The following is a 203,679-nucleotide window of genomic DNA, read 5'->3' as shown; positions in this document are numbered from 1 at the left end:
CGTTCGATGATTGCCTCGGATCATCCCGCGGGTAATTTCGACTTGTACATTGGAATCGCTTTTCTTTATATGTTTATCATTACCCTGCTGATTGCACTTATTGATTCATCAGTCTAATCAGTTGCACCGCACTCGTTCCGTAATGAATGAAGCCAGCCGATCCAGCTGCTTCCAGCTCTCAAGCTGCATTTTAATCTGCGGTTTGGTGTGTTGTGACTCTCAGAGCACTAACAAAAAAGCCGGCGTAGAAGATGAAAAGTGGGTCGCATTTGGTGGTGTTATTTATTTATTTATTTTGCCAACTTCCTGATCATAAACTAGCACGTAATGGTCAGAAAATCATTTACTGATGCCGTGTGGTACTTTTTATTCATAAGAAGAACAAGTATGTGGTTTCTAAATTGTCTTCTCTGCTCTTTAAGTGATCACATCTCTCCTTCCTGGAGCGTTTGAAAAAAGGCTGCAGGGAATCTGCTTGGAAATTGAATGCAATCCGTTAATGCACAGATGTCAGTTAGTAAAACATTTACAATTTAAGACATGATATGTTAATGTATAAAACATTAATTGGCATAATAATCCCTAGAATGATTGATGACATTCATAAGATTTGCTGAAGGCAACTGTGCAATGTATTAACATTCTTAATTACAGAGGTCAATTTAATTACTTACTAAATTCATAAACGCTGAAATTATTCCACAGCAAGACATGTATGAGTATATATTGAAGCAATATTCTACTCAAATAGCGTATTTTGCCTTTCAAGTACTCAGAAATAGGTGAGTTGAGTTCACAATGACTTTTTTTTTTCTTTCCTGTATGACTTCCTTGTGACACCAGCTTGCATAATGAGCCACTCATCAACAGACGCCTTGTCAATGTTATAATTCTTCCTTGGTAAGGAATGTGTATACAGGGTCACAAATTTCTCAGTTTTAGTCATCGACAATAAAAGATGAAATGAGTTTTTACACTACAACCATCCATCGAGTATTGGTGGGGAAATTTTAAGTGATATATCAATCCAACAGGCACCCAGCTGGCCACCAACGTTGATAGTCGTGACAGTTGGAGGTTATTCCTGCCACTTGGAGAATTATGAAGCAAAGATGTGTGAGTATTTCTGCCTAGAAAGAAAGAAGACAAATTTCCCGACGTTTTATCAGAAAATATGCGTGAAGTGTGAAAATTGTGGCCTTGAGTACAAGTTAAGCAGAAAATAATAAGATCAGTTGAACCCCTCCTACACTGAGTGTGATTTCAACCACTCTAACCTCGGAACATTCTGTTAAGTAAATTCTCCATCGTTCGGTGTCGATGAAATCACACGATGATTTGTGTGCTCGTCCCATCAGCCACATTGCATTTTTATTCAACATTTCATTTAAAAGACCCAGGGGGTGCTGCCTGGTCCACATGCTGGTAATAATGAGCAGATATTAGAGATCAAGCATCTGCAGTGCTGCAAATTTCCTGGTGGACAGCCCATGAAACACTTCTAACACACTCTCTACTAATTTACATCTTCTTTTTTGCCTAAATTTTACTGTATGCTTTTGTGGTTTGTAGGCACCTCATGTATACACTGCATAAAAGCTTGATTCTTATCAAGTATTTAGGTATATTGTTTTTGTTGTTGTTGTTTTATTCACCTTCTCGCCAGGCAGTAATAAATTATGCACAACCGCATCCGGTAAGTTGTTCAAAAAAAGTATTCCGTTCATGCAAAAAGAGACCATTTTCTAATCTACAAAGCCATTAAACATCCCATCATCTACAACATGACGTTACTTGCTTTTGCTGTATTCGTGTGGCCATGGTGGAGAAATACTGTAATAAGCTATTTTTGTTCATGAAAAATTCACAAGAACCTGTCAAATATGAAAAGGTAGTCAGCAGTTATTTTCCTCAATTACTAAAATAACTTTTCTTATGTTGCTCAAAACAGTTATTCTATGACACTGCCACAATATAAATATTTAATCTTCATATTTCTCTGTCAGTTTATAGCCCTTAAGCTTTAAACTCAAGAGATAGTCGCACTCTCAAAACTGGACATATAAATATGTAGATTCTTGTTATTGTGTAAAGAGTTTGAGCCATATGTTTTCTTACCTTCTGATTGGAACAAATTCATTTTACACCCATAGTGCACTCATGCACCTTGGCATAAAAATGGCTGACACAATGAATATTTCAAGCTCTTGACAGTGTTGCCCGGGGAGACCAACCATGTCTCCCAAACTCAAAAGTTGAGCTCTGTTTTTATATCTGGATCCCACCCCACAACCACAGTCCCATTCCTACAGGCCACAAAAAACTCACAACTACCTGCACACATCCGCATTTTTTTCTGTCATGGGAACACTTCCAGCAGCTCTGCATTCAGTCCTGGGTCTGATAATCCTGCAGTAGATACAAGTATTTATTGACTCCGACACAAAGTCATGTTCTTCAAGTTTCTTGGATGCACGGACACGAACAGTTGGAGTTCTTTCAACAACATACACAGAGGAATGAACGCTTGTCACTTCCACCAGTAATATCTTCGACTTCTGTGGTTTCAGCCACAAATGCAACCCTCTGACATCATTCAGTTGGCGCTGTGTTTGAAAAACTAAAAACATGATATAAACACGATCACTGTCCTCTGTGCTGCTTTTGCTACAAATGCTACACTCCAGTGCTATTTTAACACCGGTCTCTTTTTTTCTGGTGCAATGATTGCTTTCATGATATTGAACAGGATGCAGCAGGAAAAAAAAACAAGAAGGCGACTCCTTGTCTCCTCACAATAGGAACCAGATCAATTGGCTATTATTAGCAAGTTCACCCATAGTGAAAACCTGTGTGTACCTGGGTGTGTGCAGTGGGAAAGGGGTATATTAGAGGGTGGAGAGTTTGCCCTGACAGACAAGTTCCATCAGCCAATTAGAGTAGCAAAACATGTAACACCATCACACGCCAAATCCGATCAAAACAATGGTGAAAATGTCTTTTTCCATCAAGAAACTCCACTGATGCATCTTGTTCTTATTCAATCGCTGTTATTGAAACTATTTAATATGCACTTACAGCCATGTTTGTTATACTATCGCCAATGTGCTTGTTGTTTTGACACTTGCCGTTTTCCTCTAATAGAAGGGAGACTACAGTTTTGATTTGTCTGTTACTTTCGAGTCTCATAGTGGTTTTAGATGCAAACCTAACTGCAGGGATCAACTTTAGGGCTGGGAAACACAGATTGTGTCACCAGGCAAATAACAGTGTTGCAGGGAAATTTTTTTTTTTTTTGATTGCGTGTTGCCACATACTTGCATCACATTCGATATCTCGTGAATGCCTTGATAAAGTTCCGATCCGCTCAAGAATGTACTGATTTGAATTAAGTGGTCAAAGGCCAATCTCATCATGACCTCGCAAATCATGCTTTTGGCTATAACTCAAGAAAACTCAAACATGTCGAATATAATAAAGTAGTGAATTGATGACATTGTATATCTAAAAGGTCAGCTTGACTAGTAGGGCAACGTAAATATAAGGCAATGATTATTTTATTTTCCATTTCAAAACACACAAAGTGAAAGAGTCTTAATGGTGCACATTATTATGTTGACTTGGACAAAGAAAACGATTCATAATGCTCTTAGCTATGAAAAAAAAATGTCTCCCTGTTTTCACTTAAGATTATCACATGAGCTTTTGGGTCCATTAAATATTGTGTTTCCCTCCCCTCAACTATCATCCTTCATAAATGGGGGAGCAGCAGAATTTGTGGAGTTCTTCGCTGTTGCGGTGACAGACTCCAGAATATAAAGACCATACCCTTTTTTAAGAAAAAGCCAATTAACAAACACATCAAAAAGAATTGTGTTCTGGTATGTCTTCTGAGTAAAACCGGTAATTACTTGGTGAGGTGTAAAGCTGTTCACAGTAGCTAAAGTGTGTATTATACTCAGTATTCCTGCTCCTATGGCTGTTTGTCTCCTGCCAGAGTGGTGATGCAGTGCTAGCTGGGGGAATCAGCCAAACAGGGCTCCTAATGCAACCCGGTCTGCACAACAGCTATGTCTTCGACGGATCATCTTCAACTCTGTTCAGTTTTTCAGCATTTAATGGTGTTCAGGTTTAATGAGATTATTCAATAAATCATACAGTGAAAGCGTAGGGGTCGAAAAGTTGCTGTTTACAAACAGATGAAAATGTGGAACAGATCCCACATCATGATGTTTACAATTAATAAATCAAAAGGAAACAGTCATATTTTAATGCGTAATGAATTAGCTGCACAATTGAAGATGGAGCGCTAAATGAGAGTGAATAATTAAGAGAACGAGCCACATGTTGTATTCTTAAACGAGAACTATTCATTTTACACTTTTTTTTAACGCGTTCAAAATCCAGATGTACTTCTCTGCTTTTAGATTTTCTTCACACATACAGCCTTTGCATAGAGAAGGTGAAAGTGACACATAAAAGACTGAAAAAACAGCTTAAAACCAATAAATCCTGTCATAAACAAAGCCGGCAGTTGGGTAACATTGTGCAAACAGCAGATGAAAGTATCCATCTGTGTTTGCACCTACTCTTATCGCAGATGGATCAGTGCGTGTTACATAACCCAAACATAATCAACAACAAATAAGATGCCAGACTGATGAAACATTGAAAAATGGAGTGTTGGTGTTCATATATTGTCTGTCTGTCCTAAACAGTCGACAAGTGGTGATAGAGGCTACATTAGCAGCCAGGCTGGGACAAGCAGTCTGAGCCCCGGGACAGAGCAGAGGAGTTCTGGGCATTGAGCCATGGAGCTGTCTGGCCTGCTGTCCTGCCTGGAAACACCGCAGCTCTCCACAGATGTAAATGTGACTGCAGGTGGCCTTCACAGCATTGCTCAATAATAAAGTAACCTCCCTGGTCTCACGGATGTGGTCTTGTGCTCGAAATGATGTCTGCATTTGCCAGTTTCTGTAATTCATTACCTCCGACAAGGTTATATTTTTGGTGCCATTTGTCTGACTGTGTGCAGCATTACACAATAACTACAGGACTGATTTTCAAAATACTTGGTGAAGGGGTGGGGCAGGAGCCAAGGAAGGCCCCATAAAATTCTGTAGAAGATCTGAGTCACAGGGCAGACACACTAATTCTTTCTTTCTTTCATTAACAGTGAAAGATAAGGCATTTTTGACTGAAAATTCAGAGTCAAGAGTAATCACGAAGACACCTTTGTGGCATATGTTTTACCAGATTCTATATATATATATTGTTATCATGGATCAAAATTTCTGAACTTTTGTGTAGCCGTTTGAAGAAAGTGTGAGAAAGTTTTTCAAAACACCCTTCAAGCAACTTTGAGACAACTAAAGAAAACACTGGAAGTTTCTAGTTGTTTTATTTTTTTTGGGGGGGGGGGGGTTCTCTTAAATTATGAGCTGTAAAGGGACTTTCAGCTTAGAAAAAAGACGAATGAGAACAAAACCATAGGGTATGATAAATATAGACAACATGCTCTAATGTTGAACAATTCAAACTTAGAACTCCCTGAGCATTTGCAGCATTGCAGACAGTGACTGAATAGCAGGAGATATCTACCATGGGACGCTACAGTACATCGTCCCCCATCAACCAAGACACTGCATCCCCACAGTCAGATACACCATTCCTTTAGCGCCAGCATATTTTTGAAATCAAAGTGATCATCAACAGGACCTGGATTTGAACCCACTGCGTCATACCCATCGATCATCACACTACAACTGTACCAGGCTTTCACAACACTGTCTACTTTCATCAAGAAAACAAACAAAAAAAGCTACATCCCACACCATGGTTGTATGCCTCGATAATTCGGACCTGGTACACCGACCTTGATTTTTGACATTTGACCACCTTCATATTTTCAGGTCATTCTTGAGTCCCAATAGATGTTTGTACGATACTTGGAGAAATTTTCTGAAGGTATTTTGAAATATTGTGTTCATGTGAGTGTAACAGTTACCAGCACCAATGGTGCTGTGGAAATGCTTAACCCCACTCCCTGACACCTCAAGAGACACCTCCTTGCTAGTGTGTCCACCTCCCACGCTGGTCTGAATACATGAGGCAACAGTGATCTTTGACCTTTGGCTACCAAAACCTTTAAATCTCATCCTCGAGTCCCAGTGGACATTGTAGCTACATTTGAATAAATGCCCTCAAGGTGTTACGGAAATATTACTTTAAGAACAGACAACCCAAAACATAATGCCTCAGCTCTAGAAAGTTCACTGAGCTCAGACATTAAAACTAGGCCTGGCTCTTAAAGCAAATGCAACTATCTTGCAGACTGTAGTCCTGTGCATTAGGATTATGTGACCAACATTGATTTATGTGTTTGTCTCATTGATTTTGTTCTATTTTGTTATGTTTTTTTATGTTGAATGTGTCATGTCACTACTACTGCTCAGCAAGGACTATAAGAAACATATGGTTTTAAGTTTATTGAGTTATTCTTCATCTTGCAAAATTCAATTAAACCTAATCTAAATCTATTTTTGACAATTAACTGTAACCTGGAGAACAGCATTTGCCCCTCCCCAGATAAATGCCATTTGTCTTTTGCTTGTTTGTTTTTGTCTGTAAAGATGTCAATAAATTATAGACTATCCCATAAAAGATATACGTAGTTCCTCTCAGATACAATTTTATTACACACAAATGCACACAGGGGTCTTTTCATTCTTATGAGAGGTCTATAAACCTAGAAATGCAGTTTGTTCATCATTATATTGGGTCTCTAATCCCAGGTATACAGAGGTTGTCCTGTCATCCTCGTGGGTTTCTCTAAATCCAGACAAACAGACAGTGCCTGGTGTTTATTTAAATATTTAGTGGATGCAAAAACCCCACCAAAACCGCATCATAATACCATAATGACATTTTAAAATGTCTCTCACAATACTTCGCTCAAAGTTTCTGAAATGAAATTAATACTGTGGATTTGGAGCCAGCCTTTTGGTGTCAGCCATGACTTTTTACAACTGTTAAACTGTGTAAGATGTTTTCCATGTGACCACGTATTTCAACATATAGAATCATTTTCCAATCATTCTCCACATGTCAGAATGTATAATAACATGTTTTCCGTATATACCCAACATGTTGCAAAACATTTGACACCCACATTCAGCCGTGAGGGCCGTGATGATGAGTTTAATTAAAGATGGCCTGAAAATTCTGACAGTGTCATACATTTAACACCTACGTACCTCAGTGACTGTTGTTAGGGGATGATGTTTACAAAGCAATAATAAACCCATCAGTTACAAACTATATATGTACATTCATATGCAGATATCCTTTTATTGCAGTCTGCATTTCATCTTCCTCTCCTCCGCCAGTGCTAGTTCATTGTTTTGCTATATCTTTAAAAGAGGAGAGCAGCCATGATAAGTGATGCCAGTAGGTCACATGCCGGATTTTTTCATATTAATTGCAAAATCAGTATATGCAGTATATGCCTAATCTGAGATGGATCGTGACCAAAAATACTGTTCATCTTGCTTAAAGTCAGATGCATTGAAATTGATAGATTATTGTGATTTGACAGTAAGTAGGAGGCTGAAAACAAAGTTGCCGTCGCTCAGTCATTCCATCTCTGTTCAACTCATTCACTTTGGTGCGTTTCTCAGATCAAGTCGCCACTCGTTCAACCTCCACATCATCTGTCATATTTGCATATCATAAAGTAATTTGCTAACAAATTGGTAGTAATTTGGCACATTTGTGCAGATGAGAACAATTTCAGCTGTTTCCAACATTATCATGTTGCCCTGTTGATTAAAATGTGTTGTGCTCTGTCTGTTGAATCGTCTTTCCCCACAAAAAACATATTATATATAACATATTTTGTGTTACATACAAAATAGGCGAGCCGATTGTCATAAGCATTCAAGAATATTTTCCAAACACAAGCATTACACTTAGATTGCCTAAGGTCATTCTTTGTCATAGTTTGCCCAAAAACGACTGCAATGTATGAATACAGTTTTGCAAGCAGCAACGATGATTCGTGAAACCTATCAAAGTGACTGAAAAAAAAATTAACCTGACATGAACTCGTGTATTTGTCTCACACACAAAAAATTATTTGATGCCGCAACTTTTTTGTCTGTATTATTTCAAAATGTCATGTCATCACAAATAGTAGCTCCAGTGCTTTTGATTGAACTTTAGATTGTTTCTATGTGATTTATTTGTCAAAGAATATAACATTTAATTCATAATACACTCGTCGCTTCGAGCTTGCAAAGAATGTTAAGTCGTTTTTCTGTGTTAGACATTCATCTTGAGAACAGTATGTCTCAAAGGAATTTACAAGGAGTCTTCCAATCAATCAAACAACAGCATTGTGTGAAACAGTAATGAAGCATAAACACAAGCAGCACAAAGACAAGAGAAGCTGAAAGAACACAACAAGTGGAAAGAATAAAGAAAAGAAATCCCGACATTGACTATATTAAAAGGCCAGTGTAATAAGATGTGTACAGATCATTTACTTGAGAATAAAAAATGCATTAAAAAAGTACAGAAGTTTCTTCCCCGTCTCTTCCCATACATCCCCTAACCAACTATCCATCAAAAAAACCCAAGTGCTTATGGACAATAAGGTAATATGAACAGGCTAGGCCTTCAAATTACACACTTCTAACCAACAGGGGGCACTGTGTTGCCAAGCATCTGAGGTGTAGAGCGCTTTTGCAAGAAATAAGATGATAAACTTCCTGGCCAACGGGTGGCACATCTCAGTTTACCCTGACTTACATTCAAATTTATGTTTGGTGATGGGATTTGGGTAGATCACTCATGTAAATAAAATGAGTTTCTTGTGTAGCATAGCTAGCGTGAGCCACAGCATCTTTTTATCTCAAAGTGACTCAGCATGATTGAGTGCAGATTACCAGATATCCATGTAGAACAACAGCACCTTCAAGAAACTCACCATTATCTTTTGATTTAACCATTTATCTCCTCCTTTCTTTTCTTTTTTTTCTTTTTTTTTACCAGAACAGCTATACATTTGAGCAAAATAGGCGGTTTGGTTTCTTATCGAGCAGCCCAGTTGTCAGAATAAAATTTGGGCTTTGTACACTTGTTCAAACGATGGATACGTGTTTAGCAACTTAAGGTGTAAAAATGAAGGCAATGGAAAAGGGAGCCTAAATAATTCATCAACTAACAATACGCAATAAACTAAAATCCTCAATCATCATCATCAGACAAAACCAATCTGTCGCAAGATTGCATTTCAGCAGCAGCAACAATTTGCCTCATTATCTGCCAGGAACAAGCACCCCCAACAATCATTAGTTATACAACTCAAAATTAAAGATAAATTAGATGTCATATTGTTACCAAGTCTTGTCCTTGGCCTACAGAGTCTGCATTCATGTGTAGATATCGACCTGAACCTCCAAAAAGCAGAGATTTAGCTGAGCATAAACCCTGAAATCCAGGGGAAACAGAGGGTTTGGCTTAATCCGGAATAACAAGGCCATCTAGAACTCACTCATACAGATGCTTAATTAATTAATTAAATACTTAATTAATTAATGTGTCTATATTTTGTTTGAAATAATTTATCAATGATATTATATATGAGAGTGATATCTTAGAATGTCCGTCTCAGCAAAAAGGGAATACACGTATTTCCCCAAATGTTGTTTGCTACTTCGACACTGAGCTGATAGCATAATGCTCCCTTGAAGTTAGTGATCTCGCAAGATTTAAACTCTCATTTTATTTTAAAATGAATTGTCACTGCCCACAGAGATGGGCTTTTTTCCCATCTGCTCTTTTATCCATAGCCACAATTTATCAAGGCTGTGAATGTTGTGCACCATACATTGTGTAAATGTAATCCAATTCAGATGAATGTTTGCAGCTGCAGCCAAGAGTCATTGTTATACATTCAGACACCCTATCTGGGAAAAGCCACCAAACCGCCTTTATAATCACAGTGTTCGGGATAAGTCATGTTTGGTTTTAATCCTTGGAAGCAGCTGCAGTCAGAACACAACTACAGTGCATTTGATAGAAGATCAACCTGTATAGTATGGGAGAAAAGACTGCCTGAGATGAACCCATGAAAATATTTACACATAAAAATGATGTTTATTCAACAGGATTATCAATGGCCAACAAAAAAATCCTTTGAGTTTATATTAGTGAAATATACACAGATTTAGCTACCGTCAAAATGCAAATGTATGTGCAGTAGAATTTGCATGCAGCATCCTATAATCATGCAAAAACGTACCCTCATGGTCACAAAGAGGACTTCAAACAGACTTCTGGCTTGGTCTGAACAAGTGCATTGAACATTTGAGCTTATCTTAATTGCTTTTACTTGTGATATTTCTCACAATTCCAATGAAACTAAATCGCCTTTACAGCCGCAGTTTAGGGGATAACTCATTTTGTGTTCTTGCCACAGCTGCGTCTGTGAAGATTTAAAACGGGTCAACCAAATGTATTTGGTTTCTTCATCAAACTGTTTACTCATTTACATTAATAAAAGTCAACAGATACAGAAAGAGTCGACAATTTTTGTGTTCCGACTGTTAATCCAAACTGGTTATCTCCAGAATTTGTTTAAGGGAAGCATCTTCTCTGTTGATTTTTCAGATATAATATTAATAACATGAAATGTTGGAAAACCTAAAATCCTATCCGCTGCTGCATCTGGAGATAGCGTTAATGCTAAATTTGTATCATGGAAACATGTCCCTTTCCATCTCAACACATTCAGTGCAACACTTTCATAAAGCATGCTGTCGCAGTGACTGTGTGTTTTTCACACAAGTTCACATGCAGATCTCTGTCTGCACCTGCACCTGTTTTTTCTGGCATCAATACAAGATACACACATGGAAAGCACCATCCATTTTGTTTGTCATTCATCTCTTTTTTGTTTGTTTGTTTGTTGCAAACTGGTTATTAATGATTATTTTTTCATCAGAATTTTTGATGACGTCGACAGCACAATTGTATCAAGATGAAGGCCTTTTGTAAAGCATCTACTGCTACGCAGCTTCACCCCAGCGTTTACTTTACTCTCCTCTGCTTGTTCTTTTCATGTTTCGGTGAGACAAAAACATGAGAGCATTATCAGCTCTCCTGTAGAGTCATGTATCTGTCCATGTAATGAATTTGAGTTCAAATTATTTCTCCTTTTAGCACAGTTTTGGTCTTCCCCGCCTGCTTGAGTGTCTGGCTCTTTTGCTGTTCTGCGGGTCAGTGGCTAGCAAGTCGCTAATTGTCTGCTAGAGTTGTTTCACTGCAAACTCCTGCTGCCAAAAATCTGATTAATGAGGGCAGTGAGAGTGAACCACAACACCAAAATGAGCAAACAATGAGCTTAATTCCATGGCTTTGTCACAAATAGCAACACTATTCACATTTCATGAAGAGACACTGAATAGATTTAAGTCCCTGGCTACTGGCTTCTTGTCTTTCATAATCACATCAGGAAAGCAAATTAGTCTTAAAGTCCTACTTAAATCAAATATGTCGATGCACTTTTCTTAAACTTTCAAACAGGATGTAGCCTTTAAACTGAAGTTGGTTGGAAATGTCACATTCTGCCGTTGTGGCGAAACAAGCCATAAGTTACAAATATAAAGGACGGGTTGGTTATCTTCTTCTCTGCAATGAAGATTGGTTAAGACAGGCTTTCTTGCATGGACCAAACCCTATTCTGTGTCTTTCTTTTCCTCTATTTTCATTTGATACATCCTCTGTGACCTTTTTATTGGATGTGGCAGCAGTCAAACTTCAGTGTGTGAGCATGTCATTGATATGAGGATGGAAGTCATTACCAACAGTTGTCTTGCAGAGGGCTTTAATCCTCTAGAAAGCCAAGGCCAGAGCCTAGCCACTGGAGTCAGTTTAATTACTGACCGAGCCTAATTGGCTCCTTGTATGGGATGTGATTCAAGCAGGATGTGACACTTAAGGCTAGACTTCCTCTGATGTCTGCCCTTTGTGTCATTCCTGTTAACCTTTCCCTTCCACCTTCCCCTCTGCCTTTTTATGTTCAATTAAAGCACTATTTAAATGAGCTGTAGTTGTTCAACTAAGAGTTACATGGGGCATGTAACAGAAAATAATTGCCCCTAAATTACTACCCAAGAGGGGCTTAGCGTCTGAGAAGTGAAATGTTTCATTGTTAGTCATTTTTGTTTTATTTATTTAGTTGTTTAAAGTGGAGCTAGATTCAAAAGTGTTGCATGCATGAAATATGTGAATGTATGCTTGTTTGTGGGTGTGTGAGAAAGTTTAGCACTCTGAAGTGTTGACTGGGCATTGGAAATACACATAGTTAGTTACTGTATGTCAGCAAAATGGTAAATACTTCAATATTATATTGTACATTCAGATGGAACAATATTTCAAAGGGAAGCTAAAATCTGCAAAGTAAAACCATGCCCTGTGGGATATTGTGAGCTTTGGTGTGTATTGTCAGTACCGTGTAATTAATCACACCACCTAACTGCATTCACAGGGTCCCCTTTGGTTAATTGGACTGCAGCTGCAGAATGGACTAAGCGATGATTTATTCAGCAGGCAGGTGGAGTGCTGCCCCTGCCCTCCATTCCAGGTACCCGGGATGGATGGTTCACTCCAGCACCCAGGTACTCCCAGAACTTCTCCATCCCTCAGGCCAATCGACTCTGAGGGCACAATTACAAGAGTGGCTTCAGGGTGACAAAATGAGGAGGAAACTTATGGTGGAATCAATTTTGCCTGTTTTTTCTGTATTAAACAAGAACAGAAGAAAAAGGTATTTATCGACCATTTGCAGAGTTTAAAGTGATAAGTTGAGAGTCCCTAAACAAGCTAGTCCACCTAATCTCATAATAGTACTGCTTCCTCAAGAGACAAGATAGAGGCACTAAAGCACTATCGCCTCTGAACTCTCCCCAGGGTTCTTCATCAAGAAATAGTGAGTCATTAAAATGCAGAAGACCCATAGCGCCACTAGAGGGCTGAGACTCATGGAACCTGGGGTATGACATAAACTAAATCTCCTCTTGAACACTTTTTGTCATTGTAATTGATATAATTCTGATTGTAGATTTTAGATCAGCTGGTTACATGGGATCCAATTAATGAATTAGCATGAGTGACATTTACACGTTACACATTTTATGTTATCGGGTCAAAATGGGTGTAAGGCTGATAGTTTTAGCAATAATGGCACTGTTGTAGATGAGGGAATTTACTAATGTTTTGTTCAGAGGTAAACCTACAAGAAATGCTTATTTTAGTTTTGATATAATCCAAGGTAATGTCAATAGCATCAGCTCACAATGCCACGATTCATCCTCGATTCCTACTTCTCCACCAGTCGCCCCCCCATAACTTTCTCCATGATGTTGTAAAACAGAGAGATGTTATCATATAAGTTTCTAGCAGATTCAAAAGAGGTGAACACCCAAACCAACTCTGCTGCCCCCTTTTATTTTGAAATGTGAAATGTTGTTCAGATGACCTCCAAATTGGATCTTAAAAGACTTTCCATCCTCACAGTTCACTGGCCGTAACCCAGTAAAGGTGAAACCACTTGTAGACATTTGCTGCCCTCCCTACTTCAAGGGTCTGTTTTTCATTTACTGGCTGTGCTGTGAGGTAGTCTCGCTGTAACTCTATCATGTCAAGTCCTGTTGGCAAGCTGGGCCATGGTGTCACACTTTTTTGAGGTAAGGACTATTTGGTAGTGAGGTGTGTGGTCGAAGAAGAAAAACATCCTTAACAGGTGGAGGTTGTAGCTGTGAAGGGTGTGAAGCGTCTAAATTGAGTAGGCTAAAGCAGTAGCAATTAGCACTTGACATTAAGGTTTAAACACTCCAGTTTAGACTGAATTTTATAGTGTATCAGTAACCTGTGGGTAAGAATAAAATGTGCAATTGTTTCGTCTGGTATACAATGTGACAAATACTTAATGTCTTGTTACACAATTTCCATGTACTCTATTTCCTTTTGTAGCCATCTGTGACATTTCACAGATAATCAGTCAGAATGGGGAATGGACCCTATAATCTACAGACGCAAGGACTCATTCATCAACATTAGAATTCTCTTTCTGTAGTTTGTTTCAGTTCTGTTGGCGTACCATTACCCTGAGATAACCACACTTTAATAGTTAATGCAGCTGAGGGGCCCCCTCTGCATTACAAATGGACCCATCCGTCTAACCTAGAACCCTGCGGGTGGCAGTGGCTCACTCCATCTTAAGCAACTCTAATCATTCATCAATAGGTAGCTATCTGACACCCACTTACACAGGATACTGAACACTGCAATGTGGTCAAGGCCAGAGACGGACATCCTGGTGTTGGAGAAGGGATCTGTCAACTGATATATCTTCTGACACCATGATCAAACTTCCTAGATATGATGGCTGGATTGCAGTGCTCATCTAAAAAGCTTCCTTTTTATTTCGCTTTTTTCGATGTTGAACAAGGGCAAATAAACCAATGTATTTACCAAACAAATGCGTCAGGATGTTTAGTTGAAATTATAGTTGCATATCATATCTATCAACAGGAAGAAACCATATATGAGATAATCTTACCTTTTTTTTCCCCCTTCAGAAGATACAAATGCCTGGTCCCTGGTGCCTGGTGTTCATACAGATTCTGTTTACTCTGGTCCAGATGCAAGAGTGCCCTTTGTCCAATCTGCCTGACAGGGGAATGCCATTTAAAATGCAATCAATAAGACAAATGTTGGAGTAACTCTGCTGTGCAGCAGAGTCTAACTCTTGTTTTGTGGAGGAGTTTGTAAACCTTTTTATCCCCAACTGTAAAGTCTGACCCTTATTTGTTGTTGTGGTCATCACATCAGCGCTCTGCAGAGAGAATCTGCTCCCCATTCCCACTGGAAATAAAATCAGTGATAAAACTGAACATAGATCGTCTCTACAAGTAACCGGCACAGATGCAGCCCAGACCAGACGCTTTCTCCCGGGACAGCAGCTGCCATGTTGGGATGTGACAGGCCCCAAAATGGGCAGGCAAGCCCTTCCCTTTTGATCAATCAGGTAAGACAGAGAGTGGAGTGTGAATGCTAAAACCCCATATGCACCTTCAGCAAGGTGACTCATTTATTACCCTTCCCAACTGCTCTAAACATACTCTCATCCTTCAGAAGAGCGAGAGCTCCTCGACTTTCTCAGCTTTAGTTGGATTTAGACTTGATGAGGTTCAGTTGAATCAAGTCATAACTTAATTCATCTACCTCTGATTGTCATTTCTGGAGGGCAGGCTTTAAACCACACCAGGGAATGAAGACTTTGCTCTATATGAAAATTAATAAAGAACTACATCAAAGAAAATTGTTCTTTGAGATGGCCTTATTTGCATATCAACAACTGCTAAGATCAATACACTGCCAAAGTTATTTCTAGATGACTAATATGCTTAGGTAACTCTCTATCAGTGACTGCAAACCTATACCTAAATCCAGATTTGTGTGAGGATCAGAGATGAACTGTGTCTCATAGGGTAAGACTACCCTCTGCTGGACAGGATCACTTATACGTTTCCCTCTGAGGTGAGGAGATGTCTGAAATGAATTTCGTTCAGGTTTGAGGAGGATGGGTGCAACAACACATCAACACAGAGTCGTATGTTTACTATAAAAATGTGTTGAAAGTGGTCGATCATATCGGTATATTTTTTCAATTTTTCAGTCCTCAATAAATAATAATTTAAAGGAGACTTTAAGCACTCTCTCTCTCTCTCTCTCTCTCTCTCTCTCTCTCTCTCTCTATATATATATATAATTGTGCATGTGTATATATACAGTATATACACATGCACATTCATTCAAAATTTAAAGCACTGCTAATGCACAAGCATCTCCACAAGATGGTGTCATTTCTCAAGCATGTCACATGGTGTTGGCCACAGTCTTAGTTTCCAAATGTAATCCGTCTGCCACCTACTGGTAAGGACAGCAGCCTGCACTGTCTGATCATCATTGCAGATAAGTAGATAAAATAAGGAATATCAAGCTCCTAATACTAAAAAGAGATTTATGTAGATGAGGTGGTAGTAATAAAAATCTATTTGTGTGTGTGTGTGTGTGGGGGGGGGGGGGGTGCAAAAAGCTGCTGCAACAAAGATTGTGGCTTTGAGACCGCTGCACTATTGCTGACCCTGACCTCTGACCTCCCTGCAGACACACTGAGCCAAAAGCACTCAGGAATAGGTATCTTTCATGTTGTCTTTTATGTTGACAATAATAAAGCCAATGTGTATGTTTGGAATATCTCGTGGTGAAAAAGTTATAGCAATAAAATGAATGTACATATAATTAACAGGATGAGATTTCAATATTTGAATGAACTGACTGAAGGAAATAAGCAAATCATTTTGAATGCACATTTTATCAGATATGACTTTTCAAAACTCATCATAAAGCAAGAATTAGAATATATACATTTAAACAATGATCTCTTTGCATGTTGAGGCTGTTGTTGCCAAAGGAAGTTTCAAATATGGGATTGTTTTCACCCTTAAAAATTTCAGACGCTTGAGTCACAGTATGACTGATGTAGCCACTGGATCCAAAAATCTCAGGATGTGGAGATGAAACTATTTGAGACAGAGTGGAACGCTGACTCAGAGACCGACATACGGAGGTGAAATTAGGTAATATAAGAGCTCCTTTTATTCCCTGCATATAGGAGTTTCACATAAATACAGTGCTGTGTTCACTAAACAAGCTGCATGCGCTACTTCCTCTGTTTGTGTGAGTCAGATACTACTCATGCACTGACTTAATCAGCCGGGCCCCATCCCCCGCCCACTAACCTCCATCCGCCCCCTCACACAAGTATAAAAGACACCCACACACATATTCTCATCTCCGCCCACCTTGCCTTTCAACTTCTCCCACACTTTTCCTCTGCCCTCCCAACGGATTTTCTCACTCAGTCGTCTCTCCTGCCTCTTTCTTCCTTCCTTTTTTTTTTCCTAATTCCCCGTTTTGAAGGATGAGAGGGAGGATGTGAGTGTCGTGTGTGCATGTGTGTTAGTCATGTTCAAGCTGATCCAGGGCCAACGACAGCACAAGCAGGGGGAAACCCAGGCACAGGCAGGAATAGGATGTTTTGTCCACATCTGTTAGTTGGTTTGGCTGCAGCACTCTTGTGGTTTACACAGTGCCTAAAAATGGATTGCTAGAATGAGCAAGTGAGCCTGCTGGAGGGAAGACAGATGAGCATATAGGATGAGAGGAAAGGGCAGGAGGACATAGATGGGGGGAAGGGGGGGGGGGAGCATGCCAAAGTGGGCCAAGACCCCCCTGATGGTTAATAGGATTCCGTCTGCCCTGAGCTTCTGCAGAGTTCACGAGGCAGGAGACGGCTGTGATGTGGAAGTGTTTGTCTCTTGTAGGATTTGATTAGCGTTTAAATTCAAACTGACTCACCAGTTTGTTTGGTGGTTTTTGTAGGCCACAGGTTAAGATCTGATCATTGTGGTGCAGAAAAACATTTATTCATGAGTCTTTGATATGGGACTCTGGTGTGATATTACCGTCACCTCAGTCCACATTTACTAGCTTGTTTAAGTCAATTTTGATCGCACTGCGATATATATTCTCTTAAAAAAAGTTTTTTTTTAATAGATGTGACCACACTGCATGGAATCGTTGACTGAGAGGGAATTTCCTAAAAATTCTGCGGATTGTATTTGGACAGAGTTTGCACTTAATTGAGTTTGATTATTATTTGTAATGAAATGATAACTTAGTTGGTCAGCTAAGTTCAAAATTGGGTTCATTGCCAATGAGGTTTTCATAATACAAGGAATCATAATACAAGGAATTTGTCAATGAGCAAGAAAATGTTTTATTTTGAAGTAAATATAAACAATATGACAAAATATGATCGGAAATGTGTGCAGTATATCAAAAAATGGGGAAAAAATTGTGTATTATGTTTAAAAAAAAACTGCAAACCATCAAATTATGAGAATTTTGAACATTTTATTGCAAACACAATAAATATGTTCCTGAAAATCCTCTTTGACTCTCCTCTGTTATCAGTTTTGGGCTCTGTAATTTTCAAGCCAACTATTAACTTCACATCCACATTTTAAATTTGAGCATTTGTTTTGCATCATCTCCAATCAGTAACACTATCCAGTCCCCTTGTTGGTCTCCAGGTGGTGCCAGTGGCTTTGAAGGACAACATTCCTCACACACACACACACACACACACACACACACACACACACACACACACACACACACACACACACACACACACACACACACACACACACACACAGAGGACCTATTTCCTTGTCTCCATCCACATTCTGAGGGGCCGGGTACGGCAGAGATGTGTGAGGGTGTGGGGGATGGGGTTGAAGTAGTTGGGGAAGATAGAGAGGAAAGAAGTGAATAGAGGAAGAAATGGGGAATGAAGGGGGTGGCATGCAAGGCTAGCACATGCTGAGCAGAACATTGGACTCATTGAGAAAAGCACTCTCCCAATTCATGCCCTATCCAATCCACTTCTCCCAAAACCGCCTCTCGTCTCATAATGCACATGTTGATATCTGGACCGGTGTTGATATGTGTGCCCCATCTCCAGACAAGCAAGTTTACCAGGGTGACCTAATTGATCTTTGCATCAAAGTTTACTACCTGACAAAGGGCGCAGAGATGTGAGACGGCAGCAAGTGTTTTGTTTCAAACGCTTTATGGTCACTCAACAGTTGCTGTTTTCAACTGCGTGGAGGAGCCATCAACTCCAGATGGGTAGTTCATTTACATTAGAAACCCTTGCGTGAAAGCACCAGTAGGTGGTTTGATTAGAGCACAGTGAAGAGAGTTTCTAGACCATTTCGTCTGGTCTGTATCCACCACATCCATGCAATAGACATCAGATGTTTATCTTCTTCAGTTGCAAAACCCTCACAACTACACCTGGTTGAACATACAACCTGTATGTATATGTGTGAATGAAGTACAAATCAAAGTACTTGACTGTGGCCTTTGTGATATCAAGGCATACAAACTAATTAAGAAATAACTTGATAATGTTATTTGGGTTGAGGTTTTGGGACTTTAAATAATGTGAGCCATCACAGCTAAAGTCATTTATCGATAACAGACAAAAACATGTAAAGTCCTGCCCTTTGAAGTGATCAGTTAGTGAGACACAGGTTGGTTTGGCTATATTGCATTTTTTTCTCCAAAAAAATAATTTGAACTCCGCCTGCTTCTCTGAATCTTAATAGATCTTTGTTAAGACAGTAACTGTTGCTTGTCGATGGATTTTGAAAATGTGTTTCATTCTATGCTCATAAGTTACTTTGAAAGTATCTTCATCAACCCATACTGCAATAAAAGGGAAATAACAGAAGACAGAAACACAAAGTATACCAGAAATTAGAATTATTGAAGCATTGTGTGTCTGCAGTAGCTTCAAATACTAGCATCCCAAGGAGAGGGTATAATATTTCTGCAGTAAAGAGAAATAGCACGTTTATAATTTTAGATAACTGCAAGAGGTCCAGGCAAGAAAAATAAAACACGTAAAGGTCTATGAAAACTGCAAATCAAAGTGAGCCAGAGGAATGACAAATGTAGATCTTAACTTATTTTCATTGACCAAACATACCCAGATAAAATTGCTTTAACCCAAGACTTGCTTCTTTTTTTTTGAAGTACTCAAATGTATCTTAAAATAGTTTGAGTAAAACCAAAAAAGTACATCTCATTCAGTGAGTCATCATGGAAACCTTTCCAACACCACGCCTGCTCTACCCACAGCTTTATTTGCACTCAGGTGTTTGCGCTACCTATCTGCATTTCCTTGAATTTTAATGTATTCATCAGGAAAATTGTCAAACTAAACATTGAGAAATAAATGTTCATAGATGACCCTATGAAATACTTTGACTTTATCTGAATATTTCATGCTACTTTATTGTTCAACTTCACAATGTTTCAGAGGAAATATTGTACCTTTCCAACCCCTAAACTACAGTTGTAGTTCCTTCACAGATTAAGATTTTACACACTAAAGAATCTGTTTACATACATTGGCATTGCTGAGCTGCACAATACATGATGTAGATTGAACTTCGCTCCACCTCAAATGGAGATAATCCGTGTTTGAAGCAGAAAAAACTATACTAAATTAAGAGTAAAAACTTTTCTAATTAGTAAACATGTAAAGGCATAAGTACTAAAATTCGAAGCCCCTGCGAGTGAATAATAATGATGAGGTAAAATATCATCACCTTCTTAAAATAATTGCCTTAGTCATTTTTTTTAATATCTTTTTTTGCAGAAAAAAATCCTTACCATGTTTTGTCTCCAGTTTTTTGTGTTTTCTGAAAAACCTGGGGAAAAAAGACTTAGGCGACAATATCAGGTATGCACACCTACATCTGATATGTAGTAAACTTTCAAGAAAAAAATAGTTCAAACAATCAGTATTTTCTTCTGAAACTTTGTGGAGTATATGTGTTAAGTGTCATAGGAATGTACAAACCGCAGAAACTAAAAACAATATTTGTTTACAGTTTCTACAGAATTTATCTAACACGGGTAAAAATCATTCTTGCTAATTAAGTTCCATACAAATAATACAAAGGGTACCATATACTTCTAGAACCTCTGTGTGTTTACTCATGTAGATTCGACTTACATTATAAACCTGTACATTGAGCATAGAGTTATTATTATTATTATTATTATTATTAAGACTCAGACTAAACATCTGAATTTTTATTCCTGCATATTGTATATAATGTAATCCATGATGGGAGTGAGGTGCACTGATATGCAAATGTATAAAATGTCAGTTTATTTTTCATACTTTCTGCTCTTGCTAAAAAAGTATTTTCTGCAACTTTCATACATGTATTTTGTTTTGCGTTCCAACCCGGGGGAAAGGGGGATCCTAGAGAGGGGGTTGAGCTCATAGTACTGTTGGTGGCCCATTTATCATATCCCCGCCCTCCAGTGTTTCAGCTCCCATGAGGGCGGCTCTTTAAATTGCCCCCAAACTCCTCCTGGCTGGCGCCTTTTTCCTTTATCTGCAGAAGACAAGACGCACATGCTATTTATAGGACGGCTTTGGAATAAACCTCTCAACCTGCTGGTAAGAATTGTATTTTTATCATTCAAAAAAATCTCCTGTAATGCATAAGTGTTTTTAAGGCTGCATGAGCTTGGATTTTAAAGGGGCGGGCTGTGTTGTCTGACGACTAAAAGCTGTATAGATCGCTGCAAGGCTGTTTAACCAGGTATAAGCAGCCAGGCTTAAAGGAAATATTTCGGATAGAGGGTAAAGCAGAGAGATAGAGGTGAGCCAGTTCAACTTTGCATGCTTCGACCGATTTCAATGCATTTCATTGAGCTGGAGCTCCGGAGAGAGGCGTTGGGCTTTCAATGTGAAGCCGTCTTTTGTTGCTCTGGCCCGGTCTCGCTGCTGAAAACGACTGTGCTCGCGGAATTCCTTGTGTTTTTTTTTTCTAAAAAAAAAAAAAATACGATCGTCAATGCAGGTAGGAATTTCAGGCAAACACTGAGGTCTCTACAGCTTCCATGCGTGTGTGTATGTCAGCGGGCAATGTGATTTCCACGGCCCCGGCGTGCAGACACGCTGCGCGGGCCACAACAAGCGAGCGGGCCTGTAAATATGGTGGGTCCGTGAAGGCAGCATCGGGTTCAACCAGTTTGTAGGTCTGTGCGGCCTCCGACCGAGTACTCTTTGCAATATCATTCAAGACGGTTTGATCCCTTGTTTGTGAGGCACCATCAGCCATGCAACGGAGCTCACGTGAGACCGAAATAGACCAGGAAATAAGCGCCGATTGATTGAGTTAGACGCGGTGCCGGTGTGCGGTTAGCCCGGTCATTTTAGGTTATTGTTGCGGTCAGTGAGTTTTATGGCGCTGGCTGTTGCTGCGGTGTGCAAGCCGGCCGCAAGTCTAACCAGTGTGATTTATTTATTTTCCTCCCAGGTTTAAAAAATTCAAGCCAACATGAGCGACAAGGGGACAGTCTCGCCGAAAGAAAAGGAGGCTACAGAGAAAAGGGGGCGTGGAAGACCCCGTAAGCAGCCCCAGGTAAAAACCTCTGACGTAAGTAGAGCCCGATTACTTCTTCAAATATGCCATTACATCTGGTTTGCATGCAGTGGTATCGCAGGTTGATTCTCCTCCACATTCGTCAATATGTGTCTTCCACAGTCCTGTGATAAAGATGTTTCCTGTAATCAGACACCTAAAATGGTTTGACCCTCCTCTTCCCATGTCATGGGTGACATAGCAGGGTCACTGTCACTCAGCACCATTGAATTGCTTGGTTGCTATGAGCTGTGGATGTAAACAAGTAAGAAATGCAACAGGAGATGAGTCAGCCATCTTACAACCACAAATTATCACAGGAACAATGACTTTGCATTTTGAGGGTGATGGTAATCCCCTAAATGTCCCTGAACACAACTATTCCACCTTTACACCCCAGTGACTCCAGTGTTGTTGCAGTAGTTTAAGTTTCATTTGTGTTGATACAGTGCACATTTTAGTGTTGTAATTGTGAACTAATCTGCTGAGCAGTTGTTTCTATAGTTGTAGAACACGTCAACCTGTGGCTCAGACCACCTGTCGGCTTCTAAGTATGTGTTAGTTACACTGACCTTGAAAAGTGTTTATGTATATCACATGCATTTTATTTAAAAAAGGATCCTTTAAATCCATATATTGTATTTCGCGTACGTAAGCGTTAACTCAAAGTATTGTGATGTGCTAATGTGACTGTCTTAATTGTCAGGAACCCAGTGGGTCCCCTACTCCAAAGAGGCCCAGAGGACGGCCGAAGGGCAGCAAAAACAAGACAGCCAGCAAGGGCAAAGTAAGTCAATGTTGTCTGCAGGCGTGTTTTCTGAAGGCGAGAAAGCCATGATTTCAGTGACCGCCAACATTTACTCATCCAAGATGACCATGCTGAGAAAGATGAGCTGCGCTCACTATTGCATCCTCTAGTCTTCCCCTTTTTACTGGTTAATGAACATTTGTAACGGTAGCTAACCTCATCCTCTTTTAAAGGATGTCCTGCTGTTACTTGTGATATATTGGTTGGCTGCGATTTTAGCTGCTTCCCCCTCCTGGTGTCTTAAATAGCCATTGAAGGTTTCCTATTGCAAAGGACTTGGATTGCTGCAGATTTGTATTTAATTTTTTTCTTACAGGAAGTACAGCGCGAGCATCACTCTGTACTTCCTGTTCTCCAGCATCCTGCAGCTTGTCATGCACAGTGCAGTGCCTGTGCAGAGGCTGCAAGACAGTTTCCAAGCTGACACGAAGCACCCCTCCGCCCCCACCCAGCACACAGTCCTACTCTGCCTGTCATCTCCATAGCAACAACTGATTTTCTCCCTCGCCCTGAACCCTCCAACTCCCCCCACTATGCGCTTTGTCTTCACTGCTATGTATGGGAAAGGCAGAATGAGTGAGCATAAAAAACACATACATGTATGATGTAGATTTAGCAGCAAGAGCCGAGCCGTAGAGGGTCTATGTCTCCGCTCAGTTCCACCAGCTGTCTCTGAGCCTCGGACCAGGTGGCCAGCGAACTGGAGTGCCCTGTGTGCAGTTCCTGCCTTCCAGATAATAGCCAATGAACCCATTGCCCTCTTTCCATCTGTCTCATAGCAGAGGTACTACTGCCATCTGCAGGCAGCTAGACGCAGACAACTATGGAAAATATTGTTTACACTGCAGGTTTTCTTACTAATTCCCCCCCCAAAGAAAGTCTTGACTTCATCAGTGCAGCTTACCAGGCTATGATGATTGCATAGTTGCACCCTGGTCATAGTGCTGACCTTGTTTTTGTTTCCTATTTGAAGGCAAAAGCAGAACCGTCTACAGGTGGAAAACGCAGAGGAAGACCCAAGAAGGAGGTGAGACATCTTAAACATCACAGTTGTCAAACCCATCCCAAGAGCATGATTGACTGCATGGCAAATGTCTTGTTCCCTTGCTCACCTCCTTCCTCGAATGAGTCACACATATACTTATTCTGCACGCACACAGCCAGTTTTAACCTTACAATTAAGCAGTATTTTCTTTTTTTCCCTCCTCTTCTTTTATAACTGCAAAAGTTTGCCAGGCAAAATACAGCCGCCCCAAAACGACGTGTTGAACACAGGAAGATACTGCGGTCTTGTAGTAAAATTCTGTCATGTGCACGAGTGGTTTAGGGCGTACTCTGGAGGAAGCCTGGATTGCATTAGTCACAGACAGGAATGACCCATAGTTACCCTCCTAACTAGCTTTCTTCATTTTTATGAATGAACAGCACGGAGTTGTGAGTGTGTGAAGGGGGGACGGGATGCTTCATGTGACTCATCACTCTTATGACTCTTATGATTCACTTTTCATACTACAGATGGCTCACCATTCCCCTGGGTGTTCTTCATGCCACAGTGATTTATCATAGGTTCACAATAACATTGATTTCTTTTATGTTGCTCTGGATTTTGGGCTTTTTTTTTTTTTTTAAAGAGACAAGTTTAAACATGAATCGAAGAATTATTGTTGATTGCTCTTGAGGTATTTTCTTTGAGTTTAGCCCTAACTTTTCTGTTTTCTTCTTCTCTCATGTCACAGGAGAAAGAAGAAAAGGCATCACAGGAATCATCTGAGCAGGAGGAAGAAGAGGACCAGTAATTCACAACGCATGCTACCTCACTCAACATACTGACTTACTGTTAACCAGAACTGGGCTGTATCTCCAACACCAGTGCCACCACATGACCACTGTTCACGACAAATCCTCTCTTGTCAAAAGAGGGGCAACACAGTACATATATCATGAAACAGCACTGGATAGAACGATGGACCTTGCTTAAGCATAGATCTAAGAATTACATGAAAGGTAACAGCCCTTTTCTCTTCATGTCATGTTATCACAAGTCTTTTATACTGGACAAAAGTGTGCTCTTAGGGGCCTGGATGTTTCTGTTTTTCACCTAAAGATGGTTTGTAGGACATTTCCTCTGCTTAATGTTACTTATTTGTTGTACCTGCATCTGAGATGGTAGGGCATATAGATTTTTCTCCATATTTTGTACTGGACAAAGGTGAATTTTACCTATACTTGCTGTGTTTGTGTGAAGTGGTTGACCTATCCTTTGCATCATATTAGACGGAGTTGAGCTTCAGCGTTAAGGATGAGAGTAGGTAACTGGTGGTAGACGCCCCGCCCCCGCCCCGCCCCGCCCCCATGTCTAATCTGTATAACTAATTTCACTCACTTTCTTCTCACCGTTAGTGCAGAATTACAACCCTTCCTGTAGAACATCTAGATTTAGCTTCCCAAAAACTTCTCAGTCCTTGGCGTGTAGTCGGGAGATGTAAATGTGTCTTTTTTTTGTTTGTTTGTTTGTTTCTTTTTGTTTTTTCTTTGGGCTACATACCATTAGAGAAAATCCTGAGTGTGCTGCTTTTCATGTTACAATTAAAACATTTGGTGGTGATTTTTTTTCTTTTTTTTAATGTTTTTTTTTTTAAGGATAGGGTTGGCAGAGTTCTAGGCCGAGAGCATCAGTGTTGTTTCTTCAGGGAGCTTTTACGAATGCTGTTACATTCTTTTTGTCTTCACGCGGTCCTCAGTTTCCAAGCGCTCACTCAATCACTCGAAAGGCAAACTGCAATTGGTCAAACGAGGAGTTTGATTGTATAACAGGATAGTTGGTGGCACTACTATCCCAACAGGGCTGTACATTTATTCTTTTCCACGCCATCAAGCTCTCACTGCTTCACCTAGCTAGTTTTTTTTCCCCGTCATCAACTTGGTAGTAATATACTTCTTGAAGATGTGTTGTTTTTTTGCTGTCTGCTGCAGGAAAAAAAAGATGTTTGTGTGTTTCTAAGTGTCAGGGAACCCTTGATCACAGTCCACTTAACTGGGTTTTTTTCCCCCCACACACCTAAGCTGCTACAACCTCAGTTATGAAACCCGGAAAACTGCAAACAGGCAATACAAAGCCTGGAATTTCATACCTCACTCAATGGCTTACTTTACCATATAATTGCATTTTAACTGGTTTTTGTTAAATGTAACCTCTGACATGAGTCAGACAGATGTCTTTTTTTTTTTTTTTTCAAACCTGCCTGTAATGATCGATGTCAAATTTGCGTGCACAAGCAACACGCCTTGGCTCGTTCGTAACAAGAGCTTGCAGACAGGTTGTTTTAAATGTGTGAAGCAAGTCAGGGAGACCTGTCAGCTTGACAACTGTGTTCGCTGACTGTGGTAGATTAGCAGGTGTGTTTTTATCCTTTTAAAAAAATCTTCTGGTGCACTGAAATGTTGGTTCAGATTTTCATGGACAATTGTTTGATAGACTGGGCGCTCTTTCCACTTAACTGTTCCTTTGGCAAGCCTTGCCATACTCATGCAACGGCCATTTCATTCCCCCCCCCCCCCTCCTGATCAGAATCATATTGATTTTTTTTTTTTTTTTTTTTTTTACATACCATCTGCATCAGCTCATTTATATACTGTAAACTCATGAGGATGGGATCATTCTTTTTAATGTACACCGTATATAAATGTACAATGTCTATATTTCTATGGTGCCCTACAACAATTTGTATCAGAAATGGTCAATAAAGAAATTTCTTTGTCATTTCTTTTTGGTACTTTTTTTTTTTTTTCAAAGTATACCACACAAAAGCATGAGAAAATTATCCAAGTTGTAAATGCAAACATCAATTAAACTATTTAAAATCAACATTTTATTCAAATTTTCTTCTAATTGAGCTCTCAAAGCAACAATAGTAAACAGTCTGAAAGGTAAAAATTTCCATGTCAGTGCAGCTAGATTTATTTATATTTTCAAGTGCAACCTGAAATAAAAGCCTAACCAGGTTGTTTGACTACTACAAAAAGAAAAACAGAATAGTGGGAGGCCCATTGTACTTGCACAAGCCTTGACAAATGCATAAAAAAAATGGACCATGTGATTATGGAGCACCAAGTAGCGTAGTCTGGGATAAAGATCCGCAGCAGATGACAAAAGTGTGGTGTATATAAAAACCTAGATTTCATACCTGATGACAAAAGTTTGAGTATTACTAACAAATATTTCTATACATTGTTGAACTCATTTGTACAATGTGTTATATTCGTGGCTTACATTCACAAATATAAGGCAAGTAACGGTCATGTGTGGTTTTAATTCACTGAAGGAAAGAAAAAAAGGTTGGCGTGTCTGGAGTTTGATGCAGAGCTATGGCATTCATTTGAAGAGAGCTGGAGGTACACTCACGCTGGTGCCATGCCTCGTAGACAGGACATGTTTGGAGCACTAGTCACCACTCATTCAGGGGATGAGTGGGATGTTGGTATTCCTTCCATTTCTTGCTTTTCATGCCATTGATACGAGTCACAGGATTTGGCAAAACCACTAAACGATCCAGATCTTGGGGCAGCTTCTTAAATAAAAACAAGAGGGCGTATTCATACTTTTGAGTCAAATTGAAACCGATAAAGGATCTACTTCATCGGGTTGCTTTTTTCAATTTTTTTTTCCCCCCGGAAGTGGTAGTGCAATGGCTCGTGTATTCAGTTGTCTTAAAGTGACAGGGACCTAAGAATGTGAGAAATCTCTGTATGTCTGTCTTAAACTTGATTAACTCAGTAAGCGTCCATCCTATTGACTTGACATGAAAGTGCAGTGCCAAGTTTGAAGTCTGAGATCTGAGGGTCTGGGATTACAGACAGGACCCTCTTGCCTGGCAGACTTGATGCTAGAGATAGAGTATATAGAGATTCCATGCACTGCACTGACTGACAGACCAAACCCCAAGATCAAAGTCAGAGATTATAAAGGAGATGCTGCCAACCAACTTCACTCCACTAGATTAAGGGGTGGGGCATAGTAATAATGACATCACATTATAATTGGATGGTTTTGATGTTTTTTGACATCACACAAACCATGGGCCCACCCCTAAAACAACTACACAAGTTTTTTTAAAAGCCATTTTTATGCACCGCAAATAACCTTTACAACCATTTTCTGTCACCTTCTCATTGAAAGAGGGATGTTTTCTCTCGAGTGAACATTCATACTATGACTACGATGGGAACACAGTCCCTTCACTATAGTTAGCATGAATAGCAATGCTACAGCTGCAATTTACACAACATAAACCAACAAGAATATTTAGAATGGTTCCACCGTTCTTAAACTTGACCTATATTAATGAAAATCACTTACAGTTTGAATAAATAATCTGAATTAAATAAATTACTTTTTTTTTTTTTTTTAGGCACACAGGATTGGCTTTATCATCAAACAGCTGCTGTGTCAGTACATAAAGGTGTTGTTGCTGATGTACTCAAGGACAAGCACTGCAAGAAAAAAAAAACAACAACAACTGATGTCGCCTCCCTCTCAGTGTTCGATGCCACGGTTCATTATGCATTGACGTCTTTGGTCAGAAGGGGGTGCCGCTGTTGATAACTTCTAGCCCATCCTTGTACAACCTTGAAGACATGAATTGCAACACAAATAGTGACAACACAAATCTGCCTTTAAGTACAATATTGGAAAAAAAAACAACAACAAAAAAAACTGGCATTCAGCTGCAGTCAGTCACATGCAGACGAAAGTCAAACATCACTCCTAAAACTCTTATTAATATCAGAATTTCCCACATCTTAATAAGAAAGTGTTAACTTCAAATAAAGGCCAAATCCCTAAAATCCAACTGGAATAGGCTGTGAACAGATCAAAATATAATTACCATCTTCTAAATAAAGAGTAATAATAGTTGTGTATGTATAAATGTAGCCACTGTGAGGATTTTATTTTTATGGAACCATTTTCTACAGATCAAGTAAAAATGGCAACACTGTTTGTGCAAAGATAGTCTTGAAATACTGCAAATTAAAAGAATAGAATTGTCTCTGTACTAGATAAGCAACTGAAAGTCTCTGCGTGGCTAAACATCAGTATAAGTGAGAGACAAAATGTTAACGTATTGGATGACATTGTTTTTCCTGTGTGACATTTTCATGAATGTGCGGCAGAAGTTTTTGAATGACCGTGTATGGCAAACATCACCATCTAGTGTTTCTAATGGCTCGGTGCATGATTTAAGAATTGCTGCGATCAACCGAGCCAGTAACAGTGGTTTACTGGTCCGACATACTGTATCTTAAACCACAAGGTTCACCATCAAATAGGTCACCATCAGGTGTTCAAGATCAGTCATTGTCATGGCAAAACAGATCTGTAAAAACATGGTAATACATAATATCTAAATAGGCCAGATTTGCATAAACTTTCCTCATTTTCATTATATGCGCTCTTGCAGTACTTTTATAAACTTACTGTTACACATTAATACTCCTCCTCTAAATACTTCTACCTGCATTGCTGGCAATCTTCTGAGCAGCATTACATTGAGGGGTTGTTGAGTATATCTCAAAATATTAATGCAGGTGCATAAATTATTGCTAATCCCATTTAAATCTGAATATTTCTCACATTGACAGAATTTGCATACTTGTGAGTCAGAGTGACATATTACCTATTTTCTATTAGACAGCTGATTTAGCCTTAAAGGTAAGGGAAGCCCAGTTTGTTGCAATCTACAAATTCACCACTAGATGACACTAATCATCAACACCGATCCCTCAAATTGCACAAAGTTCAAATTTTGTGAAATTGTCATATTACACGTGATGATGAAAGAGAATTCAACCCTTGCCTCTGACAGGTATTGTGAGGGATGAGAGTGAATAGCATGCGTGCCACAACCCCCCCAACTATTAATATGTACGTTCTAGTGTACATCTGGCTGCTATTTTTCTTAGGAAAGGGGAACTGATAATGGAGTAACAATAGAGGAACAAAAAAACAATAGTGTTTCATACCCTTGTGTCCTCCTCTCTCCATAACATTTCTTGTTCAGCTTCATTCAGCTCCTCTGACGGATCATACGTGTACACCGGCAACAACTGATGACGGAGTCGGTCAATTCTGAAAGGGCCCATCAAAGAGGGACTGATTGATCACACATTCATAGAAGTGAAGCAATCAAGTTTATCACAAAAGTATTGCGCTGTGTAGTCCACATGAGGGGATTACAACATTTTTTACCTTCTTTTCTTCCGAATATACATAACCTGAAACAGGAAAGAGAAATTCAAATCATCAGTCCTGACATGATGCCTTTAATGTTTCAGTAACATTTCGTACGATTGTCTAGTGCTACACCTGAGAATGTCATGTTGAAATTATACAATACTGCAATACACAAATGGTCTCTTGAGTATACTTTATCAGGAAAAATGCACAGAAATTACTGAGAATTTAGAAATGTATATTTATCAACTCAAAAATTCATACATATACTAGCACATATTTCAAATCTGTACAATAGTTTTTAAAATGAATTATTAAATTACATTAATCAAAAGCATTATGGCATCACATAAAGCTATTTCTGCATGATTTGTGCAGTGCTATTCAAATTATATCGTTTTATGCAGTTATGTAATTGCACTGGATGACATAGCTACATGATTAATTGAAGATAATTATCATATCCTATGAACCTTTAGACAGGAAAGATTTTTCAGTCCAAGTGTAGATATTGTGATCCAACTTACCACAGCTGCAGCTATTCCAATAATGGTGATGAGGAGAAATGGCACCAACACATAGCTGACTGCCACATCCCCATTTATGATGGCAGGGGGCTGAGTAGTACTGTTCATTGCATATAATCAGGAAAGGGGGGGGGGGGGGCACAGGCAGGGGGCTCCTTTACAAGCAGCAAACCCCCTCCCTGGGACACTCTCTGTGCAGCGGCTCTCTCCCTAAGATGCCCCCCTGTTTATACCTCATCCTTTTCATTCATGTGACTTCCACGTGGTATCACTGCCCTTCCTTATCAGCAGCAATCTGTGAGGGGAGGGGGTGATGGTGGTAGCGTTTTCACGTAGTAGCAAGTCTTAGGTGGTTAATTTAACTAATATTAAATAAAACATCAAAACAAACATTCAAAAGTACTTTCTCAATTACTAACAATCGAGCAATATATGAAGATGACTTTACGCCTGTTCTGATACGTGAAAGCCTCAAATCGTTCAAATGAAGCAGCTCGAAATGTTACAGTAAACATTACATGTAGCACGTGATTGAAATGAGTTTACGGCTTTCATACTTGAGCTGCTAGTTACTGTACAAGCCACTTTTACTGCTGTTTTTTGACTGCTTATTGATAATATCCGATTCCGTCATTCTATCATTTATGTACATATATTTCCTAAATGCAGTAATGAGAGTTGTGACTGCAGCTGTCAATTCACTTCCTGTTAAATCGCCGCAACGGCTGTAAATAATCTACTAGCATTCAGCTAAACGTAAATACTAGCTACCGTTAGCCGGAAGATGACTGAAGTTGTTTCACGGCAGAAAGTCGCTGAAGAAAGCCCTCTGCATCATGCTAAGGTGGATTTTTTGAAGGCTACAATACGTCTTTCTTTTTAGACAAATACAATTAAAATAAAACCCCACTCACGGTGCGAAGAAGCTCTGTCGATTTGTTATATTGCGACTGGTTTGTTCCGCAAGCAGCGGAAACATCAGTACTGCCCCTTTCAGAATTAAAGCGTCAATTTAAATGAATTTCATTGAAATGTATTTGGCTCAAAATGCTTTCAAATAGCCAGTGATTTTTGTTATATCATCACTTTGATGCTGTTTAGCTTGTATGTTCTGAGTTAAGTTCGTAGTTTTTGTTTGCTTGTGTTAAAGTGACTTTAGGTTCTCGGAATATTTAGTTTCAATGTGCCACAATCAAGTGTCATATTTTTAGCATCGGGGCTGAGCAGGAAAATAAGATGTCTCCCCCCAGTGAAATGAAAAACGGTATAGTGCAGACACTGACCAGATGACTAAAAAATAGACTTGGCGCAGATTTAAGTCGCACACCACAGCAGTTCGTCTCCCACCAAAGTAGAAAGGAAGGAAGTAATAAATCAGTAAAAACAGAATACAGAATCAAAAAAATCAAACACAAATATACAAGCAACATTTGGTAGTTTTACCCAAGAAATCAAACAGATGTTTCTGGTTAGGATGAAGTATGGAACTTGGGAAATACATAGATATATTCTATAGATATAATATATATAGTATATATGGTAGTATAACTATATATAGTCTATCCTGTATGTGTATCTATGTATGTATCTGTAGATATACTAACAGATATAGTCATTTTAGTATAGTTAGGTCAATTTATAAAGCATCTTTTTGATTTGATATAGCTATTGTTTTTTTAATATTAGTTTTATTAGAAGGGCATTTAACTGGAATCACTTTCAGTGGGGCACGGGTGGTTAAATGCATTCTCTTGAATGAAAGTCAGTACAAGAAATGCTCACAGACTATTTATTATGCCAGTAGTCACATTATAGCAACAATGACTGTGACAAATTGGCCACATTTTTTAATCCAGGCCATTCACAGTGCATTGATATATTAGGTTTTCACTTAGGCTTGTTAATCTGTCTTGCTGCCATTGGGAAGAATCATTCAAGATGTGTGAATAAAATTTGTATTCTACTCCTGAACAAAACTATGTTTGTTTCGCTTAACTGACGACATGCTCAATTCATGATTTGTCTTGTTGCAACGGGGGGTGCACCACAAAATTCACCATTACACCTCCATTTGCATCAACAACATTTATCTGTGAACGTCAGTATTTTTTTTATAAACAGGAACAAAATTAAGGTACTCGTCATCAAGAATTGTATTCATTTTCAAAAAGGTGTCTGTGACCAGAAAGCATGAAGCAAAGAACCTCAGGATTAAACCTGCAGGGCAGGGAGGAGGGAGGAGGGAAGTGTTCATGGTCTTGCGCCACCTGACATGTTTCCTCTTCCCTCCTGGTGCTTTAACAGGGATGTATTATTGGTTGTTGGTTTTGGTCTCTCCAGGTGATTCAGGTATTTTTCAGCTTTGTAGGAAAAATGAATTACAACACAGCAAGAATCCTAGTTTATAAATGTATGATGACTTTTGGGGATGATATTAGGTTAAAGGATGAAATACAGAATTAGCACATTCAACCACATTGTCCCATCTTGTTTTGCAAATATTTCTCTTTTTGTTGTTGTTGTTTTTATCATGTTTCTTTCACATCACCACAACATGTCACAGGATTTATTATTTAACTCCTGACACTCAGTAAATTATCTCCCATAGAAGCAAATATTATCCATGTGAATGTCATTTTAAAAAATCTCCTGTTTTGCAGTAAGGTGTGTTTTTCTGTTTCAGTACACGATTTTATAATGTACAGCCAATTTTAACCCAAGTAATAAAATGGCATGCATGAAATCATTTGATTGGAACACTTCTTGCATATGGACTATCTCATGGAACTTTCGGAAGTCAACACCTCAAGGGGAGGGCCCTCCGCATCATTAAGGACTCCACCCATTCCTCTCACAGTCTGTTTCCTCCTCTCCCCTCTGACAGGCGGTTGAGGAGCATCCAGGCTCAGAAACAGTTTCTCAGTTTCAGTATCTTATTATTCTATCATTTAGCTTAACCAGGACCCGAGACCTAATTTTGTACCACTAACATGCAAATGTGACAATAAAGATCCTTGAATCCTTGAATTAAGTAAGAGAATTCAAGTTCAAGATTGAGTCCCTTCAGGTTAAAACCACTAGATGTCACTAAACGCCTTGAATAAATTAGACAAGGGCAACCCTCTACAATTTCAAATCTACCATCATTAATTGTCAGCTAACACGGATTTCCAATTAGCTACAGTTAGCGTCAGCAAGATGTCAATATTTAAAGTTAGTCAGTGGTGGAAATCAAATAATGCACAAAGTACTTAGGCACAGCTTTAAAGTTCAACTGATATTTATTAGTTTGTGACTGGAAATCATCAGATTATTTATTTTATTGTTCAATTGAATCCCTAAAATTGTCTTAGTCTGCTTTAAGCAGTTGGATCCTTCTGTTTTCTTCCCAGATCAAAGCAGCTCTGGCACCACTGAGGATGGCAAAAAAAACCAACACACAAAAAACCCATCCAATCCTCTGGTTTGATAGACGTGCTTAAGTTCAGTGTTTCCTATTCATTTCAAGTCATATCACATTGCCTCAGCTCAGCTACAGAAATTTCATAACAAGGGAAGGCAGATGGTGTTTCTATGTCACGGTTTGTCCATTAATACAGAGTGCACTTAAAGGGGGGGAGGAGGGGCAGGTTACAGAAAGAAATCCCATCCCATGAAAAAGCACCCTTTTCACAACTGCTTTCATGTATATGCGTTTATATGCGTTATCTTATATACGGTTTTAAAATGATTTTTAACTTGTGCAAAGTGTCTTTGAGTATCTATAATTCTTATTGCTATTCTTATTGTTATTAGTAGTAGTGGAAGTAGTGGAAGAGATAACTTGTTCTGTGAGCATGTGTGTGACTATCTGCTTACACATAATAATCACAACATGGATTTGTAAATGAAGAGAACAACTCAAACAATGTATGTAAATATATATATATGTATATATATACTTTGAGTTGTGTGATATATATATATATATATATATATATATATATATATATATATATATATATATATACACACATATGGTTGTTCTAAGGGCTCTGAGTAATTTATATTTACTTTACATGTCTGAGAGAGTGTTGTGATGCATGATTACACCTAGAATTCGCATATGTTACAGTTAAAATACATGAAACTCCTGTTTGACCAAACCTCATCTTTCCAAACTCCTGAGTTTATAATCCATCTCCCTCCCCTGCAGTGTAGAGTCAGAAGGGCGTGATTGACAAGAAAAGAGATGACGCCTCCTCTTACCATCAGCTCTCCTATTGGTTTTGGAAGTGGATGTCACATTTTGGGCTCTCCCCATTTCTGAAACTTTATTTTCTAAACGACTTGTTTTAGTAAAATCAAATATATATTCTCCAGATTAACGCAAACCATTGACGTGTAAATGACGTGGGCTAACAAATGCTGTCGCGTCTTTAAAAAGCTCAGTAGTACTGTGAGTTGGGGTTATTGAAGAAGTCATGTTTGAACCATGCAGCTTCCTCTTTCTTCCCTCTGTGCTTCCTTGCATCCTTCATTCCTTCCCCTGCAGCCTATTTCTGTCGTCCATTGAAAGGAAATCGCTGGGCCATCCCCTCGACGCGCGCCTGTGCTGTGGAGCTCCCCCTTGCTGCGTGCATCGTGATCTAGTGGATGCAGCGTCTTGCAGGGAACGCAGGGTCACCTTCTGTCACTGCAAGGGGAAATAGTCAGTAATTTGCAGCGGCGGCTACTGGGAAGCGGTGCACCTCAGCAGCAACATATCTAGGTAGGTTAATGCCGTCTGCTTCGTGTTGTTGATGCCACATTGCTACACTCAAAAGAGGCTTAGCATCCTTTCGGCGAAGAGCGACGCAGGGATATATGAGCTGGCATCATTCGGAGATGTATCTTTATCTTTCTACTGCTATAACAAACAATCATGTATTCGCAACAGTGTAGCTTTAGCGATTCTTACTTATTCATGCGTCATTTTAATGGTGTAGTACTGTTTTCATACGCCAAGGTTGAAGAGAACCATCTTGAATCATCTAGGATTACTATTGCTGGCTTTGACCACCACTAAAACTGTAGATTTCCCTCTGATCTTACACATTCTGATGCATTTTTATACCCTGCATGTGTTTCTCCTGTATGAGCCCAACGGCTTTGACCTCCGTAACCAAACTGTGTTAGCAGTGCTGTACTCGTCTACATAAACATGTACAAGAAGAGTACAAATAATGTCAACTGGTTCCATGTGGAGTAGTCAGTGGAGATGGTGGCCAAGCTGTGAAAGGTTTGCCATTTTATATTCCTCCTCTCCATGCACCAAAGGAGTAAATCAGGCGACGCATATATGGTTTGTTTAACCAGAAGAGTCAGAAAGGAGCACATTCCTTATGAGACTGGATTTCTTGGTGAAATGGCCGGGAAGATTAATGAGGGTCCCTGCTCTGACGTTATGTAATTGGTTGTCAATGCTCAGCGAGGAGCCATCTCTAGCGTCATTGTTTTCTCTCTCTCTCTCTAACAAATCAACATCGCCACAGAGGAGGAGCATCCTGTTTTCGACATGGGATTAGGTGCATGTGGTCTTTTAATCATTCATCAAATCTGCCCCCCAAGCTGAAATGCATCCAGGCTTACAGCTGATTAAAATATCTCATAACCACATTTGTGCCTTTACCAGAAGCAGCGGGAGAGAGAGAGAGTGGCGATGTGACGATGCTGTGCTTTCTGCAGCTGGTCTGTAAAACATGCACCTTATATGTTGAACCAAAAACAATCCTGAAAACACTCAGCTCGTCTTCTCTGTTTTGTTTGTTTGTGTGTGTGTGTGTGTGTGTGTGTGTGTGTGTGTGTGTGTGCGTGTGTTTGTGTGTGTGTTTGTGTGTGTGCGTGTGTTTGTCCTTTCCCCATCACTCGTCTGTGTTGCGTGTACTGGTGACGCAGAGGCTTGTTGTGGAGCTGTCCATGGTGCTGAATACACTGTTTGCTTGAGTGCATGTCAGTCAGAAGCCAAGGTGCCCCCCAAGAGAGCCGGACACCAGGCTGCAGAGAGGAGATGATGACACTGTTGGAGGGATAATCAAATTATACTGCGAGAAGGAGAATGAAGGAGTACTGTCTATTTATTAGCACACTCTTTGCTCTTGACCACAGATTTAAAGTGTCTCACTGGAAACTCTGCGATACTCAAGAGTAAGAGTTAGAGCTCTGTCAACATGTAATCTGTAGTATTGATCGCTGTGGTTTTAGACATTATGGTCTCTCTGCAGGAGTTTTGTTTATGATCCTGCATCATCAGTCTTAATCTGGACAAAAGTGATGTTTCTTCCTCAAAGTGTTTAGAAATGTGGGATTATATAGGATTGCTTTGGAGGTGACTGATTTAGCGAAACCTACTCTTGAGATGAAAATCACATTCAGTGTTTGCTCCAACACACACATTTCCCAAAAGCTATCAAGGCGATTGAGTGTCTTGGTAAATTTGTATATTCTTTGATCAATTAGCTAGTGATTGAAATGAACATGTTTGCCAATTTTAACCAACTGTGGGCTTACCAGTATTTATCACTGAGGAAGTCAAGTTTCCTCTCACTGATTTGTTTTACAGAAACACTACAGCTATTGTTGTACACTCTATATATTAGAAAAGGCTAGTTTTGGTATCAGTACAAAATCTAATATTGGAATTGGTTTGTTTTTTTTTTAATCAGGCAATAGTCAGCGTTACTATGCCTCATGGTTCCCCTTGCAAAGCTGTGTCTTATCCTTAAATGAACTTGGCATCACCTCCATTTTTTCCTGCAGCTCACTGAGATGTATGTTTCTATGCCTTTGGCTCAATTCTTTTAATTGATTAACTGTTCTACCTCTCATTTTGCGGCTTTTATGGGCAATTTCTACAGCCACGTATGTCCTCTCTCTTCCTGTAGTGCTGTTGCACATCTGCAGCACTGCTCATGTCATGTTTCCATGCCAGACTTTGTTAGAGGCAGCATATTCATTCAAGGGTTTGCTGTTAGAATTGAGTCATGATTTTCTCTCACACGGCTTTACTGCCTTTAGTGTTCATTTCCCATTCCAGAGTAGCTCCAGTTGTTAGCAGGCTTGAACACGACTCCAGCTGAGGTGGTTTTCTTTTAATCCGCTTCAATTTGGGTTTTTTTTTTGTTTTTAGTTTTTTTGGCCATGTCCATAAAAACTGACAAAGGATTAACAGTGTGGGAAGCATTAATGTTGTTTGAGAGCCATCTAAATCTGGCACATTCTGTTCAAGTGCTTTGATAAAGAAAGGAAAGTTTGCGTGAGATTGATGGGGGGGGGGGGGGTTACGTTCGCTAGACAGATTTGGATAACAGATCACTTTGTTGTAGTGATGGATGATGATATCAGCGCATCATGGGTATTGGCAGATATTTGGTAATTTTTTTTTAAACAAATGGACAATATTGCAGTCAACCCCAATCTCTTCTTCTGTACTCTTAATGATGACGCAAAACTAAGTATAGTAAATATTCACTTTTCCAGCTGTTTTGGACGTAAAGAAAATGTTTCTTATTCAAATTCACAACGTTACCATGTTTTTCAGGATATAAAAAAAATGTATTATGTCATGTAAACTTGTTTTAATACAGATAAAATCGAAATTGGTGAGTGTTAGCTGGAGCAGCACGGTGGTGAAGTGGTTAGCACTGTCACTGTCTCACAGCAAGAAGGTTCTGTGTTCGAGCCCTGGCTTAAGCACGGGATCTTTCTGTGTGGAGTCTCCATGTTCTCCCTGTTCCTGTGTAGGTTCTCTCTGGTATTCCAGCTTCCTCCCACAGTCCAAAGACATGCAAATGGTGACTAGACTAATTGGATACCCTAAATTGACCGTAGGTGTGGCTATGAGTGTGAATGGTTGTCTGTCTCTATGTGTTGGCCCTGCAATGGACTGGCGACCCGTCCAAGGTCTTGGCCAAAGGCAGCTGGGATAGACTCGTGCCCCCCTGCGACCCTTCACAGGATAAGCAGAAGAAAATGGATGGATGGAATATTAGCTGTCATCCAAACATTCACAATATGTTGAGACCTGATCATTTAATATGTGTCATTTAGGGCTCCATACTAAATTGATCTATGATTAAATATGGTCAGATTGTACCATGGATTTTTTTTTTAATCAGTTCACGCTTCTCATGACCAGACAGAACCAGTACGATGAGCATTATCCAGTATATCTCACATGAAAGAATGTGTTGCTTCCTCATGTTGTTGACCTTTGTCTGGTTGTTTATCTGTCAGTCTGTCGCTTGTATATCACCCCGAGATCCCCATGTGTTAGAGAGAGGAACATGTGTCACATTGTGCCCCCCCCCCTCACACACACACACACACACACACACACACACACACACACACACACACAAAATCTCCTTTTAATGTGTTCACTGATGAAAGGGTTAGAGGCTGCTGTTCCTCAGTTAGAAGATAGTGGTGTCTGACAAGGTGTGAAAAAGGAGGCGATGTTAGAACAGAAAGCCCGAGTGTCTCATTTCTCTCTGTGAACACACACACACACACACACACACACACACACACACTTGCACACACAGCAGAAGACTCTATCCTTGCAGAATGTTTATGACCCTGGAGGTGATGAAACCCCTCCACTGTTATTCTGAACATATTTCAATGATTTAGTTTTTTACAGAAAGCCAGGGGGTCTGCTTTTTATATTGTGTTTATCAAATGAAATATTGTTAGAAAACACAGTTAAATCAAAGTGGTGATCACAAGATTGATCATTTTAAGACTGTAAATATAAAGTTTATGTCTGGAGCCCATTTAACAGCCCTAGCAACAATACAATTTTACAGCTTATTGTTAGCGCAGTGTTTTTGAAAAGAGTTTTACACTACAAGTGAGACACAAGGAGAAATGTATCAGCGGCAACAATAAACAGCAATATAGGGCATAATAATAAGAAAAAAGAAACACAACAATAAACAACAAAAGAGGGGGGAAATCTAACAGGATAGCAGGTCTGGATCAGACAATTACATTCGACCAGTTTTCTACTCATACATTTCATTTGCATTTCCATGCTACCTGGTGTTTTTCTTTCAGTGTTACCACAACACATCATTATTTGCTTGGCCTGTGGATCAGACGCTGTGGTTCTCGCAAGACTGAGTCACTATGTGTCATGATCTCCTGGCAATTCAAAATGGAGTCCCAGTTTGCTAATCAAGGATGTGAATCACGCGCTGGAATGTGGATCAATATTGTGAATGAATGGTTAAGCGGCAGGAGTAGAGGGACTTGTTATTGTTCGTTTCATGCAGCAGTTTTAGGGCAACACTAGAGGGGGTGTTTTCTCTAGAGAAAGAGAGAGAGAGGGCGAGAGAGAGCACAGCTAGTGGCTACTTTACTGGACAGCATGTTCTAATGTACATAATGACAGATGATTCTTGTCACTTTTGGCAATTTAGTCATCTAAATTAATTAATTCTGGTGCGCCAACTAAGCTATAAATGTATTCTTTCACCTGCAGGACCTGAATGAAGCTGTTAAATTGTTAACCGGTCTGTGCTTTAGGAGAATGCCGATTTTCCATGACTGTGACTCAGCACTTTTGCATGAGTTCGTGCCAGACTCAGTTGAATGTGGCTTCATAGGTGATGAATGTTAGCCCGGTGGCTTCATTTGATTGGTGCACTGCTATGTTATGGTCATCCAACTATCCATCACGACCAAACTCGGTAACCAAAGGAGTGATATATCGATGAACGTCTCGACTGTTTATCATATTACAGTGTTTAGAGAGCCAAATTAAGTCAGACTATGTAAAACATCAAGTAAACACTGACTATTCATGTGGAATTTCAAGCGCACACAAGATGGCTGAATGATGACGCTGATGTTGATTCAGACTTTATGTCATCACTGCTTTACTTTTTGAGCATTTATTGCGTGACATTGTAAATTGTATTTATTTATTTTTTTTTAGTATTGCTTTTCGCTCTATAAAATCTATGTTTAAGCAACAGGAAAAAGAGCTCTAGGATCAATTCAGTGTTCCCATCTCAAGAAAATACAACATGTCTGCTGCAATCATGGTATGAAAGTATGTGAAGTGGATGAAACATAATCTCAATAACATGAAACTGATGCAGAAAGCAGAGCGATCAATTTATAGCTTAAAAACGTGCGCAATAAACAGATGCAAGTGTGAGTGATATGGTCTTGAATAGCTTTTGAAGGTTATCTTTAATTTTGGTGAAAGAGTTTAATGCTGAGGAATTAAGAGTATACTTTATCAACTCTATTTAATCTACACCTCTTCTGTCATGCTCATTAGGTTGCGCTTTGCAGTTTTGTCTTGGAATGTGGGTGAGCAGTGTTTGTTAAATTTCATGCACTGTGTGGGCTGCATAGCATAAAAAAATGAGGTATGTGTTACTGACTGCGAATAGCTAACACAGTTACTTAGATAGGTGCAGTATTTTTTTCTGCAAGACACATAGTTTCACAAAATGTCCAAAAACCTTGACTCTGGAATCATTGTTCATCCACTCCATTTAGACCACAGTATATACTTTGATCCTTTTTCATATCACCATAGAATTCTGTCACCGTGGGTTCCAGTTTATGTAAATGTAAAAAGACATCATAGTAAATCTTCCCACAATGTTAGAATTTATTAGCATTTCAATTCTTGTTTAAAGCATCACCTAATTTCATGAATTTTAATCTTAACTTTCTTGGTAATTGGTGGTGAATTCATTGTTGAGCTTATTTGTATTTATACTCCTAAAACAAACCATTTTAGATTGCTTGAAATTCCTGTAATTTGATGCTGAAAGGACTGACTCCATCTTCCTTGTGTTTTTCTGTGTCAACAGGTGATCTCCTGCAGGGGACCAACAGTTCTCTCGAAGGTTTATGGAAACCTGACCTCCCACTGGTGGAGAAGGTAAAATTCAAAAATGTACTTGTTCTTGATTTATTCTTAAATATCATAGAGATGCCAGGAACAAAACCAGACACTGGTAATGTGTCGAGCACTTTTTCAGAACCATTTGTGTAACAATAATCTCATCACTAGAGGTAAATGAATAGCTCTTTGTCAATAGTATTAATATTTGATGAGGTTATCAGGCCGTTGGTGAGTTAAATGGAGGGCAGGCTCTTTTTTGGTGGTCATTTGACACTTCCTTTGATGACATTTAGGACATAGAAAAAAACTCTGCTTGCTATAATTAATTGTGTCTGGCATGTTTTTCCCACATCTGGGCTCAACATATTTACTACTTCAGAAACATATTTCCTCCTGCTCTTTGTTACACACCTTTTTTTCATATGCAGAGAGAAATTTGCAGAAGAATGGGAATACAAGCTCAATACATAAAACTGTGTGCATGCATCATTCAGTGAGTGAAGCTCAAACACCCATCTGAGGGAACAACTGTTGTCTCTTTTCTAACAGAAACATTTTGATTCTTGTACATTTTTAGGAGAGATTCCCCTTAACATTGCATGTTATCCCTCATAATTGATCTTTTTTGCCTACTGAATAGATTTATCATTCCATTAATAAAGAATTTTGATTCTTTATGTATTATTCAAGTTATTTTTGTTTTAGTGTCTTCACCCTACATTCATCTCATTGTTTTGTTTTGTTTTTTACCACAACAATTCAAAGCTGGTTGAATCTTTGGGAGACTGGGAAATGAAAATTCTCCAGTTTCGTTACAAAAACACAAAATTCCTATCTTTGAGAAGAATTCTTGTATTACAAAACATTTTAGCTGCAGCAAAATAAGTTCAGCGATAATGTTGATGATGATGCTTGTTTTATTTATTTACAGACTGGACTTGCACGCTCTGCTGCATGGCCTATAAACATGATGTAAGAAAGATGATGAAAGTAGGATGGAAATATTAATAATTTCTTGATGTCAGATTTAGATTTAGTCACTGCTGCCTCTTGGTACCAGCTGGGCACTTAATGCCTTCAGCCTCATTAGCCAATACTTAAAAAAATATTTACACCAGGCTTATTTATTTTTTTCCTTCTTTCTTCTACATGGACCAACATTAGTTTGGCTCAGCTGTATGCATATCCATCCTTCACTTTCCAAGCCAAACTGGCAGTGGCTGTTATCAAGACAGTTTCAAATCAGTGTCAGAAGGTGTAGGCATGTGCCAGGTTGAGGATGATATGGATACAACCCAAAGTTGAATTATCTTTTCCTTTTTGCAGTTCTACTGGGTCAAATCTGAACCAGGAGTTTGGCATCTAATTTATCAATCAAATCGCAGCAATGCTCCTTGAAGACATTTCTAGGTTTTTTATGTCGGGCGGCACTGTACTCTCTCTGGAGCTTGAGAGATGAATGACAGGACGTGAATAGAAGTTTCGGAACTCCTTTTCTGCTTTCAGGGGTACATGTGGCCTCAGTCTTGAACGTGTATGACCAGATATTAGCTGTATCAAGGTTAATATCTCGCAGCTTAAGTTAAGAAATATAGAGCCTTGTGAAAACCCCAGTGCTGGTGTGGCTGTGGCTGATAGCTACTGTTAAGCTACCTCAACCAAACACCCAGAAACATGATATAAAGTTTTGATTTTCTTCTACTTGTGTCTCTTTTTCCAAGACCTACATGAGACTCAACTCTGATTTGAGACTCATGTCTCTGTCCAGACGGTCCGAAAAGATGTTTTCTTATAGTGGAAACCAGATGAGAGCAACACATAGAGAAAAAAAATGCACTGGAAGAAATGGTTTGATTTTACTGCAGCAATTCTATTCAATTATTCAATGTGGACCACAGAAGCTGAAAGCAGCTTCACCCTGCTTGGTTCTGACCCTGGGGACGCTGAGTGGACCTGTCCCTGATGACCTGAGGGGTCTGGAAGTTAAAATCCTTTTGGATTCATGTTTTTGATAAAACAGCAGACATTACAACAGAAGACCACTGTTTCTCTCCTTTTTCCAAATGAAAATGAAAATCTGGATTTTTTTTCTCCACAATCCATCCATCCATCCATCCATCCATCCATCCATCCATCCATCCATCCATCCATCCATTCTAAGGGATAAGGGTCGAGGGGGGGGGGGGGAGGCTGGAGCCTATCCCAGCAGCTTTCAGGCGAGAGGCGGGGTTCACCCTGTCACCCTGTAGGGGTTGTCAGTCCATCATCACAGGGCCAGCACATATAGACAGACAACCATTCACACTCACAGCAACTTTGACCAAAGTGTGTATTTAGTCTTTTCAGAACCCTAACCCAATCTGTTTTTGTGCCTATACCAAACCAGACCTTTGCCAATATTTGCTTATAAAATGTCATCAGTACCCAGTTGCGCCACAGGATGTATAAAATCAGATGTCAGGATAACTGTCCATCAATCCATTCATTATCTATACGCATATCCGTTAAGGGTCGCGGGGACTGGAGCCTACCCCAGCTGAGATTGGGCAAGAGGCAGGGTTCACCCTGGATGGGTCACTGGTCTGTCACAGAGCCATCTGGAGCAATCGGGGGCTCAGTATCTTGCTCAAGGATACTTTAACATGGTCACCGGGGGAAATGAGGATTGAACCAGCGACCCTTTTGTTGCGCTATTGGGGATATATGATATCACACATATGTGGGTTTTTGTTTAGGTAGGAGAACCCCTTGAAATGAGGATATCAAATAAGAATCTGCATAATAGGAATCTAGTGTTGCTTGTGCTACAGGGTAGAATTTAGCAATAATTAATGCCCTGTGACAAGTTTAAAAGTGCTGAGCTGGCCTAGTTTTATTTTGATCAAGAAAACAGGGGGAAAGTCTGACAGAAGGTTCATCATTGTGGCATGGATGGTAGAAATACATGTATGTACAGAAACAGATAGTGGGTCAAAGATGCTCACCTGGGGAGCATCTCAAGAGGAGCAGTGTGAATTTAGATTTGTTTGAGAAGACATCAATACATAGGGTTGGAAATTATTGTCGACCGTGCACGCTTGATGATAGTGGTGCTGCAAGTAAAAGAACAATCCAGGAGCAAATGTCAATTCAGGAGGTAAAAAATAACGGGAGGTAAAAAATAACATAGAAATGGGTATAGTAGTTGCGGTGAATAAACCCCTCGTTACGAAGATAAATGTACATTTGAGAGCTCAATAGAGCTCAGATCATCATTGATCTACAGACATGGAGGAGAAAAAAAGTGTTGCTTCTTGTCAGCAGCACACTACATGGGATATGCTCATGTCTGGATCTGGAACATGAGATTCCCCAATAGAACATCCAAAAGAAAAGTTTAGCTGTACACCAAGAAGGTTGTGTTTTCTTTGTGTATGTAATGGAATAACTGTGAGGTTGATGGGTGCAGAATGGAGGCAGATCCATTAAACTTAGTGATAGGACCTTGCTCTCCGAGTGGCCATCTCTCAACACCTTTTCACAAAAAGAAACTGCTCTTGAGTGAAACTTCCTTCGGAGGCCTACTTATAAAGCTCCCACAGCCCCTCCAGACATTTAAAACAACATGACCAGATGTATAGTGACTTTCTGGACAAACCTTATTGACTTTTCATGATAGACAGTCGCCTGTTGGCTTCTACTAAAGAGTAATATGTCTGTCTGCATCTACTGCATTGGGCGTGGTGGATCAGTCCACATGGCAGCTAATAGATGCAAACAAGCTGTATTTAACATGTAATTATAGCCAAAATTACAGCACAGCCGTTGTCATTCAATTATGTATATGGGGATTAGGTCAGAATCAGAATTCTAGCAGTACAGAGTACCAGTTTAGAGGTGATGGCTCGCGTAATCCTCGAGGGAATTTGGCTACAATACTTACATGGCTTTGATGAACAGATTCTGATATATATTCATACTTAAAAGCTTTTTTTCCAGACATTAATGCTAATCTCAGTTGCAGATACACATCATGAGAATGTTACTGTAGTCTATGTGCAATGGCAGAGATCTTTGCTCTCCAAGTGCATTTCTAGTTAAATTCAATTTTCTTTTCAAAGCAGAGAGTTCACAGATTTATTTTATTGCCGTTTGACTCCTTCTCTGTCTTTTCAAATCCATTGTTATTATCATGGTTCTCAAAGTCATTGTGGAAACATGACTTTTGCCATCGCAGTAATGAAATTTTACTTTCAAATGTGACCCAAAGGATATGGTCTTTGGGCAAAGCTACTGCAAGGGACATTTAAATCTGCTTTTGTGGAGATATCAGTTTGTATTTGAACTAATCCATAGTGTGTTAACTTTACCTCCCACTCACTCCACTCCTCAAAAATTGCATTGACACATAGTGTGAATAGTCCATCAGAGCTCAGTGCAGAATCACGCAACCAAACAAGAGGGCAGAAAGCTGGAGTGTTAGATGAGCTACATTCACGACAGCTTTCCTCATTGACTCCCTCCCTTCCTTTGCTTCTCAGAACTCTGCCTGAACGTCAGTAAAAACTGGACTGGAACACCAGGATCTCCATTCTGCTTGAATCTCATAGCCACTGCTGTATGTCTGCAGTTCATTCCTTCATCACCACCCATCACAATGTGTCTGTCTCCCCCTCTTCTGCTCTCCCCTCCTCTCCTCTGTCTACCCTCCCCCTGCTGCCTTTCCCCGTCTTCACCACGCTGCCACTGGGAGGCTGGTGGCAAAAGGCTTGATAGTTACATAACCACTGCAGCAGCGTTGGGATGCTGTATTTAATCAGTCCCTTGTATGTATGTTATAGGTGCTGCCTATACTGTTGAATTTATGATTCTGTTTAAGGGGTGGAGGTGGGTTTAGATCCTTTGTTTAACACTCTCCTACTTTCTCTGTTTATGTCCTCCATCTGCGTGGTCTTAAAGGAGGGTTTTATCATTACAAAGAGGGTTCAACAGGGTAGGTTAGTGTATTCATATTTTCACAGTAAATTCACATTCAAACAAATGAGTCTCCTGTTTAGCTGGCAGTATATGTGTCGACTTTATTCAATAGATGATGCCGATGCACGCTGGTGCATCCTGAAGGTGGCAGTTCACAGGTGCATCAGTCTTAATTTGTTGAAATCAAGAGTGAGGTTTTTACCCTGCTCATCACAACCAAGGGTGACGGTATTTTCTGTTGTGATTTTGTGAGATAGAAAGCTTGAAGGATGAAGTTGTCACAATTCATCAGTATTGACAGAGACATTTCACTCTCCATCACTGCTAACACGGCTAAAATTCAGCACTCTGGATACAAGTCAGAGGCCTTAATGGATGAACTCATCCAAAATGGACCAAGAAATGACATAAACATTGTTTGTAATGCAATTAATACTACTTTTACTTCCCTGAATGCCTGACATGGACTTCCTCCAGATTATACTGTGCAGCTGTGCTGATTGTTTTGAATGAGGATAAGAGGGCCAGGCAACCCCACGATGAATTTGCTACATAATTTTAACTATAGGAGCTCGATGGGCAGTCGACTCATCTACAGTTAGTAATACATTAGTTAATGTTGGTTATGGCAATTTCATTACAATAAATGACATATCATGGCTAAATTTAACATGAATTAAAAAATAATACATCACCAGATCAGATTAATCTGTAATGGAAGTTTGTTTAAGCTTGAACTACACAGTACACAAGGTCTGGAAAGACAGAAGCTGTCTAGATTTGAGATTTATTGATAAGGCATTTGTTTGTTTTTTTGTTGTTTTTTCTGTTTTTTTTTGTAAAAGGAAGAAAAGCAGTTTTCTTTTTTGTATTTGTTTTTTTAACGCAAGGATGAGCGTAGTGATCACAAGTGGTCACAGGTGCAGAGTAATACCAGGAGCGAACCTACAGGATGTAGAGCTGTGCACTTGTGATCGGATCACTCATGACGCATGTTAAATCCAGGTCTGGACACATCTCATGAATCATCTTATAAACCTCTCTCCATAGCTCCCTGTAGATGCTTCTCTAAGCTGGTCTAGATGCTATCAAGTTGTGTTTGAATTTCAGCCATTTGCAGTAGCATAATAATGGCCAACAGTAAATCCTCCTTGTCAAGACACTTTAAGTTACAACAAGGTTTATCGATTATGTTTGCTCGGTTTCTTTCTTTGAAACATTATTGAAACAAGTAAGATTGACGTACTGTTAATGCTTTGGCTTTATTCATCTTTTTTTTCTTTTTTTTTTTGTTCAGCATACTTTTTGTATTCAAGCATATCTCTTTGTTCTTGGCATAGGCAAATGGTTAATATAGCCACCTCTCTCCCAACAATGGATAACTACATTGTTTTTTTCAGATTACACCAAAATACAAACAGTGCAAAAGTCTGTCAGATGACAGGCAGGAGGGTGAACGAACCCTCGAGTCAGCATCCTCCAACCTCTGTCCCTACCCAGTTTACCATGACCTCCATCCTAATTGTGTGGCTGGGTTAGAGAATGAGAACATTTCTCTTCTGAGATCTTTGATGAGTTTGATTTTGTTGTCGTTGTTGTTGTTATTTACATCCTCCTCCTGGTGAATTATTGTGGGGTGTGTTGTCCCTGAAGCTGAGCAATATCACACTTGACTGACTCACTCAGACAAACAAGATAGCTATTGATTTAGATGGAAACAGGAAAGGAAAATCCCTCACACAGAGCAAACAATGATGCCGATGGTTCGTGTGCAGCATCTCCGGAGGTGTTCAGGATCAGAGAGCTGAGTCATCCTGCTCCAGTTTTGTTTTTTTTTAATCTTCTTAAATCATGACCCACACCAGAGGGTCTCTATGGGCTGAGTTGTTATACTTCAGTAGCAGCTGGTATCAAATAAAGACTCTGAATATCTAAATGAAACGAATGTTAAATTGATAGTGAGATTGAGAGAAACTTGTCTTAATGCTAGAGGTCGTACGAGTCACTTAATTATGATTATGTAGGTTTTTGATATTACAGAGTTCCACCCTTATCAATTTATCAGTTTCTCTCTGATACACGTTCAGATTTGATGCCTTCTGTTTAGACTTAGTTTGATTAGTGCAACTTTGTTGCTACTGAATGACGTACCTTTTTGCAGAGCAAAACCATAAGATTTCCATTGTTCTTAGCAAGAAGGTTGTATTTTACATTGGCAGTTGTTGGTCTTGTTAACTAACTAACTAATTTTGTAGAAGTATGCATCACGACCCAAGGACCACTTTGTACCACTTTGTACCACGAAGCTGGATCAGAGTTTTTTACTTCCTCTTTCATCGCAGGATGATGTGCATATTCTAATATTTTCACTGTCACAGTCCTAATTTGAGTGCAGACCGTTGGATTCAAGAGCAGGAGACAGAAGGAAAGAGGCCTTTTTCCGAACATTTAACATTTCCAGCATCTGTGAACGAGCTGACAAAACCAATCAAATGCAACTAAGGATGAGCGACAATCATTTCTGACATGAATTCAGGCTTTCCCCGTTTGTGCATGCTCACATGAAGGGGTCGGATTACCTAATGCAAGGGAAGCCCAGAGCTTCACAAGTCACTTAAAGAGATCAAACCATAATTCTTGACAAATATGAGGTATACTGTTTCATAATGCACGCTAAAAGCAATAGAACAAGCAAAGGAAGTCCCAAAACAGTTCAAAACTGAAAATGATCACCAAACATATCAAAATAACATGGACCTTTTTTGAAAAAAATGAGGCATGTTGACAGTCATGATATTGATTTTTGTTGTCTCATTAAGGTTTGGCTTTGGTGGTGGTATTTGCTCTATAGAGTGTCCTTCCAGGTTTATAAGCTACGGTGCCCTGATGTTCAATCCCAAAGTCTTTGGCAGTCACCTGACTGATCATCCAGCACCTCCAGCTGAAATATCCCATAAACAAATAAGTGTATTGTCATGAAGTGTTGACATTCATGGGTTCTCACAGGATAAATCCAACTGTTCAGCCTCACACAACAGCTTGCATGGCTGCAGAATTGTAGTTTTGTTGTCACAACAACTGGTATATCCTGACCATGGGAATTCCTTAGCAGCAGATCTAATAAATCATTCTGACAACAAAAACATCTAATATGTTTGTTTTTTTTTTTTCTGTTTGCTAGCTAGTAGTTCATTTAGGTATTTGAGAAGTTCTTTGTTTTTTTTTAAATCTCAAATTCTGCTGCAGACTTTCCATCTGGATTGGCACGTCAGTTTAGATTTGACTCCCCTATTCAATGCCCTGGTGAGCTGTGAAGAGGACTCACAGTACTACACTTTCAGTTGGTAAAACTCAGGGTAACCCCCCCCCCACACACACACACACACACACACACACACACACACACACTGCTCTATGGTGACTTCCCCTCTAATCTCTGTCTACCTATTCCTGTGCCCCTTTTGTATCGTACTTTTATTTGTGTACCTTTCTTAAAAGATTCTCTTCAGTGCTCCATCCCTCACTCTTTTGAAGTCATCCTCTTTTGTGTTTGTGATGCATGCACATATTTCAGAGACATCCCAGGATTTGGACACATTAATATCATCATATTATAGTCTGAGTTTGAAATTTCTTTCTAAAGCTATTTTTTGACCAAACCTGTCAAGAACTAAAAAGGTTCTTTTGTCCCAATGTTGTTTGGGTTGCTACTGGGGTCAAGAGACTTGGCAAATTGTTGCACTAATTTATGGAAAAGTGTTATGCTTTCCTATTGTGCGTCAATGATTCTTTCAGCACAAACATCTTGTAAGGCCTGTATCTCATTTTGGTAAGCAGCTTCTGCTCTATGATATATTTGTATGTAGCATAGCAGCAAAATAATATCACCAGAATTAAATTTAGACCCTGGCTCCAGTAGTCAAAATGAAGGTAGTTCCTCTAAAAGATCCTGGTTCCTGGGGTTCCTGTAGTCAAATACATTTTTGAATTTGACAGCTTATATGAATCATTGCAAAATAGCCACATTTAATAATATAAGTTTTGTGTCTGAGTTTAGACATTGATCTTTTAATATGAAACTATTCAATACTAGAATATAAATAGGATTGGAAGTAACGATATTGCAGTATTGATCCACACGTCTCTAGTATAAGGCAGCAGTCACATGGTCCGGCTTAATGACGGTCTTAGCTGTTACGACGTGTGTGAAATCTGCACAAGGCAGCTCTGTCTCCTGGCAACATCCAACAGCCTGCTTATTCTCTGCTGCACAGTGAGATGAATCACATCTCTGTCCTGATGTGTTCAACTGCTGCTGTGGCACTATGGCATCACTCAGGACCAGTCTGAGTGTCGACCATCTCCGCTCCTGAGCTTTCATCGCTCCTCGTCTACTTTACCTCCCTCTGTCAAGTTCCTCCCTGACTGCATGTCAATCTTTATCTTGCCTCCCCTCCTTTTCACCCCCCAGACACTGTTGTCTCACTCTCTGTCACTCTCTCATTGCTCATATCTCAATGAAAGACCTCCCTCTGTCTCTCTCCTTGTGTGTTCTGTTTACTCACCCCGTAGAAGTGCAGGGTGTGCTTTGCTTATCAAACAGAATCTGTAGACAAGAAGAGTGAAGTCCAAACCAACAGTATGGAAAAGCATCTAACACAGAATTACACACCACGGTGATTTAAATGCCTCACAGTTTTTGGTGTAGCTATTGTTTTGATCTGGACTCGGTTACTGTCATCTAATGGAAAGGAGTGAGGTTGGTAGTGTACTGCGGGTAAAGTTAGTTCATCTCTATGAAATCTTCTTACTGTAACAGGCTTACGTGTTTGTTATGCTTCCCATTCAGAGCTTTAAAGGACTGGTCAACACTGGACCTTCTGACTGTGTCAGGAACAGTTCTCCCACCAGGATCGGGGGTTTCATATTCATCCAGTACTTGCAGTATTTAGTGGCATCACGTTGCAGAGAGCTCAATCACAGAGGCGCAGTGCTGTATGCGACAGGAGCACATTTACAATGTTTACAGAAAATGTATATCTGTTTTTAGGCCCAGCAGGGAAGCTGCAGGCTGCATATGTCTTCTTATCCTTTAGAACCATTCATCATATTCTCATGCGCCTTCTGCGGTGTCTATGGCAGCTCCTAGAAGCACATCAGCCACAATCACTCCCAGTCTTTTCACCAAGTTTTGTGACTGCACATTGAACGCTCCGGCGACACAAATGGTTCAAACTTGCTGTTGTGTTTACAAACTTTACTTTTTAACCATATGTCAAAACTTCACAGATGGCCTACCATTGGATACTGCATTTACAATACTGTCACAGCCAGTAGAATTTTGTGGCAAAGAATTTGGTGCTCCCACCAAAAATGACCCCAGCAGTGCTTTGTTGCCCTGATTCCAAAATTGATATGGATGGGATAAGCAAAAATTCTTTTTTGCCTTGTAAATGTTGAAATGTTTCTCTTTTCTGCAGATTTATCTTTTAATCAATTACAGTCAAATCAAAGGCAAAGAACCCAAATAGGATGTGAGCTCAACTACAGCTACACCTTGGCCGATGACATAAAACTTGTTAACAATTTGCATGATCAAGTTGCCATGGTGACTCTGACCTACTGGACTGCTAGGCCCCTTCATTGTTGCACGCAGACGCATTTTTATTTTGTTGTCTCACGCTTCTGCCATCTTGATGCATTTAATGTTGCAAATATATGTACCTCAGATTTCTCTCCCACTTTTGCACTTTTGTCTCACTTATCCAACCCTCCTCTTTGCTCTTCTTCCTGGCAACCTCCCTCCCCCTCTAAAGCTATTCAAGTGACACACTGCAGGATTATCCCTCAGCCTCAGAGACACATTGGTCTAGTCAGACTTAACGTCCTCTCAGGGTTCCCTCTGGCCACAGAGGACGAAGCTGTAATAAAAGAAATTTGCAACACACGCTTTACCTTGCAAAGTATAAAGAAAATATTTGAACTACAGATTCATACATCCACGAGGAGTCTCAAATTCTGCGGGGTTGTGTTTGATTAAAATATTTCTGGATTTTCTTTCTATTTTTATTTTGCAATAATGGAGCCAACTGTGGTAAGTAATAACTGAGTGAATGCAGAAGAATGTTTAGTTTGCAGAAGTTTGAATTTCATCAGCTTGAGTCGCTTGAGTGATTTCACAATAATTTAAAGTTAAAAAAAAATGCATCTGAATTTAGAGGTATTGTTCTTGTAACTTACCAAATTGTGCAAGGTTTGGTTGAACTGCATTTTGTTCCATTACTCTGTTCTATCTATATCTGGTGCATTAACAGAGATTAGTATTCGAAACAGTCCTCTGTCTTCACGATGACTTCTTCACCACTTAATACGCTTGGGAATTGGAGGTGTGTTCACAGTCATTGAGGTGGATTGACCTCAATAACTATAGTGTAAACCCTCTTTAGATTACTTACCACTTGCACCCTCCCACATTTTTGTATTTCATGGCAGACACGACACTATGGTTGGGATATCTTTCTGCTGCATGGTCTAGTGAGCAATGGCTGATGACATTCATATCCACACTGTTTCTTCAAGAACAAAGTGTGTATTAATCTGGATATCTGGATCACGTCCTTGTTTCTTTTTCAACTAGAGGATCACTGAGACTTAATAAGCTTCTTCAATTATCTCCCATTGTCTTTTCAGCTCCATGTTTAATGTACAAATAATCATCTGTGTTTATTCATTATTCGGCAAATTTTACTGAGTAAATTTGCAGGCTGTTCTCAGGGAATTCTTGTGTTGATCCAAACACTCTACAAATATCATGACTTTTTAAGTGTGCGAGTTTTGGTTCAACTTAGCCTCTGGCCACACTGGGTTATTATGGGCAGGGATTGTGCCCTCTCACCGAAGCTTAACCTGCTTTAATATCACTAGGTGTTGTAGTCACGGATTCAGAGGGCCAACTGAATTGACGGACAGATTACTGGACCAGTAGTTTGTGTGGAGATTATGTTATGTCGTGTTAGAGCTGCTTAGCTTTCTAGCAACACAAAGTGTTCTTGCATCTCAAAGTGTTTTTATATGTGGATTTTGGGCCTGTTGTGTTTTCCTCCTTTCCTCTAGGAAATTACGAATTCAGTATTTTTGAAAAAGTGTTATATTAACTTATACAAAGAGCAAGATACACCTCTCATTCAGTAGGTTATGATGCTGCAGCCAGTTAGTTTAGCTTAGCTTTATGAACATGACCAGTTTTAGAATCTTGTTTTGGGTTGTTTTACTTTGTACGATATTACCTTCAGCATGACCATTATTTTATTTTCTTATCCAAAATTTAAAGTCTGGAAACATGGAAATGTTTAGTTTGGCTCAATCTAAAGGTAACAAAATCCACACAATGCCCCTGTAACACTCAACACTTGACGCATTATTCTTGGGCACCAACTTCACAATATTAACAAGATTGCACAAACCCAAAAACCCAAACCCAAATCAACTGCAGTATGCCAAGAAAATTTCAGGCACACACCACCTCACATAACCGAAATATGTTCACTTTTACCTGTATAAAATCATAACAACTATGACATAACATGTCATGTACTTGCAGGCATGCTGATAGGCTTAGGTACCTGCTGTTGGTAGACTATACTGTAAGCTAAGCTAATCAGCTGCTAGCTTTAGCATTATATTTGAACCACCAGACGTCAGTCTTTCAAAAGCAGAGGCTAAGATGCAATTTCAAATTCTAAAAAAAAAAGTGAAATTTTGAAATATGATGAATAAATAGAAGGATATGAAATAAACCAGAATTTTTTGTGTGTGTTGAGGTTGTCCAGGTATGTGTTGTCCTGGAAAAAAGCAACGTAGCATCACATGTACTGCATATTGGTTTCAAATCTTTTCGTGTCCCTCTTTTTTCATTGCGTATCAAATACTGTATCTCAGAAAGCAGAGTAGAGTTCACTGAAAAAATTGCCTCTTATTTCTCTCCGTCTCGTTGCTCTTTCGGAAAAAAAGAGGAACCCAAAGAAAAATACTTCAGTGCTGAATGTGAAAGGCTCAAGTTGTCTCTCATTCAGACACGACCAGCTGTAAAATCAGTGAATTGTAAAATAGCTCAGTGGTATGTCATGAAAGCCATGAGTGTCAAGAGGCTCACAGACTGGTAGCTTTTGATAAAATACAGCTTGTTTAAATCAGCCAGTGCTCCATAGAAACCTAGAGTGAGCACAGACAGACTACAGAGTGTTCAAGGGTAACATGGTGATGAGTGGAAAACAGTGAAGCGTGTAGCAAGAGCTGCTGAAGAGACATACACAAATAATGACCTTGTTGTTTCTGGACCCTCTTTTTTTCTAACAAGGTCAATGTTGTGATTTTGTGTACAAGGACAGAGAGGTCAGGTCAGTTCAAATTGAGCCTAACAGAGAAAGCCATTTTCCATGACTCATTCCAGGGATGAAGGATGTTTTAGGGATGAGTTTATACTTGACTGCAGAAAGAGGATGAAGGATGACTATGAGGGTTAGTATTTGAACAGAATATTCCATGTGATGCAGCAAACTATAAAGTGCAGAGTCATCTTATAATCTGAAATGGCTTCAAGTCATCCCTCATCTGCTCGTCACAAAGCATTGACCTCTATCTAGAATGCTAAGCTAATGCTTAGTTCATACTCTGTAAACTAGGAATCAATGACACCTTTCTCACAATAACATATCATTTGGTCTTTTTAATTATAAAGCTAAATGAACATTTAGCATTTGAAGTATTAAATAATGACAGGCAAACAAGCACATTTGGTCATAAAGACCCAGAAATAAAGTGATATTGGCTACTGGAGTGTGATGAAGAGCTCCCTGTCGAGGTAAAAGCATTAGTTAAGAGAATTCAATACCAATATGGGGTCCAACAAGTCTCTTGTGTTTTAACATGGAGGTGAGATACAGACCGAATGCCAAACAAATTGATGAACTTACCTTAAACACTGGAAGAAATCCAACAGCCGCTGTAGCTTTTACAAAGTAATAAACAATTAAGTCTCATTAGTAATTGATGTGTTAAGGTGTAATATGAGCTCTTTTTATCTTGTGGCAATAGTTGTTTTTTTTGTAATCATCTTTTGTAACTATATTTTCACACAGGTTGTGTTTCTGCTGAACACATTGAGAATACCATGCATTCAGCTACAGTGAACTATACTACTGTATACATACTACTGTATGTCTCTCTCGCGTGTAAGGTGTCAAACAAATGAGGGTTTGCACTTTGGAAGCTTTCAGGGTCAGAGCAATGAGGTCTTTTTCTAGGCCAAGCCAATATGAGATGCCCATTCTGATTCCTTGGGGCACCGTGCTGTATGCTTGGCGGAAGATACTATTTTTACCACATTATTATGAACGTCTCAAATAGAAAGACTCACACAGAGAGGTTCTCTCCATTGCAAGGGAGCATCACAACTAGAGGCCAGCTTGGCAGTGTTTACATCCTCACATGCGCGCCACTGTACTGCTTTGTTTCTGTATTTGCGTGATGTCTCATGTTATTGTTTTGCTGTTTGTCTCCTTCAGTGCAAGAGGAAACCAGCACTGCTGCAGAGGACAGGTTTAGTCATTAGAGTGCTTTGCCACATCCAGGAAAATGTCTGGCTCCTACGATGAAAGTGCAGGTGCTGACGACACCATGGACAGCTTCTGGGAGGTAAACACACACACGCGCGCGCACACACACACACACACACACACACACACACACACACACACACACACACACACACACACCATCAGGTTCATTTAGTTTGCCGCCCAACACACTTGGCCTCTCCTTGTCTTAGAATTCATTTGTCTTCTGAGGAGTCACTGCTGAAACCATTCAAATCAACTGTAAAGTTATTCGAGGAAAAAATTCAGATGTTATAGAATAGAGAAATATAATTGAAGCATAGTTTAAATTGTTTTAGCTACACAATTAAGAACTCCTTCACATGATTAAGCAGAAGTGCAGCTAGAAATCCTTTATGCAAATTAAAAGTTGCAATGTTTCCAATATGGGTCTCAGAGCTAAAAATAGTCAGATTTAGGAAAAAAAAGACATGCTATTCTTTGGTCTCTTCTCAGTTGAATGACAGTTCAAAGATTTGCTGCTTTAAAAAGGAAAAAAAAAGTGTGTAATCCTGTACACACATTGTAGTTTATGAAATAATTAAATGAGCCTGTCATAATTTCAAAAATACCATACAATACCTTTTTTGGGAAGACTATTGATGCCTATTACTGGGTACGAGGATATAAGTAAAAATTCATAGAGGGGCAAAATTACGAGTTAAAAAATCTAAATTATTTCAACCTACCGGTATTCCTATTTTCTAAATTTCATTTGGTATCCCTCTGTTTTTCATGTACGCTTGCATGAAGATACATTCAGTTCATTCTCCTGTGTGATTTCATTCCAAATGTGAGGGCCAAAGGTGAACCTACTACAGACAGTACTTCAACAAAGTCACATGTCTTATTTCTCTTTAGCTCCAAAGTTTATTGTCCTGCTAGAGGACAATATAGATAAGGATATAATATATGTAAACGCAACAGTGGACAAAGTCGATTGATGAGATTAAAAGCTTGTGCAGATATTTAATGTTGCTTTTATTTTCTTCAATTATGATGTGCATTACAGGCATGAGAAATTAAAAAAAAAGAATAGTGTACACACAAGGAAATCTAAAAAAGGATATCAACAAGTATGGCAGGTACAGCTCAAATTTCTAAATTACTGCTCCAAATTGTTTAAGTAATCAAGTATCAAAGGGTGCCTTCTCATTCAATACCAAATTTTAATACCTAAGGAATAAATCTCCAAGTCACTCTTCATGTAAACAGTTTCTAGTGGAAGAATGCCAAAATGCAAACATAAAACTAAAAGGAGCGAAAATAGACTAAACACCATTAAACACCATTTTGGTTAATTGGTTTCTATTTCTTTTGGTGTGAAACAGCTTTGGGTGTGTGGAAAAATGCCAAAGAGATGAAAACTAAATTTGCACTTTGTAATTTAATTTTCAAATTGTTAATATGGTTTCTGATCAAAATTAAAAATGAGTCCTTTAGGAAATGGTGCTGAAGTAAAAGTATCAGAAATGGAAGCAGCATGAAAGCTTTTGTGAATACCATACACATAGAAACAACATACAATTTCTGTCGATTCTCGATTGTAGTAAAATGCAGTGTGTGTGTGTGTGTTTGAGAGAGAGAGAGAGAGAGAGAGAGAGAGAGAGAGAGAGAGAGAGGGAACATTTAGCCCAACAAATTAGCGTTAATGAATTCTCTCAGTACAGACTCTTCTTTGTGTCATGGCTCTTAGCCACAGAGGCATAAAGACCCTCTGTCATCAAACAAGTCTTAGGCATCCTTTCATCACATGCACCTGCTTATACCATCAGTATAATTAGTAACATGGCTTGGGTCACCTCGTAGCTTATAGATGCCAGGAACAAACTTTATGGTCAAATTTATTTGTGGAGCTGGTTCACCGGTATGTTGTTGTTTGTGTGACTTGGTGAACTGTCACACCTGCCAAAACACTCGCTGCTGTACACCTGTCTCCCAGTCTCCCTGCAGCGCTCTCATCTCACATAATAGCTACACATGCATGTTCATGTCAGGACCACTCACAGTGCTGCTCGGCAGACAGCAAACACATCAGGCAGGCTCTTTTAGGGTTGTGTGTTGATGTGTGTGTTTGTTTTTAAAGTGAATACACACAGTTGGTAGTTGCTATGTATTTCTGTCTCTACCCTGTCTATCCCTTAAAATCTGTCTGCCTGCATTACACCACTCAAGAGGATTAAAGCCGTCACAGTTCATGTGCGTGCGCAAGCACACACACACACACACACACACACACACACACACACACACACACACACACACACACACACAAACACAAGCCCATGCCATTGCATAACTACACATGCAGAGGCACGAGTCATCCCCCACTCGCTACCCTCCCTCCATCATGCAGCATGAGCTCACACCCCCCTGCAGGCACTGAGGGGGCGGAGTCACTTAGCCTGCCTGTGTTTTTTTAAGGAAGTCTTGCTTAAGGTGGCATGGGTTGAATAAAAATGGAGGCAGTAAGATTGACTGAAAATTATATGTTCAGCTGAGAAGAATAACAAAGAATATCATTTGTGTGTTTTCCTTATTGTTGTTGTAATACGTTTCACCATTGTGTACAGTTTTTGTCACTGGTTCTTGTTTTCTTGACCAGGTCAACACAGTGAGAGAGATCCCCGATCAATGTAGTTCAATAAACCTGGTTAAAATTGCTTAACTTAAATTAGAAAATGAATGTGGCTGAGGCAGTCTCTGTTTGGTGACGTTTTATAGAATATAATGTAATAACTGAACATACATTTTGAATACCGTAAGATGTTGGAAAATGTGTGTGAACTAGCCATCTGATGCATTTATGCATAATAGATAGCCAAAGCAATGCTGAATCCCTTGCATCATAGGGGAGGATAGAGGAAGATCCATTAGATCCACTTTAAGTGACTAGATATTCAAAAACTATTAATTAGTGGAGAGCAAGAGTTGATTATGGAAATGTAGGGAGAAAATACAGACTGGAAAGAAGTCCTTAGCTGTTTCTAGCATCTTCCCTTTACGCTTTTTCCATGTAATACATTTCCATTTATCACATCAAATACCTCATAAATGAAAAAAAATACATCATGTTTCTACATGAATGGCAAAGAAATCAACTCATCCTGATAAAGCCAGCAAGAGTAGAACCTCGCTCCTAACTAGTTCAGAAAACTGTTGGTTCAGAGACCTTGTAATGGACATTAAAGATTCAGAGACTTTGTTTGCATTTTACAGAGACTTCATTGGAAGTGGGGTGAAAAAGATTAACACTCACATAACAAATCACATCAACAACATGTAAAAGTATCCATCCATCCATTTTCTCCTGCTTTTCTTGTTAAGGATCACAGCTCCCTTCGGGTGAGAGGCAGAGCACACCCTAGACGGGTCGCCAGTCCATCCAAGGGCCATCACATATAGGCAAACAACCATTCACTCTCACAGCCAGATTAACTTACTCCCCTCTTCCGTGTCTTTGGACTGTGGGAGGAAGCCGGAGTACCCTGAGAGAACCCACGCAGGCACAGGGTGAACATGCTAACTCCACACAGAAAGACCCCTGCTCAAGCTGGGGCTGGAACCCGGAACCTTCTTGCTGTGAGGCGTCAGTGCTAACCACTGCACCACCGTGCCACCCCATGTAAAAGCATATTAAGAAAAGAAGAAAAAAAATAAAGAGTCAAACATGCACATGTAGATAGGCCCAAGCATCACCAGGCTCTAGTTTGATGTACAAAATATTAAAGTGCATCATAAAATGCTATATGTATTTATAAACTATGTATCACAGACTATGGGCCTTATTTTAAACGTGGTGCAAGCTGGTGGTCAGTCAACTGCAAGCGTCACTGTTAGTTTCAAGCTGGTGCGAATGATGTTTTTACGCCAAGCTCTCTCTGCCTTTAACCATGAAGTGAACTTGCACTTTGTCTGTGCTGGTAGGTGCTTCAGTGTGTTAATGAGACATGGTGTGGTGCATTGCTGTGTTTGAACACCAGAAAATGTTTGTGCCATTGAACAAGAAGAAGCTGGTCTTTGGTCAGTGTGTCAAGTGCTGTTTAATGTGCGCATCAATCAGATGAGCATATGCACAGCATTGCAATGTGGTTCTATTGATGCACAACAACGTGGAGACATTGGCCACCCCCTGTCCCAGGCATTCGTCACCTCCGATGGCTTTGATCAATGCCTGCTGCTCCCTTCTATTAACATAAGACGTGCTTGTGTTAGAACAGCTAATGCTACTTACAGCCATTTCTTCAGAATTAATTAACAAACAAAAAAAAACATAGGCGGCACGGTGGTGCAGTGGTTAGCGCTGTTCCCCTACAGCAAGAAGGTTCCGGGTTCGAGTCCCGGCTCGGGCACAGGATCTTTCTGTATGGAGTTTGCATGTTTTCCCTGTGCCTGCGTGGGTTCTCTTTGGGTACTCCGGCTTCTTTCCACCGTCCAAATACATGCAAATGGGGACTAGGCTGATTGATACTCGTATGAGTATAGGTATGAGTGTGAGTGTGAATGGTTGTCTATCTCTATGTGTTGGCCCTGTGATGGACTGGCGATCTGTCCAGGGTGAACCCCGCCTCTCGCACATAGCCGCTGGGATAGGCTCCAGCCCCCCCGCAACCCTTAATAAGAATAAGCGGAAGAAAATGGAAGGATGGATGGATGAAAAACATGCCCAAATCTGAAGTAAATAACACTTTACATGACCTTGTCGGATTAATTGCCAGTGGTGGTTTTCACAATGAAGACAGAAACTCCCATGATCCCACAAAGCTCCACAACATCATGAAATTATGTAATTTTTTTTTGTATTTATTTAAAAACCTCCAGCAGTAGAAAATACAATTACTATCCCACTAATAGACATGATCTCTCTGAAAGCAAATTCCATTAGTTTTGTACTTCTCAGAAACAATGTATTTCTCCAGTCTGACATCTCAATACATACAGTATCATGATTTATCTTCATGAGTCTTACTGACATATAGAAATGCATCTCATATCTTTTTATATTTTGATTTGGACATCATATAAATATTCTTTCGATGGATTTGTTGCAAATTCTTCCCTTGTCTGTTTCCAGGTGGGTAACTACAAACGTGCTGTCAAGAGATTTGATGACGGCCATCGGCTCTGCAATGACCTCATGGGCTGCCTGCAGGAACGTGCCAAGATAGAAAAAGCCTACGGTGATCAGCTAACCGCCTGGTCGAAGAGATGGAGACAGCTCATTGAGAAAGGTCAGCTTTGGGTTGGCGTCATTAAAGCAGCTCAACACAGTGTGCTCTTTTAGTCGGCAAAACCTTGGTTTACATATTTTGGCGTTAATTGTCTGGCAGTGTTTGTCTGAGCATTATAGCGGTCATTTAAAAATAAAGGAATTTATCTTGTTGTCAGGTCCACAATACGGCTCTGTGGAGAGAGCCTGGTTGGCTGTAATGACCGAGGCAGAGAAGGTTAGCGAGCTGCACCAAGACGTGAAAAACAACCTGCTGAACGACGATGTGGAGAAAGTGAAGAATTGGCAAAAGGAAGCGTATCACAAACAAATGATTGGAGGCTTTAAAGAGGCCAAGGAGGCAGAGGAAGGATTCAAGAAGGCTCAGAAACCATGGGCCAAAAAGCTCAAGGAGGTGAGGGGGTGGAAAGAAATTATATTGGAATCATCATTTTTGCTCTTGGTGTAACAGAGTGGGTCAAATTAAATGTGAGTCATAAATGAGCTGCTTGGTGCTCTTCTAGCCCACACCACCGACAAGATTTTCTCACTTAACGATCATAACTGTTATACTGTTGGGAACATTGTTATCTCTTATTCTCCAGTGATTTAAATGAACAGGTATAAATGCAAAATATTGAGAACACATGGTATTAATCAGTACCATATATTCGACTGGCTTTTTGAAGTCATTTTTAAACAGCTTTTATCATACTTTATTGATTAAGATTCATGTTATTTTTACAATCTTGGACAGATAAATTTCTCTGATGGACCTCTTGGTTGTTTTAGCGGAGCATAGAGAACCACATGTCTGATTCATAGCTCTATTTTTAACTGTTAATCATTTGCAAGTGGATTCAATTAAAACCTAAAGGAGGCGCCATAGTCAGTCACGATTTCATTTTTAGTAGAACCGGTGGGTGTGGGCACAGTGATGTCACCCATTGTGTTATGGACTACTTCTGGAGGCCACACGTTTGTCGTCCAGGCTTTTGAGGCTAAAAGTGACCGTATTTTCATAAGAGGTTTTAACTCCCTACCAAGTAGACATGGTAGTGACTCAACAAGCCTAAAATATACACTCCTTTAATGTCTGTTTTATTCCAAAAGGATACATAATGTCCATCAAGAATACTGAAGAATGGTTAAGAGAATGTTTACTGAGTTCATAAACCATGAGAGAAAAAGTGTCATTTATTGATCTGAACTATCTGACTTCTTTTTCCAACCAGTGGAGTTCACTTAGAAAGAATGCAGGTTCGAGGGGATGCATCTTAACGCTATCGTCTGCAGTCATCCTTATACACATTTATATTATTTCAGACTCGAGTCAGTTGTTATAGTCATTTGAAAAAGCCCAATTATGTTTCAGTTAAACTCCAGGTTTATTTCAGACAGTCAACAGAAACTACAGTCCAGGTTATCATTTGATCAATTTTAAAAATGAATACAATATGCAATGGTAATCACTGAAAATATTATGGTAATGTAATTCAAGCTGTTGCAGGAAATGTTGCTTTATTAATTATACAGGCAAGCAAAGTAGAAACATCTAAGACTATAATGCAGTCTATTTAAATAACATAACATTATTTTATCCCAACTCAGTTTATATATGCTACTTTAAATTACCACGTAGCATATTTGTGATTCACATGTCAGTCTCATAAAGAGAATTAATTGAAATCCTGGTTGTGCTCTACCGGCATACATTAGGGAACCTCACATCAGGAATTATTACGTTTTCTAAAATAATTTTATCATATAAATAAAATCATGCAACCCCAAATTAAACGTTCTTGGCAGATTACATTATTACAGCATACTGACAAGACAGATTTCAGAGGGCTATATATTTACTTTAATATATGCTGGGACCTAGAAGACGCTACAGTGTAGTGATATTAAAAGTTAACATCCAGATTCACAAATCAATATCTGCTACTTTATTACCTCGAGGAGTAAAAATTCAAATTTTGCAGTACATCAACATGGCCGTGGTTATTGTTATATTTATGTTGTTGTGGAGGTCACAGGTGCCTCCTTTATGGATGAGGTTGTTCCTATTCTGAGATGAGCAGATGTGGATCCTTTGTGTTCCATTTGAATCAGGCCGAGTGTCTGAGATGGGTTAGAATGTGTGTGATTTTTACACGCAGATGGAGACAGCAAAGAAAGCATACCACATGGCCTGCAAGGAGGAGAAGCTGGCTGCTACCCGAGAAGCCAACGGCAAGACTGAGGCTTCTGTCACACCAGACCAGCAGAAGAAACTCCACGAGAAAGTGGACAAATGCAAACAGGATGTGCAGAAGGTAAGAAATGCACAGAGAAACAAGTAGAGAGGTGGTTATTTCAGCCAGATGTAAAAAAAAAATAATCATAACTTAAGAACAATCTTGGGAGAAATTTGACTCACACACTCACACTTATATGTGCTGATATGTGCTAACAACGTTTTACAGATAAATACTTGCGTTCATGGGTTTTTATGTCACTTTTTGGATACATCGTTACTACATCCAAAAAGTGCATTTTCGCTGGTTCACAGTAGTGCTTAGCATAACCAGTTGAGCCAACTCACTCATGTGTCTCCGCACTCGTTCACAATAGCAATAAAGTGGAGCATTTGTAGTTTGTTTTAGCTCAAATCAAAGTGTTTACAGAGCACTGCATACAGTTGGATAAAGAAGATGTGGATTGTACCGGAGGTTGCCCTTGAGAGATTGTTAGCGGATTCTTTTTGACATTTTTGCTGTTTCTTGTAGTTGGTGACCAAGGAGCACCATTAGCTTTGAGCTAAATGTACCTTAATGGCTCTATCTTCATTCAGTTGTCACAAAGATATGAAGCAGCTGTGAGAAGATGTCTTTTTGAGCTCAATACGTGTATTTGTATGAACGTAAAAGTGAGTGGAGTACCACTCAAAGATTAGTTTCTTTACTAAAGACCAAAAATATCTACCAGCTGCTGTATGTCTATCACCTGCCAGCCATTTAAATGGCTGTTGGTTGGGTTAAGTGATGAGGCTTTTTTTAGATAGCTTACATTTTGAAAGCGCTTGAATGTGTCACATCTCTCATCTGAAATGAATTTAGGTTTAGAGGTGAAAAATCTTCAAGAACCTCAAAATGCAGTTGCTTTTATGTAACAATTAGATATAATCATGACCTGGATTGTAGCACCAGGTTGCACTGTAACACCAGACTCTCGATTTAATTTTAGTTTGAGCATACAGTATTTAATGGAGACCATTTACATGTAGTTTATCAAGTTATAAATAAGAATAAGCCAGCTAATAAAAGAAAGAACACAGCCCGACTATGCTGTTTGTTTGAATCTCCCATCTGTATGTTTTCTTTTCTGTCTCAGGCTAAAGAAAAGTACGAGAAGTCCCTGGAGGAGCTTAACAAGTGCACCCCACAGTACATGGAGAGCATGGAGCAGGTGTTTGACCAGTGCCAGCAGCATGAAGTCAAGAGGCTGACCTTCCTCAAGGAGGCCTTGCTGGACATCAAACGCCACCTTAACCTCACTGAAAACCCAAGGTTAGTCAGGCTGAAGCAACTGGCTTTGTTCCTTTCTAAACACCTGCTGGTTATAAATCTAAAGAGTGTCCAAAAAAAAAAAAAAAAAACCTCTTGGAGATCTAAACAGAGCTCTCACAGAGGAATGTAAGCACTGCACAGAAAGAATCCTGATATGTTGTGATTTTGGAGTCAGGTGGACCCAAACGCAAACATCAGCAGCACGCAAGCAGGCACCTGTATTACAAAGGAGGATTAGTGTGCTCGCAAGGTAACTTAAGGTTATGTGCTTTTCAGCTGCAGACCTAAACTGCTGCAGAGCCGATGCCCCTGCTTAACGAATACACAGACTTACATCAAATATCATCTGACTGAGATATTATAGTGTGGATTTTTTGAAATATCGCAACTTGTCATACATGAGCTTGCTATGAATGTGTCAAAGCAAAATGTAAGTCAGATTTCCCACAAAACCGGTTTTATTTAAATTGATCGTCTCACATTTCTCATTACCATGCAGGACCAATATGAAGAACATCAACTGGATTATCTGATATGTGATTTTCCACTCCTACGCAGATAATGTGATGTGTTTTGAAAGCTGGGCTTCTGAGTATCATGATTTTTTTTTTCATCTCAACCAGTCCTGCAGAGACTGTTTAAAGCAGCATATACTCATGCTTGTTGAACCTTTGCAAGAAAGCATATTTTTTAAAGGAATTTTACACATTTGCTTTAATTATTTTTTTGAATTTATTTTGAGTTTCTATGCAACAAAGGTTGCTTTTCAGAAACCCTCAGGTTTAAGAAGGTCATCTACAAAAAATTGTAGGTTTTTCAAGGCATTTTTAGATCTAAGTAGGTTAACGATGAAGCAGTGATACACACATTCACACACTGCAGTCTTTTTCCAACTCTTCCTCCATTGTTTGGCTTCAACGGCTGTGTTTTGGGGTTTTTTAGGCTGCTATTAGTCATCCGGTGTCTACGCCATTGTTTTTTTACTTGATGAGATCCGTGAATGAGTTTGTACCACTGTTGTGATCCAGTTTAGTCAGTTTGCACACAAGTACTTACATACTTATTTTGATATTTCAATTTGACAAAATATTAGTCAAGATCACAGTGAAAACAATGTTTATGTAATAGATGAGTTTGCCTTGATGTGTCACATTCATTACAGTTCCCTTCGTAGTTAAAGTCACACCTCTCAACCAGGCATGCAGTTCTCACGACACTAATTAATTGATGATTCGGTCAATGACGTTTCTGCCAAATTGAATTTTGTGAATGCCTGTCATATTCTGGGCTGTGTGATACAACACAGCTTTGACCCCCAGTAAGGTGATTTTCAGCCTGCCATCCTTGCTTTCCTTTGATTATTCCAGTTCCTATTTGGGGTATTGCACAGTAGTTTAGTCTGACTGCTCTCATAATTCACCTATAATGGAATTCATCACACCTTGACTTGAGGTGCATCATCCTAGCTGTGTTAGTTGAACGGGTGACAAGAAATCTGTTCATTCTTTTAACAGTACGAGGGATGACTTTCACCTCAAAGAATCTAATCATTTTTTGAGCTTGTTTTTACTTAAAAGCAGAGAAAGATGATGTTGTATTTATAGGAGCATCTCTCAGTAAGATTTGTCTCCAAATCACTGCCAGTATCTTTTTGCAAGACAAAATAATTATCATGTTAAGCATTTATTCTGAATGATTATAATTTTCTGCAAATATAATGAAACCCATAAATGACTGTTGAAAGACTGACAGATTTTTACATCTTCTAAGGAGATTGTTTTTCAGTACTGCAGGATTACACAAAAACTACTGAGTGTATGTAACCAAAAATTGATAAAGGGTTGTAGCATGAACTGAGGTAAATTATATTAGAACATTCTTATATTGGGTCTTGGTAGATAAGCGATGTCTTCTTCCATACTGCATCTATGTATGAACTAAACCCAGTGATAATGGTTTATCCTGTATTTTGGGTAGTAAAACTATGAGTTAAGTACCTCATTTCATCCACTGCAGTGAAAAAAAGTCATAACAGAAAGCAAATTCTGTCATTTCACCAAGCAGAGATTATTCAGGCCAAATACTTTAGCTGTTGGAGGCTCCAGCTAAACTCACAGGGGCACTTCAGTGTTACAATGACCCAATGTCTCAACCCAGAAACTGAACTCCACTGTAGGTTCTGTTGCCAAATTGGCAGCATTTCCAGGCCCCTTCTGGTGCTCTCTTTGTAACTGTTTTTTTTTTTTTTTCCTTTTCATTTTTCTCCCCTCAGCTATGCCACAATATACAGAGAACTTGAGCGCACCATCCTGGCTGCAAACACACAAGAGGACCTGAAGTGGTTCAGCAACAACCACGGTCCTGGGATGCATATGAACTGGCCTGCATTTGAGGTATAAACCATTCCACAAAAACACACAAAATAATTTCTTTTCATTTTAATCCAACACATATTAAGTATGTATAGTAACTGATGCTTTTGACTTTTGTTTGGTCAGGAATACAACCCAGATCAGGCTAGTGCTCCTCCAAAGAAGAAGAAACCAGACGGCGCCCCACCCACTCCAAGCACTGACCATGTAGCTCCACCTGGTGACCGTAGCAGGTTAGTTCAGGAGGTCATTTCAAACCCCTTATCAATCACATTAGAGCCACGCTTAAGGCATGAAGTTACATTCTAGAATTTTATAAAAGCGAGTGCTTTAATTTTTTAAAATGTTTATTATCAAGGGATATGGCCTATTGCGCAGTTGAAAAAAATATTTAGGATCATGTCAAATTTGGTAATCTTTTCTTTGCTGGTTTTTTGTTTTTGTTTTTGATTTCTTGTATTTTCTCTCTTCTCCAGTGTGAGCAGCTATGATAAGAACCAAGCGTACTCGACTGAGTGGTCTGATGATGAGCAACCTGCTACGTATTCTGGCAACGAAAATGGTGGTAATGGAAACTCGTTCGAAGATGATTCCAGCACCGGAAAAGGGGTCCGTGTGCGAGCTCTCTATGATTATGAGGGTCAGGAGCAGGATGAGCTCTCATTCAAAGCAGGTACTTATACAGAGATATGATGTTGTCTATGCAAATGCACTCTTGATGCACATAGATTACAGATTAATTAATCAAAGACCTGCCATTGGATAAGATTACAAGTGGTCAGACATTATTAACTTTGCTGTTATTTCTAGCTCCTTCCTCCAAAAGTCATTGCAGTGATTAGACATTAATAGCCACATGGAAAACAGATTACAGGCACTTAGCACCAATTAACTCCAGCTCTTTTGGAAATGGGCTGAAAGAGTGATTTAGAGCCCCGCGTCGTGATGCGTCACTACGTCAGAGTAAACTAAATAATGAAGACATCACAGCTGGGCATCTTTATCTTGATTCCGCCATTCTGCAACCAGTCGTTGCAGAAAGAAGAAAAGAGGAATAAGGTGGTACTAAATGATCCAATTGGGGTTTTTAAATACATTTCATACTTTGTGTGTCTTTAAGTGTCTTTTGTTCTTTTTCTAATACTTGTAATTCCCTTATTGGGGTTGAGCTTGGGTGAGTCCTATGTATTATTCAATGGGAATTTACGGTTTCATCAGTGTTGGAGGTAGAGGCTGTGTCCTGTTTATTCAAGGCCCAGGGCCAAAGATGGACTTGCAGGCAAAGTTTGGCATGCTTCAAGAGTCAGTTTTGAAGAAAAGAAAATAACAGGCCTGATAATTAAAAAATGACAAAATTTAAAAAGTTGTTCTATCAATCACAGCTGTCTTTTTTTGATGTAAAATTTTACTTTAGTATTCAAAACTATGAATTCTTTCTTCAGAATCAGTCATCAGTATGGCCTGCCTGAAGTAAGAAAAACTGGACAGGGATGCAGACAAAAGGCATTTTAAAAACACAGTGTGTGTCCCGCAGCGTGGAGTGGATTTTCATTTAAGATTTACCTTGACTATAATGCACAAGACTGCATGGTGAATAAGGAATAATTCTTCTTTCGCAGGGGATGAACTGACCAAGACTGAAGATGAAGATGAGCAAGGCTGGTGTAGAGGTCGTTTGGACAACGGCCAAGAGGGACTGTATCCGGCCAATTATGTTGAGCCAATTTAGTCAAGTTACTGGACAAGGACACGCCATTGGAGGCAGCTTGAACAGTCCCGTCCAATTGCACCGCACATAGCCAGAGACTTAAGAGCAACACATCCCTTGCCCAACAGATGCGCCAAGCAGTCTTGCCTAAATAAAAACTTAGTAACCTAAAAGACAATATATCAGTATAATATATTTTATCCAGCATTTGGGGTGGGTGGACATTTAGAAACAGGAGCAGCAGTTATTCCAGTATATACACTCAACTATAACACCAAGACAGTGCAGGAACACATTGCTTCTCTATGTAGCTGTATTTAACATATAATGCAGCTTATTTAAACTTGCAGTACACTGCAGTCTGTTCTCTTGTGAAAATGGGAGGATAATATAATCAGTTATACCCATTCAACAAAGACGAGCTTCTCTAACCTGCATTGTGTATATATGGTGTGATGCCATTTTTGTGTAGCTTTTTTAATGCTGTGTGTGACCAGTCGTCATTCATACATCAGGAATGCTGTGTAGTGTTAAAAGTACCACAAACAGTATCCTTTTTTTTTGTTTGTTTCGTTTCTTTTTTTGTGATTTGGTCCGACCTCTTATCCAGTGTGTGCAGTGCTATGTGTTCTAACTGTTTCTGAACGTGCATAGCAGCATGTGCTATGCAACAACTTGCATTCCATGAATCCTGCAGCCTTGTCAAGGCCGCAACTTTGATGCAACACTACAACTTCAAATGCAGAGTTCACTTTTTTTTTTTTTTTTTTGCATCACATGCTTCTGGACATGCACAACTCTGTTCTCACGAGAAGAAGCTCGATGATGAAAAACTTGATTTTATGTTTGTTCTGTTGACTTTTTTTTTCTTCTTAGCATCACAAACGCTTTGACAATATCATCCTCATGTAATCCACTCAGAGGAGACAGTTTCTGCAGAAGCTTTCATTCTTGGTTCAGTACCTTCAGGTCTAATTTTAATCACTCTTGCAAACAAGAAACACAAGTGATAACATTCTCTCAAAGTGATGTTGGATCAAGTCATCTTCTTGAGGTTGCTACTGCAGTATAAGCGGAGGGTTTGAACAATGCCTGTGCCGGCACTTTTCTTCCAGAACGAGGGGCCAATGGAGGCATGTCGATGCGTTACTGTGCAACAGACGGCTGTCTGAAGACCGAAGCCTCTTCAACAGAACATGAATGTACTAGTGTTTGGGCTTGGAAAAGGGCATGTTATCCAAACATGGTTCTCCACTGTTATTTAAAGCCCTACCTAGCAAAAAGCACTAGTTATGTGGCCCCTTTCCTTGCTGAGCCAAAGAATGACCCAATACCATCAAATATCTGTTTTCCCTCCATGCAATAACTTCACATGTCACATGTGAAACAGCTTCAGTGAAGATCTCAACTTGTAGCTGCTTGCTAGTTCACCCAAACTTCCTTTGTCTGCAAAACACGGCACAATGACACGGAGGGTACATTTGTCAGCAGTAGTGCACTACATGTAAGATGACTCTTACATAGTGCATTACAGTACATGTCTATTTTGACATCTTCTACATGCTGTTATGAAATTAAAAATGATTGAATTCGTCATATGATGATTAGTGAGGTATCTTGTCTTATCGTACGAGTTGCACCTAAATCTCTGTTAAAAATGATTAGCTGGGACGGATGCTATTTATTACGTAGTTGTCCTGAAGTTTTAAATTTCACTGGACCAACAGAAGTCAGATGTGTTTAGCTCTGTGTCTAGAACAGGATTTGACAGGTTTGGGTCTCACACATGAGGAGAAACACATCACCAGCTCACAAGTTGTGTCTTAGAGTAAAGCTGTCCAGCATAGCAAAAAGGACTCTTATCATCAAACTGTCCCATATCATCAATGCACACGTATCCACACACACACACACACACACACACACACACACACACACACACACACACACACACACACACACGCACGCCAACAAAAGAAAACAAAAAAACAGAACATATGCATTATACACACAATTCTCCCAAACATACGATCAGCATTACCAGGTTAATATTTTTGGGGAAAAAAAAACAAAAACATCTTCATCATCCAGTGTGTATGAGTTGTGTAAATGTATCAGGAAAAAAATATTTAAAAAAAATGCAAGTGACTGACTATTATGACAAAATGTAGTGTTATACATGTAAATGTGTTTCATTAAGATAACAGCAATGGAAAACATATTAAGTAATAGGTACCATATCGTATGGATTTCATTGCAATGGAATTGTCAGTGTATCATAAAAGCGTGACGTTAACCCACGCTGTCAGATTTGTATATGATGATGTAATTTAAAGATTATATTCTATTGTAACTGTACAACTGTGTTGAGTTGAAAATGAGACCTAACCATGTTGAGGCAGTAAAAAGGTGTATATGTAAATGCTTTTTTATGTTAATGATCTCTTCCTTATGCACACAGGGGACAGCAGCTCATGTTGTGGAAACCCTATATTAGCGGTATAGAAGATGTATGTTCATAGTTAGTGATGTACTTTTATCTCCTAACTGGTGTAGTGCCTGTTCATCTTGATGTAACAAGAAGTTAATTTAAATATGCATAAAGATGATTATGATCACAGATAATAATGATGATAGTGATGAAAAACCTGAATCAAATTTGTTGTGATGGTGTCAATATTGCAATATTGGTTTGAAAGGGAAACAAGTTTGTTGAAAAAAGGCTTCTGTGTGTTTTTTTTGGATGGACGGGGTACACGAGGTTGAGGGAGAGAGGACACTTGTTCGTAATCCACTGCTTTATTGAATATCCTGAAGACAAAACAAATGCAGAAATGTCAGGGGTATGGATTAAAGGCAGGTTTTGGCAAAACTATGTAAAAGGATAATTATTATTATCGATTCTGACAAAGAGGTCTTTTTTACTCTCACGTTCAAACCATTTTCCAAATGAGTACATGCAAACTAAAAGTAACTAAAATCCCAAACTCCCTTTTATCCGATGACAACTAATGTATGTAGGGATTTAGGGCCTTTTATTTAGTATTGATAATATGAATTATACATAAAGAAGCCCAGTGATGTATGTCTGAAACCTGGCTATTGCAACTGAATGTCGTTATTGGATGATTCGCAGGCAACTGTCCTGAGGTTTCTGGATGCTTCTGGTAAAAAGACACATTGATGTTGACACCAGCTTAATATTTACCATAAAAAAACTTAATTGTGTTCTCAATGCTTCTGGTAAAAAGACACATGATGAAGTGTTGGCTGTTCATCCAACAACAACTCCTTACATGAAGCAAATGAGCATATTTACCTGAAATGATGAAAAAAAAATTGAATCCTTGAAAATTTTCCCAGGTAGAAGAAGAAATATAAAAAAAAAACATTTGAACATGAGTCCTAAAGGTATTAAGACAATGATAAAAGCTTTAAGAATTAGAGAATAGTTCAACTAGGCAGGAGTGCATGTTTCAGTAGGCAGTCTATACAGTTGAAAGGAAACATCAAGTAAAATGAGAGAGCTTCCAGGTTTTTATTTCTACACGATGTCCAGCGTATCTTTGGTTACTCCTCAGCTCTTTCACCTCTGGCAGGCCAGTCATCCTCATCTTCATCATATAGGGTTGACAAACTGGTAGACCAGCCTGCGGGATACCTCAGGCTTTCGAATGATGCCTTTCTTGTAGTACTGGCGTATTGAGCGACTCAGTTTGTCATAGTTCATCGCTGGGCGGTTCTTCCTAATGCCCCATAGCCTGGCCACATGAGCGGAGTCTTCGATTTTGAAAATTCCTTTGGACAAAAGAAAATAGTTTTTAACTGGATGTTACTCCAGTTGCATGAGTATCCACTTTTCTGGTTTATCCTCGGCAAGGTTCCATCTTCACTTGAGAAAAGATCTTTATACACACCAGTAGCCACATAGCACCCACCTCCAATAAATACCCGATCACGTTGGCATGATTTTGACGGGAACACATCCCTTGAACTGTTGCAGCAGGCAGTCGACAGATCTAGTTGATTATTGTGAGTGAATACAAGTATATGCGTCTTACTTTCAGTTTCTGAATTAGCAGTTGTCATGTGTAAAGTGATGGAAGTCAATAAGTTTATAACTTTTGCAGTGAGTTATATTTTGCAGCTGTTAACTCGTGTTTGTCATGGCTAATATTCACTGCTGTTGTTAACCTAAGTAAGACACATCAGTTGATAGCAACATGGCCACTGTTTCAGTTCCAATATTTACTGATGTCAGATTAGAAATTCAGCATGCACAAGAGGAGAAGTAGAGATATCCGATATACGCAGGTAAAAGAAGACACTTAAGAATGAAGAGATGTTAACGTGATCTGTATTTACAGGGGATTTCATGCAATGAGTAGTAGTAGGCAAATAGGACTTTGAGAAATATTGGTTTTTTAAACATGTTAATATGAACTGTATATATTAATATGCTTGTCTGATCCAACAGTGAAAAAATAAATTGAGTGGTAGTCTATAACTGTAATGTTATTAAGACACAGGCCTTAAGCTGTTTACTAGGAACACATCTGAGATAGTATCTGTGGTTGAGAAGAAAGGATGGGCTGTTGTTTCTTTATGTATTTGATGTATTGTTTATATATTTGAAGTCCCTGCCCAGTCACCTCCAACACCTGTCCTGCCATCTACCTTCTCCACCTCAACTCAGTGACATGGCACCGCATTTGCAAAACCGCTTCAGACAGGTGTGGCATCATTGTGTGACAATCCAAGTGCAGACTCAAGCTTCATGGTGGGGTTGAGGCAATGGTGCTGTGACATGCCAATCAGCCAGTTGTCTTTGAAGGGAATGATTTTCAGCCCTCAACTTGACCACTCATAAATCGAATTGCCTAAGAGGTCGTCAGCCCAACTGATAACCCCATTCCTCAGGATCCCGTAGAGCCTGTTTGAAGGGATCACCTGGTAGAGCTGAAATGTGCCTGCAAATCTTGCTTGTCCAATCTGGAAGTAAGGTCCCTGTGCTCTGAGTAACATCTTTGATAATCCTCGGCTGTTGATGCTGTTTCTAGTGCAGGGTTTTCCAGTTTGTCTAACTCCAAATTGGGCTTGGCCACTTTCATATTACTGGTCACTGGCTTTTTTTTCTTTTTCTTTATATTGATGCCATTTTTTCCACGCAAAAACTGGCTGGCATAGATTTGTTAGTCCGAAGTGTGTTGAAATATGCACACAGTCCAAACAACACTTGGACACTTGGAATGATTCACAGTTTCTGTGAGATTAATCCAAGAGATAATTTAACTTTACTTGTGAGGCAGTCTGTTTTGTATGTGTCTGTTTTCTACCAGTTATATTCTGAAACAGACTTTTTTATAATTCATGAACTCAAATGTGTGATACAAGTAAATACTGCTCTCCAGTGTTCAGATATAATGTTGGCGAAGTGGTCAAGAGAGACACAGTTTGTGAAACTGTATGAAGACAGGATATTGCAGCAGTGAAACTCGCAGTATAACGTGTGAACAGTTTAGGCTTTGTGTTACATTAATGCTAAAACACCTCAGACCAACTATCTGTGTTTTGTGCCACTTTTGTCAAAAAAAAAATCTTGGGAAACCTCTTCTTGGTTCCTGCAGTTGGCTTCTGTCATTCAGTGGCTGACCAATCAAGCTCAGGGTGAAGACACTGGGGATTAGGAGGCGGGTGCTACGTAGAGAATCGCTCCAAATTGACAAAAATCTTTTTTTCTGGTGCTGAGGCACCTTGTCAAGGGTAAAATAAGCCATTAGAGAGCAGAACCCATGTATAAAACATGCTGTCCCCACTGAATTCTGAGGTGAACAAGAGCCACCTAGGTAAAGCCATGCCAACATGGGTGCAATGCCAAGTCTGACATGCTGTTAAACAGGCACAGTTGGCCATGCTCACCATCTTAAATTAGTTTGATAGCTTGCAAATGAGCACTTATCAGTACCAAAGTTATTTCAAAAGACACAAATAATAACAGATTATGCATCATACTTTTATTCAAAATTGCCTTATTTCTGTACCTTTCTCTTTGTTGAGCCAGCGGATGCAGCGGCTGTAGTTATTAGGCTTCAGGAGCAGCTCTCGGAGGAACTGCCACAAGTGGATGGGCTGGCCGGGGTAGTTACACATCACGTCTGACCAGGAGCCACAATCAGCTGGAACAATTTGGACGAAACACATTTTTGATGAAACTTTGTTTTTGTTTCAGCACTTCCATCAGCAAAAGCTATGAAGAAAAACTGTAAATATATTGAAATCTATCGCATTTACCTGACTTGCTAACCTCTGTTGGGGAGAGGTCCTTCAATGCTGCAGCTAAAGAAGACAAAAAAAGAGTCCACCTACAGTTTACACCAGATTGAAAGCTACTTGTTTACTCTTGACATTTCCTTCAGATCCAGCCGAGGTTAGTTATTAGAGTAGTTGTTCTTACCAGATTTCCAGATGTCGAGATGAGCATACAGCACATCTCCAAACTGTGAGGACCGTTGTCTGAAGTCTGCTTCTGTCATGGAGCACAGATCCCTCCCAGTCAGCTCCTGAAACATGGTGCTGATCTGTGGCAATCTGTACAGGTGTTCTGTCCACAAAAGCCACTTCTGAACATGCGTGCAGCTCCAGTCTAAGGGTTCTAAAAATGATCACAACAACAATGTATTTCGCTTCACACACCTTCCTCAGATGAAGAAATTCCAACAACTAAACCTTGTGCCGTATCGATTCTCGCTGTAGCATCCCCATACCAAAATGTATCAAACTGCAAAATTAAATTGTTTGGTTACTTCTAATTTATGTTGCTGTGAACACGACTTGTATGCCTCCACTAATCATGTGCCTCCTACCTATTTAGTTTAGTAATACATTTGCCTTTAAAGCAATATGATTACAAGGCCTCAATATAAATACTATTTCTAAGACATGAGGCTGATCCTCTGTCAACAGAACAGCATCTATGTTGATATGAGAGCAAACTAACTCATGACTTTTGTTGATACACTTGTATAACTATGTACATGTATCTGCAAAAATATGACATTAAACAGTTATACCTGGGTGTATGTTGAGCAGCTTGCAAGCCTTGTCGACATCCTTCAGCACTTCACCCACAACCATAGACTGCACCTGCTCCAGACAGCGTTCCTCCACTTGACCCTGCATCTCAGAGGGAGGATTCTGGAGTTGGCTTTGCACAGCTGGGCTCAGCTCTGGAGTTCTAGAGGTGGGAACAGCTGGAGCAGTGGCCTCTGTTGTTTTTAGCACCCAGGAGTTCTCTTCATTACCTAATTTGTTGTAGCATGGAGGGAAAACCTCTGGCCTGTTGTGCTCAGGAAGTCCCAACAGACTGTGGGGTGGTTTGATGTCCTTTGCGTCATCCAGCCAGGCCGACCTGGCGTCAGTGTGGGGGCTGATGTAGAGGGGCGAATGCTCTGAGATGCCCATCTGTTCACAACCTGGACTCCCCATACCCAACTTCCTTAAATGCTGAGAAAGAAAACCACTCTGTTGTTAGTGTCATAATGGATTGGATCCTATGTGACATTTTGGTCTGTGGAAATACATTTGTAAATGCCGCCCAATTTTTAAACAGTGACAAACCTAAAGTCAACTTGACATTTTCTGTGTTTACTTTGCAGGGATGCACAGTGAAATAAGTAATCAGTCTTTACAGCTTTGCCAACTGGAGCTGTTGTGACAATTAAATTCAGCTGGGTTAGTCTTTCAGTGTTTTGATTATATATACAAACCATTTTTTCATGCTATGAAATTCATAACCGTAACTTTATTGTTGTGAAAAGTATATATCAATTACAAAACTAATCGGATTGCTTCAGAGAAGAGGATAGGCTGCTATTGAAATATCAAAATGCCAACAGTGCCTTTTCAAAGAAAATAACAAAATATCAGACCCCGAGATAAATATCAAAATAACTGCAAAAAAAAGGGAGGGACACGTATAATATGTGGATAAGAGGTGAGTAGTTGAAGCCTATTTGTCATGGAGTGAGTAAGAGAACAGCTCACCAGGCTGGGAGTGGTGCTGTTTATCAGTGCTAATTTGATAAAATTGTGTTTTACACACATCGATTAAAGAAAAAAAAGAAAGAAAAAAAAAGGGCTGTTACAACTGGCAGTGACCAAACTGAAATGATACTTCTATGATTCTAAGTGTATTTCTGTGAGACAAAGCAGTCCTTAGAGGCTGAATAACTTTTTCCCTCTTCAGTATGACTTCTTTCCAAAATAACCCCACAAATAAAGTATGTAACTGATAGAAAATATTTGGCCTGTGTGACCTGCAATGTTTATGGTGACATTTGGCTGTCAGAGGCGTTTAAAAAAAAAAAAAAAAACTACCGAGGGGATTTTCACAAATCATTGATTGGTTTTTCATTTTAACTGTGAGATAATCAGATAACTGAAACAATGTTCAGAGGCCAGAGTGGGTGACAACACACATACACACAGATTTGGTTAAACAATGAAATTTATTTTTATCCTCACGGCCACAATTTTTTCTCCTCCAATACAATTTTCTTTCATAGGAACATAGACAAATTAACTTGCAAATATTTAAGTATCCAAGTCGAAAGACATTCGTTTTGCTTTTTGACACTCCAAGTGCAGGAGTGTTTAGGTTGAGATGTTCTTTTGTACGGTCTACACTGTTGTTTTTTTTTTTGTTGCTCACAGTTCAAACATCTGGCAGCAGTAAAAACTTGCTCTTCAAGGTTTCCCTTTCTTAAGTAAATAAAAGTTTTTTTTAATCTCTCTCTTGCTCTCTCTTTCCATGTGTGTGTGTGTGTGTGTGTGTGTGTGTGTGTCTACATGTGCATGCGTGTGTGAGTGTACGCATGCCTGTGTGTGAGCACTTTCTTATTCTGTTTTTGCAGCATGCTCATTCAAACATGGCTCTAAATCTGCAGAATTAGTTAGTTTCCACTCCTATTTACAGCATACAAACTGATAAGACAGGAGGTTCATCAATAGGGAATGCAGTAAGTGAATATGTGCAAGGCCTTCCATACATACCACTTTACTTTGGTCACGATACGATAGTATCACAATATCCTAGTATCACCATATCCAGATATATTGTGAAAATCTACATAGTTCACAAAAAAATTGAAAAATGAGCTGAACATACACGTTCCTGTGTAAAGGTAGATCAGATCAAACGTCTGCTTTAAAGTTTCAAGGTATTTTAAGTTCTCCGTCTATTTGGGGGTTATCGCAATATATAGCAGTACATACACACACACACACACACACACAGAGACATATATATATATATATATATTTCACTCCTAAACACTTGAATCCTTCACAGTTGCTTAGACAGTTCTTTTAGATACAGTTGTTCAATATCTGTTCTGCAAAATACAGTTAACATCTATTATTGTGTATGTTGCTTTGTCTGTATAGCCTGTGTGCATGCATGTGTGTGAGGTAAACCCACGCTTACTTAGACTTGCCTGGAAAGAAAATTAAGCAAGTACCTCTCAATCTAGAATATTTCCTTAAGTAAAACCATATTATTTACATTTGCCCAAGTAATGTTTTCATAGATGTCTTGATAAGAAACCTGATAAGATATAAATTGTTAATCATCAAAACTGAATATATCGAAATGACATAAAAAATGATTAAAATAAAAGTGTGTTTTTTTTTCCAGCTCTTGTTGAATTCTTGTATCAATTGTTATTAAGATACAGGATTCAAATTCATTTCATACTTTGAATCTAGACCAGATTACGGAATGGATGGAGACATCATTGTCATAGAAATTAGCCTGTGGTTTGCGGGAAGTAAACTTATACATGTACTGTTCCTTGTTACTATTTATCATGTTACTTCATAATTCTACTGCACTTTTTCAAGCTGATGTCATTCAGACTGCTCTGCATTTATGTGTTTAGCTATGTTTAGTTAGAATGGAGAAACATCAAATGATTAAAAAAATTTAAAACAAATGTGATTCACGATAGTATGGCTAGAACTTTAAATAACATTAAAATTTAGCTTACAGTTTCATAGTATTATCAAGTACTACAACTATGAAAGTGGCTGTCAGAATTGGTAAATGCGTTTAAGCATTCTATGATAATTTTCTTGTATTTGTAGTGATGGGGTGATATTGATGGCATTACCATGTGTTAATGACACGTTGACCCCCAGTGAAATGCAGTCTTACCTTTAAGACTTGAGTCGAGATTCCCCCTCTGAGCCTTCTTCCGCCTGGTTCCTATTCTCGAACTCTTCCTTTGTCTTAGTTTCTGTGCGGACCGTCGTCACGATCCTCTGTTGGTCTGAAACTCTTAAATGTGATGACTGTTTTTGTGTCCCTGCCAGCACTCAGAGGCAGAGCAGTCCTGTCCACCACAACTTCTGAGACACCTTGTTACCTAGGACACCTGGTCCTGAGTAGAGTAGGAGTTGGACTTATTAGGGACACGGTGCCTTTGTGACATATCAGTTCTGGAGAGAAAGGGTGTGTCTCATGAGGGAGGCTGCTAAGTGCCTACTTGATAATGACTTGAGGCAGTATTCTTTTAGTAAACAAACCTGTCAGGTCTTAACAGCCTAGTGGGGAAGCTGTGAGGGTTCCTATGGATCATTTTCAGATTGTTTGAAGAATAGCAGCTTAAAGCATAATAACCAAACCCTGGCATCATTATTTTATCTGATCTAAGATATTTAAGTCAAAGTTCACTCTGTGTGGGTGGTGATTTATGAATTTAATGCTTTTTTTCCCCCACAACCAGATCTACCAGACTTGAGAAAGTGAGAAATTGGCTGCAGAGAAATCACAAAGAATATGTTACATTTGAATTGAGAATGATGATATTTTCCATGATTGATTTTCAGATAATCAGCACAAAAGGATAAAGTAGCTTTCCAATCCTTCAAGTCCCCTCCAGTCAAAAGCGGGTTTTTTTTTCTTCATAAATTGAATTTTTGAGGTTCACCATCGTAGTTTCTCACACCAGAAAGCTAATTTCACATTTTTTGATTACAATTTCTCTATAATCTTTATTGGAAATACAATTCATGCATGATTTATCACTTTTTAAATGTATTGTATCCAATATTCAGGGTAAATGGTTCAAGATAATCCATATTCCATTCTGCGGTTTCATGTGTATTTTGCAAGCTTTATCTCACTTTGACCTCCTACGACAGGAGAGAGGCAGGTTAAGTAAGGACATGGGATCTGGAACCCTGGGCAGACTGTGAAATATGAATTAATCATCCATTAATACAAAATGTCTTGAGTTGTTTGAGAGGTTGAAAACTACTACCAGAAAGCCAAAAAACAAAACCCCCCCAAAAAAACCCAGAGAGGGAACAAGGGGAAGAGGAAGGAGACTATAAGAGTGTGTAAATGTTTGCTTAAAGTTAACTGTACTGTTTGTGCGGTTGTGTTGAAATATTCGAATGAGCTGCTGCTTTTGTACCCACCCACTCTTTAAAGCCCTCAGTTCTGTTTAAAAAAAAAAAAGTCAAATCGACTGTTATCGCTCGCCCGACAGAAGACTGAAGCTGAACCATTCCAGCAGATCATCCAGCAGCTGATCTCGCGTTTACTACATTGCCTTCTTATTTCTCTTGTGCTGCTCTGACATGTTTACATGCAACATTCAACAAATGAGAAGTGGGTGTTTCCTCAGGCAGTTGGTTAGTGCAGACTGCTGCTGGACGAAGGCAGTGACAGAGACAATTCTGGGTTGCCACTGAAGGAGCTGAAACCAGCATTTGACCAGTAAACCTCTAGGCAAACGCATAATCTGGCACCACCTTAAAATAAATAAAGGGAGTAAAAAAAAAAAAAAAAAAAAAAGAGATCAGATAAAAAGCTCCCTGAATCTCTGCTGGCCGCAGCCTGTCGCTGTTTTGTCTCTAACTAAATCTGTAATCTTTAACTTTATATAACTTAAAACTTTTCTCGTTTTTTGTTGTATTTCTATGTGTAAAATACATTAATCTCAAAACAGCAGAAGATATAGTTTCTAAACTATTTATATCATTTCTACCTGTAGAACCTGCACAGGTGAGCTAAGAGACAGTCAAAGTAAATCAGTTCCGAATATTTGGATTCAGCATGAATGAGCAAAGTGCTGTGTTTGGTAAATGAACAATGTGCCCCTTCCTGTTAAAATGTTGGTTTTCCTCTTCAGGTGAATGGACTTCAACTTCTTTATTTTTCAGTAAAAACCATATCAGACACACAGTGTTTGAAGGGTTTTGGAATATTTTCTTTAACTTTTTTAGTGCGAGTGCAGTTTGTTTTTGTATGCTGTAAAATTTTGCGTATTCTTTTTGCAACAGATTCCACATCACATGATCCAGGGACTCTACATCAGAATGAAGAACTTGTACATCACGTACATCATGTAAAATATTACACACCTCTCTTTACTGCGTTACATCACTTCATACTATATATGAATACTGAAGTGCAAAATTAAATGTATCTTTTTGATGTATGGCAAAATTCAATATGTTCTTGTTTCAATAGCTTCTTTGTCATGTGACCTTGGGACTCCAAATCTGGACGAGCTATTATTACTAGACTTCACATACAGGAAGCACATTATTTGCATTTCATGTCATCTAACATAAATGTTTTTTGTAGTGCACAAGTCATAGTTTGTTTGTTTTTTTGCTTTCCAGTGCTCCTCATATTTTATTTGAATATGGTACTACAAATTATTCATTTTTTTATTGACTGGAAAACAAAATATTTGCAATATTTCCATGTCACGTGGCTTAGGGATGCCAACATCTGGACTAAGTATCAGTATTAAACTGGAAATCCAGGACACACCTCTTTTTATAACATTTTATTGCCTCAATTTAATGTGAATATTTTAGTGCAACTGTCATATATATTTTTTTCCACATTATCGCAAATCACAGCTACAAACCAACCATGTTATGTGACCCAATATAAATGGAATTGGCATGTGTTTATTTAGAATCAGTCAAAAAAAATGAATGCTAATAAAAAACAATTTTGTCATCTAATATTTTGTAAAAGAAATCCAAACACATTAGCAATCAAAATATGCACTATTTGCAATGTGAAACTAATTTCTTATGTCTGCCTTATTTTTAATAAATAGAAAACAGCAAGAAAGTAGGGAAAATAATGTTGGGTTTTTTTTGTCATTCTCACAGAAATGTATAAATGTATTAATGGTCCCCAAGTGGTGAGAACATTCATGACACAAAGTCTTTTTTCAGTGATAATTTAATTAAACGAACATTCGTCACACATACAAGAAAAAATCCTTCAACTCTTTGCAATTCCTCACTCACAAATGTGCTGTTATGACTCTAATGCCAACTGATTCATTCAGAGATCTTGTCAATGGAAACAGAAGAGATAAACACACTCTGATCTTGATGAACTGACTTTGTTAGTAGGTATTTTAAAAGCAGGGAGTAACAGCGGTCTTATTTTCCAAGCTCTGCAGCGTGTTGTAGTGTTGGCTGGTATGTTGTCGAGGTCCACCACCCCTGGGGCTTACAGCTAGCTCCTAAATAAAAATTACGCCATGGTCAAGGTGGTTTCACACAATGGCTTTGAATGACAGATAAAATTGGAGTTGATTAGCCCTTTTGGACTTAGTGGAGGTCACATTACTCAGTGCATATAGATCAGCCAATCCAGTGCAACTTACTATGTGGTTTTGGAAAGGTTTGCATCTTAAAAAAGGAAGAATCAAATTGGTTTCAGCAGTTGATTGAGTATTCGTGAGGACATTATGAGCACAACTTAAACAAGCATCAAGCAAGAGGAAAGCACAACTTTTGTGTGTGTGCGTGTAACACACACACACACACACACACACACACACATTCAATTACACAACGTAGAATCTTTGGGTAAATGAAAATGTTTCCTAAAAATATGTTCTCTTCTACATTCATCCAATACCTTCAACTGAACAAAAAACAAGCTCAAACAAGACAGAAAATTTAAAATAAAAAAAATTAGACAAGGGTAAGGAAACTAGTTTGTTGGTTTTATTTATCTACTTGTTGCAGTTTATTTGAATTGATTTACATGCATTACAAACTAATGTCTGTAAATCCTGTTATTTTTGTCTGTCTTACATAAAGCAAATAAACTTCAGAAAACTATTTGGAAAATCATTAATAATATCACGAAAAAGGCATGAGCCAATACTTTGTATGGGCCAGGGGATCAATTTCAGATTTTGTCCACCCTGAATTGTATAAGTAAAGAGAGCAGATGGCTGGTTTCAACAATAATGACTCATTAAAAATACATTTGAAACATGTTTCGGCTTATTTCAATTTAAGTAGCACCAAAAGGTCATGTTTGACAACATTCAGCATAATTAACTTAGTTTATTAAATACTCTCGTATAATGTAGAATAACTTGCCCAAAACCTGGGCATTATGATACAGTATACATGGGATGTCTGTTTCTGCGTTGATCTCATTTTGGTAGTCAAGTGCTGCCAGACACCCTCTAGTGGAGGATAATTGCAATATATCTTAATTTGAGAGAATTGTGGTTTAAAAATGATCACCCAATGCACAGACGATGTTGAGGAAACCATTTAAGACCTTTTGGATTTTCCGCCATCTTCAGATATATTTGGGGAAGATGTTGCTTGAATGTTGAAAAAAACATTTGATACTAGGTCAAATATTTTATCACAGGGGCTCATACTAGTAGATTTAATAACAGGAAACTGGTCAGGACACAATCAGTGTATCTGGGGTGTAAGAGCAGAAACTGGAGAATCAGTTGGCAAAATAAATGGCTTTTCCTCCAAAAGTACTCTTTCTGGTTGCACACACATACTAGCAGAATTTCACAAGCACACACTCCTGTCATAGTTTCATTCTGATCACTAAAATATTTGGAAAAAAAAATTGTATCACTCAAAGACTCATAGCACTCATTTTTAACTTAGCATTCACACGTGCATACAGTGGGTGTTGGAAGTTGGTTGAGCTGCACGTCAAAAGCGGCCTCTGATTCTCAGAGTGTAGCTGAAGTGGAGAGCAACTTTGCATATAGTGGTTTGAATCTTCAGACTCTCCACAAGCTACTGATGAAGCCTCTTCTTTCTCCTATTGGTGTGGCAGACTCCAGAGGTACTTATCAACGCTGCTTTTCGCTAACAAGTCCCATCATTTAGGAGTGCCCAAAGGGATAGGGCTCCTGTATACCCTGCAAGGACAGAAATTATTACAATCAGGTGGCAAGGACTGCACAATTTGTATAAGATTTTCAAAAGCAGACAAAGAAAGATTCAATTTACAATTTCATTGTGTTTGAACACACTGGTCATCCGAAACAGTTTTATGACACTTAACCTGCTAATACTTCCATGAACTATGTTGTATTCTTTGCTTTGATCTAAAATAGTTAAAACGAGCACCAGCATATTAGCATTGCATTGCTGGTTTATCTGCTCTCCCTGTGACTGCGTGGCTTCCTCCCACACACCAAAAACAAGCTTGGTAGGTTAATTGGAGAATCTGAATTGCCTGTGGTTGTGTGAATGGTTGTCTGTCACTACATTTGGCCCTGCGATGGACTGGTGACCTGTCCAGGGTGGACCCCGCCTCTTGTCTGATGACAGGTGCGGTAAACTCCAGCCCCCACTGCAAGCCTGACACAGGGTAAGCAGTTGATGACGGATCAATGGATATTTGCATTACCCCTGTGAAAAGCATGTTACTTTTTAGCACCGATCACAGTTGTTCTTTAGTACTATGTAATTCATTTACACTCGGGAGCTCCTTTTATTCAGAGGTACTGCTTTATAGCCCTTAAGAAGACCCCTCATTGTACTGGCTTTAATGAGCATCCATGTCAATAGTCAAGTTGGAATTGTTAGAATGGTTTCAAATGGATAAATTAATACTGTCAATGTAAAGATAGCTATTGATTTGGCTCTATATCAGCAGCGGCTTAACAAGGCAGAGCAACAATACCATCCCTTTCTGTTTTTATCCGTTCTATATAGAATGGAGAAGCTGAAAAGCTCCTGCTTTAAACAGGCTGAGTAAGACGGCCTGTGGTTAATCATGTCTGACATGTTTCGTGTACTTTTACTGATTCTTGCCTATTGAAATAAAGGCCTTGTACTTTTCAAGCCTACCTTGACCGCCCCAGATATGGAATTTTTTTTTAGCCATCTTTTATCATTATTCCATTTTATATTCTTCTTCTTATTATTGTTCCACTCCATGAGCACTGGAAGATTGAGGAGCACCAGCAGCACTCTTAAACACAAGTTATTTAATTTCAAGTTCTGAGGATATTCTAAGTTGGCACTGGAAACGTTGAGAAGTATATCAGCCCACATCGATTCACTCATAAGGAGAAAGACTTTCAGCCATTCTATGTCTTACCTGGTTGTAAGAGACTATCGATAGATTGCTTTGTAGACTGTTTGATACTAAATCCACTGAGTTGTGTGAGAGTCCATTCTGATCTTGCTGCAGCTGGTTTTGGCTTCCCTGCCAATGTTCCTCTGAAACTTTATGGCCACTGTCATGGTGGAGGCTGTTGTTACTGTTGGGGCACTTGCTTTTCTCTGATGAGGCGAAAGGGTTGTAGTCTCCCTCCAGGGTGCGGTGGGGCTGGGTGTTGAATTCAGCTTGGAAAGAAGAGAGCTGCTGCGTGACTCCAAGAAGACCTCCAACCTCCACGCTCAGGATCACCCAAATTATATCTGTCAGAATGAACAGTGTTTAAAGGTCAAGTACAAGTAACTGGTACATGGGTTTGTGAGGGAAACTATACCTTTATGGATATCAAGAGGCTACATTAACAAGCTGACGAAACAAAAAATATGAATCGTAAAATTTACATTAGTCTCAGCTATCAACATTAAGATCGTGTAAAATTAAACTGATTCACACACATAGAATATCCACGAAAAAAGGTGCTTCGGTCCCCAGTTCATTTTTCTCTCTTACAGTCGAGAGGAAACTAATGGGGTAAGAATTACTGGAGGAACACCTACATGAAATATTAACATCCAGTAAGATTTTTTTGAAGAACTATCCCTTTGCTGCTTAATTTGTGAGTAGGGGAGCGCTGAGGAACGTCCTATTATAATGTATCATGCATGTGTAACATGCAGGAAAACATGAATCAACTGAATGAATGGCTCAGTTTAATTTGTGCGCTACTAATAGTTTCGCTGTATGAAACGCATGCAAAATTATCTTGCACTTTATCAAATGACAGTCAGAGAGCAATAGCACATTTCTAGCGAATTCATTACAAATATCATTTTCTATTTGAAAAGAGTACAAGAGACATAGAAAGTAGTTCAAAGACAAAAGATGAATTAAATGCAAGATTTCTTTGATTGCAGCTGCATTCTTTAACAGCTTTAAATGTTGTTTCGACTGTTCAATTAAATAAGGGGTTAAATTACTGTATAAACTTAATCGTGATGACTTCGTACAATGATACTTGAGCCAGCTAATCATAGAAACACTGTGCTGAGTTTTGAACACTCGCTGGAAGCTGGACGATCTGTTGTAAAGCAGTTAGACTGCTGTATAGGTCACTGAATTCCAGCAAAACTTCTGATAGGACTTCATAGCACTACTAAGATGTATACACATCTATAAAGTACCTTGGTTATACGTCTAGGAACGAAATACTCCATGTGTTTCGATCCAGTTATTGTTTACTCTGACAACAGGTGAAACCTTACTCAGGTTAGAGCTGTTTTTGATATAATCTGGTTAATATTAATCTTCTACCATCCATGTATCCAATACAGCTGATGAAAGGTGCCAAAAAAGGAGCTTAGAGTGCTTAAATATACGACTGGATCTGTTTAAGGTAATTAGGCAACATCATGATACAAATCTTGATTTTTTTTTTTTTTACTCTTCTCTAGAGCACTTCATGAAGACTCAAATTGTCACTGCAGCATACATATGTCTGAATAAATATGTTCTTGTTTGAATGTACGAGTGTTGCTATTTGAGCAATTTTAAATTTGCTTCCAAAAGGGAGGAGATCACCGTAAGAATGGGGATATGGAATATACAGCTCCTACCTTCATGCTGCACTAGGATCAGTGGCACTGTGCTTTTTACTCCGGTTGGAGGAAATTAAAATTCACCACGAACCTGTTTTGACCATAACTGTGTCTTGAGATTATAAGGGTGTGTCCTGAGTGGATGTCTGTGAATTCTGGAAATTGGCCAGATTTACTGTATCGTAGAGGTCTGTTGGTGTTTAGTCATTATATTTATCATTATGATTTAAAAAGTATGAAATTGTAATTACATTCCCTTATAAAAAACTTTTTTTGGTGGGGGTTCTCAGGCTGACATGCACCTAGGGTGTGTGTGTGTCACTGTTAGGGTGATTATTTTTACACTGAATGATGGTTTAAATTCCTTATTAATCCCTTTTTTTTACTCCAATTAAAATTTCAAACAACATATGAGGGGCATTTTTCCTTTTATGTCCTCCTCCTTCAATGTAAATTCCTTCATGCAACAAACAGAACACCCATAATGTATTGAGTGATTTTGGTGACATTTTATATATGTGTGTGTGTGTGTGTATATATATATATATATATATATATATATATATATATATATATATATATATATATATATAAAGTTATGTTTTAAGTTTTTCTTAAAAAAAAAATCCAAAAAGTAAATATACTCTGATAAAAATCTATCTTACATGATCTTTCAAACTCAGTTTTCAAGTTCATCCATTCAAAACAAACAATTCACATTGATTTTAGCATTTGGTTTACTGTCCTCACCTCCATAGTAAAGTCCAGTAGCTGTACACATTCTCCACTGGCCCTGGTACATTCCCGGAGACACTGGACTCTGCATCGGCACACTAACATCAGTCATTTCCTGAGGGTCCAGCGACCGTACCATAACCATGTTCACGTGACCAAACTGATCTCCGCCAACAAACTTCAGGCAAACTCCAGGGGGCCACGACTCTGTACCTAAAGGACAGGGGGTACTCATTTATTATATTGTCACCTTCTTAAAATAACAGCCGAAATAAGTAAGCCTAAATTTGACAAAAATAGACACCTCTTACAGCAGCTAATGGGAAGAATGAAAGCATAAACCCTATAACAGTGGGGCTTCCTCTGTCCCATGTGCCACATACAGTGGGTATCTGCCATGTCCTCTATATAATTTTGTGTAACATCTGCGCATTCTGTACACTGCATATTTCCAGACATACAGAAGGTTCTACCTGTGTTCTGTATCCTCCAGGTCTTTGTGAAACGTGTGTCAGGTGGAACTGATTCACCCTCACCGATCGTCACATCCTTTACAAAGGACATGCAGGGTGCACTGATGGTGGGGCTTTCAAAGTCATAGTAGGCTCCGATGGCTGCCTGTAGATTCCTACAACAACACAAATGTAAAATCCAGGTGATTACAACAAGTGACTTATATTCATAATTGATTCATCTGATTTGTATATAATTTATCATCAATTTCTAGTTTTGGAGGAAATGCTGTACCTGTCAAAATCTCCAAAAACTCAACGTGACACCATGAAATGGTCCCACATATATACAATCACTTAAGATTTTCACAATGGATGAGCTTCATAATGTTATTGAAAGGCCTTTATACAAGTTAAGTAATGAATCAGTTTTCAAAATAAGATTAGTTCATTGTTTTAGCTAAGTTTGGCAACTTGCATGGTGTCAAAGCCTCATTATATCCTGCAGCTGTTAAATGCCCACATAATAATATGCGTTATTAGGGTTCAGATTGTACTAGCCATCAAACTTGTCTACTTTAGAAACGTATATGGCACAAGCTTTTACACAATAATGAAAACAAAACTAAAGCATAAACATATAATACAGGATTAACAAATGTTTAAAAGCATTGTATACACTGACATTCCTGCAGACCCTGAGAGATTAAGAGTGGGTGCTTCCGGTGACATGCTGGTCATCCATAAACCAGCAGTTTTTTATTTTTAGAAAGCCAGTTGCAGAGGAGCAATTACACTGCGTCACGTGACACTACAACAAACTCCACTGCCCATGGATACTGCTCTTTCACATAGCTCTGCATAGGCATAATAAACCATTTGAGGAGAGCGGATTTAACACTCTCATGAGGACATGATTAAAATATGTACTCAGAAGTCGTGTTCTCTCAACCCCACTGGTCGCGCTCCACACCAGGCTAGCAAGCAACACCTTTCTGTAGCCTACTTGTTTGGTTGCGGTTTTCTAGTTACATAATAAATTGTACGTTTCCAGTCCTCTAACTACTGTGGTTGTGGTTAATGCTTACATACATATATGATAACGCCGGCTGTAATTAAAAATCCTAACGTGGAGAATTAGCAATTTTTTCCGTCGGGTTAAAGAGAAATATCCTGTGACGTTACCCCGTTACATAACTTATTACAGACGCGGAACAACCACGGAAAACACAAAAGGATAAGATATTGACGTGATTTTTTTTCGTTAAAGCACCCGCTCCGATACTAATTCGTGTGTGAATTCATTTTTGATCAACGTAGAAGCAAAGTTCACAATGCTTGAACATCCAAATGTAGTTGCAAACGTAATCGTCACAATCAAAAGTCGGAGTCACACTGACTCAGACGTTTGACGTTACTACAACGTCGTAAGCCGTCTTTAAAGCCGACACAAGGAGGACGACAACTCGCATGTTTTCCTAACAAGTTTTTATTCGTAGGTAAACGTCTATGTGGTAAGCTAGCTAGTGTGCAATATCTAACATTAACACCACGCAGCAGGCCAGACGAGTCCTCGGGCTCACCAGTTGGTCATGTCCAGGAAGAAGGCGCATCCAGCGGGGTTCAGCTGAAACCCGAGGAGCCTCTGAAACTCCGAAATTAGGATATCTTTGTCTGTTGTGCCCATACAGCTGAATTTCTGCATGAGCTCCTGGTCCACGTCCAGGTCCATGCCCTCCATGGTAAATTCGCCAGGAGTGACACAGGGGCTTCGCTCCTAATTGAGTCCGAGGCCTCGACTTGTCATAACAAACTCATCTACGGTCCCCAGTGCGCATGTCACGATTCTGTCGCTCCCTACTGCCACCGGCAAGAGTCTCACTGCTGCGGAGGTTAATTCGTGTCTTTATCATTCTGTGAAACAGAGATAAATTTGCAAGCTACTCTTACCTCATTGTAACAATACGTTAAAAAAAGGTTTAAGAGCAAAACTTTCAAATTTGCAATCACTATAAATTCGTAAGCAAAACCTTCTCCAACCATTTTTTTTTTACTATCTAGTCGAGTGATCGATGATTATTTCAAAGATTTTTTCAATGTCAGTATGGTTTGTTTCCCGTTGAAAAAAGTGTGCTCTCCCAAAGATGACGTGTATTTTGTGTCTTAATTATGCAATCAAACTTTCAAAATTGCAATCATGTTTTCAAACAAATAAGTCAATTGCAATTGGGACCATCTTAAAGTCTGGTTTACAATTCTAACCATTTGGTGTACAATCAAAAGTCTTGTGAAATGATTTGGTTCGTTAGTCATAAACCTTTATTTAAGGTTCAAAACATTTTCTTGCAAATCTAAAATGTTTGCATCCAGTCTTGAGATGAGATTTTGCAGAATCTCATGGGTTGGACTTAAACTGAAGTCACCTCATCATTGAGTGGCAGTTTGAGCACAGGGACCATCTAGTGCCACACAGAAACAAAATACTACTAACATTTTCAGTGAAAGGATTACTGGACCTCTGTTCCTGGCTCAGACATTGAATACGTTTATAGAAATCATCTTCAAAACCTGAATACTGTTATGAGAAAAGTCCTGACAAAGTTTTAATCGAAACTATGTTACTTATGCTTGCAACTTAACTTTGCTACTTCCTAAATCTTTTAAACTTTTAGTAAAAAGAGTATAGCAGCGCATATATCCGACCATAGATTGCCCAGCTTCCAAGAGGGTTTATTCAATTTTAACCACATTATAATTTAGCTTAGACTTCACAACATTCCTTGTATCAAATATTCAACTCCTCCAGATTAAAACTTTGTAGTCTCTCAGTTATTGTGAGCCCAAGAGCTGCCCAACATCAAAATTGTTAATGAAAAACTCATAAATGTACTCATAAACCAATATGTCCCTGTTTGGTCCTTACAAGAAAGTAAATTTACATAAAATATATAAGCAACAGAACAAAAGATTATAATGTTTTAAAATAGAGAGTTTGAAATAGAGAGTTTTGACTAGTGGCGTGGCACAGTGGTGCAGTGGTCAGCACTGTCGCTTCACAGCAAGAAGGTTCCACATTCAAGTCCCGGCTCGGGCACAGGATCTTTCTGTGTGGAGTCTCCATGTTCTCCCTGTTCCTGTGTGGGTTCTCTCTGGTACTCCGGCTTCCTCCCACAGTCCAAAAACATGCAATTGGGGACGAGGCTGATTGATACTCTAAATTGACCGTAGGTGTGACTGTGAGTGTGAATGGTTGTCTGTCTATATGTGTTGGCCCTGCAATGAACTGGCAACCTGTCCAGGGTGAACCCTGCCTCACACCCGAAAGCTGCTGGGATAGGCTCCAGCCCCCCCCCCCCCCCCCCCCCCACGACCCTTAACAGTATAAGGAGTTTTGACTTACTAGGAGCTAATGGAGTGATACTTGTCCATGTTTACATGTTGCTGAGGTGCTGTGCCATGACTTGATGTGGAGTCATTCTCTGGGTCGTACTGAGATGAAGCATGCTTTTGAGCATTTCCTTAGACGCATGGACATCAGCTCTCTCTTCAGTTGTAGTGACAGACAGGATGAAAATGGCAGCCATGAACTGAATAACCAAAAAGTGCTGTCAGAACTATCGTCTACCCCATTTTTTTTATAGTTTTTATCTCACTTTTATTTTTTGATTGTGGTGTGAAAGGTTTTGCTCTCAAAGTGTTTTGTTTGTGTGCCTAATAAAGACAGATAAGCACCTCATTATGTGAGGAATGAAACTGTTTTGAATACCAAACAAAAAAAAAATGCTAAAAATGTTTTTTCAATTTGCACACAAAACTTTATTATTTGGAAACAAAATTCTGAGGTAAATACACATTAGTTTAACTGGTAGTAGAAAAAATGCAAAGAGGACATTTTTGCTGATGGATCTATCCTCTAATTGGGATTTTGATAGTTTGCTCTCAAATTTATTTTCTTAATTGCAGTGTGAAAAGTCTTTCTCTCAAAATTATTGATTTTTGACTGCATAATAAAGACACAAATTAACCTCAACACATAACTACTGATACTAGTAACTCATTATTCTAAAAAAATTAAAACGCTTTCAAATGTTAGGACACTGTCTTTTTGTTGAATCAAATGGACTCAGGCAGTATGAATATACATTTTTGTGCTTGATAATGTTTAAATCTGAGATCGAATTATTTTGACTTGAAAGATAGCCTACAATGATAAAGCAACATGATTAAACAGCCCTGAAAAAAAAACATCTGTCACAAGGCTGGTTCGATACTGCCTGTTTGACAGAGATGTTTGTGTACTTCAATTGTAATTTGAACATATATTTAATGTCATTTGTGTAGCAGTTAACCTGCACAGATTTTTATCACAGATATGTTATTAATACTATGTCCATCCAATTTATACAACTTCAGGTTGAATTTTTTGTTACTTTCAGCAGAAGGAATTGTGTTTGTTTGTATTAGCAAGGGTCAGCAGGGAATTCACACGGGCCTGCCACCTGTCTCTTATTCACTGTCCAGCAGATGGCGGTATAATGTTTCCAGAGCGGCTGCGTTGTTTTGGTGTAGAGGGGGGTCGGGCGCGGATGCCCGGTATGGAGCGAGGCACTAGCTAGAGACTGTCGTCCGTGCCAGCAGCAGCTAACAAGATGCACACAGCTAGTGCTGTGTTCAGTATAGAGGTACCTGCGAGCTAGTACATGCTTATTTAAGAAGAGGAAAATCTGCCGACACGGCTCGACACCAGCCCCGGCAGAAATGGCCGGAATTATTAAAAAGCAAATCCTGAAACATTTGTCAAGGTAAGTGACATTTTGGCTTCGTGTTAGCCAGTTAGCCCAGCTGGTTCATAACGTTACAGCTAACACAGTCAACCTCTATTTCGCTAGCTTTTCCATCTGCCTGGAATTACATTTAAATTGACAGTGTCTTCTGTGTATCTAAACGCCGACTCAGGACAGTTATTCGATTAACAACGTTTCAGACTTGGAAAGGATAGTGAACGCAGCACCTCACCTTAACCTGAGGGAGACCGATAAGCTTATGTTATACCCATCACTTCACGAAGTGTACGCAGTTTTCTTAAGAACGCCATCGGCTTCGTGATGAATGAGTATTTGTTTAGGGAAGTTGATACACCAGATTCACGGGGCTTCTTCTAAAGCCATGTCCGCACGGCCAACTGTTTTTTAAAATCCATTTTATGTTGTATTTATCCAGTTTATATTACAGTGGTTTGTCAGTTATTTATGATTGTTTTTTATCGATAAATTCTTTCGTGAATATTGTAAGGGAAAGTTTTCTCCTCTGGGTTAGGTACCTTAGGGCCTTAGCAGTTTTACACCTTGTAAAAGAATAGAATAAGCCTTTATTGTCGTCGCAGGATACAAGTACTATGCAACGAAATGTTTTAAGGGTGATCTTGCACTTAAATTGAAGTGTACATATAAGACAGTACACGATGTTTATAAGATATTTATTATTCGGTAGATGGTTGTGGTTTTCTATAATATTAAAAGCAGACAGACAACCTAATTACCAAAAAAGACAAACCAAACAGAAACAAAGGTCAAAGAACAAAGAAGGGGAAAAGAATGAATTATACTGCTATGACATGTCTTAACACGTGGACTCTGGGCCTAGCAGCGTTTTTAACAAGGTAATTGAAAAAATAGTTGCTACATTTTACAAAAAATTTTAAATTTGTCCAACTTGCCATTTTGACTTTGTGTAACATGTTAAACATACCACTAAGCTCAGTTAGCCTGATCTTAAACTGGATAGTATGTGACTTTCCTTACATTAAAAAAACTCTGTGATTTTCATTCCAAACATAAATGTGTTTTTGCCTTAAGGCTCTGTGGCTTTGTAGCCCATTTCAGGCCAATGATGTGCATTATATCTGGATACAACATTCAAAAATGGTTTGAAAATATTCTAAACCCTAGTTCAAACCAATGATTTGCAATGCAACAAAATTGTTTGAGAATGATGCAAAGAAAATTGCATTAGTGTAGTGAGTCTATCGTCATCAAACCTTGATCTCCAGTGTAACACTGTTTTCAAGAGGTTTTGGAATTTTGCGAGTTGCATCCAGACTTGTCGCAAGTCATTGGTTTGAACTGGTGTTGCATTGAAGTTTGAGTTTGACACACGATTAATCTTTCTGTTCAATGCAACTGCTTCCCATTACAAGATCACACTGCTGCACTTCTGCAAATCAGCGATCTGAACTGGGATCTAAAAGAATCTCTGGACTGTGCTATCAAACAGGAGCAAGCTATGCTTTTCAGAAAACCAACAACAGAGATTATACAATTTACGATAAGTCCAAAAGTAATGGGTGAGGGAGCCTGCAGATTTACATTGATCAGATCAATTGATGTTTATTGTTGTGATCCTCCTCTATGTATTGATTAGCAAAAGGATGATACGAGAGCTTAGAGTGTCTTGTACAAGATGAATGAATTTGTAAAGAAAACTACAAATTCTGGATGAGTCATGCATTAGGTGAACATCTTTATAAGTGCTGTACTGTTCACACCCAAGTTTATAATTTCCAAAAGTTTGAATAAAAATAAAAATCCTAACTGATATAGCAGGACATGTTGCAGACCTTTAGCTGACTGCAGCCTTTTCCTCTTCGTTATGTAAAAAAAAAAAAAGTGGATGTCAAAGGTCTTTGTCACTTTGACAGACACACATGGGGGGGGGGGGGGCATTAATCAGAATGCGGTATTTGTATTTTTTAGGTAATGTGATTCATCATGTATGTTATATTTCTTTGTTGCTGGGACTTTGCCTCTACTAACAGTTGTTCAGAAATAAATTTGTCTCTGAGAGCAATGTTGAAATAGTTTAAAACACTTTATCTACCTCAGTTGTCTATAGATACTGTGTCCTTATACACACATGTATATATGTATATTTATATTTAATTTTTTTTTACACAAGATGGTAAAGACATGGTGCCCCACCTAGGTATGCATGAAAGCATGTTCATGTCATACACCACAGCTTGTTTATGATAGAAAATAGACTTTACAAAGAGGTAAAGTACTGTATGATCACAGTTATCTTTAATCTTTTTGTCTCTTATAACCACTTTAAATCATTATGTTCATTCTGTGCTATTTTTGACATTTCCTTATTAGTGGCTGGCTGTGTTGTAGTAGTCGTAGGGATTTCGTCTTAACCCAGGCACACTCACAATGCATTCTTATTAATAGCGATCATCTTGCATGTGTTCAGTGACACCAACCTAAAAACCTATATCTTTAGTTAGTCACTGAGGCAAAGTTGAATTGGATCATTTCGTCTTATCCTTTTGTGTAAATTGTTTAAGAATGGTTTTGGCAATGTTTAGTTTCGTAAAATCAAACAGTTGTGCTCTTGGCCAAGTTTTAACAATGACTTCATTCTTTCCTTTGATAAAGTGTGGAATTTCTGTACTCTTAAAACCACTCTAATCTTAACAATTAGCTTATGTTGCTTGTACCATTTTAATCTTTGCACTAAGTCTGGAATTAAGTATGAATGTCAGCAAATCACTTCTTTATATTCTGACATTCTTGTAAAAAATGTATTTTATGAGTTAAGTGACACTATTTAGTCTAAGAAGACACAAAAGGGCTTAGGGCATTCAGGAGACTTCAGATAATTGATACTCAGGTACTCTTCTGCAATGTGTGAAGTGATAAACCAAAAAAGAATTGTAGAGGCACTCCAAGATTTGAAAAGTATAGTATAATAAGGCTTTAATATGTCATGGTGGTGGTTAAAAGCATGTTTTTGAAACCAGTTCTATCTCGCCATGATTTAGTAAAACCTTTTTACTCGACTTAGTTTTTTGTAACATTTCAACCTGTGCCACAATAGAAGTGCAAACCATTCTCTGAAGGTCACACTGAACTTAGCAAACATGTACTCTAACCCTTACAACTCTGAGCAGCTACATGTTTTTGACTGTTTAACAGATTTAAATACAGTTGGAACACTTTCCAAAGATGAACATGTACAGTCATGTGTTCATGAAAATGACATTATATTATTATTATTTTTATAACCCCTTGGTTAAGATAAAGTGTATCTGCTGACCAATTTTGATTTAGCAACAGGATGGACTTGATGTTTCAAATAGCTTTTCAGACTGTTTATATTGAGGGACTCTAAAACAATGTCCTAGCTTTCTTTCCTGTCTTCCTTTCTCTCCCATGGCCTTTGTAGGTGCTTGTCAGGGTGACATGTTGGATGTTTCTTCAGCTTCTGTTCTTTCAGTCTGTTGTCATGCGCATCAACTGGACAGTGGGTCAGTTCGTTGATTCTCTGACGTTGTCCAACCATGACTTCCTCTGTCTGCCTCTGCCCCATTTGCCTTCCGCTGTGCTTTTCAGATTGGTCTTTTTCGAGCGAGGAGTCATGGCAGGAGACAAGGCTTTACGAGACCAAGGAGTAGTTCCTGCTTGGCAGCATACTTGAAGACTTGCTGCTTGACATTTGTTCTGTGTTGCATATTTGAATTTACCAAGAGTTTTCTGAAAAAAATTGTGTTCAAATGGCTGGATTTCTCTTTCCTGGTTGGCAGTGATTGTTCAGCCTTTGCCTCAGTCTAACAGAATGGAGACCACTTTTGACTTGTGCGTTTGGAAGGATGATGGAGTTGCTCCTTCAGATGACGTAGAGTTTCGTCATTGGCATCCTTGTTTGTGTGGAACCAAGCTATTTGAGGCTGCCTTCCTCTGCCTGTTCAATGTGATGCAGGTCATATCTCATTGGGTGCAGCTGTTCAGCAACTGCTTTTCTCTGAGCTTACTTCCAGTCTTCATGCTCCAGCAAATTTTTTCAGTCTGGTGATGAGAGTTTAGTTTCGTGCATCCAATGAGGTCAATTTCATCTGTGAAGCTTAGATATGCAGAGCAGATGTCCTCCAATGAAAATGGATGTGTAGAAGATTTCTTCCACATTAGGTGAAGTGTGCAAATAGGACGCTTTGGCATTGACTGGTGTATCAGATGAATCGGGCACATGATGGCATTAGGTCAACAGACCTTAAAAGTTTTGACAAAGTGGACCATATCCAAAACCCTTTGAATACATTCAATTCAACCTGTGAGCCACATTTTTGCCCTCTTGTTTGAGATAAGCACTATGTCTTGGTTAATGCCTTAATGTCATGGGGATTTGTTCATTCATGTGGTGTAAGTGAAACAACACTTAACAAATGGATTCCCTCTGATTGCTGTGTGGTTGTAGCCCTTTTTTTTTCCTATAGAGCTCATTATATTTCGCAACCCTGATGAAGGACAGTTGTGAGAAATAGAAAATCAGCTTGTTACGGTTGCATGATTTATATTTGTGTCTGTCTGTCTCCTTGGTGATAACCCATTATTTGATCTGGCTTTATTTAAACATGTTGTCTACTTCTTTTCCATAGGTTCACCAAAAATCTTTCCCCAGACAAGATCAATCTGAGTACCCTGAAGGGGGAGGGGCAGTTGTCCAACCTCGAGCTTGATGAAGAGGTTCTGCAGAACATGCTTGACCTGCCAACCTGGTTGGCTGTCACACGGGTCTACTGCAACAAAGCCGCCATCAGGGTATGTCACTTCCTATAACCTCATTGTGTAGCTGGTCTGACAGGTGAAGCTGAAACACAAAGCAGCAAAATGACTTTAACCAAACTTCAGGTAGACAATGAAAAAGGAAATTGACTGAAACTGCCTTTGTCAAACTAAACAGTCTGTATTCTGTTAATTAATGCCAAAGAGCTTGTCATTTAATTCAGAGCACACAGAGTATCAGAGGAAATGAGCAGTGACAGTCCCACAGAGATAAGCATTGCTCAAGGCAGCACTGACAAGATGAGCCCTCAGACAGCTCTGGTTGTTGATAACAGAAGCAATTTATGACTCAGAAGTACATTAGGCCAGAGGCTCAAATGAGTTTGAGATATACTGACAGGTGTACATTGAGCTGGCTGGATTGTTTGTGTTCCAAATAATCCCAGTAATAACAAGAAGGGCTCTCTTTTAGAGGGCATAGCCCCTCAGTGGAATCTTGAGAAAAAAATCCAGACACAAGAGTCATTTCATGTTGAATATTCTTATGTGAATCAGCACGGTTTGATTGCCATATTAATGTTTTAGTACGCTATTTTATGAGAAGGTAATGGAGTCAAATGTGTGTGTGTTTTCCCTTGAAAAGATCCATTGTGTTAAAAAAGAAACGAATCGATGCAAACTCTGGCAAAAGATAAGGTGTGAAAATTTCTGGTTTTTTAGGAGTAAATGAACATTGAACACTGTTTCACATTCTGGCCTCTGAACATTCTGTCAAAAAATGTCCTGTCTTGTGCAACAAAAGTGATCATATTTTTTTTAATTCAAGCTTGCAACATACTCCACCCTTACACTAAGTTTTATGAAATTTATTGCAGGTTTGCGTAATTCTCTGGTTATGAATATTATTACCTCTGCCACAGAAGTAATAATCCTCATCTTTTCAGTTAAATCAAGTCAAGCCAGTCAGTATTTTTCATAGAGCTAAATCACAATGAAAGTTATTTCATGACTCTTAACAAGTAGAGCAGGTCTAGCACCACACTCCTTCAATGAATTTACCCCATGAGCAAGCACATCTTGCAGCAACAGCAATGAAAACCTTCCTTTTAACAAGCTGGAACGGTGAGCAGATCCAGGCTCCATGGGAACGGCCGTCTGCTTTGACCGGTTAAGGGGGAAAGAGAGCAGGAAAGTAGGGCAGAGACAAAGACAGACAATGGAAAAAGACAGATATAGAGAAGAAAAGAGAGGGACAGATAAAGAGAGAGAGAGAAAGGGAGGAGAGAATGATGGATGTGGACATGAACAGGCTGGAAGGAGAAAGATGCGCAGAGAGAAAGATGGGGGCTGCACAGCAGACAATAACAGCTACCAATAATAACAACTGCAGATTAATCAAGCGATCATTTTCAGCTTAATATGAGCGAGTATGTGCTAGCAAATAGAATACAAGCACAATGCTGATGTTAATGCTAGTATAGTATTGAGAATACTGATATGAATACTACTATTACAATTATTATTTCTATTATTATTATTATTATTACTATTATTATTGTCATGGGTGAACCCCACCTCTTGCCTGAAGGCTGCTGGGATAGGCTCCAGCCCCCCTGCAACCCTGAACAAGATAAGCGGTAGAAAATGGATGGATGGAAATACTAATACAAATACTGAGGGTGGCAGCTTGGGCCTCTTCAGGTCTGTAGCCTCCTCCAGCAGCAGCATTAGACAGGGATTTGGGAGATGGGGAAGCACAAAGGCTCTGGTGAAGAGGTTGTAGTAACATTTATGAGAACAAGGAGTACAGAGAGGAGGAGAGAGAAGCCCAGTGCATCATGGGAGATCTCCTGGCAGTCTAAGCCTATAGCAGTATATCTAAGGGCAAGCCTAAGCCAGCCCTAGCGGTGAAATTCATAAAAAAGGAAGGTCTACTCTTAAATGTAGAGAGGGTGTCTGCATCCAGGACTGAAACTGGGAGACGGTTCCACAGGAGAGGAGCCTGATAGCTGAGGGCTCTGGCTCCTCAGTAGTGACTTGCAGAAACAGCTCCAACTGGTCCAGTCCAATGGAAGTGTTTGCCTCTAAGCTTATCAATTCCTTTCACTGATGCCAGCATGTTTTCCCTGACAGTTATGCAATGTAAAACAATGACGTCTAACTCGCATGTCTATGCTGCTGCAGCAAAGAAGAGTCGGGGTGAAGGGGAACACACAAAATTCAGACACAAATCAGCAAGTAGTACCCCTGTTTACTACTTTCAGCTATGTTTAGATCTGGCCTGTTGGATGTGTATCGTTTCAAGCTGCATCATGTTTTACTCATGCTCTTGTGTCAGTTGAGCCCCGAGCACCGAGGGAAGATCTGGCTTGCAAACCAGTTGTCATTGGTCACTATCAACAATCCCTAAACAGAGGTTGACAGTTCTGTGTTCTTTTGTTGTAATGTGCAGCCACATTCCTTTTTTACAACTCCTAAGATTCAAGAATTTATGGTCATTTGTAAGTCCTCTGTCCTTTCTTAATCCTTCATTCTCTTATCAGTTAACCCTAAATTAGTCCTTTTTTCTTTAATTTTACTTTATTATGATCGTTATGATCATGATGATTAGCATAGTTCTTACAATTAGTTGTAATAGTAATAGTAGAGGGAGTAATACTAATAGTTGGTAAATAAATCTTTTTATACCTTTTTTGTACCAGTTGTAAATGACTTCTAACCTTATTTCCCATACATCAATGTAGGGTCAGTATGCTAGACTATCTACCTCAGAATTACTATTGTATTTTGCCATTTAAGTGTTTGCAATGCAGGTAATAATGCACTTACAACCATTTATTAACCTTTATAAATGGAGTCTTAGTGCAATGTGGTACCCAGATTGTGTTTGAATGGGATCTTTTAAAACCTTGGTTAAATGGTGCTTTGGTAACAATTTAAAAAAAAAGATGGAAAGAAATATACATACATACACATACAGCACAATAAAAATAAAAAATGTAAGAGGCATCACTATGACAAAGTTACACTCGTATTTGTACTATTTGTAGTCAATAATGAGGTTGCTATATGTGGAAATATTATAGCATGGCAGTTCATCCTTTGTCATCGTGTGGGAGCTTGATGGTTGCTGTGGCTTCACGAACGCTTCATGAATGATAAACAGTGCAGAATGCCGTGGAAAAGTGTTTGCGACTGACTCTGTCGACCTTGCTGTCCTCCTGTCTTTCCAGATACAATGGACCAAGTTGAAAACGAGCCCCATCTGCCTGGTAAGAATGTTTCTATTTCTGTCCTTAAGAGATCTTGAATAATTCTGTAAGCTGCTACATTCAGTGCAGTAATACCCTTACTTTGGCTCGAACTTAGCGGTCTTTATTTTTATTTTACTTTTTTGTCATACTGCTCCATAAGTTATAATCCCTGCATTATTATTAGCTAGTTCTTTGATGATACTTAATCAGTATTACTATGTCCTCTTGTTTTCAGTTCTTGGATAAGGTTGAGGTAGAGATGAGGACCTGTGAGGAGCCACGTCCTCCTAATGGCCCTTCACCTATAGCTATTACAGCAGGCCAAAGGTAAGTCTGTATATGTTTTGTTTCGCTGTATTTGTTTCATTTTCACATGGTGCTTCAGCTCATGTTTTATTTCACTGTTTACAGTGAGTATGGTTTTGCTGAGAAAGTAGTGGAGGGCATGTCTGTTAGGATCAACTCCATAACTATCAAGGTTCAGGCTCGAGCCTTCCACGCCTCCTTTGAGCTCTGGCAGCTACAAGGCAACAGCCTCAACCCCAAATGGCAGCGCAGTGACCTCCGCTACACCCGTATTACTGACCCAAAGAGAGGAGAGGTATACTGCTTACCAAAGTTATTTCTGAATATTATGTGCAATGTCCAGCTCAGTACATAGAGACAGTGTGTCATCAATGGTGCAGAACAGAGTTTGTCTGTTTCATTGAACTCTTGTCTTCCCTCACTTAGGTGTTGACATTTAAAGAAATTAACTGGCAGAGTTTACGCATCGAGGCAGATGCCATCGAGAGTGACGAACAAGATCTAGGCAGCACCCCTTTACGTCTTATCACCAATCAGGGGCGCATTCGAATCGCTCTAAAACGCAGAGTAAGAATGTGTTTCTACCATGGCCTGTGAATGTATACCCATCTAAATTGCAAATTTTTGATCACAAGTATTTTATTGTTCTATCTAGATAAAGGACTGTAATGTGCTGGCATCCAAGCTGCTTTTCATTCTGGATGACTTGTTGTGGGTGCTGACGGACTCTCAGCTCAAAGCTATCATCCATTATGCCAAATCTCTCAGTGAAGCCATGGAGAAGTCTGCCCAGCAGAGGAAGAGCATGGCCGCTGAATCCCTGCAGGTCCAGTCCATTTCCTGCTCGTTGCTGAATGACTTCAGTGTGAAGAAGAACATATGTTGTGATGCTTTAACTATAGATGTCATATTGCCTTAATTCATCTAAAAATAGGTTTCTGTTTATGTTTTATCTGATGTATTTATTTGGTCATGGAATACAATAGGCCTGTGTCGCAGATTTGTCAGCTTAAAGCATGAATGTAAATGATGGCTTTGTTCTATTCAAGTGTATATGCAGGCCAGTGATGGTGCAGTTTGCCCACACAATAACCAGCAACAGAAAGCTGAAGCAGATGAACTTGTCCATCATTACATTCACCAAGAAGTTTTCACCCCGTGCTTGTTCATCTGTTTGGACATTAGCTGGATTACTCAAATATTATAATACTGAGTTCCAGAATTGGTGGTGATTGAGGGATGGATCCATTCAATTTTAACACTTAAACTTGGTTTGCAGCGAGGCATTTATTCAATATCCTGACATGACGGTATACTAGCGATGTTTTCCGTGCATTGATAGAAACACTTTTATTTACTTCCCTGTGTTATGTACATTGCAATGATTTTATCCACTTCATATTGAATTCTCTTGGTAATTTCATATATTTGTCCCCTTCTGTGTTTTAGACTGCTCCTCCATCTCCTGGCCTCCACAGCCTTTGGATGGAGCCCCCACCCCCAACTGCTCCAACTGGCACCCCCAACAACTTGAGTCAATACTTTGATCACTTTGATGTTAAAGAATCTTCTTACCACACTTTCATTTCTCGCTTGGATTTACACATATGCAATGACAGTTCTTCAATGGATGACGGTTAGTTGGAAATTCTTTATTTTACTATGTGCTGAAAAATTATCCCTAAAATACAAAAGAGTGCTTACCATTTTAAGGCTTTTTTTAACAATTCTAATGTGACATATATAGATGAACCTCCACCACCAGGATTGCACGGTGCCATGCAGCTGACCTTTAGGAAGCTGGGGTTTGACTATTATCCTGTCCACAGACCGGGTGAGTGTGATTATTGGTTCTTTCTATGACCATAATTTAACTGTTCGTAACGCCGAAGCCCACTTAAACCACAGCATTCACTCAGGAAGATTACTAGTCAAGCAGACTAAATGCGTGGGAGAATGTGCCCAGTGCCATTATTGAATTCCTGAAGTATAGAAATGTAGAAACAAGAGCAGCTGATTCTGGTCCATTAAACACCATTAGTAGAAAAAGCTTTTATTGTAGGCGGTGTTTTGGGTGCTGTTGTCTGTCCATCAGCAGGATTACACAAAAACTACTTGGCTGATTGTCATGAATCTTGTTGAAGCACAGGTCAAGAAATAGCCCTTTACATTTTTGGGGCTGAACAGAATTTGACCTTGGTGGAGGTCTTCACTCCCAGTTTAATGATTTTTTGATGACAAAATCAAATTCTATGTTTAAATATATAAAGATGAGTAACAAATTTATACAGTTCATTAAAACCAAATTTGTAAAGTCAAGTGTTTTAGGAAATATTTGTACTTTGTTGTATTTTCTTTTTATTTTTCTAATATCCCTAGTGGTTGTCTGTGATTGTTTGAAGACCAAGAGATAAAGTCGTCTTCTTGTTCAGCTCCAAAGGACAAATAATTTTCCAACTCAATCAACTTTATTTTTTTTTTTCAACTTTTGTTCTGATTGGTTGGCTCCATCAGTTGATTGGTCAGTAAGGTAAATTAAGTTGTAAACTTTTAAAGACAGAGAAAACAAAGTTAACATTTAGAGTAAAGATTTTCAATGAATCAAATTAAATGCCAGTATTTTAATTCAAAATTTGATTACATGGCTTACATTAAACATGAGTTGATACATGATGACATACATTTTTCATGTTTTTATTAGTTTTAACATTTAACAGAATTTAAAACTTTGAACTTTGTATTATCCTGTTGTATTTCATATTTTTCATTTTTCAACCTCAAAGTGAAATATCACTTCGTGCAAAACTCATTCATTTAAAGTCAATGCTGCAATGTGTTCCTTAACCAACCAGTCTACACAGCAATTAAACATGAACTTGAACATACTAAGCAGCATTTCAAACAACATGAACGTAAATAAAATATTTCTCTGACCGCTGGCGTCTTTGGTTTGAACTCATGAGTGAACTCATTGCTTCTTCTCTCTGAAGTCTGTTTGTTTGAGTGCCTGAATCAAGTGCCTCCATGCCTTCTCAGGTGCTCCACATCAGTGACAGTGGTCAGGTAGTGGGCAGCTGGTCTGCTGCTGCTGGTGCATTCTGGGAAGTGTAGTTCCTTGAGCACAGTAGTGTCAAATATATGGAAACGCTCCGTTCCTGATTCAGCTCAACAGACATATTTCCATTTTTACGTTTTAAGCTTAATATAATTGCTAGATCTTAACAGTCCTTTGATACTGCTCTTACACAGCTGATGGATGTAGGCACTGGGAACGACACAGTGGAGCCATGGAGGCTCAGGCCCAGTGGGCTGGGAAACTGCTACAGGAGTATCAGCGGAGAGTCGAGGCCTCTGGCTTCCCCGGACCACATACTGAGGTGCCCCAATCAGGCAAAGACTCTCCTGCGAAGACAGGTCAAGGTATAAATATATACAGAATTTATGTGAAGGTCTGATTTTTTTTTATCTGAATCATAATTTTTCTGACAGGTAGACATTTTCAAATTAATTAGTGGTATAGTATGGTAATGCATAGATGCAATGGACTATAAATTACACCTCACAGTCTTTCTGGAGCTCGTAACTGTCCATGTAGGATACTTGTCATACTTGTAACATTCCAAGAAGTGCTACAGGAGCTCACCTGTATGCACTTGCACTTGTTTTAAATGATTAATGAGCAAACCAAAAAAAATAGCAAGTGGACCATGAAATGCAGTCATTTGGTAGGTTGTATAGAGACACTCTCATATCAGCAAAACAAAGATGTAATTAATAACACACAAAACCAATAAAGCGGGACTAGCTGTACCACAGAGGTGATCTTACAAGTTATTAATCCATCATTCAGGGCCAAAGAGCAATTAATATTTCAATGAGGATTTTCTAAGAATAGAAGAACACTTGCTGAATCTGCAAAAATAATTTGGTACGTCAATTTTGTGATCTAAGAATAATTCCCATGTGGGAAGGAACTATTATATCTCATCACTAAGTGATTTCTCTCCCCTGGATTCACTTTAGATGGGCAGACTAGTCCGAAGCCAAGCGTTTCTGGCAAAGAGCCGGAATCCAGTAGGAAATCTGGTACAGCTCTAAAGAGGCTGCGATCGAGCTGTGTCGTGATCAGGATGGATGATGTGGACATTCACCAGGCAAGCTTTTATCATCAACTAATTTGATTTACCTTTCGAACAGAACCCTGAACTCCTCCATTAATGGCGCGAGTGACTCTTGTTCCTCAATAAAAGCAATGAGGCCTCTGACAAAGGCTAGAATTGTAAAATTTTTGTGCTGACAATACAGCTCCAGTGTTTTGACCCCTATTATAGAGGAGGTAGGGCGTTGCTATGAATGTGTAGTGAGATGTTTCGGCAGATAATTATCTACAATTGATCGCAAAACAGGAACAACCTCATTTGACTCCTGCTCGATTTTGCCAATCATGCAGGAAATTGTGACTGAATGAAATATTATTAATATTTCGGCGCTATCAAAATAAGCCATGAGTAACAAACATTATCACTAACCCTAACCCATTTCTGACACTTGAGCTTCAAAAGTCTCTTTTCAGACCACCTATCTGATACCTTTGATGTTGAGTGGCTGATCTAATGCATTTATGTGTTTTGTTTGGCAAATAGAGGACAAAGAGTATACATGTTAAAAAAAAAACCTTCTAAACTGAAATCTCCACTGTTCAGTTTAATTTAAAGTTTTTACATTCTATAGAAAAATTTCAACTCATTGAAATACTGAAGGCAGAATTTCAAAGTCCTTCATATAGTATTTCACTTCCTCTGTACACTGATAAGGTCCCTGTGAGACAGCGAAACTCCCCTGCTTTTTCAAATTACATGATCTGACTGGTTCTGCATTTTCACTTAGTACATGTCATACTTGCCAATATGACAGAATGGTTTCCAGGGTAATTCTAAATTTAATATTCTTATAGTTCCTCATTTGAAGGAACAGATACGCGTGTGGAATGTTTGTGTATTACTTGGGCTCCACCTTGATTTTATAAAAGAAAGTCACTTTCACACTGAGGGGATTCACTTTTTTCTTTCATCATATTCCTAGTTTTGTTTCAGAAATGTGTACATTAATTTTTACGAAACAGGTAAATCACAAATAATGACCTTTCCAACATTATTATTAACCTCTACACTTTTAGGTATCAACGAGGGGCCGTCAAAACAAGAAGACACAGTCTTTATTGTCCTGTAATCGTAAAGCTCTGCATTTGCCAGACAACATACCAGCAGTACATTTGCAGTTTACTGAATACTACTTCTCTGACAACCCCAGTTTATCAGGTAATATGCAGTCTTTTTATTACATCACAATAAACTTGATTTATGTAAAATGACTGCTCTCAAGCAGTAATTCTTGACACTTTCTTACTTCCAGTTCCAACGTCGAACCTGTACGGCCAAATAAACAGCCTCCAATTGTGTGTGGACCCAGCGAGTGTGTTGTGGATCAATTTGTTTGCCAGGGGTCTGCTCCATACCCTGGACCAGGTTAAAGCTTTCTACCATCTGCAAGACAGTAGCAAGGCTGAGGAGCATGTAGACATGCGTATGGATGCAGCCCAGCTCAAGGTGAATATTCTGATTTTACATGAATGTGTTGAGTTTTATAATAAAAGCTGATTTACTGACAATTTTTTTTTTTTCATTTCTTCAGCTAATAATTCCCCTGGATTCTTCTATATTGGACCATCCGGAGCGTCCCCAGTCACTCTCTGTTACTGTACCCCAGATGGTTCTTAGTAACACCCGCCACTGTCCTCATGCCTCTAGAGCTGATCTCAATATTATCTGTGACAAGTTCACCAGCTGCACTTTCTTCCATCCCGTACCACCCTGCCCTTACCCCAGAGACCACAGTGCCTTCTGCGCTATACCCTCCACCTTCCTTGAGCACTCTCAAGAGACAGAACCAGACCCTTTGGACAGAAAGCGACTACGGTCCCAGGATGTCTGGTCTGTCAGCCTGTTCCGAGTGAGCCTAGGTTTTGATGGAGCTCGAAGATTCCCCAAAGGCAAAACACAACCTTTTATTGAGCCCTTTGCCATCTCTCTATGGATGTGCCAGCCCTCTGCCTTTAATCGTGACTCATCATCTTCCCCCTGCAGTCCCAGCAGGGATTGCCAGTCCTCCTCAGAACAGGAGACTCAGCAAGAAGATGCTTCATTTGCCTCTGTCCACATATTGGCTTATACCATCACCCCTGTGAAGATGTGGCTCAACCACTATCAGTACGTGGCTCTACTGAGAATGAAGGATGCAATGGCCCGATTGGGGGCAGAGTTGGGCCGGGATCTACGAGATGTTAAGCAGGCTCGTGGTCAAAAGACCAAACCCACAACGGTTTGCCTTGCCCTTCTGGTAGACTCAGTGGAAGTGGGTCTTCTTTTGCCACCAGCATGTACAGAACCAGAGGAAGAGATCCCCCACACCCCAGAGACAGACAGTCCTAGCATGACAGACTCTGACATCTCCCCCACTCATCAATCTGCCGATTTGACCCTGGAGGACAGCGGTTTAGAGAATGGTGTCACCTCCATCAATACAGCTCTTACTGCATTTGATGAGCAAGATGGAGTGGTGGAGGAGGCTTGCGAGGCTGTGGAGGAAACCTTGGATGGTGATGGTTTGACAGCACAGGAGGATACCGTCGTCCTTTCACCTCAGCTCTCACCCGGTCAGTCTCCTGCTCTTTCCCGAGTACCATCCAACTTCAGCTTGGAGGGAGAGCTGTCAAGCGCCATTAACGTAACAAAGGATGTGACCAAAGATGCCATTAGTGCCTCACTGGACTTGACCAAAGGGGCGTTTTCAATCACAAAAGACGCCTTCAGCATGTTGAGCCGTGGCTCGGGGATGAGCAAATTATTCAGTCCACAGGCCAAGTAAGTGCTTGTGCTCTCCTGCTGAGCTGTTGGCAACATAATACTGTGTCTGGTGCCCATCCTGTGCACCACATGCTTTCACTGGCTGTCCCTTCAGATCTGTGTGTGTGTGTGTGTGTGTGTGTTTGGACGTTCATAGGGAACAGGTCCAACGTTCAGAGGAGTCCTCCCCCTCTTTGGCTGCCAGTCTGCGGCACCAGTCCATGAAGCAGTCACCTTCTCAGCATTCCTTTGACAGTGCTATCTTGGATGGCAGCCTGCCTGATGAAAATCTGTCTGTGGACAGTGATGCCAGTGACAATTTTGTTGTTCTCATGGAGTCAGGTATGTCGGGTTTTTGTTCCCCAAGAAATTTCTGTAAATTACACAGATAACATCAACTGTAAGCTTGTATCGTGTTTCCAGAGTCCGGTGTGGAGTCCATGCGTCCCAACAACAATCCTGCAGGCAGCCGAGGCAGCCCAGCCCCAGGGACAGAGGGAGGGTCATCAGCTGATCTCAGCAGCTCCCTGTCTCAAAGCATAGAAGATGTGTGTCAAGATATGGTGAGTTTTTATTGATAAATGGATTATGTTACAAGAGTTGCACTATTGAACAAATAATACCTCAATGATTGACTTCAATAGTTTGATATATCAACTAATCAAAACCTTCATTTCACATGTAAATAAGAAGTGGTTTATTAGTGATGTGCTGCCATTGTTACAGTCTTCAGTGTTGTTACTGACACTGAGTGGAACAGCCTGCACAATGGAGGTGAAGGGAGAGGATCAAGTCGTGGCTGTAGAAGCCCAGAATCTCAGCTCTGTACAGATGGGTAATGTCAGGGTGTCTGACCTGCTGGCTGGCCTCATACCAGGTAAACCCAGATCAGCACTGACATGCTGAGCCTCTCAGTGCCACAGCTTTAATCATGGGCAGGACTGTTTGTTATAAAATATATATATTGCTCAGTCAGTTGGTTTGTAATACAGGTAAATCCTGCTGTGATTATTTTCTTTGGTATATTTAAGTTCACTTTACATGAGATAACAAGTGGTGGCAATATATAATCAGACCAGATGTCCAGCCTAAATATTGACTGATAATGAGTATGCTACAAATTTAAAAACATCATTATCGTCTTTGACAATTACCACTATTAATGTTGAGTTTAAAACTGTAATAAGCAATTTATGCATTATATCTGAGGCAGTATTTTAAGTTACTGCAAAATCAGAATATAATTTCTATATAAACACATATTATGGGGTTACAATGATCTGTACCAAAAAGGTCTCATGCCACCAGCTCAATGAGGGTTTATCTCCACATAGCAGTGCTTTGAGCCATGCTGATGTTTAGCTACAATACAGGGTGTGTGCTAGCATGCTTCATTTGCTATAATATTTATTTACAAAACCAAAATATTGGGTGAATTATTAATTTTATCAAATTGAAAGGGAAAGAATCACCAAAGCTATGAATTTCTCAATTCAACTTCCTGGTAACTGATCAAGATGTTGATCAGATACATCCATCTGGCTTTATTTTGTCTAATAACCAAATGAGGAGCATTTTCATCCACATTGTATGTCATACAAAGTGTTCATGGATCGGTTGCTGTGTAAATTGTCCATTTGACTCATTTTGTGCAGCTCTAGCTGGACCTCCACCGAAGCAGGTCAAGCAGGGTAGCAGGGCTTCTCCGAAAGTGTGCATGCGAGCAGAAATGGGACCGTCAGCAGCACAACACACTGCTCTGGCTGAGTCTTTGGGCTTCCTGGATGTGAGAATACGAGACGTCCAGGCAGAGTTTTTAGCCTCCACAGTAACAAACATCGGGCCTTTTCTTGAAGATGAGTTCAGTGTTGATGGTCAGCCAATGAGGCTGCACTTAAACAACGTCACTATTACTATGAAGGTGGGTTGTTTGGATGATTCGTTTAACATCAAAAACTGTGAGGTTTGCTTCTTTTAATATGTCTGGAAAACATGCCTTTAATATGATCATGACCCTCAAACAGCCTGGATGTGACTCATCTTTTAAATTAAAAAAAGACTTAACTAATCGTGGGTTGCCAGTAGAGTAAGTGTGAGAATTTTTACTCTTTTTTTGTTGTTGTTGTTTTTTCTAGGATGATGGTCCCCGAATCTACCCCACAGCTCCTCAACCAACCCCAGCCACATTTATTGTTGATCAGCTGCTTTTAGAACGTAGTGACGATGGTACCATGAGGCTCAAAGGTGGGAAGTTTTCTTCTTTCAATTTTGTGTAGAGTGAAAACTGAATGCATATGTTAGCAGGATCATGAATCGTAAAACCACAACTACTCAAGCTTAGAGCAACAGCTGTCACAGCTTGAAGAGAAAGATGAACAGAAAGTAATGGTCATAATTTCCTTCTCGATTACAGCTGGAGGTACTGACCTTAAAGCCTCAGCAGGTGTTCCTGTAGCTAGTCTGGATGACCCAAACAGTTCTGCTCAACAGCAGAGCGAGGTAAGTGTGTACCTCACTTATAAAATCATACGATGACTAACCAACGCATGTAAGATCAAACTGCTCTACATACAAGTGCTTCAGCTTAGTGTGTCAGCAGCACGAGGGGCATTGAAAAAATATTGAGTTTTACCTTTGACTGTCTTCCCAGGGTTTGTTTGTTTTTTTTAAATGGTCACACATTGCAGTAGTAGTGATGCTATTTCACACTGGGTTTTGAAATACAAGTGTTTGAAAACATTGACACCAACAAGCTCTAAAAAGGGTTTCTTGTTATTTTTTTAGCTATCCGATACCTGCCTATTTGGTTTGAGCAAAGCATGCATTAACAGTATCTGGGACTAACAATCCCGTAATCCTGCCATTACAGAAAAAAACCGTGGAGTCCAAGTTCTCTGACGTCCAGATTGCCCTCAGCCAGGCCCTCAGTGACAGAGATCGCCTCCTTCTGGAGATCAGGAAGTATGATCCCACGTTTACCCTCTGAGCCTCTCGATCCTTCTGAAGATGGGATGTATCAGGCAGAATGCTGGGAGCCAGCAAGACTCATTTAAAACATATCTGGAGATTTGGATGTGTTTGATAAGAAGACGAAACAAAGTTGTAGCTTTGGATCACCCCTGACATACTACAACACACGGTACACTAACACGGTAAAGTAACCTATAGGTACATTAATAGTACTATTTTTATCTGGCAGTCTTGATATCTTTCACAACTGTAGAAAACACAAACGAATCAGTTCTTTTTCATCCAAATCACTGTGGACAGTAAACTCATTGTGTGGTTTCAGTGTGTGTCACACAGCATGCTTGGGTAAATACCATCAAGCTCTAATTCTGTCTAGTTAATTATTTGTGTTATGGAAATTTCATGTTGCGCTCATGGAAAAAAAATGATACTTTTCATGAGTACTGACACTGCCAGACAGCTGCTAGTTCATTAGTTTTTCTGTATAAAAAAAAAAAAACAACTTCCTGTCAAGCATGCTTTGTGAATGGGGCTAATTTTACACACAGTACATTTACAAGTATACATAAAGCTAAGTATGACTTAGTAACGTAGATTGCTTCTCTGTGTACTACAATGGATCCTTTTTTTTCATTTGAAAATATTATAATAATATTAGCTGTTACATGTTAAAAACGTGTTGTGAAATGTTGGGGAAAAAATGCACTTTTTAAACAGTCCATAAAAAACAACAAAAAAAACCCTGCACTGCTTTACATCTCAAAAGTTCACTCCGGTTTTATCGCCAGGGTGGAATGGTTACACACTCTTATCAAGTTTTCACTGCAGGTTGAATTATTCCCCAGTGTTATTTCATTCTTTGAGTTGTGAAATGCTGATCATGATTCTCTGGTACTGTGAAACAATGTGCGCTGTTGTTGAATGTCCACTTGAGTCAGCGGGCCTTGTCGATCTTGCCCTCGGGTCTGGAGAACAGGTTTGCAAAGTAACATCAGTATTGTTTTTTTTCCACATCACTCTGGTCTAAAGAGGTATGAGATTATAGCAGCTGCCAGAGTTATAATACTTGATCTCCTTTAAACCTTTTTTGCAGCCTGTCAGGAAAGACTGCTTGTGTTATTGTTACCTGTGCACACATTTATCGTGGGCTACGGCCAGACATAATACTTTCATCTTGGATATTGTTTTACTTGTGTATATTTATTAAGGTTTGTTAAAGCATGTTCTATTATGCTAAAATTCACAGTGTTGAAGCCATATAAATCAAACAATATTTAAAAAAAACAAAAACCTTGTACTACTGATACAAAATTTTCCTGTAAATTCCCAAATTCACTATCAAAAGATTATTTTCAGTATGATTAATCCTGTTCGTCCCTACATGTGCGTTCTCTCACCTTGCTTTTTATGCAAAAATTTGATGGATTTATTCATCATAAAAACTATACAGCATATCATTCTTTTAAAGAATGTTTTCATTAAAAAAAAGACATTGTAAGCTGTATATCATTTGCAGATATCAGTTAAATCTGTGGTTGAACATTAAGATTTTGGAGCTACTATTATTCATTTTTGGGGTTTTCAAGACTGATGCAACTACAAAGCAATTCAAACCTGTCACTAGCATCCCATTGTCTCATTGTACATGGGAGACCTCTGGTGGCAGAGCACTCTCCTCGTTTTATTTTCGGTTGCCTTGCAAGAGATGATAGATTGGTATTCTTACAGAGGAATGTAAAATATTGAAGCAATAGAGAAATAAAAACAAAACTGACTAAGACCACCAGTACAACTACAATTTTAATTTGGAGTCTTTTCTTGGATAACAACCTCAATATCATGTACTATCTTCCTTCGTTTCCACCAACAATTAAGTGTCAGTGTTATGTAGCATCCTTAATTTTGCAGGAAAACTGGTGCTGAGGTTATTTTTTTCCTGCTCATAACCTGTTAATCTAGACTTCCTCTGCTCTCTCTCGAGGGTTTCCATAGCAACACCTCACCCAGTGTGCCATGCAGAGAGGAAGGAGCAGACAAAGAGAAGCAAATGGTGTGTGTTGTCTCTCTTGATGCATGTGCTGAGATGATTTTGTACTGTATCCTTGTGGATTACATGCACTTGTGTGGTAAATTCACCTGAAATTGCACTCATGTTTTTCATGTAAATCACTTCTAAGGATTGCAGATGAGTCCTTGTGAAATCTTCCAAGTGATCCAAATGTTAAAGATCCTGCAGACAGACAGTATTTTTTTTTTGTCAGCTGTGTAGAATAAAACTGAATTTTGTATTGTCTTTATCACTTCATTGAGACTAATATAAAAACTGGTTCTGTGAACCGATTGTGTGGGAGATATTTTAAGTGGAAGAATAAATGAATAACTGCGTAACACATTTCAGTTTTGCCCTTTATTGTTAGAACATACTAATGTATCCCATGATTGTCTATGTAATACACTCAAACCCTGTTTTATCCAGTTAATGTCTGAAGTCAGTTATAGTGGTTATCCATTACTTCTTGGGTTTAAATGTGTGTTCCATTTGTATATAGACTTGAATTTAAAGAAAACCCCACAGTGTCATTAAGGTTTTGGCCCATCACATAATAAATTAGTCCTCATTTTTATGATGGTGAAGAGCTGGCTATCAGGTCGGTTCAATTTAGGAGATATCTGTGTATGGTGATGGTCACAGCTTAAGATTTGGCTCATTTTCATTTATCTTCTGTATTGAAGCATTCGTAGTCTTGACATTTCAGCACTCATTGAGGTTTCAAAGTATATATTTGAAACTTAATTCAGGTTTGTGAGCAAGAATTAATTTCAGGCAAGCTCAAGTATGAGTTCAGTTTTGCCTAAAACAGTTTCCCTGCACATTTTGAAAAAGGTCTGCATCGTCATACCTCATCTAGTTCCTGTTCCACTGCTGTGTAAGACTGAGCGCTTAATGCCAAACACTCTTACTAGGGATGATGATGTGATTTGTAAACGAATCTAAACTTTAAAATGCAATTTTGGAATTAAAATAATTGTTCGGCACAGTGAAAGGAGCAAATTTATTTAACTTAAAAATCAAAAGTTCCACATCTAACGAGCTGTCTGAAATTCTTGACACGAGAGAAAGCATTTCCATATGAAACATTGTATTTACAACCATAAACATGATCTCACCATTTGAACTCAATGCTCCATCAAACATTTACCTTGATCATTACATTACATGTGAATGGCAGATCTGGTTTCAGCTGTAATGGTGGATTGTATCACACAGATACTTCCGAGTAAAAATCACCAATCACGTAGGAATCCAGGATTGTTCCGTCTTACAGTCACCGAAGTACAGACTAACCAGAGCCTCGTTGGCTGTAGTACAGCTACTGAGGCTCCATGAGGAGGTTTTCAGCCTGTGATAGCACCTCTTTATTATTTCAGGCAGTCTGTGGCCATCATTTCCTTTACAAAACACACGCTTCAGTGAAAGAGAATGTTCTTGTACTTGGTGTTGGGAATCTGATCTCTGCTCTTCAGCCTCCTCACTGCTTCCCTCATATGCTTGGGCTGAAGTGGTGGTGTGTCTCCCCACTTCTCACAAACGTCCAGTGCTACAAAGACAAATTCGTGCATTACATGTCTGCAGGGAAAAGTCCATGTATGTATTCATGTTTCACTTCTTGTGTGACCCTTACCCTCTTCAACTATTTCCCCAGCAAACACCTTGGAAATACCAGACATGGCTATCACCACATTCTGGGACACTGAGGATCCTGTTATGGATTGAATCAGCTGACAAGATAATAAATAGACATGAAGCCAATAAAACAATTTAATAGATTTTAAAACGCGGTGCTTATACTCAAAGTGCTTACCCTCTTGATAGCAGCCTTAGGAAATGCGGAGCGCCTGTACATTTCATAGCGATTCAGCTGTTCTTCAGAAAAGGATGACACCAAAACCCTTAAAAACAAGAACAGTTGGGGAAGGGGTGATGTTTAACACAATCAGAATTTAATAGGAGATTTTCTGTAATTGCATGGTCTTCTGCTTGGTTAAAAAGTGTCCATCTTACTGCATTTTTTGTATTTCGTCCTCATCAACCTTGTGACGCTTCTCCTTTTTCTTCTCTGGCTCCACCTTCAGTCTTTTGGATTGAGGTTGACCTGAGGTCCCTTCTTCCTCATCCTCTCCAGCTGCTAAATCCTTTACAGAGGAAGGAAAATATCAGAGTAACCACAAACTATGAGATGCCTGTTAAAAAAGGAGTGTGTGTGATTGTGTGCACCTCCAGAAAACCCTCTGAGGAATACAGACATCTTTTAATTGGGCTGTGTGAAAGTTTCACAACACGTACCTGATTTCATACAGACGCTCAAACAATCTGCGATCAATTTAGTAGCAAAGGCTGACACTAGCTCGTGAATATTGTGGATCACTTAACAAAGAAAGAGCTACACTGACCAGCAAAAGCATTAAAACAGTTTTTAGTTAAAATAATTAACATGTCAAACAGAGCCAGAAAAAAAAAAAAAAAAGCAAACTGAATCCCTCCACTTTCCTCTCATGAAGGGGGAAATTATTGCGGGGTTGTTGTATTATACAAAACCTGTAAATGGTTTTATCTCTTCGGCTGATTCTGTATATTCCTGCAGAATTGATAGAAGCAAAAGTGTAGTGAAGGTTGGACTTATATTTTTATGTTAAGTATGTTTGTGTAAATGTCTGTGTAAAATAAATGTTATTATAAAAAAAAAAGTTTGGACTTATATTCTCTAGAGAAAAACACCGTTGTGTATGATTTCTGCAGTATGATGTCCACATAATCAGGTGTTTTCTGACCAATTCAAAATATCAACTTAAAATGTGATCGTATGTCAGTGTCCACAGCTAATTTACATTATCAATAATATACATTATCCCCAAGTGACAAAAAAAATTGCCGATTTGAAGCAATATGTGTTCACATGCTATTTTAATGATACTCTTTTGTTAATATATCTTAAATACTGTCACGCTGAGGGGAGAAGCAGCTTAATAATCCACATCATTTTTATTGGAACCACTTAAGTATTTGTTATTTTTAACTAAGCAATTGACTTCACAGACCAATAAGTTATTTTTTTTACCAGGGGGAAAAAAAAAATCATCAAACCGATTGTCTCAAGTGCCAACTGGAGTCAGCAAGCTTCACGTCCACTTACAGATTTAACGTCCTGCTTGGTCTGATCTTGAGAGGTCGAGTCTTGAGTTTTGTCAGCGGCCTTAGTTGTTTCAGATCCATCTTCAGGTTCATCGGACTTGGGATGCTCCTCGTTGGCAGGACTTGCTCTTTCTGGAGCTGTCTCTGGTTTGATCCGTGCAGGGTCTGCCATTGTAGCGCAGTCCCGGTTACACTTAAGTTACAGCTTCGGTTCCTGCGAAATGCGAGACAGCTTTCTAAATAGTAATCGCTGCAGTACTTCGGGTATTAGCAATAGCTAACGTTAATCCATTTCACCATGTGCAATACATGAAGTGGTAATTTCTAAGGAAATTACAGGAAAAAACTATGCAAGTTTGGTGGACGGAAACGTTTACGTACCTTCTCTGTAGGCAGGCGTCAACAAAGCAACCAGTAAGCGAGCTGTGATGCCAAAATTTGATTAGCAATTGTTGCTATTAGGCGCAAAGCCATGAAACGTTAGCAGACCACAGTTGTATTTTCCCCCTTCCTACACTGAGTAACCAGTGTTACTATAAAACATAATATGAATGATTAATTATCCTCACTGCAGGTCTATTTTCCAGCTGCAACAAGTCTGTTAGCTCGTTGATAACAAGTTACGATTTCCGTTTCCGTTTTGAAGGAACTTTATTAACACGACGGCAAACGCTTTTTAAATCGGCCAGTTCGGGATATTCATTCAACCATTCGTCAATTCTTTCACCCAAAAGTATCCAAATTTGATATGTGACTTTACTCATTAAATATCACATATTATCTGGACATCTTGGAAATAAAATGTAATTTTCAGACAAATCCGAAATGTAATTTAGCGCAAGACCAGCATCTGGCTCTCGCGAGAGCTGGTAGAACCCACGATGCTGGCTGCTGCTAGTTGGTTTGGGCTCACTGCAGTGCAGCTGACTTCATTTTCTATTTGGATGAACAGAAATTTAAAGGAATCTGTTCGTGAACCGGTGAATTAAAGTCTGACCGACGATTTAACGTTCAAAACGCTTCCAAACGAGGTTTGGCACATGGCATCACAGGTGACCACGCCCACTTCAGAGACCTGTCTGATAAGGATCTTTCTCAACTCTAATGTTTTGTTTGGAGCTTTTTTATTATTATTATTTTTAAATCAGGTGTAGAATAATACAGCAGATACCGTAAAAGTAGACTTCGTGTACTGTACTTTTGCACTTGTGATGAATGGATGAAAAAAATGAAATGGACTTCAAAGGATTTATTGCAGGCGTACATTTCCACAGGGAAAAAAATGTTTCATGTTCAGTTAACTTATAGAAAAATCTTGCTTGTTAATGTTAATTTTTTTCGAACGGAAAAACTAGTCACAAGCGATGAATGACACAAGACCTCCTGTCGACAGCATCAGTTCTACAGCAGAATGCACAAGAGGAAAAAATGTTAAGCCTATAAAAAAAACAGAACATTAATCATCCATAATATCTAAATCTCAAATACATGTTAAGTACGTTTATAATCGATGCTGTATTTACTCCAGTGTTCAATGTCTTTCTTGCAATTCAGTAAATGGGACTGAGGCAATACTGACAAAGTATGTTTCATCTTGAATACACACACAAATACACATATATAAACGTTTTTTTTAAGACTACTCGTACTATTTACCTCGTAAAGCACAAGTCACAAACTTTCCTCATTTGTCTTCTCTCACCGAAGACACTGCTGTCATCTGAGAACAGGTTGTTATGAAATGTTCCTGTTCACACCCTCAGAGGGAATTTGACACAGTTAAGCAAAGAAGCCTGCCAGGGATTTGCAATGATGCTGCCTATTATTGCTGACAGTCTCGTTAATCTGTGAAATTTGGTGCCACACTAGAGTCTCTAATTTATACTAACACTTAGAAGACAATGTCCATGAATTAACAGTGGATAATGTGATATTGTTTTGTGTTTTGAAAAAGGCTTTCGTGCCCAATGAAAGTGGTTTAGGCACCATCTTGCTTATGCCCGTCCACCTCCTCTCCCGAGCAGCGAGGGCGGGGGCGCTAGGGGTCGTGTGTGTCTGCAGGGTTTCGAATTGGAGATGCAGAAAGAAAGGGCCGTTTCGAGGAAGTGACGGACGGCGCTCAGGGGACTGGTCAAAGGAAGTTTGTTCGACGGAGGAGCCGTGCGGCTGAACGAAACTTTTCCCCCCCTTTAGCGCCAGCGACACCGTGGATCGGGACGGACGGATACAGCGGCGAAGGGAGCTTTTGTTTCCTTGCCACATTTTGGGCACTGAGGAATAACTTGACTGGGAGAAAAAGGGGGTCGCAGAGGAATTTCACTCCCGTAACAAAATCCCGTGTCCTTCTCTTCCCCGCGCCTCCTCCGAGTCTTCAGGGATCCGCGATGGGGAAGGAGCAGGAGCTCCTTGAAGCGGCGCGCACGGGAAACCTTGCCGCTGTTGAGAAGCTTTTATCCGGGAAGCGACAGTCTGCTGGCACCGGCAGCGGATCGTACGGGACCGGTGCGAGCGGCAACAGCGGCGGCCACGCCGCCTCCTCTCATACGCTCTCCAGCCTGCTCAGGTAGGTGTTGGGAAAAAGGAGGAAGACCCGATAGACCCGTGAGGAGGGCGAAGCCAGACTAGCCAGCATTGTCTGATATTGGTCATTGTTGTACTTCAGTGTTGTAAATATTCAACTCGTTTCGCTGAGTTTTCTGTTTATTGTTTTGCATTGCCAAACAAACCGAGCCAAAGCCAGTAGGAGCTGTGGTGCGCTTCTTTGTTAGCTCTCAGCTCTGTGTGCCTGCCAGATGTACTGTAAAGTGCACACACGGCTGGTAGACTATTATGCAACTAAACTGCAGAAATCCTCAACATATTCCACAGTCTCTTTAAAAATGGCACAAATGTATTATTGATTGCCTCGACGCAGTCTAGACTTGAACTCACACTGGTGTACATTTGAAAACGCACAGATTTAAGAGCCAAACTCCTTTTCAGACAAATAGTATGATGTTTCCATATCAAACAGCATGTAGCCGTCTCTGCTTAGCTCAGCTGCTTGCAAGCTTGGTGGATTTTGTTTGACTCAGTGGTCACTGGGGGGGAGTCCTTGGTGAGGTAAACACTTGATGTGGTTTTCACCTCCATGGAAGCCCTATTATGTGAGGGGTCTGCAGGACATCCATGCTTCCATCCCTCAATGCGAAATTCATTCACTCACTTATCCCTTTTGAATTTTGATTTTTAAAATTTTTATTTTCAAATGACTTAAATCAAACAACAGTCACACCTGTCCTGTTTGCCCACGTCACACGTCTTCCGACAGATTCTCGGGTTAATATGTCCGATTTGCAGGCTAAAATAATACATGAAAAAAGCTTTTTTAGTAATGTATTAGTCCTGTCATTAATTATGTACCATTGCATCAAAATCCTCAGTGTATTATGAGGAGGCAGCTGAGTTGTGCCATCCTAATTTGGGCATATGAGGCTTGCTGTGTCATAGGAAAGAATATTGTTCAGCATAATAGATCTGATAAGTACAGAGTTTAATTTTGTCCCAGAGAGATCATATCTGAGTTATTGGCTTGCCACCACAGCATTGTTGACTTGTCTTGGGCTCAGACGTTTTGTTATGGATCTATGTGATGTTCTGTGCAATATACCCAAACTTAATACAGCTCTGTCGCAATATTAAGACCTGCCAAGCAAGAAAAGAACAGCCGTTGTTGGGGAAAGAACCTGCTCCCTCAGGTTATATGGGCTTCTATATGTCTGCCTAATGAGAAAGATGAGACATACCTCAGAAATATGTTGAGTCAAAAATTGTGGCCGCTTAAAGTGCTACCTTTTATGTCTGCATCCTCATTTTAATGCTGAGCGAATGCAGGTGAACATCTGTCAATCAAAAAATAACCTAATCCTGCAGTGCAGATCTGAGGGTGCAAGTGTTGCAGTAAAGCACAAGCATCAAGTGTAGACTGCACAGTGTACTCAATGTAATTACATTAAAACCTCGCAATCGGAAATCCAATTCTGAGATGTCATGAAGTCGAGACACGCTCTCTCCCTCACACATTTGCGGGCAGACTGGAGAGCCCGTCGTGGTTTCAAAAGCCTGTTGCATGGGGACACTTGAGCTTATGGGACAAGCTTAATATTATTGACCACAGTGCAGTGTGTGGGATTGTCATTGTGTATGACATTTGATACTGTTTGCATAACCAAATGTCAGGATGTGTAAGGGCATCATCGTGAGTTATTATAGTGCTACTTTTGTCCCCTTTGACCCTGCATCGCTGTGTGGCTTTTAGCTCAGTTTATTAGGTATAAAAAAATGAGTTTATATTTATTTATACCTTTGCTACACGGTCATATAGAATTGACATAGATCCGTAGCCTGAATAACTAGCAATAAATAAATGAATAGTAATTACCAGTTTATTGAACAAATATACTGTGTATCAGCTGACTGAGCTAATCTAATCTGCCTCATTGCTATTCTTTAAAGGTGTGTTATGTGTGTTTCCACTAGATTTTTGGCGTTCTTCCTTTGGAATGGGGTACATGTCAAGACTTGCGTTGTTGTTAGAAGCAGGCTGTTGAAGAGCACTGCTCTGCTCAACGTCTTCTTTCCCAGGAGGCTGCATCCCTTTGGTTGCCATGGGATGGATATTAGACACTGACCCGACGTGTTTAACACCGTCGCCGCCCCAAACATTTGTTCCATGGTTCTCCATTAAAACCAAAATGAGCTGGGCAGGGCCTCTTTTAGGAGCGAGGTCATGTTGTAAACCCCCATGCTTTGAGTGATGCAGAAACATGCTTGATGAGTTGATACTTGAATTATTTATTCCATGTTGTGGCCTGCTTTAGGCTTTATTTAGGGCATACATGCTGCCTTCCTTCATTGCATTTTTTTTTTTTTGCAAAAACCCCCAGCTGGCTCAGTTTTTTGATCCCAGAGGTCTATAGGAAGAGGTCTTCACTAGCACTTCCTGGCTCAGGTTGTCCAAACATAGGCAGCTGCTGTGCTTAGACCGGAGGTAAGACAAGTCCCTGGCAGGGAAAGTGCCTGCCCACTGAGGGGAAATTAACAGAGGAATGCATGGAGTGCTGGACAGACGCTCTGAGAGCTTAGCCAGATGAGGGCTCGTCTCCCAGTTTCACAGCCATGTCCTTTGTCCGCCTGACAAAGCGTCGAATGATGGCTTTTCATATTCATATAAGTCCCCAAAGACCTTTTGGGGGGCTTTTCTATACTTTTTAGATTTAAAAAGAAAATTGAGCTGTCATTTGGATAGAATCGGACCACCTATTAAGAGTACCCTACTCATTTAGACTGGTTCCCTGTCGCCGTAGGCTAATAAATTTGTCTTCTACAGTATTTGGTGATAAGGAGCAGCTTAGATATTCATCTTTGATATACATGATGTGTTTTATTTCCTCTAAGTACTAGCAAGGAATACTTTCCTATCAGTGTGATGATTTGGTTCTCAATTGGAAAGGGTTGGGCACTGCTCCAAACCCTTTCATCCCATTACAGTCACAATTTCTGGCTGTCAGGCTGGTGTCACCTGAGAAAATATCTTCTGGATACTGTCGTTTATAACCCTCTGAACCCCAAAGAGTTTCTTGGCAGTTTGTGCATCCCATTTTGACTCACTGTGTGCTCATTTTCACTGCAGTGCTTCACCTTTATGGAAACCGCACAATCATGGCTTGGGTAGTGGACTCAAACTGACTTTTGTGCAGTAAAATACAGTAGTAATTTTGTCAACCATAAGGAAGAAATGATTAAATCTATTTTTACACATATTGAACTTTTTGCTTTTATAGGTGTTTTCAACAGTTTACATTTCCCTCACATCCCATTGCCTGCATTTCAGCTAAATGCTCGTCATGTGACTTACGCTACCATCTGAGTCAATCATGGCTTCCCAATTGTGCCGGGGAGCACAGAAAGTTATATATATTTACAGGAACTGGTTGGTGCAAACTATTTCTCTGGCAAAGGTTGAAATCCATCATCCATCTATTGTCTGTACCACATATCCGTTAAGGGTAGCGGGAGGGCTGGAACCTATCCCAGCTGACTTGGGGTGAGAGGCGGGGTTCACCCTGGACGGGCAACACATTTGAACAGACAACCATTCAATTTAGAGTCGCCGATTAACTTAACTCACGCGGCTTTGGACTGTGGGAGGAAGCTGGAGTACCCTGAGAAAACCCACGCAAGCACAGGGAGAACATGCAGACTCCACACAGAAAAGCCCCAGGCTTGAACCGGAACCTTGTGAGGCGACGGTGCTAACCACTGCACCACTGTGTGCCCAGGTTCAAATTAGTCATATAAAATAAACTTATGTTCATAAAGTTATTGCAGTTTTTGACTTCGATTTTTTTCTGATGGAAGCATAGGTTACATTTCATTTGTCATATACTTGAGTAAAAATAGAAGTACTTTTTCATCCTATTTTCTCAAGTCAAAGTAAACAAATCCAGACTCTTAAATGGAGTCAAAAATTAAAAAAAAAAAAATTCTACTTCACCTGTTGTGATGGCAGACATCTTCTCCTTCCTTTTTAATATGTTTTGGCAAATGGGAACCTATGTTTACATCCAATAAAATGACTTATGATAGAATTCTCAAAACTTTAATGAAACTCGTCATTTTGTCTGTCTTGCATCAAAATTAAAGCATCATGCAAGGTTTTGAAATTGAAGGAGTAGAAAGTACAGATATCTGTAGTCATGTACAAATGTAAAAGTAAAAAAGTTAAAAAAAAAAGGCTCACAGTGGGAATCAGATGGCCTCTAGCTGAAAAATCAATCACCATATCGTTGAAATCAATGGCCAAGTACAATATCCATAAGTGCATGAGCTGTAATTTTTTTATTTTTTTGGTAAAACTGAAACGTATCAGAACAACCCTTCAAAAAGAAGTGTTCCAGAGTTGCTTCAGCCCACAATTTATGGAAGGGAAGATGCTTGTTTTGGTTGAGACCCCAGCAGAAATCTTAATTTGAATTTACACTTCTTTCACCCCTAAATCTTAGCTGTGGTTCACAGCGTAGCAGCGATAACAAGCAAGTTTCTCCCACTGTGAGAGCTTTGGAAGGCATCAGGCAGGGCAAAACAGCACTCTTGGCTGTCACATTTCATCAATTTCTGACCTCTGAACTGAAAGAAACTCTAGCTGGTTCAACCCAGGAGGGAGCAGTGGTAGCTGGGAAATCTAACACTCCTGTGTTAGCATTCCAGGAGCATCTGATTTTCGGATGATCTGCCCTGTGTGTTGTGTTTATGGTCCATGGTTGTGTAGTCTAGGACAAAACACCCGGCAGCAGTGATGAATTCCACATATGTGTGCGTGTGTGTGTGTGTGTGTGGGGGGGGGGGGGGGGGGGGCAGAAGAAACATAGTGTGTTGCCATTTCTACTAGAATCTCAAAGTTGATAGAGAGATTTCTTTCAGCCAAGTGGGTCAGCTCTTGATTAGTTTGTCTCATAGTTGTCCCAAATATCTGCATTTTATAATATTCAGTCTACTATAAAATGTGTAGTGGTGAACAAACATGTCTGCTCCATCTCTATGTACTTCTCCTTTTGTAAGAAACTGCTGCTTGTTTATCAGACTGAAGCATTTACTGAATCTCATGTGCTTGTTTATGTGAACTCTATTTCACCCTACTCACTGTAAACCTTGCAACAACAAATGGACAAATGGAAAAGATAAGGCTGCTGAGGGTTGTGGTCTAGCTCTGTGTGTGGTGTCTGTCTTTGAACCCATTTATAGGGAGAGGTACCGTCAGACCCACCCAGTTGACCTGCGCAGGCCCGCATGTGTTAGCCGCCTGTTAGCAGCTCAGACGTCTCGTCTGTCTGACGGCTGAGGTCCTCCTTTCTCTCCCAAAAAGCTTTCAGCATTCTTCTTGCCCACCTGCTGGGCACTCACAGACCTCTGCTCCTCCTCTAGACTTCAGACACGTTGTACGTGGAGAGAATAATGGTGCTTCTCTCAGTACATTCATTCGGGAAACCAATCATCACAGATCTTTTTAAAACATGTAGTAAGTAACAATTTGCTTTGCTTTTGCTGCAAACCACATAAAAGGACCGTAAAGAATTCTGGAATGGATTAGCTTTAGCGTGACTAAGCAGATTGACAGCAGATTGTGCAACACACTGCAGCATGTCATGAACAAGGTGTGATGTAAGCCAGATGGTCAGAAAATATGAGTTACTGTTGTATTATTTTGCTGATGAGTCGTGTAGATTAACAGCAGCATTTAAAAAAAGCCTTCACCCATCACCCACATCAGTCAAAAGCTGGCTGTTATTTCTAGAAGAGGGTTGTCAGCATAACTGAAAATAACTGAGTGTCCGTCATCTGTCAATATTGTAGTTAAAATGGAACATCAGATTGCTTCTATAAGCAAAACTCTGGTGGTAGATGGTGGTGTGAATAGTGAGATGTTTCTGCTGTGAATCGGTGTGGGAAACGTCAGATGGTTAGAAGACGGGCTGTGATTTAATGCGTTTTTCTTTCGTTTTTTTTTTCTCACCCCATCTGATTCTCTCTTTACTTTTCTTCTATATTCATCCCAGCTTGTTAGCTGGCTCCCAGTGTTTTTCATGCCCATCATTTTGATTCTGCGGGAGCCCGCTAGACTACTCTGATCTAGTCTGTGGCTGTGCACAGTTTGTTCACACCTCCTGCTGCAACACATTTGCTCTGTGAAACGCTCACTATGATGTGTTTATGAGCCGTGAGCACACTTAGTGGAGGCCGCACTACAATGGAAAAGGCAAACAAGCTCAGCCACCACCTTTCATTTCACTATCGGGAGTTGATGCTTATATTTAATCAAAATGCATAAGGAATATTTGGGACACAGTGTGATTAATCAAATAAATTGTGTTTATCTAATACAAGAAGACATGTACAAGCAAAATGATTGATTTAAATACACTGGCTCCCACATTTGTTGATTTTTTTTTTTTTTTTATGAGCACATACACACCTAATTACCGGTACCTTTTTCACAGTTCACACATCTATTCTGATTTGAAAATGCGAGGAAGAGACTCACATTGTAAGGGATTCAGAGCCTGGCTCCATCAGATTAATCTTTTTTTCTTCACAAAAATCCCACAAAGATCAGTGTCACTCATCTTGCAGCAAAAATGCTGTCAGTGTACATTATTTTTTTATCCTGCTGCACTTTTTGCAATTTTAGTTTTAAATAAGTCCAATTTTAGAACACCCATTTGTCATCAGTGCATTCTTGCGTAGACCAGTCAGCATGAAGAAGGAGGTTGGACTAAGAGGTCAATACTGTCAGCAATTATGGATCAGATATTAGCATACGCTAAACTTAGATGCTGCATGCTAAAATTTAAACCTGCTAACCATCAGCGTGTTTGCTTTGTGGAAATGTTAGCATGCCTATGTTAGCATTTACCTCAAAGTTTCTTAGAGCCTCTGCTGTGGTTGTAGGCTCATGATGCCCCAATGAAATGATGTCATCAGGATTTCTAGAAAATATCACCCTGACTGTAAAAGATCCTAAGTTTGAACCATGAGGTCATGAACTTCTCTTGTGAAATAGTTTTCAGACATCTTAGTCACAGATTTGTCATAGGTTTCACTGTTGTTGCTCAATGTCTTTGCTACTTAACTTGTAGTGTTCCCCTTTAATCTTGTCTGCAATATATTCTTTGATACATTTGTGTGACTTAATTACACTCCTGGCTCCTCTGCCCTACTATGGTATCTTAAGAGTGAGTGAAACGTTATTGTCAGTAGTCCTGGAAGTTACTGCCAGGTTCTTCAGTCAGTATTTGGTAAGGAGAAGATGTTCAGTTCACCTTTTTGGCAGCAGGGCATCTGGTTTCAGCACCCGCTAGCAGTATGCATCATTAAATCCAATTTCCCTGACAGTGGCTGACATGCGCCAGTCAGTGGTGGGCTCAGTGCCCTGGGCTAGACTAATCCCTGGCAGTGTGGTCACACTGCTAATAGGCTGGAGGACAAATCTGTTTATTACACACCGGCCGAGTTCACAACTCGTCTGGCTTTTCCATTCCTCTCAGCTCCGTAAGTAAACAAGTACCAAATCATGAACTTCATCACAATTCTAAACATGAGTGAAAATCCCCAAAAATGTGAATTCTTGTGGTTGGTAATTGATAACATGTTTGTACTAGAGATCACTCAGAGAGCACATACCTCCGTAAAGGTGACGTCAGCCAAACCTAATGTGAAAAAAAAGAAGCTTTAAAAAAAAAAAAAATTATTAATCATCTTTAGTGGATCTGCCCCTAAAATGTATTGGGACATTCCTGAGGTATGAATCCACCGCGTTTAGCAAAAACCTATTGTTTAGTTTTTGTGTAATGTTGCTAAAGACAGACATAAAAACAGATGGCACAGAATTCATTACCCCTTGAAGAAATAACAAGTGGCTCACCGTAGGTATTTTTTTCTGACAATAAAAGGTGTAACTCCAGTTAGATTCCAGTCATAACATTGGAATACAATGAATCATTTAAATCATGATTCGGTAAGCCCTGATTGTATGACCTGTTCAATGAGAAGGAAACATTATCAATAACACTCGATACTAGGGTTGATGATTACATCAGAGTTCTTTTAAAATCCCAAGTGAGCTCGTGCATTATCCAAATCGCCGGGGTCGCAGTATTTGCTACGTGCAAATTATCATTCTAAATGGTGTATTGTGGTGTGACAGAGATACCTGAGCCTGTAAATGGTGTTCTAGAGATGTGAGAAAACATCTTTGTTTGGAACAGATCCGTGCAAAATTTCACACCATTGTTATGTTTTTCAATTAAAATGGGAATGGCAACACAAGAATGATAATTAGTTCTTGTGTTTTGTGAATTATATCTCAACTTCAGTCTCAAAGTAATCACAATTTATTTTTTCAATGTGATTCAGCCCTACTTGCCATAATCTAACAGATATCCAGCCCTATCAGTTAACTGAATTTAGTTTTGTCTTCTGTGCACTCAACAATTGGAACATTGGACATTTAAAAAATGAAAGAGAGAAACTGTTATTATCTGTCCTCTCGCTCTGGTCAGGCTTTGTCAATTACAGAAATACAACCCCCCAGAATCTCTTTCAAACTTCAGCTTCATCCCGTTGATATTCCCTCAGGGAAATTAAGGATTAACTCAGCTTTTCAAACAGGAATTCCTCAGTCAGTTCCCATGAATGTGCTGCCTCCTCATCCAAATTGCTCTGTTTTGCCCATGCCCTGCTATGGGTTTAAGCCCCGTCCCTCCGTTAGGTTGGTTGTGAGCTGTAGTAAGAGGATGAAGTGGATTGTGGAGCACCACTCTGATTCGTGCCCTTGAGTGCCACACTGCTAAAATGTTCAAATGATGCGACTCTTGATTTTTTATTTTTTTTGGGGGCAGACTGCTCTACTGACAGTAAATATTAACATCATGAAGAGATGATATTTACTCTCTTGTTATTTTAAGATTAACACTCATATTCCTAATTAGAGCAGTATGATGGAAACGCAAACCAAAGAATGACGTAATTTGGGTGCACTCTGTGCCCTTGTTTCTCTGGTCATGTGGCTGACGAGTGTATCTGTCTGGCATATTTAGAACTTCTGGCAGTTACACACCAGAGCACTGACCAGTGACGCTTGTGAGTGGAATCCTTTTTTTTTTTTTTTTTTTTTTTTACAAGTTTAACAAATTGTCTGTTGTGTTCAAGATGTGATCTTAAGTCCCTGCTTAGATCTTGTGTGTGTAATATAAGAGAGCACTGCAGGATGTGCAAAACAGCAGAAAGAAGTCCAAGTCTTCACTGCTTGACAATCAATGCAATAAAATCAAAGTCAAATTAATTATGTGCCCGTATCCCATGGCATGCTTTCTTGCACTGACTGCTCAAGTAATGGTTTCTGCCCGATGCCTGATTTTGTTAAATTCTCCCGTCATACTTGCTGCTCTGTACATGGTTATGCTAATTTGTTTAGGGCTTTTTTTTTTGTTTTTTTTGCTGTGAGCTCTTGCATAACACTTTTATCTAGGACAGAAAGTAGAGGTCTGTTTCTATCTCGACTTTTTTCTTTTGGTACATTATGTTGTGCGGCACAGCACAAGGCAATGTCTTTTACTGCATATTTTGTCACAAGGAGGAAGTATTAAGCGATGTCTTAAGAGCTCACGCAATCGTAGTTCACACATTTCCCCCTTGCTAACAGAAAATTATCAGTACCCAGCATTCCCTCGCTCTCTGTTTTCCCCACTCTAGTATTTCCTCCTTGCATGCCCTGCTTTTTTTGATGTGTCTTCATGGCTGCCAGGCTTGGTAAGATGAGACCCAGAAGGCCTGCTGGAGGAAATAAAGAGCTTAAGCTATGAGTAGTGGAGCTCTGCATCCCTGTGTTGCTGTGCTGTGTCAGACCCATTGTTCTGCAGGCTGTAGAGCCTCCAAGACACTTATTTAATGAGACGGCTCTGACTGGGTAATTGCAGACTGCTTTAAGAACTATTATTGGAGATGTATGGGGGGGGGGGGTGAAAACAACCATCACTGTGACAAAAATGAGCCGACTGCATGAAGCATGATCACACAGCACCCCTGAAGATGGTGTGAGCGGCCACTTCATCACCATGATTACATCCTGGATCAGTTTTTACTGTTGTTCACATGTGTTTTTCTTTATTTATGTCCTGAAGATTTGCTTTCCTTTACAACATTTTCTCAAAGGGCTTCATTCATAGAAGTCACTCACTCACATCAAAACCCAAGCCATTCATAATTTATGGTCATCCAAGTGTAAATTCTGCATTGGTTTTTAGACTGTGTTTAAATTCCCCCTCCCATTCATGATTGATTATCTTTGAGGCCCAACGGTTTTACTCCCATTCTCTTTCTGTATGGCAAATAACTGGGCTTAGATATTTGGTTCACCAGTGCTGGGATTTCCTTGTCACATGATTTATTTAGGCTGTGTTAAGGTTTTGAGAGTGCTGTTGCAGCCCAGTCCTGGCATTCAGTTGCACCAGATATCCTTTAGCTACTTAGATTACTCTCTACTATATCTCTTCACCATCACCCCGCTTGTTCCTCCTTGCTGCAGCAGTCTTTGCAGATTGAAAGAAATAAACAAATTAGAGCTGAAAGCAGAGTTCAGCTTAAGTGAATAAGAATGCTTGGCTAATGCTGGCCTAGTTTGCACTTTTTGGTCCAGTTCTTTGTTTATAGTTGCATACACCACATAACAAAAGCTCATTCTATTGGATTTGGCTGTGAATAATGGAGACGATACTGTAAACTAGTCTTTAGCTGATCTTTTACATGAACAATGTGGCTGCTGTTGTGTCATTCCTGTCCTCTCATCGTGAGACCACCCCCACCTGTGTGGAGGTTGGGAGGGACTAAGATAGTGATCAGAACACAATCAGTCACACCCACAGTTTTGAAACCCTTCTGAAGAATAGCCAGTGTTTGTTTTGTATGATGTGTTTTGGAAACTTAACAGTCCTTTCTGCTCTAAACAGCATCTGGAGAGGCCCTAATGTGAATTGTGTGGACAACACTGGATATACCCCCCTCCACCATGCTGCCCTGAATGGACACAGGTTGGTAACTCATTGTAATTACAAGACTTTATTGTGGTAGTCTGTATAAAAAAGGACTTTTAAAGGTAAAGTCAGTAGAATGGTTTGTTGTGCCTTGTAAATACACCACTCACTAAAACTGGGCCCCTCCTCATGAATTCAACCCCACCAGAAGTGCCCCTCCACCCCACTCATCCCAGGCTAGCACACCAGTACAGCTAGTACATGCTAATCTCTGGCTAGGACAAGCCAAATGCCAGCTAGGACAAGTAAAACGTCAGGTAATAAACGCTAAGAGCTGGCTAGTACCAGCTAAATACTGGCTAGTACAAGCTAAACACCAGCCAGAACAAGCTAAACCCTAGCTAGCACAAGCATATCAGCGGTGTTTGTCACCTACCTGTCCAGCAGGCCAACCCCACATGATTCTTCATCCGCTGCTTCTCCTCCAGTCATCTAAAGGGGACGAAACAAAACCAAGATTCTCTCTCGTTCTGGAATGAGCTTCATCAGCTTGCCGTTTCGCCTCAGTGGGGCAGTATTTTCTTTTCTTCTGCTGCTGTATGCACATCTGTCATTTATTGATGAATGAATTTTATCTAGTCACTGTGTTTGGTCCACATCCAGCCTCACCAGTGTCGTTGGGGGGGAACGCACCCACCCAGCCCAGAAACATTCGATCAATACAAAAACATTGAAACACAGGCATATATGCATGTCAAGAGACTCATAAGTAACATGTTTATTCTTCTTAAAGATTGTGTCTGAAGCAGTTTTCCATTTTTTTTTAATTCTATCGAACAAAACAAAACATAGACTAATACAAAATTAATCTGTGTCAAATCAATGTTTTATTAGTAAATTTTTTTTTTAAAAGAAATAAAGGAAAATTTTGCAAACACAATCTTTAAGATGGATAAACATATTCGTCTGACTGAAATTGTACCGAGATAAAATTCTAGCTGTCGTACTAACACGTCTGAATAATGGATTCGGGAATCAAATTACTCTGCCATGTATACCCTTCAGTCAGTCTAGTGACCATCAACATGGTGGGTAAAAACTCCAAGGCATTCCTGGACAAAGACACAAACTGTGTGCCACCTCAGTTAAAGGACTTGTAATTTTTTTTTTTTCATTACCAATCCTTTGAATCTAAATCTGCTATTCTAAAGACACGGTGTTCACAAACTTGTTTGGTACTTGACAAAAAAAGGTGAAGCAGAGGCAAGTGTGCCACCAGGTGAAGGGGGACATACCGCCATTGTCTGGTCCCAGAGGCAGACATTCTTAGGTGAATAAATGGATTCTTCGCTGTTCTTGTATACTAGGACAGTGGTCCAATTAAAGGAGCTATAACAGTAGCTCAGCCTGACAGTGCACGTGAATGTACCTGACCGATAAAGAATTCTGGGAACTGGGAGAACTGGTGGTGTTATTTCAGTTCCTGTGTTTGAATTCTTCATGAAATGAGGTCTCCCCTCACAGTGAACTGACCCACCGGGAATATAAAGCTATTGATTATCTGTTTGCCACGGCTGTGCATGTATTTATTAGTTCTACTTCTGGCTAATTTGCAGTGAAGTGGTGGAGGTGCTGCTAAGAAACGAGGCCTTGACCAACATAGCCGACAACAAGGGCTGCTACCCACTGCATCTGGCTGCGTGGAAGGGAGATGAACATATCGTCAAACTGCTCATTCACCAAGGACCTTCACATCCCAAACTCAACGAGCAGGTCGGATACTAGCATCTGTGCTATTATTTGTGTTTGTGTGGTTTGGTCTCTGCGTTTGACTGTCAAACATATTTACAGAGATGATCATCTCTGGAATGACGTCGGTACTAAATTTATTCGTTTCATTTCTGCTTTGACTATGAGAAAAAAAATGTATCTACAGTAGACAAGTTACAAATTTAGTTCCAGCTAGTGAACTCTACACAAATTCCCAGAACACTTTGATTGACAACACAGTTGGGGATTTCAAGTAGTTTTGTATTCTCGCTTGAACCTGGGTAATAGCTTTCCGTCATTTTCAGCAACAAATTGCCCCATGTGGATATTTTGGTTTCACATTATAGTTCAGCATGGCATGTGTGCTAAATGAATGTTTATAAGAATGCGACATGAGAGCATTAACATCAGTGCATCATGAGTCAGACTCTTACAATGTTACTGATTCTGTGGTACATGAAGTGCTTTGACGCCCTACTCGTCTGAGAAGTGCTTTGTTTTCCCTAACCATTTTAACTCTTACATTTCATATTGTCTCAGGTTGCTTACTGCACAGACAGCCTCCAGACTGCCATCATCTCTGGCTTGTCCTGTTTAGGATTCAGCAGAAATGACCCATTTTGAGCTTTAAAAATGCCAATAGCATGAGTTTGTCCTATAACAAATCCCCTCTGGATAAAACAAAGAATCCAAAATGTGGCTCTTTTTGTGTCATTTCTCAGATCCTATCCATGACATTTGATTGATCATTAACTTAACTGTTTTTTTGTTGTTTTCTTTTATTTCTCATTTTTATTTCTCATTTTTATTTAGTTTGACTCATTTGTGATCATCATTCATTGCTTGTCTGAACCAAAACCATCAGCCTATCTTCTCTTCCTCCCTCCCAGAGCTCTGTAGACCATAAAGAGTTCAAACGCTGTGGGCCCTTTGACCCCTATATTAATGCCAAGGTGTGTACACAGTGCTGCCAAAAACATTCCCGTTTTAAGTGCTTCTGTGCTTTACTGCTGTGTTGGCTTGCTGTGGGTCTGTTGCTGCTTGCGGGGCCACTCTGCTGCAGCTATGTGGGGTTGCTTGCTTTTATTTCTTTCACTCTCATTTGTTCTTACTAGTCTTGCTTGCTTGCAATCCCAAATATGACTGACATGTTGTGTTTTTGTGAAGCTGCATTACAATATGACCCCCCCCCCCCCCGTCACAGGTTTTCGTAAAAGTTTTTGTTACATGTTCCAATACTGTTTTAGCTGCTTTTTTGATTAAGGTCAGCAATAGATTGTGCTGCTTTGGTTGACAAAGAAAGGCAAGTGTTTTTTTTGTTTGTTTGTTTGTTTTTACTGTATTAGCATTTTTATACTAGTATTTAACTCAAAGTACAACTCTTTTCAAGTACAGCATCACAGATGCTTACATGTGTAAAGATACATTCTGGTTAAATGATGACAAAATTTAATTCTGTAATAGAGATCGGTTAAGTCAAAAGTTATTATTGACAAACTACTCATTTCAGTATGATTATATTATATTAAACAGATATGGAAGATAAAAGTGAAACTGAAAACCAAGTAAAAACACATCGAGGGGTCAATAACATGTCAAGAAATCTTAGTAGGTGATTTCTGTCGACACGTGCACCATTCTCTAGCTAGCAGGGGAAGCCCCACAGCCTGTACAGCAGGAGGACGCCAGTTCAGCAGCTGACGGCGTCTCTGACAGTGTCGCCCTCACAGTTGGAGCAGTGAAAACATGTCGGCCTCTCCGTAATTGCATTTTCAGCAGGCATAGCTGGAAACCCACCAAGGCCTGTAGATAAAGCTGTACACTATTTTTGAACATAGTCACATTGCCCTGGACTAATCCTCTTAGTGTTTTGGTGGGAAGGCTGGCTTTCTTTATAGTGCCATGCTGCTGTATGTTAGAGTGTGAATGTCCCTGCACTAGTTGCATTTATACAATTTTTTTGATTGATTGATTGATCTTGAGATTTGTGGTCGGTTGAGATTGCGAATGATGTCTTAACACAAACACTTTCAGGATAGTTTGGGGGTCACTATCTGGTCAGGAGTCTGAATAATTGATGTCTTTTAATGAATAAATCAGAAACATGGATGCTCTGGCTATGGTCATGGTTGATGGCATCATGTGACTCAGGAGGCGGGGTAAATCCTGCCTCCCCTCTCATCACACTCCACTACCGGAGAGCTGCTGCACGAGGAGGAGGAGGAGGAGGATGGGTGGTTTTCGGTGTACCAGTCTCTTTGCATCAACATCAAAGAGAGATTTCCATGCCGTGTGTAAATGGGTGTATCCCCCCCCCCACTCCCCCCGCAATTGACTCCCCACCCACTTCCCACTTTGCTTATGATGTTAGGATGCGATGCTGAGGAGAGGAAGAGGTAAAACGTTGTCATAGTAACAGCGCCATGGCTTGTTGGTTTGTATATTGGTGTGGTGAGTGATCAAGTGGAGAGATGTGTTGAGTGCCAGACATGAGAGTTGTGTGATGAGTCCTTAAGGGAGAGTCCAGAACCCTTAGTTGTCCACTTCAGGGACACTCAGCCTGGACTGGATCCAGTTCTCTGTCATCTCAGTCCAGGAGGACAGCCAGACTAATGTTTATTCATTACACCTCTGTGCTCTCTCCTACTCTCGGTGTCCGTAGTGGGTTGAATGCTTTGATGATGTTTCAAACGGCTCGGCACGAATCACGAGATCTGTCTAAGACTGACCCCGCCATCTGAATACCGGGTTACAGTGAACACCAAGTAGTGATGCACCATGTACGACATGCAGATATTAGACTTTTTTATGTTAGCAATATTAGTTCAGCACAATGGACTATGGACTACTGCAATTTTCAAATAGCAGGAAGATGCATTATATCATTTTAAATAGAATATTGTGATGATGCAGGGATGTCCTGCTGACTCACCACATTTTTCCTTTTTCCATGCAAAAAAATCACATCATAATCTTAACCAGTATAATTCTTAATAATGTAAAACTCAGCATTTCCTGTAATATCGCAAATCAATTTGTGATTGCACAACAGGGAAAATGCTAACAGTTCGATATTTTTTCAAACTTGTGAAGCCCTTGCCAGACACAAATATGAATATCAGCCCAGTTTTACTGAAGTCCCTTCTTCTTTAAGCATCATCTGTCCTTTATAATCAAAGAAGTAGTGTGGTAAGTACATTTTTATGGGCTTCTCCTAAAGTTTCAGAAATAAAGAAAAATATCACTCTCTCAAATGAAAACATATACACATTTTTCATTATGCAAAACATAAATGTCATATAACCCATTATTATACAGATGTAAGTGTCGGTAAACATCAGTTGTAAATATTACTACATTGGCAAAAACAAATCTGGATTTCCTGAAGAATAGAAAAGGAAACTTTATTACTGTTGTCATTGTCAATTATATCTAAATCTAAATCTTTCATTGTGGTTTCAACTCTCTAAATAATGAGTGTCTGCTCTTTTTTATATCCTTCGACCAGGTAGGAATTGTGAGAAGACATTTTAAGTCACCCATCATCCCATGAGGGTATGTTTTATGTTGTATAAATAAAAATTAATTTATTTTGAGTTGGGTTTTTATTAACTCAATCTAAGCAGCAGCCCTGGACATTTTACACCAAATTGTATGAAAGCGTAATTGAAGTTTATCTAATTATCTTAAGTAACGCCTTGGCAGTTGAACTTTTAGAGTTCAATCAACAACTTTAGTGATCTCAGAAAGTTAATATATGAAAACAAGCTTTTAATAAAAAACATCCTGTAGGAACCCTTTCAAAAAAAAATGACAACAATGGTCAGTGATAAAAAATAGATAAATGAAGGCCATTAGACCATTTTTATCATTGACCTATTTTTATGTTAATTACCATATTTTCTGTATGTTTCTCCATAATAAGCTATAGCCTTTGGTCTGCCCTCACTCCTGTCACGCTACCTCTCACCATGGCTTCATTTTCCTATATAGGTCACTTGTCTAATACAATATATGTTTAGATGAATTCCTCTGACCCAGCCTCATATATCTGGGCAATGTACTCCATAATGTGAACTCAGATTAATAGACTACATCATGCATTGTTAAGTACACTGGATATATTGAACTGACGGAAGGTAAAACAGGAAATTTCAACATTTTGGCTATTTTCAGACTGGAAATGGATCATATGTCTTTCTGTGTCAAGCTCAGTTGGCTGTATCAGTAGCAGGGATGACATTGGGAAAGTTTCTGATGGCAGCGGCAGTAGTCTTTAAATTTGGTCACCTCATTATCAAGCCGAACAGTTTCCCCTTCCTCCTCTGGGTGCTGAGCTCACAGCCACTGTACCAGCACACTTATTATCCCCTCTGACTGTCATTTCAACACTTGCTCCAACTACACATCACTCTCCGTTACTTTCTGGTCCCTTCTTGTCCTCCAAGAGATAGTTGAAGCCCAGCTGAAATGTCCTTCAGAGGACGGCTTTTCGTTGTCACGTATTTGCATCAAGTTTTAGGGTGTGTCACTGGTAACCCATTTTGTATTTCAAAAGGAGGGTGTCAGAGATGGTCTCCAAGATTTTAAAGGCGTTTCTGTTCATTGTGTTCGGAAAGTACGGCCCATTTAATCAAGTGGAATATGAAGGGGAAAACTAAGCTCTCCTGTAGAGGGGAGGAAGAGTCCACTGTAAAGAGATTTACCATCGATGGCAGGAAGCCAGTTAGACATTCATCCTCACGCAGCACTACAATCTCTACTGACTCGGGAATGTGTGACAAATAAAAATGCATTATTAAAGTGAACATTTTAATTTAAGTTTCTACAAAGTAGTCTACAAATTTTTCCCTTTCTTGTACTTTATAAACAATCTAAATGATAAATGATTAATATCAGAGCTGTTTGCAAATCAACCAATCATCAATCAATCAGACTGGACTCAACAGTGTGCACAGAAAGACTTGTTTAAAAAACAAACAGTAAATGCTAATTAGATCGGTGTGTTTTCATTTTATTTTTCATCTGATAACGCATAAAGGCTTCTGTAGCTGAGGAATATCCAAAACATTTGTGTGAGTAAAAAACGCAGAGGACAATCCTTTTAAGGTTTCATGTGAGATCCACGACTTTGATACTCATGTCGGCGTTAGTGGCATGCAGCAAACATGGGCAACCCTTTGGCACACTAGCAACAGCTGCTTAGCCCACCCCTCCACCACCACCACCACCACCACCACGCACCACTACTACTACCACTACCAGGGGCCAGGGTGACGTAACCGATGCCTCACTCTGCTGCCAGCCACGTGACGGAGGTTGCTAGTCTAACAGTGTTACCATCTCCCCACCGCAGGTTGTGGGAATCATAACAGCTTCTGATCTCACTGTCACTGTACGTCTCCTCCCCTCTCACACGATTCTGCACCATGAAAAAAACACAATGGAGTGTAATCCCCAGATGTTCCTGGCCAGGGTTCATCAATCAGCAGCAGACACCACTGGAGATCTTAATCTCTTGTTTGACATGTACTGAGGACTAAATCAGGATAAGGGTTTATGCTGTCTGCTGCACAACAGTAAAAGATGAGATTTTCATAAAAATATGTACTGTCCAGGAAGTCTTGGCTGTGCCATCTGAATTCCCAGTGAGGCTACTGGGCATTGATGGCATTTTGTGAAGTAGCCCCCAAAGCTCTGTCTTGTTGGAACATGATTGTTTGACTGGTCACATGGCCTGCGGTAGGATGCTGAAGATGAGGCAGATCCTGGTCTTGATATTGTGAGATGCTTAGATGCACTGAGCAACATGAATATGGAAAATATGAAAAGATAAGTGTCAAAATGAAAAACATAAATTATTGTCATGTGACATTGTTGTTTTAAAACTGCAGGGCGATTGTTTCGCTCAAATTAATTTCAAACCAGGCGTCCCATTTTTAGCTTCACTCTCCCCATATTTACTCCTTTTTTAATGCTACATGACACCTTTTTTTTCATGAGTGCAAAATAAAACATCCCAGCTTGGGTGCCCACATTCGCTGTAGAATGGTTTTAATTAATTATTTTTCAAGCAACAGTGCATAACATTTTAATAGTTTAGTGGTAGTGGACTAATGGGTGCTACATTTAGCAGAGATTGCATGCACCATTTTGTTTTACACTCTTTTATGATTGCATCATGTTGAATATTTTGTAATTTATACTTTCGCTGAATTTGTCCATCAATATCCATTTTGCAAATATGGAAAAAGAATGCTTTCCAATCTAAAATCAGCAAAGTCAAAACAATTCAAGTGCAAAAAATTACTGGGGTGGAAGTGTTCGGGGCGGTGTTTTGGGAATTCCTGCAGTGGCAGGCCTCAGTTTGAATGACAGCTCATTATAGCTTACACACCAGAGGAGGCCCAGTGAGGCTCGATGTCTCGTTTTTATCAGTGAGTCAAGTGGCTGATCAGCCATGTTTAATATGACCAGATGCAGGCTGACAAAGGACAACCGAGCACTGGCCTCTGTCTTAACATGAAAGCAAGTTCATGGGATCAGTCCCCTAATATTTGCCTTTTGTTGCATTCCTCTTTGATAATGTGAGAAAGTGTTTCATGTTTCAGGAGTACACACTTTAACAAAATAACCAGCGGCTTGTGTTTAAATCCCTTGTTTTGGATACGGAGTAAATTTGTGCTAGATTTGCTTGGATTACTATTGAGGCAGGCATATTTGAGGAAATGAATCATGCTGATGTAATCACAGCATGTATGTTTGCATGCAGAAGTCATCTAAATCCCCAGAGTGTATCCCTCTAAAAAGCTGTGACAAATGCTTGATGGTGCGTCACAGATGAGAGTAGGCATGCCCTTTTTTTGTGTGTGTGTGGTTCTGCCATTTCTCTGCAAGTTTACATCTTTGCACATGCACGTTGTTTAGAAGCAAATACGTCACAGGAAGGAGAAGCAAATACATCAATTGAAGGTTTACTTCATTCAAATAGTATATCAAGATAAACAAATAGGTGCATCGAGCTCATGAAGATGTTTTTCCATGGCTACGTCACTTCTTTGTGACTCCAGAGCGCAGAAAGAGTCAGCCACGCATATTTAGTTTGATGCTAATGGTGCCCTGTTGGCGCCAACAGCACATAACAATAGCACAACAGTCAAATAACGTCTGAACCATAACTGTATGCAAGAGGGTCATACTCGGCGCTGGCATGAACGAGTTTGTGTTCTTGGATTGCTGAACATACGACCAGATAAAGAGGTGAATTTTACTAGACAGTGTGCTTGAGAGTCTGTAAACAGGTATTTTTGGAAAGTTTTGCTATGTATATATAGTAGCCATGCGGTGCCATTAGCTTCAAGGTAAACATACGTGGCTGGCTATTTCTATATTCTGGAGTCATGAAGAAGTAATCCTGGAGTGAAAAACAAAACAAGTGAACAAACACAAGATTGACACCTATTTGTAAGGCAAAATACACTTTTTGAGTGAGGTATCACTTAAACAAAATAAAGTCACCCTGTGCTGCAGAACTTAATTTTCTTTTTTTCAGCTTCCCTTTGAAAACTGTTAATTAAACTGTGCTTTGTGTGTGTGTCTGTTTCCTTTTTGCCTCGCCTTTTATTAGACAGGTGACATTTTGTCTTCAAAGCCCCACCTCCTGTCTCTCCACGAATGCTATGACCTGCTTTTCAAGTACACAAAAATACTCACTCTCCCTTCAACAATGAAGTAGATACCTGCTGATCTCATCTGGCAGTGGGGCTTCATGCAAGTGAAGGCACTAACTGACACCTGTCTAACACCATCCCCTTTACACGAGATCTTGTCTTCAGTGGCGCAGCTGGCACGTTCCTCAGGGAGACACTCAACCTGGCATAATGTGTGTCCATGTGGGGGCTTCTCATGCCAGCTGTCCCCTTTGTAGGTGGCTCTATGTGTCTGGAATGACTGACTCTCCGAGCACGTGGTCCCATAATAGCTGGCATTATCTGCCACACCCATTTCTGCTGAGTGTTGACTTGAGGTAAAGACCTTCACAGACAGTATTTCCTGCTTTTGGAAAATCACATGTTTGCAATTCTGTCAGAGCCATGGAGATTGAGAAGAGCCATTTATTTCTCTGGGCTCTGAGTCTGCCACTCCTGCCATTCCAGTGATTGACAGAATAAGGTCTTCATTGAGTGGTTTCTCCACTGTTGAGTGAAACTTTCTAGACATGACCCCGCAGCACAGTCTTAACCACAACTGTCCATGTTGTGATTGTTTACTAGGTTTGAATTGAGTGTCGATCTCAGTTCAGTTGATGAGCTAGACAGATCACCCCCTGCTGGGTGTCCATGGTAGGAATCATCAACAGCCATCAGGTCTATTACACATTTATCTTGCTGTCCAGCAAGCAGCACTAAATACCTTTTATGTTACAATTGCTTTTAATCCGTTATACCTCTTTCTGTTTTTTTTCTATTATGCAGATTTTGTGAAATAGGCTGTAAACATGAACTAAATTAACTGTTTGCATAAGTTTAATCATTTTAAATTAAATTCTGTAATGTGACACTGGTCATTTATTGGCTGTGGATTTCTGTGCTAATCCTTACAGAGCCAAGTCCTGACATTTCCTTTCAATTCCACTCAGTCGGCATTATATAACACGCAGAAATATTGAGTTCACATTGACCCCATTAACTGATTAGTTGTAAATAAATTAGGAGTCTGGATCGAGGCCCTTTTGTGAATATTTGCTGCATTTCTTAGACCTCATTGGATACTGATGGGTTTTGAGAAGTAAAGCAGTTTATAGATGTTAACTACAGGTCAAAAAATTAATCTGACAATGACTGGACAATGAGAACGTTGTTCTTACTTTCAGTAAGACTATTCAGTATTTGCTTTTCATTGCTGCTACAAAGACCTTCCTTCTGAGATACAAAACCTAACTTCTAGGTCACTTGTACTTTACTTGCTTAGCGTGCACCACACTCAGACTTTTGCCACTATTCTTATTCACTAGATTGTCAAATGTCCAAAGTCTGCACTGGTGAGTGAGCAACGACCACCTGACAGAACAAGAGGAATGGGCTAGGTCTATGTCTGACCTCTTGCCCAAACTCTGCTAATCCCCCTCTGCCAACACCTCGCGGCCCCTGGTACTCAGTGCCATCCCTGACATCTGTCCTCATTAGAAAATGTGTCTCCTCCAGTCGTCCACCCAGATCTTCACCCTCCTTCCTCTGCTGTCCATCCCCCTCAGGCCTCAATTTGTGTTTCACTGTGGTTGGTGCTTTTTCATAACCTTCTAATCTACTGGTACGGTGGGCTCTCTGTACTGATTGGTCTAACCTCACGATGACTTTACTCAGGCACTTATTCTCACTATTCAACCCGTGTCCTTTCGCTCATAAACTGTTTAATTCCTAGCCTGGTGAGACCAACCGCATCTCAGTAGCTCAAGAGTTGAACCCTGCAGCTACATCTGGAACCCCTCCTGTTGGAATCCACAATGGGATATTTGAAACTAATTGACAAATCAGAACTGCGAACTCAGTACTTTTCTGCCATCAAACAGTAATATAGCTCCTTATTGGTTAATTTATTTGATGGTCCTGGTAAAAGAAATGCCATTTCTCTATGCAACAAGCAGTGATTTCATCCATCCATCCATCCATCCATCCATTTTCTACCCCTTATCCTGATAAGGGTTGCGGGGAAGGACCTTTCCAAGCATGCTTCAGTCGAGAGGCGGGGTACAATCTGGACGGGTCGCCAATCTATCGCAGGGCCAACACATATAGACAGACAAACATTGCATGCATGCAACAAGCGGCGATTTCATCCATCCATCCATCTTCCGGGGCTCAAACCCAGAACCTTCTTGCTGGGAGGTGACAGTGCTAACCACTGCACCACCGTGCCGCCTGCAGTGATTTCAATGTTAGTATAATAAAAATAGCTATAGTTGCAGTTATTGCAGAATCAGACTCAATAACAGGAGGATGCACGAAAGCAGTCTCTTGGCAGAAAAGATGTTTACACCATCCGATTTGATTTAGGATATGGCCTGACTACTATGATTGATTGAGGGAGCTTGTCCATCAAGGCAAGTATTCTGCCCTTCTCCCACCATTTTATCATCGAAGGAAGTCCAGATGTTGCTGCAGAGCTCAAGTTTTGAACATGTGATATGGATGGTGTCACCAGGCTATCTATGTCCACCTGTTAACTGTCACCAGACCCCTGTCAATGTCTGTTCCCCTGCTTCTCACCCATTCGTGTGCCTCCAACAGAACAATGACAATGAGACGCCGTTGCACTGTGCTGCCCAGTACGGCCACTCGCAGGTGGTGCGGTTGCTACTGGAGGAGCTAACAGACCCCACAATGAGAAACAACAAATTCGAGACTCCGCTGGACCTGGCTGCTCTCTATGGCCGTCTGGAAGTAGTCAAGCTGCTGCTCAGTGCCCACCCAAACCTACTCAGCTGCAACACCAAGAAACACACACCACTGCACCTGGCCTCTCGGAACGGACACCTGCCTGTGGTGGAAGTCCTGCTGGGTGCTGGCATGGACATCAACTATGAGGTGTCTTTTTTTGGTCTACATGTTTGTGTATATGTGTGCAAACTTAAAACTTTCTCAATATGCTGTCATCATGTAGGGTAACTTAATCTGTTCTTGTAGCACTTCCTCTCGCTACTTCCCTCTAAAGCTGTGAGATTAAATGCAAAGTTCTTAAGCTCTGCAAACGAACTGCGGTGCTATCAAAGCAGAGCCGGCCTAACTCACCCTGGGGGGGCCCTCTGGCTCTGACTCTGTACCAAACTGTGCCATCCATCTGGCTGGAGATACTTTTCCCTTCATGGTGTCCTCATTTCCTCCAAATTTCCTCTGGATCAAGGACAGGGAGTTTATCCAGTGTCCTTCAGGCCCTGCTTCCTGCAGGTTTCAATTAGAATGCTCCTGTGAACTGGAAAATGATCTGTTTGGTTCCTCGACCACATATGAAGTGGACTAGGTGATGAACGTAAATACCATCATATATGTTGTATTTGTTGTATAATGTGGTTCATGGAAAAGTAGACCAGAGGGCCACTTTGTTGGGTGTGTCTATAAAAAAAAAAACTGCATTTTTTTTGGCAATGGTGAATATAATGGTTTCCTTCTTAGCCCTTGCTATAAACTGTCACCAACATTCAAGTAAAATGGCTCAGTAATGCTTGTCAAGTTCTACTGGCAGTAAAAAAAAATAAACCAACAGAAGTAGATGAAAACATGACCTTCTCAGTCAAGGTAATTAGATTGATCCTCATTGCAATGGAGGAAAAGATGAAGAGGCAGATGTCTGTATACAGCCAGAGTTTTCTCCATATTTATGTCACACATGGGCATGTAGTCCTCTCTGTGTCTGAACCCTCTCTGTGCATGTTGCTTTTTTGGTTTGTTTTTCGGTCAGACGGAGAAAGGCAGCGCCCTCCATGAAGCTGCCCTGTTTGGGAAGACAGATGTGGTTCAGAAACTTCTCAGTGCAGGTCAGATGGATGTTTGTTCCTTCACTCCTAATCAGCACAGAAATTAACTTAATTAAAACCAGCACTCAAGCTACTGTTGCACAATCACCTCCTTTTGTCATTCATCAGGTATCGATGTGAACATTGTGGACCAAAAGGGCCTGACAGCGCTGGACACTGTCAAAGACATGCCCTCCCAGAAGAGCCGAGAGATAGCTGCTCACATCCAGGGTAAAAATGAAAGGCAGACAGTGTTGGTGATTCATGTCCTTTTGATATCACATTTGCTAGCTGTGATTCAGTCTCCTGTTTATCTGTTGTAGGTCTCGTGCCAGGAAAACCACCTGATATTGACCTTCCTCCTCCACCAATCCCTCCTCCTCTGGAGAGTCCCAGCCCACGGAAAAAGGGTAAGATTTATAAAATATTATGGTGTTGTATCACCATTTTGGTTTGAAGGTATCATCCTGAGTAGGATGATACAATAAGAGTTCATTATTCTTTTCTTGTCTTGACTTTGTTTTTTTTAATACATTTTGCATTGTCATAGGTGACCTGGAAAAAGTGAGTGAGTTGATCTCGGGGCTGGCCCCGGGGCCTGAGGAGGAAAGCCCATATGAAGCTCTGTTTGAAGCTACCTCTTGCCACTCTCTGGACAGTCTGACCAGTGGCAAATCCTCTGACAGGGACTCTGGACGGCCAGATAGCGAAGCTGGCAAGGTCAGCAGTAGTTAAGCTAAAAGTCAATTTCTCCTACAGTCATTTAGACATTCAGTGGTGGAAAATAATTAAGTATTTTTAAGTAAATGCTGTACTTCAGTATAATTGCGTTACTTCCCTCATGTATTTGAATTATAGGTGACTTTCACTCCACCCCATGTCAAATGAAATGGAAGTTTTTGCATAAAAATCATAACAAAATCTGATGAAAATTTTGCACTTTCCAACTCAAAACAGCACCAGAATACACAAACATCAAATAGCATATTCTATTTGATGTTTGTGTATTCTGGTGCTGTTTTGGGTTGGAAAGTGCAAAATTTTCATTTCATACTCTTACTTTTAGTGCTTAGGTAAACCCAATGTCAAATGCATGTGTTCTGAATTGTGTCTTTTACTTTTACCAGTGTACTACTTTATCTGTATTTTCTACGTATACTTCAGTAAAGGAACTATGTAGTCCGTTTGTGGTGATATTGTGGCTGGGTTTTATTTGAGATTAAGTCTCTTAACTCCCACTAGAGGGTGATAGTGGTCCTCTCTCCATATGATGGGGCTTCTTGTGGTACATCAGGGGTCTTGCATTGCTTGTCCTAACTCTGCAACCATCTGCTTATCACAGAAAGATCGCCCGATTCAATTGTCACATCCTGGCCATGGTCATGAAGAAGAAGTGAGCTCAGAGGTGAGGAGCAAGGATTAAAAACCAAGGAGAAACTTGTTGCCATGTCACACCTGTACGGTTTGGAGTATTTCATGAATGTTCATGGTGTTAAGATTGCCTTCAAGAGTGGATTGGACAACGACACAATGGTTGCTGGAAAAATCTACCACTTTGAATGCCATGACCCTTTTCATGACTGCTCTCTTCACGGCAGCTGCTTGAATCAAACGGCTTTTTAATAAATATTCATCTGAGTGCAGCCTGGGAACACAAGCAGTGGGGGAGAAGGAGGGAGAGAAGTCGAGTGGAAAAGAAGTGAAGAAAAAAATTACACAACTCGCTTGACTTGCCACTTGCCAAGATGAATCATTGTGAAGAAGAAAAATGCTTTTAATACTTAGCATTTTCCAATTTTATTTTATTTTACCCGAATGAATTCTAAATAACAAGTCATCTCTGCTATATAGTCTCTTTCAACCCTCTTCCCTTAACACTGCCCACTGCTCTCTGCAGGCCCTGTATACGAATAGCAGTATTGATGAGAGGGGAGAGCCGGTGGAAGAGGAAGAGGATCATACTTATGAGTTGTTGTTGACTGCACAGACCAAAGTTCCACCATCCAGCCAAGAGTCCCAGTTCCATAAAGGTAACTGCTTTTCCAGGAGGTATTTTTGTACATGATATTTGAGGGATCTTTTCCTGGCTTCCCACATGTTTGTGACCTCTTATTGGTGGCGGGATTATAGCAAAGCTCCACCAGCTAGCAAGCGTGAGAGCCTAAACACCCTTGGCTAACTCTTGTCTTGACTGTGTGTGTGCCGTGCATGAGCAGACCCTTCTTAGCCCTTGCTGGTGAATGGCACTGCATGTAATTGGATTAAATAGGATTAAATTAGGAGCCCATTTTTGATCCTTCACTGTTGATGTAGATGTTTAAAAACCAACCCCTCTGGCTTTCCAGCTTAGTCAGCTTCACTAGCACCATTAGAGAACGGCACAGAGATGAAGGGTTTGGGTTTAATCGCCAATGTCATCGTGCCTTTGCCCATATGGATGAAGGATGGTGTTATAAAAAGAGATTCTTGACTGTTTTTTTTTCCCCTCCTTCCACTCCTAAATTGAACAGAAATGTGTAATGATTATTATCTCTTGTAAATCTGCTTCATCATTGTCTGCATATCCAGCGTGACTTAAATGGCTGGAAGATAAATGGAAACATGGTCTGACTTGTAGCTCGATATGCATGCATAAAACATGATTTTATTATATATCACTCTCACAATCTCTCAACATAATGTCTCTCTTGACTATCACAATGGTGGTACATGATTGGTAACTGAAGTAATGTTGAGTTATCAAGCTCTTATATTTGAGATGATACATAATTCGTCAATGTACTAATTTATATTTTCTGTCTCCTTAGATGAAAACACCACTGTACAATCTTCCAATAGTGTCCTACCTCAGGTACTTATAACTCCCCTGCCTTTATTCTCTTGTTTCTGCACATTTACAGCTACTTAGATTAATCATAAAGTTACATTTTGTTAAGATTTATTTCAGTTTTTATGTTTAACAGTTGCTGAATACAATTATAAGACATATTTTTGTGTAGGATTTTTGCACATCCAAAAAAAAAAAAAACTGCACCAACTTTTGGGAATTATGCTTTTTCCCATCCTCCTCAGAGCCAGGTCTCAGCTCCCTAATGCACATACAGAGGAGCTGTATGTGCATTAGGGAGCTGAGACCTGCTAAATAGCTCTGCACAGTGAATGGTAATGGATGGGAAGAGTTAGCATACCTCTGCCAAAAATAATCAAGCACTTTTTTCTCCTTTTGCCTGGATTAGAAATACCTATGCTTCCGCATAACATTCATGTTACAAAATAACACAAAATTGTGAAACTGTACTTTTAGATTCCCGTATGTAGTCTGAGCTTCTTTCTTGATTAAAACAGGCACAATAATTTCATGCAGCATTTAAAATTATAGCATTAACCAACAAAACTAATCATTTACTGAAAACTAGAGGAGCGAATGCTACTAAGAACCATGGAAGAGAGGATGATGAAAACCTCAAGACAAATCAAGATCTTGAACCGTCCTACTATGACTTTATGGAAATATGCAAAAGCCTCCCTCTCACTACCATTCATTATGCTAAGCTAACTAAGCAGGTGCTAGTGGATCTCAGTTCCCAACTACACAAACTGAGGAATGAAGGGTATCCATCTTCTTGTGTGGCTCTTGGGTGGATGACTTAGGTTTTTACATTAATTTATTGTTCTTTGTTTATATAATGAATATGAGGGCCTCCTTGAACTCTTAAGTCAGCAGTAAGTCGTAGTTTCCCTAAACTGGCCCTTATAACTTTGTGTCTTTATACATTTATTGTCCATTAAGGTTTTAATATCGCTACCACCCACTCATAATCCCACCTGCTGCCCACAGTTTTTGCTCACAGCTTTAATTTTATGCACCTATTTAATTTGCTGTGCTCCTCAGTTGCCCAACACTTATAAACGAGCAGCATGGTGACTATCTGCTGCCATTTGAATCAAGCCACATGACGGTTGATGTTAGCAAACGCACCATTGTTACTGTCAGGTAGACCCTCAGAAGGACAACATTATTTTTCCTTTTCTTGTTAGGCTCATTGAAAACTTAACCTGGACTATTAATTGGCTGCCAGTCCAGAAAATGTTTGGGAGGGATGTTTTGATTGGTTTTGATTTGATGGGAGTAGACTTGTCTTTCATTTTCTTTCTGTTATAAATCAGCAAAAACCCACCGCCCCAAATGACCTCAGAGCCCCAAGCAAGACGAAAGACACTCTGCACCTCCCTGGACGGGCGGGCCCCCAGGCAGCAGCAGGTAAGTTTGAACACAAGCCTCAAATTTTAGTGATCTAACGAGAAACGAGTTGTGAGGGCAAGGAAAGATGGACAGGACACATCAGGCAAACAAGCCGAGCGTTTCAATGAAATGGAAGAAATGCATTTGATTTAGACTCGGATAAGTGCAGCCCACAAATTTGTCATGGGCGTTCTTGAACAGCAGAGCAGATTTGGCTTGTTGGCTGCAGGCTGACTGACATTCTTTGGCACACAGGTTAGACACGTTTCATTGCCAGTATATGAAACATAATTCTTGGTCCGATTGTCAGATCAACATTCTTCCTTAAAGCTGGATATGCCACGTCATCCACTCATTCATGCAGCCGAGGCCTGGGGTTGTTGCTGATGCAGATATCTTTATTAGCCTATTAGTTTGCAGAATGTTCACAGGAGGGTGCATGTATTTAGCTGTTGCACATTAACAGAAATAGACACTATGGAGTGGTTGCAGAGATATAATTATAATGGGAATAAGTTTAAAAACAATAATTTGAAAGAATTGGCACATGTTAACTATCCCTTGTTGGTGTGCATAGTTTATTTTTATGAAAAATGTTGATTAGTGTCTGTGGACAAGTTGATCTGCTGGCAGGCATTGAATTGTAATTTACATAGAAATACAAGCTGACATCATCATATATCTTGGTTTGCGCATCATCAAAAAAAGAAAACTGAACCATGTTCAATGTTGAACACTGTTGAATTTGTTTGTTCAAAAGATTGCAGTTGTTTAAATGTGGAAATGTAAGAAACAAACGGCCAGTTCATTTCCTTTTCCCTTCCTTTAGGTCTCTGGTGATTTATATTCTCCATTCTCTCTCTCTCTTTTTTTTTAAAGCCACAAAACCACAAGCATGGTTTTGTATCTAAATAACACACTCTTTACTTGTCCTTTTTTTGTTCCTGCACATCAGCAAATCTATAAGCATGGGTCCCACTTTTGCGCCTTACATAAACCCAAACATCTGTCAAAAGGTTTAGCTCAGCTCACGCAGCAATGAGTTTTATTGTGTGTTAAGCTTTTGGGGATCTGATTTCTTCTACATGTGGGGACAACCAGGAACCAGACCTCAGCACACGATGCGGCAGGTTGGGGTTATGCACAGCAGTACTTGGACGTTAATCATCAGTGCTGTTCTTAGCAGGCCTATACAATAGTGACTCGTAGGAGTGCACTCATTGTGAAATTCGGCGTTGATGCTGAAGGTTTTTTTTTGTTGTTGTTGTTGCTTCTGTATTTTATTTTACTGCCCCTTTTAATGTCAAATAAAGAAAGACATCGCTATTCAATAATAATAATAATAACAGAACTCTTTTATAGTTGGGATTCACCGTAATATCAACAAGTCAGTGTTGTCTACAGATTTATATTCCTATAAATAATCAATCTGTATCAATCAGAAGGCTAATATGTATACTGGCCCAGTTTTACTTAATTCTCCTCATCTTTGCTCATCAACAAGGAATAAGAAACATCATTTAATGTTATTAATGAGCTTTTCGAGCGGTAAATATCTGATATCAGCCAAAAAGTTGTCATAAAAAATTCAGTAAGTGTATTTTAAAGTCTCTCATCCTTTTGCCGCACTATCTATAAATGAGCACACTTTTAATCATACAAATTCATTTTTAAAAAACCCTTTAACCTTTTTTCAACTGACAGAAAAAAACAGCAGCTACTGTTATCTTACATGTCGATAGGCTCATAACACTTAATATTAGTCAGTACCAGTATATGGCTGATCAATCAGTGCATCTCTGGTAACTGGTGTTTCCTAGACCCCCCCCCCCCCTTCATAGTTTGTACAGGGTTTCCCAGGAATACTTCTCTGAGTAGTAACATCCTGTCGTTGACCACAGACAGTAATAGACATGAGGTTGTTTTTTTGTTTTGTTTTTTTGCAGCAGAAGCAAAGAAACAAACACAAATTTGCAGATTGGTTGAGTTGAAAGCAACCTGATCTGTTTCACATCTCATCCAGAAGGCTTCCTCAGTCCTTTCTGACTGGTGCAGACAGTCAGTCAGACACTCAACCACAAGTTGATTTTGTCTAAACCCTCACTGTGGCTATGATTACTGAAAATCATCAGACAAGGGTGGAAACTTCAAGGCTATCTTTATTTTTTACTGGTTGATCCAATACTTAATCACAAGGGTTCAGTTTCATAGTCATGCATTCTCCAATTCCTACTCGATGAGAAGCTGTACAGTTTTAGCCCTTCACACTCATTCACTGTTCTGAGTGATGGTTTCACACATGTACAGAGCACCAGTGGAATTGCAACAGATGGATTCACAGAAAGCACCTGTTTGAACATATGACAAGCTACATTTTGGATGAGCAACAAGCATGGAATGGACTCCAGATATTCCTTTCAGCAGATGATCCAGATTACATAATGTAGCTACTATTTAATATGACAAAATGCCCATAGGTTTCTGATTGACTTTCAGCAGAGTTTGAAATGTCTTGAAACGGTGTAGTGTTTTCCACATTTAGAGCATGAATTGACTTTGGACGAGGTTGATGGTGAAGTGCAGCACCACTTCAGCATCCGCAAAACAAACATGACATCATAGATGACATATGCCGCTCAGGGTGCCAAATGAAACACTCAGCCTGCCTCTGTAGTTATCTCAGCCGTCTACTGGAGCTGCAATAATACCAGATTATGTCTGTGTGTGCTTCTAACAATGTAGCAGGGGTGGTAGGGGTCTCGGCAAGGGTTAACACTCTGTCAGATTGTTGGATCCAGGCGTGATGTGCTCACAGGGCGTTCACACTCGCTAGTTTCCAAGGAGGTGTGGGTGTTTGGCCGTGGTCCTGACATATGGGTGCAGTACACTCACTCACCCCTTATATCACACACATACCACTTTCCCAGAAGTTCAAGTGTTTAGCAGCTTGTGCAAAGAGTCCAGGGCGTTGTTTGTCACACTTCTGTGCTTCAAATGGTCCCTGAAACTGAAATGGGGCAGTTGTTGGACTAAGCTTTGCATGTTGAGTGATATAATCCCCCCGTGCTGCAAGTACTACTTTCAGAACTCCTTTAAAGTTTTTACTGCATGTGGAAGAGGCTGTGCAGGTCCCTGTCATTTCTATGTTGTCCCTGCCACAGATTCCTGGTCACCAAACACTCAATCCAGTCACCCTGACAGACAGTCCACACACGCACGCACGCACGCGCACACACACACACACACACACACACACACACACACACACACATGCACACACACACACTCCTTCTCCATGTGTTGCCGGGTTAATTACCAGGATGCTGGCTGCTAGAGGATGGGACGATTCAAATTTCCATTCCTGAGCCGCTGTTAGGGTCCAGAATTAGAAGTCAGGAAGCACAGAGGGCTGCTGGCCACACAGCACGCAGACAACAACATGCATCACTGTAGCGCAAAATCTAGAGGCACCAACTTTCTTGTCCTCAGAGAGTTTACTCTGGAAATGAGTCTTAGGTGGCACTAATTCCTCTGGGAGAGGGCGGAGGAACAAGTAATTGTTTTTAATTGCTCATCTTGTTAAGGAGTTGTTTTTGTTGGAAGAAGGGAGGTAAGTTGAACTCCTCTTGATAATATTTCAGTGTCCTCATGTTTACTTTAGTTCTACCTTGTGGTGTTTGTTTTGTCCTCTAGTTGGTAGTGTAATAATGTGTTTGTTTGTATGACAGTTTAAACAGTATCTTGTGCTATTGTGGGAGAATTGACCCAGCTGAGAAGTTGGGCTGTGGGAGGAAGCTAATTAATGAAAGATGACTGGCTCCAACTTAGAACATTGGCTGTTACAAAATACAGGCAGTCAGGCACCAGCACATCATCATCGTCATACGGCTGCAAGCTGGTTGTGGAATTCTCAAATTTCTCTTGCCAACATACGCCTTCCCCTTTCTCCAACTTTTCTCTCTCCGTCAGTCCCGGTAGGAAACAATTACAGATCTGTTTCAGGGCTTATGTGGGCGGTTTCTTATTAGCTGTGCTCTACGGATCTGCCTCTCAGTCTTAAGTCCACTTCCAAGCTCTCACAGATACTCTTCTCTTCACTGACCTTGTCATTCCACTTTTCTGTTTCTAGATAACTCCCAGGTCAGCCCGGACGAGGGAGCAGGTGTACCGGAGCAGTTTACTGGTCTCCTGCATGGATCTTCCCCTGTGATTGACTGTCGAGAGGAGCCCTTCAGGCTTCCAGGTGTGGTGCCATCCAGCCAGGGCCAGCCAGAATCAAAAGGATCTGCCAAAGCAAAAAAGCAAGCAGCTGCAGCTGCACCGTCACCTAGCCGTCCCAGTATGGCCGCCATCCTGACAGACTGTGATCCAAAAGCAATTTATGCGACTGTGAACAAAGAGCCCAGAGACTTAGGGGCTGGGGGAGCTTGTGGTGTTAGGATGCGACCTCCTGGGGACCTGAAGCTGGCACGCAGCCTCTCCAAGTCCGACTCAGACTTGCTTGTTTCACCTCCTAGTGAGGAGGAAGGAGGACTGGGAAACCGTAGCGAGTCTGTTTCTAACTGTAGCACTGGGAAGAAACGGCTGGAGAAATCCCCCTCTTTCACTTCAGAATGGGACGAGGTAAGTGAAGTCTCATCCTTTTTGGTGAATTAAGTTACTAAGTGTACTTCGGTGCCTTTGATGTAGTTACGCAGAGAAACACTGACCGCTGCAGGTTTTAATAATATGAACATTTCACTGTTTACTATGTTAAAAAGCTTTAGAGGGCAGAATTTTGCCAGAGTCCTGGGAAAATCACCTTTAAAAAATATTTTCAAGACACAAGATCCAAAGCGTACTTATTTATTTATTTATTTATTGGAAATTAACACATCACAACTTGACTGACCTTTCTATGTTTTTATTAAAAATGTAGCCGGTTGGAACGGCTTCAAAGACATGAGAGGCAGGACTTCCCTTCAGTCTTAAACCACAATAGTGTGTTTAAACAATAAAATGGGTTAAAGTAGTTTGGTTGAACCTAACAATTCAAGAAGTCGTTGCCACAAAAAGTTTGAGAGGGTGAATACAAATATGCACACTGTGTATGAGGACATTGTCTTAGATTCCTCTCGTGTGCACAATATGAAACCCTGCGTCACAAAGTTCCCCTTGTCTAACCTAAATCAGCTTTTATTACGGTAATCTCAAAATCACAACTACAAGATCAGTCACATGGTTCTGACTGCAAACTGAATTCCAACTGAGATTTTTTTCTTCACTGTGTCAGCTCAAAGTCCACTTTACTTTGAACCTGTTAAAAGAACTAATTTGATTTTTTTTTTTTCTGCATGTCATGTGGCATTGCACTGATGCATTTTTGTATTCTCAGTTCTGTCTCCTGTTTATCACAGCAGGTATGGCTAAATATACCGCCCCCACATTTCAGTGCTTTAATACTTTGACGCAGACAAAAAGCTGAGTTGAGCCAAAGAAAGAGGAGATTAGAGAATACAAGAAGGGGATAAAACCTCTGAGGAGCTGAGAGAGTTAGACAAGAGACGAAGATTTGTAAATTGAGATTCTGAGAGAGAGAACACACGCGTCAGATCTGTCTTCCCTCTGCCCCCTTCTCATCTTGCAAAGGCTTCACACTTCAACTTGAGCGTTAGTGGAGAAGGCCAACTGAGATCATAGGAACACAAAAACACTTCACTGAACACTGAATATATTCATTTCAATGCTGTTTTGTCAAAAATCCCCTAAGACTCTACTTGAGGTGCACAAAAAAGGAAGATAAGGTCAGCACATTTCAACTTGATCTTAACTTATATGGACTGTAAGATTCAAGTGCAAACAACAGTGAATGAGTAGTCACGCAAGCCTGAGCAAATATCAAGTGTTTGTGTTTATGCTATTTCACTGTTTTCTTATTGCAATCATCTTATTGTCAGCTGGATTAATGATTTCCTCTTAGCTTTTCAGCTAATTGATAGCATAAGCTGTCCCAATTTGATGTATTAACCAGTGTTTCAATAATTTTCCGCCCCGGTATTTTTTTGGACTGCGTCATGCACTTGTGTGCCTGTTACGGCTCTCCTCTACACAGTGAGATTAGTTGAGTTACCCAAGACCCGATCTGAAGAGCCAGAGTGTGCTGAGATACGTCTCTGCTGTTCTGGGATGGGGTTTCCTCTCAGGAGGTCCTGCACTTTCTTACCTCTCTCTCCAGTATTAGGAAGTTGACAGAACAGGCCTGATTCGTGTCTGTCAGGATTATTTTGTGGAGTATTTAAAGAAATACTAAATGCCCTTGGTTGTTGACAGTGGTGTGACTATTTTTGAGTTCCAATCCTAAAATGTGTTTTGGGACGCAAAACAAACAACTCATCCTAATTATTAGGCTATATACTAGGGCTGAACGATTTTTCCATTCTTTATTGAAATCACAAGAAAGCTAAATATAGTATCTAAATCATATGAGTTACAAAATATGCTAAAGGTAAAATAAAGTGTCTTAAAACCTGCAAACGATATTCTGTACACTTAAGAAAACAACTTTGTTTCCGAAAAAAACCCACCAACATTTTTTTTTCAATTAGAATGTTAATAATGACGTAAAAGTGATATTCCATCCAATTGCAATGTCAGACAATATCAGTCTAAATAATCACATTTAGATTTTTTTTTTTTAATTATTCAGGCCTAAATCAAGATCACGATTTTTGGCTGCAGCAAAGATCTCTGCACTGTATGCCCCTGAGATATGTGCCCTTGACCTTGACCTTGGACCATAAAAATCTTATTTTGTTCAACTTTGAACTGACATACAACATGATTCCATTACATGAAGGTGGCCTGGAGACATAAAAGTGTAAAGTATTTGTCAAGCTTTCATTTAGATTTAAAATAATTGTGATATGGGTTGGAAATGAATTAAAAATAAATCAGAAATAACTGTAATTTTCATATCCCGCCTATACGTCATCTCATACAAACACCATTGTTTGATGAAGATCCCTGCAAAAATCCCAACAATAACATTTAAATCTATTTTGCAATGAGGATATTGATGTAAAAATTCCTTTAATATTGCAAATCAAATTGCAGTATCAGTTAGTATAAGATGTTTGTCTAAATTATGCACTACTGTTGTATACTACTGCTAACTTGCACTCCCTGCTGAATGAGACAGTTGATAACGGTCATTCTCCATCCTTAACCGTGGAGCTCTTCTGTGCATTCATGCCTCTCGTCTCCTCTCACCCACCGTGAAGTGGTGAGTGGTCAGCACAGAAGCCAGTAAGAGTTCAGTACAACTTGACAGCATGACTCATTCATTCTTATGAAGAGCCAATAAAATCCCGTCTTTTAAGTTTTTATTTCTATGAGCAGCACAAGGAAGGCTTTTCGCCTTGACATTTATAAACATCAACAACATAACTTACATTTATAGTTGTGTCAAAGTCTGCCAAGGGGGCACTTACGGAAAATTGAAGGTAATATCCGACTATAGTGACTAACGAAAACTGACTTTAAGTCCGTGCCAGTCTGCAGTCTGCAGCATATTGTGTGTCCTGTCAACACAATGACATGTTGAGAGGGGTCCTGCAACGTGGTATGTAGCTACGACATGCTAATACTTATATTCTATTCCAGAGATGATTTAAATCATGAATACCTCTTTTAATCTAAAATATCACGACAAGATATTAATGCCACATTTTCTGACATTCCATTTGTATCAATATCTACTAAAAATACACAGCCTAATCCTGATTTAATATAGTATTTTCTATTGAATTTATGTAAGAGCGAAAGACACTGTTCCTGAGATATTTTCCTCCTTCTGCAGGACATTATGGTTCATTATGGTGTGGTGAGAATGCATTCAAAAGAAAACAAGCCTGATATTACTGTAATGTTTCCTTCATCTTCATCTCTTTTCATCTTCAGTCGCCTCCTCTCTTTTGTGGGAAGATTGGGGAGTATTGATTTAATAAGAAGATTGTGGCGGCTTGATTTTCCCTAACCGATAACTAGAGACATGAATTTGACGTCATTTTAAGTGTTGACACAAATACTCAACCATGCCAGCATGCTGGTTTCTCTGGGGTTTTAAGAGTAGAGTAGACCATAATGACACACCATGCAGCTTGACAACATTAGCGCTGCCTGTGACACTGATTGGCTAATCTGAGAAACCACTGTGCTCATGCCATATGCCAGTGGATTCAAAAGTCTGGATGTAGTCTTGAAGAGAACATCCTGTGTGCTTAAATCTTTTAAATCCCCTTTCAAACTTTCAGGTGAAATACGGGCCACGTTGTAGTCTAATTATCCAGTTTAACGAACACCCCACCTCGTCGGACTGTACACGAGGGATGCGGCTTTTTCAAGCGTGACGGCATTAAAACAAGCACGACAGCACAGTTATTATAAATGTCTGCTTTGTCTCCCTCGGCTGCCACTTATCATCCCGGAGCTCTTCTACTGTTCTTGTGTATGTAAACTAAAGAATTGGTCTGATTGTACAAGAAAAAGATCGTAGATGAGGAGGCGAAACAGAAGGTATCGCTGTCCTCTAACACAAGCATGGTCTCCCATGTGGCAGAACAGGTTGTATTATTGGCTTCCCACTGTAGAGGAGGTCTTATCATTGAGAAGGAGATGCACTTCAGGCAATGGCCTCATTTATGAAGGACCACACTAGATTGTCTGATACAGAACTGGCTCATTTTAAGTCGATCAGAATCCCTAAAGGCTTCTTTCTTCTTTAAAATAGGCTGCCGGCATCAAAAATCTTCCTGAATTATTAATTTATCCCTTTGGAGTGCATGTTATTTCCACTCCAGTATGTCACAAGTTTTAAGATGGTTTAATACTAACAGCGGTCTTCTTTTTGATGTGATTGTCATCCTTCTATGTAGAACAAAACCTGCAGAGGAGGATGCTAATCATGATTTCGGCCCTGATGAATATGTGAGCAGGGTTCTCTTTGTTCTGCTCGCTGTTAAACTGTGTATGGATTTTATTTGTGCATGTGAAGCAGAACAATACGTCTGCCAGTCAGGCCAGTAGAGCTCACAGTAAAGGGAGCCAAAGCGAATTCATAATGTTCAAACCCTGAGCTGCAGTGTACAAAATTTAAGCTCTTCTGTTTCAAAAGGAATGTTAAGAAGAAGCTGGTTGCAGTGGCAACTTTGCCAAAGGCAAGGATAAATTATTTTTGCTTTTTTTTTTGTTCAATTAGATTTTGTTCAATTCATAATTACAGGCTCTTTTTGCAGTTGAAACTTGTTGGTCGGGAGCCTTGGAGCAGATGTTGAATGTTTTGGGGGGGGTTTTTGTAGGGGAAATATTTAATGTTAATGAACTTCACACTTGTGATTCAGCTGCCATAGAGCTGTGAGCTGAAAGCAAAAAAAAAAAGCAAGAGAATCTTTCTTGTCCTCTTCCTTTCAGGGAATAAGCCGGCTTTCGCTTGAAAAGGAAATATTCACGTTGCTGATATAAAGGGCATAGCAAAAAAGGAGTGTGGAGAAAGTAGTTAAAGTTTGATTGGGCGGAACCAAGCCTGCACTTTAATGATGGCAGAAGCGTCCCCTGAAAAACTTTCCTCTCTATCCTCTCTCTCTCTCTCTCTCTCTCTCTCTCTCTCTCTCTCTCTCTCTCTCTCTCTCTCTCTCTCTCCCCCCCCCCTACTGTTGCGTGCTCCAAGATGCTGTGGTAGCCATCTTGCTGGTCACATCTGGCTGCTCTGGAATACATGTATGTGACAGTATTTGGTCAAGCGGTCCCAAGATATTACCAACTTGGCACCTTGAGACATACACACATATACTCTTTTAGAAACATTTATTCCCCTTTATAATCAGGTTTCTTAAATATTCCTGTTCTCACACCCTCCCCCCATCTCTCTCTATATCTATATGTCCCTGTCCCCCCTCATCTTCTTTTCATGGTTTGCATACACTGCCTCTTGTTTCAAGACAAGGAGATTTGACTTGCATGAGGTCTTGGCCTTTGCATCTTGCCATTTAAGGATCTGTGTGTGTGTGTGTGTGTGTGTGTGTGTGTGTGTGTGTGTGTGTGTGTGTGTGTGTGTGTGTGTTTTGTGTTCTTAAGTGCGTGTGTGTGCTGGTGTGTAAAGCGCATGCTAATGTGGGATGGGATTGGTCCTTGGGATCAGACTGAAGATGACAATCCAGGGGGCACATTGTGTGGGCCAGCAACACTGAGCTCCACAGATGGGAGGAGAGAGAGCGTGAGGGAGACTGAGCCGTAGACATAGAGGAGAGGGCCGCCATCCCCAGCCCTGCACTTTTTAACTTCATTTTCGATTCGAGCTGCAAAGATCCTGTAGCCACTATGAAACCTGCTTTTGTGAGTATTGATTCCTTTATAGGCTGCAGGCCCACTGGAGACTCATTAATCTTGTCTACCTGACATTAAAGAATCGAGTGAGAAAATAATTGATTCTCTCTAGCATTTATTTAGATATTGTATTCTTTGTTTTATTATCATGCTTTTATCAGGGCTTCTTTCTTTTTTATACTCAATGGAGCACACCAAATATAGGTGAGCCTTGAAGCTCTCCTTCATGCTACTTCTGAATGTGCTCTTTTAATCTTTTGTGCCATTTTAATCTCAATTCATGCAGCATTTCTATATTTTTTGGCCTTCTTGTATTTCCAGGCTGATAAACTCAAAACAGCTTTTTTTATTTTCTAGTAGAAGGAAACTCTTGCTGTTTTCCTTTTGGAAAGTTTTTGACCTGCTGAGATCAAACTAAACTCAGTGTGTGTCTGTGTGTGTGTGTGTCTGTGTCACAGCCTGGTGCAAACAGCAGGGGAAATCTATTCTCTAATCTCCACCACCTAAATTCTTCTAGTCTGGCTACTGGAGAGGGGATGCTTTCTGTTCTGTGTCGTGTGACAGATTAAAGTTCGTTTTTACTTCTGGAAGATTTTATTTTCACATGTACAAAAAAAATTAGAGGATCAGACTTGCCCTAAAAGCAGCGGATGACCTTGGGCTATCATTGTGCTATTTCTGGATATAGTTGATGGGACTGCTGACAATGCTTTGTCCCACTGTGGCATTGAGGTGTTGGCACCTGCTTTAACTGTTGTGTGTTTGTTCTCCCCTTGATATCATTCCATAGTTTTCATCCAACCTCTGTTTGAGTGCCAGCTTCCCAATTTGAGGCCGGCAGTCAGGGCACACACACACACACACACACACTCACTCACTCACTCACTCTGCAACACACTTTTGTTTCACGATGAACACGTTGAGGCATCCTTTAACTCTGTCACCTTTTTTTACTCGGAGTTTGAGATTCTTGAAAACTATTAATGAACAATAAAACAGTCATCCAGACTTGCAATCCTGCTGTTAGAGGAATGATAAATGGGTTCATGTGTCTTTAATCTCACCCTGACCATCTCTCATCGCGGCTAGCTCTTCAGCTGTTTGACCTCCACCTCGCAGATGACTTTTGACCCCAGCTCATTGTATCTCCCTTCTTATAGTGAACCTCCTTCACAATGGCCCCCTCTCCATTTCAGATCTTTCTCTTAATCCAATCCTGCTGCACAAAAACACATTTTCTCGCTCTCTCTCTCTCTCTCTCTCTCTCTCTCTCTCTCTCTCTCCATTAATTCTCATGGCACAGAGCTGTGTAGTCCTTCACTGTGAGATTCACTGGCCTTTTTCTTGTTGTGGATATGTTCTACCTTGTAGAAATCACTGGGATGTGTCCCCTGGTAAAGATATTTTTACCCAGGTCCAACACTATATCACACCTGCCTTTCACGGTGGCTAGTTCTAAACCTCTTTTGGCCTGGCTGGTATTCCTTTTACATTACAGGACAGGGGAAGCTGATACACTCAGACTGAATATCCAAAAACTGTAATTTGCCCTTCAATGACTCACGAATTCTCAACTCAAGATGATTTTCCTTGCCTGCATTATTTCTTTATGACTTCATTTCCAGGCAAAAAAAAAGGCCAGCCACATTCTTTTAGCTTGAAGCTAATGGAGGCTGAATTGTTGTTGTTAATAGTTCTTCTCCATTAGCTTCTACCTAAGTATATTGGTAAGGTATCTTTTATCTCCCTGACAGCTAAAGAGATACAGTAAGTTTCATGTCCCGTGATAGATTGCAGCCCTTTATTATCCCTCATGTGTTGATTTAGGATTGATGCCAGTAACAGAAGCATCCTCTGTTTAGTCCAAACCGTGGGCCCTCCACCAGACAAGAGCGCTGCCCTGTCCTCATTATCACAGGAGCTGCAACAGCTTGGTGTGTGAATGATTTTACATATTTGATGCATGATTAATGCCTCAGTTCATCAACGGCTCCATAATTGGCTTTATTGTCTTGCTGAGGCCTAATTATTTAGGCTATTAGGAGTGCAGCCCTGTTTTTATGAAGCACACTTGAAGTAGCATCTTACATCTGTGGTTGAGAAATTTCAAATGCATTTAGAGAGACATCTTTTTCCTGGTGCTGTTCAGACAGCTAGCAGGGAAATAAGCGCTCTCTTTACTGATGATTCTATGTTTTCTGCAGCGTCCCTTTTGTGTTGTATCATCTGCAAAGTTGGCCATGGTGTGGGTGGTGGTGGGCACCCTATGTTATAGACTTCAGACAATTTGTTGGACGTTCTGGATCATTGTTGCGTTCCTGTTTCCGGGAATATGCGTGAACTACGCACAGCTCTTGCGCAGAAATTGCGAAAGTGACACTCTACATCAGGGTTACTCAAATACAAATGTTAAAGGGCCACAAAAATTTTTTCAATGAGTCAAGGGTCCATTTATTGAGGTCGTTCAGGCCACATTCATGAATCCAAAACAATTACGTCAGGAGTGGGTTAAGAACACTTTTCTTTTTGAATATAAACACAAAGAACCCCAAGGAAAAAGGAAAAATGTTTTTCTGTCCTATGGTGAATCTAGCCTCTCAGGAATTCCAAACTAACATAGATGCTAAAATGAAACCAAATGTCCCTTTCAGTTTAACGAACTGATTAAACATTTTAAAACTGCTCCAAAAAAAGTGGAAGTTAAAAAAATCACAGGAGTGAACTCTGAGTGACCTAGTAACAGGCTGTCTGTGTATCGTTGGCAGGGGATCAAGTCCCAGCTAATATATCTTGACCTGGGAGGTGGGGGGTGCGAGTGAAGTGCAAGTCTAGTCGCTCTCGGATTATCAGTGTACCAGTCTTTATGTACTGCACGAGAGCAGGGTGTAATATAAACCTGGCGTTTGGGCTTACCAAACAAAAAAAAACAAAAAAAACCTCTGGCCATTGGAGAAACCTCCCGAACCTCCCTATGGCCAGTCTACCTTGGCATGCTGACTCAACCAAAACACACAGTGAAGGAATAACAGTTCGGGGGCTGCAAATAGGCGGCCCACGGACCACCTATTGAGGATCTCTGGTCTACATTGTGACATTCAAATGGTGTTTACAAAAACCATTGGAAGGGAACATCATTTCCCCCTCTGTCTCTCACGGGCTGGTGCTGGTATTCCATTTTTCTGTTGGAAATGTAGTTTAATGGGTGTTGTGTGTCTGACCTTTTTCTGGCCAGGATCAACAACAGCAACAAGACTCCAGCCGGTTGGCACATTTTGTTGAAAACTGAATGCTGAATATCTCCTTTCTGTGTGAATATATTACATTTTATTATTCATCACCTTCTTTATGGAGAATATTTTGTTTGAATTTCACTTGGTCATTACTAAAGCATGACATGAAGAATGCAGATGAACACTCCTACCAACAGTAGCCACTTATTTCAGCTCACTCTTTCGGGTCTTTGCTAGTTAACAGCAAAACTGACCATTCAACATCTATATTCCCATGTAATTGCTGGTGCAACTATCATGATCTTGATATATGTAGGATATTTTAGAGTAACTTTTTGCAAACGGATTATAATATGATTTTTTCATTGACCTTTGTTTCACACTTCTCCTGTTTCCCATTGGAAGGTGCGTTTCTTTTGTTATGTTAAGAATTATAGTTGGACATGAACTTACAGAGAAGCCATTGTTAAAAATGTGTAGTATTGTACTTAAAACTGCATGTGTTCCCTGAAGGCTCTGTGTCTCAACAAAATTTAGTTTCTTTAAATCTCCATCTTAGAACCCACTGAACCTTCAATAATGTAATCATCACAAACACATTACACCAGATATGTGCAGTTTTCCATTTGAAGTGATGAATAAGCTACATTTAATACCAACTTTGTAGGGGAGGATTTATTTTATAGTCCTGGCATTACCCTTCACAGCCTAGGTAAGTGATCTCAAGGGAAGAAAAGCAAAATTTTGAATTCTCTCTCGGCAGAAACTGGCGACTTCTACCACAAAACCGCGAAGATCTAATTCCTTTGACAGCGTAAGATGTCCATTCTCATGAATATCTTCTGGTCCTTTTGGGATTTGGTTCTGTCCTCTTTGTAGAGGTAGATGGGATTCTTTTAGAGTTCATGTGCCTTTTCTGAATGATATAATCAGAGTGATTATTCATTTCATCCTCCAAGAAAGTCAAAAAGCTTTAATTAACTTAAAGCTATTGAGGCTAACAGCAGCTTCTTTAAATAGGTGCATCATTCTTCAATGATAGATTTCCCTCTCTGCTCCTCTGACAGGTATTTCTTTTCCAATTACACACTGTTTCACTGTTAAACATCTGTGCACTGATTGATGAGAACAAGTGTAGTCTCCTGATGGCATTTATTGCTCAATATAATTCTAATAATGGGGATATATAACCTCTAAATAGGCTTTTAGAGTGAAAAAAATCAAGTCTTTATAGCCAATGGTAATGCTGTCACTTTTAGACTGAATATCATAACACATTTCCAAAAAGGCACAATAAAGATGGATATTCTCTCCAATTCATAAAACGGTCTTGTGCTCAAAAAAGACTTAGGGGTGACAGCGCCTGACAAGTGTGACAGCTGTACTGTCAATCCCTATGTCGTTCCTTCATATATGCCCCGTTGTCCTTGCAAGCCCTGGATTGGTTTAAGGGTGGAGCCATGTTTCTGTGCACTGACAGGTGTAATATTGCAGCCTTATTGCCCTCTGCTGCTGCTGTGTACCTATGAATATATTGAATGCTAATGACACATTCTCTTTCTGTATCCCCGCATGCCTATGACATTTTTGATATCGTTGAATATTCTTGGAGACAGCGTCTTGGAAATATTCACATGGACAGTGTGAACGTTTTCTCTGTGTTTAAAGCTTCAGCAACGATGCAGAATCTTACAAAGTTGCTTAATCGATAGAGGAAAAGTTTTCATTTTCCTTGACATTTGCTTTATGATCTTTATCGGCAGTTTGTGGGCCTGGGACGTTTGTATGAATCAGTGTTGTTTTGGCTGCAGGCAGCAAATAAAACGCTGCCTGTTAAAATGACTCTAATGCTGCTCGATGGTGCAGTTGTTAAAATCACCCTTCAAATATGTTCATAAAACAACCCTGACTGACTTTTTTCCACCTAGATAGGCCCTAATGCTGTCATTTGCTTTTGCAGGGTGATACAAATGTTTGCTGGTTTATTGTTTAAAGGGACAGCTCACTACAAAATCTGCCAAACAAAAAAAACAAACCAACATATTCTCTGGCCTGTTGTGTTATTTATCCATCTAGATTATTTTTGAGAGCTGCTGAAATTTTGAGATATCAACCATAAAGATGTCTGTTTTCTCTGAATCAAATTTGTCTTGAGGAAAGATGGATTCGATTTACTTGAGCAATGATTTTTGGGAAGAGACATTACTGGTTTTTTGTCAATTCGAGCTCGAAAGCATAAAAGAGAAGACAGACATTACTACCAATGATAGGCAACTATATGCACTTTTTATCCCAAAAAACCCGATGAATGACTGTACAATTATGAGGAATATTTTGCAATGAACTGTCCCTTTAAGGCATGGGGGCATGTCTTATTATTTTTCCGGTGAATGGTGGAGGCTAAACCATGATGCATCTTCCAGGTCTGATCTCCCATTTCTCTTCTTCTCTTCTCAGATCGAGAAGATCATGACACTGATTGGTGCTGGCATCGATTTTTCCAGAGATCAGCAATATGCGACACCAGGTAGAGTATGATCATTACTGCTGCTCCATGCCGTGACAGCTGCTCTGTTAAAAGAAAACACCACCACATCAAAATCTCTTTGGTAGTACTATTGCACATGTCGGGGAAAAAAACTTGTTTGAAGCCTTTAAGAGCTGTGCAAAGTCTGATAAAATAAGTGTTGGTTAGCGCTGAAGTCTACCAGTTCAAAGATGAAAAAAAAAATTCTGGTAGTTAAAAAGAATGTGAGGTTACCACACCTTTGCGGCCCTTCATCTCTGCTCGAGGGAAGCAGCTCAATGCTACATAAGCTGCTTCGAACATAAAACACCTCAAGAGATTCAAGTTGAGAAGCTTTGTGGCTCTGCAGCATCGATTTTTGACCCTTTTTTCAAAAAATGTCCACGGGGAGCCCGACAACGTTTTAAGGGTTCAGTTGGAGTTCAGAACCTAAAAAAGTTGAGGTTGGTTATTTCCATGCTTATGCTGCTGTGGCAGTACAGTACAATTACCCAGAAATGAATCTTCATTGAAAGCTAAGTTTCTGTCCTGATCTCTTGGGGCAACGACCAAATTACGGCAGTTCTGCCAGGTATGGATTCACATTAAATCAATTAGTGCCAAATTTCTGTACCTGAGAACACATCTGGGTGTGAAAGTAGGGACCATTTGAAGTCTAGGGTAATGGTTTGCTGAACAATCTCAAGTGTTTGTTACACTTATTACAACCTGTCATGGACTGTGCTTTCTGCATTTTGTTAAAGTTGGCATCACATCTAACCTGTGGAAACACCTGTAAATGAAAAATATGCGCTGATGATTGAACCGTATTGAATAGCCGGGGAAAAAAAACTTAACAGCCACTGCTAACTTTAGCAGCGCGCTTGGAAATTAGGAAGTTTAGACTTACCAATGAAATCAGAGTTTTGCATCAATATATCTTCACTTTCAGAAACAGGAAAGAAACTCACTGAATACACTTTGCATCCATATTTCAAGGAATTAGTCCCCAGTTTTTATGTCTGACACAAATTATATTGTCTTAAGCCAAAGCGATCAGGTAATAAATACTAAACTGCCGAGTCTACCAGTCGGTCTTTATCACTGACAGGGTTTCGTGCCTATTTGCAAACATTCTGAGCCTCCGAATCAGGTTCACAGCACAACACAATGTGATGATACATGCGAGTGATGAGCAAATGTGACCACACCCCTCGTTAGCATTGAAACAAATCTTGTTTTACATTGGGTTTCAGTTTTTACCAGGTAATATAGCTTGTCCCTGCAGAACATAGGTGACATTGGTATCATTCACCCTGGTACAATACATGCACTGGCCTCTGGTGCAACGTTTTCCATCAACGGGGTTCCTGCTTTGTTTGGTAGACAGAACCAAGGTTCAGAAAATCTTAAATGGCATCAAAGAACAAAGCACCCGAGAGGCACATTATTCGATCTAGAGTCTCACTTTGTTGTTTTGTCTTTGTGTGAAAGATTCTCTACCTGCTCTCTTGTGAGTGTTCAGGCTTTTTTGAAAAGTCTTTTGTCAGAGGTGATGGAGGTTGTCTGTGGACTGTAGATATAAACCTGAACAATCGATTCCTTCCCTTGAGCTTTTCACACCCCTTCATTATTCAATACTCACCTTCAGTTTACACTTTGCCTGAGCTCCATTTTAATATATTAAAGCAATGCAGCAGATGTACATTCATCCAGCGTTTTCTGAAGTCTTTCGCCCTCTTGTTTGTATGCCCTGCGCTGGAGTGAGCTCTTTAAATATTAACCACTACCTATGTCATGGGATGAGCTCTCTTTTTTTTTTAGACTTCAGGAAAGCTGAGACCACTGCAGTAAATTAGCAAGCATCCCCTAACTGGCAGCATGTCTTTTGTCTATGAGATGCTCTGCATTCAGTCCTCTGTAAGACGGACACAAACCCAAGCAACGTCTCAATCAAGCTGCTGTCAGCAGGCTATCAGGGGACTTGCTGGATAAGAGGCTCTCTGTTTGATGCACATGTGAGAAGCGGCAACACTTTTTTTTTCTCCTCTCCCTCAGTCAGACCAGCGTTTGCTTCTTTTCAGTGTTGACTGGATGGCTCTGATAGCTGATTGGCCCGTCGCCTGCTGCTCCCTATACTTTCCTCCTCTCTGCTGATCCTCATCTACAACAAAAAGATGATGTAAGACGGTGAAGAAAACCTTAGAAGTATGATTCAAGAGATGCAGGAGCTGCGGCCAATCAAGAGCCGATGCAAATGATGATAGATGGGGTCTGTGGCTACCACCTGCAGGGTTTCAAGGGGAGAGAGAGAGAGCGAGAGACATGGGGGAGTGGCAGTGGAGAGCAATGAGGAGAGAGAGAGTGTGTGAGTAAGGGAGGAGAGGGAAATTGCAGGCAGCAGAATTGTGCCAGCCAGGACAATAGATGGACGCCACCTCGACATTTGTAAGATTTGGCAGCCCATTTCGCCGGCAGTGAGAGGACCACAGAGGCTTTTTTTAAAGTTGCTGCTGCTGTTGGACTCGACCACATCTCCCAGATGGTGCCAGTCTGAGGAGATACTGTTTTTATCACTGTCTTGTCTGCAGAGGAGTTCATTCTGTGGGCCAGCTATTACTTAAGTGCTCTTTGAAGTATCTGATTGGATCCTTGAGTGGATTTGTTCCTTGATAAATATCCAAGCTCCTGGAGTGACTAAAACAGGATTAATGACGTGGGACTACTCTCCGGATCAGGATTGGTTTTGTAAATAGAAAACGGGGAGGAGAATAGAAGCTTTAAAATCTGCATTTGTACATTTAGTTGCAATGTCTGTTGTTATTGTAAGTTGCCTGCTTTTATATTATCTGACAGCCTGCACAAGGAAATAGCTAATTCCGAAGGGTGTATAGTTTCTAACTATTGTTGAAATGCAGTGATCAATGAATAAGAGGGAATGACAGCAAATGTAGATGTTCTTTAATGGAACTGTCTAATAACTAATTGGAAGAATGCACTTTTGGATTTAATGTTCCATTAGTATGTCCTTGCACAGGTGACGCTCCTCTCAGCTGCTGACAGCTGTCACTGTCGCTTCTGCACTCAATCGATCTCTGCTCATTGCAGTTGTTCCATGCGTTTAGCCGCTCTGCATTTCCTGTCGGTGCTGTCACTTCTCACGTAAACACTGTCGTGTTCTCAGGTAGCTCCCGTGTTTTACTCTGTGTGGTGGGTGACACGCCGCAGGATGGATCTGTAAATCACAGATGAACCAAAGATCTCCTGCTCCTGCTCACAAGTTCCCAAAGAAGTTCCCCCTAGACTGAGAGAAAGCTCCTCCCCTGGGATAACTCTGCTGCTCCTGGCGTACCCCTCTGGGTCCTCAGCTGCATTTTTATTTTGGGTAGAAAGTGGCACCTCCTGAAATGGGACCTGTAGACCTTTACCTTGGTTGGATATGAACTGTTGTTACAATTGCAACAGTTAAGTGAGGCTGTGTGTTGTTTATAAATATGTTCTGGTTGACTTTCATGGCTGTGCATATAAGCTAGTAGACAACCAGCTCATATCCTTTTTTATTTTTTTATCATCTCCTTCACCCCTGAGAGCAGGGGTACATCCATCCATCTTGGGTAATTGTGGTTCGGCCCCCGCTGTCCTGCGGGAGCTGACGCCCTGTCCACAAAGGACACTGTCTCCCCTGCCTTACTGTTGCTGGTGCACTCGGCTCTGCTGGCCGAGAATGATGTGGCAATGCCACGTCTCCTCCTCAGAGTGCCGCTGCTACCGGCTGAAAGGTTTCTCCCTCCTGAAGCGCTTTCCCCTGTCGGCAGGTGCTGCAGGCCGTATCCTGGACCAGCCTGTTGGAGACTGGCTGGAGCACGTGGGGCTGCCGCAGTATGAAAGCAAGCTACTCCTCAATGGTTTTGATGACCTGCACTACATGGTGAGTTCCTTCCTGTTTTTGTAAATGTCTTTTGTCTTCAATAACTTGTCTGGAGATCTTGAATGTATAGTCTCTATTATGTTTTCACCTTTTTTTTTTAATTATTTCAACCAACTACACTCTGTGTTTCTGATTGAATGTGATATTCACATTACCCCCAGACAGAGCTGTCAGATGATACCAATTAATATGTAGGGAGATCAATCAGCTGAAATCCTTTCATGACCACACCCCTTGCATTATGATACTGATTTGTGTTTCAGCAGATGCAATATCTGTTTACAGGTACATGATTCCGTATCATTTACCACAGTCTTTGAGAAATTAGAAATATTACTTATTTAATGTCGGAATTCGCTCAGGCTTCTGACCGCCTATTAAACTGAGAAATCACTTATGTTCACTACATTCACTCAACTAGACTGATATATGGCTGGATTCGTGCAGCAACTCTGATATCATTACACCTGGTTGTATTGTTAAATCGGTTTTATACTGAGCTGCATTCTGGACTCCCTGACACTCTCTCCAGCTCCTCTGTCATGGCCTCTCAGTTACAGTCAGTGAGTCGGCCGCCTGAGCAGCAGCTGATACCCAGCCAGAGTGGAGAAGCATCTCAATGAGCAACGGGATGCTGCTGAGCCCACAGTGTGTGACGCCATGAAGAGTTGGCTCTGTTGCTTTTGTCAGTAATGTGAACTGATGGAAGAGAGAATAGCGAACCCAGCTGGCAGGCCAGCCTTGTGGGCATCTTTGAAAGGGAACAGCCATCTTGTGTATTCAAGATGAGGACTGTTCCTCCTCCAACAGGACTTTGACACATACAATACAACCAAATGTGTATACTTTGGGACAATTTATGCCTTTTTTTCAATGTAGTAGTGGAGAGAGACCAGAAATGCAGGTAAGAAGGAGAGTGACATACAAACAAAGGAACATAGATAAAAGTAGAACCAAGGTCCATATTTAACAAATTTTATTGGATGATAAATTTTCCCAGAATCTATAATGATGAACTTTATTTTTCTATAATTTTAAGAGTATGTTATGACACTAATCAGACATTACAGTTTAGAATGTGAAAAAGTTCAAATATCTTAAATAAGTAAAACCCAAGTGATACTAGAAATCTAGTTATGTGTGGTCAAATTTAGGTCAGCCAAGTTATTGAGTTCTGTCTATTTATTGTATCATTAGTCAATATAGTAATTGTTGTGACAGACATACTGCTGAGTATATATTAAACCTGTGTAATTTGTGGGAACCTCTCAAGGTTGCAATTAAATGTGCACATGGAACCAACTAACAAGAAATAATAAATGTAGCTTTCAGGAAATGTATGTGCAGGCCAGTTAAGTTTTTTTGTTCAGCAAACAAAGTAGGGGTGAGGGGGTCACAGGCCAAATTGGTGGGTGAGGCATGTGGACCCAGCTGGAGTACCAGGGGTGGTACACCTTTCAGCTGTGGCTCTGGAAGTGTAGCCGTGGACGGGTGCAGTATACCTCTTAATGAAATACTACAACAAACAACCTCAGTAGTGTAGCAGGTGGTGTGAGGAAGTGAAGCGGATTGAAACACATTCAAAGACAAACAAGAGTAAATGTTGTTGCTTTTGACACAGTCGATCTATGCATCTAACACAATCTGGACAGTCTGGATGAAACCTGCTTTTAAGAAGCAGAGAAAAAAAAAGTCACGGGCACCCTCATACAGTTTTTACATATGTACAACAGAATACACATAATTGTGCATCTGCTCCCATGTTCCTGGATGAAACTCTCTCGACCCATGAATGCATATGCATGAGTAGGAACAGTGCAATTTGTCATTCTGCTCTCCTGCAGCAGGCAGAATACAGTTGAAGCTGCATGTATTCGTTTGTCCATACCAGACCGTGTTTTAGCACAGGATGCAATGAATGTGCTTAATCTTTCAGTACATCGGATCCTTAAGTTTGCATGCTCGCGGTTTTCATCCTAACACCACTCTTGATTTGATTTCACTGAATTGGTGGGAAAAGAGCAAATGCGCAAAATCGTGGCAACCCTCAACACCAGAAGAGTTTATAGGCCGCTGTGGTGTCTGAAGCACATTTAAGGGCAGAGAAATGCTTTACAGTACATCATGATGGCGGTGTTTTGCTGAAAACTAAATACACAGTTGTAACACCTTCAGCCCCCCAGTAACTCTTCTAAAAGGGAGACATGCAGCATGTGAATGGACTGAGAAAAGAACTCTTGCTTTTATGACCCACGCTTCGAGGAAACAGACAGTTTGGATAAATCCCTGTGTGCAAGTGTTGAACTGCAAATCAGCATTCAGTCCAACGAGTCACCTGTGTAGCTTGCAGTGTTATTTTGATTTACAGGCAGAATGGCTACGGTGTTTTATTCTGTGATTCAGCCAGATAGTGTTGCTTATGCAAACTTTGATTCTTTTACCTGCAGCAAAATGTGAAATGTTCTCTCAAAGCAACCGATATCTTCTTTCTGTCCGGAAAGATAAAAGGTTTGCCCGAGGCTTAACTAGTGTTCATGTGAGATTTGCACGGACTGAGCTGGCTATGAATTGTGTATCATGACGACAGCTGTCATGCATTGAACCATCCTACTGTGAATAGAATACGAGGGGTAGTATTTACTGCAGCAGTTTATAATATGATTTGCATATTTTACAGTGAATACAATACCGATTTCTATTAGTTCAAGCTCACATGTACTATCTAATATGATCCAGTCACTTATTGAGGTTCTAGTTTGCAGTGGCATCATACTTACAGGTGTTTCTAATAATTTGGCCTCTGCTTTTTCTTGCATGAGATGTGTAGAATATCAGAAACACACTCGAGCACTCATCTTGGCAAAGATCTTTACTGAGGGCTTTTTTTTAGTTTCATCTATGCCTTTATTGACAGTGTATGCTTTTAGTATTACAAATCTAGAAACAACAGTGCTGGATTTATTCTTCACTGTTGTCACTGTGCCAGTGAAACCGATATGTATATTCATCCTTGCCCGCATAATTTTTAATCTACTTTACATAACCTGAGAATAGAATATTCCTCCATTCCTATGCTGCTCACCTTCTCACCCAGTGTCATCAACAGCCATGTTTAATTCTGTTCTGAAGCCTCTGAAGTTACTCTCCAGCTTTAATCTTTCTGCTCTCTTTCAGTCTTGCACACTCTCCTTCTCAGCTCTGAGGCTTTTGTTTTTTTTGCTAGCAATTTGCTAAATTTAAACACAGCTTACAGACCACCTAGCTCTCTGAAACCTCAAGAGGATTTAGAAAAATGCTATAACTTTAAAATGGCGTGTCCTTCCCTCAGTAAACGGCGACCTTTGTGAAAAAATCTGTCTCAATTAGAAGTGAGAATCGCATTGGGAGTCACCTTGTCATGCTGAACATTTCTAATTGTGCTAAATGTTAATCATGGGGCCGCATGGCTTGGAGGTAGCGTGGCCATCTAGCAACCTAAGAGTTTGGTTCGATCCTCACTTCCCCTGGTGACCATGTCGAGTACCCTTGAGCAAGCCCCTAATTGCTCCTGATGGCCCTGCAATGGACTGGCGACCTGCCAATCGACCAATGTCAGCTGGGATAGGCTCCAGCCCCCCCACAACCCTAAAGAGAGAAGCAGTATAGAAAATGGATGCATGGATGTCAACCTCTGTTATGAACTTAGCTTCATTTGTTGGCTGTGTAAGTAGACAGATATTATTTCCCCAGATATTTGTTGTTGTTTGTTTGTTTGTTTGTTTGTTTGTTTGTTTGTTTGTTTTGGAGCACTAGCTTTGGGTCTCCAGGATGTTGCTGGGTTTTCATTTTCACATCATATTATAGAAACCATTTGGAAACGATGGTTTAGAAACAGCATGTCCTCTGATGATGATATGCATTGAGAACTCTAATCAGACAGTGTTTACTCTGCCAGTCAGACCACTGTGATCTCTGTCGAACCTGCAGGCTCGTTCCAGAAGTGGATCAATAGCAGCACAGATTGTATTGTGTTCAAGCAACCAAGCAGAGAAATGCCTCCTCTAAAACCAATTAAGTGCTTTTTATCGACTCTCAGAGCGAACGTCCCGATGAAACAAGCACCACGCCGCCATGCTGGTACCAACATGTAACACTTATTGAAACCAAGGGCTTCTTTTTGCTTCACTTTCAGAGCACAGCTTCTGGTGGCGCTACCATCAACTGTGACAGGGTCAGCCAGCAGAGGTCCAAGTTAGTTGGTATTCGGGGCAACGTTGTCGCTGATGCACTTTTGCAGGGACATCACTTTGTTTGGGAGCAGCATTCATTGAGGCAGCGAGAGAAGAACAAATTTACTTAAAGCCTCCAGTCTGTGGAGGTGACTCGGTGCATATTAAAAGAAAATAACTCTTAAACTTCTTATCTGCTTTTTCTTTGGTGGCTGCATCTGTGTTATCTCAGTCCAACAGTGTCTCTTTTTCTGAAAACTTTTTCTCTGTGCTCCGCAGTGTTATTTTCTGCATTTCATTGAATGCAAAGTGACTCGGCTGGAGAGTAAATGCCACCAAAGCCTGCAGACAAATTGGAAAGTCTGTAATTGCTTCATGCATTAGAAGTTTAATGACTGGGAATGGATTCATTGATGTTTCTGTGGCGCTAATGTTGCTGATGTATTGCTGAGCTGGGATGAGACTGAATGTGTGTTTCATTGTTTGCACATTCGCTCACAGCCTCTTTCCAAAGACCTGATGACAGCCTGTTTAGCAAGATTGTGTTCGCTCTGAGTCCGTTGTCCTTTAGGTGGACAGAATTAGTGAGCCATGCACCTGAAATCAGGGTCCTTAAACCGAAGGTGTCTTTGAAGGCAAAGAGGAGAGCAGCATTCCAATGAGACAACCTCGGAAAACTGAGATGGATGAGCTGCACAAGCACTGATTTACAACTGTAGATGTTTTCTTTTTATGCTTGTTGTGCTGATGTCTGCTTTCTTTCAACTAATTTATTCTCACTCACAATAGAGGAGCCTGAGGTGAGGAGAAAAAAAACGGTCACACACTTTTCAAAGTGTTTGCGTGGGGATAAAAGCTCCAGATGTAGCGGAGGGGAATGTAATATTTATTATGCGGCTGATGAGATTTTTATCATCTCAACTTTCTGTCAAAGCTCCAACTTCAAAGACCTTTCAAGGATGCTACCGTATAGATCTTGAACTTATTGTTAGTAAAGTTTGGTGCAGAAAGTAAGGTAGGGAAATTTGAAGTATAGCTGCAACATTTATTGAAATTTTTTTGTTTGTTATTGATTTATCTGGTGATCACTTTCTTGATTCATCAGGCATCATTTTAAAAATGCCCCTTATAATATATCAGAGGCAACATGTCATCATCACCGAATATGGAAACAAAACATAATCAATTTCTATATTTATTTGATGTATTTTGTGATAAACAAAAGTCCCACATCCTCACATTTGAGAAGAAATAAAAGAATAGTTCACTGAAACAAACTCTTCAAATGATTATAAACTGTACATCAGCATCACCTCCAGTCACTGATTGTCATGATATGTTATTAATGAACTCATTGTTCGGTCTATTTTTTTTTTACCAGTTAATTTTTTTAAAAGACTTTCAGAAATGTTCCCTCGGTGACGTCGTATTTTGTTTGACTAAAAGTCGCAAAATGTTAAGCTTTGTAAGCATACGAGATCAATGGGATTTATATTTATTTTGCTCATTAAATGTCTAACAGTGAATCAGTTGTTTAAAATTGCATGTACCTTGCGTTGACGAGTTGATTCATGGACTAATCAATTCAACTCTGACTTGAGTCTCTGTCTAAGCCATACACAAACCCACGTTTAGACTCTGTTCTGAAAACATTATTGTGGCCTTATTACAGCCTTTTCTTTATATTTGGTGCTCGTTGTATTTACCTTTGTGACTTTACTGCACTCGTTTACTGCATTGTAAAATATGAACAAGTATTGAACATTACATAGGAGATTACATGTACATATTTTCGGCCTCAAATCACCAGGACAAATGGACAGATATTACAGATGGGATGTCAGGACTATCAAAATCGTGTGCTTGTGCTAAATTTATTCAAAGATCGGATATCAGAATGATGGTGCAGAGTAATGTTGATCGGATTCCGTTCCATAGCGTGTGCTGGAATATGAACCCGCCCTAACATAAAAGGAGATATCACTGATCCTTACACACTATTCAAATAAATTTCTCTGGAATACATTTCAATTGAAAGCATTTGTGCATATATTTTATGCTGTGTTTGATAAGAATAAGTGCTTTGTGGTTTATGATGAATGCTAAGCTCTGAAATCAGGCTCATTATCTGTATTGGCAGATGCGCATCCGAATGGAACTGAAAAAAAACGTGGATCTTTATAAAATACACAGAAATAACTTGAGACGTATTAAAACACATCTACTTAGGAATGAAGTGGTGCATAAAACAACCCAGAAATGTGATCAGAGACTATAGAGCTGTTCTTTCTGAACTGCGACTCCCCCCTCAGGGCCATGTATCAGTTTAATCTCCAGTGGGACAGTAATGCAATGATCCGTACTCAGTGAAAGTGCTGTTATCCACCCAGCTCTCCAAATAGTTTCAATCCTCCGCTGAAGAGGCGGCAATCAGCGTGTTGCTTCTCAGAGATAATGGGCTTTAAGCTGTCAGTTTAGAGCAGGGTGTTATGAAAGCCAAAGAGATGCGTCATGATGTCTTGTGCTCAATGGGAACTCTAACTCTGCCCGTGTCTCACCAGAGTTATGATTTCACTTCATTGGTGAGTTAAGAGAGAATTGTTCTTCTTAACTCAACTTGCTTTTATTTCCTCTATTTCCGTCTTTGTTCCGTTCAGAAACAAACGCATCTCAGCAAATCTCAGAGGATGCGAAAGGAGGAGTTTTAGAATACATATACTGTATCAATATATTTTGGGGGGAATAAGTCAGCAGTTCAAAGTGGAGAGGGACAGATTCCCTGCAAGGAGGAGTCAGAGTTCAAAAAAAAGATTGCCTCTCATATGAGGGTTGTTCTCCAATTTGTTCCACAATTGGAGGAACACAGCGAGGAGGGAAGGGGAGCCAGTGGCCTCAAACAAGTATCTATCAGCCATGTGCATACAAGTATCGACTGCTATTCATCGTGTTTACGGCCATCAGCTTTTTTGGGAAATGAGCTGGCAGATGGTAAAGGCCAAAGTTCATCTGTTAATATTGAATTTGCAAACTGAATTTATGCCCATTCCAAGTGAAATAAAGGGCGGAAAATGTAAAAAAAAAAAAAACTCAGCCATTTGGTCATCTCAAATATTTCTTCATTTTGCAAGAAAAATACAGGAAATAAAAGAAAAACAAAACAAACATCCACCGGAAAATACTGGAACCCGCATCAATTATTTAAAATCATATCAGGCTAGAATCAAACAGTCAGTGCGTCCCTGGCTGGAGTGTGCAGACAAGAAGGAATTTCTGGTCCAGGGACATAGTGTAGTGGATAATTCTTACTTGGAATCTGTCCTTTTGTTTGTTAGATTTTTTTTTCTTTATTTTTTCAGACATACAAATAAAAATTGGTCCCATTTCATACTCAAAAATGCAAATTCTCCGTGTAACAGTGGCTCGTTCTGCAAAGCGGAGGCTGGTATTATGATTCTTTTTGCGCTTATTACTGAGGTTTTTCAAATGACAGCCTTGCACTCTCCTCCTGTCTTCTACCTTGTTAGAGAATGTGTGTGTGTGTGTGTGTGTTTGTGAGTGTGTGTGTGTTTGTAAGAGTTAGTGAGCATGCAAGTGCTCGAGGGGATACAGGACTATGCATGTGTTTTATCTGTCGTGTGTGTGTGTGTGTGTGTATGTGTGTGTATGTGTGTGTGTGTGTGTGTGTGTGTGTTCGTGCACGCTCAGGTGAATAGGAACCCAGAGGTTGATAGTGAAGAGTCAGCCACATAAGACCTGAGCCGTCACTATTTGTTCCTGAAGCAGCATCTCCCAAGGAGCATCGGGATACTTTGACAGATGGGGTTTATTTGCTGACCTCTTCTTTAGAGGTAACACTTGCCCACAGTCTACACGGACCTGGAGCTCTTACTGAGTCACTGGTTACCTGAGGAGCAACACTTTGCAGTAACTCATTCTTTTCGATTGTCGACCCACTTCTGAGGACTGGTTGTCAATGTAGAAATAGAGATGTCCTCTTTACATGTCAGAATATTTTAATTTCTCCACCCTGCATCCATCTGCTTCCATCGATTCACTCGTGTCCGTACCCGTCTGTCTCATACCGCTGACCATTCTGCAGCTCTGACATTGATTTATCACTCCTTTCTCCATTATCCATTACCTGCCACACAATCTCAAAAGTGGGACTGTGTGTAACCAAAGATGGATCTGACCATCATTCAGAGTTAGTCCCCTCCTCCATACACTCAAGTCTCATTTAGGGGTTTATTGACATGCCCCCTTCCTACAGGCAGTCAGTTTGGTCCCAGGAAGGAGTTTGAGGAACTCATTCAGAAGTAATTGACCTTTTTTCCTGCAATGGTAGCATTATGGGTGATCGATACTAACCCTGCAGCATAGGTTGGAGGATTTGTCTCAATGAGAAAGAGTGCTTGGTGCAGCAAAGGTTTATTCATATGATGTGTGTGTTTGACATTCACCCTTAAAATGTGCATTTTTCAATATTTTATGTGTAATATTTTATAGCCCCAACTAAACATACTGTACATGCCCTTTGATCAGCATCCTGTGTTTTCTCTGTATTATGTGACACAGGGAAGCAATGTAATGGAAGACCAGGACTTGAGAGAGATTGGGATCGTAGACCCGAGCCACAGAAAGAAGATCCTGCATGCAGCACGTTCCTTACCCAAGGTAGCAAACCATTGACTCTCGCGTCAGGACTTATCTCCATAGAATAAGACCTTGACTTGTCTCTTGTTAGATCAGAAAGGGCTTATCTCACATTAATACCTAGCATGTTGTGGAAATCTAACCCAGTCAGTAGCCATTTCCCTCGAAATTTCCTGTAAGATATTTCTTATAAATTGCTTTAAAGGCATCACTTCTCCCCAAATCCTTCAGTATGTCTGTGTATGAGTGAATGATTCAGTCCTTTCCCACAGGTCAAAGCGTTGGGCTGTGACGGCAGCAGTTCCTTGTCCTCCTGGCTAGAGAATCTGGGCTTGAACGAGTACTTGCACAGTTTCCTGGCTAGCGGATACCGTACTTTGGACTGTGTCAAAAACCTTTGGGAACTGGAGATTGTCAATGTGAGTCACAGTTACATACACGAGGAGTATCAGAGGGTGAAATTAGATTTCCGTTGCGTTCAGAAAAATTCAGGATAAGGGACAAGTTTGACGGTTATTCGAGGAGTTGTGTGGAAAGCCATAAAACCCAAACTACATGCAATACACAGAACTTAGGAAGTATTTTACAATAAATTTAGGTTTAAATAAAAGTTCTGTGTGAAAGCTCAGTGAGAGTATTGATGTGGGAAGGCCACCTAAAGGGGGTGTAGAACACTGAAGAGTTATTCTAGTAAATCCCATTTAATGTTAGAGGACTGAAGAAATAAATAAACTGGTGATGGAAATTGTAAGTTCCTGGCAATTGTTTGTCATATGCATTTCTCCATAAGCCTCTCCGTTGTTTAATTGGATCCTTCTTCTCTCCCCCAGGTTCTAAAGATCACCCTACTTGGTCACAGGAAACGCATCATTGCTTCCTTAGCAGAAAGGCCTTATGAGGAGCCTCCCATCAAGCCCCCTCGTTTGTCTCAGATCAGGGTGAGCCCTCAAGTAGAGACACTTCCATGCTTATGCCAGTACCTGTACTTTTCACCACGCTTGGGAGTGTCTGTTTCCATCAGTGATCGTTTGATTGTCTGACGCTCCCTCCAGTGCCAAGACCTGCCTGGATCCCAGACCTCGTCTCCACTGAGTCAGATGGACTCCTACACAGGACACTCTATGGACCCTCTGCTACCCTTAGAACCAGGAAGGAAAAAAGTGCCAGACAGCGACTATGATGTCACCCAAAGACATCAGAAGAGACACAGATCACATGTACGTGCTTTATGTGGATCTCATTCAGCAGTATATTATCTGCAGTAAGTTACCCAAGCATTTGACCTCAGTACATATTTTCTTTCCAGGAACGGTATGAGGAACGACATCGAGAACCCCGTCTGACATTGCGACCACCTAGTCTGGCAGCACCATACGCTCCAGTCCAGAACTGGCATCACCAGCCTGAGAAGCTCATTTTTGAATCCTGCGCCTACGAAGCCAACGTGAGTTTATATTTACTCCTTAACCAATGAAGCTGTTTGAACATAGTGAATGTAATCGATGTCACAATGCTATTTCTTCCTTCCATTTCCTCACAGTATCTCGGTTCCATGCTTATTAAGGATCTGCGAGGCACTGAATCCACCCAGGATGCTTGTGCTAAAATGCGGGTACGTGACTACTTTTTAACTGCAACATCATTGAATAAACTTGAAGAATTCTCCATAACAGTAAATTCTAACTTGCCTATTTTTCATTTTCCCTCCAGAGGTCGACAGAGCAAATGAGAAAAGTCCCAACCATCATCCTCTCGATCACTTACAAGGGTGTGAAATTTATTGATGCAGCCAATAAGGTTAGCTACTAGTTTCATGTTATACATTATAATCCAGAGTAAATAACAACTTGGTGAGATCATATGTAAGAAATTATTATCCTTTCTGCTTCTTTTCTTTGACTGTAGAGTTAATTCCTGCAAGTTTATTTCAGAAGATTTTGGAATTTCCTGACAGGGAATGCCTTTTTTCACACAAGGTCCAAAAGTACAAATACAGTGTGTGAAAAAAACAAAAAGAAAGGGTCAGCTCAAAAGAAATAAGACCAATTAAAAGAAGAAAGTAAAATGGGGAAGGAAATAGGGGGAAGTGGGGATAGTGCAATGTGGGGGAAGTCAAATAGGAAGACATGGGTGAAAAAAAGCCAACACGTGAACAGAGCATTGTGTCTAGTCTGAGTAGTTCCTCTCCTCTCCTACAGAACATCATCGCAGAGCACGAGATCCGTAACATCTCGTGTGCAGCTCAGGACCCAGAGGACTTGTGCACCTTTGCCTATATCACTAAGGACCTGCAGACCAGCCACCACTACTGCCACGTGTTCAGCACAGTAGACGTGGTAAATGACGCCCTAGCTCACATTTGAGGTCATTTTAGAGTTAGCCTTCACAAGGTGAACTATGAAATGAGGCTGCAGAGAAGTTCGGTTTGAATTCCTCCTCTATCATCATGTGTACTTGTGTCGGTAACTCTGGGGAGGTGTGTCAGACTCAACACTCTTATCTCTGGACTGCCCCTATCTCTTCTAGGTGTCACGCTTCAGCGGCAGGCGACACAGTGCCTCTCTGGCCATGATAAACTAGCCCCGTTTTATTTACTCTGTCCCCCTTGAGATCTGATGCTTGTCCTTATAATCTGCTTTATTGCGCTGGAAGGGTCATTCCAGTCCACACTCATGAGGGACTTAACACTTGGTTACTGTGGTTTCCTCTGTTGGCATGAAACAACAAGACTCTCAGAAAGTTCTGCAGCAGTTTGATATTTAGCTGATCAGTAGTTTTGACCATACTTGCGCTGTCTTCAGGGCAAATTTCTTCATATTTTTGATTTAGAGTGTAGTGCAGTGATGATGTATTTTCATCGGTCAACCTGGAAGTTACCATAGACATTCGTTCCCTTGACCAAAAGCCAGTCAGATTGTTAAAGTAGATTATGTGTTATTACAAAAAATAAGATGTGGGATTATTTTTTATCTTTTTTTTCAATAAAATAATCTCCATGAATGACCACTTTTATGATTTTTAAGTAAAAAGCTAACATTGGCCTATCGACCTCATCACATGACTGCAACATCACTGCACCTGAAGCTCCTCTTCTTCGTTCTATGTGTCCGGCGTGATGAAGTTTAATGTCATCTTCCTTAGTCTCATTTAGTCACCTAATAGCAACCACATTTTTTAAGACACATAAAAGCTTCAAAATTCACAATTGTGGTATTTACTGATGTATTTTAGCCTGTTGAGGAAAACCTAAAAATATAATGAACTTGTGTTTCCCTCAGGGCGGTACAGTGGTGCAGTGGTTAGCACTGTCGCCTCACAGCAAGAAGGTTCCGAGTTTGAGCCCCGGCTCTTTCTGTGTGGAGTCTGCATGTTCTCCCTGTTCCTGTGTGGGTTCTCTCTGGTAGTCCAGCTTCCTCCCACAGTCCAAAGACATGCAATTGGGGACGAGGCTGATTGATACTCTAAATTGACTGTAGGTGTGACTGTGAGTGTGAATGGTTGTCTGTCTATATGTGTTGGCCCTGCAATGGACTGGTGACCTGTCCAGGGTGAACCCTGCCTCTCACCCAAAGGCTGCTGGGATAGGCTCCAGCCCCCCGTGGCCCTTAACAGGATAAGCGGTAGAAAATGGATGGATGGATGTGGTTCCCTCAGACCTCATTTCAGGCATTTAATCAAAAACAAAGGATGAAACCATATTTGATGTTTTGTCAATATCTGATATGCATATGCTAAATGTTTTTATACTACATTCGACCGATAGCTGATGATTACCGATGTCATTATCTGTAGAAAACAAGTTACAATATTTACATTTTGTACATACTGAGCTATACGTGTAAACATTGGGAATTTGCAGAAAGTGACCTTTTTTCTCATTTATAAAACCTTTGGAAAAGACCTAAGCATAATATATTTACCTCATTCTTTCCTCATTATAAACAACAGATCATAAGTAAGTGATGATGACTAAAGAAAACGAGACTTGCGCAAAACTGGACTGATATATCTTCAATCAGGCTGATAGTGATATATTTAAAAAGTGACCCATACCTGTCAGTACTGATGATGTGTTGTTGTGCATCCCTATCACAAACCCATCAAATTTGAGACAAGAGAACTGGGAGTTTTTAGGACTCAGTTCTGTTCAGAGCTCTGCCTTGTGTTGGCATTAAAATGACACAGTTTTATCCCCCCCCCCCCCACCCACCACCACCATGATTGCTGTTTCTGCTTCCCAGCTGTGAAGCTTGAATCCTCAGTACAGACATTTGTCTTGTCTGAAGTTCTTTCTCATGTGGAAGCTGTCAAACAACAGCATGGAGAAACAGATTTAAAACTAAACTAAAGGCAATGTATTTGTCACAGGTACTTAAAAGAGCGGCTCGCTGCAGCACGATACTCCCAGGACGCGCCTCTGGTGCTGCAGTTTTGTTTTTAAAGAAGTTTTAGGCAAAAGGAAGTTGGTTGTGTTATATTTTGCTCCCTCAATATAAACTGAGTATAGTTTTATTCTCAGGGCAGAAAGGAAAACTGTGCCGAGCTCACACTCAGACAGTTTTATATCTGTTGATATAAGACAAACTGAGATATGATTTCAAGAATACTTAAAAGGGCTTCTCTCTGTCTGTCTCTCTGTCTCTTTTTCTGTGTGTGTGTGCGTGTGCGTGTGCGGTAGAACCTCACCTATGAGATTATACTCACACTAGGGCAGGCGTTTGAGGTAGCCTATCAGCTGGCTCTGCAGGCACAGAGGACCAAACAGCACCAGACCCTCCCAGTGGGACCCGGTTCAGAGGTCATTGAGACCAAGTCCAGTCGACCGGTACCCAAACCACGAGGCAGTGTACGAAAGTCTGGGGTGAGTTTCGTCAATATATTGTTGTGTAGAAACTAAAAATAATAAACACAGAGACCAAAAAATGTAAAACTACAGTTTTTTTCTGTTTTTATTCATTTGGGTAAGTACACATTGACTGTCATGGTGCAATTATCTAAATTATTCTAATGCATGAAATCCAAAATAGAATTTTTGGGTGTGCAAAAGGTTTGAGGTATGTTTTCTCCTGTTGGTGGGTGTGTCATAGATGCCACCCACTCAGCAGTGACTCCACAACCTAATGATGTCACAATGTAACATCTCAACAACAGTGATCAGCAGTAATGCTAATACTCTAGATGAAATAATAAGGACAGTTTCCTTTAGGCTAAATGTTTTGCTACTTTTTCTGGGGGGTCGTGACTCATAAAAATGTTGAGCGCCTCTGTCGTCGATGACTAAAAATATCCTCACCCCCTGTGTAGTATTAATGCTCTATATACTTTTTTGGTATCACACCCACCTAATGTAACAAACCAGCTAAGGCATTGTGTCTACAGCCTTTTACATCATTATTTTCACACTGTGCTGATGTTCATCTGGTCATTAGCATTAAGCCATTAAGAAGTGAGCTTGTGCTGAATTTAAATGAGATTTTTGCACCTCAGGGATCCGTCACACATCTCAATCTGTGACTTAATGAACTACAGAATTGTGTAAGAAGGTGGTGATTACTGTCACACCTCTCAGGGTCTGCCTGTTTCCCTCATGTCTCTATTTTGATTTTAAATGTTCCACCTTTATTAAATTTGCTGAGCAGCAACGCTGCCTCACCCTCTCCTCCACCGCTTTCTTCTCTGTGTTTGCTGAAACAGATCATGTGTCTCATGCTGCTGCTCAAATCTGTGTCAGGCTCTTACAACCCCTCCTCCTCTCTGTTTCTCTGATGGTCTTTCCCTCATCTCTCTCTCTCCCATCCCCCTCTCTCTCTCCCTCATCCCTCTCTCTATCGCTGTACCTTGTGGTGTTGATCCCCCCCCCCCCAGGATTCTTCTCCTCTCAGCAGTCGTTGCTGTTTCTGTCACACCTGCACCACCCACCGTCCCTCCTTCCAACAGCTGCACTCTGCCAGCGATGCTGCCCAGGTGCTGCTGCCGTCACATCTTCATCTCATCATGTCTCATCTTCTTCCTCTTGTCTTCTTCCTCTGTCTAACTTTTTCATTTTGCTGCCCTAAAAGTCAAAAACTCATTTTTACTGCGGTTTCTGCATGCTTCAACACTGTAGATCTGTGTTACACTTTGATACATCATGCATGCTTTGTTACATTCAGCTGAAGTGCCCTCTAGTGACAGTTTGGTAGTAGTACTGCTGGGAGAAGCTAACTCTGTCCTTTTTTTTGGTCAGATTTGAATCGTGGAATTTAAAGTATTAATCTTCTATATTTGTAAATGGAGCAGATGTGAATAAAGAGTTTTAATCTCTTATGTTTCGGTTCACAGGGGGACCTTGTTGAGCAGGAGGGAGATTCTCAGTCCCAGGGAAGCGCCACGTGGCTTGTTGACCCCAAGGAATCCAAGCGCACTATCAGCACTAAGTATGAGACCACCATATTCTGAGTGGACCCCTCTTCTTCCTTGGCCTGATCTCACCCCTCTGCTTCCCCCTCCCTCTGTGTGCCTTTCACTGTGACTCTGCCTATTTCCGGCTGGACCCCCCGCCCGACCCTCCGTGTCTCCCCTTCACATTGTAGCTCTTGTCCAGTAATGTCGCTGGTTCATCTGGTAGAACATTCAGCTCTCCTGCTACTAAAGCCATCACTTATATCCCCGTGAGACCACAACTGATAAAACACTGATTATTAATGCAACCCTTCCACTGTATCACTCTTCTTAGATGGTCCTACTACCACTGCTACTCTCCTGTCTGTGTATTGCTTCCTGAACTCTCTGCACAGTACTTCCATTTTACCCAGTCAACGTCCCACTATGGACTCTTGGTTATAAGCTTTTTTTTTTTTTTTTTTTTCTCGGTGCTTTTCCCGCTCTACTAGGCGACGGCCGCTCTGAGGCTTTTCTCTCTGATCTCTCGACTCCTGACTCAGCTCCTGAAAATCTGATTTCCTACAGAGTGTCCCCACTGCATCACATCCTGTACCTGGATGGACATGTTTCCCGAGGAAACTGTGATACTGGTTCCCTAATTCTATGCATCAGTTGGACTTTAAGCAGACGGTTTCTGCTCAGTGGGATGCAGGATGTGGTGTTCATCATTGTCAGTTTTTAATCCAGACGAAACCGAGAACCCAACACTGTGATGAGGTCTTTTGGGGTGGGGGTGGGGGTGGGGGGGTTATAGGTTTTCAGAGGCTGATATATATCTGCATGTTAATGGTCTCCAGGCTGGCATGCCTTCCTCTGTCTGTCAATCAGAGCTCCAGAATGCTTCCTTTAAACTAAACTGATTTAAACTAAGCACTTTCACCCAATCTCTGAGTGTGTCAGAATGTGTCTCTCCTTACCACATCTTCTCTTTTCTCATCTTTTCACAACAAATGCCTTCTATGTTCATCCTGTCATCATTGCCTTTTTTTTTCACCGGTCACACCAAGTTAATATTTTACTGCTGCCAGTGAAAAAGAGTTAATCATTGCACTTATGTTTACATTCATTAGTCTTGAGTTATTTATTACTTTATTTTAACCTCACTCCCTTGTGTGCGTGTGTTTGTGTTCCTCCCCTGTATAGCTGAACACTGTGGCCCCTCCCAGCCAGTATAAAAAGACAGGAATGAACCCTGTTGCATGATGGGTAGGAAGTTTAGTTGGAAAGGTGACCCATTCTGAAGCAGCAGATCACATCCGCGGTTGGACTGTGCTCACATCAGGAGGGGAAGCGGACCTGGAGAGAATAAAAGTTGCAACACTGCACGGTCCATCGCTTCATCCGACCTCACCAACTTCTTCACTCCACTTTTCACTTCCTGTACATCAGAAAGTAATCGAGAATGAGAGCTGAATTGTAGCCTCCCAACAGGTATCAGCCTCCCTCTCGTAGGGGAAGTGTTTACTGATCCGTGAAATGTAACTGCAGGTATCAAAGCAGAACTTGTAGTTAAAGTAGAGGTGAGTGACTTTTCTATTATGACACATGGTACAAACTAAGGCATCAGACAGATCCCTCACACTGTAGGTACACACTCCTTCCTGGAATATTCGTCCTGTATCTAAATATCGTTGCATCTCTTCTGAACCATCAGTGTCTCATCCACAATTTACATGTCTAACTGTGATAACAGTGTAATCTTGCACGGAGGGATTCCCTAGCTCAAACGACTAAGAGCAGAAGAACTGACACTACGTAGACTGTTTTATAATAATATAACGGGAGTGGCTCTTATTTGATTTTCAAGGTTTTTTTTGTTGTTGTTGTTTGTTTTTCATGTTTGTATTATTGCTTTATAGGACAGTCCCGTGTCCTAATGCTGGAACTGGATCAGGTGGGGTTCACTGCAGTTCTTTCCCTCCTTTTTTTGTTCTGCTAATCTCGACGAGATTATCTGCCAAACCTGCCATGCAGGCCGGTACCTCTTCAGATTTTAGCAGCAGAACAGAAAAATGGGATGCAGCATTTTCCTCCCATCTTACTCTCAGTTTGTTGACTGTCAACGGTACTTTTTAGTCTGCTGATGTGTTTATGGGAAAATAGTCAGGTCATTTTGATTTACCTGTTGCATATGTGGTATGTTTTCTGACCAGTACGATAAGTCTACGGTACACTGTCTTTAGCTCACTGGTGTCGGCACCTTCAGCCATCGGCCTGGTCCCATTCTGCTTTTGCACATTGCTGAGGATCAGGAGAAATATTTTGGGACAAATTTGATGACAACAATGATGAGAATGATAATGTACATCAATCTAGCGGTCTGTATTTTGATACTTGAATGATTTTGCTTTTATAGATATCTATATATATATATGGAATATATATATATGTATATGTATGTATGTATGTAATTTTTGACATTTGTCAAAAGAGAGAAAAGGACTATGTCTTATAAAGTTAAACATATCGTGAATAAATACCCTGTGATTTAAAAAAAAAGACTCAGAAGAGGGACCTCACTTCAGAAAAAAAAGATTGTAAATAATCTTGGGCTTCCAGTCTTTTTTATGATTATTTTTCATAATTGTACAACTATTAAATGGAGCAATTAGAAATGTTTCCCCGTCGACTTGTTTATTCTCTCTTGTCTTGTTCTTTTTTTCTGCTAAAATGCAAAACAAAGGCTGGAAGATAAGGCAGCAGAGTTGCAGTCACAACACAAAAACAGAGCTTCTTCAATCAGTCCAAACAAGTTACTGCCATACATGCCAATCATGATGACATCAGGAATACAAAATTATTAAAAGGAACATCCTGCCACATTTTTTTTTTGCTTTAAAACACATTTTTTAAGTGAGTTTTAACAAAAACTTTTTTTTTTAATTAATGCTATGCCAAAATACTATGTTGTACCACTATGGTGTATTATACAAATTCATTTTAAATGTCATGTTCAAAACATGCACAACTTTTATTGCAGGGATTTTTTTTTTTTTTTTTTTTTGTGCTTGTTTACTTCAATCAGCTGCAGTTCTACATGTTCATATTGTGTTTTGACAGCCATGTCTGTCAGAGGACAATTACTGGAGCATTAATATAGATGGCGCCTGCTGTGAAATAACAAACGTGGAACAGTAGCTAAGAAATGATTCATGTGTCTGTGACTGTTCATTTGTATAGCCACTAGATACACATTTTCAGTTAGACTCAGACTTTCTGATCTGAATGTTTTTGTTTGTTTGCTTGTTTAAATGTAGTACTGGGTGCGGGGAATATGATTTATGGAAGTTTTCATGACATATTTAATATGCTTCTTTTGCAATATTCATCTGATTCTTTTTATTTTGTCAAATCATTTAATAGTTTCGCAGTAATGGGCCAACAGCATCTGCAGAGCCGTTAAAAAAACACTGCACATTTTTTCTTTACTTTTACTCCTGTTGCTTAATTGCATAGCTCAATAAATCTAATGCTGAGAGTTTTAGGCTACAATAAGGTTGCAACAGTATAGGATTTTAATAACTCTAATAAAGGTGTATAGTTACAAACTAATTCAATATCACAATTAAGCAAATGTCTGGTGTGAAAACTCAATTTTTCTCACAGCTTAAAACCGTCCCTCTTGGTTCTTAGTGGAGAGCAGGGTCAGTGATGTCACCTATTACGGTTGCTATGGTTTGAGGTTTTTTTTTTTAGGAAATAGAATTTCACTATAACATGTAAATAATTATTACTTATAATGACTCTGAAAGACCAGAGAACAGAAGGAGACTTTATGATGATTTAATCTTTAAAAAAAAAAAAAAAAACACTTCCAACAGAAGTAAGAGTATGTATAAAGTCACACAACTGAAAAATATAAAGCAATGTATACACAAGCTCTACACCAATAAATGTCGATGGGTCCTATGAACTGACTTGAGGTCAGATGTCTCATGCAGCTCCTCCAAAACAGGTCAGTGTGTTTCATTCATTTGAAATGTGACAAGTGGTATGTGTTTTGAAGATAGACTGAGGTTGGTCAGCACACTTCCCTCTGCCTATGGAAAACTGATATTATAATAGCCCAACCGGCAGAAAAAAGACTAAGGTCTCAACTATTAAAATGGTTTCGTGTCCGTAAATACTTTCTTTTAAAAAATATATGGACACTGTTAAAATGCGACAGGTGACCAAAAGAAATAGTCACAATTGGTGGAAACTATTTTAATTCAAGCACGAGGAAATATGAATATTTCATAAACAGTATGTGCTCATTTTGAAAATCTTTAATAATAATAATTCTGCGGTAGGGAAGTCTAATCATGTTTCTGTTGAATATTCATATAATGATAACAATAAAGTTGTTAATCTTTCCAAATGGGTTTTAAACTCTCAAACTATTTATGGTTACAAGTGCATGAACAGAAAAAAACTATTATTGAAATATTTACCTGTAAAAATTAGAAAATTTTCCTTTAAGTTAAACATTCAATTAAAAAAATATATATATATGCTAGCCGTACAACTTTGACCCGTGTGTGGGTGACAGTTAATGTAACTGACTTTTCGTGAGTGAAGACACTTTTGCAAAGCTCAAATATTTGACTTTGCTCCTGATCGTCTCAAGGATTATTGATCACAAACTTTAACGTCTGTGTGGAAACTCCTGAGGACATTTCAGCTTTCAAGGCTGACAAGAGTGGGAGTGATGTTACAAACATGCCTCGTGCCGTACACAGCCATTCTACATAAATTAAAACAACTCTGAGACTCACTTATTGCAATGTTCAATCAAGCTACTTTTGAATGCGTTTGGGACATGGTAGAATTAAATGTTCAGAGTTGCGTCATTCCTGCAGACGGTATATGATGCTGACCTGTGGGTGCTCAGTGTGCAACTGACTTTGTGTGACTGAAAACACTTTGACTGCGCTCAACAACTCAAGGATTATTGATTTATTAACTCTCAAAGTCCATTGAAAACATTTTTCTTTATGGAAATAAAACAACTACCACATTTGTAAGTATCTGCAGAATTATCTGTCTTCTCATTGCAAAAGCTGACTTTCTTTTTACAGAAACAACTTGAGCTGTAATTAATTATACAGTATTTATTGTAAATGTGAATTAAATGTGAATTCATTTTATAACTAGTGCAAAAAACAAAAATTGCTGAAGTACTTTGGGTTTAGGTTTTGAAATTTGATCTTGTCTCTTCATGGAGACAGGCATTGCTATGTGTTAACTGTTTTTTTTTTTCTTAAATAAGTAAATTTTATTGGCCTATCAAAGTTTGGATGTTGTAAATGACAATATGTTATAATTTAGAGTCGATGAACATGTGAGGCAGGACTCCAGCTCGTTACCAAAAAAATGTTTCGTGAAAAAACAATGAGTTCAACAGAAAGGAGATAAGTTCATATCAAAGATTGACAGCAATATCATTCAAGTTTTTGAGAAAAAACATGCAGCAGCTGATAAGTGATGAGCTGATATCTTGAGGGAGGGTTTCCATGATGATGCTAATTGCTTAGTTGCCACTGAATGAAACAAGTATACCGCTGAGGTGTGCTGTTCGTTCCGATATTTGTTCTCTGCTGTGGTCCTCAGATTTGAATTTGAGAAATTAGTGGTGTCCCAACATGTCCTCCTTTAATCACCAAGATCAGGCCTTCATAGGCAACTGGCTCTGCTCCACTTCCTCCAGCTGACAGATGCTATCTGTCTGGCATATTCAGCCATGTCGCCCAGAGTATTAGCACGACTACCAAAGAGACTGCTGCGGTGCAAATGTTTAGAAATACAGGCTTCTATGCTAAACAGACCCAACAAGAGTTAGGAAATCAAACTGAGTACACTCTTACACCGCACGCGTGTTCTTACTTACAATAACTCCCCAAAATACACAACCTCAAGCTAATATGAAATCATCTTCTGCAATATCTTCGGATCGAGGCCCTGAGAAAAACAGAGCATCTTGGCAAATACATTGTCCAGTGGCACACAGCTTTACTCAACAAAGCTCACATTCATCTGGAATTTGAAAATTTAGATAAAAGTTTGTTGGGGCCCCCCTGGAACAGAGACAACATAAATTTCTTCTTCTGAAGGAAATTCATCTAATTGTACATAAGGTGTGTTCTACCATGTTTCTTTCTCCATTAATAAGAAGTTTAGAAAATAGGTACTGATGGAATATTGCTGACTTTGGCTTATCCCCAACTGAAAAGGCGGGGGGTTTGAAGCTGCTGAGGATCAGATGAGGTTGGCTCGTCCTCTTCAGTGTCCTCATTATTTATGAGTTCATTCAGACAGGAGATTTTTAATTAGTTATCAGTCTGCAAGCAGCGAGCAAAGACTTTCAGGGAAGTAGGTAACATCTTGCTTCCAACAAACTTATGTTTCCAGGACGGCCAACCCAGTTCACCGGAATATTCCTCCCCTTTCTAAGAGAAGCCAACACCCTCCCCATAACGATGGCCACTCAAGAGCCATCCTGGAAGTGAAGCAAAGAACTCCTTCAATTCTGTGTTTTCCATTCTATTTTTAACTGCTCTTACAATGAACTTTTGTATGCTTGCATCTTACCTGTATTTAATTACGTGTTAAAAAAAAACTACAACAGAAAAAAACACAATCACCTTGAAGAGATCACCTAAAAATGATAATGCAGTCATCATAACGTCATGCTGATGGAAAATCCGATTAAAATGTCTTAGTCTGCAAAACACCGCTGGAGTTTTACAGGAAATGCTGATGCAGTAATCTCAAAAACCCCTGAGTTGGAGGGAGATTCATTATTAAACCTCCACCTCACTAAAAATATGACATCATGCCTGAGAACTCCAAGCTACAGAGGGCAGGGAGGCTAAAAGGATGGCAGCAGCGATGTTTTTCTAAACAGCTTGGCATGTTTAGCCTATAGGACACTTGGATTACTTCAGTTGAGCAGCATGGAGGAATTTTACACTTTTATTAGGTATTTTTTGTCTATGTTTAAAAGTTGGTCACCATTCACTTCAATTGTTTGGGAGGTTACTGCAACAACTTTCCTGTGAAACTCCAGAAGTAGTTAGTGAACTAAAAAAAAAAACAACAACAAAAAAATCACCAAAACTTCCATCATCATGAGGGTGAGTAGATAATGACTGGATTTCCAATTTTTAGGTGAACTATCCCTTTAATGTGGTTTGCATGTCTCTGGGCCCCAGGTTGTGTCTCCCATGGCATTGTGGTTCCTAATGAGGGTCTAGACTTTTTAAAATCTATCTGCAGCTTCCATGTTCCTCTGACACACTCTTTATTTGGTGAACTGTGCCAGGTTAGTAGTTTAAAGACTTTAAAAAAAAAAAAAAACTTGGCTATTATTTCTGCCCTCTCAAAAAAAAGCTCAAATTTTTAGATCTTGTAAAAATGACAATTCATTATGAATAGCAGTTATAATACTCTATAACTACTTTATGGTGTTTTGACCACAGATAACGTTTAAAATTCCACATTATACCGCAAAAATGTTAGTGCCTTTACACAGGAGAAGGTTGAGCTTATCGCGTCATATATTTAAGTCTGCATTTATCCTTCAACCGAACTCTGAAAACAAAGTTTTTAATACAGCCTGTGGATGAGGAACTCGATGAAGGATTTCCCGCATCAATCAGACGTTTCCTGATTGGCCAACATCCGGAAGTTCACGGGCTCACCGGTGTAATTACCTCCCACCTGTTTCGTCACTGTCTCACTTCTCATTCACGTTTCCAGGAACCGTGCTGCGACGCTACGGCCGCTATGGCCTGAAAGCAGATCATTTATAGCAGGAGACTTCATGTCTGACTTCTCCGGTGAGTTCTCTGAATTCATCGTCTATAAATGAGGGCGACGTTTTTGTGTTCAATCCTAGTTACTGATAGTCTAACGTGAAAGGTGTACCATAACTAGATTCTGATTTCCTTAAATTGGTGGGGTGGATGTGAGTTGATCGCGTCTTCAAAGCTGCAGCTTTATGTTTTACTTTTTTCCTGTTGGTTAGTTTGGATATATATATATATATATATATATATATATATATATATATATATATATATATATATATATATATATATATATATATATATATAAACATGGATGATCGCGGGTTGTCTTAATAATCACCTTTAATATATCCAAGGCTACATTTCCCTATGAAATATCTGATCAACTGTGTTTAAGCTTTGAATCATTTAAGCTTTGAATCATTTTATATATATTTAATGAGAAGATTTTGAATCAGAGAAAAATGCAAATATTTGCACACAAATGTCAATGATAATCATTTAAAGTGGGATCACTGGGTTTAATCATTAATGACACTTTTCTGTTCAGTCCAGTTGCACAACATTGTGTTTTGCATGACTTTATGTTTACTGTTAACCATTAAACCAGTTCTCAGTCCAGTCAAACACATTTTTGACCTCTTTATTAATGTCAACACACTGTAATGTGTTATCACTCGAAACAAGCATCCCACATCTGTTGCTGCAGCTAGAAGGGCAATAAAGACCCGGAGATGATCCTTCCTCTTTCCACTTTAAGTGTTTTATCTGCTGACTTGTGATTCAAGAGAAACACCCAGGAACATCTGTTTTAATTTAAGCAATGTCAAAGAGGCATGGAAGCAAGCAAAGTGACATTCCTGTCACTATTAAATGCTGACTCAGTTGTGGGTGTAGCACAGTTTCCCACTTCTGCTCTGCAGGTTTGTCATCTTGTTCAGGTTTGATAGGTGTTGGCTCCATAATCCATCCATCGTCATCTTCCGCTTATTCCTACACATTAAGGGTCGCGGGGGGGCTGGAGCCTATGCCAGCGTCAACGGGCGAGAGGCGAGGTTCACCCTGGACAGGTCGCCATTGCATCGCAGGGCCAACATAGAGAGACGAACAACCATTCACACTCACATTCATACCTACGGTCAATTTATAGTATTCAATCAGCCTAGTCCCCAATTGTATGTTTTTGGACTGTGGGAGGAAGCTGGAGTACCCGGAGAGAACCCACGCAGGCACGGGGAGAACATGGAGACTCCACACAGAAAGATCCCGTGCCCGAGCCGGGACTCGAACCCGGAACCTTCTTGCTGTGAGGCCACAGTGCTAAACACTGCACCACCGTGCAGCCTGGCTCCATAATGCTGGTCAATTTTATTTCACTTTTCTGACGTGATGGTTCTACTCGTGAGAGAATGTTGTTAGCAGCCTTGCATGCATGTGCATGAGGGTGCATCAACAGGGGTAAAGGGTCAGAAGGGTATGTTAGGACCTGTGGGAGTCCATTCCACTAGCAGCTGAAAAGGCTGTTGATTGATTTTCATCTGGAATAAATGCATTCTCACAAGTACTAAAACACATTTATGTTGTATTAGTTCAGGCAACTTGCGCTTTATATTCTGAAAAAAACAAAAAAAACAAATGTCCTTCTGCACATTATGAGGAATCAAATTCTTCGACAGTTTCTGTGCATTGTGTTTATCACCGTTTATTGTTTTTGTTAATATAAATCAAATATAATCCAAATTTATTAAAAAAATACAAATTGGGTATTCCTCAAGGAGTGGGAAAATTAAAGGACAACTTTCAGTTTCCATTTTTTATAAAGGAAGTCCTTGGAAGAAAATGAATAATTGTTTATCAAATCATGACTTATATTTTCAAGTTAAAGAGGCTTTAATGTCTTCACCAAATGAGGAATATTGTATATTAAGGAAGTAATAATATTTTCTTCCTCATACCTGAAGGATCAGTAGTAATAAACAAAAGGAAATAAGCAGGAAATAATCAGCGTAACAGTGAAATGTAACACAGCGTGTATTTACACATTCAACATGACGAGAAGCTTGTTGTTTAGGAATATGAATTCACACGAACCACTACAAGCCGCTAGAAAACCAGTACAGCTTTTGAGTGTACTGCTAGCATGTATTTGCTAGCATGCTATAATAGTAATAAATATCTCTTTCAATCAATGCATCACTTGTTTTGAATAAAATAAAGGTGTAACGGCAAAGAATAAATTCTAGGGCGTCTATTTGAGCAATAAACTGTCTAATATTTGTGAAAAAAAACAAAAACATAAGGATGTCTGTTATGGCAAAAATTAGAATTTCAAAATTGTCACAATTTATGTAACATGAAGGCGGCACGGTGGTGCAGTGTTTAGCACTGTCGCCTCACAGCAAGAAGATTCCTGGTTCAAGCCCTGGCTCAGACATGGGATCTTTCTGTGTGGAGTCTGCATGTTCTCCCTGTTCCTGTGTGGGTTCTCTCTGGTACTCCAGCTTCCTCTCACAGTCCAAAGACATCAAGAGGGCACGAGGCTGATTGATACTCTAAACTGACTGTAGGTGTGACTGTGAGTGTGAATGGTTGTCTGTCTATATGTGACCTGTCCAGGGTGAACCCTGCCTCACACCCGAAGGCTGCTGGGATAGGCTCCAGCCCCCCCCCCCCCCCCCCCCCCCCTCCCCGCGACCCTCTCAATAGTGGGTGGATGTCATTAACTCTGGTTATGTTTTGTGTAAAAAAAATTACAAACTAATGTTGACTATTTTGTGTCTCAATTATCATACATGTGGTGATTATTTCAGGTTATTATGGCATCTTCATGGTTGGATTATTAGAATCATTACGTCACAACGACCTGTTATCTAACAGCTTTGATTTATTGCACACTGTTGGAAATATTGGAGAGCATCTTTTGTTTCTTTGTTGTTTGTTCTGCTTTGCACCTCAAACGAAAGCTTCATCTCTTAGATAATGTGACATCGAATGCGGTATAAAGATGCAGCTCTTTACCTGTGCTTTTGAAAAAAAAAATTTTTGAAAAGCATTTTCTGCTTGACCTTTCAGATTCTTCCTCAAACTGACTCTCGGTGAACTTTACACACGACTAAGAGGACTGTGAAGCCTCACCCTGCACTCATCCTCGTTCATGTGCAATGCCGAAGAGTGACTCGTGGCCAGGTGGCGTTGCCATAGAATCCTTGAGCAATATGGACAGTGCTGGGAGCTTCGACAGTGTAATCAGCCTGAACTCCGGCTGTGTGAGTGCCGATGTGGACACACTCGTCCGACCCAGTGATTTATGGGTTCATTGTATAATAGAAGCAGTCACTTATGTGTTATTAATAGCCTCTGTCCTATTTGAGTAGGAAGTAGTAATGGGTAGTTGTGGCTGGAATGGTGATGAAGAACCGAGACTTGCGTGTCAGGTTTTGATGTTGACTTGCGTGGGGGTTATGAGAAAACGTGCATTTGATCTTGGACCTTCTCTTGTATTTGATCAGAATTAAATCTCCATTTTGTTCAGTGAGGGCCTTTTAAATATGATCATTTGCGTTTCCTCTCAAATGCTCTCTTGCAACCTAAAATAAATTCTACAGAGTGATGATAACCGATAGCAGTTAAACCTTTGTGGCTGTTTGAACACTAAACAGGGTCGACCTCTGTTGTGTCTCATGACCTTGTTTGGGAGGAAAGCAGGGATCAGAGATCGCTGACAAGTTGAGAAATTGTTTGCCTGCTCAGAGTCGAAATGCAGTCATTTAAAAAGTTCTATGTTGTATGTTTCACCGTGAGGTTTACTTTGCATGCAGAGTGAAGACAGTATGGAGCACTTATCTCCTGAAGAGAGGGCATGTCTCATGTACCTGGAGGAGACTATTGAAGCATTGGAGGTGCAGGAGGACAGTGGATTATCCAATGATGAACCTGACTTTGGACATCTGGATCAGAAAATACTAAATGGTGGATAAGAATATTCTGGATTAATGTATTCTCATATGGTTCACTGATAAACCTTCACAATTTCAATTGAAAAATTAACCCACGTGGGAATCAATTTTGCTCCTCTTTTGTAGATATTTCCAGTTTGAAGTCTGGAGAAGATGAGAAAGCATTGCTCAGTACTGCAGTTCCCACACCACTTGCCCAGTTAGCAGTGGAGCCTGGATCCAGAGCATTAACCACTGAAAACAAGGATGAGCATCTATCTCTGAATCCAACCTCAGAACCACAGTCCAGGACCGCCTCTGCAGCCAGTATGAGTGATCTCAAAACATTAATGAACATCCTGATTCAACCCAAAGTTCCAGCCTCTGAATCTGTGGGTGGAAAAAACTCATCAGCTCCTCAGGTGCTGTGCTTCTCTGCTAATGATGGCAATGCCAAGAGTGGCTCTGCAAACTCTGGGCCTCTTGTCCCTCCTGAGATGGATCTGGGTCTGATTCCACCTCCTTCAGACTTCATGGATGAGCCAGAAGCTCCTCCGCAGCCAGAAAGTACAAAGAGTCTTCCTCCATCAGCAGAGAGTTCCAGTAACAAGCCAGTAGCGTCTCTTGACTTGGAGGAACTACGCCAGAGAGCCTGTGCAAGGATGTCTTCAGGAAACACCCCCATGACCCAGGAAATTGCAAGCAAACCCCCAGATGAAGTGCCTGCAAGTCCAAGTCCACTAACTGTTGATTCAGGCCCCCCAATGAGTCCCCCACTGCACTCTCCCCTTGAGCAAATTGAGCTTAAAAGTCCACCTGCTGTAGCTCCCAAGCCCAAGAAGCTTCCTGCCAACATTATCCTAAAGTCACTCAAGTCATCAGTGGCAGGCCCTGATGGCAACTTGGTTAGTTCGGCCCCTGCATGCAGTGACCGGGTGTTGATGGACCCTCAGAGAGTCCACTTGGAGGCGCTCCGAAAGCTTGGCCTGCTTAAGAGCAGTGATGCAGATCACGCCCCATCCCTGAGCCCTAAACTTTCTCCCCAAACTCGAAAATCGTGGGCAGCTCCCTCTTCTCCAGGCAGCCCAGCAGCCTCACGTAAACCACCCTCAACTCCTCCTCACACCCGCGTCAACAGCCCACCCCCGGTGTTCATCCCTGCCCCACCTGTGATTCCTGCAGCTGTGACTGCAGCGCCTGGTGTTCTCCCAGCACCGGCTGCTTTTTGTGACCCCAGCATAGATACTGAACTGTCCGATGGGAAGACACCTCCTTTTACCCCTCCTCAAACCCCTCCTGCTCTGGTAAAACTGCTAACCCCACCAAAGGTTAAATCAGTGAAACAAGAATCCCATGAGGCCAAGCAGGGCATCAACAGAGAGCAGGACCTCAGTCAGCTGCGAAACAGTCGGCCACGCCCTGCCTCTCTGGGGAGCGGGACAGAGTTTTCAAGTGCTCAGGCGGGCCTTGTCACCAGCAAAGACCTAGAGTCTCGGAGGTCCCTGTTTACCTCTACTCCTTTTCAGCACTCCTCAGACTCTCAGAAGCTTCCTCGATCGCAAGGCATCAGCGTCCTGATCTGTCCGCGTGCTGAGAATGAAGAAAAGCGTCGTGAGGCCCTGAAAAAGCTTGGACTTCTGAGGGACTGACTCCACAGACTCCCATCACATGTTTGATGGAGACATTACAAAGCTTTTGGGATGCTGCTTAACACATATTTATGTGTTTCCTTACTAACTTGCTGCATTATTATAACCAGAGACTGCCTCACAGGACTTGAACACCATGAATTCTCATGGGTTTGTTACTTATATCTTACGGTTACATGTACCGTATCTCCTAAAACCGGTATTCAAGAAGTCTATGTACTGGCTTCTTTGTAAATAGAATACTGTAACTTTCCAGAGGTAACGATAGGTTAATTTTAACATTTTGAAATCTGTTTTGTGAACTGGGAACTATTAGATAACAATTCTGTTTGTTTGTTTCTGTGACACATTCAATGTGTTAGTTCCATGTATAATTCTGCTTTTTGTTTCTTCGTTGTTTTTTTCATATTTTACTTCTTCAAACCGCAGTGGATGACATGCAAACCTTGGTGTATTTGCAGCGATCCTGTTTGCTCAGTTTGTCAAAGCATCAAGACTCAACAAAATCATGTGCAGAAAGAATGCCCTGTATTGCTAGAATGTACCTTACTGTAAGTCAGCACGTAGTCAGTGGCCATAAGCTGATAAGAATCTTAGACATGTGGTTTGTGTGGTTGGATAGCATCAAGACTTATTAGCTTGTTGCTGCATGCTATCTACTGTCATCATGGCTCTGTTGTACTTTTGCTGATTGAACAACTTCACAAGCATTTTTATAATTTTTTAAAAAATCCTATCCATTGACAAGAGCCATACATCATTTGTGCATTCGTCATATTTGTGTTCCTCTTACTGCATAGGAAAGGAGGCCCTTGTGTGTCATGTCAAAGCGCAAATTGAGGCACCAGCTTCTGCTTCCTCTGATCTGATCTGATGTTTGGAGAACTGGTGCAACCTGTTTTCTCACCTCCTGGTTTAGTCTTTATGCAACACTGTGCTGCTCATGATGGCACTTTTATAAGGCAGCAGACTGTGTAAAAACATTTTATTGCTGTTGGAGGCTATTAAAGACATAGTTTTTGTACTTATGGTCACTCATTGCTATGAAAATGGAATTGCACTGTACTTGTCTCTCCAGAACTTAATTGTTTGCTGAGAAAACAGCACACCTTTGGATTACGAGTCTAATTGCTGAAATCGGTCCCATTAAAACCTTTGAGCATTTTGCTGTTGGAGCAGCGTATTGTGTCTAATCTGATCATGATTACTTTAATCTTTTCTTGTGCAATTAGGTCTGTTGGTAGAGTTACACCCGGATGTGTTTGAGGTTCTGCTTTTTTTGTTTTCCTGACCACACCCTTGATTTTTCTACATTTAATCTATTGGCTGGAATTTACTATCTTGTTTGAATAAGTTTACGTGCAAATTCACACGTATATTTTTTGATAAGGAAATAAACCCCTGATAACTATCATTAAAATATGTTTAAATCTGTAAATATAGATCACATTATGATAATTTAACAATAACACAGTGCTTTTAAGATCTCAGAATGCAGTGGAAGCAGCTACATGCTGCCAAACCGACACAGGCCGCTTTGTGCTGCTCTGTGGCATGTTGGTATTTGAGCTGTCATTCCTTTCCACCCTCTGTGTCTGCTGTGCTGCTGCCAACACATTTCCCCAACAGCTACTGTCATTTTCATTGCTCTGATCAACTGCTTTGAATAAACCACTGTATCAATCTATCCCTTAATTTCCTGCACTCACAGCATGACATGGTCTCAACACTGGAAAATGGAATTTAAGAAGAATTAAACAGGCTCTTGCATCCCCTCATTGACTTGTAATAATCTTTATGCAACAATATTGTGCAACTGAAGAAGAGCTATAGCTTCTTTATAAGATTATGTTCATGAAGTACAGCCCTGTAACATTAAAATTGCTTGTTACGAGTTGTCATAAATCTGCACAGCCTTGTGATCAGGCTTGCGAACCAGTGTTTCAGAAACAGTTTGACCACTAGAGGGCAGTCCAGATTCATGTGTGTGTTCATACTAGTCACCCTTAATTCTGTAACCATTCCTTAGCTGTGAGCTCTCAGTATGGACAGCACTATCTACTGTGCATAGAGACGCTTTTGAATTCAATGCAAACCGAGTCAAGTCTTTGCACTTAGAAACCTGATGAATATAAACATTTCCTCTGATTCTTCATATCACCACTCGCACGGATCCAAAAGTAGTGGAAATGGAAATAGAGCTGTGGAAAATACTGCATAGGGTGGTGCAGTGGTTGCCTCTCAGAAAGTCGCTTCTGAATCTGACCCCGCTGGCCCGTAGCCTTCTGTGAGGAGTTTTGCATGTTGTCCGCATGCCTGCATGGGGCTACGGCTTCCTCCCACAGACCAAAAACATGCAAGTTAGGTTAACTGGAGACTCTGAATTGGCTGTAGGTGTGAATGTGTGTTTGCATGGCTGTCTCTGTGTGTCAGCCCTGTGATTGACTGGAGACCTGTCCAGAGTGCACCCTGCCTTTCACTCAATGTCAGATGGGATTGGCTCTGGCTCCAGCTCCCTATGACCCTGCATGAGATGAGCGGTATAGATAATAGATGAATAATGAAAAAAGTCTGTGTTTTTCTGTGAATTAGCATTGTAGGACACTGTTTCTTTTTCTTTTTCTAATCTATGAAAGATGATTCCGATGAAACTTGCAAAGTCTTCTCGGCAGCCTTATGTATAATTCATGCAAGATTCTTACTGCAGATACATTTTTGAAGCTCCTCAATGAGGATTACCCTGCATTTTTTTGTACTTGAGGTTTCACTTTCCCTTAGTTCATGATAAAATATTTGTATAATCCTGCACCTGCAATTCCTCCAAAGTCATTGCCTTTTTCTTTTAACATTGCTGAATGAAAACAATTATGTCTTAGAAAGATATTCCCATACATTTCTATTTTATTTTCTTCATATTTCCAAGTACTTTTGAATAAAAGTCTTTGTCTCTGCACTGATGAGATTTGATCCATAACTAAAACAATTTAAAAGAATGAATCGGTTGATTCATGAAACATCTCATGGCAGTGGCTTTGGTGAGACTCATTCTGTTGCAAAACCCAAGATATCTGCAATTTTACACAAAGTAATTTATTTTCAAGAAGTTTAAGTTCAAGTTTATACTACTTAAGAGGTCAAACTTGATCTGAACCAACATGACACTGTGTTGAACTTTTTCTTGTACTGTGTTTTTTTTTATTTTTTTATCTGTCCTCACATAATCACTTTGTTTTGTTGATTCCAGGGGAAATGATTCAGACCAGAGTATTAACAAAGAATGTTAGAACTGTATGTGGGCGATTTGCTGGAAAGCGGTTTTACTCATAATGTCACAGTGACCCTTAAACATAAGCATCTCTGCTGCTGAGCCTGACATGATTTGTTATTTCACTGGAGAGAGGAATTAAACATGGGCAAAATCTCAAAGGTTTTGTAATATTTGGTATTTTATGACACACAGATGAGATGAAGCTCCACAAAACCTCCTTTGAGACACTCCCCAGTCTTAGCTGGTTCAGGTAGGCGTAGCTGCACTATCAGGCCAGACAGTGAGCTCATGGGACTGTCCTGGTTCTGTTCTTATCTTACCTACTTACATACTCTCTGTCTGGAAAAGCCCCGTCCCTTCTCCCACATAGGAGTTGATCATAGAGGATTAATCAAGACTAAGTGGCACAGAGCCACAGCTGAGTTTGCTGGGGTTAAAACATGCTGCTCTGTGCCATCAAAAGAGTTGATATCAAGGTCCGACACAATGCAGATCAAACTTGTCACCACCAAATAAATCGTTAATTGAGCTTCTACTGTATTCTTCTTCATTCTAATTCATGTCCTTTGTAATTAAAGGATCTGGTTACTTCCCTGTAGATGTAAAGGAGAAACTGCTATAATGTGCTATCCCTGGCTGTAGTTGCGTCACAGGATGCCATGTCATGGATGGAAACATGATGCTAATGACACACAGCTATAGTGGTTGCTACAGTTATTTGCGGTTAGTTCATTTTTTGTCTGTTAATTTGGTGAGTATTGAACTTTGTTTGATAGGTTAAGGTAAGATTATACGAAAGAACGACCTTTTTATTCATAGTTAAAGTATATCAGAATATCCAAACCACCAGAGATGGGAATGATAATGAGCTCATAATACATGGTTCTTGCTTAAGGCTAGGGTTAGCATTAGCCTCTGCATTTACATAGCTTAACACTACTCTTGTCCTTTTTATATGACACAGACTCGCGCGCGCACACACACTCCCTCATACACTGATGGCACATTTAATTGCTCATGAATACTTTGACAGACCTCTGGAGCAGCCAGAAATTAAACCAGAAACCTTTCTATTATGATCAACTCTACTTCCTGAACCAGTGTATGCACGTTTGTTATTTGAATGACTTTGGAAGAGGTTGTTTTTTTTAACTTTATAACAGAAGATATTAAAAACTTACTATGAAGGTGATTCATCTTCATATTCTATTGAGGACAGGCATAAAAACATCGACTGAACCAACTCCAGTTTGATTGATATCCCCTTGAATGCACAATAAAAAAAAAAATCACGATTCGTGAATATTTTAATATATTGAGATATTTTATTCAAACAACCGAACACTCGTTTTCACTTGGATTGCACTCCTGATTTAAAATGATAATAATAAAAAAAATCTGTTTCTGCAACTGTTCTCAACTGGTCTAAGGTGCTAGATGTTTTTTGATACAAGGCTTCATTTCAGGTGAGAAAATGTCTTTACATGAATGTAATCTCAATTCCTCACCTTATTATTTGAATAGGAGGAAAAGGTTCCTGGATCTGTTTGCTTTCATGTGTTCTGGAAAACCATCAACTGCTAATATATATATGTCATGTCAAAAACTTCACCTTTTATCGAATGTGCTATTTGTTTCTTACATTTTCTGATCACACACATCCCTATTCTTTTTAAGAAGATTAAAATTCTCTTCGAAAGCAGAAATGTTGTTATCCCTTTACCTTCGGGGGAAAAAAAAACAATAAACAAACAATGATGCGATGAACTCATCAATAATCTGGGAAACTGCCAGAGTCTATTTGTGTGGGCATTTATCATATAACATATCGTTGTGCAAAAAAAGGCCTGGGACCCTAGAACAGTGGCTGCATAATCAGAAAAGTGATCATAGAGCAAATCATTTGACAAAGAATGAAAATAACCCTGAAAAGACAATGTTCTTGAAAAATAGAGAATACATTTTTCACCTTAAAAAATAATGGCCAAAAACCTCACACAGGATAATAAATGCAGACACTCGTTTCCTCATATTATTATCACTCATCCAAACCAATTATTACTGCTATGTATTATGAGTATTCGAAACAGTAAAATGCACCACCATGCAAATTAATTAATCAACACTGCTGTCATCCTGTCTAGCTTTTGGCATCAGCATTGGACCGATATCAGATAACGGTATCACGCATTCCTACTATTATTTTTTAAAGGTAATGCAACTTAATCAAACTTAATCAGACCATAGCAAAACTTAAAGTTGACTTGAAAGTTAGAGTTGGCATCCTGAAGTCAAACAAATTCAAGCAGGATATGATTTGGCGTATACACACTCCTGTTATCTGTAGTTATATCATTTCCTACACTCCGTTCCAATGTTCCATCTGTTCAATTTAGGATGCTGCAGATTTCAAACAAGACGGAAGAAGTGAAGCAGATATGATTCAGCTTGCGCTCCACTTTACCCGTAACATGGAAGAAAATCTGACCTCCGTGCAATTGTTCATTATGGTCCTGCACAGGTTTTCAGAAGTTTTGGTTCAGGTGTGAATTTGATTTTTTTTTGCAAATTTTGAAACTCAGAGTTGAGATATGTTTACTTGTGACACTGAATTCAAATGAAGAGCTTGTGGGCTGCGATGATTTCCAGCATCAATCTGAACCATGCTGATGGCACAATGTTATAGTTTCAGTTGTGACACTACAGTATTTTGTTTACTTCTAAGAAGAGAGTTAATTTTTCTTATTCGTTTTCTTTCATCTTTCACACATACCGCTTGATTTTACAGTATTATTACTTTATTCTCATCTTCAATACATGTGAAATATTCAGGATTAAGTAACTGCTTTTGTTGGATAAGCTGACTCATTTTTAAAAAAAAAAAGCTTATCTCTTTTCTTGATTCTCCTTATGAAAAGTGCAGATGCTGCTAATTGTGGAGGGATGGATATTTTTGTGCAAGTTGTGTATTTTTTGTCCCCACCTGTGATTTAGACTCCTTTGTTTTGCATTGTTTTGTTGTTGTGCCAAGTCAACATTTATTATTCTTGCATGATTGAACATTTGTGCACCGTAACTCCATTTTGTCGTATAAGAATGAATGATAGAATCTCATCGTTAAAGATCAACTTTAGGATCTCAGCAGGACGATGTCTCCTTTTTCTCTCATTTGATCCTAATGAGTCCACTTGATTACATGTGTGCTACACACACACACACACACACACACACACACACACACACACACACACACACACACACACATGCACACCAGATAAACACATGCATAGTCCTGTATCCCCTCGAGCACTTGCATGCTCACTCACGCAGCTAACAAGCCTGTCTGTATCTTGTCTATCTGCTGCAGCAACATTAAGACTCAGGTAATATGAGAGGGGCTCGCACTTGAGAGAAAGACAAGCCCTCATATCCCTGAGCCTGAGGGCACACAGGTGATTAGAAGGCTTCAACTAATTTGACATTTCCAGCAGTGTGATGTTACACAGGCAGCGCAGTTTTAATAAGGAGAGTTCAGATGGAAGTGCGTAAAAGCATTTAATGTGTGTGAATGACAGGGAAGGAGATGTTAGCTCATGAAGGTTGATCCCCACCCACCCAAGTTTCTAGATGCTCCTGGTGGTGAAATGATTCTCCAGCATTATCCAGAAAAACGATGGCAAGTGTTAGGCTTGCATGAACATCAATCTGAAAGAGATAACAGCATTAAAGGAAGAGCACGATTTGTTAAATGAATACAAGGAGGGAGAACCAATGATGTGACAACAGAATTGTGAGTAAAAGGGATTTGAGTAGTGCAAGATGTGTTTTTGTAAATGTTTTTGTGATTGTTTCTTGTCCTCAGGTCTCTCTTGTAAGAGATCTTAATCTCAGTGAGGCAGCTTGATAAAGATGAAACAAAATGCCTCTTGTGTCAGTCTTTCTAACCCTAGATGATGGGGAAAAAAGTCTTTAAAAGGCAAGAATGAGTCTTTCTCTCTGATAGGGGTAATGTCTCTTTTTCTTTTGACTTTTCCTTCGTCTTTTCCTTTTCTCGCTCTCATGGCCCTGTTATTGCCAGTGACTTAGGCCATGGTCAGCAGGCATTCCTGGGGCAAGCCCACAGCCTTCGCTG

General features: G+C 40.0%; 9 protein-coding genes across 20 annotated transcripts; 5 read left to right on the top strand and 4 right to left on the bottom strand.

The window, feature by feature from the left end:
• The first annotated feature begins 21,033 nt into the window (after positions 1–21,033).
• On the top strand, positions 21,034–26,774 carry hmga1a (high mobility group AT-hook 1a). Of its 5 annotated transcripts, none has more exons than XM_086213543.1 (5): positions 21,034–21,184; positions 22,050–22,154; positions 22,861–22,941; positions 23,936–23,989; positions 24,699–26,774. In XM_086213543.1, the coding sequence occupies exons 2-5, from the start codon at positions 22,071–22,073 to the stop codon at positions 24,756–24,758; spliced, it is 279 nt and encodes a 92-aa protein (XP_086069669.1). In that variant the 5' UTR covers positions 21,034–21,184; positions 22,050–22,070; the 3' UTR covers positions 24,759–26,774. The 5 variants fall into 5 exon arrangements, with proteins under 5 accessions (XP_086069669.1, XP_086069666.1, XP_086069670.1 ...); XM_086213540.1 differs by having other exon boundaries at positions 21,035–21,184; positions 22,050–22,169; positions 24,699–26,771; XM_086213544.1 differs by lacking the exon at positions 21,034–21,184 and adding an exon at positions 21,274–21,389.
• smim29 (small integral membrane protein 29) lies at positions 26,644–31,743 on the bottom strand. Of its 2 annotated transcripts, none has more exons than XM_086213538.1 (5): positions 31,635–31,743; positions 30,721–31,015; positions 30,209–30,234; positions 29,983–30,088; positions 26,644–28,587 (listed from the first exon to the last, which is right to left on the bottom strand). In XM_086213538.1, the coding sequence occupies exons 2-5, from the start codon at positions 30,826–30,828 to the stop codon at positions 28,519–28,521; spliced, it is 309 nt and encodes a 102-aa protein (XP_086069664.1). In that variant the 5' UTR covers positions 30,829–31,015; positions 31,635–31,743; the 3' UTR covers positions 26,644–28,518. The 2 variants fall into 2 exon arrangements, with proteins under 2 accessions (XP_086069664.1, XP_086069665.1); XM_086213539.1 differs by lacking the exon at positions 31,635–31,743 and adding an exon at positions 31,492–31,627.
• Positions 31,744–35,285: 3,542 nt separating this feature from the next.
• pacsin1a (protein kinase C and casein kinase substrate in neurons 1a) lies at positions 35,286–71,001 on the top strand. 2 transcript variants are annotated; one of them, XM_086213535.1, is made up of 11 exons: positions 35,286–35,470; positions 41,577–41,647; positions 56,131–56,260; positions 61,295–61,451; positions 61,609–61,844; positions 63,592–63,747; positions 64,805–64,980; positions 67,253–67,373; positions 67,479–67,585; positions 67,829–68,025; positions 68,972–71,001. In XM_086213535.1, the coding sequence occupies exons 3-11, from the start codon at positions 56,201–56,203 to the stop codon at positions 69,079–69,081; spliced, it is 1,320 nt and encodes a 439-aa protein (XP_086069661.1). In that variant the 5' UTR covers positions 35,286–35,470; positions 41,577–41,647; positions 56,131–56,200; the 3' UTR covers positions 69,082–71,001. The 2 variants fall into 2 exon arrangements, with proteins under 2 accessions (XP_086069661.1, XP_086069662.1); XM_086213536.1 differs by lacking the exons at positions 35,286–35,470; positions 41,577–41,647 and adding an exon at positions 52,419–52,661.
• A 1,263-nt stretch (positions 71,002–72,264) lies between these two features.
• Positions 72,265–76,546, bottom strand: LOC147255680 (SAM pointed domain-containing Ets transcription factor-like). Its single transcript, XM_086213537.1, has 5 exons — positions 76,131–76,546; positions 75,515–75,712; positions 75,352–75,396; positions 75,102–75,236; positions 72,265–72,858 (listed from the first exon to the last, which is right to left on the bottom strand). The coding sequence occupies exons 1-5, from the start codon at positions 76,543–76,545 to the stop codon at positions 72,680–72,682; spliced, it is 972 nt and encodes a 323-aa protein (XP_086069663.1). The 5' UTR covers position 76,546; the 3' UTR covers positions 72,265–72,679.
• Positions 76,547–82,110: 5,564 nt separating this feature from the next.
• LOC147255679 (protein ILRUN-like) lies at positions 82,111–90,177 on the bottom strand. Of its 2 annotated transcripts, none has more exons than XM_086212609.1 (5): positions 89,912–90,177; positions 88,350–88,504; positions 87,892–88,089; positions 85,666–85,809; positions 82,111–84,296 (listed from the first exon to the last, which is right to left on the bottom strand). In XM_086212609.1, the coding sequence occupies exons 1-5, from the start codon at positions 90,067–90,069 to the stop codon at positions 84,244–84,246; spliced, it is 708 nt and encodes a 235-aa protein (XP_086068735.1). In that variant the 5' UTR covers positions 90,070–90,177; the 3' UTR covers positions 82,111–84,243. The 2 variants fall into 2 exon arrangements, with proteins under 2 accessions (XP_086068735.1, XP_086068734.1); XM_086212608.1 differs by having other exon boundaries at positions 82,167–84,296; positions 85,487–85,809; positions 89,912–90,176.
• A 2,736-nt stretch (positions 90,178–92,913) lies between these two features.
• Positions 92,914–113,706, top strand: bltp3a (bridge-like lipid transfer protein family member 3A). Its single transcript, XM_086213533.1, has 21 exons — positions 92,914–93,130; positions 97,762–97,924; positions 101,122–101,160; positions 101,378–101,469; positions 101,554–101,743; positions 101,875–102,015; positions 102,104–102,274; positions 102,898–103,084; positions 103,196–103,282; positions 104,698–104,868; positions 105,472–105,602; positions 106,625–106,766; positions 106,861–107,054; positions 107,140–108,368; positions 108,508–108,692; positions 108,774–108,913; positions 109,077–109,227; positions 110,006–110,271; positions 110,486–110,594; positions 110,764–110,849; positions 111,220–113,706. Exons 1-21 carry the CDS (start codon positions 93,087–93,089, stop codon positions 111,334–111,336), a joined length of 4,035 nt encoding a protein of 1,344 aa, XP_086069659.1. The 5' UTR covers positions 92,914–93,086; the 3' UTR covers positions 111,337–113,706.
• Positions 113,707–114,193: 487 nt separating this feature from the next.
• On the bottom strand, positions 114,194–117,172 carry taf11 (TAF11 RNA polymerase II, TATA box binding protein (TBP)-associated factor). The gene is made up of 6 exons (XM_086213534.1): positions 116,893–117,172; positions 116,513–116,725; positions 115,384–115,514; positions 115,184–115,271; positions 115,004–115,100; positions 114,194–114,919 (listed from the first exon to the last, which is right to left on the bottom strand). The coding sequence occupies exons 2-6, from the start codon at positions 116,681–116,683 to the stop codon at positions 114,789–114,791; spliced, it is 618 nt and encodes a 205-aa protein (XP_086069660.1). The 5' UTR covers positions 116,684–116,725; positions 116,893–117,172; the 3' UTR covers positions 114,194–114,788.
• Positions 117,173–118,389: 1,217 nt separating this feature from the next.
• On the top strand, positions 118,390–186,492 carry anks1aa (ankyrin repeat and sterile alpha motif domain containing 1Aa). 4 transcript variants are annotated; one of them, XM_086213530.1, is made up of 28 exons: positions 118,390–119,074; positions 130,053–130,133; positions 131,693–131,849; positions 132,737–132,799; positions 142,133–142,429; positions 143,301–143,376; positions 143,485–143,586; positions 143,679–143,765; positions 143,906–144,075; positions 144,698–144,760; positions 145,253–145,385; positions 146,163–146,206; positions 147,523–147,616; positions 151,728–152,221; positions 161,951–162,001; positions 163,645–163,714; positions 167,509–167,621; positions 176,405–176,503; positions 176,755–176,901; positions 177,313–177,420; positions 177,535–177,699; positions 177,789–177,926; positions 178,023–178,094; positions 178,193–178,279; positions 178,681–178,818; positions 181,161–181,343; positions 182,804–182,898; positions 184,049–186,492. In XM_086213530.1, exons 1-28 carry the CDS (start codon positions 118,896–118,898, stop codon positions 184,050–184,052), a joined length of 3,510 nt encoding a protein of 1,169 aa, XP_086069656.1. In that variant the 5' UTR covers positions 118,390–118,895; the 3' UTR covers positions 184,053–186,492. The 4 variants fall into 4 exon arrangements, with proteins under 4 accessions (XP_086069656.1, XP_086069655.1, XP_086069658.1 ...); XM_086213529.1 differs by lacking the exon at positions 184,049–186,492 and having other exon boundaries at positions 182,804–183,342; XM_086213532.1 differs by lacking the exons at positions 132,737–132,799; positions 184,049–186,492 and having other exon boundaries at positions 182,804–183,342.
• Positions 186,493–190,621: 4,129 nt separating this feature from the next.
• Positions 190,622–198,900, top strand: LOC147255675 (specifically androgen-regulated gene protein). Of its 2 annotated transcripts, XM_086213527.1 has the most exons (4): positions 190,632–190,725; positions 193,768–193,961; positions 194,514–194,664; positions 194,778–198,897. In XM_086213527.1, exons 2-4 carry the CDS (start codon positions 193,857–193,859, stop codon positions 196,277–196,279), a joined length of 1,758 nt encoding a protein of 585 aa, XP_086069653.1. In that variant the 5' UTR covers positions 190,632–190,725; positions 193,768–193,856; the 3' UTR covers positions 196,280–198,897. The 2 variants fall into 2 exon arrangements, with proteins under 2 accessions (XP_086069654.1, XP_086069653.1); XM_086213528.1 differs by lacking the exon at positions 193,768–193,961 and having other exon boundaries at positions 190,622–190,725; positions 194,778–198,900.
• Positions 198,901–203,679: the final 4,779 nt, after the last annotated feature.

Source organism: Aulostomus chinensis, chromosome 9 (genome assembly GCF_037954235.1).
Source record: "Aulostomus chinensis isolate RoL2024-O1b breed Wild chromosome 9, RoL_Achi_v1.0, whole genome shotgun sequence".
In the NCBI taxonomy this organism is placed as follows: Eukaryota; Metazoa; Chordata; class Actinopteri; order Syngnathiformes; family Aulostomidae; genus Aulostomus; species Aulostomus chinensis.
Note: the sequence above shows the minus strand (reverse complement) of the source record. Positions and strands in the feature narration are given on the sequence as shown.

Coding starts and splice junctions, on each gene's coding strand:
- smim29 (XM_086213538.1), bottom strand. CDS start 30,828: ATGAACAGTACTACTCAGCCCCCTGCCATCATAAATGGGGATGTGGCA. Junction 30,089..30,208: donor TATATTCGGAAGAAAAGAAG/GTAAAAAATGTT, acceptor GGGCCCTTTCAG/AATTGACCGACTCCGTCATC. Junction 28,588..29,982: donor GGAGAGAGGAGGACACAAGG/GTATGAAACACT, acceptor CATGTCTTCAAG/GTTGTACAAGGATGGGCTAG.
- LOC147255675 (XM_086213527.1), top strand. CDS start 193,857: ATGCCGAAGAGTGACTCGTGGCCAGGTGGCGTTGCCATAGAATCCTTG. Junction 193,962..194,513: donor TCAGCCTGAACTCCGGCTGT/GTGAGTGCCGAT, acceptor CTTTGCATGCAG/AGTGAAGACAGTATGGAGCA. Junction 194,665..194,777: donor GGATCAGAAAATACTAAATG/GTGGATAAGAAT, acceptor CCTCTTTTGTAG/ATATTTCCAGTTTGAAGTCT.
- bltp3a (XM_086213533.1), top strand. CDS start 93,087: ATGGCCGGAATTATTAAAAAGCAAATCCTGAAACATTTGTCAAG. Junction 110,272..110,485: donor ACGTCACTATTACTATGAAG/GTGGGTTGTTTG, acceptor TGTTTTTTCTAG/GATGATGGTCCCCGAATCTA. Junction 110,850..111,219: donor CTGCTCAACAGCAGAGCGAG/GTAAGTGTGTAC, acceptor CTGCCATTACAG/AAAAAAACCGTGGAGTCCAA.
- taf11 (XM_086213534.1), bottom strand. CDS start 116,683: ATGGCAGACCCTGCACGGATCAAACCAGAGACAGCTCCAGAAAGAGCA. Junction 115,272..115,383: donor GACGAAATACAAAAAATGCA/GTAAGATGGACA, acceptor CTTGTTTTTAAG/GGTTTTGGTGTCATCCTTTT. Junction 114,920..115,003: donor TGGGGAAATAGTTGAAGAGG/GTAAGGGTCACA, acceptor TTGTCTTTGTAG/CACTGGACGTTTGTGAGAAG.
- LOC147255680 (XM_086213537.1), bottom strand. CDS start 76,545: ATGGGGAGTCCAGGTTGTGAACAGATGGGCATCTCAGAGCATTCGCCC. Junction 75,397..75,514: donor TCTCGACATCTGGAAATCTG/GTAAGAACAACT, acceptor TGTCTTCTTTAG/CTGCAGCATTGAAGGACCTC. Junction 72,859..75,101: donor CTGGCTCAACAAAGAGAAAG/GTACAGAAATAA, acceptor TTTTGTCCAAAG/GAATTTTCAAAATCGAAGAC.
- hmga1a (XM_086213542.1), top strand. CDS start 22,071: ATGAGCGACAAGGGGACAGTCTCGCCGAAAGAAAAGGAGGCTACAGAG. Junction 22,942..23,935: donor AGACAGCCAGCAAGGGCAAA/GTAAGTCAATGT, acceptor TCCTATTTGAAG/GCAAAAGCAGAACCGTCTAC. Junction 23,990..24,698: donor GAGGAAGACCCAAGAAGGAG/GTGAGACATCTT, acceptor CTCATGTCACAG/GAGAAAGAAGAAAAGGCATC.
- pacsin1a (XM_086213535.1), top strand. CDS start 56,201: ATGTCTGGCTCCTACGATGAAAGTGCAGGTGCTGACGACACCATGGAC. Junction 61,845..63,591: donor GGGCCAAAAAGCTCAAGGAG/GTGAGGGGGTGG, acceptor TTTTACACGCAG/ATGGAGACAGCAAAGAAAGC. Junction 67,586..67,828: donor CCACCTGGTGACCGTAGCAG/GTTAGTTCAGGA, acceptor TCTCTTCTCCAG/TGTGAGCAGCTATGATAAGA.
- LOC147255679 (XM_086212608.1), bottom strand. CDS start 90,069: ATGGAGGGCATGGACCTGGACGTGGACCAGGAGCTCATGCAGAAATTC. Junction 88,505..89,911: donor TTCCTGGACATGACCAACTG/GTGAGCCCGAGG, acceptor GTGTTGTTGTAG/GAATCTACAGGCAGCCATCG. Junction 84,297..85,486: donor CGATAGTCTCTTACAACCAG/GTAAGACATAGA, acceptor CTGTCCTTGCAG/GGTATACAGGAGCCCTATCC.
- anks1aa (XM_086213529.1), top strand. CDS start 118,896: ATGGGGAAGGAGCAGGAGCTCCTTGAAGCGGCGCGCACGGGAAACCTT. Junction 177,927..178,022: donor CCTGCGCCTACGAAGCCAAC/GTGAGTTTATAT, acceptor ATTTCCTCACAG/TATCTCGGTTCCATGCTTAT. Junction 178,819..181,160: donor TGTTCAGCACAGTAGACGTG/GTAAATGACGCC, acceptor CGTGTGCGGTAG/AACCTCACCTATGAGATTAT.